General features: G+C 37.3%; 8 protein-coding genes and 1 long non-coding RNA gene across 42 annotated transcripts in view; 5 read left to right on the top strand and 4 right to left on the bottom strand.

The window, feature by feature from the left end:
• Positions 1-47799, top strand: part of LOC139969007 (rap guanine nucleotide exchange factor 2-like) — a 98429-nt gene extending 50630 nt beyond the window's left edge. For 5 of the 17 annotated variants that reach the window (XM_071973675.1, XM_071973680.1, XM_071973683.1 and 2 more), the window contains 30 exons: positions 442-699; positions 3592-3664; positions 4410-4546; positions 5735-5820; positions 6840-6958; positions 9353-9453; positions 9786-9950; positions 11366-11473; positions 11777-11848; positions 13002-13133; positions 14559-14667; positions 17403-17498; positions 20286-20541; positions 20658-20886; positions 21930-22163; positions 22636-22815; positions 24024-24123; positions 24617-24828; positions 25166-25312; positions 26111-26230; positions 29287-29313; positions 32743-32854; positions 33510-33683; positions 34760-34913; positions 35181-35326; positions 37637-37783; positions 39467-39565; positions 41688-41771; positions 44164-44211; positions 44358-47799. In XM_071973675.1, the coding sequence (XP_071829776.1) occupies positions 442-699; positions 3592-3664; positions 4410-4546; positions 5735-5820; positions 6840-6958; positions 9353-9453; positions 9786-9950; positions 11366-11473; positions 11777-11848; positions 13002-13133; positions 14559-14667; positions 17403-17498; positions 20286-20541; positions 20658-20886; positions 21930-22163; positions 22636-22815; positions 24024-24123; positions 24617-24828; positions 25166-25312; positions 26111-26230; positions 29287-29313; positions 32743-32854; positions 33510-33683; positions 34760-34913; positions 35181-35326; positions 37637-37783; positions 39467-39565; positions 41688-41771; positions 44164-44211; positions 44358-44383 (3951 nt within the window). In that variant the 3' untranslated portion in view covers positions 44384-47799. Of the gene's footprint in view, positions 1-441; positions 700-3591; positions 3665-4409; positions 4547-5734; positions 5821-6839; positions 6959-9352; positions 9454-9785; positions 9951-11365; positions 11474-11776; positions 11849-13001; positions 13134-14558; positions 14668-15313; positions 15398-17402; positions 17499-20285; positions 20542-20657; positions 20887-21929; positions 22164-22635; positions 22816-24023; positions 24124-24616; positions 24829-25165; positions 25313-26110; positions 26231-29286; positions 29314-32742; positions 32855-33509; positions 33684-34759; positions 34914-35180; positions 35327-37636; positions 37784-39466; positions 39566-41687; positions 41776-44163; positions 44212-44357 lie in introns of all 17 variants that reach the window. The other 12 variants (XM_071973682.1, XM_071973676.1, XM_071973684.1 and 9 more) reach the window with 10 other exon arrangements.
• Positions 47800-49269: 1470 nt separating this feature from the next.
• LOC139969010 (phosphoinositide 3-kinase adapter protein 1-like) lies at positions 49270-96245 on the bottom strand. 9 transcript variants are annotated; one of them, XM_071973693.1, is made up of 21 exons: positions 96086-96245; positions 93923-93978; positions 91612-92193; positions 90606-90652; positions 84885-85026; positions 83236-83502; positions 82703-82890; positions 82041-82104; positions 79275-79331; positions 73961-74043; positions 70515-70620; positions 68316-68464; positions 66745-66787; positions 63904-64017; positions 63045-63113; positions 60304-60335; positions 58877-58898; positions 57370-57401; positions 56087-56155; positions 52395-52570; positions 49270-52051 (listed from the first exon to the last, which is right to left on the bottom strand). In XM_071973693.1, exons 2-21 carry the CDS (start codon positions 93942-93944, stop codon positions 51979-51981), a joined length of 2337 nt encoding a protein of 778 aa, XP_071829794.1. In that variant the 5' UTR covers positions 93945-93978; positions 96086-96245; the 3' UTR covers positions 49270-51978. The 9 variants fall into 9 exon arrangements, with proteins under 9 accessions (XP_071829794.1, XP_071829798.1, XP_071829795.1 ...); XM_071973697.1 differs by lacking the exon at positions 56087-56155; XM_071973694.1 differs by lacking the exon at positions 79275-79331.
• A 7920-nt stretch (positions 96246-104165) lies between these two features.
• LOC139969006 (poly(ADP-ribose) glycohydrolase-like) lies at positions 104166-133149 on the bottom strand. Of its 2 annotated transcripts, none has more exons than XM_071973674.1 (17): positions 132921-133149; positions 127962-128081; positions 127413-127503; positions 126595-126804; positions 124980-125124; positions 124701-124820; positions 122902-122985; positions 122257-122424; positions 120669-120829; positions 118996-119075; positions 114936-115081; positions 114151-114298; positions 112864-112942; positions 112546-112654; positions 112251-112356; positions 110372-110500; positions 104166-106867 (listed from the first exon to the last, which is right to left on the bottom strand). In XM_071973674.1, exons 2-17 carry the CDS (start codon positions 128059-128061, stop codon positions 106695-106697), a joined length of 2049 nt encoding a protein of 682 aa, XP_071829775.1. In that variant the 5' UTR covers positions 128062-128081; positions 132921-133149; the 3' UTR covers positions 104166-106694. The 2 variants fall into 2 exon arrangements, with proteins under 2 accessions (XP_071829775.1, XP_071829774.1); XM_071973673.1 differs by having other exon boundaries at positions 132812-132933.
• A 2375-nt stretch (positions 133150-135524) lies between these two features.
• LOC139969005 (small ribosomal subunit protein eS24-like) lies at positions 135525-144689 on the top strand. Its single transcript, XM_071973672.1, has 5 exons — positions 135525-135612; positions 139339-139407; positions 141259-141468; positions 143085-143195; positions 144595-144689. Exons 1-5 carry the CDS (start codon positions 135610-135612, stop codon positions 144595-144597), a joined length of 396 nt encoding a protein of 131 aa, XP_071829773.1. The 5' UTR covers positions 135525-135609; the 3' UTR covers positions 144598-144689.
• Positions 144690-157394: 12705 nt separating this feature from the next.
• LOC139969274 (uncharacterized protein F54H12.2-like) lies at positions 157395-158759 on the bottom strand. Its single transcript, XM_071974190.1, has one exon. The coding sequence runs from the start codon at positions 158757-158759 to the stop codon at positions 157395-157397; it is 1365 nt and encodes a 454-aa protein (XP_071830291.1).
• A 4504-nt stretch (positions 158760-163263) lies between these two features.
• LOC139969004 (uncharacterized) lies at positions 163264-179336 on the top strand. Its single transcript, XR_011793617.1, has 3 exons — positions 163264-164573; positions 172964-176674; positions 177253-179336. It is a non-coding gene; the product is annotated as an uncharacterized lncRNA (long non-coding RNA).
• LOC139969003 (uncharacterized) lies at positions 165616-171440 on the top strand. 3 transcript variants are annotated; one of them, XM_071973670.1, is made up of 3 exons: positions 165616-165988; positions 166349-166743; positions 166905-171440. In XM_071973670.1, exon 3 carries the CDS (start codon positions 167847-167849, stop codon positions 169422-169424), a length of 1578 nt encoding a protein of 525 aa, XP_071829771.1. In that variant the 5' UTR covers positions 165616-165988; positions 166349-166743; positions 166905-167846; the 3' UTR covers positions 169425-171440. The 3 variants fall into 3 exon arrangements, with proteins under 3 accessions (XP_071829771.1, XP_071829770.1, XP_071829772.1); XM_071973669.1 differs by having other exon boundaries at positions 166901-171440; XM_071973671.1 differs by lacking the exon at positions 166349-166743 and having other exon boundaries at positions 166901-171440.
• A 9761-nt stretch (positions 179337-189097) lies between the features above and the next one.
• Positions 189098-276208, top strand: LOC139968995 (ras-GEF domain-containing family member 1B-like). Of its 5 annotated transcripts, none has more exons than XM_071973657.1 (20): positions 189098-189227; positions 195157-195278; positions 196492-196599; positions 198406-198437; positions 199187-199274; positions 204077-204127; positions 233526-233588; positions 243656-243769; positions 264322-264411; positions 264792-264869; positions 267452-267540; positions 268829-268970; positions 269746-269910; positions 270673-270747; positions 271098-271296; positions 272377-272456; positions 272581-272775; positions 273210-273333; positions 274302-274374; positions 275298-276208. In XM_071973657.1, exons 2-20 carry the CDS (start codon positions 195162-195164, stop codon positions 275323-275325), a joined length of 1911 nt encoding a protein of 636 aa, XP_071829758.1. In that variant the 5' UTR covers positions 189098-189227; positions 195157-195161; the 3' UTR covers positions 275326-276208. The 5 variants fall into 5 exon arrangements, with proteins under 5 accessions (XP_071829758.1, XP_071829757.1, XP_071829760.1 ...); XM_071973656.1 differs by lacking the exon at positions 189098-189227 and adding an exon at positions 193555-193690; XM_071973659.1 differs by lacking the exons at positions 189098-189227; positions 195157-195278; positions 196492-196599; positions 198406-198437; positions 199187-199274 and adding an exon at positions 202835-202945.
• Positions 276209-276210: 2 nt separating this feature from the next.
• On the bottom strand, positions 276211-286338 carry LOC139969001 (bolA-like protein DDB_G0274169). 3 transcript variants are annotated; one of them, XM_071973665.1, is made up of 6 exons: positions 286188-286338; positions 281971-282090; positions 281410-281815; positions 280160-280305; positions 279223-279408; positions 276211-276874 (listed from the first exon to the last, which is right to left on the bottom strand). In XM_071973665.1, exons 3-6 carry the CDS (start codon positions 281492-281494, stop codon positions 276776-276778), a joined length of 516 nt encoding a protein of 171 aa, XP_071829766.1. In that variant the 5' UTR covers positions 281495-281815; positions 281971-282090; positions 286188-286338; the 3' UTR covers positions 276211-276775. The 3 variants fall into 3 exon arrangements, with proteins under 3 accessions (XP_071829766.1, XP_071829768.1, XP_071829767.1); XM_071973667.1 differs by lacking the exon at positions 281410-281815 and having other exon boundaries at positions 286188-286336; XM_071973666.1 differs by lacking the exon at positions 281410-281815 and having other exon boundaries at positions 281971-282044; positions 286188-286319.
• Between the last annotated feature and the right edge of the window lie 2020 nt (positions 286339-288358).

Below are 288358 nucleotides of genomic sequence, written 5' to 3'. Positions count from 1 at the left end.
ATCGCGATAATAATATTTTTCGATACATCGCCCAACCCTACTCTTGACAGAACTAAAGTTTGTGACAGCATCGCCTGAGCTTGTCTTGTGTGATACTTTTAGTGTGCAAAGGAATTGCGTTGGCGGCGCTACAGCAAAACTATCACTAACAGACAAGTCAGGAAACTGAAGGGGGAAATTCAGCAGATACAAATGATCATGACAGTCTTACTTAACTACATATGTGTCATTGCTGTCATCTTAAGCCACTTGTGCTACTACTTGTTTTAACATGATGCATTGTAAGTATTGTCACTATAGAAACGACTTGAACAAAAGTAGAGTAAGTATCCAATGCAAACATGAAACAAGGCTCAAAAAAACGGCATGATAGTTTGAAGACCATATATAGAGATTTGTACAAGACATTTGACCTTTTTCATTTAATTTTTTTTTCTATAGAAAACAAAGAAGGATATTGACGATGTACACCTTGTCATGGAACAGGAACAAGGTAGAAGAATGCAGGCCCCCATTGCAGTACTCAGCACCCCTACTCACACGCTTAGCACTGGAGATCGTAGCTCCATTCACAGCAGTATTGGAAGCAGCTATTCTGATCTCATCGCAATCTCCAGTGAGTTTGATCAAGCTGACACTAACAGCATGGGAGAAAATGCATTTGACTCAGATGATGATGAAACTAGTGAATCTTCAGGAGTAAGTTCTTTTAGAAAGATATTTAGTACTTATTAACTTCTACTATGAAGTTCCTATTCTTTTAAATGATGCATTTAATGCATTAACTCAAGGTATTTGCTTCAAAGTGAGAGGAGGTTTCATCAAGTAAGACATTTTTTTTACTGGTGGGGGGGGGGGGCAAGACACAGGCCACAAAATGTAGGATATATCAAGTGAGTCACAGTGTAGACATGCTGTTTGTGCTTAGTGTAATGGTAGTAAGGTTGCTTAGAAAAGATCTCAGTATGTCAACTCTTGTAAATGCATCAACTAGTGTTTGGTCAGGTTTTTGAGGTGCACAACTGTCACTTTAGTACTATTGCTATATAGTGAAAATAGCAAGTTTAAACAAAGTTATATGGCTTTTAGCAGCAACTTCTAAATAAAATGTTCCTTTCTTGTTTTTATTTATTTAATTCATAAATGCTGCTGGAATGGGGTGGGATCACTTCAGTGTGATATCTGTTAGCCAAAGTGGAGTGGAATTTGTCTCTCTTGTGTGATCTCTGGTAACCAGAATGTAGTAGGATCAGTTCTTTGTTAGCTGCAGTGGCGTGAAGTCCTTGTGTGACATTTGTTAGCCAGGATGAAGTGGGATGGTTCCCTCTTGTGTAACAGTCGTAAGCCATAGTGAAGTGGTGTGGAATATCTTTTTGTGGTTCTCTTTGAATGGGATGGTGTGAGTATGGAATCTCATCATCAATTCTAAAGCCTTAATAGAGTTGTAAAGGAACTATTCTTTGGGGCATATGTTTGGCAGAATGCAGTGGTATGGAATCTCATCATCAATTCTAAAGCCTTAATAGAGTTGTAAGGGAACTATTCTTTGGGGCATATGTTAGGCAGAATGCAGTGGTATGGAATCTCATCATCAATTCTAAAGCCTTAATAGAGTTATGAGGGAACTATTCTTTGGGGCATATGTTAGGCAGAATGCATTGGTATGGAATCTCATCATCAATTCTAAAGCCTTAATAGAGTTGTAAGGGAACTATTCTTTGGGGCATATGTTAGGCAGAATGCAGTGGTATGGAATCTCATCATCAATTCTAAAGCCTTAATATAGTTGTAAGGGAACTATTCTTTGGGGCATATGTCAGGCAGAATGCAGTGGTATGGAATCTCATCATCAATTCTCAAGGCTTAATATAGTTGTAAGGGAACTATTCTTTGGGGCATATGTCAGGCAGAATGCAGTGGTATGGAATCTCATTTGTGTGGCTCTTCTAGCCAGACTGAAATGGTGTGACTTTTCTCTCGTTTGACAGTTATTAGCCATAATAGAGTCGGTCTATCTTTATCCCTGTGATGTTTGGCAGTGCTCAGTCTGTCCAAACTATAAGGCTCCACCCCACCCTTCCCCATTCCAATTGTCATTCATTGCCATTATCTTTACAAAATATATCCCTGGCTTGCACTTAGAGCATATAGTGCTTAAAGTGGTAAGACTGCTCTTAACTGTCTTAATTCTCATTGAATTGACATGAATCCCTTTTAAATAAGAGTCCATTTACAAAGAAATCTATGAGATTAATCAAACAACTGTAGACATCAGTGATGTATATTTTTGGGTTCATTACAATCAGTGTCAGATATTTCAGTATTCTGTCTAATCATCATGTTGGTGAGATAGATGCTATATTGGTGACTGAATGGTCATTTTAATATCAATAAGATTAAACCATCTGAAATCAAAGAAACATGTTCAGTGATATTGACTGATTGCCTCAATAATAAACAAAGGTATGATATCTCAAAGATCCCGATGGGAGATATACTGTTGTATACTGTTTGTGAATCTATCTTTAGTTGGTATACACATACTTAAAAGTATATTAGTTGGAAAACTAAAAAAGCAACATTCTAAGCAAATGCAAGTCTTGATTGGTGCAGTGTTCTTTTTAGGGAAGTTTGTATTTGTTGCATTCATCTAAATTGCAGAAAAAGTTGCTGGCAGGCTTTTGTTACATGTTCCATTGATCGTTGTGCAGATCACATTACATGCAGAAGAAGCACTTGTCAAAATCCAGTCAAAATGGTATCTCTTATCATTTCTGTATTACAGAGAACTGATTATGAATAGTCAATGGATTAAGTTAAAGGGTAAAATAGTAAAAGGTACTGAGGTATCTGCCATTGGTATCAGTGTGTGTGTGTCTGTGTGTGTTTTCTATTATTATCATCAAAGGGGGCAGAAACAGTGTGCAATCTTACTTGGATCAGCAAACATATCATTCAAGCTCTTTAGATATATTTATTTCATAATTTCAACAGTGGGTTCAAAGAATCAGAATTGCTTGCTAGAAGGAAAGATAACTTTAATACTAAAGCAATATTTTTGCACTAAGGATACAGAAACCTGAGCATTGAGACTACCGGAATATGTGCTCTATAAAGAAGTATTATTATAATTATTATCACCATTGTGGTAAAGTTGAAACTTATTAAATTTGGTAGATACATGGGTTCTGAAATTCCTTCACATGCAGAAGCAAGGGCATGCACCATTCTCAAAAAGCTCATATTCAATGAATAGGTTTACTTCTCAAGGCATCTTGGGACATCTATTGAGCATTTTATGCAAGGCATTGACTAAAGGAAAGGGTTGAGAGAACAGTTTGAATTATGGTACCTATCACTGCTCACGCCATTAGCTCTGTAAGAAGTAATTAAAGATAAAACTTAACTAAGCCACCTCTAGTAAGGAAGGACTGATATGTAAATTGGTAAATTTCCCTTATCAGTATCATGATGACTCCTGGTGCTATAACTGAATTAGAACCATCTTTGTTAACATCTCAGTGCACTTTTATACTTATTTATTTATCATAGCAAGTTAATTCATACGGAAAATATTTTAATTATTTGCAGTCACTTCATGTGCGAGATATTGTCAGGGATTGTCTGGAGAAAGAACCATCAGAAAGAACAGAAGATGACATAGGTGAGTGTGGTTCAAACCAGAGTAACGGTGAGACATGCAATGTAATGTGCTACCAGGTCAGTGTCCTGCAACAATGTAATGTGCTACCAGGTCAGTGTCCTGCAACAATGTAATGTGCTACCAGGTCAGTGTCCTGCAACAATGTAATGTGCTACCAGGTCAGTGTCCTGCAACAAAAAACCAAGCTCCGTTGCCACTGGTCAATTGTTTCAAGCTGTCTTTGATGGTTTGTTCATTTGCCCATTTGCAAATCAGAAATTTTTCAGCTAACGGTCAGACTTGTCAATCAAAGTTGAAAAACCACATATGCAGGAAGTACAAGTGGCTTGTACTTTGTCCTGCTTCCAATTGGTCCACCAGTTAAGGTTATTCTACCTTGGTGATTTCTTTGAAACTGAGAGGGATTCTCAGTGTATTAATATGAATGATATTTGATCAACATATCACCAAACTTTGAAATTGTTCAAGGTCAACTGGATTTTCTACTTCCCCATAAAAAATATATAATTTGCAATAGTCTATGAGGAACAGACATAAGTGTGTGGCTTGGACATGTTTTTGTCACATTGAAGTTGTGTTATTGTTATATGTTTGCATTGCAAAAAGCCACTGCAGAAATGTTTTTATTGTTCATCCTCTTCTTCAAGTCACATTTCCCTATTTGCAAGCTCTTCTACATCAAGTGTAAGCAAGTATTTGTTGTTGTGTTCAGTAGCTGTCATAAGTTTGTTTCCTTTTATTACAGAGATCCTTTTGGACTTCATGCGCCACCTACCAGCATTGTCAACAATGACAATGTCTGTCAGGAAGGCCCTCTGCTCCTTCATGGTATTTGCCGTAGTGACAGATGCTAATACAATAGTCATGAAAGACAAGGAAGAAGTGAGTTGATACATTATTGATGATGTGGTTGTGTGATTTCTAGAGTAGGAGAAGGTGTCAATCTCGCTTCCTTGATCCCAGCAACATACACTTTGCAGTCATTGGGTTGAGCATCTAGTTTGACGACATGTCTAGAAGAGAGTCACATTTCTCGCCGACCTACATGTTTTAACATTGATTATACTCATTCAGAACTTAGGAACATTTATAGTTGTGTGCAACACTTGCAAAGGCTGCTTTGCTTTCCATAGACTCTGAAAGACTCACATCTGCTAAAAGGATGTATATAAAATCAGAAAGAAAAAATGGAAGTCTTACAAGACGCTAGACAATCTTTATCAGTAAATAAATAAGGAATTGTTCATTGATGTAATTTGCTGCCATGATCGACAAGAGGAAGTGATAGACCTATCAATGGTGTGACATAACATAAACACTTCAAAAATTTAAATGTGTTAGATTGTGATGCCTGACACCAGATTTGTGGTACAAAAGCATCACTAAGGTGCAAGGTAAAATGTCCTTGGTATGAGTATGAGCACATTTTGTACAAGCCTCTACAGTTCATGTCTAAAATGTACGAGTATAAATTCTTGATGGCAAGTTTGTGTACAATCAACAAGGTAGGAGTTCAGGTTTGAACTCACTACAGGTTTTTGTGGTGCTAATTAGCCAGAAGTCAGCCTTCTTGAAATGTGCATAGTCTAAACTGGATGTAAAGAACAAAGTTATAAAGTTTTAAACTGACCTGCGAGAACACTTTTCAACAGAATTAACTACTTAATTAATCAATTCTCTGTGTAGCTTTCCAACAGAAGAGCAATTACCAATATGGTTTTATGATTTTCCTCAAACATAGTTGTTGGATTGTAATGACCTTGTCCTGATACCAAATCCTGTTCAAAAAGACAGTACAATAAATATGTATATCCATGCCATGAATAAAAAATATTTTAGTATGACATTTAATAACTGTATGGTAAATTAGATGAAGAAGACTCTTGACAACATACAAATGATTGTCAGGCCATTGAGGAAACACGCTTACTCTGCTATATTACCATCTCCACCATCCTCTTCTTCCTGCAGCTGGAGAGATGATATTCCTGCTCTCTGTACCCACATTGTAAATTTAAAGTTGCTATGGTATATAACAGTAAAACAAAACATTTATTTTCCTTCACTTAGTTGGATTCATGGTCAGTGATTTTAAATGGACATGTGGAAATCACCAAAGCAGATGGTAGCATTGAGCAACTTCATCTTGGTGACAGGTAATGCAATGCTTCTGTCTTGTTTATCAATCAAGTGTCTTGAGAGTTAGGATGTGATATGCAATCTTCTTGTGAGTTCAGAATGCAAATTAGTATCTGATATGTTACACTGTTGTAAACCGGGAAAAGAGGCTTCAGCACTACAGTAAACTCAGTAATGTGCTACCTCCATTTACTGGAACTGCACAGTCTTAAAAGAAAGTGAAGTTACCAATGGGCTTTAAGAACTGATTCCCTTACCAGTACATTGAAAGTATCAACAAATAGAATGGATGCATCAAGATAGCTTTTGCAGTTGTCTGCATTGTGCTCTTGTGTTGTAGGACCGGTGGAGAACTTTCTACATTATTTAGTGGAATTCTATTTTGAAAACAAGAGAGTAGCAGAAAGTCTTTAAAAAGTTATTTCCTTATAGCTGATAAACAAGTTTGAGAGCCATCAAATTGTACAGTAATCCATATCAATTCATAATGTTGCTATGAAACATCTTGCAAGTACCTATAAATGATTTTATCTTTTTAATCACTCTGTCAGTGTTCAGTATTTGATCATGTTATCACATTCATTATTTTATCTACATGTCTGCTTCATTCTTTTGTAGCATAATGCATGTAAGCCTCTCTTTGCCACAGAAAGTAATGACGTAATAATACCAAGGAACTACACTTGGCATATCAGCAACTGTCATGCTCAATTCTAGATTATACAGTCATGCAAGCTTGAACTTGTTGGCATTGTAGGCAGTTTCCTAAAAGCAACTTTGAGTTGAAGATAATATCATAGGCAGACATGTTTGTAGGATGCATGCCAGCAGGTGGTTTCTCACACAGCTGTTTCTGCAATTCCCAAATGTATGAACGTCTTTCAACAAAATATCATACATTCAATGACTTATGTAGTCAAGGAGAATTATCATGATTATGAAGAAAAATACTTAAACAATAATCCTGCACAATTACCTGTGTAGAATTTCTGTTCATGACTTTATAATGAACGTTTTCCTTATTTTCGTGATGCAGTTTTGGAGTCCGAGCATCTATGGAGAAACAATTCCATGAGGGTGTCATGAAGACTACAGTAGATGATTGTCAGTTTGTGTGTATTGCACAGGAACACTACTGTCGAATCCTAACACAAGGTAAATTAAAGGTACCATACAGTGTATGCTTCAGTGAAGGTTTCTTCATTCGGTGTGTAGTATAACTACCAACGAAATCTGAAGTGAGTAGGTGTTGTGTTATGTCAACTCAAACTAATAGTGTACCCAAGAAGATGTTCTATGCAAGATTTTACTGAGTGACAAGTTTTTTTTTCATATTTTAAAAGAAATACAAATGCATGTCATTGGTATTCAATGCTACTAGCTTCTAATTGTCTTTTTTCCACCTGGAGTTCATTATCCCCATCCCCCTCTGCCTCCCCCTCTGCAGTCACGTAAGGGTTGTGATGCCAGCTTGTAAACATGATAACTGAAAAAGAACAGATGACTGAATTTGATATTTAGTATGCAGATCCACCCTAGTGTGTACAAGAACCCTATTGTTTGGTGGTCAAAGGTTGTTTGAGGTCAGCGGAGGTCAAAGAAATACTTTAAAACACGATTACTAAGCATGTGGCTACATCATAGTAAGTAAAAAGTTAAAATGTTATGAAGAGGTCATCGTAGGTCAATAGAGAACAAAATCAGAGAACATTGTAAACATGATTACTCAAATATTAAACTTAAGGAACTTCATAGTTCAAACTTGGTGAAGAGATTCACTGTAGTGCATACAATAACACTATTGTTATTTCTGGAGCCCAAAGGTCAGCTGAGGTCAACATCTGTAAACCTTTTAAGCCTGATGATATTTGAAGTAACTTTGGACATTCTCTCGCCATACGAAAATTCATCAGGAAGTAAAACATTGGAATACATTTCTTTGTATTTATTTGTTGCACACACACTGCTTCTTAAAATTATGTTCAATTTAAGCACTTATGAAAGTTTGTAGTTGATTTTATTTTTCATTATTATATGAACATAATGATTCCTGATGGCAAACCTTGGATGAACTTCATACTCAGCATATGGTTGAACAATCAAGAGTACAAGAGATCTATTGTTTATGATTATAGACAGGAAGGGACATATGAGGTCACCAGAGCTATAAATCTGTAATGAATGATAGGATCAAATGTAAAGCTAAGATGAAACTAATACTTAGTGTAAAGATTCACCTTAATAGGCCGTTCCCACGAACGCGGGCTTGCTTCAAGTATGCATAGGTAGAGCTAAAATTAAAACCGCAGATAAGCCCTGTAATTTGAACTCGTGTTTCAACAAGTTAACTCCAGGCATAGTGGCATCATTGGAAAACCGTGGGAAACGTCCGAACCAGGTTCGAGGGAAATATTTTGCTATTTTGTACTAAACATATTCTCAGTATCACTTTATAGACACTGTTCTTCTGTTTATAATAACGGCATAGTTTTAAGGGCGTATTCAATGTGATCAGGATAGCATCAGATTTCTGTCCATGACTGTAATTAAAACTTAACTGTTGCAAAAAGTTAGTTGAAATACCAGTTTAATGACTGAAGTATGGGGATTGGATTAGGTTATTACTGTAAATTGTATGACGACGTGTTCGGCAAAAATGTTCAACACGTTTCATAGCACAGACCGTGACAGAGCTTAAACATAGCTGCAAATCCACGATCTTGCAGAGAATATAGTTACACAATTGTAATAGATGATTCCATCAGAGAAAACGAGCAGCTATCGACAGCTAGGCAGTGAGTCTTTTTGGCACGTGCATACATCATCCAAGTAGCGCACACTTATTTGTAATATTTTCTACCAGGACTTTCTTGATACAGCCGACGTTTACCAGCATTTAAAAAGTCAATGCACTGCGCAGGGAAATCATTGTTTTTCTCTGAAAAGCAATATTTTGGGTGGAACAACTTGTCGCGGGGTTACGTAAAAAAATCCTTCAAGTAAAAAAAATCGTTCATAGTTTCCAAACTTAAAGCAAATAAAATGGAAAACCTAAAATAATAGTATTATTCTAGCAGTTGTGCCGACTTTGTGTTCGTAAATCAGCGTATTTTGCTAGTAATTGCGTCAAAGAAGTTATGGCGTGTAGACTAGACGCTGTACGGTCGCCGTGGCACCACCTTTGCAGCCTGGGCTTTACACTCAATCTCACGCTATAAATGTAATCGAGAATGGGAATAAGCCGGCTTATCTGATTTTATGCTGGCTCACAATGCATTCATTTCACCTGGTAAGCCTACGCATAACTATTAAAAGTATTTTGTATATCCCCTGATGATCAGCTGTTAAATTATGCAGTACTTTATGATTCCATAAAAGCAGCCTTTATAATGTATTTTTTACAATGGCAGGAAATTTGTGCTAACCCAAACTGTGATGATTGCGGGAAACCTTTAAGTGTATCACACCATATCTTTCGTTCACCATTATTGTTTGTTGTTTGGGTCTTTTGAATTAAATTTCTGATATGTTTCTTTAATTTTATTTTAGGAGAGGAGAACAAACAAGAGATAAAGGAAGATGGGCAAACAGTCATGGTGATGGAACCCAGAGTAGTAGATGATAGACGACAAGGCTACATTGTTATTAAGGTAGAAATAATCAGTACCGCAATCTACAATGAATTACAGATATCCCTTAGCTGCATGTATGTTCATTCATGCAAAACATGCCAGTTTAGGAATCCTATCCCGTTTGCGTATTAACACCGTACCTCATTTGCCTATCTCTGCTCAGCTGATGCTCTCTTACCAAACATAAGCTGTTGATGAATCATTTGTGGTTTGCTTATTTGTGCAAGTTGTTACATACTTATGTTAGTAAAGGTAAATCATGCCATAATTTTTCAAAGAAAGTATAATTAATGTTTAGTTTTAAACTTTTGTTTTCTCTGCTCTAAGATTTATGTTTTGTTGGTACTCAGGGCATTCCAGAAAAGATGATTGGTCATCTAATGGCTGACCAACATCTTGTAGATCCAACCTATGTCGAAGACTTCCTGATGACATATAGAGCATATATGTCTAGTCCACAGAAAATATGTGATAGTCTGCTAAAGTGGTTTGAAGATGAGACCAAGAGAGACAAGGTAAGAAAGGACGGCCAACTGCTGTCTGTTGGGAAACCATGTTAGTGATCATAGGATGTGGGTACAATGATATATATAAGAAACAAGAAGAGCAGGCACAAGGCACACAGTATGTTGAAATACAATCTAAAAGAATTTAATACTTAAACAGAAGAACAGTCAGATTATGTCAAATCTTTGAAGCAAACAAGAAGGTATAAATTGATAAAAGTGTAAAATTTAATGGCATGTACCACAACAGTTTGCAAGAATGAACCTTCCTTGGTCACATGTTAATATGTAAAGAAAGTACCATGCAGTAAAATCCTGAGCTAGCAGAATCTAGGTTACTCTTTCCTAAGATGTTAAATCTTTTACATTCATGCCTACTGGAGCAAGGGTGTTAGCTTTAATACCCTCACTCCAGTAAGTTAACAGTGGTTAACATTTGAAAATCTTTTGTGCATTGTTACTGTTTGTTTAGTCTCATAAAAATTATGAATCGCTATGCCAATAAGCTTTCTGGTTGTAAGTCATTCCTGAGAGTACTCACTGGAAAAAGCAAATAATAAACACAATTCTTATAGCAGTTAAGTTGTCAATTGAACAGGGAGATAGTGGTTTAAATGTCTGGCAATACAGTCCAGTAGTGCTATAAGCTTCATACTCAATGTGTTGATAATCTTTTTTTAAAAAGAACCCTCTTTTGTTTTGTGTGGCAGTAAAAAGTCATCAAAGGTGACAGTCTGAATACCTTACAAACATAACTTCAAACTAAGCTAAGGTTAAGAACATATTTAGAAAGTAGATCCACATAGTGAGTGCAAGAACCCTCTTAAGAAGAGGGCTATTGGCAAATGTCATACTTGGCATGTGGCTTGATCATGGTGAGTGCATGGGCATTATGGTGGAGGTGAAAGGTCACTTAATGTCAAAGGTGTTCAGCACCTAAAATCCTTGTGAACATGGCGTCTCATGAAAAGGAATGTTAGCAAATGTTTTACTTTGTGTTCATCTTTTCCATAGTGAGTATAATGTCCCTATTGTCTTAGTGGTAATCAAAGGCCAGCTGAGGTCATCATGTGAGAATTGTGTAAGCCTTAAACCCCAAGAGTCTTAACTTGGCTAAACTTTGAATTTCTGTGGAGCATTTTGATGATATTAATGTGCAACAAGTCAACAACATGCCAAAATCAATGGTTGAAGCTGCAATTAAGAAGTTCAGCAAATCATCACTGGGAAATTCATTCATTATATTGCCTAATGAAGCAGGAAAACCAAGTAAGATTGAATGTTGTCTTACACCATTTAGACTTCAATGTTGGTTAGCTCTGCCATACCAGGATTCCATAAACTGTTGTGATACATTGCAATATTTATTAACTTTGATCAGGTTGCAGCTTAACGCATTAATGATTTGATATTTGTCACCCTAGGTCACAAGGTCAGTCTTACTGTGGGTGAACAACTACTACAACGATTTTGAGAACAATGCCGACATGATTGAATTTCTGGAAGAGTTTGAGGATAACCTTGAGAGAGAGGTGAGTCATATTCCTCCTTGGTAAAGCTGATGTAAGAAAAGGATGAATAAAGTGGGTCTCAGATATGTGTGTTCTGGTTTGTATAAATGGGAGGTGTTAGGGAAGGGGTGGAGTAGACTTATGGTTACAGCAGCATGTATAAAGTCATTCAAGTAACAGTTGAATTAAGGTTACATTATATTGAAATCTTGATCAGATTGGCTTTTGGTCTTAATGGTAAATACTAGGAGGTTAAGAGATATGTGTAATGTGGTAGTCTTGATCTCTTTTGCATTTCTTCATCAAGTTTTTTTCTTCCCTTAGGAAATGGGTCCACAGCTTAGATTGCTTCACATAGCAGGAGCAGCAAAAGCTAAACCAAGAACAATGATTCTGGTGAGTGCATAATTATTCACTTATTAGTAGCAAAAGTTTACTATGACTTTGTAAATATTGTAATATGTTTGTCTTAAATAAGAAACAAGCCATCCTCATCTTTAACCCTTGTGCTTGTTTCATACTGATAAAGGTTTTGTGTTTTGACTGATTAGTACATTGTGGTTTTAACAGCATTTTAAAAATGAAGGAATTAATCCCTTTCATAGTATATTTGATTGTTCAACTGTTTATACATTTTATATCACATTCACACACCATGAAAGCAAATTGCTGGTGGATTTAGGGACTTTTTTCAAGCTCAAATTTATGGTCATGCACTTTGTGGTAGCTTTGAAATTTACATAGAATGGGTAAAATTTGCGGATTCATGCCAACGTTATTGCAATATTGACAAGTTGCCAAGAATTGTTTGTCACATGCAATCCAAGCCATGTCATACCTTGGAGCAGTTGGTGTAATTAATAATCCAGTCTAGCAATGCTAGAGGTCTAGATATCAAGCTTCACTTATGGCATAGTTTGTCTTGAGACGTACATTTACCTATCCAGATGTTGTAATGCTTGGCTGCAAAGTGTGTTTTTTGTTGTGACTTCTGCTGTGAGATCTCTTGGGCAATTATTTTGCAATTTAACCACTGTGGTTACTTCATGGAATTGTTTACAAAAGTTATTTGTAGCCTAAAGTCATTACAGGTTCAAATTCTGAGGCAGTTTTGCCTTGCTTTAATGCATCTCTCATCTAAAGTTACACTAACAGTAAACTTTGCTCTTTTCCAGTTTGTTTATAATTTCCCAGTTAGGGTCCCGGTGTTAATTTACATATAAGTTTCTCCTTTGTTAGATAATGACCTGGTCCTTCTTGCCAATGTACTTGCATGAACCATTCCCTGTTGACTAAATAACAATAATCAGTCAGTTATTTTTACAACACTTAAGTGACTACGAATGTGGGAGAAACCCGCAAGGGCTTATGGATTACAACTTTCACATCTGGTGGCTTACAAATCAACATTTTTACTCAAGGTTGAAATCTTTTCAATTTTCATTGCTTCAACTGCCATCGCCTTTATCCACTAGGCATGGTTTACATGATTTCTGTTAATAATACTAGATCACAAAGCTTCTTATTGCTTTTTATCCATGTACTGCAGGCACGATCAGATAGGGACTCTCCACTTTCTTGCTCCATCGTTGGAGGATGGGAGAAACGGATGAGCATTTTTATCAGTAAAGTTGAAAAGGGTTCCAAAGCACAGAAGGTTGGATTACGTAAAGGTGACCAGGTGAGTGGGTACCCTATTCTTTAAAGTCCACACCCTAATGAAGATAACTTTCTGTTACAAATGATAAATTCCTTGTTTGGCAAAAAGATACTTACAAACTGATGCTCTTCATGGTATGGTAATATAACAGTTAATAATTACCGCATCCTCTTTGATGCGTATTTCATTAGTCTAGTTTATACTGTTAATTTCTGGCAAATGTAAATAGATTTATCTATCCAGAGTGAAGTTGCCGAATAAACTGTTCAGGTTTCCAAGGTTAATTAATTTTTAAAGGAGATGTTGTAAATATATTTATTGCCAGTTTTTATCTCAATATATGAAATACGGATTGAGATTAGGTCACGCCACACAGGGATGTGGTTTTGCCATTGATATTGTTTATACTGCGTTTGAATGGATTCATAATATTTTATGAAAGTGTGTTGTGATATGCAATGCATAATGTTTACTTAAAAGTAGCCATTTGGATACTTTTTTTTTACAGTGGATATCAGCCAGGAAGGTCAAAGTTTGCAGAATATTTGAAATGTTGCTCTAAAATGCTGGTTGTGTGTGTCACTTAAGGGCTTCTCCTCACCACAGCATATTGATACTCATTTACAGTATATTCCTCTCAATACAACTGATGATGGTATCAGTGTTAATTTAAGATTGCAACTGGTCAGTTGTTGAAATTTTAGTCCTTAACATTACACAAAATAATTGTCCATGGAGTAATACCATAGAACAGTTAAATCATTAAGCATGGTGAGCAGGCTTATTGTTATCTACAGAGTTTGTAAATGCATTATATCATGAATTGTGAATTATTTTATGGTGAGGATATAGTGGGCCTTAGAGAATCAAGTGGACTATGCTAAATCGATATATATCGCTACATATGAAAGATGGCATGTATGTAACAATAACTTCTAGACACAAAAGTTACAATGTGCATGTGTTGCTATGTTGCCTTAATACATACAACAATAATGTACTGTTAACACATGCAACATCAATGTACTGTTAATTCATTCAACATCAATGTACTGTTAACACATGCAACATCAATGTTAATAATGCAACATCAATGTACTGTTTCAAAGTATTGAAATTCAGCAGTGTTGCTGCTCTCACCGATTATGATTCAGTCATCAGTATTTTGGCAATTTGAGTTTCGTTATGTTGGATATACATTGCTTTGTTAATTGGAAGCAACTCTAGAGGATGCAGGAAGTAAAATTGTTTCATAAGAAACATTTTCACACAAGGTTTATGTGATAAGAAATAGTTGTCATAGCTTGTGTGAAAAATATATTGTAAATGCCACCCTGTATCAAAAGTATTACAGTTACTATGCTAACTTATGTATTTTTCTCAAATTATAAAAGCCAACACATGATGATCTCACTTTGGAATATAAACCCTTTTTTTCAATTTCAGATTTTAGATGTAAATGGCCATAACTTTGAGCATATGACCAAAGTGAAGGCATTAGAGATCTTAAAAGGAACAACCCATCTTAGTATAACAGTCAAATATAATACTCTGGGTAAGTATGCTAAATAGTAAAATATTCTATTCCCCCTTTAAAAATTGAAAATTTGAAATATTTATGGAATCTTGTCTTAAATGCTGACTCAACAATATATTATTACCTTTAAAGATTTTGATGTGCTAGTTTTATTGACTTTCATCACTTTTTTAAAATTAAAAAAAAAACATCAATTCAGAACAATTGACTAATTTGGCCCATCAAATGTATTTTTATGCCAAATTAATAAGTTTTGGTTAGTACAATATTGTAATGATGAAGACAATGCAAACAAATGTTGTCATCCAAATGCACTGAGAGAAAAATTTTCTTTTTCTTTTAAAGTTCTTTCAAAATTCCTAATTAATACATTCTAATAAATGTTTACTAATATCATTCATTCTGCTTCAGTTGATTACATTAACTTATGTGAAGAGCATTCCATGTTATTCCCAGGGCATTTTTAATTTATAATTGGTTGAAGATTTGTCTGTATGAACAGGTGTCAGGAAAGGGTTTAGGTACAGACAATGTGATGTTAATTTGAGGTTAACTACTTTGAAGAATAATACAGTTCCTTTGCTAAGCCATATTTCAGACAAACCCTCCAGGTTAATGACAGATATTACTGAGATGAAGTATTAGCTTGTGTTTGTTTTCTAAGGACTGTCAGATGCTAGGATGGGACTTGTGAGGTCAAACTCCGCTGTTCGGGACAAGAAACAGTTGGCAAAATCACGCCAGAAAGGTTCCTTCATACATTACTATACTGCGCAAAAGCACAATGAACTATCCTGCATTTTCTTTTGATAATGAAGTCTAGAAAGCATACAAAACATTGTTCTTTTACTTTTTTTTCCTGTTTTGTCATGAGGTGTTTTAACTTTCTCTTTTACATAAAGCATTCTTTTAGTTCATTCTTTTCGAAAACGTAGCAAATGAAAACAAAGGGTAACATAGGGAAGCTGAAAATAGTTGGGAATGAACACCATTGTTTTGGTAGTCTGTTTAAAATCTGCATAATCGTAAGGTTCATGGCAATATACTGCCATCTTAGTTTTATCGCTTCTTTCAGTTGCATTAAAAGTTATTATTCACACACATAGTTTGTCTGGTGAGTATCTGTATCTTGCATTGAGGTTTCACCCATCACCTTACCGAGGTTTGAACCAGAATTAGTAGAGTTTTGTTACTCTCTTCATTATTCTGCATGTTCTACAGTCTGTGAGGTGTAATCTTTCAAGTAAACACTAGTTTTGTTGGGATTATTTTAATTCACATAGTAAAATGGTTGTATTAATGGTTCATTAGAATTAGAATGTACTGTACAGGTCAAGTGATCATCACATGACCTTTCCACTGACTTTTGTATATATAAATACCATCGTGCTTGCTACCAGGATTTTACCAATAAATCCAGCTTAACAAAGGCACATATATTACATTGACTTGTGTTAATAATGCATACCTGTTCTGCAAAACCCTAACTTATGACACACAAACAGTCTTTTTTATCATGATAAATTAAAATCATGCCTCAAAGTACAACATAATCAACTTCAAGAGGTATTTAAACACTTGACTTGTGAATGATTGTCACTTTTTTTCCGTTTTGAATGTTTTTGAGGTTATTCTTAAAGAAGGTATAAACTATTAATACACCGTACACTGCAAAGGACAAAACTTTTAATTTTATGTATATAGAAACATTATAATGTAGTGTGTTGAGGTAACTTTGTTGTGAGTATATGGTTTGGCCGGGCATAAAGTTACATTTAAAGCCTTATGTGATGACGTCACATACATACTGTTTACTTGAAACCTAACACCTTCCATATTGTCCAACAAGTGAAAAATGATTGCTGAAGTATCCCTCTGTTATAACCACCTATCAAACCTCGGTAAGGAAAAGATGCAACAACAGTGAGTTTTATGTATTTTGGGGGCATTCACCTGACAGACTAACTAACCATCTGATGCCTATGTGTATTTTGTACTCAGTTGTAGTTTAAAGAAAAGAAAATACCAATAAAGGCAAATAGCTGCAATAGGCTAAAATCTAGTTGAAGAAAATGCATTGCTACTTTTTCATTATAGCCAAAAAAATTCATCTTTTGATAAAGAAGTAATCATATTTTGTAAGGAAAGAGCAATGGACAATTTCTACAAAATGGTTCAATTTCTTAGTTTAAGTCTTTAACCTGATCCTTGTGGAGGCAAGGGTTTGTCAGTCAAAACCATCATCATATCCCCCCTTTTTTCCCTTTCTTTCTTGTAGTAAATCAGTTAATCAGCATGGTTTTTCTATAATAAGCAAACTTATTTGATTTCATGTTTGTTTGATAGTTGGTTTGTTTTCTATTTTAAAACTGAAACTAAGGCAACCATTAGATTACTGTATCCTATCCAGGCAGGATACGTCCAGTGTGCATGCATCCATGTCTGTTATATCTCTGGAGTCTTTGTATAATTTGAACCAGGGAACATTTCAAACCTCCTACAGTGATGAACCTACATTTCCAGGTATCAGCCTTTAGGCATCTAGTTACAAGTACATTTTAGCAATCTTTGAACAGGTGTCACCATAATGGAACTTCAATGAAAAGGATTTCAGGCTCACATTGCACTCTTCCACTGGAATATGCATGGCATTTTTGGTTGACAGACACGTTTTGTTTCCTATTTTGTTTTCACTAAATGGGAATTGGATCACCTCTTTTGATTCACCAAAGGCTTCCATTATTGTGTTTAAGGTTTCACCTTGTTGCAAGATAAAAGGAGAAGGTATTTTTCTTTTGTTGCTGGCTCAAACCAGAAGCAGTCTTCCAAAGGATTAACAAGAAAACCTGGTGACAGCCTATTTTGTTTTGCCCTCATAACACCATCCAATACACAGACAATATACCTTCATTTCCAACTTCATGATCAATGCTAAAGCATACAGTCACCATCATAAACACAGTCAAGAGAGCATCTTGGCATTCATTATGTACTTCCCTGGGTGAAGTTGTTTCAGAGGAAGGATTCTCTGCAAGGAATAATGAAATCTGATTTAGCTCTGGGAATGTTAGTCATAGTATATGATATTAATAGCAAATGGCTAGATCAAAGAATTCATCTTTAGTATAGACATTGTCAGCTGGTAGTACTCATAACTTTTAGCTACTCACCTTGCTGTTTAAATTGAGACAAACCTTAGATTACTTTATCCCTTCCCGGAAGGTCATGTCAGTGTTCAAGGGTCCTAGTCTGTTATATTTGTTGCATAGTTTTATATTACCTAAGTACTAATGGATGTAATTAAAGTATGTGAAGCAGTTGTTAGATGTGAAAATGTATTTTCTTTATCTGTTTTATAAATCAATCACCTTCATCAATGAAGTATGAATTCTTTCATTAATAAATCATTATGAGAATATTACGGCCATGGATAAGGTTCATATAAAATAGACATAGTTGCTCTATTTCAATTGGTATATATGAATTCAACAAATACAAATCTCTGAGACAGACTAATCATCTTACATGATTTAAGATAAATGTTTATTGTTAGTCCCAATAAACTTTCACAAATGTAGTGGTAAGGTAATAAACTGTATGGGTACGATCAATTGGCCGAGTGAATATACAATGTAATAGGACGTCAGAAGTGAATGAACTCATTTGGAGTACCAGATACAACATCATGTTTCCTTAGAATATGTGTTTACTCTCTAAATTTCATCAACAAACATACCCAGTCAGTGCATATGCCATTGTTAAATAAAAGCAACGCATCAACATATCAAGCTCCTCATCAATTGCATAGGCCTTTGGGTAATCAAAGAAACCAATCAACAAATGTATCCAGTGCCTCATCCAGTGCATTGGGCTATTGTACTTCACCCCACATCAGAAATGTGAGGAAGTGTGAGTGAGTGTTTTTTAGTGAGCTCAAACTTGGTGGATAGGTGCCTGATCATGGTAACCTGTGCCTGTGTGATTGATGATGTGGAAGGTCAAGTCAAATATACCTATCACATTGGTATTTTAGCAGATGTAGGAAACAGACCCTAAACCACACAATATGTAGTGAATGATGAGACGAACTATAAAATAGTGCAGATTTTGGGTTTAGGATCTAGAACAAAGGTCAGTTTAGGTCAAAGGTAAATTTGTCATAAATTGATAAAAAAAAAGTGTTGCGAACTTATACACAGTAGTTTAATCAAGTTCAAACTTGGTGGGTATGCTGACCATGTAACATTGATGACGTCAAAGGTAAAAAATCCTAACAATTGGTTTTTAGACATTTTCTGCTACACTGAAACAAATACTAGAATATTCCGTTTCGGATTTTGAGAGTTAGTTTGAAAGGACATTGCAGGTCAGAGGTGCAAATGGCCCAAATTTGATGCCTTTCCTGAAACAACATTGATGGTTAGGTAATATCCAGCCTTTTAACAAAAATAGCAACGTGATGAATTCAGAAGTAGCCCAGCAAATCACTTCAGTAATGTAGGAGATGAGATCTGCAACTCCATGGATTGCCCTCTTGTACCTTAAAATTGTAGTGAAAATCTTCAAATGATGACATTCACTGTAGATGTCTCAAAACATTCAGTGGTCAAATAACAAAAACGAGAAATGTTATTTTGGTTTTATATGTAATTCCTCTCATTATGGGGAATAGGTCCTGCCTTAGCATGGTAAACTTAGTTTTCATATAAACACCTGCAGCAGTTCAATGCGAGAACATGAATTGTTTGTTGTATTGTGTAGTATCAACAAGTGAAGACAACATTGAAATATTTCAGTATCATTTGTATAGCCTCAATCATGCAGTTCTGCCTGTTTTTGTTTATTATTTATTTTTATTTTGCATAAGGTGGCATGTTTTCAGTTTATTTTTATTCTCTTCTCTTGTTCATTTTGGTTGTTCCACTCAAGTACATTTGAAATGTTGCTCATGTTCGGAGGTTGTCAATTTGTGCAAAGTTTAATATAAGTATCATTTATCTACACCTATCTCCCCATAAGAAATGTCGCACATTCCATATTTTCATACACATCTTCATATTTTAATAGATAATATACTACTTGTGAATGATTTTCATGCTTTTTTTATGTTCTATTGAAACCTAAATTGATCAAGAGCACATCTTTTGTCCTGTGAATAAGACTCCATTATTAAAACAAAAGGATTTTAACATTAGATCAGGAAATGGTGTTAGAACTTGCTGTTAAATTGCTTTGTGATTCATCAACATTTAGAGAAGTAGTAGTTATAGATAAATCAAGCTATGATGGCTGTTCTGAAACTGTCACCACTTTAAAACTATTGTCTCTTCCATGAATTAGACTGCTCATAAAAGATAGCTATTCAAGGTGTCTCAAAGTACAAGCCCATTTTTAAGTAACATCTTGCAAATTACCTGGTGAACAAATTCCCTGTTTTTTTCATGATAAGAAACAATTGTTATTTTGATCCTGATTTCATTTTTGGATAATATAAATTTTAAAAAGAAATTATTCAATGTGCATTTCTGAATGTTCATTTTAATTGTAATAATAATAATAATAATGATCAGATGGAATGATTGATGTTAGTGTGTGTGGACAGTCTGTTTGATATGCTGGTATTATTTTATTCACAGCTTTCAGGGATATTCTTGCTTCTCAAGATAGTCAGAACTGGGGACGTCAGACGAGTCAGGACATCGCACTTTTACAAACAGATCCACGTGCTAGGCTTACTATACCAGACATAGCCCTTTCAATGCACAAAGCAGCTCCAGAAATAAAAGATAAAAAAGGAGATAAAAAGAGCGGCTACCGAACCCTTGGACATAAAAATAAGTTGCAGAAAGCAATGGCCAGAATAAGCATTCTTCCTAACAAAGGAAGTTCCAAGTAAGTTTTGTTTGTATGTTTCATTTCATATGAAGCTTGGAATGATCTGTCAGCAGATGTTTGTAACATTCAGATGTGCTCTTGCATTTTAGCAATTTTATTTTTTTCTCACACAGCTCTGGACGTAACATGGATGATACTGCATCTACTACATCCAGTCAGAGTCACAACAGAAGTGCAAGTTTAGGGACCAGTCCATATCTCAGTAACAGCAACCCTGACCTCTCAACAGCTTCCTTCGCCACAACCTACGATGCCAACTATCCTTACCAAAGCAATGTACCAGATGATGTACTCAAAATATTCAGGGCAGATCAATCATGCAAATATTTCCTTGTCCATAAGGTAAGCATGAACCCACAGATGACAGTGTAGCACAGTAGTTACACTAATCACAAATGTTTGTCTCTATGCTCTTGTCATTTCTTACTCTAGGAAATCCAGTCTATTTTATGTGTAAGGATAATATTTTTATGTTTTTTGATATAACAGTCAGAAGCAATCGTAATACCATTACAACGATACCCATAGTTTAGAGATATAGGCTGTACTGAACATATTTCAGGATTTGTTGACTCAATATTGTAGCCTTTAATGTGCATAATTCCTAGTGTTCTTCAACAATTAGCTCCTCTGCCAGCCAGCATTCACCTAGTAACAGTTGATTTGTCTTCACTCTATACCTACATTACATGTGAGAAGACATTTCAGCTTGCATCACCACCTTAATCATATGCAAACAACTTGAGATTTCAATAGAGGATTCCTGATAGAATTGTTCTCAAACATTATTCTTTCAAGTCCCAACTTTGCTTCATCTTTTTGTCCTGTTCTTTAATGACTGATCTTGTTTTAACCTCATTTGTATTAGTTTCATTACTTTATTGATATGGGGGAGTGGGTGTGGAGGAGGGGGACTGTAGCAAAACTGACACTTGTTATGTTCACTTTGAAGTGTGTCTGATCTAAGAAAGTGATCAGGGTGGTCCATTTATTTGTGAGGTTAGTTGATTTAAGTGACAGGTAAAGAAGATGGTGGCAGAGTTTATTTATTAATGCAATTAGGTTAAGAAACTATCCATGGCTTCACAGTGCTGCATCTATTTGACTTTTCCACACATGAAGACTAATCATGCTGGTTATTCTAAAACATTGGCATATAGGGATTATATTGCACAATACTCATCAGCTATTTATTTGGTTGGTATCCACAGTTGAGTGTTGCAAATAACTTTTTCTCTGTTTTCTGTTTTTCTCTGAAATTCTCTGTTTTGGATCTGACTTGGGTTCCATCTAAGTAGTTACTCTAGCTATCAATCTGGTGACTTTAAAGTGTTATGGCAAGGAATCTCAAGCCTATTGCTTTCTGATTATCTGTTTGCACTTAGGAAACATCTGCTGGAGAGATTGTGATGTTAGCAATTCAGGAATTTGGAATAACAGACACCACACCTGGCCAGTATTGCTTGTGTGAAGTGACTGTTGGTCAGGGTGGTCTGGTAAAACAGAAGAGATTACCTGACCATCAAAGTAACATCTCAGAGAAGTTGAGTCTTAGTGGTAGACTCTTCCTACGGAATAATATGTCATCAGAAGTTCTTGTGTCTGATGAACTCGCAGTTGTAAGTACAGTTTCTACCTAATAAACATACAGATTAATAAAATAATATATAATATCAGATATATAATAATAAATAAAATAAATTAAATAGCCTAATGAACTATTGTACCAAAGAAAATATTTAGCCAATATTGAAGTGTTTCATTTTGTTACCAATGAAAGAATGATTCCAATATGTCTCTGCATGTTTGTTGGTAATGTGTTCTATTCAAGTTATGTTTATAGGCTCATTTTCTAGTTTGTCAACATACTATACAATTAACATACCTGTAGTGTTTTGATTTTTTACTGTGGAGCATCTGACAGACAATCCCATGACTGCCTGTCAAAATGATTGATTGCAGTTTAGCATGCTTAAAAATGCTAAAATTGTATTTGGCATGCTTTTGAGCAATAATATTAGATCTTTGTAAGCATGTTTCCCGTAGTTGATTGTAATTTCTCATTATATCATTTATCTTTTCTTTCTACAGGAGTTATTAAAGGAATCCAGTGTTACATTTCTGCAGCTTGATCCAATAGAAGTTGCAACTCAGCTTTCTTTACGTGATTACAAGATCTTCCAACGAATTGAATCCACAGATTTCATCGATAATTTGTTTGACCTACCTAGGCCTGTACAGGATTCAGATGCTCTAAAAGAATTTGAAGATGTGAGATACTCATCTTTTGCACAATACTTTCCACAGATATAATTCAAACTGCTCCAAGTAGCAGTAATGAGAATGAGAGGAGAACTTTGCCTGTCTTATGAAAATCTTTTCATGAAGTTTTTCTTGACTTTGCCATTAAACAAAGGTTCAGGCTTTGATTCTTACTTTCAATGACATTGTATGACTTTTTTGTAAAACTATAACATAATTTGTACCAATCCAGTAACAATTTGATGATTGTTATCAACTTTGGTAGTGTGAATAGAATGTGCATAGGTATAAGAGGTCAAAGGTCTTATGAAGTTATTTTGTGGCTAAAAGGAAGAATGCTTCAAGCTGTATATCCCATTTGGGTTATTCACTGATAGTATAATGAAAACATGAAGTTGGTTCCAGTACATAAATACTTTTGCACTGTTACTTGATCCAGAACTGATCATCTATTCTTATAAGGTTGGGAGTCTACATTGCCCAACTATAAGTCAAGCATTGTCTTTGTGTTGTCAGTTACTGGGGAAAGTTTATATAACAGAAAGGGTGATGTGACAAAGTTCGGCAAACCATTTTCTTTTTATGGTTTTGTTAGTTTTTCATCTACTTTTAACTACTGTTAAAGGACCTGTCTTGTGCAGATTTGTAGCACAATTGGCATGTTTGACAAGTTTGGTCATGACACACAGATAATGTGTTCAGTAATGTAGTAGTGAGTTTCTGCAGTTAGTCATAAGATCTAATGAAACAGCCACATATAGTCCAGATATAAACTTGTTTTTAATTTACGGTTCCCCAACAATATTGCAACTTACATCGGGAACTCCTTACCTCCTGGACAAATAACTTATGCATTTCCCGCCCCACTGGCGCTCAACTCACAAAAAAAAAAAAACTACCACCAACTATACCGTAGCCTGCAAGTTTAGGTGAGTTCCCGGCTCCTACCACCAGTTTTGATGGGAAGCTGCATAAGTTATTTGCCCAGAAGGTAAGGAGTTCCCTGGTAAGTAGGCCCACTTATCAAGTGGGGATGATGTCAATGTCACTTATCTTTTATATATCTATTTCTGTCTCAAATTTATTTCTATAAAACTGGAATGTGTTCCTGTTGATACACCCATGGTTGTGTGTAAGTAATGAACCCCTGATTCCTGCTTTCACAAAGATAGTCTAGTAACAATTGCAGCAGACTTTTTACTTTTTTTTTGTTCTAGCTTGTCAATCTGGAGATGTTCTGGGTAGTGTCTGAGGTCTGTCTTGAATCATCCATGGTTAAGAGAGCTAAAATGCTAAAACATTTTATCAAAATTGCAAGTAAGTTCAATCAAGTTGTCCTGATGTTTTTGCCAATGTGACTAGATTACAGATTTAAGTACAAAATGTATTATGTCAGCACCTGTCACACACAACAATGAATAAGAAAATAAGTAATTTGACCTCTTAAATGACTTTGATATTTTTAGTTTTAATTTGTCAAATCAAATGGTGTTGGTATTCATCCTTGCATGTCATGTTTTTTTTTTTAATAAGCTAGTTGCATAATGTTTGTGAAGATTGATATAAGTTAAAAATGCAATTGATTCCCATGAACAATATAAATTTTAATCTTGTGTGAATGGAACATGAAGAGGTACTTTGATGGTGATTAGTTGAAAGTGGACCACAAATGTCTTTCTTCATAGAACTATGATATACTAACTCTTTCTTTAATGATTGTAGCACATTGAAAACAAGAAAGAGAATTATGGCAGTAGGTGGTTTCTTGTTTGTTAAAATAACTGGAAGTAATCATTTATATTTCCTTCAGAACATTGCAAGGACTGCCGAAATTTCAACTCTATGTTTTCACTTATAAGTGGACTAGGCCAGGGCTCAGTGAGTCGTCTCAAAAACACCTGGGATAAAGTACCAAGTAAATATATCAAGATGTTTGAAGACCTCACTGAACTTTTGGATCCGTCTCGAAACATGTCCAAGTATCGAAATCTCTTGAATGCAGAAAGTGTTCAACCACCGTTGGTAAGCATTTACTTTCAGGAAAAAACGTTCTAGAGCTAGTTCTTTGCTAAAACAGTATTAGTATAAGTAGACTGGAAAATTGAATATGCGCTTCTCAATGATGGTGGAGATCAATATTGTTGTGATGAGATATTATCAAAGGAAGTATATTTTAGTTTGAATGACTTATTATATTCTTAAGATACAGCTGTCTTCCAGGTGTATTTATATGAGTGTTTTAATTGATACATTGCCACTGTTCTGAAGCTGAACATTAAGATGGTGTCCAGCATTTTATATTGTTTAGGTCTATGACTCATCAACATACATGGATTCTTCTTGTAATATTTTTTTTCAGCTTCCATTCTTTCCTGTTGTCAAGAAGGATTTAACCTTCATTCATCTTGGGAACAAAACAGAGGTTGATGGGCTGATTAACTTTGAGAAGCTGCGGATGATTGCAAGAGAAGTTCGTTATATAAATAACTTGGGCAATGGTGTTTATGTAAGTAAAAGGTTTTCTTTTCTGACAGCAAAGAAAGTGATGTAATAGTATCTGTATTTGTGTATGTATCTTCTCACTATAAAACCAGCAAGGAGTATTGCCTATTCTGTTTATTTTTGTTTTATGCCCCCTGTTGTAATGATGTGGTTATCGTCAACAATTTGTATGGCATTTGCTTTAGTAACTATAGATCTATTAGTAATGATGTAATCTAGAAGCTCTTGTCTATCATTCCTAACATCTGTTCTCTTAGCCGTATAAGTGTTAACATTCATTGTGGTTAATAATATTAAGGAGATAGAGGTTAAGTATGGGGAACATTGAGATCACAAACTGTGTTTTTAGTCTGTTAGATGAAATACTTAATATCCTACAAACAACTTAACTTTTCAAATTAATGCCAAATATAGATCAGATCGGAGTTGTATAGCAGGTATGGTTTTGCTTAGTATCCCATGCATCCTAGATATTGCACAGACGTATGTTTGTAGTTCAGGCTAATTGTAAGCTAATTGAGCTTACTGACTGTGTGCCATTCCCATTAACCATCTTAAAGTTTACTAAACTCCATCCAGTGGAAAAGAAGAATAAAAAATGAAGTTTATGAAATGAAAAGCAACAAGCTATTTTTGGTGATGGTCGTAGCTTTTGCTTCTATTGTTAGTTGAAGTTGATTGACTTACGACCTAGCATTTCAAGTTCATCCTTAGTGCAGGTTCCTGACAGTTTCAGTTTAATTCAACAGGATGTTGAAACTTGGTCTTTATAATGAATATTGTTTATCTTTTGGTTCTGCAGGATCCTAAACATCTTCTGGTTCCTAACAGCGGTCACGGAGCAGGAGGAACTCTACCGAGGAAGAGGAGTAGAGAAAGAAGAATCTCAGCAGCACTCAACCCAAAGAAAATGTGGGAAGAGGTAAAAGACAATAATTGATATTTAATTCATAAGCTTCATGTTTGTATTATTGAAATAAGAATATAATAAGGGGTAAAGGAAGAGGGAGAATAAATAGTCCAGTGACCAAATTTAGTGGGTCTGCCATTAGATAAGAATACTTTCTTTTATAGCACCAATGGGATGAACTTTTCAAGGTTTGGGTCAATTGGAGGCAAAGTGAATTGTTTTGTTTAATTAGAAATTGTTTAGCAATGGCTACTCTTCCATGTGTGGTCAGAGTGTGACAAGCCTGATCGAGCTCCTGCAGGTTAGCAATATATGTTTAGACAAGACAAACTATTTTTTGGGGGTTTCTAATGTAATTATAGTAGACAGACAAGCAGAATATTCAGAATGGAAGCTTTATTACTTCAATAAATACTGGGAGGCTACTGTTCCATAATGTGCTGAGTGGCTGGTTAAATATTTACCAGTTGGCACCATACATAAATTAATAAGTATGTAGTCACTCAAGATATACTATTTCAGACATATTACAAACATATACCATCTGCAAGGTTTGTTAACTGATACTATTACAAATATAAACCATCTGCAAGGTTTGTTAACATATACTATAAAACATCTGCAAAGTTTGTTAACATATACTATTACAAATATAAAACATCTGCAAGGTTTGTTAACATATACTATAAAACATCTGCAAAGTTTGTTAACAGATACTATTACAAATATAAAACATCTGCAAGGTTTGTTAACATATACTATTACAAATATAAAACATCTGCAAAGTTTGTTAACATATACTATTACAAATATAAAACATCTGCAAGGTTTGTTAACAGATACTATTACAAATATAAACCATCTTCAATGTCTGTTAACATATACTATTAAAACTATAAGCCATCTGCAAAGTTTGTTAACATATACTATTTCAGACATAAACCATCTGCAAAGTTTGTTACCATTTACTTTTACAAATTCAAATTATTTGAGAAAACCTCTTCATCAGTTTTTACTGCTAGCATCTTACAAAACATTCCTGGTAGTAAGTGTTGGGTTGAGACTGAGACAAAATGTCTGCAATTTATGCAACAACCTCCTGTGGTTTTATTAATTTGAAATGTTGTGTAATACAGCTAGTCTTGAGATTTTACTATTGAAATATGAAATTCAGTGAATTGGAAGTTAACCATATCACCACAGTAACTGCAAAATGCCAAGATTGTTCTGTTACAATATAAGAACTCTCACAAAACCCTTGTTAGCAGTCTAATGTTACTGTGGCATGTGATTTTGCAGCTCAACATAGTATTTGTACTTGATCAGATACTCATGTGTAGGATGAAATATCAAGGTAGAACCAAGGTTTGGAGGTATAGTTTTCACTCAAAGTAAACAGCTTACATATTGCAACCCTACAGTACAGGGTTGACATGCATTCTCAGAGATTTATGATTATCACTACTAGCCCACTAGTGGAAAATATGGCATTTCTCATGTTTAATTTCTCATCAATAACACAACATATTTTACATAAACATGATAGATTATAAAGAATTACATAAGTTTCATCTTAAAAAGAAGGTAATTTACCTCAAGAATTCTGTGAATAAGACATACTTGAAAGTAAGAAACTTGTGCATCCCATGGAAAGGTTAGTACAACTTGTCTAAATGGTGATTTTCAGATTTTAACAATTTGTCAAGATGTAAATATGTATCCAAAACGGTAATTTTCAGATTTCTACAAAAATTACTTAGTGTCAAATGTTAATATTCAGATTTGTTATTTTGCAATGTGTGTATGTCGTCAATGTGCATGTCCTTTCTAGGCTTCCGTACATAAATTACTCTGAGGATGTAAGATTACAAGACACCAAAGTTGCAATGCACAAGCTTTGCATCTGCTTTGGTTGTGACATGCTGCACTGCTGTCTGAAATAATTTCACATTATACATGTAAAAGATGAGCACACTTCGCAAGAATTAACACACACAAAATGTTTCATAATTAGTTTGCCCTGATTCGAGATGATGCTTTGATTGCATTGGTCATTGCAGTACTACTGTAGTACAGTGCTGTACTACAGTAGTATTACATTGGTCATTGAAATACTACTGTAGTACAGTGCTGTACTACAGTAGTATTACATTGGTCATTGAAATACTACTGTAGTACAGTGCTGTACTACAGTAGTATTACATTGGTCATTGAAATACTACTGTAGTACAGTGCTGTACTACAGTAGTATGGCATTGGTCATGGCAATACTACTGTAGTACAGTGCTGCACTACAGTAGTATGGCATTGGTCATGGCAATACTACTGTAGAACAGTGCTGTACTATATCGTGTATTATACATGTTAGCACAGGTGCTGTGCTGATAGTTTGCGATGTCATAGATCTATTGTTGTCCTAATCAGATTTAAGTCTGTCAATGGCTTTGCATACTCCGGAATCATCTGGAAGAGGTGGAGAACATCCCACCAATGATAAGTTCTGCTTGACTGAAAACTAATCCCTCTCTGTCACGGACCAAGTGTGACTCCTTACCATGGTCTTCATGTATACTTTTGGTCTTCATTTTAGAGAGCAAATCAAAGATCTCTTAAAGGGAAGGCTCTCCTAAATATTCAGAGATGTGCATTTCTGACACACCCATAGTATAGGAATAACTCACCAGTTTGATTGTTTTGCCAATATGGCTGCTTCAATAAAAACCACACTACACTACACTAAAGATAACAATTGGTTATCTTTGAAGTCTGAACAGTTGATTTGGCAGAAGGTATTAGAGCAAGGAGAACTCATATATATTGATGCTTAGTTACTAACTTACTTAGTACTGTCCAGGTGATAAGACCATTACTAGGTCTCTACTAAGATGCAGCATTCTCCATTATAATGTGGCAATTAAATTGCATCCATTGATGCAATAGCTGATACAGAGTTCACTGTTTGTTCTATTCTTAATTTGTGGTTGCCAAGCTTTTGTTGGTTTATTTTTGTTGTTTTATTTTTATTTTTTGCTTTGCTATTGCTTTTGTCTTTTCTCTTCTCAAAAAAGTTACAACCCCGAAAGGCCTGTTTGCAAGTGAGTTTTGGAAAGAAAGTTTACAAAGCTGTCTGCAAAACAACCCAATTATGACTAGCTACTAACATCCCCTGTTTGGTTGGCTACTAACTATGGACACTATTGTTTAATCATGTCTTTTACACAGTAAACAATTTTGGTGGTCAACAGTTTGGGATAAGGATTAACTTTTTTGTTATGTCTACAAAGGTCATACAAATTGATTTGGCTAAATTTAGAGTTGAGAGAAAATTGAGGTTGGTGCATTGTTTATTCCTGCAAGCCTTCAACTACACAAGACTTTTTTCAGAGAGATCGGATGTTTTGTAGCAGATGCTGGAGCATTGTTAAAATGTGTTATGATAGTTCCTTCTATAAGGAGAGATGAAAAAGCAGATCAAAAGTAGCATTGATGTATGAGTTCATTTGATACTTTTTTTAATAGAATATCATACATCATAAAATGTGGTAGGGTATTTGCTGTGGCTTAACAAGTATGCATGAAATGCACATGTAGTGCCTGGTGTAGAGCAAAGCATGAAGGGAACCTATTATATGTGTCACCATATCATTTCCTCCTTGCAGTACCCAAGGTATAGAGACATGCAGATATTATTCATGTACCTATCAATTCCTCCCTGCAGTACCCAAGGTATATAGAGACATGCAGTTATAATTCATGTACCTATCAGTTTTTTTTCTAATGTTACGCTTTTTCATCAGTCATGCATCTTATTTGCTGTGTTGTTTTAAATGGCTTGGTGATAATGTGCCTCTTATTTAAAGAAAGAGTGAACTTATTTTCTGAACCTCCTCCCCACCCCCTTTTTGTTGTTGTAAATGATGGACAATTTGCCAACAAAAATAAGCTTCTTTGGGATATACAAGTCTAAACATGACAAGACAAAGGCATAAGTACAAAAGTAGAAAATCCAAATGTTGATCTTAAAGTTATTTACATCTTGCTGAGATTGCTTTTAGTAAACAAAACAATTTTTGATATTTTGCAGAAGGCACATGGAATCTATCTGATGGTGATGGCATATGTGTGTGTATGTGTATGTAACTTAAGGAGGATAAATGCGGTACATTTCGTATTTGGTATGGAGGTTCCCCTTAGGAAGAATTGGTTTAGGATTGTTGTTGGTAATGGTCAAAGGTCATTTGAGCATGGGTCAAAGTCTGAAAACATTGCTCACGAAATAGCTGAAGTAGAAGTTGCAGGAAGTTCAAAGTTGGTGTGTAGCTTGCAGTTGGTGAGTAGACGATCTGTAGTGTTTCCCATGAAAATCTTGAAAGCATGATATCTCAAGGAAGATCACTTATGTTTATATTTGGCTCAAGGATTTCCTGTAATTTATTCAGTAAACCCTATTGTTTGTGGTGGAGGTCAAAGGTCATTTGGGGTCAGCAGAGGGCAAAATATGAATATATCAAAAGTGCTATCTACAGATCCAGAACATGAAAGGAGTTCATATATATGCATGGTATGATAGCCTTGTGTATTGCATAGTTTGTATACAACTTAATATAGGTCAGAGTTCATTAATGTCACCAGGTGGCAAAACTTAAGCACTATGTAAATAAGATATTTCCAGATATAAAACTGCAGTAGCTGGTATATATGGCTATGGCTCCTCTATTATGTGTTCAAGCCTATTGTTTTTGGTGGAGGGTACATCATTTGGGTTCAGCAGAAGTTACACTCTGGAAAATTTATATATGACATAAGATAGGCAGTTTTGTCAGATATCATATTGGCATATGACTTTGTATATTGAGTAGAAGAGCCCAGTAATTCTCTGTGAAGGTCCAAGGTCATTTGAGGTCAGTTAGGGGAAACCTGTAAAAACTTTGAAAGCACTGTAGCTGGATAATTTTGTTTTCAAGTTTTCAAGTCAATTTTTGTTTAAGGCTAGCAGACTTCAATCTCTGAAAATCTGCTTAGTAATAGGGAGTGGCCAGTAATAAGCTTTGGGTTTCAGCATGACATTTTGTGCAAGGACATGGTGTACAGGAAAGCACATATTTGATCAGACCTGAATTGATATTTTGTTATGAAATTGAGAATGCTTGCATATTTAAGAACGTTATTAGTAATTCCCATGTCAGGGTAATATTTTATTACTCTCACTATCTTTAAGTTTAAGATGCTGTTTAAGGTGTCTTTGTATCTACCCTTAGTCAGAAATAAATGCAAAATGTCTTAAACTGCTCTGAATTCTCAATATTAAAGACCTCTGGAATTTACTTTGTCACAAACCACTTGACTGTAACCTATTACAGTTGCCCTTATTAGTGCTTGTTACATCAACCAGTACATTTAGTGACAGATATTGTCCAAATATTTGCCCAAATATGATGCTGATTGAAGGTCATTTGAATTCAACAGAGGTCGAGGTCTGGAAACCTTCTTAGCTTGCAAACTGAATTATTGCTTTGATGAATGGCTTTTCTGTGTCATTAACTGTCATAGCATTTGACCTTTCCTCTTTTATGTGGCTGAGAGGGTTTTCCACTCTCACTAATGACTGTTATCTGTCATCAACATTCACAAGGGTAATAACTTTGCAATGATCAAGTTAGCTGAAACTCTTTTCTGATGTCCTGGTACTTGACTTCAGGATGCACTTTCCTCAGTTGCTATATCAATCAAGTGATTCCATATACAGTATAGGCAAGGAATCACTGAAACTTCTGGCTCTGTGGTTTCACTATGAAAGTATGAAATGAAAAGGAAACTAAAAAAGACCTACCACCACCTTACAGAGCCACTATGATAACATACATTGGAAACACCTTGTAAACATGATATTTCAAGAAGTCAAACTTTATTGAACTGCATATTTGCTATGTAGATCACCCTTAGACGAAAAGGACTCATCCAAAATGGTGGAGGTCAAAGGTCATTTGAGGTCAACATAAGTGAAAGTAAACATAGTATAATAGTATAACTCGGAAAGCCAACCTCGGATCAACATCGTACTTGGTATAGGTATTCACCCTACTGCAAACACTTACCTTTTCCTTGTGGGAGTGAAGTTCATAAATACTCTCTTGGTCCACATCAGTGCAAATATCTTACTGGTAACAATAGTCACACCTTGAAGATCTTGTATGCAGTCTACTACATGGTCTCATATAAAGAATGGAAAGGAGTCACTAAGGTCTTTAGCTTTCTGGCTCTTTATTGTTTAGTGGAGGATAAGGGTGTTAACCTTATGGCAAGATTAGCAACCAATTGAAATACAGATGATACTATCCAGTTTACAATATTACTTGTATTTATGTGTGATCTTTGTGAGTTATCTGATATGAACTTTAAGACTTTTGGCTATCTTCCAAATCGGTCTGGTAATGATTTCTTCCCCACTTCAAACATTTTCAAGAAGAATAAGTACGGCTTGGAATTTTGATTTATCGTAAGTTTCAATCCCTCGTTTCATGTAGGCCCAGATGGCACGAAGAGTCATACTCTATTTGGAAAATGTAAAGATAATACAGGACGAGGAAGAATTGCGAGAGATGTCCCTGAAATGCGAAGCTGTGCCATCCAACACTGGTAAATTGTACTTTGTGATTTAATGTTAGGAATGTCTATGATAGCATATCTGCAGCTGTATATATAGCTGTAAATATGTAAGTGGTGTCAAGATCACCAGTGTACGACTACAACAATTTATTCCCTCATTTTGGTGGAGAGGCCTCAGTTTATTATTTCATGACTTGTTCTTTACTTGAAAGAGTTGTTTCAAATCATCGTCATCTTCTCATGAGTGATTTTCAAACTTAAACCAGCTGCGACCTATGTTTTAAACTAAGACTTTTTATTGAGATGTTTGTTCATGATTCATTTGTGCAATAATCATTTATAACAATATCTATTGGGCCTAATAGTATTCGGTGATGAAGCTCTCTGGACATAAGTGGGACTAGGGAGGTGGACCTTTTTCCTAGAAACTTGTGACAAATGTTCAACAAGACTCAACTTCTCTGAGAACTCATAATCAAACTTTTGCTTTCCAAAAAAGGGTTTGGTAGTGAACGATACTTCAACAGCAGAAATGAAAGCAGAAATGAAATGGAAGTATAGAAATGTCATCACGACAATGTGGTAACTAGGTCTGTCTTTCATTTAGATGCACTTTTCGATTCGTTCATCATCAGTAGCATGCAGACACATCTCATATATATATTTCTTATTTTTAATCATACAGGGAGTTTTGCTACTTTGCCAAGAAGGAAACCAAAGGACCCAGTATCAAACTCAACACCTTCATCTCCTTCAAACTCTCATAATCCCTCACCGACCCATTCAGCAAGTAATGTCAAACAGCAGGAAGAAAAGATGAAGCAACTGATTTACAAGGATGCTCCTAAGACATCTTTTGGTAAGATAGCATTGCTAGCATCATACTCTGTGTAGAGTGTGCTGATTGTTCAGTTATCAATGATTGCATTCTCCTTGGATATTGCATTGCATACTTGCAAAAAAATACTTCAGTTGCAGTGCCCTGGCTTGTGTATCTCCTGATGCCCTGGCAAAGATCCTGGATGCCTTTCCATTTTACTATGCACCTAGTTGTTTTATTTGAGGGGTGGGATTGTATCAATATTTTCAACTGCTTTGACTTGCTCCATATTTGCTTCATAATATTTTGAAATTAGACACTGATGGCATGTTTGAAGGATTCCAAGCTTTTTTAAAAGCATGCATGATCTTTGTGAATGCAGTTGAAAGTTGGCACACATGAGATGATCATGATGTTTGAAGAAAAAATAGAAACCAAAAAGAAATATATATTTCACATGCCTTACAAAGCATTGTGCTTAGATATCAGTTGTTCTTATACTACGGTGATGAGTGAGAATGCATATCTAAATGTTGTTCATCTTGTATTTATCAGTCTTAAACTTCAAATAAACAAATTTTCATGATTATTTACAGTTCACATTTCACAAACATAAAGTGTGTTTATATACAATTTAACACTGCAATTATCCTAACCTGTAGCATGGTTATATGGAAATAGGTGGACTTAACATGTATGACTGATTCACCAGTGGTCAGACTAGCCTGTTGTAGCGTATGAAGAAATGTTTCATATGAAATGTTGCACGAAATTTCAAAGTCTGTTGGCTTTCTGGTTTTTGTAGGTCAAAAGTCAATAAAGATAGAAGTATGAAATGTAAAGGATTGCTGTGAAAGTAAAACTTGATGACAGTATGCTAGATATGTATATCCCCTTTGGTTTAAGAATCTTGCTATCAGCAATGGTTCATGTAGAAAGATGTGGTAACAAATCCTTATTGACTTGTTTTTTAGTTAAAACTTTCACCAGTACATTGGCTATACTCATCATAATCTACAAGCAAAAGCAAGGCTGGCAGAAATTAATCATTGATAGCAATTATTGGCTTATATGATTTGTATAACCTGTTTACTGTTGAAATCCTCTCCAACCAGGTGTCACCTCACCCAAAAATTTGAAGAAAATACTGGCATTATCAGAAGAAGGGGATAAAAGAATTAAGAACATGAAGTTTGATCAAGGAACAGTATCAGAGGGCAACATTGCAGGAAGTTCTCCTCCCTCATCACCTAAGCATGGTTTTCAAAGGTAACAAGTTTGCAGAGAATCTGTGATTAAACTGATTTGGATTTCGTACAATGGAATATAAATGGATTGCAGACGCCATCTTCAAGGTTTAGAAGAATAGTACAAAGTAGTCGAAATTCTACCATTACAAGGGATTCTCATCAGTAATTGTTAAGTCTAATTTGAGATATCTGCTTACTAGTTTACAAAGGGCTCATTATAACAGATTGAAATACTCTTCTAGTATATTGAAATGGAACATAATGAAATTACAATTTTGTATTGAAGGAGAGCAATGAAGAAGAGCACACAACCTCAAGGAAGAGGACCCAGACAGTTGAGTCCACAGAGGTCAGATAGTGGATACGGTGGAAGTGATGCAGGATCAACCAGCAGCAGACTAGACCAGGATCCAAAGAGAAGGCATACTGTTGGTGAGTTTGGGACATGGACTGGATTGCACGGTGGTGGCATCATGAGGGCAGGCTGGCATGAGATTAGGCCTGAGTCGGCTAGCAACAAATTGGAACTGGGTACTCGTTATCATGGGTAATGGGGACCCGAAACTTCGGCCCTAATATTGAAACAAAATCACAGAACTAGCCAAACACAATGTACAATTTAAATAAATGGCAGATTACTATGCCACCTTACATTACACCTCAGAAATACACATTTTCAATCAGTACTCCTGTTGTTATGAACAACTGAATTCCATGTTTTGATGTATAATAAATAATAATGCAAATGCACATGAAATAAAGAAAACCTTTCAAAGTAATATCAGCTGTTTCTGTTACTACGATCCAGGGTTTGCATTAGCCACGGGATTCCGGCAATTTGATTTCAAATCCCGCGTGTCAAAAGTTGCCGTAATAAATTTCAGCTCTCGACTTGAAATAAACAGACATTACCGCCGTGACCGTGTAGCGATTCATCGCTAAACGATCGTATTTGGAATAAAAGTTTAGCAAAAAGCCACTTGCGATTATTTTTTGTTACAACCATGAGAGGAAAGCACTTGCTATGGACTAGTAGAGCTATCTGCTTGATGACAACAAAGACACATGCATTCGACAAACTATGTCTGCATAAAATCCCCACAAATTTCGGACCACATGGTAGCCTAACACCACAAGTCAATGGGAAAATCTTGCCTAACCATCGGTTTGCCAAAAAAATAAAACCCACACACACTTTGCATAGCCTTGTTTAGACCTTTCAATTAGCTGGAAATCAGCAACTGTTTGCAAGGTGTGTGCTATGTTTTGAAGAGGGAATGTAGTATTTTACGTACATTGTTGCTGTTGCGATGGATTGACGGCTTCAATTTTGAGTAGTTTTCACCGGTATAATAATTTCGTTTTCGGTGTTGAGTAATTTATCTAAACACGAAAAAGAATCATAGAATGGCTTAAACATGAAATAGTAATTAAAACCATCTACACACAAAAGAAAGTTATTTCATGATATTAATCTTCCTTATTCTCATGTCTTAATTATCTGCGGAATGCACTCACATAGTAGTTACGCGATTTTCCCCCAGAGAACGGTTACACGTTTTGTGAGTTTTCGATTTGGGTACCCAAATGTTAGGTCAGGTACCCGGATACTCTACTCAGGCCTACATGAGATTAATAGAAAGGGATGTATACACAAGTAGACATCTCATAACAGTGTTAACTATGACCTGTCATAGACTCTCATGATATAAAATGTTTGATGGCTACTGAGTTTTAATGAGAGCAAGTGATGAAGACAATTAGTGAATTTATCTGGCAGGTTTGATGTTATGAAGCAGATTGAGGTATGTCTGGTTATATGTTCCCTTGTTGGAGAGTCTCTTTCAAACATACTAGCCTTACTTTAGAGGCCTTAATTTGTAGCAAGAGTGTATATGTTATGATATGGTGCTCACAGAATGAGTTGTGCATAAGATGGATTTATTGAGGGGATAATTCAAGACATTGATGCATTGCCTTTAAAGCACATTTGTTTCTGTTTTGGTTATATCAATACACACTTCCTATAGTCTTATTTAATTTAAATAATAATTCAATTCACATTGCAAAGTTTTTCCTATTTTGTGATCGGCTTCTTTGTCATGGGGAGGAAAAGATTTTGGCTTTCCATTGTATTTCATGCTTGACTTGTGATAACAGGGTCCATACATGGTTACACTCGCTGCTTTTAATGTTCAAAGGTGCTCAGTGGTGAAATCTTATACTTTTTAGCAAATGGTAGCTTGTGCACCTGCTTGCCTAACGTATGTTAATCACTCAAAATATTCTTATCTAAACTGCTCTCATAATATTCAAGTGCACTGCTGCTTCACTTTTTATGCGCTTTTGCAGCTATTGTTTAAAAATATATACAACATGTGCCTTCCTGTCAAATCTACACTACTAATAGTGCCTTTAGGATGTTCATCATCCAACTGTTCAAGATCACGCTCTCTGTCACTGTCACACTTGCTACTTGTAAAAAGGGTTATTACTTATAAGCCTTTCTAGCTTTCAATGCATATAAAAAAAACAGTTGAAATATATTACTTCATCCAAAATTTTACATACGGCACTTGGGTATTAGGTGTATTAAACAATGATGCACATAACTATATGAGAATTTAGAACCCTTCTCAATCAGTTCATTCCAACATGAGTAAATATAGTAGTCAGGGATAAAGCAAACATAGCTTGCTTTTGGATATTCATGAGCTGAGTTGATATTGTTTATTATTGCAGCAAGTGGTCCTGTGTGTGCTCCAGGTCTGCTTGGTGCCAGCTATGACAGCTCTGACTCTGGTCAGCTGTCCAGCTTGGACACCACCAGTAACTCATCCTTAGGGTCTGCCTCACCTCCTGGCAGACATTCCAGCATTAAGAGAGATGGTAAGCAATTCCCCATTAATACCCACAAGAGCTAGTAAGGCAAACCTCAAACTTAAACTGTATCTTCATTACTTCAGTTTCTGCAGTAAACCTCTTAAATGTAAAGTTTATTTATACTCAGAGTGATGTAACAATGCGTAGAAATAAGAGAAAAGGAGTTCTTCATAAATTATATTTTATTGCTTTGGCATGAAATTTTAATTTCATAACAAAATCTGATCTGACTTGCATGTGTATCCTCCAGTCATGTATGTAGGGATATAGCCATTGGGTTCATGTAGTTTATGGTTACATTGGTTGGGCGTCATGCTTGTTTGTCTCAGTGCTGATAAGTTGTATTGTTCTGCTGGTTACTATATATACTTCCATTGCTTGATGTGGTAACACTGCTTGTGCAAACTGGTTTCATATGATTATTTGTGTTACACTAACTGCTCTTATTAACCTCTGTGATTTCATGTCTCTTTAAAGTCTGCAACTGCAAACCAGCCAAGTTTATAGTTTGCCTTGGAATGTTCCTGTGTGCTGACATTGTGGCACTCTATCAAGCAGTGTGTAGATTCTTTTCATTGTAGTGTTCTCATTAGCTACCACTGTGGCCAGTTTATATTGTAAAGAATTTTTTTACACAGGAAATCAAGGAAAGTCATTACTTCAAACTAAAAATTACATTGTATTAAAACAGATCTTCAGAGATTTGTCCTCAATCAAGAAAAGGTAGTTCTATAAATTGTCTAATTAGCCAAAAAGTCCTTCATTTATCAGTGACACAAGACAAAGCATGCTATAATGGAACAAAATAAGCCAAAAAGTTATGTATGTAAATATGTAATGCTTTACAGATTTCAAAATGATTGGTTCACAGCCTGGAAATGCAAATGGGAAAGGGCTTGAACGAAATAAACAATAAGATGTTTGTACTCATTAATAAAATAATGTCAGTAAAAATTGGAGTTAGGGCTATTTTGCTAGTGGCAACTGACAAGATTTTTCAATCCTTGCAAAGATGGACTTGTTACCATGAAACTTAAAGTCACATGTAACAATCAGAAATGTTCATTAGCAATGTGGTTTGTGTTTTATTGAGTATACTTTCATATGAATTATACAATGCAATTCTTTATTTCAAAGAATTACATAAGTCTGATTTGAACAAAGTTCAGGAGATTTATGAAGTAGCAAAACCTAAAAGAAGTCATGAAAAGGATGTTCCTTCTTACTGTCTGATTACGTAATTAACAAAATCTTTCTTGATTCTTATTCTTACTCGTGGAGGTAAAGATAACATACCTTTAACTAGAAACAAACACATTTCCATGACTCGTAGGAAATTTGAATTACCAAATAATTACCACATAATATCTTTCTAATAGTGTTCCTTTAATTAACAAGTCCGACTCTGGATACTACATGACTGTTATATATAATCGCATGTGTATAAGAGTGCATGCAAGCCTAGAAATCTTTAGGCTTCACTTTCTTGCAATGAATTCCTACAGATATTGCATAACTTGGAACAAGTCATTGGTAGGGTGATGCCATTTAGACTCTGACATATTGTATTTGTAACTGAGTGTGTATAGCAAGTTCTTTACATGCTTTCCTCCTGTGCAACATCTATTTTCTTCATGTACATAGATGAATGATCATTACATGTATTCATGCGTCTTCCTTTACCTTCAGCTAATTCGCTGAAAGCACGAGTGAAGCGATACCCCTCATGTGACTATCCTCGTGCCCCACCTAGATACCAAATGGCAAAGCGGGCAGTGCCACCTCCAGGTAGTTCCATGCCGCCCTGTACTGTTCCCACCCAAGTTGTTCCCACCTTCCACCAGTTGTGTTTGCTTCTTCCTTGTTACACCTTACTTTCGTTTCATACCTTTTGTCCTTCACTGATGTCAGAGTTAATATACAGATGAAGTTTGATCCCTTAGATGTAGCCTTTACATAGAACATTATCTATTTAGACAGCTGACAGTGATGTTGATCATTTTATTATGTACAATAAATATCAAAGGGACAATTACTACTGAAATTAGATTTCCCATTCAAGCCTGTTTTGGAGGTGTTTGTATGAAAGCAATCCAATTAGCTCTTGCAATGGCTTGGTATTATTGGATCATCAATTGTGTTTCTGAAAGCAGAAGACTGACATAGTTGCCCTCGGCAGAATACAATACTAAGGACGAAATAATAGTCAAGATGCTTATGACAAAACTACTTGATGGAATTATTTTATAAAATGACTGGAACTCTTCCAACTACTTGATGGAATGACAAAACTACTTGATGGAATTATTTTATAAAATACTGGAACTCTTCCAACTTCAAAGATTGAATGAGAGCAGATATGGACCTCTATACACATAGTGTTGTAGAGTTCTTCAAAGGTTTTGAAAATGGCTATTTGGTATTAACTTTCATATTAATTTTTGAATGCCAGTGCAATCTTTTTTCTTACCCATCCATCTGTAAATACATCTTAAGTATAGCTTCATTGTCAATATGCTTTAAGAGGTGTCTACAAAGACACATCTTCTTGAAATGAAAACAAGTATAGTATATACTGGTATGATATGCCAGAATTACATGATTGCATAATTAGATTCATTTTCAGTATCCATGCATTCAATTCTAATGTACTACTCTAACATTGTAATAATGATTATTGCACTTCAGTCTGCAGTTGGAAGAAAGGTTTATATGTTGTGAACAAAGAATATGAGTTTAAACCTATTTACTAAATTCTTAGCTTTCCAATCATTAAGAACTAGATGCCTCAAGTCTGTTCCTACATGCTGTTTTATAGAAATTGAGGATTTCATTTCTAGCAGTTATGTTCACATCTTTATCAGCCCCTTTAACTATTCATATAAACATCTCATACTCTATAAATCCAGTTAAAAAGAATTGATGGTGTCAATTTGGAGGACACTCTTGCCAAATTGGAATTAAGGAAGATTTTATAAGATTTATGACATGATTACACAAGTAAAAAATTCCAACAATTCAAATGGTAAATGTATTGTCCATTCACTGTCTACTCATCATAGTGAATTTGCATTTCCACATATATGAAGGTGTTCATGCATATTCATTTTTGTTCCTTCAATTACATTTCTCATCATTGATCAAATTTTACACATTCCTGTTCCACTCCCCCATCTTCTGTCTTTCATATTTCTGTTATGCATGCAAATTTTATTTGTTTTTTTAGCTATTTGCATGTGCTTTACCATACATTTGTTTTGTTCCTTCCTTCTCACAGCATGTTAACACAATGAGTAAGTTCAATTGCATACAACAACTTGTGCACAATATGAGCTTTACTCAGTCTCATGTTTAGTTTTTTTTATTTACTTGTTATAAGTTGCCTGCATGTTGTCAACTTTGTTATTTACAATATTTATGTACTCCGAACAGTAAGTGTCATCAGTAAGTTTGTATACAATAGTCTTGAAAAGGAGCAAACTGCATTTGGTATCATTGTTGCTTGCAGGAAGAAAATAAAATAGACATATACACCTCACCACACCTCCAGTCTCATGCCATGTGTAATCATGCATTTTTCTGTTCAAAACATTCATGCTCTATGAAGCCATAAACTGTCTGCAAATTAATGACATTTGAATTTCATTTAAGTTTCAATAAATAATACTTTCATATGCGAAGAGATCTGCTGGCTCTTTGATGATGTCAGTTGTTAAAGTGCAACAATATGAGCCTTTAACATTTGATGTTGTAGTCATTGTTTTCTTTAGTATCCAGTTGCTATGGTTTTCCTCAATTCTGGCCTAGCTAATGCAATATGTTGTTGTACTGACATTCCTGAGTTTGCTCCTTTCAGTCACAATTTGAACTTACTTTCATACTAGGTGCATTGCTCTCTCTTTCTTATCAGCTCCTACTCGTCACTTCTCCACCTCTTCCCAAGAGATGATGGAAAGGAAGCCGCCAGACTACGAAGAGGCCGCAAGAAGAGCAAGTGAGTATGTCACTTTTATACTTTTTTAGCTTCATCCTTTCCATTATTTTGTGCCATCAGCAGCTCCTAATACACCCTTACTGATCCCTGTGCTGCCTGCACCTCGCACAAACTGCCCTAGTAAGTAACAAGTTCTACTTTTCTGTTCAGCACTTACTTTTACGCATGATTCCTCATATCGTTTTGATGTCTTTCTAACTATATTTTCCAATAAATTCTAACCAGCTTTTTTGTTTACCCTTGCATGCATTATGGTTATACCATACCAAGCAGCCTCATGTCCTGCGTGAAGTAAACTTCCATTTATGAAGCACCCATTCTTTTCTCCTCTTATAGAGATACGTAACTCCTTCAAAATGTTTGACTTCACATTCCCTATCCTTGCATGATGCTCATTTCCACTGAGTGAGGGTACACACATCAGTCCTAAATGTTCTATATGATTAATCCTTGCAGCTGCCTTTCTAATCCACTCAATTAACCTTAGAATTGAATAGCAATGAGGAACTCAAGCTGAATAATCCTATATGTTTCAGTTTTACTGGTAAATTTACCCGGTGAATTGTTTTGAATGATCATGAAAGTCATTTCTTAGCTCTATTGGCATAGTCAATGGTGCCTATGCAATGCCACTATATGTGTCAGTGTAAGTGTGCCACTAGAAGTGTCACTATATGTCTGTCTATCCCTCTATGTAGCAGCTGTCTTTCTATATATTTATATATCTGTATGTCTGTCTCTGTATGTATCTGTCTATGTATCTACCTCTGTCCTAACTACAATAAGGAACCTTGACATATTCAGTTCAGATTATTGTATGATGGATTAAGTTTACCTCTAGCAGTCCTTTTGATTCAGTTCAAAGGTTCTCACCTTAATACAAAAAGGAATGGAAATGAACGGTTTCTGCAATGTCGACTTAGGTTGTGAATAGTAGGATACCTTACTGTTTCTATCAGACCAAATGCTTTGTATGTCAGGGCTCTTAGATAATGGGCTAGTGTAAAGGGATACATTAATTGTCAGGGCTCTTAGATAATGGGCTAGTGTAAAGGGATACATTAATTGTCAGGGCTCTTAGATAATGGGCTACTGTAAAGGGATACATTAATTGTCAGGGCTCTTAGATAATGGGCTAGTGTAAAGGGATACATTAATTGTCAGGGCTCTTAGATAATGGGCTAGTGTAAAGGGATACAGTATTTGTCAGGGCTCTTAGATAATGGGCTACTGTAAAGGGATACAGTAATTGTCAGGGCTCTTAGATAATGGGCTACTGTAAAGGGATACAGTAATTGTCAGGGCTCTTAGATAATGGGCTAGTGTAAAGGGATACAGTAATTGTCAGGGCTCTTAGATAATGGGCTACTGTAAAGGGATACAGTAATTGTCAGGGCTCTTAGATAATGGGCTACTGTAAAGGGATACAGTAATTGTCAGGGCTCTTAGATACTGGGCTAGTGTAAAGGGATACATTAATTGTCAGGGCTCTCTCATAATGGGATCCTTTAAAGGGATACAGTAATTCTCAGGGCTCTTTGATAATGGGCTACTGCAAAGCTGTAAAGGGATACATTAATTGCCAGGGCTCTTTCATAATGGGCTACTGTAAAGGGATACAGTAAATGTCAGGGCTCTTAGATAATGAGCTAGTGTAAAGGGATACAGTAAATGTCAGGGCTCTTTCATAATGGGCTAGTGTAAAGGGATACAGTAATTGTCAGGGCTCTTTATTAATGGGCTACTGTAAAGGGATACAGTAATTGTCAGGGCTCTTTCATAATGGGCTACTGTAAAGGAATACAGTAATTCTCAGGGCTCTTTATTAATGGGCTTTATTTATGGGCTACTGTAAAGGGATACAGTAATTCTCAGGGCTCTTTATTAATGGGCTACTGTAAAGGGATACAGTAATTCTCAGGGCTCTCTAAAAATGGGATCCTGTAGAGAGATACAGTTATGCAAAACATTCTAGATATCTTCAATTTGCCACAAACCTTAATAATCTTTGTATTTAGTGACAGTGCTTGTATAACCAGATTTCATGATACCATAAACATAGCATAGCAGTCTACCATGAGTTTTGGTATTATCCAGCGATGTTGCTTTTGCTTCACTTGACAATTACATTTAATGGATTGAAACTAACTGATTAGAATATGAAGCCACGGACCCACGGTGTCATGGTTTAGTGTTTATTCCACGTTTTGATATCAAACATGGCACAGACAAACAGAAAAACAGAAAACCAGTTGGTTTGGAGAAGCAACTACCTCAGGGTACATTATTCTCTACATCTCACTAAAGACTAGGTGGTAACTGGTAATTATAAGGTAACATTAAACACATGTGTTTCTTTATCTAATCTTTTGTTAATGTATTACTCTTTCAGGACAGCTCAGTGGCTCTCAGGGGGAAGCATATGACTACTTGGACTCCGGTGAGTGTAAAACATTAAATATTGTAAAAGCCATATTGTGTACATGATTGTACAGACATATTCCATGTTAGATCTAGTTTTTAACAGAATCAACAAAGTCTGGCTGGTATGAAATCACTTTTGGTGTTTTCTTATTTCTTTCACAGATGATGAGCAAGTTTCTGTGGTATGACAATGACTTAGTCCAGCTGTTCATCGTAACCTTGGAGATGATATGTTAGTTCATTAACACAATCCGGGTGCAGCAGTTCCTAGACATCCAGAGTTAATTTAATCCTTTATTCAAGTATGTCTTTAGAGCCAGAAATGTCACAAGTGTGTCATTATTATTTGGTAGCCTGCTATTAAACTAATCCGAATTATTATCATTCTTATTGCTGTTTACTGGGGAGGGGGAGTAGAAATCATAAATCAAGGCATAATACTTGTCAAAATAGAATGAAGAGCTCTGAAATAAACATATTCTAGTGAAAATACATATTCACATTCCACATGCTCACTAAGAGTAAAAGTTACCTTTAGTGGCAGAATGTCAATTGAAGTTGTAGTGCTATCAAAAGTACCATATCACTCATTTACATCAGACAGGCAAGAGACAAGATGATCAGCTGTTTTTCAGCTAATAGGTAGAGACAATTAATTTCAGCTAATAGGTAGAGACAATTAATTTCAGCTAATAGGTAGAGACAATTAATTTCAGCTAATTTAACAAAGTACATCCCTGAACAGATCATACTAAAATTACCTTGTGTTATTCTGTGCAATGTTAAATTGAGAAGTATGTATTCAGTGATATAAGATTAGACTTAAGTTAAACGCCTCTACTAGTACTCATTACTAATCAGTCGAAACTGTTTAATCTGCTTAGATGGATAAGGTATTTTTTAAACAGAATTTCTGCTGCTAAGTGAGATGCAGACAAAACCCATCGTAGGAAATTGTGATGTTTTTCATTACAACTAAAACTTAAAAGAAATTCATCCCCATTAGCCAACTAACTAATCTTCTTTGAGTACACCTGTTATTTGAACTGATTCTAAAGGTTGAAAAATGTATTTGGATTTAGCACCTTAAGTTGACCATACACTGCCCGACTGAACAGGACATGACTCAACTTGGTTGTCCTGCCCTAGTTACAATAATCCTTGAGAACCTAGTGGTATAACTGACCTGACCCACACACTGAAATAGCTGATGAGTGCACACAAAATGACAGCTTCATGTTGATTTTTTGTGATTTAATTAGGTGTAGCCATAATCTGCCCATCCATCCACCATGTTACAACATCTTAGTTGAGCTGTTTCTCTTTCATCGGGCAGCATGCAGCCATCTCCACATTGAATAGTCAATAAATCATTGTACCAAGAAGAGCTTTGGTCTCTTAGAACTCAGAGTCAAAAGGAAGGCTCATGAAGAATGGCAGAAAAAGATTCAGAGGGTGCAAGTTCTTTATTTATGAGGTGAATTGCAAATGCTGAGAATTAACTTACCTGGCAGCATTGAAAGCCATAGCATAACCAATCTGGAAGTCTAAGGAAATTCAGACGGCATAACAAGTACCAAACAGTGTGACTCGCAGGATTTACCAAAAATGTAAAATGTTAAACATTGATATCCGTTTATCTGCCATAGTTGGTTTGAAGGTTTTGTGTTAGCATGACACCAAACATGCCGGATAGATAATATAGTAGATATGCTTGACAGTAAACATCCCAGATAGATAATATAGTAGATATGCTTGACAATAAACATGTCGGACAGATAATATAGTAGATATTCATGACAATAACCATCCTGGATAGATTATATAGTACATATGCATGACAATAAACATCCCGAACAGATAGTTATAGTAGATATGCTTGACAAGTTGAAATTTTTCATACTTTCTTATTTATTTATACATACTATTCAATTTGCCGCTCATATTCCACCGGCCAAGTGATACTTTTCACATTTACCCAGCCTTTAATTTATATAACATTATGAAATACATTTTTACTCTGTATTTTAAATTTACTTCAGGAGCAACTATGGAGCCAGTTTGAGTAAAGTGGCTATCTTTTTAAGCTCTTGAGCTTTCTTAGTTAATGACCAAACTGTATGATATTAATTGTATGTATTATGTAATATATCTAGATTTGTTTTTAGCAACGCAGAAGACTGGATTATTTTTGAATCATGTATATGATGAAGTACACCGGAGAATGTAGCATAGGAGTAATTGCTTTGCTAGTATTGTTGTGCATGCAGTTTTTGCATGAAAACTAAGTGGACAGTGTAGGCAAACAGCATTATCATTGTGGTCATGTAAAATTGAGACATAAATGTTCATGGTGTAGGGACTTCTGTAAAAAAAAAGACATTTTTTGCTAGGTGTCCAACAATATTTGTGCATGTTATTACTGTGACAAGGGTGACAACATGATGTAAGTGAACATATGTACACAATAATGTTTTTCAGTCAAGGCGATTGCTTGTCTTCCCATAGTGTCTGTGTTATGTATTTCGTGGGTTATTTTAAGTTTAACAGGAATTTTACTATAGCTGATGGTTCAAAGAGGTGCTTGCATCATTTCATGAACCGAATGATGACAAAGTATTCATAGACTTTAAATGTTTCCTGTGTAAGGCTACATATATTGCTCCTTGCTGGCAGTGAGATATATCGAGGCTGACATTTTCATTGCATAGTTTCTACAGATGCTTGTAATATTTTTATTATCTGACTTATGAAATGAAGATATAATTAAGACAATGTGTGCTGTCGATTGCGATATATTTGATGGTTCCTTCGTTGACAGAGGCAGTAAAGACTTGTGTTTCCAGGTTTTCCATCCTATAGCAATGTGGCAAGTTTGTTAACATCCACATAGAAGAGTAAAGACTCTCCAAGAATAAAATCAAGCCACCACCTTTACTGCATCTCTCCAACTTTCTGACACTCTCCCTCTCATTTACATGCAAGGTATCTTGTACCTAGCATAAACACTTGTAGGGTCACTGTGCCATGGCTATATATTCAAGATGGTTCCATTTATAGGATCAGAAAACACCTTGGGCTATAAATAAAGCATAATTTTACCTTATTTCTTGTATCAACATACAGGACTTTGGTGATTGAAATCAGTGATCCTACTTTAGCCTTTGTTACCATTCATGTTGAACTCCAAAGTTTATTTAATATATTTTAAGGTAGTTGTAACATATCTTTTACATCTAATCTAAGATTTGTAGGTTATAAAGGCTTATTTTGTCTATGCATATATAAATAAAATTCCAGTTGGAAGGGTTACCTTCAATTTAAATTGATACTCAAATATCCACTGTGTATAGTACTTAGGTAACAGTAGAAGGCTATATTCCATGTTATAGGGTCATTCCATGCACAAGAGAGGTATCTAGTATTTCTATGGTGTATTTGTACAGCTTGTTTTGTGCATTGTGGTCATTCTTACTTGTTATTCTGAAGGCTTCATTTATGTTAAACGTGTTGGATATTCATGGTCTAAATTATTCATAATGCAAGTATCTCATGAGCTTCATTGTGCAACGTACGATCATTAATAAAGGGGAAATGGTCTGTATTATTGTTTGTTTATTTTTTATTTATTTTTTGGTTTTGACGTGTGTGTGTGAGTGCTCTTGTGACGCCCCAGCTTGTAAACACGATATCTCAAGAAGGGAATGTCAGACCAATTTCATACTTAGTGTGTAGAAGTACCACATTGAGTACAAGAAGCCTACTGTTTTTGGTGGAGGTCAATGGTCATTTGGGGTCAAATTGTGAAAACGTTAACACGATATCTCTAGAAGGGAAGGTCAGATCAACTTCATACTTTGTGTGTAGAAGTACTTTGTGTGTATTAAGTACAAGAAGCCTATTGTTTTTGGTGGTCAAAGGTCATTTGTGGTCAAATTGTGAAAACTATTGTAAACACGATATCTCAAGAAGGAAAGGTCAGATCAACTTCGTACCTTGTGTAGAAGTACTACATTGAGTACAAGAAGCCTATTGTTTTTAGTGGAGGGCAAAGGTCATTTGGGGTAACCAGGGGTCAAATTGTGAAAACCTTGTAATCACGATATCTCAATACTGGAAGATTGGACCAACCAATAATTCAGTTTGTAGAAGTACCAAATTGAGTTAAAAAAGCCTAGTTTTTGGTGGAGGTCATTTAGGGCCATCAGAGGTCAAATCATGAAACCCTTGTAAACATGTACACCATCACTATACATTACGTCAGTTTCATGAAGAAAACTGCTCATGTTACAATGCTCATGCATTTTTGCATTCTGGATTAAATCTCTTTTCACTAAGAGGATTCCTCTTTTGGGAAGAAATTCACTGTGTTTCTGTATATGTCCATTGAGAAATGTACAAACCATTTTCAAGCTTTAACATTCTAATGACTATACGAGTTGAAAACTTCCCACCCTGCAATCTCCCCTAACCCCCAAAAGGAAACTACATATGATGCACTTCTAGTTGCACTGCATTTGATGGTCCCATGGTTCACAGTGACAAGCTTAAACAAGAACTGTTCGAAATTTGATCTTGATTTTAAGAAGTTTGTTGAGTGAGAGATGTGAGATCAGTTCAAGCATGAGCAGATTTAAAGTATGAGGCCAGAGAGTCCGCTAAGATATTAAGTATACAGTGATGGAGGACGCATTATCTCTCACTCAACATACTTTATAAAACCATGATCAAACTTTGAACAACTTAGTTCTCATTTATTCTTTCCATTTTTGATTCCTTGCCAAATGCCGAAGGAATCTATGCAATGGTGATTGCAAGTGTATGGGTGTGTATGTGACACTTTGGCTTGTAAACAGGATATCTCAAGAAGTTAAAGTTGGATGAACTTCACATGGTGTGGGTAGCCCTTAGTGAGTAGATGACCCCTAGTGCTTTTCATGGAGGTCAATGGTCATTTTAGAGATCACCAGAGGTCAAAGACTGAAAACCTTGTAAACACGATATCTCAAGAAGTAAAAAAGGAATCACGGGCTGCTAAAGGCAGTGCCAGATAAACAAAACCAACTCAATCATGTCATTATCATTAAATTATATTATGTCATGCGTGCATTTCAATTAGAATATTATAATTATTTTAGCTCATGAAATCTATCAATTACGATATGTGATAGGCAATATTCATGACTTTTAAATCAATAGTACCTATACTCATTTCTTCTTTTATTGTTGGATTTTTACTACAATTCTTTTTATTTGTCTTTGTAACTGAGGGCCTCTGGGAAGATAAGCTCTGGCTCACCGAGTCACCCTCGGTTAAATAAAGTTTAACAAAAATAAAATAAGTTCCCCAGGCCCTCGCAAGCTTTCATATTCATGCTACTGGAAAACTGAACAGAAATGGCAATATCCTTCAAAACATGACATGACATATACTAGCATTCTGTAGTTCCCTCATCCCTGTGGCATATAAATCACTGGGCTACACAAGACAACCTTGGAAAATACTGAACTAGTCTCAAGTGTCCAGAGTTCAACGTCAAGGACGTCACAGCCAGTACAGCAACAAAATAATAACTCTCATTTGGGAAGGTAGAAGGACCATTTGAAAGGAAACATTCAAAGATAAATGGATAATTCCCAGAGCAACAAAGATCTGTTTATACATCTTTGAATTTCACAGGGTACCAATGAGATAAGTCAGGGTACCAATGTGTCCTGCTTTACATACAAACTTAACTGTATGTCATATAATTTTATTGCAAGCAGTAATGTCAAGAACGTTAAAAACACACACATAGGCCCGGGTTTGAATCCTGGTGGAGGCTGGAAGATTTTTCACTGTTCTGGAGTTTCCAACTTACTATAATTTCAATTATGTATATATATTGGTTGGGACTAGTGGGACACTAGTAGTTGTTACTCAGAGTTTCACGCATTGAGCGATCATCATACATATAAATATAATATAACAATAATAATAATATACCATAATATTTAGCACAACTCTCATAATCAATATGCATGAATATGAATTATAAAGCAAGCAATATTTAATAGCTTCCATATATTGTTTCATACTGTGGGACTCAAAAATGCATTAAGTGTTTGATTTGATAAAAGTAATAATGCTAACAAAAACTGGTAAGTTACAGGGCAGGGAAAAAAATCAAAATGTGGCAAATATTCCAGTAAGTTACATTGTCTATTTTCATTGCCCCTGTGAAACGTATTAAAATGCAAATGCAAAAAACCATAAAATGATAAGTGGATTTCCTATTTTTTCTGATGACCCCTAGATTGTTTCTTCTGTTGGAACAGTTCACTGAGAAGGCAGGACGCTCGATTGTGACATCTTTGTTTCTTGTCAATTCTTGGACTGCTACAGCAAAGGAATTCTTGGACTGCTACAGCAAAGAATTGTCCTGTTTCTATTAAAACTTGTTTCAGGATTCTATGGCCTCATATTAGTTATGACTGTTACATATCTGCTGCATTCATTTAAATAGTTCAGGCTAGATTTGTTGTTAGGGTTTGCTTGGACATCGTTGAAACAGACTTGTCTATACTTTTTCTTATACTCATAATTCTAATGGTGAGCATATTTCCGTCTAGCAACGACCATTTTAGTGCATGTTGTCAACTTGGAAGTGAGTGCACTATCTTAGGATGCGGCAGTCTGCTAAGTGAAACTGCATTTGTTCTCATCCATAAATGAATACTGTAGATATACAGCAACTTCAGGCACCAACAGACAAACAGGATTTCAACATTTTCAGCCTCTAAAAATTTCAATAATAATATGTAATATCCCTTTTATTATCAGTATTTCTTTCTCCATTTCAAAATAAAAGACCATTCATGCAAATTTACAACTCATCAACTTTTGTACAATTAAATCATCTCTAGGTTAACATTGCTATATTTTCAAGAAAATTACCACTTATGAGAATAAAATGCTTAATATAAAAGGTTTACCCAAATCCACAAGACTGCATAATTGCTTTCTCTGGGGTAAACTAACATCACACATGTGTATCTCTGATGGTAAAACCGAACAACTTACCAACAAACACTCTTCCATCATTAAATCTGCATAGTAAGTTAAATAAGCAAATATTTTTGCTCTTGTTTTCAATATGATATTTGTTTTCAAACCTTAGTAATTACTCGTATTGGAAGACATTGATTGTTACTCAACAGGAAGAACTAAATATGTTAAATGAAGTTTGTCCGTAAACAGTTGTTATCACCTAAGAATGGAGCCTTACACATGAGAACAATCACTTAATAGTATAACCTTTATTATTTCACACCATGTGATGTTTTTTAATTAAAACACACACATGAGTTTTTGGTAGCTAAAGACAACTTTATTGACCAAGTCAAAATGTTTCCCAATGATCCCAACTGAAATGACTTAAGGTAACATGTTGTTTCTGCTGCAGGCACTGATATTTGCACTGTGGTTAAAGTTGTCAATTCTGGAAGGAAGTACCAATATACAAGATCAAATATGATGAACTCCCATTAAAAATTCTGTTATAATCCACCTGTTACATACGCTGCAAGTGAGAAATTTACTCAAAACAGTCAGAAACAATAAATAAACAGCTGAATTTCTGTTTATGAAAAAAGAAACTTTGGGTTCCACACGATAATGCTGTTATTCGCTCCCATTCTCATTATTTGCTGTGATAAAAGTACAAGTTGTCTAAGGCCACAGAATGTTGCTGTTCATTGTTCAATTATCAAGCCAAAGTTTACACTGTAGAATGTAAAGCTGCTATGGACCTCCTCCATGTCTTGGTGCAGGTACAGGTCTTGGAGGAGGAACTGGTGCATCAGGGCGAAGGGCTCTGTATATAAACAAAAGTCATGAGTTTTTTCTTTCCATATGCCTGTACACATGCAAACTTTATATTTTAATTTTCTAATATTGATAAGGTCTTTTAGAACCTCAATCAGTCATGATGAGACCCAAGACCTTTTTAAGAGACACTGAATGGCTTTACCAGCAATGGTCTCGTGCTATCCATGTTACATCCACTGCCAATATCAACTGATAACAGGAATGAAAATGACCCAATCCAAGCCAGAAATTAAACTGTCAAGCTTTGAAGATTATTCCAAAGAACCAACATCTCTCACAAAAAGCCTTCCAAAGCCATGTAATGAACCTAGCTGATATGATTTACTTACACTGGTGGCCTTGTCCTGTGAGCTGGACGCTGAGTTGTAGCTGGACCTGATGTTGGTGGGGGTGGTGGTGGTCTATTTGGTACATTCCCGTCATCTTCATCATCAGGTGGAGATGATAAAGGTATTGGTGGAGGCGGACGAGATGGTGGTATATTCATGTCCACACTAACACTCCTCTGGAAGAGAGAATGTATTCACAATTCAAAAACTGACAGAAACATGATTATTTACAAGAACTTGGTTATCCAAAACTTCCAATTATGTCATTATCTCTACAAAGGGAAATGCAAAAAGGCAGATAAGCTCAACTTAAAATGAAATATATCAGCAGGAGGCAATAATTGCTGGAGGGAGTAATCAATTCCCCCCCCCCCCAACCCTAAAAAAAAAAGAGCTAATTTACGTCACATTGTGCAAGTACGATTGTGTTCATTGCTAAAATAGTCAGCTTTTAATCCACAAATTCACTCTAATTTGAAATTGTTACCAATTCCTTTGGTGAACAATTGTTGCTCGATACTTTATACTTGATCAAATACAGCTAAATGTCAGTGAAATGGTAAAGATGTCAAGCATGCAGGTTTGGTTATTAATACACAAAGGCTCTGAAACAACACCATCTTCCAACTGCACTCTGTGAAATGTATAGTTGGCTTCAAACATTGATATTGAGATCACTCCTACATGCATTAGTAGTGTTGTTTTCCATACATATGAAATTGGACAACTAACCACTATATCAAAGGAATTTGAACAAATACAATATAATGGAAGCTGAACCAAAAAACTGCTCGATTTAATGAACACAGGGTGAGTAGGACATTGTGCTTGCTATGTGGAAAATCAGCTGAGAAGACTTCATCTTGTTTTAGCCAAGAGTTCATTACTCTCCTCCCACTGTCTTCAATGGGCAAGTTTGTAGACCTATTGATGACTCACTTTCTTTGATATTGTAGTTAAATTGAAATGGACATGACATCATCCATTGACTATCTAGATAAATCTACAAAAGAAAATGACCTTTACTACCCTAAAGTATAAGAAAAAATATAAATAATGAAGATGCAGAATATCAAAATTATGCTGCACATGTACCAAACAACCAAACCTTAAGAGCACTGACCTGACACATCTGAACACCCTCAACTAATAGGGACGAATATCATCAAAGCAGAAAGTATCTGTTCAACTGAATTTGGTAGAACCATTACAACTGAAATCATCTGTGCATATTTGCATTTTGTTACCTATGTGGTGGAGATGCTTATGATGAACAACTCTAACACAACATAAATCAAATTAGCTCCATTCAAGGGTAATAGCCTTCTACTGAAGACTGTGGAAGTCTAGAGGAAACTTCACAGTGAGACGAGTGCTTCCATTTTAGTCATTTATTTTCTTTAAGTGATGTTTCTGCAAATTGCTTGACCATTCTAACAATACCTAATACTAATGTTAATTTAAGGATCATTGCTGCTTACTTTAATTATGACAAGAGAAAGGAAACTTCTTGTAATACTCTTGCACCCATAGGCGTACGGGACCATTTCAGTTTGGGGGGGCAGAACATTTTGTGCCCGAAAGTTCCTGTGACACTATCTAAGCGGAGCGCCACCATCGGTTGGCGCGTAGCGTACAAGAAAATTTTTGGCAAACAATGCCTCTCAGATTGCCGGAAACGGCACTTCTGAGGCCTTGCAAGTTGCATCTGAACATTCTTTATTTTATAATCTCACATTTTAAAAATTTACACTTCCCCAAAAATTTGGTAAATTAGAAGAAGAAAAAATGGTAACATCAAGGGGAAAAATGGGACAGTATATTTTTTTAAGCTCCTATTTAGTTACCTTATTTATTATTTTAACACAGTACTCAGCTACCTCCAGAAAAACATACATTGTTCAACGACACGTAGGCGGGATAATGTCGCTGTGTCGGGTGAGACTGCAATTTGTCTCACAAAAAAGTATAAAATATAACAAAGAATATAATAAACCTGTACTTCTAGGCTTGTAGGCACTCCCCCCCCCCCCTCCCACCATCCATGAAAAAGAAAATGTTTCTTATATACACTCATGTTGGGGATGTCCAGGTCAAGGCCGGCGGAAGCACTTTTAATCTGGGGGGGGGGGGGGCACCGACATCAAAGGGCACTTTGCAGAAATTCGATTGGACTGATGCAGCCTTATATTTAGTACCCTTTATAACTCTTATTGTATTATCTCATTTGCGCATACACATCACTCCATCAACACCCCCCCCCCCCTCAAAGAAAATATGTATACTAGCACTGCAATATCCAATGCGCAAATTGGGAAACAAGGAACAAGTTTTCTTTTGAGACAAAATGAGGTGAAATCATGCTAGTTGCTAATGTAGGAATCTTCCGAATTAGAGTTTTTTTTCTTGTTAATATCTTAACAATTTTTTTCCATTCGAAATAGCTTTGAGTTAGACCCTCAGAAATTCATTAAAAGTCACGCGCTTAGCCAGGATTTGCAAAGTTGTATGCACGACTATCTGAGCGGAGCGCCACCATCAGTTGGCGCGGAGCGTACTAGAAAATTTTGGTTTTACAAACCCCTCAGATGACCGGAAACGGCCCTCCCCGAGTGTTCATTCTGGTTCCCTGGCCTCTTGCTAACTTGAGGCACCTCAATTTTTATGTAGAAAAAAGGCACATTTTTAACCTGAGGAAAAGTGGGGGGGCACATGCCCCCTGTGCCCCCCCGGTTCCGCCGCCTTTGGTCCAGGTATACAATTGACTAGTTAGATAAAAAATTGATCGTGCAAAAAGCGTGGTAGCCCAGATGAACTGCGCTTACGGTGGTGTTACACGGAAATATTCGGGCACCATGATGCTAAATAAAGAAAATCATGGAATTGTCGGGCAAAAATTTGAAAAAGATTCGGGCAAGCTACTGCATATTTATATATACATATATATATATATATATATATATATATATATATATATATTTTTTTTTTTCTCCTCTTAGGCTGCCCGAATTTTTGAGGACTTTTGCCCGAATTTCTTGTCCTCTGGAAATTTGGGGGGGCAGTCTGCCCCCCCGCCTCGTACGCCTATGCTTGCACCATGCATTCACAAACTGGCAGCACCCTTGTATAGTATTTTATCCATATCCCACATGGAATACAATGTGTCTAGTTGGTTTAGGGTGGTTTAATTGCAAGCACTCCTTTTCTAAAAAGTTATCCAGAAAGCCAAAATAGGTGATTCCTTGCCACACTTTCTATGAAAGCTTTTACTACATTTGCTTGATGCTATACTTTGGGTTTTCAGACATTGACCCATACTGACCTAAAATGAACCTTGACCTCCATGTAAAACCAACATAGTATTCAGCAAGGTAGTTCTCAGTACAACACAATACAAGCTTCACTGCTGAGATAATCATTTTCACAAGGTTTTCATACTTAGATCTCTGTTGAGCTCATGTGACCGTCACTCATTGATGTGAACATTAAAGGACTCTTGTTCTCACTACCATGGAGCTGCATACCAAGTATGAACTTCATCCTTTCTTCAATATTGGAGTTTGTGTTTACAATAACTTTGACCTATGTTGACTTCAAACAAAGTTTCTTTGAAAACCCTGAAGAAAAGTGCCAGCTTGGGAGGAGCAATATAACAGAAGAGTTAATAGCTGTTAGTAACACTGGTTACCTACCCTTTTACCTCTGTTGAGCCTTTGATTCTTTTTTGATATAGGAGGATTTCTGGTAGCAGTTGGTGGAGGCTTCAATAAAAATTTATGAATAAAATAAGAGCTGACAGAACAAATCAAAATTGCACATGTTGAAAAGAATTAAAAATCATTTTCAAAGCATGATAACACAAGGGTGATTGTTAACTGTATTGTATGTGTAACTTGTTTAATTCAACAATTAGCTGCTAATATATGGTGAAAATTGCAAGTTGCTTATTGATTTATTGACTCCATGCTTGCTTGCTTGCTTACCACACCCTAATAAGAGTTGTTCTGAGTAAATCAGCATAGCAAAAGTTGGAGGCATTGAAAACACTTAAAACAAATAGCATCATTTGTCTGCAATGGACAAAAACATGTTCAAAACCTTCTTTTTTTAAATAGTAAATTGTCCAAACATTTTTTACATCACTAGTAAAACTGTATGCAAAAATGGGGGAGTAAGGATGGCTCTCCATCCCCAAACTTCAGTCAGAGAAATGTTTCTGTGGGTGGATTTTCTTAATTCAACCCTGGTAGAATTGAACCACAACTATGGGTGTATCCCCACTGTTTTTAAACCTTGGTTCACCAAAAGAAGCATGGGAAGGTATGGGAAGAGAAGGGATGGGAAGGGATGGGAAGGGAAGGGAAGGGAACGGATGGGAAAGGATGGGAAGGGAAGGGAAGGGAAAGGATGGGAAGGGAAGGGAAGGGAAGGGAAGGGAAGGGATGGGAAGGGAAGGGATGGGATGGGAAGGGATGGGATGGGATGGGATGGGAAGGGATGGGAAGGGAAGGGAAGGGATGGGAAGGGAAGGGAAGGGAAGGGAAGGGAAGGGAAGGGAAGGGAAGGGAAGGGAAGGGAAGGGAAGGGAAGGGAAGGGAAGGGAAGGGAAGGGAAGGGAAGGGAAGGGAAGGGAAGGGAAGGGAAGGGAAGGGAAGGGAAGGGAAGGGATGGGAAGGGATGGGAAGGGATGGGATGGGAAGGGAAGGGAAGGGAAGGGAAGGGACGGGATGGGAAGGGACGAGAAGGGAAGGGAAGGGATGGGAAGGGATGGGAAGGGAAGGGAAGGGATGGGAAGGGAAGGGATGGGAAGGGATGGGAAGGGATGGGGGCAGGGCATGTCAGTATTACTTTACAAATTTAATAAATATGGCTTGAACTTGATTTTGCAAAGCTTTAATTCTTAGAAAAACATAAAAAAATAAGCTGATGAAATGAGATTATTTAGCAACGCATCATTCATGGTACAATGACTTACATTGGAGCCTCTATGACCACCAGATGGACTCCCTGCGATTGAAAGAAAAGAAGAACAAGGGTATTTGTTTAGATTAATTAATAATCCCTTCAGTTTGATACAAAGCTATAATTGACAAAATACAAGAAAAATTATACAGACAACTGCAAGCAGTAATTGTACTGATATGCAAAGATGTGTCCAGGTTGGACCCAGTTCGGCATTTTGAAAGCAATGATATGTTCATTCTAAGGAAAGGGTAAGACTGCAAACGTTTCTGGTTGACTGCTAAGTTTTCTTGTTTCATCAGGGCATTGCTGCTTTCTGTTGTTTATATCATTTTCTAATCAATTCAAATTAAAGTTACTGAAAACATATTCCCAGTCACAACAATAAACAAGACAAGCTAACCAAGTAAGTTTAATTTTCACTGGTTGAAAAAAGGCCAATGTAACTTTTACAGAGGTATATCTTGGAAATACAGGTGTGAATGCACATGTGCCTGATGACATCAATACACTTCATTGACATGTTCTTGACTTGTTCATATTTTATCATTTGTTTTTCCAATTGCAATATAAATATTGTTATGCTGATGGCTCAGAAGAAACTCCTGTAAGTGACATGGTTGATGGTGTCATCACATTTATTAGCATGTCTTGTTAACATTTTTAATAGAGAATGTTTCATTTATACCCAAAAGTTACTACAATTAGGACTTGATTACATTTAGACCCAGATGTTATTAAAATCAGGACTTTACTTCATTTAGACCCAAATGTTATACAATTTGGACTTAATTACTTCTATAACCAACTGTTAGTACAATTAGCACTTTACTATATTTTGATCCAGATGTTATCATAATTAGGACTCAATTATGTCTACTACAGTTTGTGCATTAAATTGTTGTTGAAGTAATAAAGTAGTTAGTGTAATACCACAAACCATTCTAGATACCACTTCTATGTGTGTACATCCCTGGAATAATCAATTTTATTGCCAAAAAAATAGCAAAGCAAATCCATGTAAGGGATTTTGGATCAAATTATTCTATAACCTGCTTGAGTAAACCAAATCACAGCATAAACCTCAAAGAGCATGGTGGAGGATGCACATGTCTACATCATCTCACTTCAGTGACATGTTATGTTAATGAATATACCTATTATAACTGTTGTCCAGTTTGGCACTTATATCATATTATATCAATATAAAAGGGACAAATCATTATCCTATTAAAGTCACATGAACGATGACATCATCACACTTGATGAGAATGTCTTCTTTACTGTTTTGACTAACAACATAATTTCCAAATTTGGTACAAGTTTGTATCTCCTGAGCTGATGATGAACGCCATTTCTGGTAAGTCACATGATTGATGACATTGTCACTCTTAATTACTTCTTTATTGTTTTGACTGGTTGGTTACCTTGGTTACCTTATTTACACATTCATCTGACCAGATACCTATGGGGATCTCTGCAATTTTAGCTTGCCTTAATAAATATACTAAAATGCTCACCTATTACGCTAGGATTCTTATCCTGAAAAAAAAATGTAACATCATAAAATGGATCACATACGTGGACAAGATTGCAACAAGTATTTTAACACAGTGTAGAATCTACCAATCAAATTTGTATGACACACACCTGGTTTGTAAACAGTTGAAGTCCTTGATACTACCAGACCCTCTGACATAGCAACACACATGTCAAAAAATGACCAATGAGACAGAAACAACATTAAAATAATTACATTGCCACATATTGCTATATTGATGAGTTTGTGAAAAGAAAGAAGCCCATCAAGTGGGAAACTATTACACAGAAAGAAATCAGTCAGAAGATGATATCATAGTAGAAGTACAGACAAATTAAAGTGCTTTCATTACAACAGCTGTTCCCAATTACTCCCTGGCAGTACAAGGTATGGTTCCAGGGTTTTGAAGCTATAGGCAAACCAACAACTTCCTAAAAGAGCAAGTTTAGTTATCTTCAATATCACCTATATTTAATGGACAGAATCTGTCACAAAGTGGTACACCAATTTCAAAGTATCCATATTCATATCCAGATGCCTCAACATAGCCCTTTTATGTTTACAAGTTCAGATATACGATTCTGGCTAGGGCAAGAAAGGAGATATTCATAATACCATTGAATGACGAAGTCTTTCACAGGCCAAATTGTGAAGTCAGGAAATCTCACATTGCTTTTGTGTGTAATTGTACCGTTAAGTTTACAAACAGTATCACTTACTTCAACAATTTTATCTCTGTAGCCTATGTTACATCAATTTAATCTCTGTAGCCTATGTTACATCAATGTAATCTCTGTAGCCTATGTTACATCAATGTAATCTCTGTAGCCTGTGTTACACCAATGTAATCTCTGTAGCCTATGTTACATCAATTTAATCTCTGTAGCCTATGTTACATCAAATCAATGTAATCTCTGTAGCCTATGTTACATCAAATCAGGTACCGATAGTCCCTACCATTTCACCAAAGGGTGTTTGTCCTAAATGGGAACCCATGTTTAAAGCACACTGCAATCTTTGTATGCTTTTAAGCAATCTCTAGACCCATCCATTTTTTGAACCAAATTGCATGGTTTTCCAAGGGCTTTGCCCTAGATCCCACCAAGGGCCCTAGGTGGACCCCACATCTAATGCACAAAACATTCATCCACAGCTGGTAAAGGTGGTGCACAAGTTCTTGTTCAATGGCTAAGGGGTGCAATAACTGGACACGGTAAGAAATACTGCATTACAAGTCTATAGTGATCAGCAAAGTGATCTTTCAGATAGATTTAACAAATGTGATTTAACACTACAATGATCTATATATGCTGGTATGTTAATCTTTTAACTTGATGAGAACATGACATTAGCATCTAGTACACTAATTTCAGATCTTTCCATTTGAAAGTAATACACAATACTTACAGGCTGTGGACTATCACAAGTGGAAGTGTCAACTGAAAAGAGAGCAGATAAGACTGTACTGAAGGCAACACAACTCAAACATAATATATCAAACTCTGGAGGTTACTGACCTCTGTGTTGTCTACAGTTCATTTGCATCTTCAGTCACATCTTTGATCAATGCATAGCCACCCTTACTGAGCATTTCTTTTCGTCTTTTCATTGATTTAAGAAATTCAATTGACATATAAAACATGCAGCATACAAGACAATGTTATAAAATGAATACATGTTGACTTGATTGTCCTGAAAACAGTTTGATTTTGTTGTGCAATAACCAAAAACATTCATGTCAAACAGGCAGTTACTACTAGTTATCAAGATACTTCCTATGAAACTTTTTTGATACATGTCCTGGTATCAACAGTCTGAGTCATCTGAAGAGCTTGCACAGCACAAATTACACTTTAATCACAGCAGCTGTATTATGGAGAAAAAATCTTGGAAGACTGCTCAGAGCAATACAAGATTTAAGTAGAAATGAAGTGGCTGCAGTCAGAAGGTATAATTAATGTAACAATGCAACATGCTCGCTTAGCTATTACTTTAAAACATAGACTCTTATGACATGACCACGTGTCCACTGATCAGAGGGAAATCAGGTGCATGCAAAAACAGAAAATATAAAATGGAGGATAGTTATTACAAATGATTGCTTGCTAGTTATAGCAGCCTTTTTGATTGTGTTTGATCAAAAATTCCCAACTGAAAAATTAAAAAGGAAAGACTCAATGAGTTTACTTGTTATTAAAATAGAATCTATTGCATGCTGGCATAGACATGGTTGAGCAACGCAAATGCATATACTAAACTTCCATTATATTCTCATCTAACAGTCACCAGCTGCTTGACAATGGTGCTGTTTTAAACCAGTTGTTCTATTTTAGAGAAGTCAACATTCAGTAACATTGCCTATTGCAAAACATAAAAAAAAAACTGGGAAAGTGTAGACTTGATGAGTGAGGGTGCTCTGATACAGAGAGTTATTTCCAAGTTGTATCAATGTCAGAAGAAACAAAATAGAGTTCAGACAATTAAATAAAACAAACAGTAAAACACTGAATGACACAAACTTGAGCGGGAAAAAAACAGGTCCAAATAGAGTAGTGTAGAAGGAAAGATGAAAGTGTCGTGCATAAACTAAGAAACAGATTCTGAGGTGTAGTTACAGGAAAGCAAGAACACCAGTGAATGCGTTCAATACCATATACTTCCTTGGAGCAATTGCTGTGTACTTATGTTGTGGGCAATCCATGAGAGACTGAGGGGAAAAGGACAAAAGCTGAAAAGCATTGCTTATTTTCTTGGCTTTTTAATGATCACCTTAGTTGAAGTAATTTGTAAAAAAATACTAACAAGCATTTTCTATCTTGGAACGTCAAACTGTTTTGACCCAAATGTATCATGTCATTTTATCTCTAAATTAGTAGTCAAATATCAGTCCCAAGCAGGTTGCAATAAACTTTGAAGGCAAGTTGTAACCCTGCCAAACTAAAACAGTGTCCTAACTTTTAACCATAAATTGTTTAGCGGTTCCAATGCCAAACATATTCATAGTATGGTAAGCGATACATTTTAATATTCATGAACTTATGCACACCAAAGTGAAGAGGGATTATCTATTTGACTAATGCAACAACATATAAAGGAAGGTACAAGGAATCAGTTATCATGTTGACAAAGTCTATTAGGGAAATAGTATAGAAATAGATACAGCATAAATATTAATGAGGTCAAATTTATGACCTCATAAGCATGTATCTATATACTTACATTGTATTATCCAAGTATATGTATAAAGCTAATTAGACATACTATGTTATAGATATCTGATAAACAATTTTATGTTCACTGACTAATATTCCTGACAGGCACAACAAAAACAACATGTACGAATGTAATGTGACAATTAACCTATATGCCAAGGATGAAAACTATGGAACATTTGGTTCTTTTCTTGAGTTTAAAAGCCATTGCTTGCAATTTGAAGAATCCTTATTGACATAAAGTTGGAGACATCATGAAAATGTGCTTATTATGTACCAACATCACCATACCAATATGAATCACGAAAAAAGCCCTGCCCATTTATTTAATATTTATGAATGGCAACCAAAAACAATCTACTCATCACGGGGCATCTACCTATTAAGTAGGACATTGATTCAACTTGTGGTTAGTGAGATCATGTCTAAAAGCTGTTTTAGATGATTTCTCATTACGCCCCACCCACTCATGAATATTAATGAGGTAAAAATTGTTCTGCAGTTTACATCACCAAACCAAGTAAGAACTAAATCGGACATATGATGAAGAGATATTGACAGTTTAAGAAGTTTATGTTATGCCCTGCCCACTCATTAATATTCATGAGATGAGAACCAAGAACAATAAGGCACATCTACACATGGTAGGGCATCTACCTACCAAGTATGACATTGATTCAACTTGTGGTTTAAAGGCTAGCCGTCACACACACAATGACATGCACCCATACAAACATACAAACATGCCAGCACGATTGCAGAGGTTACTGAGCATTCAGCATCATAACCAGAAACATATTGAACTGTAATGCTTTTGCAAGTATTGAACCTCTTCTGGCAAGTTCTGAATAAGTTAAAGGAGCATCTTATTGAAAGGTAATTGAATGCTCATGCAGTGTGCAACAATATGCAATTCATACATGAGAAAATCATTACTGAATGGAACAAATCCTATGCTGACGAGAGGTTCTGATCTAGCCCTGATTCTTCGGGTAAGGCTATCACCTAAAAAAAGTGAAAGATGACCATAAAAGGAAAAAGAATGACAGAATGCAAAAAGTATTAAAATATGATGATCGCCAAGCATATTTATCCATTAAGCATACTGATACAGATTATTTTACAGCTGTTTATTCATAAATTGCAGCTTACATATTTGCAAAGTATGCACATCATTCAACTACATTAAACACAAACAAGTTTCATGCACAATTGAACGGAGAGTCTTTAACTGAAAATGAAATGTACTAAAACAACTTTCTTATTCTCAGAGTTGACATTCAACTTTTCTATCGACTTGTCAGTATTCACACATGTGTAAAACAGAGTAGCAACATCCTAAGAACTGTGTAATTTCTATGATTTGTACTGGAGAACTGTAAAGATGACAAAAGTGGAATTCATTCCCTAAATCCCTAGTACATTTCTCTCTATCACAAACTTTAAGTTTGATGCTAAACCACAATATTCTATTTCCATCCAGTTCATTGAGCTGGCAAGTAGCATGGGATTGGATGCGCAAGTAGCAAATAATGTTCTCCGTATCAAGAAATAAATATGGCTTTTTGGTATTTTTTTCTAGTGATTGTGAACTTAAATGCAATTCAAGTTATTAATAATAACTAAGATCTGCCATTACTTCCACTAAAATAAGATTTAAAAGAAATCAAATATGCTAACCAAAATAGCTTATATCTTAAAGAGGTGCATTATGGATAAATCAATCATGCAGAGAGTAATTTTTTCTTGGGCCTGTAGCATTAAATCATGCAATACAAACAAATTGCTCAAGTACCACTGCCTGCCCTGAGATATGGGATTGATGTTGTCTGCGGGACTGAGTGTGAACTGGCTAGAATGGGCCGGCTTATAGTGGACTGGGTGCGTTGCTCACGCATAGCATCGCTCGCTAACAAACATCAGAGAAAATAAGAGGTGTCAACATTAGCATTCTATGAATTTAAAAAGAGTGAAGGCTAATTTCTTCCATTGTGTAGAGAAAAAAATCATCTACATGCCACATATGAAGTTCATTTGACATGATTACATCTATTTTGAGTTATACAGTTTACCACCCAAAGTGTCATACACACACACATACATATTTACACTCATATAGCCACCCAAACAATGACATAGATCCTGTTTGCCTTCGGCAAGGAATAAACAATGGTCAAATGTGTTGTTTAGAAAATATCAGCAATGAAGCAGTCATCAATGGACAATGTTGACTATGAATGACAAACAGTTAATGTACTTATGGTGTACACATACTGTGAATGAGATTCACCATAGCCATACAACAGAAACCAACATTTCATTTGGAGGCATCTACAAACTTCGGGAAAGGAATCAAGACGACATGTGTCATAAAACAATTTCTGTTTAAATTAATTGCCTTATGACACTACCACACATCACATATCACACATCTCACATTGCATATTTCACTTCTTATGTACCGTTACGCTGCATTGTTAGTCCTTAAATATGAAGCACCTTATACTCTCTCTGTTGCACTATTTTGGACTTTCATCAAACTTTGCATCAAGTGCACCCATCTGTAGAATAGTTGTTCAGTTCTGTAGGCTAACAGTCAGTTTGATGGAATTAACTTGAAAACCTGGATTCCGTACAGTAGTGTAAACCTGGATTCCGTACAGTAGTGTAAACCTGGACTCCATACAGTAGTGTAAACCTGGACTCCATACAGTAGTGTAAACCTGGACTCCATACAGTAGTGTAAACCTGGACTCCATACAGTAGAGTTCTGTTTCTTATCCTTTCTTCATACATGCAGCAAATAAAACCTTACTTTATATTTACTTTTCAATATGTCAAGGAAAACTCTCAATTGACTTTGTAAAGATGTCTTCCTGGGTTGTTTGTTTATATTAAAGATACATAGATAGTTTCAACGGTAGATATTAAGGTCCAACGGTATGACCACACCCAAATATTGATATACATATTTAAAATTAGAAATATTACCAGCTATATCGATATTTCACGAAACTTAAAGGAACTGATACACACACTGCTACCCCTAAAGAATCCCAAAACGCATACATTATATGCGTGTATATTCTTGTGATATTCTTAGAAAGTTTATTATATATCTACTATCAACTATCAATCCAGTAACTATCTGTTAAGACTGAATATCTTTACAATTTAAATAAGTTCTTCAGAAAAATATGACATATTTTTTTATTTAAGCTGATTTCATGCACATCCATGAGTAATGCTTCTGAACACTCATGACGACTGTTGGGGAGGAGGGGGGAGGGGTGGTGCCGGGGGTTCATGGGCCTCACCTCCAATCATCAGTTAGGAAATTGGTTCAGTCAGGGTAGTTTTGCATTCAGCCAGGGAAGACATGGGCCAATAATACAGGTGTACGCTCCTCCCATGCCTGCTTTTTCAACCTTACACGAAGTATTTATTAGAATATCTTCCATTTAGGGCTATGTACTTAATATATAAACCTAAATTTATAGTCTCACTATGCCTCAGACAGTGCCATTTGCAATATAAATTTGAATACACAATTCTAGGGAGGACCCCCAACTCCCTACATAGGCTTCAGTGACTTCAGGGCAGCCTCCATTTCATTCAAAACAATTGTTCATTCGCCTCTGGCCCCTACATTAATCAGTCAGGGAAACTTTGAATTTATCGTTATTTATTAGCACAACCTTCTGTTTAGAGCTACTTATAAAATCCCAAATTATAGTACATTGTTAATAGCTGGGATAAGTTGCAGCACTTTTAGATAGTTCTTATTCGTCTTTGATGGGATTTTGGAGCGTAAAAATACATGTCAGCAAGAGGACTTCCATGTACATTTCTCTAGAATATATCTCAGGGCCCTAGTAGAGGCTTCGAGTCCTTAATGGTGGTCCAGGGGCAAACAACAGGAAAGTTCAAACATTTTCAGGTATTCCTTTTCCTCTTGTAGAGAGTTTTAATAACAAAATACATGTGGGAGAGAGAAATTAAATTTCTATTTGATTTATTTCAAAGCCTGGTGAGGTTCCAGGGCCGATGCCATCAGAGGTTGTTGGATTTTGAGATATTTTCTTATCCAGCTCACATAGTGACTTTAAAGAACAAAAGCACATGTCATACAGAGAAATTCAATTTCTGTGGAAGGTATGTACCAAGCATGGCAGCTGCAGTTCTTTCAGACAGTTCTCTTGTAACTGTTTTAACTTATGCACAGAAATACATTCTAGAGATTCCAATATCATCGACTAAATGTATTTCAAGGTTCATGTGAAGGGATATTTTCTGCATTTGTATATCTAGAACAAGTATCTCATGGAGAAGTCTAGGAAGGTTTATATTTAAAATAACCTCTTTTTCACTCCTAAGTGGAAGTTTCTCTCTTGTTTCTCGGTGTGAGTATTCAGTACATATAGTTATGTGTCAGTATTGGCAAGTATTCAAGTATATCTGGTATTATTTATTTACATGTTTGGTATTATCTTCCATATCGTCGAAATGGGTATCAAGCTGAGAATACTTGGTATGTCAATGTATCGACAGACCTTTAGCAGACACAACTTATCTGGTTGAAAAATAACCATTGACTTTGATGGTACAATAATACAGTAGTAAAATACATATCTACCTGGTCTACTTGGCCACAAAAATTTTCCTTTGATGGGCTGACCCTGGCAATTGAAAGAGAATATGCATAGAAAAGTATTAACGTCTGCGTGTTGTCTGATATTTTCTTCTAATTAGTATTCAGATGAAAAAGATAAACATTTTATCAGCCCTTCAAAGAGTCACTTAATAGCACCTGAAATGGTCTGATGAATACGCCTTAATATGAAGTTTATGTTCTCCTTATTACATAGGATACAAAAAAACACTATTATAGGACTCCCTTTGGTGCAAAATCTGACACCAAAAGTACAGGAAAAATGGATCCCAAGGCATCCGTACTGCCATCCACGGCGAAAAAATTTCTTTCCGCAGCCAGCTACCCTGTGACGTCATCGCCAGAACCCATTTAAGCACTTTCACTTCTCATAGCGTTAGCGTTTGAAACTGCTTCTCGACGTGTAAAGTTTCCTCTCCGAATTCCAGCGTTAGCGAAGATTTGGACCTTTATCTTACAGATTCTTCAAGCAACGATGAAGATGACTTTCTCCAACAAAACATTGATGAAGAAGAACCAGCATTTGAAGAAAATAATTGCGGACTTATCAAACAGATGTTGCACAAGCCAACGCTCATGAAGTAGGACCACAAAAAAACGCCGCAGAAGTGCCAGCTTACCATTTTCACTGTCCGTTTTTCGGACAATAAAACAAGACTTTTTGGCAGGTCCAGGGCCTTCTACTTCATCCCTGAGACCAATTTCGCTATCTCCCTGTTTACGTGGTTACTCGGCCGACAATCGGCCTAGGCTACTAAGCCTACAGCAACACTAGTGTAACGAGTTCCACTTGTGCTAGGCAGGTCTCTCATTCTACTCCCTGTTCTGTTGTAGCCTTGGAAGAATCCAATTGAAATTGTCTAATGTTTCTTTTCTTGCTATTAATCAGATACTTTCCAGGCATATCCAGAATATTTCCCCAGACTCAATTTAATGGCATGTGCTGGTTCATAACAATAGTAAAATGTGCACTGCATATTACACTAGTGTTGGATGGTTCCCGAAAACTGGCATTTGTAGTTTGAACGAACCATGTCCAAATTTCCTTAATTTGTTGTCTTTCCGAAACTTGTGCAGTGTAATACCATCTTTGTTTGCGGGTTTTGTGATGACGTCATCGACCGTGTAGCTGGTTTTTGCATTTTTTCAATTCTGGCCAAGGAGCTTAATTACTTTGATTGCTTATTAATCACCATATAAGGGAAAATTTGAATAAATGGCCTGCAGAATGTCATAATAAAAAATGATCAAAATAATAGAATGGGGCATATTTATCTGACCGTGGCAGGTGCTCTTTAACTAGACATGTTTGAAATCCAAAAGAATATTGCTCCTTTCACAATTGCTCAAACTGCATTGGAAAAAAAACCTTATTCATTACAGCACTGTTTACAGAGCCAAGAAATTGCAATATTATGTAAACATTAGAACAATAACGAAAGTGGTCTGGAGTCTTTTACATGAGAAGTGTTAGTAATACGACCCCACCTTTTAATACTACAACACTTCAAAATAAAACTTTTACATATACTTACATGTTTAGGCGAGGGCCCTGGCATTTTATCCTTGTGGGTTAGTCGCCATTTCTCAAAGAGTTTGTGAGCCTCCTCATTGGTGATCTCTTGATTTAGCATCTGTTGGTCAATACGCCACAACTCTATTTTCCAATCTTGAACAGCTGCCACTGAAATTTAAAGTGTACAAGCTGAATGAAAACATTACAGAACAAAACATGTACAAAAGTGGCACATGACTGTATGTGTCTTCAGAAAGTGAGCAGACTAGGAAATGACAACAAATATCTTTAATAACAAATTCATTAAGGTTTCGAAGAGGTAAATTAGCTACATCTTTTAGGAAGCTGAGATCTCAAGGTTTCGTTCTTGAGATAACTCAACGAAGAACAAATCCTTTCTACAGAATGCAGAAGTGATTTTTGGGGAAAATTGTTGATATTTATCTTAAAATACACACACATATATACTTTGACCTATCATCTATTCACTATAGAGTATCAATATTCTATGTACGAGATTTATCAAAGATTCCCTTCTTGAGATATGTGTCATTAGCATAACAGTCTGGGTCTTCAGTTTTTGGCCTCTGAAAACCTCAAATGACCCATGAGTTCATATATTTAATATGGGGCATCTATATATCAAGTGTCAGATTCTCTTTTTGAGATATCACGTTCACAAAATTTTCAGAATATGACCGTTGATAACATCAAGTGACTTTTCACCTATACTAAAATCCATAGATAATATTTACCAAATATGGGGTATCTGCATTCCAATTTTTGAGATTTATCCAAATTTCCTTTCTTGAGATATCATATTTACAAGTGAGGTGCCACACACACACCAACTCCACCATGATTACTGGATCTATGATTTACTGCATCAGTGAAAGAAATTATTGTTCATGTGGAGAGAAGTTCTGAGCCATCCAATACTGAAAAACTTAATTGAATCAAATTAATACCATTTGATAGTACCTATGCCTAAGCAATCCAAAGCAGATAATTTACTTGGCAGTTATGAACAAATTGTAGAAAACAAACATGTTACTGACTAACATTGGTGACTAAGTTGTATTTGTTGTGAGTTTCTCATCAAAGTAAGAGGTAATCCAATTGTCTCACACTGCCAATAGTGTAACATTCATATTGACATATTAAACACACTTTTTGGAATTATGTCTTTTCAGTTTAAGAACAATGCTTTTTATGTCATCCACAAGCGTGGTTCAGTATTATTATTAAACAAATCTTCTTAGTACACATTCTTGTTTTGAGGTACAACATTGGAAACTGGGATTCCTAGCCACACTTTGTATGCAGAGCTTGGAAGAAACTACAAACCAGCATTGAAGAAACCTCTTGAAGGTAAATTGTTACTGCCACACTATGAGGAGAAACTTGTATCAGGGAGCAACAGCAGCAACTCCCTGGTCTTATTTGCAGTCTAGTAAAGTCATATCATATTAACTTTAGTCATGTACTCGTTGTGACACTTCATTGTAAAGGGTCCAATAAAACTGATTAACCCTGAAAAAACTCACTACAGTGTAACAATGTATTAAGTTTGAAGTTAATCCAAGCTTGCTTTTGAAATTGTCAAGTTTATCGAGGTTAACCTCTCTTGACTTGAAATGACATTTGACTTCACGACTTCACAGAAAACAATAGGTTTTTTGTACTCACTAAAGTAAATAAACTGTATGAAGTTCATCAAGCCTTGCTTTTGAAGTTATCATGTTTAAAATGTTTTCAAACATTGACCCCTTTAATCTAAAGTTACTTTTGACCTGTATGAAAAACATTAGGCTTCTTCTGCTCTCTAAACATGCTACATGTGGAGTTCAACCAAGCTTTGATTGAAGTTTTTGAGACTTTGAACTCTACTCACATGACCTATCATCTCTACAAAAACAACAGTTTCAGTTCAGTTTGAAGAGAGAAACATGTCTTTCTTGAGCTGCACAACATTCCAATTCTATAACTTTCAGAAAGTCTTTAAAATTCCTTCACAGGGCATGGAGTTATCATCAGCTCCCAGATATCGGCTGCACATTATGTAGATAAACTTAGCTCACCAGTTCATCAGATACAGCAATCTCATAAGATCTCTCATACTGGTTAGTTTTTGAAAAAAACACAATCTGAATGGACAATTTCAAACAATGCTAGATGCAACACCTTCCAGTCATCCATGCCATACACACACCCTTACCATTTTCATCTGGATTCTGGGTTGCGGATGGTGGTGATGTTGGGTTCATTCGGCTTGGTAGGGCAGGCCCAGCAAGGGGCTGTGCTGGCTGTAGTGGCTCATAACTCTGGGTGAAAGGAGAAAATTGGTACAAAACAGAATATGTGATTCATTGACAAAGATCTATAAATGTGACATTACACTGCTTACATCATTTTACTTTTAATATTATTGTTTACATGAACCATCCTTGAATGAATCATTTCTTTAAATGCTTTTTAGAATAAATAGGGGAAACAATGGACAGTCTATAGCATATGTCTTCCTCTTGCAAGGATGTACCTGAATAACTGGGTAGGAAATACTGTCTAGCTGGTAGTGTATCAGCTATAAGTTGGGAAATATTTGGAAATATTAAGAAATTAAATTAACCAGAAAGCAAAATGCATTGAGGTTTCAATGACTTTATTAAACTAGACTTCTGCTTGTTCACCAGAAATAGCTCATACAATATAAACGTCCTGAACCACTATTTTAATGTACAATTACACCGGCATGATAAACACAGGTCAGTCTACTGTACGTGGCAATACACACTTTCACCAAAAACAATAGGGATCTTGTACTCAACGTGATGCATCCACACACCAAGTATGAGAAGTATCCATGATTTCTACTATGAGATATCATGTTTAAAAGGTTTCCGCGTTTGACCACTGGTGACCCAGATGAACTTTGACCTCCCACCAAAAACAATTGAATTCTTCTATTCAATATAACGCATCCACATGAAAAGTATTCATACTTCCTATCATGAGATATTGTGTTTACAAGGTATTCAGTCTTTGACCTTGTGTGACGTCAGATACCATTCTTCTACTCACTATAATGCATCCACATGCCAAGTATGAAAAGATCCCATGCTTTCTAACTTGAGATATCTTGTGTAAAAGGTTTTCAATTCTTTGACCTCTGGTGATCTCAGATGACCTTTAACCTCCACCAAAAACAATAGGGTTCTTTTACTCAATATATGGCATCTACTAGCCAAGTATGAAACGTATCCATGATTCCTATGTTGAGATATTGCGTTTACAAGCTGGGCATATCACACAGACATACATACATACATACACACAAGCACACACAAAATACACATACGTACGGGATCCTGACTACAGTTCTTTTGTGATCAAAATTAAACATTAAAGTTAAACAGTCTAACTGTTAAACCTAACACTTTCATGAAAGAGATATTCAAGTAGCAGACAATGTAGCACTTATCTTACAGAGAAAAATATTCTACAATGTAAGTTGCAAACTCCATCTATAAAGAATCTTGTACCAAACTTGAGATACTGTCATACATGTATATATTCTATATTACTCTAGTAAACCACTGAGTGACTATCAAGTTGATGACAGGAGGTCATCACATGTTAATAAATGGCTACTAACATGAGGAACACCATTTTGTTTTGTGTCTTATTAAGTCTGTAAACACCTACATAAGATGACATAAACATGGTGTTAGAAGTGGTGCTATAACAATCCACTACCCAAAGCACAATATGGAGTGAATGTTTAGCAAAAAGGACCAAGTCAAGAGTCATTTCTCAAAAGAAAACAGCAATTCAGATTGAGAGTGAACGTGATAACACACACACCTGAAGTTGACGTAACAAAGCTCAGAATCATGCACTGTGGATTGCACACGATCAGAGCACACACCTGAAGCTAGCACAAAGCTTATTTCCAGGATGTACTCAACAATACCAAACACAAAGAGAGTTCCTCTACCTAGGTGAGGTACCATATAGAACTATTGCTAGCAATACATTAATACCGCACCAGAAGGCAATGCAAATGACAGGATATACTGAATTGCACTGGAGGGAGTTCAAAGACGCATGTACACGGACTAAAGAATCAAGACTGAGCAAGACATAAAGTCCAAATCAGAGCAGATACACTGAAAAGAATTATAGGCCTAAACTGTATGTGTGTTTTGACAAATCTCCATTATCTGATGTGAATTTGAAAGATCCTGATAAGATTATTGAAGCCCTAGACAGACAAATTGTAAAGAAATCCAACATCATCTTCGAAAGATTCTAGTTCAATCAGGCTGCCCAACAGCAACATGAAACAATTGAACAGTTTGTCGACCTACTAAGGCACTTAGCTAAAACGTGCAATTTTAAGACAAACCGCACTGGTGACAAGAACATTGTAGTTATGACATAATACAAAGATGAAATGATAAGGTATTGACTCAAATTAGGTGCTAAGGATGACAATGCACCAGCTTGATTGTTCAGGCAAAGCAAAAAGCATCTCTAGCGGATCCTTTGAAATCTTCGAGATTGACGAAACTACAAACAAACTAAGAAAACAGGGAAAACAGCAGCCAAAGGCTGAAGGGATTGTAAACTACTTGAAATCAAAACCCAAATGCAGCAACAACAAGCGTGAACCTCCCAAGAGCAAAATGATAGAATGCAATAACTGTGGACACAATTACGAGTGCAAGAAATGGCCAGCCTGGAGAAATCTTTGTTCTTGTGGCCAACGGAATCACTATGAGACAGCATGCAGATCTATAGGCAAACCCAATGCAGCCGCAAAAGACAAAAGAGAAAGCAAACGCTTGCGCACTTAACACCACCATGCATTACCCAGCAATAAATGCACTGTAGACCATTGATTAACCACTCAATTGATCATCATGTTCTTGCACTCTGGGCTCATATGTGTTCATGTGATAACGATCCCCAAATCCACAGTATTGTCATTTACCACACTTAATGGTCAGTTGTATAAATTATGCTTTACATTCTCATCTGTATTTCATGCAAAGGTATGTTGGGAATGTGCTAAGAAGTAGCAAACTGGCTAAATTTTGGTAAAACCTTAGGATGCTGGTAATGAGGATTGGCTGCTAAAGAATCAATAGCTACATTTGGAGTAGATGGAACAAGAAGTTTTTTATTCAATTTTTCAATATAGTACAGATTAACTTTATTAAAGAGCAATTCACTGCAATGTGGATCTCCATCATAGCCAAGCTAGGATTGTCACAAAAGCATCACTGATGTAAGTTGAAGTTGGTTTAGATATTTTTCATGCCTGGCGGCCATGTTTATTTAGGCTAATAGGAATAACAAAAGTTTGTGAAGTCACTGTAATAATAAGAAAGGTTATGTTTGATTCAGAATGATGTTATTCACCATAAAATGTCCATCTATTATACCAGAAATATTTCCCCATCTGATGTGATTTTTAAACCTCTAAACATAAATTGACATAACTCTTAATACAGTTTAGGCATCTTCTCTTCCACTTCTTTTTAAAGATAGGGCCTGCATTTCACTAGATAGTATGAACCAGACAAAGATAATAAAGAACCAACTGGTATGCTGGATGATATTAGATTTTACATATTTAAAAATAAAATACATCCTAACCTGGTTAGATTCTTCATCTTCATCAGACTCATCACGGCGTAAGTGTGGCACCTCTGGAAAGTAGACGTTATAGATGCTACTACCTGAGAAATGAAGAAATCAAAAAAGAATGTCAAGAAATGCTTGGTGCTAACTAAAATAGCTATTACCAAATTAAGGGTACACATTTCAGAACACAAAGAACTATTTGGTTTTAATTACTATGCCATAACGTGTGATACAACAATCCAGCAAAATCCTAAATAATATCACACAGAGAAAATCTGAAATTTACTTGCAAAAATCATAATAATCCTTATGGTGGCATAATTTGTTGCTTTCCCTTGACAAAAAAAGTGGACATCCAATTCAGAGCGAAAATTAAAGTTAAATTAGTGAGCATTTGAGATTTTGTTATTTAAACATTTTCCGTTAAAAGAAGCCTAGTTACATAAATATATATATATGTATATATATATATAAATATATATATATATATATATTATTGTTATTATTATTTATTGAATTTCATATAGTGCAACCCCAACAAAGTTTTCAGTTGTGCTTTACAACAAAATACATAGAGAAGAATAAACCATTCATAAGAAAGTAAGATATCAAATGGCATAGAAAAATATACTAGATGAATGAACAAAAATATAAAATTGTTATGAAAATCAAAGAGAAAAATAGAAAATGCAAAATGTTATATAAAATCTAAATGAAAATTCAAAAATATCAAATATAATAAATACAAATATTGCAGGGGCATATCCAGGATTTTCCAATAGGGGGGGCGCCAGGCATGAATGATCGCCGTCCTGGGGGATGGGTCTAAGGGGAGGGGTGTACAATTTTTGCTTTCAAAGAAGGGCTGAAATGCAAAATGGTGTCATATGCATGGGCGGCGATCCGTACTTCCGAGTGAGGGGGGGGGGTATGACCTTGTTGACTATCTAAGCGTAGCGCCACCATGAGTTGGCGCGAAGCGTACAAGAAAATTTTGGGATTAACAAACCCTCTAGATGGCCGGAAACGGCACTTCCCGAGGTTTCCAAGCGGCATATACCCAACTTTAAAATAGGGATGTCATGTCCGAAATATCTCATAATCAGGATCCAAAATACTTTTTTTTTTAATTTCGGGTGTTATTTTGGGAAAATTGCCCCTGTCAATCTTGTTTCAGGCGCAACGTTAGAATGTTCGAGAGCTCTGTTATATTATTCGATGAAGAAAATGGCCTCATGCAGGCTATTATAGGCCTATACACATGCAATACACAATTACACATAGTTACATTCCTAGGTACCGATTGCTAGGGCATCCAGGTGAAACGTGTATTAAGCATTACCCTGGTTACATGAGATTCTCAGCTGTTCGAGGGAACATGTACGTGTGTAGGCCTACTATAGGGCCTATATGAATACTATGAGGGTGCATATATGTACTATATCAATACCGTGGGCGCAATAATACATTTTGTTGTTATAGGGCCAATAAACCTACAGTCAACTATTTTTGCTTTATAAAGACGCTTTATTTGAAAAGATCGCACTGCGTTTATGGTAGGCGAGAAATGAAGCTAAAAAAGAGCCGTACATTAACGAAGATGCATAAATGTAGGCATGAAAATATTCTTATCCCTGGCATTTGGTGGGGGGGATATGGTGCATTACATCCCCTCCACCCATTTTCATGGGGGGATATATCCCCCCTCCACCCAGGATCGCCGCCCATGGCCATATGTGATCCATTTTTCGACCTTAATAATAAGCAACATTTCCAGTAAATATGGACACAAAATGCACAATTTAGTATGGCTGGCATGTCATTTAGTGTTTATAGTGATAATACAAACACAATTACCATCTATGTTTCTAAAACTATTATGCCGCCGAACTTCGCCAGAACCTTTTTTTGGCAAACAAAAAATAAAGCATACGGGGGGGGGGGGGGTTGAGCGATCACCGACATCTCACATAAAGGTCGTCATCATTTTTTTTTTTTTTTTTTTTTTTTGCTAAACTTTTTTTTTTTTGGTGACGGCCAATAGGGGGGGCGCGCGCCTGTTGCGCCCCCCCCTGGATACGCCCCTGTATTGAAAATTTGAAAAATTGAGTATATAAGTGATTAGCCAGGAAATAAATATGATTTGAGTTTTCTTTTAAAAATTGCAAGATTCTCAGATTGTTTGACATGGTTAGGTAATTTATTCCATTGCTCGGCGCCAAATACACTTATTGCTCTTGAAGCAAAAGTGACCCTCTGTGTTCGTGGAATGATCAGCTTATAAAGAATATTATTTGAACGTAGAGACCTACTAGATTGTGGTGCTAAAGTGAATCTAGATATAAGATATTGAGGAGCAGATTTATCAACAACGCATTTAAAGACCAGCGTTAATATTTTGTGCAGAATTCTTTGTCTGATGGGAAGCCAATGCAACTCCTTTAAAGCTTCAGAAGCACTATCCTCCTTTCCTCTTTGCAGAACAAGTTTGGCAGCCATGTTTTGAGTTCTCTGAAGCATCATAATAACAACATTTGGTAGATTAGCATAGAGGGAGTTAGCATAATCTAAGTGACTTAGCACTAGTCCTAAAACAATAGTATGGCAGGCATCCTTGGTTAGTAAGTGTCTAATGTTTCTTACAAGTCAAAGTCCTGCCATGGCAGCTCTACATTTGGCAGCAATGTGAGTCTTCAACGTTAAATGAAAGTCCAGATGTGCGCCTAAATATTTTACACAATTTGAACTATTTACGGTAGTGTTACTGATACAAATACTGTCTAAAGCACACTTAGATAATAATTTCTTCGATCCAACTTGTATATATTCAGTTTTAGTTTCGTTCAGTTTTAGTCTATTTTGGTCCATCCAAACTTTCACATCCCTCATAGTTATTGAAATTTCATTTCTGACTGTGTTTGCCTCATCGAAGGTTGGTTTATGCGATTGTTTAATTGCATGATCATCCGCATAGCCATGTAATTGGAATGAATCCGGAATGACGTAGCGCAATGTGCTTGCATATGTCGAGTACAAAACAGGTCCTAACAGGCTTCCTTGTGGGACACTGAAATCCAGTCTTTTGGAAGATGATAATGACCCATTGATATTTACACAACATTGTCTGTCAGAGAGATATTTGCAAACCATTCTAAAGACATTTCACCAAGCCCATATTCATTTCCTAGCACCTCCAATAACACTTTGTACAGTATCAAACGCAGCCAAAAGCCCATCAAGCACATTTGTGTCACTTTCTCCATGGCCCATAACAAGTCGTCCAATAAGCTTACAAGAGCAGTCTCACAGCTGAAATTAGCTCGGTATGCAGACTGATACAATGGAAGAGGAGCCGATGACTGAAAGTGCGAATTCAGCTGTTCAAGTACCACTTTTTCAACTACTTTGGAAAGAAAAGGGAGATTACTTACTGGTCTGTAGTTTGACAAATGTAAGTCCACGCCATGCTTTTTGATTAATGGTCGAATGATTGCTTTATTCCATTCATTAGCAAACATACCATTTTCCAGAGAAAAGTTTACAATCTTTGTAAGAGGGTTAATGACCACTCCCAAGACAGCCTTCAAGAGTGGTGTTGGTAAGATGTCAGACAGTTTTCGATGACATACTGCTTATAATACTAGCAAGTTCATCTTCTGTAGTAAGAATTTGCCATATTTCTCTCATGGGCGGCTTGTAAAGTTCATTGTCATATATATATATATATATATATATATATATATATATATATATATATATATATATATATATATATATATATATATATATATATATGAAAATATCTATATATATATATAGATATATATATATATATAGATAGATATATATATATATATATTTATATATAGATAGATATATAGATACGTAAGAAACGTTTTGTGTTAAATACACTTTCCAAAGGTAACAAAATTGTTCCACAATTTGTTGTGCACAGTGATTTTTCTGCTTTGATTTCCAAGTTATACTGCACACAATAATTCAAAGCCTTTAAGTATAGGAAGTTTCTTTCCACTAAATTGAAGACAGCAGCAACTGAGTATGAAGTTGCAACATTCCAGCTGACTTTATGATGTAGAAGCCTAGTTACATGCAAAAAACAAACAGTAGTCACAGCCACAGAGATTCACATTGAAGTGATCTGGTGTACTCAGATGATCCCTTAACCCAATTGATTTTGTACTGGCATCAATGAGTGCCTCTAGTTATAAGCCAATTGAAACCCTCAGAGTAGACTGAAACAACATGTCACAAAATATGAATAAAGTTTGGCAAGTTTGCTCAAATTCAAAATTCAAACTACAGGATAAATTAAGAGCTACTGATGTGCAACAAGTAGGATTACAAAGTGAAGATGATGTTAGTCTGGTTTATTACATTAACCATAAGATCTGTTCAAAACATGAACTACTGTAGATATGTAATGAATATTAGAGGAACTTTGCATAAAGAGTTATGAAAAATTATAGGCAATGGATTAGAGTAAAGTAACATGATTATTTTGCAGTGGTGTCAATAGTTGCTGAAATGGAGAGGATTTAACAGAAATAACATCATTCCAATGCAAAAGTTAATACAAAACAAATGTATGCACTTGTAATATGTTTGGTCAGTTATTAAATTTCATATTTACTTGAAGCATTTGAAAGTTTTTACATGATATTATTTAAAGGAAAATATTAAAAACTTTAGATCTATTTCAGGTAACAGTGATATTAAGGTGTCAAATTAAGCATATCAATTTGTTTTATATAATTTTCTAATAATGAAACCTACTGGACTTATGTTTTTCCTTTGAAGGGTGATCAGAAACTTATTCAATTTAAAATTCCATGTTAGTTAAACCAGCAACATTGTTCAAATGTTGTCAAAAGAAAAATAAAAGTGTAAAGAATTACTTTGATTGCACAACTTGCTGCTGATTTCTGGTGAACACTTACCTACCATCTGTTACTTTTTCATAAACACTTTATGACTTGAGATACTTTCTCTTCTGCATAATATGCATTAATCATGACAAACTGAATAGGATTGAGTTGCCTTTTGTTGCTTCACATATCATTGTTTGATACTCCCTTATCAATGGTATCAGTATTGTGCAGGCTATTGGTTATAATGCTTGTCATGTTGTCCTTGAATAAAACAAACTCAAGGTAAAAAATCTTTATATTTTTGTTCAGACTGCAAGAACTTTTGTACTTTACTATCACAAAGTGAACTAATGTTGTCATAGTAACCAGTAACATTCCTATATGAATACCAGGACCAACTTTGGCCACCAAAACCATCAAATAAATTAAAGAATTACCCTCATCTAGTAACTTGTGCATCTCATGAGGATCACATGGCCGTGGTTTGTCATATCCTTGGCAAAAATGGAAAGAGAATGAAACTTTAGTGCAGTTTCATTTATATGTTGAATGCAATACTTAAATGTACTTTAAGCTGTACATATTTCATGTTATTTAATAAACCTACGAAGTTGAGACCAAATAGTACAAGATGGTTGCATGCAAGCTCACAACTTTTGGTTCCTCAGCCTAAGATAAAGTGGCACACTTTATTCACTGGACTTTATCCAATACATGGTTCTTGGCCCTGAATCGGTCTCAACTGTCTGAAAGAGAAATCCTAATTTTGTAAAGTGAATTATTCTTGCACTAAATAATGGGTAGGCTGTTCGTATAAGCAAGGAGGAGTATTAAGTAGGATTTTTTGAATTTATGAGCACAAGATGAGTTGCGTGACAGACATAATGCCTTTCATAAGAAAAACTTTAGGATTTTTAAGGAGGCATAATGATCTTCAAGAAAAATGTAACAAGAAGAATGAGCAACGTTAAAATTTTAACACATTGTAAGTTTGTGACAGACAATAAATGGTATCTGTTATTAGAAGAAGTGAAGAAATAATTAAAGGGTGCAACACAGAGTTATATGTAACAAAGGAAACTATAGGCAAACCAGTACTTTTGTTGAGTATAATTGTATCAAAGGTATTGTGCAGTGATAGACAAGTTATGGGGACATTCTGCTAGCTGACATGTTATATTGAAACAAATATTCTGCATTATTAGTTGAAAAACTCCATATCAACATTGTTTCTTCCTTGGAGTGGATCACAGCAGGTGGTCTGTGATGTCAATATGTTAAAAGCTTTATGAAACACATTTTCAGCTCAATTGCAATGATGACATCATTCACACTTGTCATTCACACATATCTTCATCATACAACATGCTACAAGGATGTGGTTTTGACCAACAAGTTTGCACAGCTATCAGCATCAGACACTGGCATATCTCTTTAAATTCAGATAAAAACTGCAATCTCAGTGTGTGTAATTTCAAAGTATGTTAAGTCAAAGCTACTGAATTTTTACAATGCCTTAGCAATGTCAAAAGACATTACTATGTTAGCCACAAGGAAAGTTTCATATTAGCCACAAGGAAAGCTTTATTGGAATTCTGCATCTAAAACACAAAGCTATATGAAAGAACTCAGGATTTATTCCTTAACCAGAATACCACCTTGGTAGTGTGATTTATTGCACCATTTTATGTGAGACCATTTCAGGTCAACTGTGTATACAAGGATCTTGCACTTAATACGGTTCATTCATAAGACAAGTTCATGCAAGCTTGACTTTTGGAGTTATTGCGATAGTGGTATTCAGACTTTTACCTCTGTTGACCTCAAATGACCTTGACTTCCACAAAAAATGATAGCAATTTGTACTAACTAAAGTGGATCTATATTCAAGCTTTCCGGATGAATTTATTGTAATTAATAAGTTTTCAGAGGACTCAATGTTAAATGAAAAAATCAATAAGACACAAATGCTGAATTTGAAGATGAAGAGGGAGCCATTTGATTAATTTAACTATTCAAACTAATATTGGGAAGTGTTTTTCTAGATATATGTTGGTTGCACCCAACACCAATGCTTTTTGTGTAAAGACTTTACGTAAGTAGCAGGGCAGAACTGCCTTCTAACTTGATGCATATCCCTAATGGTTACATCTAATGGGCATGTTTTAAGGTTTGTGCAATTTATACATTGCTACTATAAGCGCACTTGTTAAACTAGATAAATAAAACAAAAGATACATCTAAACAAACCCCTTCTTGAGATACTATTTTGTTTACAAATTGTCCACTCTTTAGCATCTGTTTCCATCAGTGACCTTTGACCTGCACTTCACCCAGTAAAGCTTCTGTTCTCATTATGAGGAATTGTGATACTAAGAATGAGAAGCATTCAAATATTCTTTGTTGAGACATCATGCAAGCAATGTCTTGTGATTCTGATCTCTGCTATCCCCAAATTACCTTTACTAATAAAGGGCATTCAAAACTAACTATGTGAGATCCATCTAAGTTTTCCTTTGTTGAGATACCATGTATGCAAGGTTTACAAATTTTGACCTCTTCTGACCTTCAAACTACTACTCACTATATGGTATGAAATCCATCCAAGTTCTTTTTGTACTGTAATGCTTTTAGATCTTTCAAAATTTTGACTTCTGACAACCTCACATGGTATGAAACCTCCACTAAATGCAATAGGAAATATAGGAACAAAGCATGAGATCCTTCAATTTCTCTTTGTGAGACATTGTGTTTACTAGGTTTTCACATTCCACCTCTGCTGAACTTGACTAATAATAATTGGCTTCCTTAACTGAATATATGGCATCCGTACACAGCTTTGTGACCCATCCAACTTTCGCTTCTTCAGCATTTGTGCTTACAAGGACATTGAATATTATAAATCCATGTTAAGGTAACAGAAACAATTACCTATGGCCATCAGATATGATACTAACATTATCCTTAGATCACATCTCTACCTGCATATTTGCTGCCTGCATTCATCAGGCATTCCAAATGCATAAGAATACTTCAACATTATGATAACAATACATCTGTAACCACATATCATCCTCAATCAGTTACAAATGCCTTCCACATGATTGTAGACTAGTTGTGTGACCATTATGGAAATGTGAAACAACAGACACAGAATATGACACCTTATAATGACCTCTGTTAAACAAGACCACTTATCTTACTTGGTTTGTCCCCGTGTAGCATGGTCACATATCCCTCGGACTTCTTCACTACTTCCATGGGATACTAGACCAAATTGAATAGAAGAAAGTCAGATTTGAACACATGAAAATGAAATTTGTATAATTTCAACATTTACAAGTGTGCACTGTTCATTCATAGGAAGATCACATCATAAATGTTTACGTATGTGACAACAACTGATTGCTAACATTAACATCATTTGTCTATAAGAACATGAGCTCAGGGCCGAAAGCTCAAGCAAACAAGGTACCAATATCTGAGCACAGGTACATATGGGAAGTAATGTGAAATACACAGATACAGATTTCTGTCAGGGACCTCCTGCTGCCTGTGGACCCTTCAAGTGGTCCAAAATACTTGATCACATAAAGTCTGTGTCGCTTGCTTGAAGAGTATGTAGTACGTTCTTAAGTGATAGAACTTAACATAGTATTGATTACAAGTTTATTCAAATTGCTTTGTCCTAGTGGTTAAAGGCCTGGATGATGCTTGGACATTTGTCTTAGAACTTCACACACCTTTCTCCTCTGAGTAGAAAACATCACATCTCACATCTCTTACATGTTTCCGTTGTGTACCAACGAAGTCATAACAATGTTATAGTGAAACACAAACGACAACCTCATAGCTGAACACTTACATGCATAATGTCACTAAGTTCCTCATGTCCGTTTTTCTTTGCCATCTCAGCTGGTGATAAATTGTCTTTGTTTCTTATAGTTCCAGCATAATCTGCACCTGGCAGTCCAAGAAGATAGTTGGTGATGTTTTTCAATCCAAAACTGGCAGCAAAATGAAGTGCTGTAGGATAAAGTTTGTCACTTCCTTCTGCAAAATGAGAACAACAAAAGTTTCATTCTGGTAAATGGCAAAATTGGAAGGTCAAGAGTTGTAATCAAAGAAAAAACTTTCAAAAATAACTCCAAAACAAGACCATGATTTCTTTGACCATATATCCACACCAGTGACACAGTTAAACCAAAGGAACTATGGGAACAAAGAGTCACCAACTGTAATTATCACCTAGGTTCTGTGCAAAGGTAACATTAAAAATCATCTGAGGTCAACCACAACACTCTAGTATACAATGGGTTAACATCTGACACATTTCTGTCCATAAATATTACAATCTGAAAGAAATGGAATTGTTCATATGAATCCAGCCAAACATACTTTGTTTGCCTTCTTGACTGGTGGTGAGAGCATCCTTTAACATGTTGTTGTCATGGATATTCTTGACATGTTCATACAAAAGGTTGTCCAGTTGGTTAATACTGGCTGGTGAAACACCAAGGCTTTCGCACATAACGTTCATTGGTTCCAGACTATTCTTCAAGTTCTCAGCAAGTTCGTCAAGATGGCTGACTAACGAGGCATAACATTTTCCAATAACATTGCCTGCATGTGTTACTTCCAGGGTAATAAAGCCAGGGAGCACATCTATAGAGTGTTAGAATGGAGCAAAATGTAAGGAATTTTAATAATAGGTTCAATTAAAAAAGCAACACGTCTTAATATTCTGATATCAATCAAGCTGCCAAAACCTTACAAGATAGTGAAGTTACAATATTTACAAGTGTCATGTCACAAGTGCAGTACAGGAATGGCAAAAGAAATTCAAATACTTTTCCTATTTGTAATCATGACCTTAAAGCAGTCTCATGAACAGAACATAATATTGAGAAATAATATAGCAAAGGAGTACTAATACAATCCTTGATCACAAATATCCAATAAAAATTCCATCAAAAGAGAATTGCACACAACTTTTCATTTCATATCATATAGAAACCAAGTGACAGGACCCCAGTGTTTTCCCTTATGTGTATTAATTGTAAGAAAACATTTATCTGATGCTACATGAAGCGATGGCGACAATGGCCTAAAACTGCAAGCAGTGTTGTGACTCAAAAAATGTGGCTGTCAATTTGCAGCTCTATTGAGAGCCAAACTGCTACCAGTTCACAATATTAGGTTGAAAAGCTAATAACATTCATAACATATTTTCAAAGATTCCACTCAACTGTTAAAGCCTAAAAATGTACAAAGATATTATCATTCAACTTCAGTTATGTTTGTCACATGTTTGTCATGTCTCCCCAACCACCGCCCCACCCCCATCTTCTCGTCCCCTTCAATTCCTCCCCCCTGCAACTTCATTTACTTTTGTTTCCTCCATAGATTTGTACATTCATTAAAGTGAAGAGTATCCACCCAGCATGCTGTTAGTCAATGTTTGGATCACATAATATTTTAACCCATAAAAGTATGTAGTTGTTCATTTACCGCCTCTATAAAAACAGTGGGAATGTGCAACCCATGTAGAAACACTTTGGTAAATGAGCAAGAAAGATTTAAATTATGCTGCTAAAATAGGGAACAACTCAAACAGAACAATGTTAAGTTGTTAAGCAAGCAAACAGTTCCTTAGCAACAGCATGTGGTACTCCAATGTATGATACTAATGACCTTTATAATCAATCAGTTTACAAACAACCAAATGATTTGACCCAACATAAACCAACTGACTGCTATGAGCAATACTGAACTTTGATTAGTGCAAGAAGCTATGCTTTATTGAAAGAGTTTGTTGTATACATTTACAGAATGTCAAGTATACTTCAAATCCTCTACATATAAGACAAGCAGTTATTGTATTGAAACTATCTATGGCCCCTTTGTATGCCTATTTAAAAAAAGAAAAACCAATAAAGGTAAATAGGTCTCTGTGTATTATTGTAACAATTGATCAATTATCAGTAAATAATCCTGCATTTTTATATAATGATACATCTATGTATAGACAAAGGAATATAATATACCTTTGGGTGGATATACAGAAAGGACGTAAGGGTTCAAAGCTGTTCCTTCCACACTTGAAGAACTCCCAGACCCTCTGATACAAACAAGGTATGCATCCTTCTCATTCAATGAATCGGTTGAGAAAACAATGAGAAATTGCTCCTGTAGGAATAAATGACAGAAATGAAAAGGAAAATATGTAAAGCAAGTAACACACAAAAATAACAAGATGGATCAGTGAACACTCTTCCCTTCCCAACATCCATCCATATGGTGTGTATAAACAGCTATGGAATGAATAAACAGCTATGATATGTTTAAACAGCTATGGTGTGTATAAACAGCTATGGTATGTGTGGACAGCTATGGTAAGTATGGACAGCTATGGTGTGTATGGACAGCTATGGTAAGTATAAACAGCTATGGTGTGTATAAACAGCTATGGTGTGTATAAACAGCTATGGTGTGTATAAACAGCTATGGTATGTATAAACAGCTATGGTATGTATAAAAAGCTATGGTATGTATAAACAGCTATGGTGTGTATGAACAGCTATGGTGTGTATGAACAGCTTGGGTAAGTATCAACAGCTATGGTGTGTATGGACAGCTATGGTGTGTATAAACAGCTATGGTGTGTATAAACAGCTATGGTGTGTATAAACAGCAATGGTGTGTATGAACAGCTACGGTGTGTATGAACAGCTTGGGTAAGTATCAACAGCTATGGTGTGTATGGACAGCTATGGTGTGTATAAACAGCTATGGTATTTATAAACAGCTATGGTTAATATCAACAGCTATGGTGTGTATGAACAGCTATGGTGTGTATGGACAGCTATGGTGTGTATAAACAGCTATGGTGTGTATCGACAGCTATGGTGTGTATAAACAGCTATGGTGTGAATGGACAGCTATGGTGTGTATAAACAGCTTTGGTGTGTATGGACAGCTATGGTATGTATAAACAGCTATGGTGTGTATAAACAGCTATGGTGTGAATGGTACTTAGTATGGTTCTGTATGCTATGGCATGGTACTATATGCTATGGTGTGTATGAACAGCTATGGTGTGTATGGACAGCAATGGTGTGTATAAACAGCTATGGTGTGAATGGACAGCTATGGTGTGTATAAACAGCTTTGGTGTGTATGGTACTTGGTATGGTACTGTATATGGTACTGTATGCTATGGTATGGTACTGTATGCTATGGTGTGTATGAACAGCTTGGGTATGTATAAACAGCTATGGTGTGAATGGTACTTGGTGTGGTACAGTATGGTATGGTGTGTATGGTACTTGATGATCTACTTGTATAACATGATATGATCGTCTTTTCATCAGGTCTTCCCCTTTGCCGTGCTAAGCACAGTGATTGACACTTAAGTCAAAGTTCTTTCTGTCATTTGGAAGTTGATTGTCTTCTTTAATTAAAACTAGAGATATGAGATACCTGTGTACACATACACACACATACCATTATGTATTTGTAATTTTTTTATATCGTTAATTGGCCATAGCCACTGGGAGGATGTTTCCACTTGCCTCTCTCCCTCACCTCCAACAACATGTTCTTCCAAATAGCATACGTATAATAACCCATGGACCAAAATTTGTAGACAGAAATGTTGTTAAAATGATGGAATGTAGCACCATTTTGTTTACAAGGCTTTTGTTGAAACAAAATTTTCTTGAACCAATCCCGGCTTTGAACCATTATGAGCTTGTACTTGTAATATTATCACTAAATTGTAGGTAACCTTTTGCATAGAAACAATATGTCACTGTACATTCACATCACATTTAAAGTGGCCATGACACGAAAATTTCAAAGTCCTATATTTTTGGGATCCATCAAAGAATGTTCTCTAGAACATGTATCAACCAATCTGCCAGTTTAAAACTTGATTTTTCAAGTCGAAAATTGAGAATGAATTTACCCTTTTCGGCGTTTGAAACTTTGTTTACTCGAAAATTTTCCGATTCGCATGACGTCATGTGACGTCACGTTTTGAACACATTTGTTGTCGCTGCTTACGATCCTCCGAACATACCATTCACGTACACAGTAGACAAGTACACATACCACTAGTAGTTACTAAACAAAACACCGATCACAAGTGCGATATCAAATCAAAATTTCCTGTGAAATGGCGGATCCAGAACCAATTGCGGCAACCGAAGTTCAAAGTGATAATGGTTCTTCACTAGGCAGTGAAATTGGGCTATAATTAGAGTGCCCTTTCTCATATTCGAAGCAGAGAGTGAAGGCGATGATCATTCCAATATTGAACCGAACGTTGAGGGTGCAGCGGAGGCGTTAGAACCGTGTCAGTTCGAGCCTGTTAAACGAGCCGAAATTGAAGCTCCACAACATATCGAAGAAGAAGTCCGTTCGAAACCATTGCAAGGAACATACAACGTGGTAAGAATTTATTAACGAAGCATTTAAAAACAAAATCCAGTCCATTTTGTGCATGTGTTGTTGGAATTCGCGGAACACCCTAAACCGTATTGTGCGTTGTGTTACGGTAACTTACAACCCATATGTAGAGTGTGTAGTACTAGTAGGGTTGGTTGCATACTGAAAGTTTGGCTCGGGGATGTAAGTTGCATTATGCAGCCATGCTAGGTAGGCATATGTGTTATTTCATACTCATTATTACTTGGCTAGTACTTTGGCCTGGAGTTTTGCAAATCAATTTTCTGAAACAAAAGAATGTTTCATGATACACGGAAGGTGTAAAATCACAACAAATGTAATCATAACTGTACATTGTATGCCTGCTTGTTATTGTGGACATCATGGCCAACATTAATACATTTTGAACTTTCATAAATTTTTTCCCAGGCAGTACAGATACATAGCCTACGGTCAACAGGTTCAATGATACTTGGGGTTCCTAGCAAGACACGTCAGGGTTGTGCTAACATCATGTGCAGTCCAAAGGATCAGAAGTGATTTTCCAGCCAATGGTCATTACACTGGATTCAAGTTGCCAGGAGAAAACTCATTGTATAGGAAGCCTTGGTTGAGAAATTCCTCCAGAAACACCTTTTCTAAACTACGATTGTGTTGGATTATCAATCCGTCAGGGTTCCCTCAGTGTTGATATATTGAAATTCAAGACTTTTAATTCAGGATGAAAAGGTTATTTTCCAGACCCAACATCAACAATGAAAGAAAAGGCATGTTTTGAAGCATTTGGACACAAGTATTGGCGTGACCGTGATGTCATATAAAATGTGCATAAGGGAACGGACATTGACCTTTTTAGGGGCATTTACCTCCCAGACGTTTGATTCGTACCTTTAATCTGGAAGCCAAAATATCCATATCACCAATGATACTTGACAGAAAAGTCATCATAAAGACCAATGGAGGCAGCAGAACTCTTGAATGTTTAGACTTTGTTTCTTCAGCAGCAGTTGGTTTGTTTTGTAGTCTTTCTTCAAAAACTCAGCAGTACACCTTGTTAATGGTCTTCGATTGTTTTAATTCGTGTGATGCTGTGTTTCACATTGCCCATCAGTGTTGTACGTGCCGTCGTGCTTGTGTAACATTTTTGCATGTGAGTTACTTTGTGCAGTGTTTCTTGGTTTAAATAACCCTTTATTGTATTTGCTTCTGGATTTTTCTAATAAATTTGTCACAACAACGATTGATAGTGATGGACATGCAACTGCTTTGTAGGCTTAAAGCCAAAAAATTCTTGTAAGTTGTTTTCTTTTAACCTCCTTTGATGTCACAAATTACATTAGTGTAATTTAAGAATGATAATGTTTATGGAAAGTACAGTTTTACTTTTATGTCATATAATACAATGATTGTTGTTAATGTTAGTTCAGATTGTCCAGAATGACTGTCTAGAACTGATATTGAATAAATTTTGTTCAATGATTTAACACTTGAACTATGTTGTGTGAATTTTTGGCTCTGTGACTTTAAAATAAATCGCTTTGAGATTTAATTAAACACCCTTTGGAATAAAATCTTTTTACCTACCTAGTATTTTGACCCATCCCCATTACCCCCACTCCCTCCACAACATAAAAAATGGTTTTCCTGGAATAGGAATAAGAAATTATTGCTATAACTAACTGATCCAGCATATTCCAGAAATAAATTGGGGCACTGAGATTTGTTCACAAGAAGATGTAACCCATCGCTTCTGAAGCTAACCTCATAGCTTATTAGTATACAATAGAGCAATGAAGGGGGTGTAAATTTAGATGATACAGTAAAATCTCTTCGTCTATTGCGACTTCAGTGTAGTAACGCTAATACTATAGTACTACTAGTGCTCAGCGCGCTACCTCCTAAGGATCGCCACTTGCCCCATTGGAGGTTTCCTGTTCCCTGATCTGGTCTTCAGAGTAGTTTTTTTGTGGATTACTTGACAGAAGAATGACTCTTTTATGTCGAACCGTTAAAGTCCATTTGTTTTATTTCATAACAAAAAGGAAGGATCGTAGTATGCTTCCGTGAAGTGTTCGCTTCATTCGGAGCTGCATACTGGCTAGGCCCAGTGAAATCGGCGCTGGTGTTGTGCACTAACTTGGTCATAATCGCTGTGTTTTTTTCGTCCTTCAGCCATGGATGAAGGCTAATTGCATGGGTAATGATATTTATGCAGCCCCCAACAACACAACGGACCGGCATTTCTCTCGGATAGTTTACAACAGTTGTAAAAAAAACTTGAAATTACTAACGATATAGCGTAATACAGTGGTTGTTCTCTCAGTGTAAATGTGCATGTACTGTATATGGAACGGTATGATCGTCGCGCATCCGATACATGCCTGGGCTTTGCACGTGTGTTCCTAACGTGACGTCATCATTGTCTTGTTGTGAAATCGCATTCTCAGATATCTATTTTCGGATGCGAATATTAAAACGTTAATTACTAATTAGTCCTTGAGGTTTTCAAGGTGTTGAGGATAGTTTTGAACATAGATTTTCTCATAGATTCAGAGGAAGTTACTCTCGATGAGTTGGATTTTTCGTGTCATGGCCTCTTTAAGACTTGACTAGAGCTCGAGAAACTGTGTGAAATCTTTGAAAAATCTTTCTAGACCAAAGGAAAGTCTCTGGTAGGGAATTTCCCTGGTCATCATGCACTGTATGCTTGTACCTTCTTTCTAGATTATTATTATGTTGTGTAAGTTTCACTTTATTTTCTCAGAGCTTGAGGCCTCTTCACAGCTATTGAAGAGGAGGTAAGCTGCTCAGTATGAATAATACAATTCATAATAAATGTATAATAAAGTATCATAAATGTGAACATATGTAATATACAACTACTTTCAATGCCTGCCTGCAGCAGTTTGCAGTGATGAAGGGAAAATGTTGTAACTATTTTTAAGAATAATAAATCAAAAGGGTTCACCTGCCTTTTGAACTCTGCTGTTATTATGTCTGATAGTGCTTAGCAAGACAGTGATACAGAGACACTTTATCATATTTAACTGAATATTGTGCAACACTCATACAAGGCTAGATTGAAGCAAATCAGCTACCGCAGGAGTTTGGAGACTATTCAATATCTAGCTACATCTTCTACAAGATTGGATACTATCAATATCTATCGTTGTGTATGGTAGACTCCACACATTTAAACTGCAGACCTTACACCCTTAAATTGGTTATCAACAATGGGTAAACAATATGGAGTTACTGTTTACCACAGAAAAGATGTGGTCTTTTAATACATTGTAATCAATGGAAAGAAAGCTTACCTTGGAATTACAATGGATCCTCTCAGGTACCACTGTTAGTTTCTCATCTAATCACAACAAACAAAATAAACAAATAAATAAACCCATTGTGATCATTACATGTAAAGTTAACTGCTCAAGCCCAAAAACACACCACATAATATTTCCAAGAGTTATATCCAAGAAACTATTGGTGCAAAATGTTGTAGCTTTTGACCATTTTGGTACCCTTTCCATTTGTAACATACATTATGTAATTTATCTTTCCTTACTGTATACTTCCACTGTATGCCTCACTTCTACTGACCTAGGTACTTGACACTATGTGAATGCCTTGCTTTCCTTTTATGAAAGCTTATATTTGGGTACAGAAGCCATTACTTGCAAATAAAGTTATTTAAGCTGGACCCAAAACACTGCCTCTTTTTTCAATATATATAAAATGGTATGAACAAATCATGATGTTTGATACTTGTTTGAATTTGGGAATTTGAAAATTATGGGACTCAACAATTGCAAGGTCAAAGATCCAATGAACAAGCTGTATACTACATGATTAAGGATGGTTTAAACAAACAAACATACATTAAAGTTTCTAAAACAGTTGAATCTTCTGGTAATGTTAAGACACTTATTTTGACTAATTTTGATGCATTTTAAACTTCTTTACTGTAAGGAATATGATAATAAACATCATTTCATCTTTATTTATTTAGGAACATACACCTATTTAAATAAATGTCCAGTATTTTAATTATTCAACTACATGATCAGAAACATTTTGTTGCAAGCAGGACCAGCTTACTTTTTAAGGAATCTTCATGGCCTACTGGACTTTCAGCCTATCTTGCAGACCAAAACAATGCATATTGTAAACTGTTGACTCCAGATGATATTACTTAGCTTAGCAACAACAACAACAACAACCAAACGAAGTTGCAAAGTGATAGCAGAAAAAAGTTGCTGTAAATGCCAAATGCTAATCAACAGCAAATTCATTGGCAAAGAAAAATGAATGCATATTTACTGCTGTTGTCTGCAAAGTCATACAGATCGCTAGTCTCCTCATGATCTATATGTGCTGGAACGTACAGATCTTCCATGTCTGCGTCAGATTCAGATACTTGTGGGATTTTGCCTGTCATGGTAAGATACAATGAATCTGTATTTTCTTCTCCCTCGTACTCTTTCTTCCAAGCTTCATCTCCCTCGTACTCTTTCTTCCAAGCTTCATCAAGTACCTTCATGGTCACCTGTGTGAATAATTTTGGATCTTCCTGAGCATCGACTAAAGTCCAACTTTTGTATGATGGCAATCTTAACTCCAGAGCACTTAATTCTGGTTTGCTCACACCGCATAACAAACCAACCACTGGCTTGTCAGCTATTATGAGTTCCAATTCTGAAGAGCATCTCTCCAAGAATGCTGGCGAAATAATAGCAATCCTCACAAAAGAGGACGTAATGGCTTTAAGTGTTCCATCTTGCGTAGGAAACTCTGTTATATTCTCTGAGTTCTGATGGACATCATAAGGTGAAAATAAATCAAACAGATATTCACACCATTCCAAGGCATCCTCCATGTACAAAATTGTAAAATCATAGAGCCCTGTTAAGAAAAGGAACAAAAATGTACTTTTAATAAATTAGTCAGTACTCCTCATATAATGTATTTATTTGTTCTCATTGGTAGGAGTACATTTCTTACACTAATACACTGTCAACAACATGCCAAACACATGAAGACAACAGAACTTGGAAAGAAAAATTGTCATGCTTGGGAGCAATGATGGGAACAACTCACAAACTGTCATTTTGTGATAATGAAAACTGTGGATTGTTCCTTCAAATGCTGCAATGGTGTTTATACAAGTTAAACACCAACAATGCACTGAACAACACACAATTTCTTGATTTGGAGTTTTAAGAAACTACTACGGTATGATCACAGCTATGAAACTATTCAATAAGACATGCAGCTGGTGTAAGCGTGGTCAAAAGGCTTGTACTGTTATGTCTGGATTTTCTCAAAAAGTCACTGAAAGCAATTTATTTGCAACTTTCAATAGTGATTGGACTATCAGAAGCTAGAACATCAATGGTGTTGATGCTCATACCACAATTTTGATCAAATTCTATTGATGATAATTGGAAACTAAAAAGCAAAAGGGCTTATTGATTCTGGGCTTCATGGAACACTTCTTAAGTACTTTTATCTGTGATTCAATCCTCTTTTCAAGTTTTAATGAAGGTTTTAAAGGGTGTGAAGACTCGTGCACAAAGAAACCTCTCATGCCGGTAATCTGACCTAGTTTTGAATGAGGTGTAACAGAAGTGTTAGACACCCCCATCGATCCAAGAAAATACACAAACAGATTGCTACCGTCGGTAATTAGACACTAGTGTACAGTCAATACATACAGCTACGGTCAATACCCACAACACATTGTACGTAGCAGCGCTGGATATCTCAGGTCTAGATAAAAGATAACAAGGTATCACGTTTCATTACTGTCTGCATTTTGTAGGACAAGAAGAAAACTTCACTTGCAAGCAACGGAAAGTTAACTTTTTCAGAGCGTGGCACGCGGTTTGGGGCGAGTCTTTAATGCTTTTAAACAGTTTCAGTACATAGGAATCGAAAGCAAATTTCATCAGAATGCTTATATGTTCCTCTTTAACATATCAAAAAGACATTTTGGCCTGGACTATTCTTTGAAGTCCGACCTAACATGTATAATTTCAACAGTTTTATGGGGAGGCTGGGAGGTGTGCAAATCCCCATCTGGTAGCATACGATTTTGCATTTTGAGGCTAACTTTTGTAAGTATAAATTGCAGACTTACAATTGTATCTATTATTATATATTTTTCCTTCTAGTCTGTAATATCAATTCTACTACAATTTAATCATGCATTCATTATTTCAAATTCACTTATAATTTTAACAACAACTGGAACTTAGTAGGGAATCCTAGGGCAAAGTAGTAGTGATATTTATATAGTCAAATTTCAAGCTTCAAAGTAAACAAGACAGCAAGATACTATTCACAACCAAAGGTTGTTCTAATTCAGGATATTCAAGATTTCACATTTTGAGTATCGCTGATCACACTGATACACTGCAGGATGGTTGGATTGATGTAGATAAGAGAAAGCCATCTTATAATTATTAGCAAATCTGTCAGTATATAAAGCAGTGTCTACCACTGTCATAACTACAAAACGTACTGTATTCATTCCTTGATTACAATAGCATTCTGCATTCTTCATTGAAATCTACAACAACTGAACAAAGTTGGAAATGACTAAAAAACAACATCTGTTAATTTTGCTTACTTGTACTTGTTTCTGGATCCATTCCGACCAGTTAGCGAGCATTAACGAGTCAGTTCCTGTTGAACCAAAGTAACAGAACAAAAATATCCTAATAAAACCTACAAAAGAAAACTCAGTTGTTGAAATCTTGCATAGTTTATATTGGTGACATGGTCACTTTGCACTCATCTTTAATATCAACACAGTTATTGACAGTTCTATCTTGATCCTTTTTTCTTTCTTAGCTTGTTCATATAGTTTTGCAAATATTTAGTCAAATATAAAGCACTATTCATAAATCATATGCATATAAATCGTGGCAAATGAGTAAACATGAAACAAATCATAAACTAAATAAATTTGCTGCTAATACAGCAAATAATATGGATGGAACAGATAGTTGAATATTTCCCATCAACCTTACTAAAGCTTGGTTGATAATTGAGGTTACATATATCCTAGTCCTTTTATTTTTTCATACCAATTATTGTTTTTATTCAGAGTTCTATGCAAAAGTTCTCAAAATCTAACATTAGGACTAGTGCCAATTGCTTAATGTAGTATTAAGAACAACTGAAATTGCCACAATTGAACCACATTAGATTGTCTGTTTGAATGAATAAAATGCTACAGTAGTAATATACTTTAAGAACACATTAGTACTGCTAAGGATATAAATAACCTCTACATTTCTGATAGCCAAATATAAATGTAGTAGAACTAGAACCAACTAAACCCCATTCCGGGATGTTCTACGGGAGTTTAGACCAGTGATACATCAAAGTCTTTGATACAAGTTTCTGTAAATGCACAAATCGCACTAGTTATACTGTTTGCTACAGATGATTTATGGTAAGAAAGCATGCCACATATGAACAAAATAGGTCTAATGTTTCTCCCTTTTGCTCATGTGAGAAATGATACAGGCACTTGTTACAAAATTCTAAAAGGTGTCATTTTTGTTAATAATGATTGACTAATATATGACAGTGTCAACAATCTAGACCATTAGAAAGTTAAAAAGAGCTAATCAATTAAATCAAAGTATGCCGTTATAGAGATTGTGTACTTTTAACATAATTTGCAATAAAAAATATTGATTAAATCATGGGGGTAATTATCTTAAGTGACTAAATCAGTACTGGATTTTTCAGAGGCAAATTGCAGGGGAGTGGCATATAGCACACCTACTATGAATTCAGCGTCTATAAGCACTAATTCTACAGTAGTTGTCATACTGTATATAGTGCATTGCTGCGATATCGTCAGATGCCACAGAAATACATAAACTTGTAATGAATCTCATGAACAAGTTCACATTCTACACCTGTTATCACTGTTACACAGTTTCCTTGTATACAACATGATAGAAATGTACCATAGAAATTATGATAACTACCAACAACATTTAACAAAGTCAGTACAGCAAACTAGCTACCATTTACTGCACAAATATCTAATGTGTTACCATGTTGATCAAACTGTGTAACAACAATCGAGTCAGCCATAAATCATACATCATAAAGAGTTTATCAAATGAAAAGTAGTGTGTCAACAATTTAGATTGCAAAAGAGACTGTGGAATTTGATGCTGCTACCTGTAGACATAAGTCTGCAAAAAAATAAAAAAATAATACTTTGGTTGGTTACCTGTAGTGTGACAGGTTTCAAATTTTCAGCACTCATCCCTCAGACCTGTCCATTTGACAAGTATTTTTAATTTAACAAAAGAAGGATAGTTTCTCGCCAGAAGAGTGGTATTAGTGCAGAATGGGATGAGTGCAGGGACTGGGATATGTGCAGGGTTGAATGCAGAAACTGTACTGTTGTGATAACAGCAAACTTACCTTAGCAGATCATCATTGACCTAGGCCTAGATAGCCGTTGTCACACACGTACAGAACTGAATTGTTATCAACATTTTCGTCTTTTCAAACGTCTTTGAGATACTTATAAAATAATACAGAAATTGCTTACGATTGCATTTTGGAATCTTAAGCTGCCTAAGGAGTAAGGGCTATACTGTATGCTTTTGCGAAAAAATAGTCCTAATGTTATTCTCTTAATGTTAAACTAACGTTACGGTACAACTAAGCATTTATAAAGGAACAACAGGTTCGGCTTTCTTGATTTTAAGAAATATAAGATAAGATATAGACAGGCAGTAAACTCTTGTACACAAACCTTTCAGAGCACTTAATACTTGTGCTTACTCTCGGGTAATTCTGCAAAATTGAACATGTATCGAAACTGTTTCCTTGATTTTTCAAGGAGGAAATAGATATATCGCATTAGTCTTGTCGCGTGTGATACAGTACAGTGTAGAAGGTACTTGTGAATTTCCCGCTAACTTCCGGGTTCGAGCAAGGTCGGCTTTACTAACAGTCAACAATTACGTCATATTTTACGAGACATGTCCGTTCTAAAATTAACCTGCCAACGATCAAGCCGAAGCGTAGCACACAACAGTTCCGAATAATGGCTTTCACACGACAAAGACGGATTGGTCTTTACTTGCTCGTTAACCTTATTACATGACCATAAATAGGTATTGTGTACGATTTTGGCAAAAGTTGTGACTAGTGAGCGCTCAAGTGTGTGTGTTCAAGGTTCAACAAGGGACGTAGACACAGTGACATGAACGAGGGTGTGTGTGTGTGTGGGGGGGGGGGGGGGGGTGGAGGGGGTGGAGTGCGGATCCTCAATTTCCGGTCGTCCGTGGGGGCGAAAAGGGCTCAGCTGGGGAAGAATTGAATCACTACTACACTACTACGGGTGAACACCACCCCCCCCCCCCTCTCAACACACACAAAGTGTTAGCAAAACCTTGCATTTGGGGCTGCTTAAACAGACCTAACTTATATAGTCTAAATATGCCTCAGAATAAAACAAATTGACGTCTAATAGACAGAACACCCAAACCCACCTACATCGGATACGTAGCCTACAGCTTCAATAACACCAGGGCATCACCCCCCCCCCCCCCCACTGTAAACTTCTAAGTTCGCCTAAGCCCCTCATATAAAGGTTCACTGGGCCCCTACATAAATCTGTCGGGGATTTTGCTTTATATTATTTCCTTCAGCGTCCGTTACCAGCTACTTATAAAGACCTAATTAGTTATCGTCTAAATATTTATTTTTAAATACTTTTACTTTAAATACTTATTCATTTTATTCTTTTTTACACCGATCCCCCTATATGGAAGTTGGCTTCAGGCAGCATCCCTCCTTCATTAAATAATTTATTCGTATCTGGCCCTATACCATAAAGATTCAGGTCACTTTCTAAATCAGTCGGGAAGGAGATTATTATTTATTAACACAATCGTGCATTTAGAGCTACTTACAAAGCCCTCAATTTTAGTCACTATGCATTTCAACGAGCCTTTTCTAAAGCATTTCTGGGGGACGGGCAGGATCCCATAATAATATGATTCAGCTTCAATGACCCAGGGCAGCCCCTCCTTTTACAAAATCCTTCATTCGACTCTGGCACTTCCGTAATATTTCAGCCCCTTACCTAAATCAGTCTGGTAAATTTTGCCCCCCCCCCCCCCCAACGCCAACCTTACCTTTGAAATTATGTGCATTCCACTGCATAGGCTCATAATTGTAAGTCAATCCCTGTCCCATTCCTAGTTCGAGTTGGAACTTTAAATTGTGTGTAACCATATAATTATTATTACTAACATGGTAATACGTCCATGATGTAACGAACGCTTCAATGGTGATAGTGATCAGGGGCGTCATTAAGGTTCGACGACTGGGTGAGGGGAAGGAGGGGGTTGACACTTTTCTCCGACAGAAATCTTTGTTTGTCTCGAAAATGACTCGAGTTTATATCCTTAACTCAAGCGGCATGAGTGCTGATAACCTAGTATACCATGTACAAATGAACTTTCATGTCATAAATTTTTACATTCCAAATCCTTCCAAATTTCGAATTAGGCCTATTATTGCAAAACAAAACATGAATTGAGACAGCGTAAAAGTTTTAAGAGGTATAAAACTGTAAAGCGATTTCGAAACAAAGCACATTTGTTAGATTAATTGTAAAGAAATTGTGGCATAAACGTCGATATTTCGAAATAAAACGTCGAAACGTCGCTATAAAACGTCGGAATTTTGAGGTGAAACGTGACAAATTTTCATATCTGAGCAGTCAAAATTTCGACATAGAACGTTGCAACATCAACGTAAAACGTTGCAGATTAAATGGAAAAATGTCACAATTAGGAAATGGGATGAAGTAATAATTGTATAATAGCCTATGTTAAAAAATGGTGCAACTTGGAGATAATTTTTGCTCATGTATCAATGAGATACTAAAGGTGTCTCTTATGGCCAAATAATTAATCAAATTTATTGTTTCCAATCGGTTTCTTGAAGTCATTTTACAGGAACATATATTCCACGTTGAAGGATGCGTAATGTCCGGATTAAGGATGCGTAATGTCCGGATTTTTGTTTCTTCTTGTGATTGACTGGATGATGAGAGAGACTACCAAAGACAACAACACAGGGATCAGGTGGCAGATGATGTCTAAGCTTGAAGATCTAGATTTTGCAGATGACATCGCGCTCCTATCTTCCAGCCATTCTCAAATGCAAAAGAAAACAAACAGTATAACTGGTCTTGCGAGTAGAGTTGGACTTAAAGTAAACAAAAAGAAGACAAAGATCATGAGAATGAATAACAAGAAGAGGGATGCAGTCAAAATAGAAGAGGATGACATAGATGATGTGAATGAATTTGCATACTTAGGTGCAATAGTAAGCAAAGATGGAGGTGGAGAGAGGGAAATGAATAGCAGAATAAACAAGGCAAGAGTTGCATTTACTAAATTGAACAAGATATGGAGATCCAAACAGTACGGAAGAAAAACCAAAATCAAGCTATACAAAACTTTGGTAAGACCAGTACTTCTTTATGGTTGCGAAACGTGGAAAATGAACAAAAGTGATGAAAATAGACTGGATTCCTTCCAATACCAGTGTTTGAAGAAGGCACTACAAATATTCTGGCCCAATATCATTTCAATGGATGAGCTCAATAAATACACCCAAACTGCAAGAATAAGTCAAGAAGTCAAAAGAAGAAGATGGAATTGGATTGGTCATGTTTTAAGGAAACCAAATGATCACCATTGTACGATTGCCCTGACATGGCGGCCAGAAGGGAAGCGGAAAGTTGGCAGACCAAAAACAACGTGGAGGAGGACAGTAGAAAGAGAAAGAAAGCAAGGCGGGTGGAAGACTTGGAATGAGGCAAGGGAAAGTGCACGAGCTAGGGACAAGTGGAAACAGAGCGTGATGGCCTTATGTGCCACAAGGCACGAAGAGGATAGTTGAGTTGAGTTGATATTCCACGTTGTTAGTTGAAACCCTCATCTTCACTACTTGTCTATAACTCAAGATACGGTTGACTGATTAAAACCTTGATTCATCTCAGGACTACATCACAGTGGCTGGTCTGTGATGTCATAATGGCAAATATTGTTCAAAAGTTTTACTTTTCAATACTAATCTCCTTATTGATTTAACCTTGAAACCAGATATTTTTGGAATATAAATTTGTTTCGCACGGTCAAGGTTCACTGCATAGAATCTCATCAAGCAATGTATTGTAGAAATATTTGTGAATGAGTGGATTATCATGAAAAGTAAAACGATTATCAACTCAATTGCAGTGATGACAAACATTTACCCTGGTGTTGCCAGATGAGTTTACAAAATAGCACAAAATTTAAAAATACTAATCTCCCCCAAACAAACTGCTATGACTCTATGAGGATGTGGTTTTGACCTATAGCTGCAGAGAACTTCTGGTACCTTTACTAAGCAATCACCAGCCAGCAGAATATCCCTTTAAAATGTTGGAACCAACCTTTTTGGTCCCTGGATATTGGATGCGCTAGTTCGAAGAACCGCCCATTGCTGTGCCCCTAAATCAGTAGTGTGATTTTAAACATGTTACTACAGTATATGTATACAATGATCTGTTGTTCATCAAGGGTGTTTGTGATGAGATTTTCAATTCCATTAATTGTCCCTATTGTGACTATTTCGTTTCAAAATTACCACTATTTTCATAAAGTTTTTACTTTTGGTTACATTTTGTCAATAAAAACAGCACAATTGTGACATTTTTGATGGAACCTTTGAATGATAGTTGAAAATGTCCACTTTATTCTCTAAGTTATGACTTTGATATCCAAATACAACTTTAACAACACAGTTTTCTACTTTTATATACCTTTTAAGATTTTATATTGCAAAATTTGGACTAATTAATTGATCTCAAATTGTCAAGTTTTCTCAGAATTTACTTGTTCCTAAATAGTTTTGACTGTGTATGTTGAGGTTTCGATGTTGTATCTCAAAAGTTTGCTAATTTTCTAAAATCTGGTTCAGATATTATAATCAAAGCAATCAACATAATATCATCAGTTTTCATTTTGGACTTCAAGGTAGTGAAGACTTGCACACAAAGAAACGTCTGATGCCGGTAATCTGACCTAGTTTTGAATGAGGTGTAACAGAAGTGTTAGACACCACCATCGATCCCAGAAAATACACACACAGCTTGCTAATTAGACACTAGTGTACAGTCAATACATGCGGCAAGGGGCAATACCCAAACACAGTGTACATAACAGCGATGGTCATCTCAGCAGGGAGTTGTTATGGAACTCCCTGATCTCAGGTCCAGATAAAAGATAACAAGGTATCAAATTTCAATACTGTCTGCATTTTGTAGCGACAAAAAGAAAACTTCACTTGCAAGCAACGGACTGTGTTTTTCAGAGGGTGGCACACGATTTGGGGCGAATCTTCAATGTCTTTAAGATCGTATCAACAAAGTGATGCGCCATCTTTTCAACCGAGATAATTACACTTTTCTTGATTCTGAACCCACAGAATCCTGCAGACATGACAGACCATGAATGATATCTACAAAACACCATCGGATCTCAGTACAGATGCCGTTCTTCTCTCTCTCTCTCCAACTGAATAGCTGCCAAAGTTTACCTACTGTCTGATTAGATTTACAAGCCTTGAAGTCCAGGCAGGCCTATCATCTCTGCCAACAGACCTCCAACTGTAAGGATGTCTCGTTTTGCCGACCATTTCACTGGTTTTGAAGGCTCCTTCTTACAATCACAACACTCCAGATTTCCTTAGGAACGGCTAGTACTGCTATCATTGGTACTTGTGATGTCACTGCTCTCTACACCAACATTATTCATAATGAAGACATTACAGCCACTTGTGCAGCTCTGGCTGACCTTGGACATTCTAGTCAACCTTTTTGCTGCCTCAAAGCCCTCATGAACCATGTTCTTGCAATGATTCTTGAATGATATTGCTGGATGTGCTCAGCCTTGTGCATTGATTGTGTCACTTCACCATTGATGCATTATCCTGCGATTAATGCGCGGTGGATAGTTGATTAACCCGTATTCCTTCAATGTACTACATACATACAGGGCACATTATATTGCACCTATAGCCGGTCAAGAAATGACCCCAGGGCCTCAGATATAGGGCTATAGCAGGGGTGGGCAATCTTATTGAATGAATGGGCCAAATTTTAGGAGTGAAAGATTGACAGGGCCGCACCTAACCAACGACCTGTTGATTTCAAACCTTTGATTCCGAGGACGTTCAAGCAATAGGTGTGTGTACTAATCTGTATTCACGCAAACATAATGTCAATACAGTCCAGTTGATGATTAATGGTGATAATAGACCTACCTATGACAGCATCGTTAGTGCAGATCAATTCTAAGCAGCTAGTTCATTTTTTTGTGATGATGTAAAATAGATTGATTTTTTTCTTGAGACATCTCACGGGCCGCAAAAAAAAATCACTGGCGGGCCGCATGTGGCCCGAGGGCCGTAGGTTGCCCACTGGAACGATGTCCAAAAATGTCCCCGGACATAATAGGCGAAGGAAGCTATCCGCCGCGACTGCATATGAGTTTCTCGACTTGCCGTCCTCGGGGAGTCATACCACAAAATGGTGCATTTCCTCATACGCCTTTATTAATAATTTAAGTAAATAAATAAATAATTAGGCACAGCCCAGATCCAAGTTCGTATAGTGAGCTTAGCGCAAATTTGGCCAAAAGTCGTCTTACGCCAGCATGTTAAACCACCAATGACTTTTAATGCCACCCGTGACCTCTTCCAATGGGACTGTGTCAGTTTAAATGTTTTGCTAGTCTATACGAGAATACATTTCTATGAAATTTGAACCACGAATGGCAAGACAAACCACTTTAATTATGTTTTCAGGACCTCACACATGCACTTGTATCGTCAGACTTAGAATAGGTCCCATGTGGCTAAAGTGATGAAGGCTTCAAAATAAATCAGTAGTTGTTCGTTGGAGTCCTCACGCAAGTTACCTCGGTTGCTAGGTAGATCTGCATCTGGTAATCGGGTGAATTCTGGTCGGAGCGTACTATGTAACCACCGTGTACCCAGGGACGTAGCTAAGGCCTGATGATGGGGGGGGGGGGCGTGTAGTGGCTGAAAATCCAACTGGATGGGTTTTGAAGCCAGAAATTCCGACTGCTGCTTTGTACCCCCCCCCCACCCCACCACCCTCGCGCTACTCGTCAACGATACGGTCAATGTCAGTCAGACACCCAATCTTTCGCGAATGCGCTTTATTCCGGACTTACGATACATTTGTACCCACTGGCACTCATTTCACAAACTTATTAGCCCCCCCCCCTCCACCCCAACCAAATATTTTGGTGAAAATCCGAGCAATATGCTGCTAACTTTTCGGGCACCTACTGAAAGAAAGATAATTTGCAATGTGTTTTTCAGTGGTTAAACTTATATTATTATTACCAATAATATTGTTACGACTTGCACAATAATTCTAACCAATATGGAAGAGTAATAAGACGGAAAATGATTATATGTTATTTGCATGCAATGTAAACACCGATGCATGTCTATATGATTTGCACAATAAAATGTGGAACGTGCGTATAGCGCGCGAAAAATTTTGGTTAAATTTTTCGGGCAAGTCGTTGCAACCCCCAAATCAAATTGGGATCCTAGCCTCCTACGCCTACTACGGCAGTTCTATTAGGCATTTTCTTTTGGAGTATTCAAAATCATACGAAGTTTAGTACGGTGGAGTATAAGAGTCGCGAGATACAATTTCTCAAAGTGGCAAGGAAAACGTGGTACATATGACAGCTTAAAGGTCAATTCTGACCGAAATTCTAGGTCATGCACAAGTTTGGGGGGGGGGGGGGGTGAGACACCCCCTCTAGCAACGTCCCTGCGTGTGCCCAGTGTTCTCACTGTGGAGTAAACTCCGCCGGGAATCACTCAACAACAAGGTAACATATGGGATGCACTGCCAAGGAATATGGTCCCTATTTCATTTCCCCAATATTAGGGAACGGGCACCATCTACAACTAAACAACAACTATGTACAGGCTTTGGCTCTAGCTATGAAGTGCTCTTCCTTATGAGAATGACGGTGTGCACTAGTTTTCTACTGGAATCGTCGGAAGATGCGGCGTCTGTAATCCGAGGAGCTAACAAACTTCTCTGCTAACTACTCAGGATTCAACTGGGCTAGATGCTCGCGGTGAATACGGCGTACCATCACATGGTTCAGCCTCTGTTGAGTCATGGTGCTCCGTAGCCATGTCTTCAAACGCCTCAAAGCACTAAGAGATCTCTCGGCTTCCGTCGAACTGGCGGAGGAGATGAGGAGCAACCGCATGAGAGCTTCGACTTCACCAAACATAGCTGGTACCGCTGGATTCAACGACTTGAAAATTTGTCTATACCCTTCAACCGACGACGACAGCAACTGGCCTCGAAAGGCAGACTAAGCTTAAGATTGTCAGAGATACCAACTCACAAGATCTGGGAGGAATTCTCCATTCAGCAACATTGAGTGATATTCGATGATATGAATCCTGATATGTGTAAGACCTAACCAAATAGAGCCACGATACTACTTTTTCCAAATGTGTGGGGGGGAGACATTTGGTAGTGTGTCCCCCACCCATCGAAATGTTGGGGGACGTGTCCCCTCGTCCCCCCTGGATTGACGCCCATGCATACATAGCATATAACTGTCATTCTTATTATTTGGCGGCTAACTATAACGAAAGTAAAGAACTACAGGGTGCTATTTTTGAGACAGTTGTTAGTGGTTATTTTCCATAATATTTCTATTAAATTTTTACATTCTTAGTTCAAAATGGATGTTCATTTACTGTTTTGTATGAATGAACAGGGATAATCAGTGGTCCACTGCTACTGCTGGATGACTTACAGGGTTGTGCATTCCTTGATTTATACCCGTTTGCCCCTTATCCTGTGATAAATACACAGTAGACTGATGATTATCCAGTAAATAACAGGCAGCATCAAGCAATTTATTCCTTTATTATACCTTTATAACTTATTTATTCAATTTATTCCATTTTCAAACATCTTTTTCTTTAACATTTCTTCCTTTATAACACATGAGGAATAACATGTCATACTACATTAAAACATCGTACATTAACAATGCCTTATAATACATAAGTAATATCACTGTGCTGTCAAATAACCAGCCATTGTTTGTTGCAGTGTTTGTTTGTCGGTAAGAATGGTCATTGAAATGATTGAGATACTTCTAAAACCTCAAATACTGCTATTTAAAACTTTCCAGTGTCTATAGAACATTCCAACTTGTCAGTCACTAGGCATTTGTGAAAAAAATGTTTAAATATATAAAGATCTTTTTTTACTTACCAGGCACTACCATACAAATAATGATGTCACCAGATCAAAGACACCTCATGACTACCTTCTTTTTGACGGTCATATGCATTCCTCAGCTCCCACTAGCTCTCCTACATTTCTCTCCAAATTACAAATCAAGGCCAATTTAGAAAACTACCCACAACTTCAGAATTAGTTAACAATTAGTTAACGAAGACAGGATATTGGCATACATAAAGGAGCAATTAGATCAATGTGGCTATGTTTACATTTCCATAGTATACAAAAAAAAGTTAGATTTAAAAGCAACACTAAGTCCCCATTTCATTTTTATTGTAGTGTGTTATTACATCAAAATGCTAGTACAGTGTTCCTTCACAGTATTCTATCTGAACATTCTATAAGAGTACTTCAATTCCACTATTTCATTGAATTGTTTCACTTTACACTATTGTATCAGGTTTAATACCTTACTAAAATGTTTTATGCAAGGATCATGTACAGTGTTCCATAATAGTGCTATAGGGTCATTCCACCTCAAATCAACCAATTTTCTGAAAAGTTCCCAGTTGACCCTCTCAGATTTAGATGAAATCTGTCTTTTTTGTGATATCTCCAGCCAGAGAAGGTCAAAAAGACCCCTCCTGTCTTGACCCTGGTTGACCCCGCGATCAATTGAAACATTTCTTGAAATTTATGACAAGCACAAAGATAAAAAAAAACTAAATGCGTATCTGTGCTTACGTAGGTATAGTAGCGGACATACGTATGTGTGCAAGCGCTTGCTTTATCTGCAAATCGAGATGTTTCCTCCCTCTGTGCAGCCCTAAAGGCAACACCCCGGGATGTGGGGGTAACAAAGTGTTACATAAAAATTGCTTTAATAATGATAGCAATGTTCTACATACTCTATGCAATATTCTATAAGTGTCATATTACACTATTCCAGTACATTATTTTACCAGTGTGGTTTTGCAGTTTTCTATACTAATATCACTTTACAGCATTGTATCACATAAGCCCATCTATCATAGTGTGTTATTACATTATTCTAGCCTATCACAGTGTCTTATCAATATCACATTATTCTATCAGTGTGCTATTACAGTGTTCTATCATAATATCAACATAGCAACATAGTACATAGCAACATCTTGTAAAGTTTTGTTGAACTAAGTAGGATGGATTTGACAACACCCTCTGTTAGTGTTGCTTGTGGTTAAGGATTCTTGTTGCAGTTACATTTGCCTCAAACAGTTCTCTCTCTTTCTTGACTCCAGTAATTGGTTCTGCAGTTCTATCTTGTTGGTGTAGTAGTTATACACTGACTCCACCTGTTAATCTTTAGGAATACTAATACTACCTTATTAAACTCAGCTGATGACATCTGCAAAATAATTTGTATTAGAATCACAATTTGTAAATATTTCAGGATAAAAGGTGTATAGTTTTATTATAAAACTTTTATATAGATTTCCCTGGTTGGTGTTGCAACTGCATCTTGACTCCATTGGTTGGGGTTGGTGCTATAGCTTGACTCCATTGGTTGGTGTTGCAACTGCATTTGACTCAATTGGTTGGTGTTGGTGCTGCATCTTGACTCCCTTGGTTGGTGTTGGTGCTGCATCTTGACTCCCTTGGTTGGTGTTGTATCTTGATTCCATTGGTTGGTGTTGTTGCTGTGTCATGACTCCATTAGTTGGTGTTGATACTAGATCTTGACTCCTTTGGTTGGTGTTGGTACTATAGCTTGACTCCATTGGTAGGTGTTGGTGCTACAGCTTGACTCCATTGGTTGGTGTTGGTGCTACAGCTTGGCTCCATTGGTTGGTGTTGGTGCTACAGCTTGGCTCCATCGGTTGGTGTTGGTGCTACAGCTTGGCTCCATTGATTGGTGTTGGTGCTACATCTTAACTCCATGGGTTGGTGTTAGTGATGTCTGTTGACTCCACTGGCTGATGCTGGGACTGCATCTCGACTCCATTGATTGGTGTTGTATCTTGGCTTCAATGGTTGGTTTGCAACATGCTCATGGAGTGTTAACCTTATAGTCTGGGCTGAATGCATCTGCACAATGATTTGATGTGTCCGAATCATAATTTGTAAATACTTCCTGAATAAAGGAGTACAGCTTTGGATGGAATTCCCTTTTCCTGTGCTGTATATGGTTGTTATACTTACACAGAACTCTCCATAGTTCACCTGAAAATGTGAAATAAAATTTAAGAATGGAGTAACTGTCCCATATTTAGAATAAAACATGGTAATGCAAGAAGACATAGTATTTTGTCGCAGTGTGAACTATATTGACTTAGTTTAGTTACAGAGCCTACAGAGGGTTGGAGATTACCATCATTAACCTCTTTGTATATAAGCCATATTGTAAGATTTGGCATTTTAACAAGTTATGTAATTATCAAAGAGTATCATTTGTACCATAACTTGGTTTGTAACCAAGTACATATAGTATCAATATAACCAACTAATCTGATTAACAAACTTATCTGATTAACCAACACATTCAGTGATTCCTTACCTTATAATGACTTAGATGGATCTACTGTACACACTAAGTCTGAAGTTCATTCAAGCTTTACTTTGATTTCATTAGGTTTCTTGTATTCAGTATTGTGTACCCACATACCAAGTATGGACTTGATCCATAATTTATGATTTGAGTCATCTTGTTTACAAGATTTTCAAGCTTTGACTTTGTTGACCTCAAATGACCTTTGATCTCCAACAACCTCAACTGGGCTTTTGTTCTCAGTAAGGTAAGAAATATGAAGTTATCCCAACAGGTACCTTATCAGTGTTATCATGTTTACAGACAAGGCATCTCACATACACACACAAGTCATCACCACTATTGAATCCTTTTGCCTTTGGGAAGGAATCAAACACTGTATGTGTGTATGGACTACATTCTGGCTGTTTTGCGAAAGAAAGTGTTGACTTGATATATTTCTTGCGAGCTAAGAATCTTATATGAACAGAAAATAAAACACATTATGTTGGCAAGCTAGAAATATATCAAAAGGAGTATAACTTAAAGGCTGTCATCATTTAATGCCCCTCCCCCCCCCCCAGTTTACTTGGCTTGGAATACCATTGTTGGCTTCTCCTTCAAAGAGTAATTAATGCAGAACACTAACTTGATCCAAACACACACATAACTTACTTTACTACAAAGTATTTATCTCCTCTACATTCCTATTGTACTTATCTGTAAATAGATTACTTTAACACTTACGAAAAATAGCAATACATGTTGATTTTAGATTGCGAGAGGTTAAGATTTTCTGATGGTTCAAGCAAAATGTTAAAATGTTCTTCATCTTTAGGCAAAGACTCAAAATTTCATAGCATTTTGTATCCAAAGATATGAAGTTTTCAAAGTTTGTGCTATTTTGTACTTGTATCTGGCAACAGCAGAAAGAGTGATATCATCAGGGCACTTCAACTGAACATGTCTCTGTTTTTCTTTAAAATTTGTCAATCACTTTGCCCAGAGGAAAAGAATATTTCTACAAAAATGATACATTTTGATGAAACACTAAGCCCAGAGAAACTTTGACAGCTATGCAAACATTCCAAATGTATCATGTTTCAAGGATAAATCAACAAGATGATCATAATAGCTAAAGTATTTAGCTTATGCATAGTATTTGCCCAGATGACATCATAGACCCCTTACTGTGAGACAGTGGCGTAGGAAGGTACTTTTGAGTGGGGGGGCTAAAGACTGATGGCCGGCCTGGGGAGGGGTCTAAGGGGAGGGGGTGTCCCCCTCCCCTTTGGAATTTTTTTGCATTTCCAGGTGGCCTCAGATGCAATTTGGTGCAATATAGCACACTTCAACACCCAATCCATTTTGTAAATAATTTTGCATTTTCACCTGGCCTTATAGATGCAATTTGGTGCTCCAAATGAGATTTTTTTCTCATTTGGAAATGAAAAAGGGGTTTTCTGACTCGCGGAGCGGGGGGCGGAATGATACTTCTGCCCCCCATATTCTTCACTGGGGGGGCTGGCGCCCCCAGCCCCCCCGGTTCCTATGCTCTTGCTGTGAGACCCAACTTCTAGAGTAGTTGAGGGTGTTGCCTGTAAAATTAGGTTACACTCAATCCACAATGTCTCGAGTTAGGGGTAAGATAGTAGGACGGAATATTTTTTTTGGCTTCAATATAATTTTCTCATTGATTGTCAGCAGGAATCGTTAAAGTGACAAATATGTGCGCACCTATGTGATATACTATCCTATGTCAATCTTTTAATTTAATATAGATAGAAATGATTTTAACCAGGTTAAACCATGGTTGAATTATCAGTACCAAGGGTAGAATGCTGATAAAGTATATGGTATCGTATTGAACAGGGGAAGTAGCATTTGTTCTTCACCATAAATATACTGTGTATTTTACAGGAAAGTTACTTTTTTCCTAAAGAGTAACCCTACTATTCCATTAAAAACGGTTACTTGCAGGACTTTCATGGAAAGGTGCCATAATTTTTTTTTTTTAAATCTGAAATTTCTCGACTAAATCAGGGGCTGAAAGGTAAATTTGCATCAGAGTAGCTCTCAATAGGGCTACTATGTGTAACTGTACATAAAACTGCGACATGAGGTATAAACAGCTCCCGGTAAAAGGCTGCTGAAGGCATACCAACTACAATTTATTCCCTGGATTTATGCTCGGTTCCAGTACTGCAGTACACCTATTTAGTGCTACATGCTGCCCATGTCCTTGGTGTGCAAGTTCAAAGTGAATGAAATTCAGCAATTGAAACAGCATTATATTAGGAATAAAAGGAAATTCCTTGCTAAATTAAAAACACAATTATGTTGTTTTTGCTTTCACAATTGATTCCACCTACAATGCAGTCATATGAGATTGGCAATTGGGACACCTGAGCCTTAGTGGCCAGTAGACCTGTATGGGACTATAAATCAGTATAAAGATGTAGCTTGTTTCATGGCATGCTTACACCAACCTGAATGACAGGAATAAATGAGAACATAGACATTCAAATCCATGACTGTTTATATTAAGGCTAACTTGAGACATTGTTTGTGTGACTCATTAACCATGCCATATTACAGTAGCTTACACAAGAACTGGATTCTTGGGGCAAGTGAAAAAATAAGAACTGAATGGAAGATATACTTATCAATTTGCCTCGGATTTGCTAGGCATATTCACTCTAAAATGCTTCTTTCAAAGTCACAGATGAAACTGCAAACCGCAGCCACATTTGTGCTGATTTGTGAAGCAAAATGTGGTACACAAAATTACTATTTTGGGGGAATGTTCATGTCAATTGTCTCCCCCCATACAGTGTTCCTATTATATGCCAGTACTGTCTTGCTGTACTAACACAATGCCCCACAAATGCGTAGGCTTCAATTTCCTTGGCATGACATCATTCTCTGCCTCCTAGGTCTTTGATCAGTAAATACAGACTGTCAATCCCGAAACAAGCAATCAGGTCCAACAGGATTCAGGAAATAATATTCAAAGTTCTTATTTTGATTAGCCACTTGAATTTCGATAACCATGGAACAGAGAAGCGAACTGATGTTCGAAGATATGAGTACCATTTCCTCCTAAATCAAGTATAACAATATTCACCCATATTCTGGTTTATTACTTAAATATTCTCATTGACCCTACCTGGGTACAGCTAAAATAAAAAGAATCTTACCAACGCTAACTTCTTGTGACTGTAGGAATACGTGCATATTATGAATATCTTGACATAAGGTTTTGTCATGGAAAGTGAAATAAGCAACATCCCTCTTGGTCTCGGCTGCAGCCATTAATTGTATCAAAGCTGTAGAAATAAATGAACATAAATGATTCAAGTTATTTGCAAATGCATCTTTTTATCTCATCTCCCTACATGTAATGTATAGGAGATGAGATATTGTACTTCACCCCACATCAGTAATGTGAGGAAGTGTGTGTGGGTGTGAGTGTTGCAAACTCTTTCTACACTGCATGAAAACACATTGATGGTTAGGAAATATTGTAATATGGTAGTGGCACCTTTACCCTTTATTGTACATGGCCCAGCATTTAGTAAAATAATGAATTTAGAAAATCGTTCAAACTTAGGGATTGTCTCTGAAGAAAAAGACTGCCATGTGAGATTGATGACTAATTACTAACTAAAACGTTCTGGTCTGTAACACTTGAAACTTTAAACAGTATTACTACTATCACTGACGTGGTTTCTGGATCTAGAGTAGATGGAAACCGTGCATAGTCCCTTTTAGAATGAATAGACTCTAGGCCCAACAATCACTCCCGTCATGGAGGAGATGAGAGCTGCAACTCCATGAATTGTCCTCTTGTTTACATTTCAGAAAGAACTAACTGTAAATAACCCACATCATTTCAATATTGAGATTAAAGGTGGGAATATGATTGCTCTATCATTATAAAACTATATTTTTTTAACTTTTTTAGCTTAAAGGCTTGGGGACAAAAGGTAGTGAATGTTCATAATTTTACTTGGAATGACAACTGGATGAAAACTAACCAATGTATTTTTTCAAAATTTTGCACAGAAAGGTAAAATATTTAACTTTTAGCTAATTATGCTATTGTTCTTATGACGTTACAGGGGTGATGCACAAGCTATATAAAAATGAAGCTTCTGAGCATATATTTCAAATGGAAATTTTGACAGCCAAGGATAAACAGCTCTTCTAACAACAGGCCATAACAGAAGAGTTATCGCAAAGGATGCTGAGAACATTTTTCAAAATTGTAATAAGACAATAAAGATGTAAATAAATATTTTGTTTTTACATAAGTTGTAAAACATTTCCCCCAGCATTTTAAAAATGTTGCATGAAAATTGGCTAAACAGCTTCTGACATGGGAAAGTAGTATATAAATGGCATTACTATTGTTTACTGACTTTGCACTAGGACCCCTGGACCAAGGAACAAACTCCATGTATGCTATGTACGTTTCGTGTATGCGTGTGTGAATACGTGTATAGTGTATTCTTGCATTGTGATTTAACAACAACATTATCAAGATTACTGGCCTTGATTCAGACTCCCACTGTGAAGAAGGACATTCTACAACATGTTTGAACCAAAGACAGGTGAAAATGACAATGTGTCCAGTTTGGTTAATGAAGAAGAAAGAATGTTAAAAAAATTAGGAACAGACTGCCAAGTTAGCCTAGACCCAGATGTAAGTTAACTTTTAAGGCAATAGGGTAGACTGATTTAGAGTAAAAAAACAAATTTGCTAATAGAAGGCTGGTGCTCAATGTCTGTCCTCGGCTCTTGACTTGCTTACTTCTGATGAAACGTTAGCAGATTAGATACGTTATATTTTGGTCAAGGATATGGTATCCCCTGTGACATCACAAATCAAAGGCAGCAGAGCTCATAATGACTTGGGTAAAAACATAACTAAGTAAGCTTGAGGTTTCATATATGGCATGTTAGTTTGTGACATAGATAAGAATATATGTTGCAAGTTTAAAGAAATCAATTACATTTGCTTGGCCCTTACATATTTGACACAATACTTGCAATATTACAACCCACAGAAGTTACCTTTTAGTCTGGGATTACCACCAAATGCACCACATCCCCAGTTACCAGTGGCCACTGCAGGTACATGCGCCTCAGGTTTGTCATTTTCATTGAAACCACAGAATGCCTTAAAAAAAGAAACAATATCAAAGATGTTGTACTAGTTCAACTTGAATGCAATCTTTAATTAACTTCAAATTAGAGAAAGCGTATTGAGCAGCAAATAATAATGGCATAGACGATAGACAATGGGGTATTGTTTAAAGTTGATACTAGTTTAATTTATCATCTACAGCGATGCAGATGTACTGATTACCTTGTTCAGTTCTCGCTTCATTTTCTCTGGCTGGTACTGCTGCTCTGCTTGGCGGAAGTGCAAGGCATCCAGGGCAACTATTTCAGTTTCTCTCCTCCTCCATTTGTCCCTACAATAACCCAAATGAACATCATGTTTGAGCAAAGAAATATCTGCATATTAGAATTCAGATGGTAACACACACATACAAACTATCTCCCTTCAAATGGTACCCAGAAGAGCATTCTACCTTAAAAACAACTCTTTGCAATCCTTGAGGTGACATGTTGCTTCAAGTATTGCAGTATTAATATAAATATTTAGATAATAGTGTCTTACCTTGGTGTTTTATCTGCATGATTACCAGTCCATCTGAAGGAGTTAGCATACCCACTATATGAATTGTACTGTTCTGCTCCTATCAAACAATTGTCAGTGACAAGACAAAGAAACGTTTGAATGCAGTGAAGACATATCATTGTTGGTATTGACCAATGAGATGAAAGCACTGTGTCCTGTGTCTTGTTGAATGCCAATGACATTATGCTAAAGTTTAATTATAAGGTATCTTCAATGAAGAAATAAAAAAAAAGCATATATAAGAACATTTAATGATGCCATCCCTATATTGGCTAGCGATCAAAATGAATATTTATACAAGCAAATTTAATTTGCCCTAACCAATTCAACGTTATTGTCAAAACACTGTAAAATAGTGATAAAATTTATGAGGATGTGTAACTGCAATACATCAATCATCTTGTTGATTGCAATGAGATATGATAGCTCTTCAATAAAGAAAAGATTATAAGCAACAAATCTTTACAGCACTCACAAAACAATAATATGATATTTTGGGAAAGTAAATGATCACAAAATTATGAAACCCATAACATTTCACAAACAATTTGAACCTACAGAGAAAAGAATGACCATGCTTAACTTGATTTAATGCTGACAATTATCAGATGGTTGCAGTCTTAATGTAAGGGGTATTAGGTTGTAAGTGGATCAAGTTCTGTGGTCATTACATTGCATGCTTTAAATATTTATTGGATGTATAAGTATCAATAAAACAGGTCAAAGATTTATCATAAAAGGTAATAAACTTCTTCAAACATTGTATGAGACCCATCCCTTCATAAATCTACTTCACAAAGTTGTCAGGTGTCAACATATTGCAATCACCTTGCAAATCATGAGAACAATGGACCATTTACAGTCAAGCACTTTCTCAAGTACTGTTCCTAAAATAAAGTGTATGTAGCATTTATCACAAGTTAAAATGTCAAGTACCATAAATGTCAACAATGCACCTCTTGAGATATAATATTGTGTACAAGGTATAAACATTCTTTTCTATGTAAACGTCAACCTCCAACTCAACCAAATACTGCCGACAATATCATGTATAATCTCTTCTGATCTCAAATGTGACAAGAGGCAACATTTTTCTTCTTAAGATCATGTTTTAATGTGGTGTTACTCACATAGATGCACATACAAACCCTCAAATATGCTTAAACTGCACTTAGATGCATAGGTTACTTGCCTGTTTTCAGGCCATAGACACTAAGAAAATGAAAGGCAGAAGGTATTGACAAACAATTCCTGTCAGGAGCAAACCTTTTATGATAAGACACTCGTGCTTTCCAAGAACTTCAGTGAATAACCTGGAAACAATCAGCTCAGGGCAAATTAAAAATCGGATCTCTTCTTGAACACAACCTTGTCCTAGCACACCCCCGCCAACAGAGGAGTTAGCAAAGTCCAGCTGAAAAGCAATCAATGTTACACTGTTAACCAACCAGAAACGAGACCACCACAATAGCAGCTTGCACCCATCACATTTCATATCTATTTGAACAGCTCTACTCTGAACAATGTTAATCAACAATTCAACATATGCATATTGTACCAGTTTCAAATGTTGATACTTATGAGGTCTTCACATCTCCCCAGTGTGAGAACACCTTTGGTTCACTCCTCAACAATCTAAATTTCCACACAATTGAAAGCAATCTCATCAATTTCTATGGGACAAACAATTTAACACTTGTATGATTTCAGCCCTAAAGATTTATACAAATGTGAGGAAACCACAACATGTTGACATTTCTCTGAAGTGGAAATATTGTGATGATTGTACCTTTAAAGACTGTCTACTTAATTTAAATGCCTTTTGTAGGACTACACTGGCATACAAGCTTAGACCAACTTTTCTTATTTGTTATCATCAAATACACTGGTGCATTATATGCTAACATCTTTAACATACTAACCTGCAACATATATATGTGCAGTAAATAATACAACCTGCAATACATATATTCACCTGCAATGTATATATATATATGCAGTACATAATACAACCTTGCACTATATATATATCCAATAGAGTACATACTAACCTGTAACATTCCTGTGCCTTCAGTTTCTATCTTGCCCACCGATGATACATGGAGCTTTCCAAACTTAGCTTGGCTCTGCTCCCAATTGGGGTAGCTATCAGCAGAATGTATGGATCGTCTTGTAAAACTGACTGTTCCACAAGGGGCTGTAGAAAGAAGTAAAGACAGTGCCTAACATATAAATAAAGGGTAGTAAACAAAGCAGTTTTCATAGTTAAATTTCCTCTTTCACCACTTCTGTACATTGATGGATTACTTGAAATAAGTTTTTCATAAGACACACAGAAGCTGGTACACTTGCTTTGACATAGTATACAAAGCTTTCCTACAGCAATATCAAGTAAAAAATGATTTCCTTTACAAGTCAGTAGTATCAAGATAGGATGTACAAGAGCTTTATCACCCATTAAAGTATTATCAACCACCAATACAACAGTAACCACTAACATAACAAGAGCCCAAGGGCACTGTGGTTCCTTGCTTGGGGTATATGACAATACACATAATATTATCGAGCAAGATTGGGCTGAAATAGTCCAAGTAATTGTGGTCCTACATGTTCCCATAAAGTAACCAACACTATAGCCAACACTTTTGTGATCACAAAATGTGACCGGATTTTTTATCAAAAGGCACTTTTGAGATCTAAATATGGCGTCGCAAATGTAAGAAATATAAGAGACCTACAAGCGTGTCAACAGATATGATAACAATGGTGACCTCAGATGACATGACCTTTAAGTTTCAAAATGTTCCACCACCCCATTCACAACTTGTCCCAAAATATCAACCATGTCACACCTTGGCATTGAGATTTAATTGCATTAAATGTCAAAAAATTAACTTTGAACTTGTATGTAACTTCACACACAAAGGTCACCCGGAGGTCAACCAATTGACATTTTTGATCGGTGAGACCTAAATAGAGCATGACTGTAAAAAATTCAAACATTTTTCCTTTGCCCATTTTCTCCCCCATAATACTACTTTTTTAACATTAGCTGACCTTTGGTGACCTTGGATCACATGACCGTTAAGTTTGAAAATATTCCCCTATACCATTTGCAACTTGTCCAAAAAAATCAACCTTGTCACACCTTGGCACTGGGAGTTATTGCATTAAATGTGTGAAAATTAACTTTGACCTCAAATAACTTCGCACACAAAGGTCAAATGGGGGTCAACCCATTGACATTTATGATCAGAAGGTACATTTAAAAACTGAAAATAGCATCGAAACTGTAAAATCCACAAAACACGAAAAGGTCACCAGAGGTCAAATTGAGGTCAAGGGTCAACCAGATGCGGGTCGACAATTGGATTACATTGAAGCAACTCCCAACCCTAACGGACAATTTGTTCTCAAGTTGTCGCAAAAATACTAGTTTTTTATCATTAATTGACCTTTGGTGACCTTGTATCACATGACCGTTAAGTTTGAAACTATTCCCCTATACCATTTGCAACTACTCCAAAAATATCAACCTTGTCACACCTTGGAACTGGGAGTTATTGCATTATATGTCTGAAAATTAACTTTGACCTCATATAACTTCGCACACGAAGGTCACACGGGGGTCAACCCATTGACATTTATGATCAGAAGGTACCTTTGACATCTGAAAATAGCATCAAAACTGTAAAAATCCATAAAACACTAAAAAGGTCACCAGAGGTCACCAGAGGTCAATTTGAGGTCAAGGGTCACCCAGATGCGGGTCGACAATTGGATTACATTGAAGCAACTCCCAACCCTAACGGACAATTTGTTCTCAAGTTATCGCAAAAAATACTAGTTTTTTATCATTAATTGACCTTTGGTGACCTCGGATCACATGACCGTTAAGTTTGAAAATATTCCCCTATACCATTTGCAACTTGTCTCAAAATATCAACTGTGTAACACCTTGGCACTGGGAGTTATTACACTAAATGTCTGAAAATTAACTTTGACCTCATATAACTTAATATACAAAGGTCACCTTGGGTCAACTTATTGACATTTTTGATTGATGAGACCTAAATTAGAGCATCAAACTATAAAAATTCAAACATTTTTTTCCTTGCCCATTTTCTATCCCCAAAATACTAGTTTTTTGACATTAATTGACCTTTGGTGACCTCGGATCACATGACCGTTAACTTTGAAAATATTCCCCTATACCATTTGCAACTTGTCCAAAAATATCAACCATGTCACACCTTGGAACTGGGAGTTGTTGCATTAAATGTCTGAAAATTAACTTTGACCTCGTATAACTTCGCACACGAAGGTCACACGGGTGTCAACCAATTGACATTTTTGATCGGAAGGTACCTTTGATATCCAAATCTAGCATCAAAACCAAACATTTTCTTTTTTGCTCGTTTCCTCCCAAAATAAGCACATTTTTTCTAATGTGACCTTTGACCTTTTGACCTTGGTTTCAGATGTAGTTTAATCTCCTGATTCCAAAAAACAAAACGAAAAGTCTGTACAACCATCCTAACTCTGACCGAAAAACTTTGACCCCATATAACTTCGCACATAAAGGTCACACGGGGTCAACCTATTGACATTTATGATCAGAAGGTACCTTTGACATCTGAAAATAGCATCGAAACTGTAAAAATCCCAAAAACACGAAAAGGTCACCAGAGGTCAAATTGAGGTCAAGGGTCACCCAGATGCGGGTCGACAATTGGATTACATTGAGGCAACTCCCAACCCTAACAGACATTTCGTTCTCAAGTTATTGCAAAAATACTAGTTTTTTATCATTAATTGACCTTTGGTGACCTCGGATCACATGACCGTTAAGTTTGAAAATGCTCCCCTAACCAGTTCACAACTTGTCCCAAAATATCAATCTTGTCGCACATTGGCACTGGGAGTTATTGCAGTTTTAATATTTTCGGTTTTTGGACCATAACTGACCTTTGGTGACCTTTGTGGGCACCAAAAACAATAGGGCACACCTTCTCCATATGGCGGATCTATAGTCCAAGTTTGGCCTCAATCTAACATTCCCTTATTGAGATAGAGCGTACCCAAGCAAGTGTCACAGACACACACACACACACACATACACACATACATACATACATACACACACACACACGCCAACCTGACTGCATAGGTTCCTTTTGCTAAAGCAAGGAACCAATAAAAATCAACCACTGGTGAGTATTACATTAGTGGTTGATACAAGAGCAAACTAAAAGTTATCACAGACTTATTAGTAAAATAAAATCAACAAGTGAACTACAATATGCCCTTGTCACACACATACCATTCATTTGACAATGATTAATCTAAAATAACTTGAGTACTTCTGAACATTTGCTCACAAGGACATTAGTTAGATATGTTAAATATATTGTAAATGTGTTGAGTTTGAAACCTTAAATGATGATTTCCCAGTTTGGATGGAGTTGATATATCAGAGGAAATGAAATATGATGCAAACATGCAACGTTTTCATACTAAAAAAACCCTCTTTAAAAAAATTGTGAAAACTTACTACAAGAGTACAGTTCAGGCATTTAAGGCTTACTATTGTCAACTAAACTCACTGTATTAAAGTACTACAGGCACCTAGTAAATTTGCTCCATATTCGATAGATTTCTTATATGTGAGAATCTCATTCAAAATCTGCTGACATTTTCTAAAGCTCTTTTCATTTCCAAGATAAAAAACATTTGAAGTTTTGATAAATCTGGGAAACTCAGTATATGCAAATGATGATGCGGAGAAAATTTCGAATTTGAGCCTTTAATAAGTTAACCCCCAATTACAAGCCCACATATATCATTTGATTAGTGTGATGTTCCTTTTTTCAAAGAAGACAATAAAATATTTCAAAAGATAGCCTTATGCAACACACCTGTGTTCAATGTCCTTGAAACAGGGGTGTAAAAACAAAAATAACACAACAGAAATCAACCAAACCTTGAGAGGGCTGGGAGGAGTTCCCAAACTGCACATTTTGGCTGTAACTAATAGTAAGTGCAAAGAAAATCCCCTGTCTTCACTCAAACAATTACTTTCTCTCTTCATTAATGTGTTAAGTTACTCACTCTTTGTTATTACTCTTCTAAAGTAATTAATGATGCATTTTAATTTCTCTTGCTTCCTTGCAGATCTACCATCAAATAGTCTGAAAAGTAGGGATATAAAGAAATAATATTATAAAACATTCAAATGTCACACGTGTATTGCATTATTCCTTACACCACAGCACAACATTCATATGGCCAAGAGGAACCAAGTGCATGACCTGCATTTTGCATACACCCTAAAAAGAAATGGGAATCATGCTTTGCCTCCATCAAGGTGCTACCTTGCAAGGCTAAATATGGATCCCATCATTAGTTCTAAAGGATAAACAGTTGGCCAACCCCAGTTGATAAAACTGGAAATAACTCAGAGATGGTATGAACTAATGACACCTATCACAGTTTATATTATACAGATAACCTCAATTGAAATAACTCAGAGATGCGATGAACTAAATTACACCTATCATAGAATATATGATACAGACAACCTCAATTGAAATAACTTAGAGATGGCATGAACTAAATGACACTTATCTCGCAGAATATGTATTAAATTCGGACAAGTAACACTTTCAATGTAAAACTGAATCACTTCTATGTTATTATCTCATCCCTACACTAAGTGTACTGGGAACAAGATATTTTACTCAGACTATCAACTGTTTGTTTGACAAAATATTTACAAAATTGTTGCCCACCTCAGTGATCTCACACCCCTTGAGGTACAGAATAACATAAGGTTGACTGACCATTTTGAAGTGAGTGTCAAAGAGTTAAGGTGTGTGTGGTTGGGCATGAGCCATGAGGTATTAAACGTGCATGAGTAAGAACAAAACAGTGTGTCACAAATTCCTCCTAAACCATAAAGCAACCTGGTGACTGTGTGCATGGTTATGGGATGTAGTGCCTCTGTGACTTATGAGTAAAAGGTTAAACAACAAAGTACAGCATTTTGGCCATTATGCACTTATGAAAATTACAAAATGGCCGCAATCCACAAACCCATGTGGGATATCAGCCTCTGCAAGTTTGCAGCACATTAATTAATGTAAATACCAAAGGTCACATATCAAAGGAGGTCAAAGGTCAAACATGGTTAAACTATAAAGACTATATATCTACAGTGTATTCATTATCAAACATGTGCACATACCAAAATGACCTAGACTGTGTGCTTAACTTCTTTCAAGTCAAGGATATTCTGGTAGCTAAAGTTGATTGTTAACAAAATTGCTAATTTTTGTAAAAAATAAATGTTATTTTGACAGCTTATGTAAATGCCAAACAATAAAATAGCTGAAAGTATTGAAGCCATAAGGAAGTACTGTAGTGACTGCTTGTTTGAAGGAATATTTATTTGTGCCTATATACTCAAATTTTGGGAAGTGATCCACAATGCCATGTATTACCCACTTGCTTCATGCAGCAAGTCAAACTTTCTTCAACGTTACAGTAGTCCTGAAAAGTTTACTTAGCCTTTTTTAACAAGAGTACAGGAAAAAATATCTTTCATATTATTTTGATAAATATGGCTTGTCTGATTAAAAAAAAAGCAATTAGATATCTAGAATTCTGTAAATAACTTTTTATTTGCCAAGAATCATTGGATGGAAGTTCTGTAGTTCTAGTTGATTTCTGTAGAATAAGCTGTGTACTTGGACTTCTTTGAATGATAAGATTATATTATGTACCTGTTAAAATTGATGTCTGGGTAAGCTGCATACTCTGATTTCTTCTGTTGAGCATTTCTTCTTGGAAATGTACAAAAGAAAGCATTCGCTAAGAGACTAGCCAGCTGCTGTTGGCTCAGAAAGACTGTTTGGTTGATGTTCTGCTTCAGCAATGGAATAGGCTGAAATATTAACATGTTAACAAAAGGAGTTGGTATGTGACTGAATATCACTATCAATATATATATATATATATATATATATATATAATTTATGAACACTTAGAACAACATATACTTCAGTTATTTAGTCAAACTAAGAGCAAAGTAATTCAGTATCGAAACTTCCACATTAAGGTTAACTAACAAAGGCCATTATCCAAATGATACCCACATTGCAACTGATTCAAACTAAATTTACTTGTTGTCTTTAGCTAGCAGTTTGAAATGAAGTGTTTAACAGACCTTGCATTCAAGGTTGCAATTAGAGTTGGTAAATTATTTGGGTATTTTCTGAACACCCCCTCATTCCTTTATCCAAACACATTCCTCCCCTCTGATATTTCAAACTATTCCACAATGTTTTTTGTTTCTATTGTCTTCAGACCTTCCAATCTAATACATAACAGTGATGCAAGAATTAGTGTTGCCCATATTCTGTATAGTGATTACAGTGCCATTGAAGGGTTCCCTCTGAATGACGTCATTACGTGCCTCAAATATTACAGAGCAATTATGCTTTTACATGTATGCATCACTTAATATGTATTGGTGAATTCCATCAGCATGCCAGTTAGACATAAATTAAATGCTCCATTTGTGTCAACATTTTGATATTGGTATAAAGTATAGCCCAAATTTAGTACACATTACTAGTGTAGAGGACAAAAGTGATTCTAAACAAGCGGGCATATTTTGATCATACTAGAACTTATTAAGGTTGCACATGTATTAAACATATGTCCTTATATTAATTGCAAAGAAGTCTCCTTTGACTGCTGACTTTTCATTCCAAAATTCTTCAAGGCATAAGTCTTTGACCTCAGTTACCAGGGTAACCATATATATTTTATAGTACTTGACATTCCTATTGTAGTCACATAAATGTTTCCACTTAACCTTATACAAGAAATAACATTTTGTTTCATTTGACCTTTTAGACTTTGACCTTTTGTTCTGAAGGTTGGTAAGATTCAATATCCAATCATGGGGTACCTTCCTACCAATTTTGAAGAAACTTGGGCAAGGCATTTAGGGGTTTCTGACACAAATTTGCAGTTTTAAAAGGCACACTCACACAAACAAAAAGCTGTTTGACCCTTCCTAGATATACTGTAGACTCCTAGACACCCTCTGGCAACTGAGAATGCCATAATAGTCTCTATTGAAAACATCTCAGCCTCCTTATAGGGCTGATGAGATGAACAAAACATACATTGCATCCTTCTAACAGAGATAAAATCAATGTTTATCAAATTTGTACTTTTCATGTACTGTTTAAACACAATGATGCAATGAATCATCTTTACAATTCTAAGTAGGTACAAAAACAAAAACTCACAAAAAAAGTAAATAAATGTACAAGATGAAGTTTAGATAACAACACTTACCTGGGTGCATATGTTGGGTAATTCTAAAGCTAACTGAACCATTCCAGGTAAAACTGATGCAAAGAAATAGGAAGATTCTTCTCGATCAAGGACCTCTGTAAAGTAATGATGCAAGGCTTCAAAATTCCACCTCTTGTTGTATCTTGTGTTGTAATGTAATATAGATTCCTGCAGTGTCAATGGAAGAGAAAAACTTACTACAGCCTTTGTTAAATGGCAATGAAAACTGATCAAATCACATCTTTCTCTTCAAGAGACAAGTGCTGCAAACATCCATGGAATATGGATTGTTATGCAAGGGATAATGTTTCCATCAAGGTTTGTCAAAAGTTTCTGGACTCCTCAAAGGCTGACCACATATTCTGGGAAGTGTATTGACATTGATGATAGTATGGTGTATGCAGATAATATATGTAAAACTAAAGCATTGCGAGGTTCCAACAACATGGAGTTCCAGCATTTGAAAAATATTGATCCATGATAACCCCTTCTTGACTTTTTGACATCATTAGTCACCAAGAATGACAAAAATTCAAACAATTGAGAGTAACTATGGTGAATGCCCATTCATTTACATAAAGTGATAAGCATCTTTTGTATATTTATTTAATAGTCAAAATGGATAGAATCACTGTAGAGTAATACCTCCAAGTCAACAGAGCTAGAGAGGACATGTAAAAGGGATGACTGAATTAGCTCCCAACGACTTTTCACTTCCTTTTTTCCACTCTGAAATGAAACAAAAGTCCACTGATTATTAATCTTGACTGAGCTCTGGCAATAACTGGACCTTGATTCCTTGTATCATAAATTTATCATAAAAACTTCAGCACTAAACATGCAGTGGCCACCGAGATGGTAGTCTTGGTCAAGGTTTAATCTCTGTGTCTAAGTGTGCAAGATGACAAAGTTGGCCTAGTATATATACCTTCATGCTGCATTTGAATTTCACAAACGGACAATGAGTGTCGGTCTCAAATTTAACAGTCGTCCAATCATCCGAGACAACCACAAATCACGCCAGACAACCTAAAACCCAGCTTAGGTTGTCTGACGTACCATAGCTTATTTGCTGTAAGTGTTCAACACTTTGAACAAAACTTGGAAAATCCATATTCTTTAAAAAAAAATCCGCCCTCAAAAATTACAGGAGCTTGTTGGAACCGCCCTCTGTTCATATTAGAAACGACGTAAGAAATAAATCACATTTTGGTACGTTCCTCTTGAGGGGAAATCTTACTTTGGCTGTATGTGCAGACTGTACATACGCACTATGCTTATGTACATTACCGTACACTACAGAGTACAGACCCTGGTGGCCACAACCACACTTGCTTTCTACTTCACGGCCGCACGCACGTATGACAAGCTAGCTGGAGTACAATGTGTATGCAGTGCATGTGAGCATACCGCATGCTCATTTATGTTGCTGCAATGTACGTGCTCTGCTGTATACCCTGGGCTTAACCTCTGTCTCTGGAAATGATCGGAAACGATTACGGATATCATTCTTCACTACCAGAGAATTCTTTCAACCCAACATGATTAATTATGAACAATATCATACACCACATAAAATGTCTATAACTCTACACTACAGTTCTGTCCAACATTTGTCGATCTCCGTAAGACTAGACACTCGTAAGACTTAAGCCTCAGGCCGATAGACTAGGCCTGTGTAGCCTAACATTACGGTACTCACCTACAAGGCTAAATCAATGCATTTTAGTATTACTTACGTACGGCTCTTGTGCAAGGCGCACCATTTTAAAATCCAAGGGCTTTCACTTGGACAACCAAAAGTCCTTCGGACAACCAAATATGAAGGCAGGTTGGGACAACCTTAAAATTTTCTTAAAAATGAGCCCTGGAGTGGTAATCTTTCTAGTGTTAAAAGTTAGTATAATATGGACAATTAAAGGAACATTTCACAGTATGATTCTGTAGTCAGGACTCCAAGACTAGTTTTCTTCAGTGTAGGCTTCACAAAAGAATGTAATTATGGTATCGCCAGATTGCATAGCTAACAATAAATTTGTTCATTTGCATCAGTGTTTGCTGTTGATGAGATATGGATTGCCCTCTTGTTAAATTCTCTCTTTAGCATCGCATACATCCAGTCATATAAACACACATAAATCTAACTACTCCAACTATATGTTCATGCTGCTCTCAAGGACACACATCAGTAAATATCAGTCTTTCCTCTCCTTTAATCTCTCCCATCTCCCTAACCGAGGTCTCACCAAATCCTCCTGTTTTGCTTCTTCAAAAATGTTGCTTCTTCAAAATGTTGCTACTACAAAAATGTAATATACAAGAGCTTACTTGATCTTGGCATGTCAAAAATTTATTAATTATTAGAAAAACCCACTCTATTCATATATGTTTAATATTTGCATTTCAGCAAGTTCTAGTTCATGAGATTTACTATGCATACTAACCTCTGCTTCAACAGGGTAGAGGTTTTCTGATGAACATGGCATACGAACATGATTTGAATCCCATCTGTCTTGGTAGTTGTCAGGAAATGGTTTTGGAATTGAACCATCAGTAAACTTAGGCTGTGAAAGACATTAAACAGAAGTAAAATAACTCAATAAAACCTGGAGTATCAATGATTTCACACATTTCTTAACCCTTCTAATTGAAACTATCACTTAGGGAGTAAGGTATGAATTGCATATGACTACAAATTATCAAGCATTACCTTGTGTACCTACCTTGAAAAGAATCTTGAAATGTCTCTCTGGTTGCAACTGTCCTAGACAAGATGAGCACTGAGGCGCTCTCTTTAGCTGAGACAGTGGAGTCCCAAACCAAACATTATTCTCAGACATTGGCTGTGTATCATCTTGTGAGTCAGACCTACGACAAAGCATAGCAAGAGATCAAAGATGAAGAGTTAAAAGTAAGAAATTAGTAATTACATGGAATTTTCTTGATAATCTAGCTAAGAAAGATTTGCAATTCAGGATTTTTCTTAGCACCATCTAGCAGCATCATACCTTTGTAAACTAAGCATCTTCTGTGTGAATTTCCATGGAATTTTCCTGCAAATTTAGAATGGTGATTGCTGTTTGACCTTGCAAACAGTAGAATGCAATGAGAGAGGAACCTCACTATAATACCTTCTGCCTTACATACATAACTCTATTTAGTATTATTACACAAGAGAAGTGTGAGATCTCTTGGAACATGAAGTTGCTAGCTTGGTAATACTGTTTGAAGATGCACTTGAAAAATTACAACTTTAAGACACGGTTTTGATATGATTGTTTTAATTACTATTGAAATGTGAGATGTCATAGACTGGTGCCAGCACTGCATCTTTACAAGATAAACCCTTCATCTGGCTTTTGTCCTCAAGTTTATCTACATTTATCCCAAGGCAATAAATTGCCAGCATATTAATGTACACTGTTCACCCACTGACAATTTATATAATGTTTTGGATGTGTGATAGAGTGTCAAGTTCTGAATTTGATAAACTTACAATGAGTGCTGACTTCAAGTGCTACCCTGCCTCATATCAGAGAGATCACCTAATTTGCCTGTACACCACACCAGTACAAACATTCTTTCTCTGACAAAGTTTGCACATCTTCCACAGAAAAAGGGTTGAAAATCCCAAACAATAAGGCTTTCAATTATTCAATTCAATTATGCAATTATTCCTAAACCTTACAATGAAAAATTTCTGAGGAAAAGGGGAGATTATGGATGCTGTCAAGAGCAAGTAATTGGTATAATTAATGCATTAATTAATATTGCTGAATGCAATCATCTGAATGTAAGTTAGCTTATACACAAAGATAATATCATACAGTACATACAGTAATGGAATATTAATTTGACAAAGCAAAGAACAATATCCTATTTCTTACAATATAAACCTCATGTTTGTGTTTTATACAAATTTGCCAACATTTCCACTGAATATGAAATTCGTGGGCAGTTCTCTTATCAGAAGGATAATATAGCATTTGACTTCAAGAAACGAAACACAGCATGAACTCCGGACAAATCCTAGAAAATGCTACAAACAAAGCCACATTATGCCCTCTATTATATACACATAAAAAATGACATCAAGTGCAAGTCAACCATTCAAAATCCAAAATCAACCATTTTTGGCACTAAATTGTCTAGTAAACAATCAGACAACCATGGCAAGGAACTTTCCCCCACATTTTGACTGTTTCAAAAAGTGAATTAAAAAAAAAAGGTTAAAGAAACTTGAAGATCCTGTTTTGTATCTGTACTAGCTGTTCATTTCTATTGTACTTGGTTGAAGGTGAATTGTCTGTGTGAAACTAACATAATACCAATACTTACTCTGAAAATAAAGGTTGTGAACTGTTGTCTATCATGGTTTCCTCATCACCAGAAGCAGCATTAACCTCCCCTAGATCCATAGACTTACTAAGATGTGATGGACCTGCCAATTCATACCTAGACAGTGCCACTGCCTTCTGCTCTTTAGGTGATGAATGATGACTAAGGTCTTTGGTTTCATGTGAGCTAGTATTATCATGCATGCATGCTCTGTGAAAGAAAGAGAAAAAAAAGAAGATCTTGCTAAGGTCAAAACATCAGGTTTTATCTTTGAATACATACTAAAGATGCTAATATTTTAGTTATTGACATTTAATATGAACAGAAATGTTGATTGTTGACTAACCTGATGACTAATCAAAGTGTATTTTTATCATGAAGTTGCAATCTTATCAGATGTATATTTTTGGATTCACTGAATCCCTAGGAACTGATTATTCCACCTTGTCTAAGCTCATGGCTAGTGCTGCCTTCTTCTCAACAGACATATGATACTGAACTACACAAACTTTTACCATGAATACATGGTCATTGTTTGACTGTAAAGGAACCAGTGGTTGAGAGTGTAACAGTTAGAAGAATTTTTACCTTCTTGTTTGTTTTATCAGACTCTAATTTCTAGACTAGAATGCAATTGTTGCTCAGGTACCCAAGACTTTTGTTTGTCTTCTTTATCTATTGCACAGTGGTGTAATTCTATAACAAAATTCACAGAGATTCTTAATTGTAAGCATACCACTTTCTAAATATATATTCCAGAAATTGTGTCATAAATAGTTTAAACTTGAGAATGCTTGAAATTGGAGATGCCATCTTACCTATTTTTTGCAACTTCTGCAGGTGCGATTCCCCTGGTATCTGTGTTTGTTTGGCAGAGCATTTCTTCACCAGAGCTTGTCTTCAGATCATCTGCAGTAAACAATACAACATGGTTACTTTAAAAAGTAATTGATATTGATCAATAAAGAGAGGGCTTATGAAAAAAGTAAATTGTCAGAAACATTTGAAGAGATATGGATAATTTGTGGTACAACCTTCAAGCTGGATACCAATGACCCATCTTACACATAGTATCAACACTTGATCCAGTTTTCCACATATTTCCAAATGGCAGCACATACCTAAGCTAACAAAGAAGCTGTCCATAGTCTAGGTAGAATATGTCAAAGAAAGTCTTTTAGGTACTGTTTACAACAGAGTTGAATGATGCTTATATGTTCCAATAATTTTTCTCAATTGAAACTATGACAGATGAAGACTTCAAAATATTTTCAGTGAAATTCCTCGTTTGTCACAGAAGATACAAAGGTCATTTCAAGAGTAGGAAGCACTACAGGAGACAGAACAACCATAAATAATCATCTTACCAGTTATACTTCTTTTCCTTTTCTTAACAAATGTGAAATTCAAAGTTGTTTGTCGGAGTCGTTTTGGGTTAAGATCCTTCTTTTCATCCAACTGTGACATCCTTCAAAACTCTGCAAGAGCTGGTAAGAGGAACAGCAGATTATGAATACATAATTCAAAGGCACATTCAGTGCTCAACATAGAGATCCAATTGAGCAGCTGAATACACATAGTTTTGCCTTTTAACAATTATTGCAGCCATCCTCACTTTTGTAAACTATTAATTGTAGATCAGAAACAAAATCTTTGCGTTAGAAGTGATATCACAATTAACAGTAGCTAGAACTACTAGGTAGTCATCACCATTGCAAGTACTTGAGGTTCCGAGTACCAAGCACCATATTCTGAGTACTGCTTCTTAGGATCCGAATACCGAGTGCCAGTGTCCGAGTAAAGCATTTAAGAATCCAAGTACTGAGTACTTTTCAAGTACTTCTGATTTCTTCAGTATACAAGAACCTTGTGCTTATAACTGCTCCCTGATATTCGTTGTTAGCAAATGGCATAATAGTTTAATGACATTGCTCATACCTTGTTATTGTTTGCCAAATTCAGATGTCATTTCTGATATTGGAATAACAATGTGGAAGCTGCAAGCAACTTTCTGATGTGAAAACAGGGTTGTTAGGGTAGTAAAACTGCAATCATGCTAGAAGACGTTCCTTATGCTAGCAACATAAATCACTTATGCATTCCTCATCCAACGACATATAGATACATGCAAGGGCGGCGGAAGCACTTTTAATCTGGGGGGGCACCAACGTCGAAGGGCACTTTGCAGAAATTCGATTGGACTGATGCAGCCTGATATTTAGTACCCTTTATAACTCTTATTGTATTATCTTATTTGCGTATACACATCACTCCATCATCGCTACCCCCCACCCCTCAATGAAACAATGCATACTAGCACTAAAATATCAAATGTGCAAATTGGGAAACAAGGAAAAAGACAAAATGAGGTGAAATCATTATAAAGTCCAAGTCCCTGCACACGCGATCGATACATGCATGAAAGCAAATGAAATATGTCAAAATACTGAAAGAAAAATAATTTTCTATGTTTTTTAAATGGTTAAAGTGATATTATTATGATCATTATTATTGTAACGACTTTCCCAATAATTCTAACCAATTTGGAAGGGTTATAACACAGGAAATGATTGTATGTTATTGGCATGCGATGTAATAACCAACGCATGCCTATTTGCTATGCACATTAACATGTTGAACGCGCGCGTAGCGTGCGAAAAATTTTGGTAATATTTTTCGGGCAAGTCGTTACAGCCCCGCCCCCCCCCCAATAAATTGGGCTTCTACGCCTGTGGTAGTTAACATTTAAAACTTCCCGAAATATTTCATTCGCCGTGGGTTTCGCTTTGTAAACTCTTTTTTTATTTTGAAATTTTTATGTAGAAAAAGGGCACATTTTTAACCTGAGGAAAAGTGGGGGGCACGTGCCCCCTGTGCCCCCCCGGTTCCGCCGCCCTTGGATACATATTGTACTTGGCTATATATTGTAAGATACTGCTGGAGTAGAGACGCATGAGTAGGTCTATAGTTGCCTACTACTATTACTGAGTGATACAACTTAGGAATGTCAATCTGGCTGAAAAATTATGCAGTTTTGTTTTTTGTTTTTTTTGTTTTGAGAAACCTGTCAAACCCATGCAGATATGAGAAGATCATATAGGATCGGTGCTGTCAAAGCCACGCAGATATGCAAAGATCATGTAGGATCGGTGCTGTCAAACCCATGCAGATATGGGAAGATCATATAGGTACGGTGCTGTCAAACCCATGCAGATATGGGAACATCATGTAGGAACGGTGCTGTCAAACCCATGCAGGTATGGGAACATCATGTAGGAACGGTGCTGTCAAACCCATGCAGATATGGAAAGATCATGTAGGAACGGTGCTGTGAAACCCATGCAGATATGGGAAGATCATGTAGGAACGGTGCTGTGAAACCCATGCAGATATGGGAAGATCATATAGGTACGGTGCTGTCAAACCCATGCAGATATGGGAACATCATGTAGGAACGGTGCTGTCAAACCCATGCAGATGGGAAGATCATATAGGAACGGTGTTGTCAAACCCATGCAGATATGGGAACATCATGTAGGAACGGTGCTGTGAAACCCATGCAGTTATGGGAACATCATGGAGGAACGGTGTTGTCAAACCCATGCAGATATGGGAACATCATGTAGGAACGGTGCTGTCAAACCCATGCAGATATGGGGAGATAATGTAGGAACAGTGTTGTCAAACCCATGCAGATATGGAAAGATCATGTAGGAACGGTGCTCTCAAACCCATGCAGATATGGGGAGATAATGTAGGAACGGTGCTGTCAAACCCATGCAGATATGGGAACATCATGGAGGAACGGTGTTGTCAAACCCATGCAGATATGGAAAGATCATGTAGGAACGGTGCTCTCAAACCCATGCAGATATGGGGAGATAATGTAGGAACGGTGCTGTGAAACCCATGCAGATATGGGAACATCATGTAGGAACGGTGCTGTGAAACCCATGCAGATATGGGGAGATAATGTAGGAACAGTGTTGTCAAACCCATGCAGATATGGAAAGATCATGTAGGAACGGTGCTCTCAAACCCATGCAGATATGGGGAGATAATGTAGGAACGGTGTTGTCAAACCCATGCAGATATGGGAACATCATGTAGGAACGGTGCTGTCAAACCCATGCAGATATGGAAAGATCATGTAGGAAGGGTGCTGTCAAACCCATGCAGATATGGGAACATCATGGAGGAACGGTGTTGTCAAACCCATGCAGATATGGAAAGATCATGTAGGAACGGTGCTGTCAAACCCATGCAGATATGGGAACATCATGGAGGAACGGTGTTGTCAAACCCATGCAGATATGGGAACATCATGTAGGAACGGTGTTGTCAAACCCATGCAGATATGGGGAGATAATGTAGGAATGGTGCTGTGAAACCCATGCAGATATGGGAACATCATGTAGGAACGGTGCTGTGAAACCCATGCAGATATGGAAAGATCATGTAGGAACGGTGCTCTCAAACCCATGCAAATATGGGAACATCATGGAGGAACGGTGTTGTCAAACCCATGCAGATAGGGGAAGATCATGTAGGAACGGTGCTCTCAAACCCATGCAGATATGGGAACATCATGTAGGAACGGTGTTGTCAAACCCATGCAGATATGGGAACATCATGTAGTAACGGTGTTGTCAAACCCATGCAGATATGGGAACATCATGTAGGAACGGTGTTGTCAAACCCATGCAGATATGGGAAGATCATGTAGGAACCTTGTTGTCAAACCCATGCAGATATGGGAAGATCATGTAGGAACGGTGCTGTCAAACCCATGCAGATATGGGAACATCATGGAGGAACGGTGTTGTCAAACCCATGCAGATATGGGAAGATCATGTAGGAACGGTGTTGTCAAACCCATGCAGATATGGGAACATCATGTAGGAACAGTGCTGTCAAACCCATGCAGATATGGGAACATCATGTAGGAAAGGTGCTGTCAAACCCATGCAGATATGGGAAGATCATATAGGAACGGTGCTGTCAAACCCATGCAGATATGGGAACATCATGTAGGAAAGGTGCTGTCAAACCCATGCAGGTATGGGAAGATCATGTAGGAACGGTGCTGTCAAACCCATGCAGATATGGGAAGATCATGTAGGAACGGCAGATATGGGAAGATCATGTAGGAAAATTGTTTTATCTAAAAAATCAAGTACAAAAAGACTATAATAGTTCATGGAACAGAAACTCAAGCCAAACCGAAGCATCTTCTTTAGCAAGTCAACACCAGCCAATCAATAAAGGACACCAGTGGAATATTAATCAGAACACAGCCTGTCAATGCCAATAGAACTAGAAAGCACTGAATTTGGAGATAAGGTGCATGTGATTTTTGTGAATGAGTTGGAATCATTCTCATTCAGTTTTTGCCAACTATCGACATACAGATTAACAACAGACCAGGTATGTACATGTATACCTGTATACATGTATACATGTAAGTAATTTCTTGCACACGGGTCATTTTGGAGAGAAAATAACTGCAGCTTCGTACTTTTTGGTGAAATTTGGCTCTTCCTGTAGGTTTTCATGGTGAAATCATGTATTTCTTAGGGTGTCCGAAGTATGCCGAAGTTCGCAATACTGACTATACTGTACCACCCCTGTGTACTGTACATCAATAAGGGGACATGATGTTGACCCCTTCCATAACCCCCCCCCCCCCCCAGCTTTCTGTTTGACATCAAAGGGTATGAAGCAAACTATACATTTACAGGGAGGGTGGATTTGAGGGTGTTTTGGTGGTTAAGTGTTTCCACGATGGTGTTCAAATGCTCAAAATTTTAGAACACCTCATCACCAATGTTCAACTTCAAGTCATTTTGTTCATGGGTCTTGTTTTACTACAGTACTAGACCTAGCCTACAGTACATTACTACCACAAAAACAATTTTCCAAAGGATATCCTGACCATACCTCCTAGTTAAATTTATTTTTGGTATTCGGTAACACGAGCAAAATAAATAAATGTAACCAAAATTCAAGTTACCAAGTCTACGTGTATCACAGAAACTATGTATTCCGCGATATTTCTCTCCCGGATTATTAATCTGGTCGGCGTTCCATGATCGCAAAGAGCCTATCGTGATATTATTTATCCCTAACTTAACTCTACATGCCTAATAATTATTATGGGCTACTGTTTCTAGTGTGAGCCTAAGCCTAAGAGTACCTTATTTTAAACACGTCTTACTTTTTGTCTACTGGGGTCTGTATCCAATAAGCTTGTAATCGTTATAAGAGACCAACCTTTATTGTTATGTGACGTTTCATCTAAGCAAACTTTAATGTGACGAACTTACGTTACACGACAACAGTCGATCAACGGGGGCGGCATCTCCAAATTTGTTCATTGAAATACAAATCACAGAAAATCAACAGTCCTGTGATACAAACGTACAAAAAATGATAGAGTACATGTTGTGTCTGAGCTGAGTAACTCAGTGGGAAGCAAAGATATTTCTCCTTTGGTGAAATATCTTTGGTGGGAAGTCACAAGCCGTGCTGTCGAATTTCATTTTCGTCTGTATGTCATTCTGCACAATACAATATTGGACGCCAAAATGGACTTTATTTCAGACTTTATTTCAGTATGCAGTCACAAGTCCTTCTGCAATATCCAATTCTGTGACACACAAATACATTTTCGTTTGCAATTTATTCTGTGTTTATGTGCCACAGAACGATCGACGTTAGCAATATATTACGGTAACCGTAATGATGTCACAAAAAGACGTCAAATATGACATTATTTTAATCACTCATTATGCAGGTTTACAGACAAAAAAATTACACTTACCTTTTCTATGTCATTTGTGTTACTGACCACTGGCTTATTGAGAAACTTCTAAAGAAAATATTTAGCAGTCACGAAATGAACGTGTGTCGATGATGGTTCCAAGACCACTCTCCCTCGCTTGTGATTCTAGCAATGTGATTTACATATTCTTTGTGAAGAGTGAAACTATATAGGTGAAACAGATTCTCGTTTCCGTTTTTGTTTCAATAATTATCATAAGAAACATCTAAGTGTGATAATTTTGCGGGCTTCCACATTTCTGAACATTGAAATATTCCTATATATAGAAGTCAAAATATTTAAGTAAAGCCACCACTGATGGTGGTACTCAACCAAAGAGAGCAGGCAATAAATCAAAGGTATAAAGTAAACTTTAGAGGCACATTTAATTGATGTGCTTCTACACTTTACTCAGTAGTTTTGATATATATATATATATATATATATATATATATATATATATATATATATATATATATATATATATATATATATATATATAGATATATAGATATACATATATATATATATATATAGAGTAGGTTGGCGTCTATCTTGGCGCAGAGTGCTCTATGTCCATTGGACAGAGCTTGATATATATTGATACTAGATGAGACTAGTGGAACACTAGTAGTTGTTACTCGGAGTTTCACGCGTTATAGCGATCTTCAGACTACTGGACCAGTTGTCTGAAGATCGCTATAACGCGTGAAACTCCGAGTAACAACTACTAGTGTTCCACTAGTCTCATCTAGTATCAACATATATATATATATATATATATATATATATATATATATATATATATATATATATATATATATATATATATATATATATATATATATATATATATATATATATATATATATATGGGCAGGGTCAAGCGGTAATGGAGGGACATTTGACTGTTTTCCTTACACATTTTTTCTCTCTTTGCATAAGTTTGAGGGAGTATGTTGCAATTTCTTGTGTGGTTATCTAGACAGGTAGTTACTTGCTTCATACCCATAAACTTAATTCTTGTGGCTGTTACTGTAGGAAAAATACGTCATGAAGGGCATCATGGTAACGGAGGGACACCAAATGAACACGTGTTTTCACACTCTTTTTTAAGATGTCAATTTCACTGTTCTTAAGTTGCATTGACCATGTAACTTATATCAGGTGTTGGCTGGTACATTGCTTCACAACCACCAAGGAAAAAATAGATGAACAGGCATCAACTGTCAAATCTACAGTTGATTTTGTACAGTAACGGAGGGACAATTCCGATGGTAACGGAGGGACACAAAATGTTCAATGTTGTCTATAGTGTAGCCTTTTGCCTATTTTTGCTGTTTCAGATTCACTATTTTTATTGCTATTGGACTAAAAGTTATATTACTTAGGGAAACAAGGATAAGAACATAAAACCAACAGCTATGTTCACCAAAACATTAGCAATTTCAGTGGTTAATAAGAATGTAAGAAAGAAAACATTAGTAAGAAATTGATTAAAAGAACAAGTTTAAGCAGAACACTCTTCATCATTTAGCACTTTCTTGCATTATTAGCAACTGTTTGTGGGAGGGGGGTGGTGGCTAGTGCAGTTCAAAGCAAGTCAGTTAATCGCATATTTACAGTACTTAGACAGTTCACAGGTACTATACTGTACCATGTGCAGAAATTTCATTACAGTAGTATATGCCAGCCACATTTTGTCTTCCAAATACTACTAGTACTTTGCAGAAACCAATTGGTGCAGTAATTGATACTGGGCTTAAAGTGAAATGCTTGTAGGCGTTGTCACCTGTATCGAACTATACTAGTTCTGTTTTGGTGACATATTTGCCTTACTCTAAAGATCAAACATGATTCTAACCAACTCGAAGTCATTTGTGATTCCTAAAGCCGGATCTCGAAAGAGATACTTTGAACAGACTTTTGTTAATGAAATGAAAGGCTACTTGGAGCTCGGGCCCGGGAGTTCGCACCGGCCCATTCACTTTTCTGGCTCAGATGATAAATTTGAAAATTTATTAGAGTCATCAAGCAGAGAATATTGAATAACACGGATTTAGAGGACAAAAAAACTCTTTGGCGTTCCATAGCCCACGTGAACTGTTTTTCTATTGATCTTTTCCAAAGAACTATTTCTGAAGTATGCCCTCTATCGGCCTTTTCGTGCAGGCTCTAGAACATCACACAAAATGGTACTGTACCCACTGATCGTATCGTCAAAAATCTTCCTCCCAAATGCTACTAAGGATGCGTATTATTCTGCCTGCGTTGATATTTCTCACAGTTATGGATTCAGTACCATTTTATATGAATAATAACATTTTAGTAAAATATTTTAGCATCAAAGATACAGCTGCAATGTACAATGGTATACTGTTCCAATGACCCTGTATTCAAAACCCTTTCTGCGATTTTTTTGGGGGTTTACACAGTACTCAGTATGTTAGAATAGAAGAAGCCTAAGTGCTTAATTTTCTTCATACACACGTGTCTAACGTAATCATAGTTATCATGAACGTTAGCCTGTACATGTTATATTTTACTTTAAACACTTTGACAAATTTTAAATATATCTTCTGCAATCTTAGTGTTAGGCTCGCTAATCCTAATGTAGGCCTTGATTTTAGCAGCTTTGCACTAAAGTTGTAACCTAGGCTGACAGTTGTGTGATAGGTTAAGGCATCAAGGCCAACCTAATTGGAATGCTGGTTAAATTTGTATTTGAGAATGATTATGTAGAATTAGAAACAATTAGATTCCAAGTTGATGGTTGCATATTTATCCCATGAAACAAGTAGGAATCATGACCCATTCGTCGCCGGTTCCTATACCTTTTGATCATACGTTGGCATTGAGTTTAACAATGGTAAAAGGTTGGAATTTGGTAAGGGATCAGTAATTATGTGTTTGTGCTCTCTGCATTGAGAGTTGCTAATGTAAAATGTGCATTCATACCACAGTAATTTCTTTGTTGCAAACTTTATTGCGGTCAATTTTTTTTGGTTTAAATGGTCGTGTGTAAACTACTGTACTTCATGCATCTTAAAAGTAGCAAGTAGTTTGATTTTTTTTTAATCAACATTATATAGAAAAGGTTATTTACTTAGGCCTACTGTAATTTTGTGGATCTGGTTTGCAAACACTCCAAAGTGCCCAGGGAAAATGTTAGGTCAGGTTTTGAGGATTTGCGCATGTGTAGTTGAAACTCCCAAGTTCGAACAAGCCTATGTACATGCAGTATAGTAGTGAACTGTGTGGAATTTAGCGAGAGATATGCACACTGCAGATACGGGGATGTTTGAAGAGTTGGTTGTTGGAATCACTAGTCAAAGTATAGAACTACTACGAGTTGGCGAGTAGGAAAGTGCAATGGCGGATGAAAGGGGGTTGGGCGTTGAAAATTTTTTGAAATGGCAGGGCGGGCAAAAAGCGGGGCTGCCCTATGTAAACTGCAAAGCTAGGGCACTGGGCCATGTACCCTTTATATTGTGTATAACATTCACAATTTCACACAGTATAGACAGTGAATATGATCGCATCTTTACAACTTCACTAGTACAGTAGTTCATAAAATAAACGCATTTTGTGTTCTATCTGGACGCAAGCTTTTCACAGGACGCAAACTTTTGGGGGGAATTGCGTCCTTGGGACGCAAACTTTTTTGCTCTAATAACATTACTGATACTGGCACATTGCAAATGATCATTTTTATTGATTCCTTGGCGGTAGCCGTAGGAATCTATGCGGTCATGACTGCGTGTGTATGTGTGTATGTGTGTGTGTGTGTGTCTGTGTGTGTGTGACGCCAAGCTTGAAATTAGGTTTTCTCAGCAATCCCAAGGTAGATTGATCTCATTCTTGGTACATAGGTTACCCATCATGAGTAGACGATCCCTATTTATTTTGGTGCTAATATCATGAATATTAATGAGTGGGCGGGGCTTAGAGTGATTTTCAACAAATGTCAATATCTTCGCAACCGTAAGTTCAATTTTCATGGAACTTGGTTTGGTGGTACAAGAGGAAAGTCCTCTATATGAATATGGTGACAGTTTGTCCAATCTCATTATTATTCATGAGGGGCGGGGCTAAGTGTTGTTTTTTGCAAAAAAGCTTGAAATTAGGTTTTCTCAGCAATCCCAAGGTGGATTGATCTCATTCATGGTACATAGGTTACCCATCATGAGTAGACGATCCCTATTTATTTTGGTGCTAATATCATGAATATTAATGAGTGGGCGGGGCTTAGAGTGATTTTCAACAAATGTCAATATCTTCGCAACCGTAAGTTCAATTTTCATGGAACTTGGTTTGGTGGTACAAGAGGAAAGTCCTCTATATGAATATGATGACAGTTTGTCCAATCTCATTATTATTCATGAGGGGCGGGGCTAAGTGTTGTTTTTTGCAAAAAAGCTTGAAATTAGGTTTTCTCAGCAATCCCAAGGTGGATTGATCTCACTCTTGGTACATAGGTTACCCATCATGAGTAGACGATCCCTATTTATTTTGGTGCTAATATCATGAATATTAATGAGTGGGCGGGGCTTAGAGTGATTTTCAACAAATGTCAATATCTTCGCAACCGTAAGTTCAATTTTCATGGAACTTGGTTTGGTGGTACAAGAGGAAAGTCCTCTATATGAATATGATGACAGTTTGTCCAGTCTCATTATTATTCATGAGGGGCGGGGCTAAGTGTTGTTTTTTGCAAAAAAGCTTGAAATTAGGTTTTCTCAGCAATCCCAAGGTGGATTGATCTCATTCTTGGTACATAGGTTACCCATCATAAGTAGACGATCCCTATTTATTTTGGTGCTAATATCATGAATATTAATGAGTGGGCGGGGCTTAGAGTGATTTTCAACAAATGTCAATATCTTCGCAACCGTAAGTTCAATTTTCATGGAACTTGGTTTGGTGGTACAAGAGGAAAGTCCTCTATATGAATATGATGACAGTTTGTCCAATCTCATTATTATTCATGAGGGGCAGGGCTAAGTGTTGTTTTCGCAAAAAAAGCTTGAAATTAGGTTTTCTCAGCAATCCCAAGGTGGATTGATCTCATTCTTGGTACATAGGTTACCCATCATGAGTAGACGATCCCTATTTATTTTGGTGCTAATATCATGAATATTAATGAGTGGGCGGGGCTTAGAGTGATTTTCAACAAATCTTCAGTATGACCCGGCCAGGAGCCGAACCCCTAACCTTCCAGCTGCAAGTCGGAATTCTACCCCAATACTATTAATGAGGGGGCATGAACATTAATGAGTGGTAAAGCTTAAAGCAAATTCTTTAAAATATCAATTTGTTCATCAAACTTGAGCTGATAGCAAGGAACAACATTTGTGTTGATGCTACATTAATATTCATAAAAGGTCAGAACCAAGTGTACACAATGAACCTACAGTAATATTTAGATGCCAAGGAATCTCAAAACCTCTTGGTTTTCTTGTTATTATTGAGAGGACTTGATGGAATTGCTTTCGTCTCTTGATCAGCAAGCCTTTTGAATTGGTGAACAAGTACCACATTTTGTTGAATAAACATAAAACCTATTATATTAGAATGTTAAAAATCGCAATACTGGATTATAAATGTTTCATTGAAAGGTCTTGAAAGAAGGAAAAAAGTGCAATGTTAAGTTCATGTACCACCACTGCATAAAAAAAAGTGCTATTTAAGATCTGCATGGTGATGAAACAGTTTTTCCACTTGTAATGGGATTTATTCTGATTCTCTAACTGATTATGGGCTAAACACTACAAATAAGACAATTTTGTTGGTTTGGCATGGCCGTAATGGAATGAGAGTGGTAAAAAACCCAGCTCAAATTAATATTGAAGGAATTTCCTTTATTTTGCTAGCTTTTGGCCAAGTGTTCATAACCAGTTTGTTGAATTATTCTCTTGCAGGGTGATGCTGCAGTTACCATCCGAACCAGGAAGTTCATGACCAATCGCCTGTTGTACCGCAGGCAAATGGTAAGTAATTGACTAATTAAGTACTTTGACTCATTGATGTTTCATCACCATGCCAGATCTTCCTTCAGTGTTGGCTTAGCTGACCCTTGATCTTCAATTGTATTGATACTTATTTTATGTTTTAATAGAATTAGTGTTGAATCAACATGTACTATGCCAATTACTGCAAATGCTGATGTAGTAGCCTCTAGTATTAGACCTAACTGTCAGTTCTGAAGATTGAGTGCGGAAACATTACTTACAAAGAATAAAGACAAAGAATAAAGAGGTATGATACTTGCAGTCATAAATAGTCAAAATTGGTGTCATTTGTAGAAAATTCAATCTTTCAGATGTTGTAAGATGGTTCAACAGTATTAGTTGCAAGTGTTAGGTGCCTTCAAGGAATGCAAAATGATAATTTTAAGCTGGTTTAAATTTAATTTTTTATTCCTTGCCAAAGACGAAAAAGAATCTATGCTCTGGTGTTGTGAACAGTGAAACTCAAAAGGTACAAAGTGGTTGAACTTAACCCTGAAATATGGATCCACCTTACAAAGTACAAGAACTATCTTTGCTGAAGTTCATACTTGACCAGTGTGTACAACTAAGTGAGATCAACTGATGAAACATGATAAGTAGCAAATTGCATCTTGATTGACATCCATACATGGTACGCACATCAAGATTATCCAGGTTGCAGCTTGCTGAAGAACAGTTGTAACTGTTTGTAGTTTAATTAAATTGCTCCTTAAATTGCATCATTTTACAGTTCTACTGTGTCAAATATATGTGTGTGGGGGGGGGGGGTTGCGGCATCTTGAAAACATTCATGGTTGTTTGATAATTTTGGTACAATAGTCTACATACATGTGTAAGTTAAATTGTGTAGCTGAACCACACATTTTTGTTGACAACTCATAAATTTATGTCTAGTTTCAATGTTGTTTCATCCTTGGTGAGTACACAACACACTAGTTCCTATGCTGGAAGCATCAGGAACAAATGTCATCAAGTTGGTGTGTTTAAATATTTTTGTTTGAGTCAATGTTTTGTACAATGACCACATGACCCAGTGATTTCCCTATTGATTTTGGTGCAGGTCATATGCATATAAATGAGTGGGTGGGACTTAAAGTAAAAATCTAAAAAAAAGTGATTTCTTCTTAACCATACCTTATGTTGACTTCATATTTGGGGTAAATTTGTTTGTAGACTGTCAACATTTTCAGTGGCATTTTGGTTTGTTAGGGTAGACATTCATTAGGGACAGTGCCAAATTAAATTTTGGCTAAAAAGCAGCATGTAAACATGAATTCTCAAGAACTGTAAGTCACTTTGAGTTAATACTTGGTACAATGGTACCCCATGATCCAGTGATGGTCTCTTTGATTTGGTTCAGATAACATGTGTGTTAATGTGTGGGAGGGGGACATAAAGTGGAAAACTTAAAAGTGAAATTTCTCCAAAACGGTATATTGTATTGAATTATTTACTTCCGTTGACATTTTTATGTTGCTAAATAAAGTTTCAGTAGGATTGAAGTCAAATAAGATATCAGCCTAAAATCAGTTCCTAACCATGAAATAACAAGACTGCTAGGTCAGTTTGAGTTGACATCTGGTACAGTGATACTGACAATAGACACTATTGTTACTTAGTGTAGACTGCATATAAGTGGCAGCTGGAGCTTAATAATGAAAACAATGGAATTTTTCCCATAGAATCTTGTAATGAGATGATTAAAATGTGGTATCAACTGAGTGAAACAGTTTCAAGATTTGGATCACCCACCTCTGCAATATTTTGTGTTGAGTCTATGACAAAACATAGGAACCCCAACACAGTTATGTGTTTCTGGTTTATCTACAGATTGTGGATGTTTACCATCCAGGTAAAGCCACTGTGGCAAAGACAGAAATCAGGGAACGTCTAGGCACCATGTACAAGACAACCCCAGATGTCATTTTCTGCTTTGGCTTCAAGACACAGTTTGGTGGAGGAAAAACCACTGGATTTGCTCTGATCTATGACACCCTGGATTACGCCAAGAAGTACGAGCCAAAATACAGACTTGCAAGAGTAAGTTACACACATTGACACTACGATCCAAACTATGCTCTTTATAATTTTGTTCTTGTATTTATGTTTGCATACTGTTGTTTGCTTTCACTGGCGTTACATGGAAAGGTATATTAGAAATACAAAGTTGCCATTTTAGGGAACCTTTAGCTTGGAATGCCTGTACACATTATGCATTTTGCATTTCAAAGTGACAATTTGATAATTTTTTTTCCTTGGCTTCTCAGCATGTAAGTATAGAAGGTGATTGACTGATCAACTAACAAAAGACAGATGTACTTAAATATTCATAAGTATTTGTTCGGTACAAGCACCTGGCAAAACCTACTGTTCTGTGTTTCCTCATACCATGAAAGGTATTGGCATGAATAGATCAGAATGGAAATATTTCATCTGATGTTATGAATATCAGCATTCTTTAACATGCATACAACCAGTATGTACTGCAGCATCAATCCTGTAAAGTCTCTGTTATAGTTCACATCAAATTTTGATATAAAAGGAACAGATTAAGTTCTGATGATTTTAGCATAACAGAACTCTTGCTGAGCAAGAAAACCTGACCTGTGGCCAAGGAGATAGCAAGCTGAGCCAAAATACATTGTTTACTCCCAAATGAGAAAGAACAGTCTGTTAGGTCACAGTTACTTCCATTGAATGCACAAGCCCATTCCCTATAGATGTCAAAATTTGTTGATTTTTCTTCTCTCCATTTGCATGAAACTAGGCATCATGCACTTATCCAAGGAATTTAAGTGTGAAGCAAGTGAAGTCATCCCTCACATGGGCATGATTGATTTTCTGATATATCTTAACAGTGTCAAGACTAATTAGCATTTTGCGGTAGTGCAAATTACACACAACCGGTAGTGTTGCAACATGAATCCCAATATCGTAACTACTACCGGGATTTTCCTCAAAATTTCATCTATGGTTCAAAGCACTTAGTTACGAGACTGTCATTGTCATTCATTCAACTACATACTCTTACATGCACTGTAATCAAAAGAAAAACATCCAAAATAACACACTATATAAGGGCCTTTATGTTTTTATCATAAACTTTCAAAAAGAAAAGCACAAACCTTGGAAAAAGCACCCCACACCATCCTTCATTCAAAACCCAAAATAACGTGTTTTCTTTTCTTTATTCCAAATAGTAACATGTAGATATTTTTATTTTGTCTGGGATCCCGGGAAAGATACCGAAACGAATATTATAACCGGTTGTTTTCCCCCTCTCGGTGGTATTTACACATTGCACTGTGATCGGGACTAGTCAATACTGGGAACAGGATTTAATTGACTAATGGGATCCCCCACAACGTTAAGACTAATGTTGAGAAGATAGTTAGTATGACATAATAAAGAAACAGTGTACATGACGACACAAACCACCAGGTATTGTATTGCATCATTGTTATTGTGCATCATGAACACACAGAATGATATAAATACTTCTAAGCAGTCAAAAGCAATTTTGAGCTACACAATTATTTGACTACAGTGTTAGTGTTGATTAATTCAAAGTCCTTTGATTGGCCTTCCAGAGTTTTGTGTTACCTCAACTTGTACTGTAAGTGTGTTTCAATTAATATGAATTTCTATTTTCTCAGCATGGACTCTATGAGGTGAAAAAGCCATCAAGGAAACAGAGGAAAGAAAGGAAGAACAGGCAAAAGAAGGTCCGAGGTACAGCCAAGACTAAGGTGGGAGCTGGCAAGAAGGTAAGTGAGATCTATCTGAGTCGTTAAGACTTAAGAACTGCATTCAATTGAGTTAAAGATTCAGTGTTATGCATATCTTAAATAAGACATTAACCCCAAAAGTCAATAGCTTGTATAATACATGCATGATCCATCCCTAAAGAGAAGAAACACCTTGTTGGTATTGCAAGTGCAGTATTAGGGAAGCCTTGCAAATCTAACCGCTGAGTGCGGACCGATGGATTTCTCCGCGGCTATAATGAGCACAGCCACGAGTCACACTTGAGTGCACAGTCTCCAAACCACCCTCCATGGTATACAGTTACATCTCTTGCCGCGGTCAATCTTTTACTAAGCCAATTTGAACACAATAGCGAGTTGAACAAAAGAGCACACTTAATTAAGAGTCAAAAGGTGTCCAAATGTTCCACAAAGATAGTGTGTTTATACGCCATATTATATTTTCTTCCGCAAAGGCAAAACTTCTGTGAAATTAATTAAGGAAATGTGAATTAATACTGTTAGAATCTATAAAGATAATTTTCTTTACATACATACCTACAATTGCGAATTTTGTTATCGCCAGACACGCTAATATACTAAAAGAAATCGGGGCCTTTGTTCCCTGGACCCCAACAAGGGGTTCCACCCCTTGACCCCATGCTCACACGCTATGCCTTCTTGGTGTGTTCGCTGGGCATGCACCGGCGTGAAATGGCAGGTGTTTGAAGTGTGTTAGCGGGAAATTGAAAAGGTTTTCCAACACTGCTTAAGTGCTGCAATCAGTTTAGTTTTCTTGTACTTACATCAATATGGCAAATAAATTATCCTTTTAGTATTAGTATTCTGTGCGTGTAAGTATTCAGTACATATCTGTGTCAGTAGCCATAACTGGTCTTGGTAAAGTGTTCAAGGATACTTAGTGGCAACAATAATTAAATAGCAGAAACATTTCCATATCGGTTCAAATGGGCATGAAATTCCTCAGTCCTGCATTAAAGAGCGTTCTGAATAAATCTCAAAAATTAAAACAATGAAAATGTAATTTGCACTCAAGTTTATTTTTTCAGTTTGTCAGAGTATCACTCAGACACAAAATAATTCAAGTGAACTGCCAGGTTCATGACATGCACAAGAGAAATGTATAATTTCCTGTGTGAATCATGCTATGGTAGAGTAAGAAGTATCAATACAAAGTAGTGAATCGTTCATGAATTGTGTAACATAAGTTCTTAATGCAAGCTGAGTGGACCTTCACAAGTGATTTTGTATCACAATAACCATATTTCTACAAATTGTTTATAGAGTTGTTTACTTGTAAAGTTAAAAAAATGTAAAAAAACAATTTGAAATGTTAATTAAATCGAAGATATTCTGATAACTTTATAATAATATGTTGTTTTGATCCTTTTCTTTGCAGTGAGATGTCTCTCCCAGAGGATGAAGCTGAGTTTGTAATTCTGTTGGTTGTAATTTGACAGAGAAGAAAAATTAAATGGAATAAAGAAATCTGAATTTGTTTTCTTGTGCTTTTCTCAGATAAGAGAGACATGTAGCTCAAAGGATATCCTTTGTGAGGAAGGGTTTAAGGGTGTGTATGTTATAAAATGAATGCCATTTGGGAGAAAAGTTAGGGGAGTAGAGGAGATAATGTTCCCATTCACCCATTGGCTATGGCCCTATATATATTTACAATATCAAACACGTAATAGTACATTTGGGTAGTTATATGCAGGTATCTCATATCTCTTTTTAGACTCAAATGGAGATGTTGTATTTCTATTCAAGATGAGAATCAAGTTCCATACGACTCAGAAGTGTCAATTAATGAATTATTCTGAGAAATCTAGTTCTGTGCTTAGTATGGCTTATGAGGAAAACCTACTGAGAAGCAGATCACATATTGATCCAAAACAAAGAAGTCTATTCAATATCGTATATATATATATATCATATACATTACCACTATTGATTTTTTCCCACTGAAATTTTTGTTGAACTTAAAAACATCAAATGGTTGATTCTCACGCATATTTATATTGTAAGAATTAGGTCTATACAAGTAGCTTTCAATGCAAGATTGTGCTAATAAATTCCCTTCACTGATTCGGTTATTGACCTGAATTTCAATGGGAGGGTTAGATGGGAATGAAGTACTTTTTAAAGGGGGTGTGCTGCTGTGGGGTTATTGAAGCTGACTCCCATGTATTGGGATCTTCCCCCAGAGAAACATTAAGAAGTGAAAGCGTGCATTCTGAGGCACATTTAGACTATAATTATGGTCTTTTATAAGTAGCTCTAAACAGAAGGTTTTCTTATAAATACTTTTGGTGTGATGCTGAAATGAATGGGGAACAGGAGGGTGCACCCATAGTAATGGTGTAATTGATACTGGGCTGCATGCAAAATTCCATGAGTGCAGGGGCGGCAATCCGATTTGAAATGTAGGGGGGACTTAATCAATTCGAGTATTCCAGCCAAAAGTACTATCTAATGTGAATACAGATTAGTACACACACCTATTGCTTGAACGTCCTCGTAAGCAACCAGGGGCGTATCCAGGATTTTCAAACCCGGGGGGCGCGAATTACTATCTAAGCGGAGTGCCACCATCGGTTGGCGCAGCGTACCAAGAAAATTTCAGATTTCAATACCTGCCAGATCGCTGGAGATGGCACTTGCCAGGCTTGATAGCAGCCATCTAGTTGCGTGATATCGGGTGAAAAAGACATTCGTCACTCAGGAAATCTGCAATAAAGTTCATGCGGCCTTCATTTTTGGTGGATTATTTCTTTTATTAGTGATTCCAATTGACATGAACATTAGAACCCAGTGCAAGTTGACAAATGATGTCGCGAAGTGGAACCCCAGCCCCATTTTGCCTATGTTTCAGGATAAAATACCCCTCATTTGTTCGAACCCATGACAACTAAAAATCTGTGAATAAATTTACTTCGAAATGGGCACATTATATTGCACCAAGTCGGTAAAGGAATGACCCCAGGGCCTCAGATATAGGCCTATTGCAGGGGTGAGCAACCTTTTTGAATGAATGGGCCAGATTTTAGGAGTGAAAGATTGACAAGGCCGCACCTAACCAACGACCTGCTGTTGATTTCAAACCGTTGCCATGCGCGTATCCAGGGGGCGCGCGCGCCCCCTGGGTAAGAAAAAAGGGGGAAAAAAGTAGGAGGAAGGAAGGGAAAGGAAAAAGGAGAAAAGGAGGGAGTAAAAGAAAAAGGCCAAGACACCGGGAAGAGAAAGAGGAACAGTGACATCATTACAGCGCTGATCCCTATTATAGACACAGGGAAGCCAGTTACGGATCGAGGATTTCGGAAGGGGCGTGCGCCTCACCTTACACCGACAACTCCAATTTCGACGTTTCCATTTTTCTTCTCTCACTTATGTATCTCTATATATATATATACTAGATATGGTCTATCATAACGCGTGTGTGTGTATGGACGCCTTAATTAAACAATTGTGCTATGAAACCAACTGGCTGGTCTCGACCGAGTGTTCGGGTAACATGCACTGGCGGATCCAAGGGGGGGGGCATGCCCCCCCCCCCCCAAGGTAAGCCAAAAAGTGTTTCCGAACATCCGCTAAATCATATGATTGGAAATTTAAAAAAATCGAGAGGAATAGCAGTGGTAGACTAGTCTAAACCTTTTCGTTTTCTGGTTTAAAATTAAATGCAGAGCTCCCAACTGACCCGCAATTTGCGGGAATCAGACCAGCATTCTAACACCCAAACCCGCTGACCCGCACAAGCGTCCGAAAAATCCGCATTGTAATTGTCAAGTATACATAAAAAATTTGTATCAAATTTTGACTTAGCAACCATCATTTCTTTAGCATTTAGCATAATAGAGTATAAAACCTCCTTTACAGCATCATTTGAACCTCAAATTAGCCTATATTTCTTTTCATTGGGGCGAGCAGCGAACATTTTCATGCCACGGGAAAGAATGAATTATCACCTACTATTCAATTTATTGATGTTACACACAAAAAAATGCATATTTCTCAGAAAATTTTGGGTGACAAAAGCCTTTCTAAGTGCCACCATTTTACATGTAGGCATCACCAGGATTCCAAAAAAATTCAAAAGGGGAGGGGGACACCCCTCCCCTTATACCCCTCCCAAAGGACGGCAATTCGTGGCATGGACTAGCATTTGCCTTCTCAAGATTTGGGAGCTATGTAAATGTATGAGCATGAGGATTTACAGTTTAACACCATTTTGCAGTTACAGGCTGGTTGTAAGAAATTTATAACCTATGAGAAATAAAATTTCTTGAGAAAGATGATCCCAACTTTTATAAATATTTTAGAAAATTACACCTGGGAAACATTTTTTTTAGAAGTAAATTAACATCACCATTGTACACTTTTGTCGCACCAAATTGCATCTGAGGGCATTCAGCAATAGAAAATTTTCCAAAGGGGAAAATCTCCCCTTAGACCCCTCCCCCATATCACTCTAATGCCACTTTGGCCCCTCCCAAACAAAGGCCCTGGATCCGCCAATGGTAACATGACGCATTTCAGGAAGGGACGACCGCGCCCCTCCCCTCCGAGCGTATTTTTTATGATATCGCTAGTAATTTCAAAATAGAAAATGCTTAGATGCAACTAACAAGGCCTGGGAAGTGTCATTTCCAGCGATCTGGGAGGCATTTTCGGCCAAAATTTTCTTGTACGCTTCGCGCCAACTCATGGTGACGCTTCGCGCCAACTCATGGTGGCGCTCCGCTTAGATAGTTTGCCTACAGGCTTCGCCCCTCCCTTGGCAAATTCCTCGCTACGCGCTTGTTCGAATTTGTAAAGCAAACAGCAGATATTACATCATATCAGTGAAGACAGTGAGCATGCAAATGGCGTTCCAGGATGAACAGCCTCAAAACTGTCTATGTGTGTAGTCAAAGGCGAAGGAGCCCAATTTGATTTGGGGAGCTGTAACGACTTGCCTTGAAAAATATAACCAACATTTTCGCGCGCACGTCGTGCGTTCAGCATGTTAATGTTAATATCATATAAGCAATCATCGGTTATTACATCGCCTGCCATCATGTACCGATACGGTCAGTGAAAGTTGCGCAGTATACCGCGGCATGCTCATGTAAACAACGAATTGTCCTATGTAGATGGAGAAAAAGCATGGGGGTCCAATTACGTCAAAACTCTCTTTTACATTAGTAATGGCGAATTAGTCGGACAAGCTTAGAACTTTATTTTAATTACCAAGGAGATGATTTTTAAACTATTCATTTCCTTTAGCTACATCATTGCAATTTATTTTCTTTCAGTAGGTGCCCATATTCTTAGCATATTGCCCGAATTTTCAGAAAGAAATATTTCGTAAGGCCCCCCCCCCCCCGCCTCCTTCACCTATGTGTGTAGTGTTCGGTTTCGGAAATATCTGGTATTTTTTTCATTTCAACGAAGTTTTATAATAGCCGTTATAAGAGGTTTCAATATTTGTACACCAATAAATTAACTGTGTCTGAATTTCGAAAATTTCCTGACCAACATTCTTCATCATACTTCCCTCTACTCGTGCACTTTTAACCAGTCTGTTAGGGGTTCAAGGAGGTTTTTCTATATTGGTTGTCCATAGATGAAATTTTTTGCAACATTATGGGTACATGTTATGAAGTGAGTTTAATCACGAGAAATGTGAATTTTGAAATTCTGAACAGAAAATGGGCTTAAAACCTTCAAAAGAGGGGCTGTCGGGTATTGTGGGCTGCGACGTAGAATCACCTACAAAAAGCAATGATCCACAGGAGATGCGATGAGGTCGACCATGATGTGTGACTGGTGACAATCTTCAAAACGGTTATGGATGGGGGAAAAAAACTATTGGGAAATACTTAGTTCTCAGGCAAAAGTGTACATCTGGTTGGTCATTTTCGAGCTCGAGAAGTGTCATTTCCGGTGATCTGGGGGTATCAAAACCAGAAATTTTCTTGTACGCTGCGCGCCAACCGATGGTGGCGCTCCGCTTAGATAGTAATTCGCGCCCCCCGGGTTAGAAAATCCTGGATACGCCCCTGGTTGCTTCCGAGGACGTTCAAGCAATAGGTGTGTGTACTAATCTGTATTCACAAAAACACAATGTCAATATAGTGCAATTGATAATTAAAGGTGATAATAGACCTACCTGACAGCATCATTAGTGCAGATACATTCTAAGCAGCTAGTTCGTTTTTGGTGATGATGTAAATTACATTGATTTTTTTCTTTTTTTTCTTGAGACATCTCACGGGCCGCAAAAAAATCACTGGCGGGCCGCATGTGGCCCGCAGGTTGCCCACCCCTCGCCTATAGGAATGATGTCCCAAAATGTCCCCGGACATATAGGCGAAAGAAGCTATCCGCCGCTGCTGCATGTGAGTTTCTCGACTTGCCGTCCTGGGAGTCATACCACAAAATGGTGCATTTCCTCATAAGGCATTATTAATAATTTAAATAACTAACTAATTAGGCACAGCCCAGATCCTAGTTCGTATAGCGAGCTTAGCGCAAATTTGCCCAAAAGTCGTCATACGCCAGCATGTTAAACCACCAATGACTTTTAATGCCACCCGTGACACACTTCCAATGGGACTGTGTTAGTTTAAATATTTTGCTAGGTCTACAAGAATACATTTCTATGAAATTTGAAACAAGGATGGCAAGACAAACCACTTTAATTATGTTTTCAGGACCTCACACATGCGCATATATCGTCAGACTTAGAATAGGTCCCATGTGAGTGGTGGCTAAAGTGATGAAGGCATCAAAATAATCAGTGGTTGTTCGTTGGAGTCCTCACGCAAGTTACCTCGGTTGCTTGGTGGATCTGCATCTGGTAATCGGGTGAATTCTGGTCGGAGCGTACTATGTAACCACCTTGTACCAAGGGACGTAGCTAAGACCTGAAGATGGGGGGGGGGGGGGAGGGGGGTAGTGGCTGAAAATCCAACTAGATGGGTTTTAAAGCCAGAAAATTCCGACTGCTGCTTTGTACCCCCACCCTCGCGCTACTCGTCAACGATACGGTCAGTGTCAGTCAGACACCCAATCTTTCGCGACTGCACTTTTGTTCTGAACTTTTTTTCGATACATTTGTACCCACTGGCACTCATTTCATAAACTTATTAGCCCCCCCCCCCACACACAACCAAATATTTTTGTGAAAATTCGTGCAATATGCTGATAACTTTTCGGGCACCTACCGAAAGAAAGATTATTTGCAATGTGTTTTTCAGTGGTTAAACTACTATAAATATTACCATTAATATTGTAACGACTTCCCCAATAATTCTAACAAAATGCATGGAAGGGTAATAAGACGGAAAATTATTGTGTGTTATTTGCATGCGATGTAAAACCGATGCATGTCTATATAATATGCACATTAACATGTGGGACGTGCGCGGAGCGCGCGAAAAATTTGGGTTATATCTTTCGGGCAAGTCGTTATCCCCCCCCCCCCCCCCAAATCAAATTGGGCTCCTACGCCTATGACGGTAGTTCTACTAGGCATTCTTTTTTTGGAGTATTCAAAATCATACGAAGTTTTGTACGGTGGAGTATAAGAATCGCGAGATACAATTTCTCAAAGTGGCAAGGAAAACGTGGTAAATATGACAGATTAAAGGTCAATTTTGACCGACATTTTTCAATTTCAATTTTTAAGTCATGCACAATCACAGGAATAAATGAATAGGCCTATATAAACTAGAGTGCGACAGTCGGAAATTCCGACTGTCGCACTCCAATTTGCCAACTATCGTCAGTTTTACCAAGTTTGGGGGTGAGACACCCCCACACCCCCTCTAGCGACGTCCCTGCGTGTACCCAGTGTTCTCACTGTGGAGTACACTCCGGTATCACTCAACAACAAGGTAAAATGGGATGCGCTGCCATGAAATATGCTCCCTATTTCATTTCCCCAATATTAGGGAACGGGCGCCGTCTTTGAAACACCATCTACAACTAAACAACAACTATGTACAAGCTTTGGCTCTAGCTATGAAGTGCTATCTATTATGATATTGACTGAGCGCACTAGTTTTCTACTGGAATCGCCTGAAGATGCGGCGTCTGTAATCCAAGGAACCAACGAACTTCTCTGCTAACTCCTCAGACTTCAACTGGGCTAGACGATCGCGGTGAATATGGCACACCATCACATGGTTTAGCCTCTGTTGAGTCATGGTGCTTCGTAGCCATGTCTTCAAACGCCTCAAAGCACTAAAAGATCTCTCGGCTTCCGTCGAACTGGCGGAGGAGACGAGGAGCAACCGCAAGAGAGCTTCGACTTCACCAAACATAGCCCGTACCGCTGGATTCATCGACTTGAATATTTATCTATAACCTTCAACTGGAACTGGCCTCGAAAGAAAGACAGACTAAGCTTAAGATTGTCGGAGAGCTCAGGGTACCAACTCACGAGATCTGGTGGAATTCTCCATTCAGCAACATTGAGTGATATTCGATGATATGAATCCTGAGATGTGTTAAGCCCTAACCAAATAGACACTACTCTTTTTCCAAATATGTGGGGGGACATTTGATATTGTTTTCCCCACCCATCGAAATGTGGGGGCGTGTCCCCCCGCCCCCCCCCCTGGATTGACGCCCATGGGTACGGGCTCAGGTTCGTGACACGAAGATCCGGGGTTCGATTCCTACCTTCGCCTGATGAGTCCCAAAAAGGACGAAACCGGTCGTGAAGTGGAATTTTTCTGGTGTGTTATTCTTTATTGATTTACTATATATATATATATATATATATATATATATATATATATATATATATATATACATATATATATATAGTATATATATATATATATATATATATATATATATATATATATCATTTCAGAACAGATTTAAACTTCAAACTCTAAACTTCTACAAGTTCTCATAAATTGATGTAAACATAGATTCCAGAAAGTTGGCAGTAGCTCGCCTAGCTATACCATTCCTGTGTTAATTTTATTAGGTGCTAATAGTTGAGTGATAAATCAAGAATGACACTTGTCTCCTGAATAGAAATAGCAGTAGGCCTTCCTGGGTTGTTTACTTGTGTGGACTGATAAGAGTAGGCATTATGACCTTGTTTGTTCGGTAGTCAGAGGATTAGGTAGTTCCAAGTGTAGTTTTTCTACTATTGAATTTTTTTACAAGATTTTGTAAAATTTGGGCAACCTTGAAGAACATTGTTCAGACAAAACAATGATGTCCTTTCATGCTGTTGCACTAACACTAGTAACAGCAGCTAGTAGCAGAATTCTGCATGAGTACTAGTACCAGTACCACACCAGTACCACAAAACTTTGAAGAGTGGAAGAATATCAGGGAAGATTGAAGTTGAAGATCAATTTGAAGACACAGTACAGAATTTGCAAGAAAGGTATGTTCATTTCGATTTTACACCTTAGGCTAAAATATGGGATAGCACCAACTACCGTCTATAATATAGGAATCACGAAAAAGGTCCGACTCTCCGAGTCATGCTTATTATTGAGAGAGACAATTAAGCCATTGTCAACATTTTTTAGGATGATCATGAAGCCAGTCAATAGCTACAGTGAATTGCTTTGAATGTATTGTAGAATAAGGTGGTTTATAACAATGGCCCCATAATTCCCATCAAAAGTATAAAATATTGTTCCTCCCCCAATTACTACTAACACTGCAAATAAAACATTACATGGTACATTGTGGAGGGTTTGTCACATAGTACAAGTACTATGGCAGTTGCAATTGTACATTGAGGAATATCAAGTTCAATATATATAAGCCGTGTTATGAAATCACTTAAATTGCTTCTTCTCATTAGCTTTTATGAAACAGTGTTTAGATTTTGCCACACTAGTGCATCGTCATCACAAATTTGCAGTCCAGTGTCATGTCTATGGACTATATCAGCCATTTTATGATCACTCCAAATGATTCTTTTCCTACAGAAGCTATGTTTCAATGTTGTATGTTTAATTCAGCTTTTATTCCCAGCAGCCATTATGAGTAATAAAAAAAAGCTACTTACCTTTTCTCAGAAACATAGAATGATAAACTTTTACATTTCATTTTCAGGATGAAGCAACTCACGTGGGCCAAGCAGCACAAGAAGTCAGAAACATCATTATAAAGGAGGACGAGACGACATATTCGGTCGCCCTCTAGAACAAAGTCAGTCATTCTCCTGCAAAGACCGGTGACAAAGTTACTATTTCAAACGTGTCACCCCCGAAATGACAAGTACTTGCGAAAAATGGCTCTGTCAACCACAACTGGTACAACCGTAATCGTAAGTCTAACTTCTTTCAGGTAGGGGATCATAGTTAGGTTTAAAGGCTTTGATACAGGTTTGTATATAATAATCATTCCAGAAATCTATGATATATTGCCCTTATGTATGGACTAGATATTCCCTATTTTCAAGATGTAAATTAACATCTTTACTGTGGTCACATATGACATTTATCTCAATAACTGAAAGTTCAAAGTTCTTCTTTTATATGGTTTTACATTGTCAATGACCAACACATCTCTGAATATTTATGAGAGGACAGGCTTTAACATTATTACATAAATACTGTGTTGTATGGTCAGTCTGCTCAACTAACAATGAATTATCACTAATCTACCTCATGGGTTGGTGGCATATTAGCCAATCCCGTTTGTTATTGACAGTGCATTACCAATAGCAACAGCATCATGGAGCCAAACAGAAAAACAACTTGGCAAATTTATATATTAGTCAAAATCGGTGTAGGCTGGTTTTGTCCATCGCTAACACATAATAATAGGCTATGTGTGGGTGTTTCTTGATGAAATCAATATTTATTGTTCAAATTAAATTACAATGTATGTGCGTGTGTTTGTATGTGTGTCACGGCTACTTGTGAATAGCAGTAGTACTATAATGTCGTGATCCCTTTGTTTTAATGGGTATGACGTCATTTGTTATGATGGGATGACGTCGTGATCATCCCTTATGGTCATCTTTATAAAGATGACCATAAGGGATGACGATAGGGATCATATACAGATTGCCAAAAGGGATGACGTAATTAGATTTGACATCCATCGAGTTGATGTTTGTTTGGGTGCAGACTATTCATTGTTGCATGTCTGAGTCTGGAGGAGATTAGGGCACACCGGATGTGGTTTGTTCGTGGATAAGATTTAAAAATAAAAAACGAGTTAAGATGTGGCGGCTCACAATTGACTACAAGATATCCCTTCGCGGCTCGCCTATGAACAAGCTATTTTTTTATATTTACGATTCACGAACACCCCATACGGTTAGAGTAGCAGCTCCCTGGTGTAACTGACAGAGACCGTTCCTTATCGTTCTTCTGTTTCGTGTGAGTGCGCGTGCGCGTGCGCACGTGTTACCGATTCGGATATGACATCAGATAAAGTAAATAGTTTGGAAAAGGAGTGAGGGCACTGTTAACTATGTCCTTGATAGATAACGACAGATTAAGGCCAGAGAAGAAGCAACCGATGAACACAGAGACAGGTTAGTTGTTAAGGCTTCACCTTTGGTAAAGATTAGCATATCAATTGAAACAATAAATGTTTTGGTGGTTGTGAAGACAACCGACAAACACCTGGTCCAAAGCAGACAGACCTTTGTTTCTCTGGCCTTGTCGAGGGGATTAGCTATTTTAGGAAAATGCAGACAATAAATGGGTTTTTTTTTCGTTGTTGCGATAACAAACCGAGGGGGTCTATAGGAGAAAGAATGTGTTTAGGTGTATTTTCTTGGGGTGATGAAGGACAAACAACGTGTTAGACAAAGCTCTATGAAGGTTGCCACAACAAACAGTCGGAAATATCGTGTTTAAAAGCAGCAGGTTTCAACACACATTATTCATTTCGAACTTAGTCAAAGAAGCTGCCAGTCGACTTTCACGTTGCGATAATTTTCTAACTTCCAACAGGACCTGAACTTACTGGACCATCATGCAACCTGACAACATGAATACTGACCCTCCAAAATTTTATTTGCCACCCGTGGTAAAGACGCAGTTGAATACCAGTGAGCTTGATATAATCGAGGAGAATGAAGAAGTACAACCTGAATGGCACTTGCCGAATATTAACCAGGACGGGGTGATGTTCTCACCCGAGAAGATTCGACGCCCTACCGAACTGAAACTCAACCTACCCCCTTTGGATAAACTTCCAGAACAAAAACTTGAAAAGGAATCGGTCACCAGGTTTTCATTGGGAGGTAAGCGACATGTTGTCGCTAAGACTTTCCGTAATATAGCTTTTGTTAACATACGAGAATATTTTACAAAGAATGGAGCGAAAGATATGTTTTTACCAGGGAAAAGGGGAATAAATCTACGTGCCTGTCACTTGGAAAAACTTTATGCTAAGAAACACGTCATTCACGCCGAAATTGATATCCATGTGAACAGTAACGTCGACGTTAGCATGAAAAGAAAATATCATCTTGGAGGGCAGTTTTTTCTTGTGATCCAACGTTTTAAAAGTATCGTGTATGTGTGTATCAGAGAATATACTATCACTATGACGACCAACAGATACCAGTGATAGCGGGCAAGAGAGGTCTTAATCTGAGAGTTCCAGAATGGAACAAACTTTACGAGCAAATTGAGGCTATCAATGACGCTGTAGATAGAGTGAAACAAGAAATTGAACGAAGTAAATGTGGCTAGCAAGTGACAGCACATATGACGTTATATATATATATATATATATATATATATATATATATATACATACATATATATATATATATATATATATATATAATATATATATATATATATGTATGTATATATATATATATATATATATATATATATATATATATATATATATATATATATATTTTCTTGAGTTTGCTGTGAACTTATACCACCTCTCTCCTCTTTACTTCTCAGACGAGATCGCTGTTATCAATATTCAAAATAACATCGTAGAGTTTGTGTTCGCTGCCATGTTAGATTCAGTCATATATCAGTGGCTTAGAAAGACCTGTGAAGGTTGCGAAGAAGGATACCCCGCACAACGAGATCACGCTTGCCTGAATTATGGTTGGATTGAGAACTTAAATTCCGGTTATATTAGAGACTTTAATCATTTGATTAAGACGTCGTGGATTGTTGGTGCCTCTCGGATCTATTTGGAGGATACTCCCGTACACATCATCACTGAAATGGTAGAAGATCTTCGTCGAGCTTGGACCCAATCCCCAAAACTGTCAAGAGAGGCTATGGAAAAATCTACACTGGATGAAAACCTTCGTTGGACTATTGAAAACAAACTGATCTATGATTGGATGGAGCAGATCACATTTCCAGAAACATTTGAATTAACTTACGAGCTTTCAATTGTCAGTGTATTAATAAAATATAATGTTGCAGTTTAACATAATATTTGCTTTGTTGTTATTTGTGTGTGTATGTTATTTTTTTTATGTAAAATGATATAGAAAGAAGACAAATGCGATAATCTTTTTTTGGCCTTTCATTTTTTATTGTGAGAAACAGAAAAAAAGAAAAAAAAAGAGCATGGCACAGCAAGCAAACATAGCAAATTATAAAACAAAACAATAACTACCAAACCTAATCTTCCATGATACTCGCCTATCCACTCGACCCGCTTGCATCCCCCTCCCTCATCCTACGTAAACCACCCACCCCTTCAAACCAACCCCTGAAAATATCTCTGAATAATCAGTGATAGACTCCAGAGACAGCTCTCTGATTGATGATGGAAAGATCTCGGATAGGTTCTTTCACACATGAAAAGTGGGTTGCGATAAAGTTATGTACATGTTCATCGTTGCCATCCTGCTTAGGAGAAAACCAAGACACGATCTCGCCTAACTCGTAACCTCGGCTGCGATGTAGAAGATAGAAAATGGTATACTGCCCACAAACGGTTGATGTAAAGCTCTGTAGACGTTGACAATTGAAATGAAGCGATATGCAATTTCGATCCAAAAATGCGCCAAGTCTGGGTATATCGAGGGTGGTAGACCAAAAGAATCAAACATCTCCCTTTCTTGCTTCTGCGAAATGAAGAGGGCTATCCAATGCGATCCAGGCTTGTCACTAGAATCTAAATTGACAACCACGGCACACGGAAAACGAGGTTTAAAAGTTTGAAGAAAGTCTGACGGCATGACCCCTTGAAAGAACGTTTTACAAAACGGATCCGTACTTAAAATGTGGCTGATTTGATGCGTATCCATACTGTAGCGTAGTCAAATACGACGTTACGAGCTTTGTCTATTTCCACGATGTTATCCAGTTCGGCATAGACGAACACGTTAACAGTGGTGTCCTGAGGTTGTGCGAAATGAAGTTCCATTCGAAGATTGCCTTGTTTGACCAAGTTGAAATGTCCGCCCGTAGACAGGTCCGGTGTCAGATCAAACGCATACAACGTGTAACCGTTTAGATAATCGTCTCGACTGATGGCATTGCCTGCATCGTGCTGTGCTTTATCGGTTCCGGAAAATAATGTGTGATAGGCTCTGATGTAATTAGCTCCACCATCTGCACTGTAATTTGGTTTCAAAGGCTTGTAAGGGACCTGCTCTCCATCCATATACAGCGCTAGAAAGTCGAGCCCAAAGTGTTCAAAGTTAAACGGGTTAAGCGTATACGAACCGTTGAAAGCCGTATTACGCACACATCCCACGATCACTTTCTTTGGAAGTTGACCAAGGAAAATATGATCCTGAATGAATGACATGTTACCGGTAGGAATAGAGAACATTTTGGTAACAACGCGTTGAATGGGATATTTAGCGGTGGCTTTCTCGAGGGCTCGCGCATGTCCAAGGGCTACAGATGGATTCAGTTTCACTTTTCGTACAAATAACGATGCGTCTTTGATAACGACTTTGTATTGTTTTCCGTTTTCGACAGACATGAGACAAAATTGATCTTTACTCCTGATGCGTTTTAACTTCAAGTTTACTCCATTCAAGAGATATTTCTCTTGAAAAAATATGTCGCTGTGAATAGGTCCAATCATATCGACCGTCTTACTCTGTGTCGTAAATGTGGTTCGCTTCTTAAGTCCGAGATTGGCGGAACTACTCTCTGCCTTCGGGTCAGCTTCATTCATATAACCGGCCGTGTCCTTGTAGAAGAGGGATGATGTCAGTTGACTCTTCTTAGCTTCAGAGCCGTAACTCAAGAGTGTTTCCAACAGGGCACGGTACGGATATGTCGGTGTTGAGGGTGTTATGAGACGTTCATTAAGAGAAACGTCGATTTGACTAAACAAAGACTGGAGTATGAGATTGACCGGTCCGACTTTGGCTTCTTCCGGTAAATCATTACCATCAGACAATGTAATCTTTGCTTTGACGTATAGTTGGGTTTGCGCTAAGTCGATGTATTCTTCCGAAGAGCCCGGAACATAAAATTCGATGGGTCCATTATCCGTGAGATTGGCGATCGGGTGATACTCTACCCACTGTCCTTTCTCGATACTGGTTTGCGTAGGAGGTACGAGAAAAAGGTCCAATTCTGACTTGGTGCATTCGCAGGAGTGTTCGTGTAGCAGAGCCATGATGAATTAAGGTGTTTAGTCGAAAATGTCTCGAGATCTTTTCACTGTCCCGGCTCGCTTGATTCTGCTAGAGGAGGTGGCACGTTTACGCTTTTTAACACCTGCTGAACCCACCACCGACGACACTGCCCTCTTTGCCACTCGTTTTCCGGCCGCCACACCTCTATTCCTGGCAGATTCTCTAATAGATCGTCCGTCTAGAACATCTCCTGCAATTTCGACACCGGTACGCAAAGCCTCTTTCCCCAATGACTTGACACCTTTCTTCAAGAGAGGCATAGCTGAGCGAAACAGACTTCCCAACACATTACCTAGACCATGTCCCTTTTGAACTCGGGCCCCTTGAAAGACCGGTAAACCACGACCTGTCTGTTGTAGGTAGTGGTTTTCGTAGTCTCGAGGATCACTCTGAAATTTTGAATGACGCATGGTGTTAATTCTTGAAAATCTTCAAATAAACTGTGGAGCTTTGCGAAGACGAAAGTGAAGTGTCGCGATGACGGTGCCTCGAAGAAATGGTATTTTGCGACCGGTATTGTCCCTTATATCAATTTCGATGGTATCAAAATATTTTTGCTTCACTGGGTGATAGTAAACGTTGTCATATACAGAACTGATATCCTCACCGTATTTTCCTTTAACGGTCACAACACGGATAAGAGGCACTTTGGTGTGCCCTACAGCATGTGGTTCTATAATGTCGCTGTACACGAACATGTGATGAATATGTTTCAGATCAAATAGATGGTTAATAGTGCTGCTGCTGGTTACTGTACTTGTGGATGGAAAACCTAAAATCTCAGCTAACCGGCCCTCAAACTTGACCTGTGCTCCTTCCGCTAGCTGGATACTTATCAGTCCGTTTTGTCTATCCAGTCGGTAACGGATTTCCTCCACATAATTTGTCTCCAGAAGCTCCAAGAGCGTCGAAGGATCCCTGTAGAAACCAGGTGTTAATGGTTTCGTCCACCACTGGTGTCCATTCACGGTGTATGTGTACTTACAGTCTTCGTCAATGTTATACCATTGGTGAGGATATAAGATTTCGGTCAAACCGACCTCCCACTGACCCTCCAGTGAAATAGGTTGAGGGAGTTTTACGCGATAATGTGTAAGTGCATTGTCGGGATAAATTTCCGGAGAAGCGTTACTAGGCAGTGTGACGTAAAAGGAAGAAGCCATGCTGTCTTCGTCAAATCTACAAAAGCAATGTCAAACCTAACACGGACGGTGCACTTTAAATGTTTTTCAAATTAAACACGTCAGATACCCAACTGTTGAATTTTGTTGGGTAGCCTTTCCATTTGACAAAATATTGTTTTCTTCCACCACGAGTGCGACGACGCAGTACCTTCTCGATGCGATAAGTGTGATCTGCTTTTGATATTCTTTGAAGTTCTTGTTCGTAAAAGTGACCTTCGATGTTGTCTTGGTTGTAATCTTTCAATTCATATACTGGGGGTATACGAGCTATACGTTTTGCGATGGTTAATACTTCGTCCGTCCATTAGGGGAGATAACTCTTTCGAAAAGGTCGAGTGGCCATGCTGATGCGTACAGGATCACCGACTCCAAAGCGAAAAGTCGGCATTTCGGATAACATCTCGGTGCCGGTACCATACAAATTATGCCAGACTGTTTCTTGATTGAGTTTCGTTACGGTCTCTGGGGCCATGCCAATACTGCGGTGGTAGCTTCCATTATATCCGTTCATAAAATCTTGTAAAACATCGTCATATCGCCTAGTGCCCTTGGCCGTAAAGAACCTCCACATTTTCGATTTCAAAGTGCGGTTGAAACGTTCCACGATAGAGGCTTTTGTCTCGTTATTGGTTGTAAAGTATTGGATACGATTTGACTTCAAGAAAGTCTGCACAGTCTTATTTAAAAATTCACCTCCTTTATCTGTCTGCAGTTTCTTTGGTCGTCTATTTGTTTCTCGAAATATGCTCTGAAACGCTCTGACGATGCCATCTCCCTTCTTCTTTTTCAATGGACGAGCCCAAGCAAACTTAGAGAACACGTCAATGCAAGTCAATATATATTTATGACCGCGATTTATTCTTGAGAAAGCACTGACATCTACCAGATCTGCTTGCCACTGACTATCGATCCCAGACACGATAACACGGTTACGAGGAAATCGTCGTCTCAGGGGTTTGTGAAGTGTGTAGGTCTCTCTCCCCCTCAACCAATTTCGAATCTCACGACGGCTGATTCGTTTGTTATCCTCTTTGGTCGCTCGATGGACGGCTTCTTCACCTCCGAAAGCAGAGGGATGCAATGGTGTGTAATACACATCTGCCAAATAATCTTCCATCTGGGTTATCGAGATGAACCTTGCCACCACAACAAGCAAAGAGACAAACAATGTGTCGTAAATTCAAAAGTATCTTTAGACTGTTCACTGGCCAACAGCTATCCATTTCGTAGGGAGTTATTCGTGGAAGTGAATGTCTAGTTATCTGCACGTCTCATTTTAAAAATTTTCCCACTTGGGTTTAGAGGGCGTTTTCATTTTCATTTTCTTGGACGGTAAGTGATACGCTGTACCATGAAGATCTTCCGAAGAACTCTCCAACTTCTTCACGTATGGTTCTGGCAAATTATTTGCGTCACGTGTGGCCAACTTGGAGATATCCTCCCAACGGTCTGGGTTGCCGATCAATTCGCGCGGTGTATTCAGTTGTGCTAGTCCCTTTGTGAAATCTCTCACCCCTACAGGGGGTGCAGACTTCCTTTTACGAAGAGCATCGTTGATCAAATCTACCATGTGAGACCCAGTTACAACACGCTCGTTGACGAGTAATTCCCCTTTATCATTCTAGTCAAGCATACGGTTGCTCTCTGTCATTTTCCGCAATATCTGGGCCGCTTTAATTTTCAACGCTTTCGGGACGCTATCCAAAACCTCACGACCAATGTCTTCTTTGAGAAAAGTGTTCCTTGTACTTTCATTTTGAGAAGGGACCGGTTCTGAATCTGGTAAGAGGCGGACGGTAGTTGGTGCCTTCGCTTAATTGTCGTAAGTCATGAAGCGCTGAAGTATGTCTGCATAACGTTTCATTTTGCTGGTTTCGTCTAGATGTGAATCAGCAAGCACTTTGGATAATTTTTCTTCTAAATCTTGCACTTTAGTCTGCTCAGTCGGCTGGCGTTGGTTTGTTTTCATACGATTCAACTCATCAGGACAAACGAGTACCAACTTCTTGGTATGCTCCATACTACTTGAATAGCACACCGCCCAGGATACCTATGAGAGGTGGTATTAAGGCAGCCAAAATCCCTTCTGTAGAAGTATGTGTCTTCTCTGTTTGGTGGAGCGGTGTTTGTTGGAGAGGGTGCGCAACTGATGCCTGTGTTTACACAGCTTTCTCTTTTCATGTTTTGTGAGTGGAACGTTACCATTCAAAGTGTTGAGAGCACCCTCACATATACAATCGATCAATTCATTCGAAGCGCCCAATATCACACCTTTCCGCTGTTGAGGTGTTCCTTTGGCTAATACGTGTAAATAAGGACCTTGTTTCTGCCAACGCCGCATGATGATGAAATGAAAGCCCGGTAGTTTTGTTCGAATATTTATCTACTTTTTAACGTACACGTATTGAACTTCACCCGGAAAAATCTGACTCCTCAGAAGCATATTTTCAGGAGTAGTCGTTTTTAAATCGATGAGAAGGTATCCAAAAGGTTTGTTTGTAGCATCTCTGTAGGCCTCTTGTAAGTATTGGGGTTTTTCAGGAAACATTTGCCTTGCCAAATATGAAATTTGAGAAGCATCTCTCGGATTTTTAAAGAAGACTAAATAATGAGCATTGAGACTGATCGAACGACTTTCTCGTCCTTTTTGAAACAGATTTTGGCTGACTAATATCACAGACAAATTTTTATGATGACTACCTTTTGTAAACAGATAACTTATTCTTTTATCATTTGAATGATAAGGTTTCGTTTTGATGTGTCCAGGTGATCATGGAAACATTGTGGAACGCCCTCTACTAACGGATGCGGTCTTTTAACTTTTCAGTCAGTTGATCATACAGAGGTTGATACTCTCCGTAAAACCATACAATGTTGTCGGGAGGAGGTTGGATGAGTGTTTCAGCTTCGGTCACAAATCGGGTCAGAAACACAGTTTCACCACACTGAGTCGGACCGGAGATGATACATGTACTCGGATGTAGCCATTTCAAAGCCATGTTTGGAAATGAAGAAAACTTTGACGACCAAGACCATATATATATATATATATATATATATATATATATATATATATATATATATATATATATATACACATATATATATATATATACACATATATATATATATATATATATATATATATATATATATATATATATATATATATATATATATATATATATATATATATGAAAATCGTAATGAGTTGGAAAATCAAGAACAGTGAAAAAACTTTCAGCCTCCACCGGGATTCGAACCACGGGCCTCCCGTATTTATATATATATATATATATATATATATATATAACAAGGAAGGATCAGGACTGCAAGAAGAGTGCTCTATGCTATAAAAGCAGAGCCTAAACATAAAAGTAAATGCCTTGGTAAGTACAGCTGTTACTCGGAGTTTCATGCCCTTAGGGTGGCGATCGTCAGACAACTGAACAAATACTCTCTGCGCGGATATATTCTATGGGGAACACGAACCCTATTTCTTACGTGCACGGTTCATTGGTTTGAGCCTATTGTGGCGACACTTGGAGATGAATTCAGATCTCTTATTGAGTAAATGCGGGTTTTTGGACAGGAGGATACAAAGCTTTTCATCAATACAGAGGTTACATTGACCGGATCTACGCATGCTGGTATTGGAATGCTTAAGTACGCTCCACCGTGCACGTAAGAAATAGGGTTCGTGTTCCCCATAGAATATATCCGCGCAGAGAGTATTTGTTCAGTTGTCTGACGATCGCCACCCTAAGGGCGTGAAACTCCGAGTAACAGCTGTACTTACCAAGGCATTTACTTGCTCTAAAGGCTCGAAACGTCAGGCCCACTTACTTTTTACGTAGCCTACATATAAAGTACACACACAAGTAGAATACAATAAATCGATAGAGGTAACTTTAATACCACTTGTTATGTAATATGTCCCACACTATCTCGCCTGAAAGTCCGGTTTGAAAGTCACCAGTTATATTATTGTTAACGGAGAGTTCTTCATCACAATACAACTAAACGGGCGTACTCTGTACACGTAGACGCGCACGAACAAAAAAAAATAAGAAAATGGCAAACTCCCAGGAGGAATTCGGAAATTTCTTGAAGGAGCTAAAGGAAGACGCAAAGGTACGGTAGTAGCCCTTAGAGAGAGGCATAAGTATCGCACCGTTGTGCGAGTTTTAAAGATGGAACTCGAGGGGGAGTACGGTTCGGTTGGGATCGGGTTTGATACCGGTCTCAGACCGCACAACTTTACACCGTGGAGTGGCGCTCACGTTGAGCACGGTATACACATTAGAAACACAGTTCAGCGCTGGCTAGATGAATACTGTGCGCTCCATTATGGTGATTTGGACGAACTAAATCTCTGGATGGATATCCAGTTTGATGTTTATTTTACGTATTAGTTGTTGTTTTATTTGTAGTATTTGGATATGTTTGTGTGACGTGAATTTCGTTTGGATTTATATTTGTTTAGTACTTTGTTGCTGTGTTTATATATATATATATTTTTTTTTCTTGGAACAATTTTCTTTGGATTTGTAAATATTGGATAGTTTCTTCTTTACATCGGATGGATTTTGCTGGCTGCTGTATACACGGGTAAGTACTATGATTTTTACAAACATACATAAAACTGGTTGTATACGTGTATATATATATATATATATATATATATATATATATATATATATATATATATATATATATATATATATATTAAAAAACAGGAAAGTTCTACACAATACACATGTTAAAATATCCTTTATTTATAACAATCTTTTATTATGTCCCAAAAAATTAAAAACGTTAAAATGGCTACATGGTATTTAAGGAAGTTTGTTTGGTTGTTACGGACGCTTGTGGTATAGTTAACTCATTTAAATTTCACTCCATGTAACGGGTCATTGTTGATGTTGTTAAGGCACGTCGCTAAGTTGGTCGTTAAGGGGAGGGGTCTTATCTGAGTATGTGTACGAGAGCTCTGACATATTGTTGTTAAGAAAGTTTGTTTGGTTGGTCGTTAAGGATGCTGTGGGCAGTTCGCCCAGTTTAACTTCACTACATGCATTGTTGATGTTGTTAAGGCACGTCGCTAAGTTGGTCGTTAAGAGGAGTGGTCTTATCTGAGTATGTGTACGAGAGCTCTGACATATTGTTGTTAAGAAAGTTTGTTTGGTTGGTCGTTAAGGATGCTGGGGGCAGTTCGCCCAGTTTAACTTCACTACATGTAACGGGTCATTGTTGATGTTGTTAAGGCACGTCGCTAAGTTGGTCGTTAAGAGGAGTGGTCTTATCTGAGTATGTGCACGATTGCTCTCGCACATGCGCTATTTGAGTTGTCTGAGTTACTAAGGAAAGATTATTTCATTGTTTGTCAAGAGAGGTGTCTATGTTGTATGTGGAGGTTTGATGATGCAATAACACCTAGTCGTGTTGATGTTTCTCCACCACTATTCGTGTGGACACTGTTGACGTTGCTAAGGAAGATTAATACATTAGTCGTTAAGGGGTGGTATATATATATATATATATATATATATATATATATATATATATATATATATATATATATATATATATATATATGCAAATGCTGATGATGCAATGGCTTAAAACAAACCATGTTCTGCCGTATATATGCGAACTCTGTTTGCGTTTCTAAGGAAGGTTACTAAGGAGTGATGTCTAACCATGTATGTGTTGATATGTCATATGTGAAACGTCACAAAACCTTTGTTTAATCTTTGTTTAAGTCTGACCCAACATAATTTCAGGTTGAGAAATGTTTCATGTTACTATGTGAACGGTAAGAGTTTAGTTGATATAAACGAATGTCTTTGGAGATCTGAACATCATTCACAAGCACTCGCTCGCGAAAACAACTTCAAGCAATTCACGATTTAAGAAAATATGGCATTTCCAAGAGAAGATGAAAATTTACTTTTACAAGCTTTGGAAAAAGCCGAGCGTTTGGAAAGAGCCCGCATTCAGAAGGAAGCTTTTTTAAAGCGATGGTAAGTTCTCCTTCCTATTCTTACTTTTTTCATTTTTTTAATTTTTTTATTTATTTATTTATTTATTTGTTAATTCTTTTCTTTTCTTAACTATACTCTTAGTTATATATATATATATATATAGTTATATATATATATATATATATATATATATATATATATATATATATATATATATATATATATATATATATATATATAATTCAACCCTCAAGCGAACTCTCCGTATATTACACTCCCAGTATTAATTCACGTAGGCCTAATGGTTATACAAGTAAAATAGGTGTTGACTAGTCATCATGTTGAAACGCCCAAGTTGTCCTTTCTTTATTTTATTTATTTATTTTTGTATTTATCAAGGGCAAGTCGTACGGTAGAGACACCCTCTGAAGATCCCTCAGAAACAGCTACAGCACAACCTTCCTCTCCTCTCAGTGAGCCGTTTGAGGTGTTCTCATCACCACCATCCTCCCCATAGTACAACCCCAACCAAATATAAAAAAGAGAAAACCAACAGCGTTATCGTGCGAAAAAAAACGGGTTGCACAAAAGTTTTTACAAGTAGATATGCAATGCGGCGTCATATCAAAACGGTACATGTGACACCCGTTTTCTCTTGCAAACGTTGTTGGTTGACTTTTAAAACTATGTCCAATTTAAAACGTCATGAAAAGAGGGGAAAGTGTCATCCCAATCGAAGTAACAAACAAGAGGTGGATTTGGAAGACGTTCCCAGTTCAAGCAGTACAAATGAAGTGAGTTTTCGTTCTTCTACTTAATTTATCTATTTGATTTTATTAATTTATTTTTATTATTTTTTATATTTTATATTATATTTTTTTGTTTAAAAAAAAATATATCATTTATTTTATATTATTTTTTAATTGAATCTATTTTTTTTCTTTCTTTGAGGTAGAACAGTTCGTACCATCATTAAGAGCGGGAACTGTGTCGACACAAGCCTTACCACAAGCAGCACCAGACTTCGATCTCGACGAGGATCCTATACAGATACCATCTGCGATTCTCGAAGAATTGATGGAAGATTCTCCATTACAACAGTTTTATAGAAATAATTGGGGCGCCATCAGAACTCACCATCGAAGAAGCAATCGGGTTCAAGATGTTTATAATTTTAGGTTAAGTACTTTAATATCAATCACAAATTCTCATATACGTTATTTAGTAGATTCTGTTTATCACGATCAAACCACACAATTTAAGTTGAATGCATCTTTTGGTTTTATTCTGCGCAACAAGTTGAGTGGTGAACGAAGATACTTTCACTCTTCTTTCAATAACCATAGACTGTTCGATCGACCTATTGTTGTCGGACAACGCAGTGATATCGATCGATTTATGTCTCTGTTTGAGCAGGTTCATGTCGAGCGGTATCTTTTAAATCAAAGACCAGAGTCTGTATGGGTGTTAGATCTAATCACCAACATGACCGTTTACGTTAATAAGTTAAGACCGTTTGCATTGGTAGGTGCCCCACCTCACAATCTTCCCCGAGAAATTGTAGATCATAGGTATATTTTATCGATGACAGTGAACAAAAGAAGATAATTTATGTTTTTTCAGATGTTTGGCTCATCATTTTAAGTCTGTCGGAATTAGTTCGGAAACACCAGTAGCCTTGTATAATCGATATCAAAATACCTTCGACGGGCAGACTACAAGTGTAAATGCTTTCGAAGGTGTTACTTTTCTAGAATTAGGTCAACTTGAGAAAATATTTGAATGTAACATATATGTATACGAGTTGAAATGTAGCACTGATACCGAACACCTCTTACACAAGAGTACACCTGTAGCCGAATTGCTGCGCAGATCTCCCTGTCGCTATCAAACCACCATGTACATGAATTATTTCGAAGATCATTTCTCTTATATCACCGATATAGAACACTATGCCAAAACGTTTAGCTGCACCCAATGTCGACGCCTTTTTACTCGAAATCGTAATCTAACCAAACACATACCGCACTGTAAGGAGCATGTTACATATAATTTTCCCGGTGGTGTGTTTGCATTGTCGGTTTCTATTTTTGACAAACTAGATAAACTCGGTATAGAGATACCTCAACACGAACGCTACTACCCCTACAGAATCACTTACGACATAGAAACGAACTTGGATCACAGTTGTGCCTCGGAATCCGCGGCGCCAAAATTGAGTTATCTCGGGCAACATAAATTACTCAGTGTGAGTGTCTGTTCGAATGTCGAGGGGTACGAAACTCCTCACTGCTTTATTTCTGAAGGTGACCCTGCCTCACTTGTTGACGAATTCATCACTTACTGTCACGAAATCAGTCAGGCAGCTTTTGCAAGTATCACCAATTCATTTTCTATTTCTGGGGCCATTTCTACGCTTGCAGAACTGATAACTAACGAGGAAACCATTGCGACCAATAACTCGGATTTACATGAGAATGACTCCAACTTTTTACGAAATGTATTAAAACCGACACTGGGTGGTCTATTGAATTATTGTAGGCAAATTCCTGTGATTGGTTTCAATTCAGGCAAATACGACATTAATGTCATGAAAGGTCTCATGTATCAAAGTCTTGAAAAATTACATCAAAATGAGGATGAGAGTGCGCATGACGGGTATCCAGCCGTCAGCCAGGTCATAAAACGCAATGGTGATTATATGTCTATTTCATCGAAGTGGCTAAAATTTCTTGATATCAAAAACTACTTGGCCCCCGGGTTTAGCTACAAACAATTTCTAGAGGCCTACAAATGCCAAGAAGAAAAAGGTTTCTTTCCATACGATTGGATGGATGGTCTTGAGAAATTATCAACGACTTCTCTGCCATCCCACGACAATTTTTATAATAAACTGAAAGGGACTAATATTTCCAGTGTTGAATATCAGTATTGTCAACAAGTGTGGCAGGATCATAATATGACCTCGTTCTGCCATTTTTTAGAATGGTATAACAATAAAGATGTCGTCCCTTTTCTTGAAGCCCTAGATAAAATGTTTCATTTTTACAAAGAAAAAAAAGTTGATATGTTCAAACAGGGGATATCCGTTCCTGGACTGACACTGAGATACCTTTTCAAAGACATTCGAAAGGATTTCTTCTGCCTATTTCCAGAATCTCATAAAGACTTGTACTTTCTTTTCAAAAACAATATTGTCGGCGGTCCCTCCATTATTTTCCATCGCTATCAGGAAAAGGGTCGATCTCGTATTAGAAATGGGAAAAAGTGTGAACAAGTATTGGGATTCGACGCTAATGCGCTTTACCTTTGGGCTATTATGCAAGACATGCCCACAGGGGTCGTACTACGACGTAGGGAAGAAACAGGTTTCAGGCGTGAATTCACACATTATTTACAAAAGACTGCTGCGAGTTGGTTGGAGTGGGAGGGTCAGACACGGGGCTATGATCAGGGAGTTGTTGCTATGATATAAAACATAGACTTAACGGAAAGGAAGTTCGCGTGGGGAAACGTCAACTACCTATTGACGGTTTTAGTAAAAGTGGGGGGCAAACAACGATTTTTCAATTCCACGGGTGTTATAGGCATGGTCACCCGTGCGATTTAAATAAAGGCAGAACACACAACCAAGTCAAGGGGGTACTTTTATCCGTCTTATACCGAGAAACACTTGACATTACCAGGTATTTGAAATCTCTAGGTTTCGACTATGTTGAAAAATGGGAATGTGATTGGTTAAAGGAGCAAAAACGCAACCCGGAAATCAAATCTTTCTTGAAAGAGCTCTATCCTTACCCCACACAAGATCGATGGAGGATGTCGGAAGAAAGTATTTTGTCTCATTTGAAGAGTGAGGAGGTTTTCGGAGTGGTGGAATGTGATATTGAAGTACCGCCTTCTCTGAGAGAGACTTTTGCAGAAATGCCTCCCATATTTAAAAATACTGAGATTTCTTTACAAGATATCGGAGAGCACATGGGTGAGTATGCTACAGCGCAAGGTCTCATCCAACAACCCCGCAGAACGCTCATTGGTAGCATGTTCGGTCGCAAAATATTGATCGCGACACCACTCCTTAAATGGTACATTGAACACGGCCTCATTGTCACCAGAATTTATCAAATAGCACAATTCATACCAAAAGGCGTATTTTGTCAGTTTGGTGAAGAAGTCAGTGAAGCTAGGCGCGAAGGTGATAAAGACCCTGCTAAAAGTATTCTAGCTGATACTGTGAAACTTATCGGTAACTCTGCTTATGGTAAAACAGTCACTAACAAAGAGAAACATCTTGATGTCGTCGTGTGCAACGACGATTAAGTTTTTCAGGCCATCAATAATCCTTTTTTCAGAAGTTTATCACCTCTAGAAAACAGCATGTATGAAGCGGATCTTCATAAACGTGTTATAGATTTAGATCTCCCTATTCAAATCGGCTTCTTTGTTTATCAATACGCAAAGTTGAGAATGTTACAATTCTATTATGATTTTATGTTCAAGTTTGTAGATCCAGTTGATTTTGAGTATTGTGAGATGGATACCGATTCCGCCTATATAGCTATTTCTGGAGCATCACTGGAAGATGTTATTAAGCCAGAAATGCGTTCTTTTTTTGAGCAAGAAAAACATCTCTGGTTTCCCCGCTCCGATACTATCGAACACAAACAGTACGATAAACGCACACCGGGTTTATTCAAACTGGAGTGGCAAGGAGATGGTATGGTCTCCTTAAACAGTAAATGTTATTACTGCTTCGGTTCAGATGAAGAGAAAGTCAGTTGCAAGGGGGTCAACGGGACTTCGGCTATCCTAACGAAAGACAAATTTTTAGAAGTTATTCAAAATAAACGCTCACTGCAGGCAACTAATAGAGGTTTTAGAATGAAGAGTGGTCAAATGCAGACCTATGTGCAGGAAAAGACTGCTTTGTCGTATCTATACGTAAAGCGTAAAGTATCGAATGATGGTGTTTCCACCATACCCTTAGACTTGTAAAGCTGTATTGAATATCTGTAATGCGTGTTTGTATATAACGTATCTTTACATGTACTTTATGCTTTTGTAAAGCTGTATTGACTACTTGAATTGTAATACATATTTGAATATAATGTATCTGAAAGGCCAACAAATCCACTACTATGTGTTTTGTCCATCATTCTTGTCGTTCAGTAACCCTTCAAGTAACCATCAATCACAATCTACCCGTGCCGTTATTGTCATTCATAGTCACCCCCTAATCTCCTCCAGACTCAGACATGCAACAATCAATAGTCTGCACCCAAACAAACATCAACTCGATGGATGTCAAATCTAATTACGTCATCCCTTTTGGCAATCTGTATATGATCCCTATCGTCATCCCTTATGGTCATCTTTATAAAGATGACCATAAGGGATGATCACGACGTCATCCCATCATAACAAATGACGTCATACCCATTAAAACAAAGGGATCGAAGGGGGGTAGAGATCACGACATTATAGTACTACTAATAGCATATTTTACGAACCATAAGAGCTACGAAGATGAAACTTGGTAAAAGGAAGGTGGGTAAGGCGTTCTCGAACTGATTAGATTCTGGGCACGAAATATTCTAATTGCATAATTTCGAAGTCAAATACTAGACATTGTTGGATCAACATGTAACTTGGTACATATGGTCAACAGTTCGTGCTGAAAATTTTGGAGGTCATTTGGAGATCACCAGAGGTCATTCGAGGTCAAATTACTCAACATTGTTTGATCAACATGAAACTTGGTACATATATAGTCAACATTTCGTGTTGAAAATTTTGATGGTCATTTGGAGGTCACCAGAGATCATTTGAGGTTAAAATTCTAGACATTGTTGGATCAGCATGAAACTTAGTACATATAATCAACATTTCTGGCTGAATTAGGACGGTCATTTGGAGGTCACCAGGGGTCATTTGAGGTCAAATTTCTAAACATTGCTGGATCTACATGAAACTTCATACATATAGTCCACATTTGGTGCCTAAAATGTCAAGGTCATTTAGAGGTCATGTTAATTAGTCTAATTTGCATATTTCATTTTCGCAAAATTTCTTTCATACTCAATCTGACCAGAGAGAGCGAGACTTATGATGTTCGAACTTAAGGAAGTATCGCCAACATTTAGAGGTAATCACGGGTCTTTTGAGGTCTAACTGATAAAAATTGTTGGATTTACATGAAACTTGGTTCATATAGTCAGCATTTACCGCTTGAATTTTTGAGTCATTTTGAGGTCACCAGTGGTCATTTGAGAACAAATCACAGAATATTGTTCAACATTGGAATGATTGTTAAAAGCAACTTGTATAAACGTGAATACAATACGACCTGCAGCTACCGAGACGTTTCCGATAGCGCTTGTTCAGTAGAATAACCTTGTGTACAGCATATCTTGAGGACCATACAAGATCTGATGATGGAACTTGGTATAAGGGTGCAGGTTAAGGAGCTCTCGAACTGATAAGATTTTAGGCATGAAATATGCTAATTATGTAGCTAATACGAATAACTTACGCTTTAGCTTGTTTAACACAAAATATGTTAATTATGTTAACTTTTCATGACCAGCGATCATGTTGGCGATCAAAGCAAAAACCCACTGTCGCGTAACTAGACGAGACTAGAGGTTTGAAAACCGCCTTGTATTAACTTGGTTTGTTACATCAGGGTGTGTTCACCCACTGCAATGATGTCATCATCAGTCTTAAATCACAATTCGGACCAGGCACCCTCATATTTATCACCTAAATAAACATTTCCATATTGTCTCACCATTGTCATCTTATACGAGTATATATTCCTTAGTAAATTTAAAAGCACCACACACACAGATGAAATACACTCCATAGCACATCAACACATATGTTTACTCCATCTCACAGATCAACAAGAAACTACCTTCATACTTAAAGTACCATCCGGTAAAACCAATGCTGATAATGTTACACAAATGTCATTCAAATAAGATTTCTTTCTACTTTATCGAATTCTTGCAGATCCAAATGCTACCGCCATCAACGAAAAAAGGGTCTACAGTCGGCATTGAAGACCAAAACGACAGCCTTTGATCACCATGTTGACTGACGATGGTGCATTGGGACAGTATACCTTGCCACCACCTCAAACTGCAGCACTGCTGGAGGGGAAATCAGTTGAGGAAACATTGGAGAGAATAAGCGAAGAACAATAAGTCTTTTCATTAAGAGGCTCAGTGATTGTAAACTTAGCAGCAACATCAACATTGCCTTCAACATCTTCAACCAGCAAGCACACAGTCAGCTCTAGAGCACTGAAGAAGAAGTAACATTTTGCTCATAAAGAGTGCATATACTATAATAAGTTAGCTCAGAGATAGCGTGTGCACATGCGAGGGTGAACTCACAATAAAGGACATTTGTGAGCACACCATAGAAATTGATTAAATTTCTATGGAGCACACTTAAACATTTACTCACCACACTATCATCAATTAACATGAAATATTTCACCTCATTTTCATATAACTTACAGCACAAAAGCTTACCATATGACCCCTTTACTGCCACTAATATCTCCAAAATGTTTCCAGCAACATATCTCTGATTTTACCTCGTACCAACTTACTGCTTGCTGCTATATTGTGATTGTGTTCAATCTTTCTTTCTACCTGTCCACAATTCTTCAAATTGCTCCCATGGCCGCATGGTTGACAGATTTTGACAAAACTCATGACCAATGGATAGTGGGCCACCCGTCTGCATTAAGGCCATTTTTCCATCACGCAAAATACTTCTACTATAGATTACATGGTACATTGTTCACAGTTGGTCACTATAGTACTATGGTAGTCATACCTTCAAGGTGTTAATACCAGTCCAATTTCATATATGGGCCATATGGCCATTTTATTAAATCAATCAAAATGATTCTTCTCAAACAGATTGTATGAAACAAGGTGGAGAGTTTATCACCATAGTGCTTTGGTGGATGCTTTTTTTGTTCAGGAATTTCAAGGCCAATGTTGTATATGGACCATATGACCCATTTTATGAAATTACTCATTTTCCTCCAGAGTGTATGTTATAGTGGTGTGGGTTTGTCTCAATAGCACCCTTCATGGTGCCTTCTTAACATTGTTTATGATTTCCAGGTCCAAAGTCACTTGTCAGTCACATGGGCTATGGTATGTATAATCCCAGGAGCCAAATTTTCAAAGATTGCCGGATGGACTTTATATAGTTGGAACATATAGTAAACAATTTGTGCCAATTATTTTGAACATCATTTGGTTCAAAACGATAATCATCAGATTTCATTTGTGGTCAAATTAGTCAACATTCTTTGATACATGTGAAATTTATAGTCATTTACAGGACATCAGGGATCACTTAAGGTTAAAATACGGGCACCTGGATCAAAACATGACCACTGTCTTTCCATTTCACATTTTGTAGTCCCTAAGTTGTAATATGTTGAAAAATATATTATTTGTGCAGTATGAGCTACTGCACTATTGGTGCTCCAGTAATATCTTTTACTATACATCTTACAAACATCTTAGCAGTGGCCACAAGTAGAAGTTATTGGAAACAACACATTCATCTTTTGCACTTTTCAATCATTACTTCTTATGATATGTAGTAGGTGTTAATATTAAAAATTTTATCTAGAAAGAAAAGAAAAAACATTTCTATGTACATATCTTTTTTAAACACTTTCAAATAATAGTTTAAGTTTGTCATACTCGTTATGAACTTCTGATACCTCTGGGTGCAACTTGTAGTCTTATGCAACTGCATCTATGTGTTCCACAAGACAAATAAAAGAGTATGCATTTTTCCCCATCCATTTTCATAAGGAACATACAACTATCAGTTATTATAACAAATACTTTCTTTCTTTACATGTTTATATTCTTTCTCCTAGATGCCATTTGGCTAATATTTTGCCACTCACTTCCACATCACTAGATTTCATGGTAACTATCATTCCATGAATGGATGGACCATCATTGGTGGTCTAAGAATAAAGGTCACCCATGTGTTGTTAGGGCCCATTTAGTGCAATACTCCAAACACCGCTTCTCCTACAGATTACATGGTATGATGTCGATTGTTTGCCACTATAGCATGTTCGTTGGTCTGTGGATCTTAAGCCAAAATTATTCGGACCGTGTTAAAGGTCAGAAAACTGTTTTTCGATGAAAATAAAAGACAATATCTCTTCACAGATTAATTTGATAAAAGCCATATTTTCAGACATGATGTGTTGGTGGGGACGAAGAATTCATAAGTTAGGCCAACTTTATTTGGACCTTGGTAAAGGTCACTCAAGGTCACAAAACTGTTCTCCGAAGTAGATACAATACCTTATCACAAATTAATCTGACAAAAGCCACATATTTGGGCATGATGCACTGGAAGGGTGCGCTCATTAGTTCAGCCAAAATTGTGTTAACCATGTTCAAGAGGCACATGCCTTCCCTCACAACTCCTCTTGTACAAAATAATCTTAAAGGCAAGGAACTATGGTGCCTTTCGGCTCTTGTTTGCTTATAATCCAGGTTTTATGACCAATAAATGAATGGCCGGACAAGATTATGTGGGGATAGGTTACCGCCAACACGATAGTGTGAGGGGATGCATACCCACAACATGTTAAAGGCATTGAAGACTCGCCCAAAACTTTGTGCCTCCCTCTAAAAAAGTTAACTTTCCATTGCTTGCAAGTGAAGTTTTTTCTTGTCGTTACAAAATGCAGACAGTAATGAAACGTGATACCTTGTTATCTTTTATCTAGACCTTAGATGTCCATCGCTGCTATGTACACTGTGTTGTGGGTATTGACCGTAGCTATGTACACTGTGTTATGGGTATTGACCGTAGCTGTATGTATTGACTGTACGAGTGTCTAATTACCGACGGTAACAAGCTGTGTGTGTATTTTCTGGGTTCGATGGTGGTGTCTAACACTTCTGTTACACCTCATTCGAAACTAGGTCAGATTACCGGCATAAGACGTTTCCTTTTGCGCGAGTCTTCACACCCTTTAAGCTAAATTCTATTTAAAATGCAATTTAGCTTAAGTTAAATTGAGAAGCCATTTTGCTTAAGAAGAAAAGCATTTTACTTAAAGTAGGATTGCATTTTACTTAAGCACAGTTGTATTTTACTTAAGTTGAATAGATTGACCAATCAAATTTCAATGTAATTGATCAATCAGTTTGCTACTCATGGCGTCACTTACCGCGAAATCCGACTTTGTATATTATTATAAAGTCACGTTCAAGGCGTACTAGTTACATAACTATGTGTGGCCTTACCCCACACTTATCCAGCTTTCGTTGTGTATGTACGAACAAAACACCATACTTACTTATCCCTAGCTAAGGAAGCAAAACTACATTTACACTGAACGTTGGAAATTCGGTAAATGCAGCCGGCCAATCAATTTTTGTAAACTGTTGCAGTTGGAAGGGCACTTTCGAGGGCAAGGGTACGACTACAACACGACGTACCATTAAGCAGCGGTACTAGTATAACACTCTAAAACCCAAGTGCTGAAAACAGCGCTTAGAGTGCTATTTTGCAGCACTTTTCCAAGAGCCCTGAGCGGAACAGCACCCTAAGTGCTATCAACAGCACTCTTAAAGGTGCTAACTATACCAGCACCTACAAAGTGCTATGAGAGTCCTGCACTTATACTGCTACCACCAGCACTGGAAAGGGGTGTTACTAAAACGAATGACAATTGCGTTACACATAACGAATGACAATATGTTGTACACACTAAAAAATTGCGTTGACTAAAACGAATGACAGTAATGACAGCACAGACATTTGCTTCAACCGGATATCACAGTTCAGAGCTTCGTGGGTATCTAGATCTAGTAAAGTACGGGACAAGATAAAAACGCACCTTATAGTAAGCGAAATTGTAAGTCTGATTTAAAAAAAGTAAATTTAACGTCATTTTTCCGATATTAATTGGTAGAAACTAACAATTATAATCTTGAAACGGCTTCAGTTATCTTTCTATATAAATCTACAGACTGTAAAAAGCACAGCACTCAAGCGCATTCTCACACAAAAACTTTCCCTGTGGTTTCCATCCATAAATTCTACCAAAACCCTGCAACCACGTATAACATGCAATTTTCCTCAAATCATTTTCGCGCAGAAAACCAATAACTGGATTTTCTCCACTCCGTTAATCATTCTATCTTTTCCCAACACTGTCCTTCGTTGTCCTCAATTGTCATTCGGTCATTCGCTGTCATTCGTTTTAGTTTGTCCCCTGGAAAGAGCAAGTAGAGCACCTGTAATTGCAAGTAATTAAGTCAGTATTAGGGTCTTACAAGCACCACTAACTGTAGACTCAGAATCTGTACCAGTTGCAAAATATGGAATGCAAAGGGTAGGTCAAAACACAGCATCTTCTGACTGATATAAAAGAGAACATTATCTTTTCTTTTCCTTTACTATATGTTTGTAGACAGATTGCGACCCTATACCGTGAGCTGCTTTCAATATCAGAGTGGAAGAACACTGAGTTATTGACAGGTGTAATACTACAAATCTATATCAACGGGCATGACAGTATAAGATACGAATTAATTGTAGATCAGGGTTGCCTTTTCGGAGGGTTGAGGATCGTCATCCCTCCAAACTTGAGACAGAGACTGAACCCAGAGCACACCGGAATGGTGAGGTTGAAATCTGTAACAAGGAGCTATTTTTAGTATCCCAAGTTTGATGAGGGGATTGAGAAGGAAGTAAAGATCTGTGAAGTATGTGCAGCATTAGCAAAATGATTCGCCAAAGTTTTTTTAAATTCCGTAGTCCCAAACCAGAAGGCTCTTGGAGAGGGCTCACATTGTTTTATAATAGACAGTACAGTAAATGGATCAATTTACGTGGAGATCATATCGTCCACCACTAGTGCAAAACCATGAGTGAGGTTTTAAGAGGTTAGTTTGCTATCTTTGGGGTCCCAGCGGAGTTAGTATCAGACAACGGCCCCAAGTTAGGTCTGAGGAGTTTCAGTTATTTTTTAGTAGAAATGGGGTAATCCACACATTTTGTCCTCCATATAACATCCAGCAATCAACGGTGCTGCTGAAAGAAGCGTGCAATAGTGAAATTGCCCTGAGAAGGTATCGGTTGAATGACCAATTTGGGAATCCCAAGATTTCCCTGCAACACCGTATATACATCTTTCCATTGTCTTATCACATCACTCTACAATCTACCACTTGGAGTTAACCATATGATTTATTCAGATATGCTCCAAACACAATATTTATTTAAAACCTGATGCTTCAAAAGAAACTAAAGAGCAACAATACGCAGGCAAACTCGTAGTCATGATACATCATGCATGACTATAACAGTATTCAGTGTGGGGGAAAAGGTCAGGTCAAAAATACCAGGAGAGGAAAAGAAAAGTTCTTACGGGAAGTTATCGCCAAAAAGGTGGAAGAACTACATTGTTAGTGTAGGTAAAACCCTACGACAATATCATGTTAAATCACTTACACCACACAGACTCAGATGACAAAACCACTAGCAGTGCAACCCCCTGAGCAGGTTACTCAGACATATAAACCTCCACTTGTAAACAGAGACGTGATCACCATCTGAAAATGGACAAGAGCTAAACAAGTATAAGCATACATGTAACCTTGAGAAACATGCAATGTCATTTCTTGTTAAACTTTTGTACGGGGAGAGTACAATGTGGAGAGGATGTAATATATTTTGAGTTATTATGTAAGAGCGCCATCTCTAAAATAAAGCTTCTTGGATTTACGGCAGCTATCTGGTGTCTTGCGTTATATGATTATAGTTAGGAAACATTACAAACAGGTTATCTCAAATGGTCTCAAAATGTTCTTTTTCTCTGTTACATGTTTCTATGTTACGAGCGAAATTGGCTATAGAAACATGATCAGTACTCAAGTTTGTCAATTTCCTTCAACTGTGCCAGACTTAACTTTTGACTCAAGGTAATTTAGATTGAACGCAAAACTTTGTTTTTCACGTTTCTCAGTATGTATAATCATGTCTTACTTTTGAAAGGTTCCGATAGTGATCTTGCCTTCTTACTTACAGGAACATTTTAAACTACAACGAAAAAATACGGCAATTCACGGAGTTGTATATCTCATCGTAAACACCCTTAATGAATCATATGTTATTGGCTGCCTGGCAATGTTTCAAATTTACACCCGCCATTAATGAACTCTGTACTGAAGGAAACTGCTTTTGTACATTAACTCCAGAGAAATTTGACCACAGTCCACATCGTAACTAAAAAGTTTGGCAAAACTTGAGTGGCATTTATTTGACATATGTGGAATTAAAGTGTCATATGTCGGTTTTCGTGCTAAATATATACATATATATATATATATATATATATATATATATATATATATATATATATATATATATATATATATATATATATGAATATTAATAGCTCCATAACCCAAGCAGTTGAAAATAGAATAGCCTAGCTAAACATGACGTTCACAACGTCTTTTTATCAAGATTTCCATACAAATGCTAGAATCGGAAACCATTACCATGGAAGAACCAGCAAACAAAACCAGCAGTATCTTGATATGCATCATTTGAATTGGTTGTCAATGTCAATCTCATAGCTAGGCTTGTATATAGTCATTCACATATGTCGATTTCTTCGGATCAGAGCACTAGAAAATAACATGTGACACTGATCGTCCAATGAGAGTACGAGAAATCGATATATGTCAATTTAATTTGACATATATCTATTTCTTCCAATCAGAGCCCTAGAAACAATATGTGACATTGGTTGTCCAATGAGTCAAAATTCATAGGTCTAATTAAGGAAGAACGACTTTTTTCAATAACTCCAAGAGGAAGCTTATTGAATTGACTTGTCAGCTTCATGGCTATGATAAGCATGTCAAAATATCTTAAGCCAATGAGTTCAAAGGGGAACTTCACGGGAACAAAGAAAAACTGACTTGCAACCGAGTATAATCACCTTCTTTTTTTTAAATACAAATTCTTCGCAGTACAGGTAATGAACTGTACGTAAGCGCAGGTCAAACACGAAATCGGTCATAATTTGGACGTTAATCAGAGTTATAAGTACCATGGAATTTGCATTTCTTACAAGATGTACTCGGATGGCGCCACCGATTCCTCACTTAGAACTATATTTTACAATATACAAATAAAGTGAAGCTAATGCACACGAGCGTCTGCTCGCATATTCTCTTCACAACCAGAGTTATGTTACAGAGCGAAATACGAGGATAAATGATGAGTAGTCGCGCAACGTTTATAAGTATTGTCAAAATAGTTACAAGGAAGCCATTTAAAAATTCAAGTGGAGAACAACTGCTGTTTAGTTCAGTACGGAGTTCATGAATGGGGGTTGGATTTGAACATTGTAGCACACTGTATAAAGCAATTTTTCATTTGAGGATGCCTGCGGTGAGAAAAAGAATAGACTTGACCTCACTTGACCAATTTTGTTACCATAGTGACATTTCAACGGAATAATATGTAAGACATTTATACAAAGCAAAAATAAACTGCTATCATCTATTTCCTTTCAATGAATTGATTTCATGTTTGATTGTTTCTTTTTACTCCCGTATAAATATAAACATATCTTTAAAATGAGTTAACAAACAAATAAGGAAGAATAAATAAAAAAAACACCCCTTCTATTCACTGAAATTTGTATCCAACGGAGGAACATGAAAATTGAAAAATGAACTATATGCGAGGCTTTACCTGCCACTTTGTGATGGGAATATCTCAGTATCCCATTATCATTCCAAACTTCAGTAATCATGGGCAGATCTATAGTTTTCGGAACCCTTGGGAGGGTTTGAAGGTGTATGTGAGAAGGAAACGAGGTCTTCAGAGGATTACAGAATTTTCCCGATACTGTATCTGTAAGTTATTGCCATGCACACTCTCTTTAATAATAAATCTTAATTCATCTCCAAGTTTTAGCTTGACGTCTCTACCATATTCTGTACGGAAATGCAGTCACCCCAGTTTAATTAACTATCACCTTTTCATGTCCATTTCTATGCCATCCACATCTCCATCGTCATTATCGTCCTGAAAGTCTTTACTAGTGTCATGTTCCTATGCAATATCTGGACCAATGTTCCCACATTTATTGCACTTGTATAGCTTCAAGGTGCATCTTGGACCAAGTGGCGCACAGCTAGCATCTCTTCAATATTTGGTGTTTGGCAATTTTCCACAGGTACAAAAGGTCACGTGTTGCTAGTTTCGCAAATACAGGCGACCCTTCAAATTAACAAATCGGTGTCACTCCGATATTAAATTTTGAAGTTATAGGCAATCACTTACTTGTTCACATATAGCCAATTGTGCATGCCCTGATACTCTTCTATCTTTCTTTGTCACCTTATAAACCACACATGAAACAAATGCCTATCAGACGAAGGATATGTGGTGGCTGTGCGTAGTGTTTATACGAATCATAGGTATCACGAACAAATAAAAGTAGCCTACACCAATGATCGGTATCACTGGAAAAAAATAGAAGTAGCCTACACCAAAGCGCGTATATAGAATAATGCCTTGAAACTTAAAATATTGTGCAGATAATGTAAAGGTCAACCAGGGGCATCAATCCGATTTGAAACGCGGGGGGGGGGGGGGGACGTTATCGATTCGAGTATTCCGGCTGTAAGTAATATCTAAGCCGAGCGCCACCATCGGTTGGCGCGCAGCGTACCAAGAAAATTTCAGATTTCAATACCTGCCAGATCGCTGGAGATGGCACTTGCCAGGCTGGATAGCAGCCATCTAGTTGCGTGATTTTGGGAGAAAATTACAAATTCGTCACTCAGGAAATCTGCAATAAAGTTCATGTGGGATTAATTTTTGGTGGATTATTTTTTTTTATTAGTGATTCCAATTGACATGAACATTAGAACCCAGTGCAAGTTGACAAATGATGCGGCGAACTGGAACCACAGCCCCATTTTGCCCTATGTTTCAGGATAGAATACCCCTCATTGGTTCGAACCCATGACAACTAACAATCTGTGAATAAATTTACTTCGAAATGGGCACATTATATTGCACCAAGTCGGTCAAGGAATGACCCCAGGGCCTCAGATATAGGCCTATAGGAACGATATCCCAAAATGTCCCGGACATATATAGGCGAAGGAAGCTATCCGCCGCGACTGCATATGAGTTTCTCGACTTGCCGTCCTGGGAGTCATACCACAAAATGGTGCATTTCCTCATACGCCATTATTAATAATTTAAATAACTAACTAATTAGGCACAGTCCAGATCCGAGTTCGTATAGTGAGCTTAGCGCAAATTTGGCCAAAAGTCGTCATACGCTAGCATGTTAAATCACCAATGACTTGTAATGCCACCCGTGACACACTTCCAATGGGACTGTGTCAGTTAAAAATTTTTTCTAGGTTTACGAGAATACAATTCTATGAAATTTGAAACAAGGATGGCAAGACAAACCACTTTTATTATATTTTCAGGTCCTCGCACATGCATGCGCATGTATATTGTCAGACATTTCATAGAACTGAACTTCTAATATTCGATGATATGAATCCTGAGATGTGTAAGCCCTAACCAAATAGAGCCACGACACTACTCTTTTTCCAAATGTGTGTGTGTGTGTGGGGGTGGGGGACATTTGATAGTGTGTCCTCCACCCATCGAAATGTCGGGGGGACGTGTCCCCCCGCCCCCCCCCCCCCCCTCAGGATTGACGCCCATGAGGTCAACCCTATACTCTTTCTCTCTCTTTAAATATCATATTACATCAGTTTCTAATTTCTGAAAGCAGTGCACTATTTGAAATGCTTCCATTATCAGTCACTAAAAACATAATTATTTTTGGTCACACACAATATTACCCTGATAGGTACAGGGCTTCCAACTTTTCTGTAATAATTTAACATAAACAGCTTACTGCGGGCAAAAATTTAATATCCCTCATTTGGTCCTCTAACTTTGGTAATGTCAGTGTACTTGTTATTATTTCCACTAAAATGTTTTAGACCTGATAAAAAGGCACGTGAAACAGCTCAAAGCAGGCCGATGTTACTAGCCCACCATTATGGGTCCCTTCTGACAAATGTCACTTCAAATGGTTTTGACAAGCTTGAAAACCCAGTCATATTAACAAATGTGAAATGAAAACATTTACACATTTTTAGAATGATTAGGCTGTATCATATCATTGTAATACTTTCTCTAGATGATTAAAGAAGCTTTTATTTCTATAAATGAAGAAGGCTGGGAAATGTATTATTTTCTCAACATTTCGGGGTGGAAAACGTGGGAATAATCGAATTTTATATTGCACGATTTGTGTAGGCCATACTACCGCATTATGAGTCATGGAACAAAACATACAATATATATAAACTGATCAACACATAGACTGAGAGATTCCTTTGCTTCAAGGCAATGTCATCAAACACTTAAATCACGTTCACCTTCTGGAATTTCAAATTTAATAAATAGTTGTCAGATTAAAGGGGTGGCGCTAAGGCTGGTTGAGAGAAGCAGCCATGTATTGTAATTAACTGTACCTGTTCACCACAACATTAGGGTTACCTAATAAGTTTGTTTTATCGGGATTAATCTACTTTCGCAACAAGAACATATTGTCCTGCCTGCATACTAAATATTCCAAACTTTCTAAAGGTCTTTGTGATGTTAAAATATACAGTCATTGGTTTACAATACCAAACTAAAATGAAATTACTCGCTTGTGTGCTTTACGTCGTAAGAATGATATACCTAGAATTGTTTTGAACAACTTAATATCATATATAGATCGATCCACACATATGGAAGGAATGTTTCTATGTGAATGTTTATAACCGTGATATTTGTGGATTATATCTAAGTTATAACAGTACAGTCACCTAGAGCGCAAAGCACAAGAATACAGGAGTAGGGTTAGTTAAATTTAATACCGTACTATAATTAACCAGTTTTGACTAAATCCATACTAATTACTTCTGGTAAAGAAGGCATTGGCCTAGCTAAGCCGTTGTTTGGTGGTCTTTCTCCAGATTTTACATCAGTACCGTACCCTATCTTGCTATTTTTGCGCTTGCTATTCGATTTGGCCAGTAATTGACATCCTTGCTATATCGTCTCCAACGTATGGAAAGCCATTTTAACATTTAATCGGGAATTTTCAGGTATCTGAAATTGAATTCGAGATATCTGTAATTGAATTCGAGATATCTGAAATTCTATTTCAGATATCTAAAATTGAATTCGAGATATCTGCAATTGAATTCGAGATATCTGCAATTCTATTTCAGATATCTGAAATTGAAATCGAGATATCGGAAATTATATATCAGATATCTGAAATTGAATTTCAGATATCTCGAATTCAATTTCAGATATCTCGAATCAATTTCAGATATCTCGAATTCAATTTCAGATATCTCGAATTCAATTTCAGATATCTGAAATTCTCTGGTATTTCGAGATATCTGAAATTCAATTTCAGATATCTGCAATAATTTGTAGATATCTTAAATAAATTGGAGATATCTGTAATTTATTTTGAGATATCTGAAATTATTGCGAGATATCTGAAATTCCTTATTAAATGTTAAAACGGCTTTCGATAGGGGCGAGGGTTGTACAGCTGATCGATTTATTAAACCATGGAGGTAAAAACAGCCTCCATGATTAAACCAACTGCTGAGGTATATACTTGTAGGAAATACCGTATACCCGATTGTGTACACTGTAATTGGCTGGGAGTACAGTAATGCGATGATACTCGCGTGCAAACTGTAGGCCTATATACATGCCTCAGAGTCCGTTTCTGCCTACCACGAATGTGCTTGCCCACTGTATTTTACATGGCCGAGGATCTGTCCGATACAAACGTCTTGGACAGCGTTCCCGGGGGCGATTTTTTTTCCCAAACAGGTTCTCAATTACGGAGTTTTCAGCCAATCAGATTGCTCGTGACGTCAGTATCAAACGCTTGATAGTTCGAAGACATACTCTGAGTTACACACTGACACTTAAAGTCTTGTTACGCGGTTTCCCTGCAAACGCCCTAACTTTTACTTTTAATGCTTGGATAACATGTTGACCTTACTTATGATACATACGCTACATTCTACCGGTTTCGTGTTTACGCCATCCAAGATTCGTCAGCCGTTCTATTGAAGTCGGAATTCGTTTCGTGGAATGGGTAGGCCTACACCAAAATCAACTTCACGACGCGAGTTCAGCCTTGAATGAATATACGCAAAACAGTTTAGTGTATAGTCAAGGCTTCATAATTGACGCACCCCCGTAATTGACGCACCTTCAATTATTACTAGTAACGATAGAGCAGGCCACCTAAACTTTTTGCAGTCAAGCAGAATTACATATTTCATGAGTTTGAATCCATTTCAGCTATTTGATGACCAAATTGTGGAATTTTTAAGCTTTTAACACCCTTCCCCCGGTTTTGTACGTTCAGTTTTGGGGCATTTGGAAATCTTGCACCCTAAAAATAACCAACATTTCCAACACTACTCTCTGGGACCTGATCTGTCTAAGCTTAGAGGCTCAAAGTATAGCAAACAGCATCTAAAGTCAATGGATGTACACTAAAGCCTTCACTACAGTTAGCTTATCGACGAATGTGTCAATTTAGGGGTATGAAAGAACTTGACACGGGCCACACGGCAGACATTTTTTGGTCAAGTTCTGCTCAATTGTACGTTGCATATGCACAGAACAATAAATATATTGAGATCATTACATTTCTGAGGAACCACACATACGAAAAACACATACAGTTGAGTGATTTTGATTTTTCCTTGATAGAAATCGTTGATCAAATCCTTAAGTGCGTCAATTATGAGCCCACCATGCTACACAGTGGCGTAGGAAGGTACTTTTGAGTGGGGGGGCTGAAGACTGATGGCCGGCCTGGGGAGGGGTCTAAGGGGAGGGGGTGTCCCCCTCCCCTTTGGAAATTTTTGCATTTCCAGGTAGCCTCAGATGCAAGTTGGTGCAATATAGCACACTTCAACACCCACTCCATTTTTTAAACTTAATTTTGTATTTTCACCAGGCCTTAGATGCAATTTGGTGCTCCAAATGAGATTTTTTTTTCTCAATTGGAAATGAAAAAGGGGTTTTCTGACTTGCGAAGCGGGGGGGCGGAATGATACTTCCGCCCCTCCACATTTTTCACTGGGGGGGCTGGCGCCCCCCCCCCCCAGCCCCCCCGGTTCCTACGCCCTTGATGCTACAGTATGATGTATTTCCGTCACTGCACTGTGTACACAGTTATAATACATATAGGCCTATATCGCATGTGTTATGTACCCCTGTACGAAACTTTCACTGTGCGATGTTATCGATAAATGCCTTCACAGAAATCTTCGATCAAAGTAGATCATACAATACTAGTGTGCTCATTATGTCTAAACCAATTCCAAACACATCTACATATATTTGCGAAAAGCTGCGGGTAATTTTGAACGGGTATATATCTTCGTTGCAACGAATGGATGCATACATTTTGATAACCTCGAAGTGAAGGGTTTTATTGTTATGACGTAACTTTTCCGACTAATCATGAGCGACTATTTATACACAATTGAGAACCTGTTTGGGAAAAAAAAATTCGCGGCCCGGGGGCGTTCTCTGGGCAGTATAGCAAATAGATACGGGAAAATAGCTTTGTGAAAAGAAAGGTACACTAGGTTGTACATACTAGGGTCTTAACAAGACTAGGAAGCTCAGAGCAGCGTTACTGGTAGTTCTGGTAGCCTAGTTTAAAGCACGAATCACAATGTCAGGGAGACAATTTGTCCGGAATGTTTTCTTGGCCCTGCTGGGGTTCCTGGGACTTTGACAATTTCACTTTTCTGATAGTGATTATGAAGGACAAAAATACATTTCAAAGTGATATTCAAGTTTACTGAAATGTAATTGAAAACCACCGTGGGAGTCCAGGGGCGAAGCCACCGGAGGCAATACATGCTCCTTGTTTTATTAGTTTCGTTTTCAAGGGGGAGGCCCCTTTTAGACGACTATGACTACTTTTGTTGCATTGAAGCCGGTCTCAAGTATATAGTGGGTTCTGAAATCGCTCTACCCCACCATCAAAAGTGGGAAATTTACGCCTCTGTGTGTATCCTGTTTGAAAAATACTTTTATTGTCATAATTATCATAGAAACCTTCCGTTTAGAAGTAATATTACAATATTAATAAAAGAAAATCCCCGACTGATTCATACATGGTGACCTAAATATTTATTGGAGGGCCATATGCGAATGAGGTATTTTATAACAGAGGGCTTCCACCGTGCGATAATTGAAGCCGACTCCGTAAAGAAGGTATGGTTGTGTGTGTTGGGGGGGGGGGATTGGGGGGGGTGGGGGTAGTGGGTGATCAGGGGTCCTCCCCCGAAAAAAGAGAAGTCAATTGGTACATTTTGAGACTATAGTTTAGGTCTATATTGCGATAGCGCTACACGGAAGGTTGTGCTAATAAATAACAATATATTCAAAAAGCTCCGGCTGATTGAGATAGGGACGTGAACCTCTGTATGGGAAGAACAGTGGCGAATCAGGGATTTATAAATACAGGGTGCTGATCTGGGAAGCAGGTCTATATAAGTAGCTCTAAATGCAAGTTTGTGCTAATAAATACTTTGTGTGAGGCAGGATGGTGGGGGGGGGGGTACCATGGGGAATTCTGGTGGCAGCATGGTCAGTGGCATGCGAAAAGAGAGTGGGAGGGGTTGGGGCCACATCAACACTTTCGATTTTCAGTTGGGCAAAATGGTTCGGTCGGGGGATATTTACATTCTGCCGTGGGCGAATAGGATCACTACTACGGGTGTACACTCCCTCACTACTACGTGTGTACCCTCCCTCGACCTTTTTTTCACATAGTATTTATTAGCAAAACCTAGGGCTATTTCCATAGACCTAAATAATAGTCTAAATATGCCTCAGAATGCAATTGACGTCTAAAATTTAATTTTCTTTTTCCATGGCAGGACTGCCAAACCCCCCATGTAGGAGACGGCTTCAATTACCCCCAGGGCAATACCCCTCCTTTATAAAATCCTCTATTCCCCTCTCACGGCCCTTTCATACCTCAGTCGGTCGGGAAACTTTGAATTTATTATAATTATTTCTTAGCGTTTAGAGCTACTTACGAAGACCTAAAGTATAGTCCAACTATGCCTGAGAATGCACCGTTTTACTTTTAAATTAAGGAGGGGAGGGGGGGGGGTCACACCACCTAAATCAGTCCGGGAAGTTTTTATTATTATTCATTTTCATTACCTTGCGTTTAGAGCACCATGAACCACCACTAGGGTCCTGAGATACGTTTCAGAGAAATGTCAGTGTAATTGTATTTCCTGACAAGTCCATCTGGGGTCCAAAATCGCTACAACTGAAAACAAGAACTAAGAATGCTGCAGCTCCTGCACTCCCAGTCAGAACAATGTACAGTGGTAAGCATAACGCAAGTTGCATCAAGTATAGGTCTCGAAATCGATCAAACATCCCTCTCGAAAAGTGAATTTCTGGTGCCGCCGCTATGTTAACATGATACCACAATCATATCACTGTATTTGTTTTGCAAAAATATGTTCTCATATATTTTTGTTAAAGACAACACAAAATTTGTATGCATAGCTTCAGTGTACATGTTTTGTCTTCCACGAAAATCTGGTAGGTGTTAGTCATGTACGGTACCTTGTCATGTTTGCCATGCCTCTCCTTCCTTCATTCCCAATCCTTTCGTATGTAACGTTTGGTATTCATAGAAGAGGGAAAACGAGATCCGACACTGGAGATGTTAAGGTATATAAAGTGCAGATCGGTATAAAAAAAAATCACTTTGTGTTGTATCAGAAGGAAAACGTTCTGTAAACCCGCTAATCCAATTGGACAAAAGTTTTGCTATGGCATTTGTAGAACACCGTAGCTAAATATTGATTTTTTTTTCCACCGCCTTCTTCAAAGTGGTAAATCGCTAGCTTAGTTTTAAGCTGCGAAACTATACATATATAGGAGCCGACCTTGATAGTAAGACCTACCGCGCCAATTGGAAGCATCGAAGGTTCTGTAAGACACAGTTGTCAAGATATTACCTGGGTCTAGTGGATCAAGTTGTTTGGTTTTCGAGCCCAGACCCTACATTCAGTGACCTTGCTTGAAAAGATATGAGCGGGGCGTACTGGTAAACAGTAGAATGAAGTCAGATATAGCGTTGACCAAGAGTAGAAATTAGCCTACTGTAAGCTACTGTAAGTTAATGTTAGCTAGCCTAATGTTATAGGACTAGGACCACATACAGTGAGGAAATTCATCACACTAAATTACGGTATTGCTTACATTTCTTCTGGTACTACTCCTGTTTCTGATAAGAAGATTGTTTGTTCGAAATACTGAAACGTTAGACCAAACTTAGATCTGACATAACTTAACAACCAGAACCAACTAGGCCTACCTTAAATTAGGCTAGAGCCCCTTCCCTGATTAGTTATACTACTGTAGGCCTATAGTGCCGAAGGATGCATGACTTCTTGAAGGCCGATAGTGTACACCTACTCATACTAGTTCTAAAGTTTTACTTGGAGTGTTATTTTGGGGAAGTTTTGGCACATATCAAGGCTTCACCCACCAATCTGTATTTTTTAGATCACCAGGCTTTAACATTTTCGGGAGAGGGGTTTGATGGCACTTTGAATACTTCCTGTAGGCTTTCACAAGAAAGCAATGGTTGATAATCCTTTTTATGTAACATCAGTGTCTATAGGATATATAATTGTGTTGACTCACATCAGAATTAAAAACCATTCTCAGATGTACAAATATGATAGCACACATGAGACATTGGGTCTAGCATTACAATTAGATCACATGTTGGATATAGCAACACATGTTACAAGAGTTACAACAGTTAGTCTACTATAGATATATAGCCTAACATTAGGTCCTAATTAGTGCGTAATGTTTGGTCTGTAGTAAACCGTTACCATTGTATTTGTTCTTGAAAATGTCTGGAATTCCAGTTGCTTTTAGTGTTAGACCCATGATGAAATTAGGCTTTTCTTGCCGAAAAAAATATTTAATTTTCTGCAACTGTGTTTTTAGGTCTACAGTAAGGCAACTAGATGTCCTGATTTCCATGGACAGTTCCTGGATTTCATATATTGTGCCCAGATTAACAGTGTTCCCAGAATTGTCCCACACTTCATGTTCTTTTCCCTGATCTTGATAAGTGTCCCCCAAAATTTGATAAAGCCCTGAATAATTTAGATGAATAGCCAATTTGGGCCTTCTGTGCACATTAACAGCTTGAACATAAGCCAGGGCCTTTTTATAAAAAAATTCACAAGATTAGACCAATCAAAAAAAGGGACCTTGATGAGGTCATTAGGTCATAACATAAGCTGAGGGATGTTTGCTGATTGGAGAGAGGGGGGGGGGCTGGGTGGGTTTGGAAGGATCCAACAAGGATGTAGAGCTCTGGTGGCAGTCCAGGCAGTGAAACCACTGGAAGCTACGCACAGTACTTTCAGATATTTCTTGTTCTTTAGCAAAAATGTACATGTTCCAAATTCGTTAGAGTGTATCACTGAGGCCTGGTGGAAGCTACACAATTTTCTCATAGTGCTTTTAATGCACAAAAATACTGTACATGTTAGAAAGAAGAATTACTCTGACATTTCTTTGTAACTGTGCTCTCGCACAGTTGGCTGTTATGTCCCAGATAATTAAATATGTAAGTTCTGAGAATTTCTGAGATTTCAAGACTTCTACAAACCTGTTTGCAAAAATTGGGTATAAGTGAAACAATGAACCAGACAGCAAAACTGCAGTGTGGTTTAGATGATGCCACATGAATCATCATATATATGAATGTGACACTCTAGGCTGTAGGGTATAGCCAGGATGAACAACATACTTCAATTCAAGTAGTACAGCAAAAAGCATTGAGAAATGACAAACAATATTAACATTGGCAGCTGATGACCGAGATGGAAACTTTTATTGTATTCAGCATACAAATTGACCTCTACCAAAGACGACAGGCTTCTTGTCAGGCCTCAACAAATATTTTTAAAAGTACTCGCTATTTGGCAACCGTGACTAAAAATCTACTCGCCAAACTTTGCTTGCCACTAAGCCTATGATTGTTGTACAAGTCTCCATAGTACAGATCTGCAACACCAATACTTTCTATGAACAAAGGTTGGGCACTTAGGCAGATACATGGTGCTACGTAATTGCACATTTGAAAAATTATGTTTTCTGTCCAGTATAAAATTTTAACTTTTTTCCACCAAAGTAAGTGTTGAACAAAGTAAACATGTCGCAGAATTATAAATAAGCAGCTAGGCCTACTGTAATATCTCAAACAATTAAAATAAAACATCTGCAAAATACCTACGACGATAGCTTGGCTTCTGATACATTAGGGCTCCTATAATACTAGGCATATACTATACAGTAGCTATAGGTGTGCCCGAGTCCTAAGCCTCTACAGTATCTCACTGCTACTTTGAACCGCTACTCGATTAGCGTGACCTCGTACATTTCCCAATTATTTATCTTGTCTTTTAGCTGCAGATTGGTGCGCAAAAAATATCGCTATTACTCCCTTACCCTGCCGAACTTTTACGAACTTTTATGAAAATCTGAGATTGTAAGAGCATCTATCTTCCAAAAAGTCCTAGCAGCAACAATTGCAAACTTGTCTCAAAACTCCATAAATTGTGTATATTTTGCAAATTACAGCTGATAGCCAGTGGGAAAATGCCTTAAGAAATAATTTAGGAGATGTTTTGCATCTGAAGTGTATTGGTATTCTGACTGGTATTCTTCATGTTCTTGTGTTAACGAACCCAACTTTACCCCACCGTTGCTGGCCTAGACTACATAAACTTGCCAATAGGCCTAGCCAGGTTTGTTGACCCACAATCATTAACGTGACAAAGGAAACTGGTGGAAGAGACTACATAATTTGAGATCAACAGCTGATCAGACACAGCTTGTGATCTCAGTGCCAAACTAAGACCGTTTTACACAATTAATTTGCATTGAGTTTGGCTGTAGTCATAAAATATAACTAGGCGACAGTTTTGTTTCGTAAACGACGCCTGGTCATTTTCCCAACGTAACTACATCCAAAAGTTTTATTTGGCACCGCTCTATGTACAAAGAGTCCACCTTTTTGCATGCAATGTAATTAGCAAAAGTATGCTCCGGAGAGATGTGATGAAGCCTACTGTCAGTTTTGAGTTTTAGATTCTACGGATGCCCATAAACTTATTTCCAACAGCCTTTTATTCTGATGAGGCGCAACACACATTTGATCTATTGGCTGGTCGGTGGGAGACACGGTAGAATATAAAATAGGTTTCGACAATTTGGCGTCTGGTGACTAAAAAATGACCTTTGACCTATACAAAAAACAAGAGGCTTCTTGTACTTAATGTGGTACTCCTTCATACAAAATACGAGATTGATCCAAGCTTTCCATCTTGAGATATCATGTTTACAAGGTTTTCAGAATTTGACCCCTGGTGACCCCAAATGAGCTTTGACCTCCTCTAAAAACAATCTTCATTTACTCTGTAATGTGGTCCTCCTACACACGAAATATGAGATTGGTCCAAGCTCTTCTTGAGATATCATGTTGACTAGGTTTTCACAATTTGATCCCTGGTAACCCAAAATGACCTTTGAACTCCACCAAAAACAATAGGCTTCTTCTACAGAATGTGGTACACTTACTCACCAAATATGAGATTGAGCCAAGCTTCCCTTCTGTATATATTGTTTTTACAGTTTTTTAAGTACCTAGAGAGTGCCAAGAGAACTTTTGCCTATGTTGACTTTCAAAAATAATTGATGTTGAATTTCCTTCCATGCTTTCCTGGTACATGAGAGTAGTGCCTGCAAGGGGAATACCATGAGTTGCTATCTCAGTGGGGGTAACCTTGTCTGCTGACCGCAACCTATCTTTCTGTACTTTACCTCAAGGCTCATCAAAAATTCTCTTCATTCTCTGCATTCTTTTCCGAGTATCTGTGGTATATTTGGCACAGTATTCCATACCTTTCAATTAAGTTAATTGCATAGCTGATATCATTAACTTGTGTTGTTGTATGACTGTTAATGATACATGCGTCATGTTTAATGGGAAACTCAGGATCTGAGATATAAATAACATTGTGACTGCTGGAGAGCTGTATGGTGATGAGCTCTTTGCTGCTACTGTATCATCCACTGATTCTTATGGCGAATTTATCAACTGTGAATATGCTACAGATCTAGAGAGCCAGTCTTTGTAACAAGTTCTCAATTTTCAAACAGTTTTTAATAACTTTATTTGGGACACATACAGTATTAGAAATATTAAAATATGCAGAGAAAATCATATGGAATCAGGATTTATGACAATGTGATGATCATTGTTCTGTTTGACAACAATTACACTCTTCAAAGTGTAAATGTGGAATAATACTCAAAGGCATTTTAGTGATTGGATTACTTCTCTACCTTGGCTGTAAATGGCATTCCAACGCAGTTCATCAGAGAGCAAAATTGCCATCATGTGGCCTTGTGATAAATTGTGTGTTTCATTGCACACCAAGCAGCATTTACTAAGCTTTGAGGACCTCCTTCATGCTGGTAAGATTGTCAGATCAGATGGAAAAAAATATGAATCTGTTGGCTGCTTCATTTCTTCTCTTCTGAAACTTAAATGCATAATAACACCTGCTCATGTGAAGCATTCCCCATTGCTCTTTAAATGATATTTGTTAATGTACTCCTCAGTAGAATCTGTTTGAAAATTAGCATATTACAGAAAGTGTCATCTTTGTCTTTTGAACATTGGAGGTTTTATAAAATTAGAATTTGCTAATCCTGCCAATTAAATGTAGCTAGCTAGTACAGTATATAGAAATCATTGATCATTGTTTGACCTTATTGTATAGTGTTTCTTTCATTTTTTTGGAAATTTATAGCAGTTCAGTTACAATACCATAACCTGTGCATGTGTAGTTTACATTTGTGACCCCTTGAATCTCTGAGGATGAGCCTCATGTTGGCCATAGTCTACATGAAAAAAAAAGGGATAAAAAAGGGAAAAAAAGGGAAAAAAAGGGGGGAAAAAAGAAAAAAAAAACAAATTTGTGATCTAATTGGTTCATAATCTTACTTGAATATAAAGTTGTTTTGTGGAGAAAGGTCAGAAGCCCACTTTCAACAGTTCAGGAAAATGCATTCACAGAATCTGACTAAATTAGAAATAAGCTTACAAACTTAGTATCTAATTTGTCCATGAATGTTTTAAATATAAGCAGTATTGATATTGATTCTAGATGTGCTATGAAAGACCAAACATGGAAACTAACAAAAGACAGAAAAGTTAGTATTATCTAAGTGTTTTTGGCACATAGCTCTGGTTTCATTGATGATTCACTTTGTTAGTAGTGAGTATTAAATTTACACACAATTGCTTTATGGATGTACTAATTTTCGCGTGGTCCTCTCATTCCTGTCTCCGTTAAGTAATACTATAGCTATGTGATGTGAAGTATCTGTGACCTTGTCTGCCTTTTCACACAGCATAAATTCATCAAGTAATGTTTGTGGCTTTTGTTAGTCATTGTTTGTTTATAAATTAAAATATGTCAGCTACAGGCTGACTGATGTCAAAATTGATTTTTTAACTGACTTCTCAGTATTCTACCCAAGTATGGTTCTGGTTTCCATAGGAACATTAATATTTCAGCTACAAAATCAATTAATCTTCCATGACAAGCACTTGCATGCACCAACTATTGCTATGTGTTTGAATCTAATTGCATTTACACATTAGCGTACAAAATCAGGTATTATTGCTGCTGACTTACAGGTGTGTTTCAATCCTCTCATCAAGGTAAGACAATTCTTTATTGTGCTAACTCTTCCAACCTAACTCTTTCATGATTTCATTACCAGATTTTTATTTATGTTTCTGAATCAAACCCTATAAGTCATAATAAGAGTTATAATATCAGCTTCCTGAATTTCTTTTTATTAACTTTGTTATTAGATTGATATTTGGGCTAATAAATATTATGGATTTTTTTTCTTCATTTTGTCAACAGTAAGAATGACAGGTAATGAAAGATGCCTACAGAAGACTTCATCAGTTGAGAACAATAATAACATCATTGACCTCAAATCTAAAGACAGACGATTCTCGGATATATTTGGTCTTCAGCTAGAGGTAAATCTACTTATTCTTGGTCTTCAGCTAGAGGTAATGTACTTATTCTTGGTCTCCAGCTAGGGGTAAATGTTCTTATTTTTGGTAATGTAGTGGGGAACCCTTTGTGGTAAGACTTGTACACACTGGAGAATGAGAGGATTAGTTTTGGATTAGAACATTATGATATATTTATATATATATATATATATTTGGATTGGAACATATCAATTCCTTGCCACACAAATCACACTATTAAATCATCTAAAATGTTACAGTTATCAGCCTGAGCTTGATCTATGACTCACAGCTGCTGTATGTAAAACCTGTTTAGGTGCATGACCTGTATTGCATGCAAATGTTGCCTTTTTAGTGTCATCATAATATATACACCGATATGCTGCAGTGACTTTAATACTTGTATCAAATTTAAAGGAACTCCTGATTTTCCAGCATCTTGTCTGGTGGCTACTATCAATATTTAAAAACAAAATCATTGTGACATTTTCTGAGGGATGGGGGGGGGGGGGTGGGAGCAGCAGATGTTTTATACAATGCTCTGTTTGTTCAGTTCTACTTGATTAACATAAATTTTCAGACAGTCATGGGTGGGTAGTATGAATGACTGATAATTTGTGAAATTATGCATGTAGAGATCAACTGAGATTGCTGAAACCATTTCCAAGAACTTGTATACAATGTGTTACATCTGCCACAGACGTCAATGAATGTAACTAATTTAGTATTTGTATGATCATAATGCTGGTTAGATAATGTCGATAAGCAATATCCTACTCTTGCTTTTGAAAGGTGTTTTTGTGAATGCAGCAATACTTTGAAAATTTTAAAAATGCTTCGAAAGTGCTGCTCAAACATTTTGATGATAGCCTTAAAAGACTTTCTTGATAATGCTGAACACTGTTTAACATATTTTAGAGTATCTTTTGACCCTAGGCAGTTTTTGGGAACTTGGACAATTTTTTGATGATTTAAGCCAATGAAAGCCATACCATGCAATGGTGATTTCAAAATCTGCAATATTACATCCCATCAGTCTGACATATGGCACATTATAAATGCACCTTATGTCATGCACTCATAATTTGCTACCAATTCTTTGTAGCTCAACAAGTGTTGCAATATCTTTTCTCTAGCAACACTGACATTGTCTGCTGGAATTGATATGAAGAACAAACATTTCCAGATAATACTTTCTTTCATATGTGCTGTACAGGTAACAAGTCATTTACTTGATGGAGAGAAGAGAAAACTGGTCATATTGCAAAAACAGTTGGAGGTTAAGAGAAAAAATGGAAAACCATCATCATCATCAAAGGCTAAGGTAAATATGACCCTGATGTCATATAGTTTGTTTATAACATCCATGTTGAAAGCAGTGGTGAATTAATATCAGAAATGTTGGTTGTTTAAAGCATTTTGGTTAGAAAAATATCAAGAAAAATGCTTCAAGAGATATTATAAGATTTTGTTGGCTGGCCATTTAACTGTTGTTCGGGTCAATATATAAATATTATTCTTTGCAACATTTTCTGTATATGAAAACACCTTTTTTAGTCAAATCTAAAAGTTTTATGTGCATTTGAGCACAACAGATATTTTATGGTAGAGATCATAGAAGTGAATTGTTTTGTTGTTTCCTTTCTTTTGTTTAACAAACTTGGTTCAGTGCATAATCAGGAAATAATCATTTCACCAAACAGTTATATGACCCAAGTTTAATTGCACATGGAATGAGTCATGTTTGTGTGAATTTTGTAAACTCATTCATAGCATGTGATCTTTTCCTACTATTCTGTCAGTATTTCAAATTTCATTGAACATTGTGCAGCAGAATGCAACATGTGCATCAGTGTATGCATGTATGGAGAAGTTATCACAGTATTCACAAAGCATAGTACATCCAACAAACTCTAACCATATTAGTATTATATTATCAATATTAGCTGGAAAGTGAAGGTTTAGTTGTTTCAAACCACACCATTGTACAATCTGTATATGAAGGTTAGGTCAATATTTTTCAGTGAACAAATATCTGCAATTCAATGTTTTTATGCCAGCTGTAACAAACTGTGCTTGGTTAATCATAAAAAGGAGATTTAGTGTGAATGGAGAGAGAGTGATAGTATTTACATGCTGTATTTTGTTATTTGCAAACTAGCTATGGCATAGATGTTTCATTGGGTTGCAGATATGCTAGACAGTATATATTGCAAATTGTTAGAATTCTCACTTTTGCTAACAAAGCTTTGGGGGAAAAATATTTGGTGTAATCTGACCTCTCACAAAAAGATAATAAGTAGCTAATTCTGGACAAGATCTGGCCAGGGCAATAAACACGGTCAGGTCACCCGCTCTGTAGTGTTTCCATGACAACCAAATCATTCTCAGTTTATCTGGAGACCTTTAGGATTAGTCAATGGTGATTCCAGATTGCTAGCATTCGCCTGAGCAAACTAGCAACTTCTCTAAATCCCCTTCGTCTATCTCATCAGAATAGAATAACTAACTTTCCAACTGTAGAGTTTTATAGTCCTTCTCAATGATCTTTCATTCATTAGACCAATCAGAGGGTTGGCTTGAGGTGAACTCTTGAATATTCAACAAAAAATCATAAGGAAGATTATAAATGGATATCTTTTGAGCTATTGAAAATCATGTGCAATAATGACATCACAGACCCCCTACTGTGATTGACACCACTTCCTGAAGTGAGGGAGATTTTAGTCAATTATAATAGGTTACATGCAATCAAAAAGGACAAGATTTTCAGATGTGATTTTCAACTAGCAGTTTATAATATCTTTGTAAGATACAGTATATGATCTGACACCCAAATATCCCTTAAATTGCTATTAATAACTGCTGTAAATGGGAAAAAAGCTACACATCGGAAATAAAATAATTTTGGTAACAAAGTAAGATTATAAAATGTCGTGCAGCCATATGTGCAACAAAATGCAAGATTACTTGATTCACTGCCAAACTAAACAGTAGGTTTATGACTGGTAAGAAATCAAATTTATTTGCTGATACCAATGTTTTAGATGTGATTAAGTTATGTTCATCTTTCAATGCTGATTATTTATTTATGTTAATGGTCAACAAAATCTCATTTATTAACCAACAGCGAGATTATGAAAGACAGAAAGCATCATTAGAGTGAGTAAACTATTTGATTTGCACTCTGCATGTTTAGCTCCACTTTGATTGTCCTTCAAGTTATTTTATTTTCAGGCAATGTTACTTAATAAGTATTGGCTTAAGCTTTTTACATTATGGATTTTTTAGGCTTATTATATACAGAGTTACGTAGTAAAAACTGAATGATAATGTTAATGCTTAGCACACAACAAATGCTCATTCTGTTATATTCACTGCTCTGCTGGTTTCCTGAAAGGGAAAACTATGGAGTCACTCTTACTGACCTTGTAAACTTGTGAGGGGGGACAGTGGATTGCAAAGTTGGCAATGACTATAACGTGGATCGCAAAGTCGGTAATTACTATTACTGTTTGATTCGTCCTGCACGGCAGCATACAGAAACTTTGTACTCAAAGCCGAAGCCAAAGTGAATTAATCAGGTCACATGTCATCAGGAAGTCTATGCATGCTTAGTACTTCACCACCGCCTTCACTACCTTTTGCGAAAGAAGAGTTGATGTTGCATGGGAATGGTTGTATCTATGATGGATGTTTGTGAGGAGAAAAGAGGTGCTTGTTATATGGAAGATTAACAGCAAATGAGCATGAAGTATAGTTCAAAGTAACACATTTAGATGAAACTTTTATTGTCGTCTTCAGTGGATGGCCTTAAAAGTGACATATATATGATACTTAATAATTCAAGTGCATTTGAAACAGCCAATATTCTTGAAACGATGGTTTTATTTTACATTTCATGGTGACAGGCGTTTGCAGTTCCAACATTGTATACTGGAACAGGAATACCGAGAGGCAGCTACAGGAATGTTTACTAAGCACTACTGGTCTCCCAATGTAAGTATTCAATTGTATCCGATATCTGTACTATTCTGGGTCACATAATACAAAAATTAATTTTACATTTGTAACAAAGCAATAACAAATATGAACTTGGCACAACTGGACACCCTTGGTTAAAAATGACAAATCTGAATTAAAGGAGACACAAACCCTACCTTCATTATTGGTCTATGTGATAGAATAATCTCATTCCATTTGGGAGATATCACAGATTTAATATTTTTCCACAAACATAGCGGGAGACTTGATCAAGTCTAAATATGACATCATCAAGCTATATTAGCTTCATTTTGGTTGTGTTGTTCGTTATTTATTCCAATTTTCTTTTCTTTCATGGATGTGTGTTTTGCAAATAATGAAACTAAAATATTGAAGCTCTTAACATCAACTAATGATTGCGGGTCTTCAATGATGTCACCACTGTTAACATTAATGTTTTCAGGGTTTCAATGATGTCACCACTGTTAACATTTTACCTTGAATATATGAAAACAAGAACAAAGACAAATTAAAGGTTTCAGATCCTAGTGGCACTATGACATCACAGATTTACAAAATTAGTTTCCAGTCATGAAATTTAAATTGGGATATCTCCGAAACAGAATAAGGTATATCTTAGCTATTTGAGGGAGATATTCATCATAAAGATGGCTGTCATAAAGCCAAAGATGAAGGCTGGATTTGTGTTCCTTAACACTGCTGGTCCCTGTTGTACATAATAGAGCTGGATTGGTCAAAATCGTAATTTTGAGTTTACACACATAACTGTGTGTGAGGTTATGGAGTTCCAGATGTTGTGAAACTTTTCAAAGTTTATCAGCAACTTCGTTTTTCATTCTTTTCTGTTTGAAATTTTGTGAGCTTCTTTTGTGGAATCAAGCTTTTCCTGTTTGCTCTCATGAGAGATAATGAAGTGATGAAACATTTAATTTGTGGTAAGTTTTAGCAGTTCCGCGAACAAATCGTTAATAGTATTTGCCTAGCCTTAATTAGATGTAGGCTTAACGCTGTATGTGCGTACTGCACAAAAACAGGTCCCCCAAAAATACTTCTCAGAATGCAAAGTCCAGCCGAGCACTCAGTTGTTTCAGATAGTGTCTGGAGGCAGGCGAGTTACAAAAACTGCGGGCGCCTAAATTAGTTGCCAAATAGGTTCATTCATTGAGACACACTTGCTCAAATCTTGTGAGCTACTGCGCCTTTTGGTGATCTTGTTTATCTGTGCTTAACACTCATCTCTGGTCACCCAATTTATAACAACGTTATATCAGTGCTTAACACAAGTTTGTGGTCACCCAATTTAAATTGCTACATTGTACTTACATTAAACATTACTGATGATCAAATTTAATTAAGTAGTAACATTTTATCTGTACTTAGCACCACTGGTTACCCTGTTTAAGTATTGTCACATCTATAACAAAGACTACTGGTCACAAATGTCAATAATAATGTGGTATTTTATTGTAATCACCTCTACTGGCCATCCTATGTAAGAATACAGCTATACCAAATAATAGGTAGCACACAGTGTATGTATTTTACCAACAGTCTACAAATATGGGCTGTGACCCGGCACACTGAGTTGAATTTGGCTGAAGTTTTTGAAGTTTGCTGATAGAGATCAATTAAGTTATTATTTGTAACATCAAGCTTAGGCCATAATCCAAGCTAGTTGTCATCCATTCTGAGTATCTATTCTAAGGGGTGTGGCCTTCTAAGGTCATGGCCCAATCCTCATGAAAGATTCTGGGTCCAGGGCCTAAATGAGTATGTGGACCACGGTGTTACATGTTGAAACTTTCCTCAGGCAAACCTGAACTATTGATAAAAGCATTGCTGAACATGGCATAGGATTTAAACCATATCTGGAGTAATAAAAGTATGCAAGATAGTGTTGTTGCGCAAATACTGTAGTTGAGAAGGTTTTCAGCAAAAAGAAAGAGATGTAAATGGCAATACTGATTGAGACCCAGGACAGTAGGAGATCAAACACCTCGATAATTGACATTTGAAGTGGACATTAATAAATTTCAGGTCAATTGTTGCAAATATTTACTAAGGTGGAAAAAATGTGAAATGGGTCGGTTCCATGGTCCTCATTTTGGTGACAGCCATATCTGGGGACTTGAGCCATTACTGAGCATAAGACCAGTCATTTCCTTCCTCTGGGAGTTCAGTTCAGTAAAGATAGAGATTAATATTAAGTACTGATCTTCCCATGCTCTCAGAATAAAATGCAATCACCTCTGGGACCTTGGAAATGAATGGCTTCCTTCAAATTAAGTATCTTCCCTGACATATCCAATTAATTACTGATGACTTTCGCATCAAACTTTCACATGGATGATAGCTACAGTAGGACTCCAATGTATGTCTTTAGACTGTCTTCTATTGCTCATACTGAACTGCTATGGGTATTTATGGTCAACAGTAAGTGTTCGGAATAACTACCAAACAGACATCCATATGTTCATAATTTGGAGCTTTTCTGTGCTATGTTAACTTCCTTGGACATAAAATCATCTACTCAGAATCCATTGGATGTTATTAATAGTGCTTATAACTACAATCATTGATAGTACTAGTTATCACTACTATCATTGGATGTTATTAATAGTGCTTATGACTACTATCCATTGGATGTTATTAATAGTGCTTATCAGTACTATCATTGGATGTTATTAATAGTGCTTATAACTACAATATAGTACTTATCACTACTATCATTGGATGTTATTAATAGTGCTTATCACTACTATCATTAATAGTGCTAATCACTACTATCATTAGATAGTGCTCCTTGCTTATATCTTTAGATGCTGTTAAATGTTTGTGGTTTACATCACAACTACCACTTTATGGTTTTAGATATTGACGGAACTTATTACTTCTACCATTGGATGGTGTTTAATGTGGTTGATGGTGTTCATCACTACTAAAATTGGATGGTGTTAGATATTGACACCAATATCTTTTTGTTCATTGGATGGTGTTTAATGTTGTTGATGGTGTTCATCATTACTATCATTGGATGGTGTAAGATGATGATGGAATCTGTCGTTATTGCATAGTATTAATTTTATTGGGGGTGCTCATCACCAAGTAGTGCTGGCAAAACCATCCCATTAAGAAAGCTCAGAAGAACCAGTTTATAAGCTGCTTACTGCATAGGCCAACATGTTAAAATATTTCTTGAAGCAAATCTACCCTATTAGATTTCATTCTACTATCTTTATTATGAATATTTGAGTTAGACTCAATTGTTAAATTAGCATTTGCAATAGATTTATTAGGGATATGAACACCCCATCAACCATTGAGCCAAAGTTTGAATTGATGGTATCTTTTCTGTTCAAACACTAGAAGAAATAGCCATATATTTCTGTATGGTTTGGAGCTAGTACTTGGTACAAACTTGACAATATTCAGATCAATTGTAGGTAAATGAAATGGTTTATACAGTACAGACTTTGATTATTGCTTAACATCGGTGGATTGGTGAAGGGAATATTTGTGAATGTTATTCTTTTACTACCTAACAGCTTTGATAGTAGAAGGATAACATAATGGATAGACGATCAGGACAAAATAGAGCTTCAACTAAAGCTCATGAACTGTATCTAGCAATATTTGGACATTCAAAGTCACCTTTTAAAAGGAAGGTTGGTATCTTTGTTCTCTTCATAGTACTACATTGCTTATGTTGTTTAAACTGGATCATGTTGTGTCAGTAATTTATTGGAAAGGCAATTTCAATGGCTTGTATAGTATGCCCAGTAGGAATCAAGAAAATTTAAGAAAACTATGGATAACTTTAACATGTCAAACATGGAGATTGTGCCTTTGAGCTGTGTAGAAAGACTAACTTCTCAACACCATTTGAGACATTCCCTTTTTCCATCCAATCGTAATACTAGATTTGGTCGCAAGATAATATGGACCGACCAGTCTACAGTAACTTTACTCCTCTTAGAAACTTCAATGAAGGCAGAGAAATTAAATGGGTAATCTGCATATTGTATAATAATTAAATATTGTAATATATATTAAATATTGCCCTGCGGGCCGTAGGTTGGACAACCCTGCTCTACGTAGTGTGTGGTTTAATACCTTTTTCTACTTGTTAACAAGCCGAAAATGCCTCAACATAAATTTTAAAGTATTTGACCTCTGACCTTGGACCTATGACATCATCAAGTTTTCATGATCAGGCACCTATCCACGTAGTTTGAACTTCATCCGACTTAACGGTTTAGGAGAAGTTCTGGACAAACTTTTTCGCACAATTCCATGCCCTGGCACGTACCCACCAAAGATGAAGTCCATCGTCCCTATAAGTCAAGAAGTAGTTTGCAAAATACTTCTTTTGTACAACTTTGGCTAAGTTTGACCTCCATTGACCACTTGACTTTTGGGCCTTTTACTCTAAATAATGTGCTGCAAACTTGGGGAGTCTGATATTCCTCATTAGTTTGAGGGTGTAGGCCAATAAATCAGACCAACCCACCAAGTTTCAGTTTAGAACTTCAAGGGTGTGAGGCTGACAGGAATTTAAGTACTAATTGTGCAAAAAGTGTTTGATAGAGTACAAGATCTCATCCTAGAAAAGTAAGTGTAGGGATGAGATAATGAACATGTCATTGTATACACTGTAAAACTGTTAAGGAGGTTGTTAAGGAGGTTTTTGGATGACCTTAAAATCAGTTCTCTGTAAAACAATCATGTTGCTGTGTAGCCTACATTAATCAGTGTTTTTACTTTAATTAATTAATGAGTAATCATTTCTTTCACAGTCACAGAGAAGTCTCCCTCACTTAGGAATCAGGCAGCTCAGTAAAAATAGGGTAAGTCTTGATGTCATTTTCTATTCTTATATTGCATTTTACTCAATGTTTAAAAATTAAGAGAATTAAATACAAAATATAACTTCAAGTAGTACCATAGGTTTCACACCATAGCTTGAAAATGCCACAAATAATGAAATTCAGTAAATTATCGAGCTCATCTGTGTTTTTTAATTACAGTGTTAATGTTGTAAGCATCATTTCACTGAACATATAGTATTCTTATGTCAAAGATATCATACTGACATCTCAGGCTTCACAGTCTATACTGTTTTTGCCCTGGAAGGAACATCAAATCAGTTTAGTTTGATTGTAAGTATAATGTGCTTCAATGAGTGCAGCTGCAGAGGTAAATTCAATATTTCAAGCTCAGTGGAAAGTTTCAACTTTTATTGCCATGGGCATGCAGTAAAGTGACCTTGATAATATGGACATATGCTGGGACTCAGTTTAAACAGATATGATAACATGTAGATAATGCAGTTGTTTAATACCTGAGTGCAGTTTACCATTGTGATGGCCCATACACAATTACATGCCAGTGCTTTGTTGTTGCATGAAATTGTTAGTCGAATTTGAAGAACTGGTCATTGTTGGTTATACATTTTCGATATTTATTTATGAATGGTTGGCCTCAGATTCTAGTAATGTACATTTTGTTCATCCAGATTTTACAGTGTAAAAATGATATCCATATTAGATGTTTTTAAATGAAATGATATGAAATGATTAGAAAATCTTGCTGATCATTGATACAAACCTTATTACTGCAGTCTACTAGTTGAGTACCTTTAATGTCCATTAGATATAAAATAATATATACATGAATAATGTAGAAGATAGTATTCTGCTCCTAATCATAACATCAATGTTTATCCATATGTTAAATGCTATACTGGTGGATAAGTTGTACACAAATTATTATAGCAAATTATATAACATTACTGGCAGAGAAATGGTCATGAGAATTTAATACAAAATTGACAGTTAACACTTAATTTGGTTTTAATTTGGTTCAGAATACTGCTAAAGAAGATGAATCTGTTTGTTTTTGTGGACCTATAGTTTGCAGAGGTAGAGTCTTCTGCCTAACATAACTTGGCCCTTGTTCAATAAATACTGCATCGGATGAGTAACGAAGACACAAATTATAGCTCATCCCTGTCTAATCATCATCAAATCTATATCATCACTGGGCCATTGTAGGTTGGAATGTGAGATGTTGAGGCAGCCAGTGAGAACAGTGATATATTGATATAGCATGAGCACAATAGTAAATATCTGTCACTCAGTTTAATCTAATTAAACTTGTGTTTGGAATGCCTTCTGATCACTCCCTCATTCTTGGATGAAGGTTCTCTAGGATGAGATCTCTCTTCAGTATTGTGCATAACCTTAGTTACTTGAGGGCTACAGTATCTCATGCTATATAGCAATGGCAGTGCTTGTTGCAATGTCTTGGTTAGTTGTTCCTAGAACCTAAAAAAATATAAAGGATATATAGTATCTTCTCAGATCTTTTTTTTTTGTATTTGGGAAGACAACAGAAGTTTTCCAATGTTCACAATAAAATACACTTTGGTGGTTTACATAACATTTTCCACTAGTGCTTTAAAACAGACATATATATACTTGAGGTAACTGAGTTTTATTTTCATTCATAATAAAATAAAACTGTTAGCAAAACTGCTTATCCACTAGGTAGCCTGTGTAAGAGAATGTGTTAAAGTAAGTTGGCCTGACGTTTCGATCCTAGCAGGATCTTCTTCAAAGGCTAAAATTGTTAGAACATCATTTTATTGGGAATTTGATATAAATTGAATAAAGAAAGGTTTGGCATTCAGGCATTTAAATGTAAAGAGGCTGAAAATATGAAACCAACCTTTTTTTTCTGCATCTGTAGACATATTCCATATCCCTTCCATGTCTCTCTGAATGCTTACTAGAAGTAGCTCTCATAGCTTGGAACAAATTATTATTTTCTTCAGTACATATAGCTTCATTTTCACTCTGCAGTGTTTGTATATCAGTCCTTTCTGTAATTATTTGACTGTTTTGTGAAAATATAACCAAATACCAGAACAGTTGATAAAAGTAGTAAGTGAAATTAATTAACTTATTAACAAACCTAATTTAGTGAGTGTTATTTTATGACTATATGGTGTGAGATTCTGTATTGTAGAGGTAGGTAGGTATCACATACTGCATATATAGAAAGTTGATTATTAATTTCTTATTTTAAATTATGCTTTGTGGCATATTGAATGTAGGGAGCTGCAACTTTTGTGCATACAGTAGGGCAAGTACCCATGATGGTCTAATCGTTCTGTGCATATGCTTTGGATCTTTTAATGACCTTTCTTTGCTGCAAAACATTGAGCGTGAAAGTAATATTTATGTGCTTGCGGCTATAAATAGACGTATTGAAAATGGGAAATAACACTGTGGTATGAAGATGGGGTGTATTAAAATACCAGCTTCAGAAGTTGGTTCATCATAAAACATCTATTGTTGAAATTACAAATAATCGTGATACCAAATATAACATGGTGTCAGAAGTAAATCAACTGTGGCAAACATCAGAAGTCTTTTTAGATGACATTGCGTAGAAAGTTATTTACATACTGTAATGGTAAAGGGGTCTGGTGTGGCCGGGTTGGGCCAACTTGCCTATAGTGGTTGGGAAAAAGGAAAACTTCGTTCATCTTTGCATAAAATTGCATTTGACAACTGTTAATGGTAACTTACAAGAGGGTTGTAAAGTTGTAAGCAAGTACTTAAGGAGCTCATTAAAATCAGTTAATAAGTACAGTATTTTTATTTTGCGTTTTCTCTCTATATAGGCACTGTTTTACTTTACATTGATTTCCAACCTCACAGCGTATTCATAGCCTATAACATTTTAACAGACACTATGTCAGGGAATTGTATAGCATACAGTAGTATGCATTGTGTGATGTCTAGGCCAGCATATATGCTAGAATAACTAGTCTATGTCAAAATTACCCGTTTCCGAATTTGACAGTCATTTTGTTCTTGTATATTAGTTACGACTTTCATCATTTGATTTTTCATTCGTGCACTTTATAGACCTATCACTATACGCTTTTGTTGCACACAAGCACAAGTATTTTAAAGTGCATTTTTTCATGGAGGACTGCAGGGACGCAAGTTTTTCTTAGCAGACGCAAACATTTTTAAGACATTGCGTCCCGTGGATGCAAAGTTCTGTTTCAAATTTCCTTGTAACAATACTGCTAATACTGCTCACCCCCACCTTAAAAATATTACCAGAAAACAGAGGGAAAGTAAAATGGTTAAATCTCCAACTGGTCCAGTGATATCATGCATTGTCAAAATGCCATCAAAGTATAGAATATTAGGTGTTAAGCAAGGCCAGTGTTGTTTTGCTGTTTACATCACAGTTTGTTAGGTTTGTGTTGTGAGTGCTGACATTCACATTTCTGAAATTCCTTTCTGTCACTCTCTAAACAAAATAATATATATTGTTTACCTTGAGAACTGAGAAAGCATTCCTTTCAAATGCATTGCTGGAGGCTCAAAAAAATGTCTTATTTTTGGCTCATACTAAAGTATTTTAGTACACAAACAATACTGTGATTCCCATTTAGTCAAAAGAGACAGTAATTTAGAGAAATTTGATGTCAAAGTTAGCAGATTCTCACTGACCAGAAATGTGAAGCATAAAAGCTCATGAACCTACAGGTGACCGTGTAACGTCATTCTGGGGAGCGTACCGCAAAACAATAACAATGTACTTTCCACGTACTTCTGGAGAGAAGGTGAAACTTTTATAACTTCACTCTTCCAATAAACATGTAGCAAGAAGAGAAAGAAATGGTTCTTAGAATTGTGCACACATTGGTTAACTCATTTTGTGTAGCAATTCTTCAATTAAAAGTGAATTATGGTTAAAATATTGCCTCAATTTCTGGTCATATTTCGTAAGGTTCGGTGCTATGATAGGCCAGTATACATGCTGTGCCGTACGATATCAAGGTCTTGCCACAATTGAAATGCTTACCTTGTGACATATGTTGACATCTCGGGTATTTATTCATTTGTTGCAATTATTCGTGTTTGCAGTTATAGTAGTTTCCAGTCAGTGGATGCAATATTAATCGAATCCATGAAATATAAAGCATTTGGTACGTCTCAGTCTCGCTGCCATAAAGTAAGGCTTTCAGAAAGTCACAACTCCACAAAAGCAGATACACAAACGAAGGGAACACCACGGTATCAAAAAAAGCGCCTGATAAATTCCATATTCCATGTACGAGTTTCAAAAGTTAAAAAAATGTGAAAACTTTTACTGTCTCAGTACAATATATACATGCCTATAATACATATCGTCTGTGTTAGTGTGCATCACTAAGTTAGGTCTGTGTTTAGTGTCGTGTCGTTGGTTCTGCTAAAGAGAACTATAAGTCACAGAGGGCCTAATGTACAGTGTACTCTTTTGTAATATGATATTTTTCTTGCACCTATGGGGAAATTCACGGCTGAAGATAAACAATGGAGTATGCACATTAGAATAATGAGTTTAGGCATATAGCAAAATTAGGGAGACTACACCTTTAGAGGGCCTCTGTGTAGACAATACTACCTATAATACGTGTTTGTGTCGAAGATAATTTCGCCTGCAGACAGTGGGAAACCCTTGGAGCGAGAAAGTCTTTGCAGGTGCTACTTATAAAGTTAATCCAAAGCCTGCAACGTTTCTTGTCGATTTTATGACTGGGAAATGTAAAGAAACCTAAATTTCGGTTTTCAGAAGTGTTTTTGCAACCTCCTACTGCACAATTTATTGGCATTTTGATTTTAACAGTATGACAGAGTGTCGTATCGGCCTAGTGTTTGTGCTGAAGTGAACAACTTGATCAAAAATTTTCCTCAACCGACTCCGCCCATGTACGTCACAGGGTGACCTGCAGTCACGTGAGTGCTTAGGAGTTTTTTGCGAATATAGCAAATTCCTTGTCCAAAAGTGCTAGGTTTGATCAAGTTTTACCCAGTCCCAAAAGAAAATAAGCAATGTGCCATACATCAATGGAAAGGTACCAGTGTATATATTCAATGTAATGTAAATTTGAACGGATATTAAAGAGGAGGCCGAAAAAACAACCAGCTATGCCTTTTATATTAAGCTTCAAGTCCTTTACAATCATCTGCTAATGAACAATCCTCTAGTCAAATATTTAGATTGTTCTGCATATCTTCATATAATTTCCTGTTCAAAGACATTTATTTCAAATATGATTCAACTTATATATATATGTGAAACAAATCCTGTAAGTTAGAGTAAGATCAGAAACTAAGGTACTTCTTAGTAAACTAGTCTGTTCTGTCACAATGGATCTTTCTAGCAGTGATTTGCATAACAGTGAGTACTACATTACTTTCTGTCTCTAGCTGGGAGTGTTATCACATTTCACTTTGTGATGGATGTTATTCAGAATAGCCTCTTGATGAGCTGTGATATTGATAGGTCATAGTTAACTGTAATGTAATGCTATCATGTAGTATGCATTAGACTCTGCTTGGGAAACCTCTCTTTCAGGTTAGAATGCTGTAAGAGAAGAGGATGCTAATAGTGGAAAATAATACATTTTCCTATGTTAAAAAAGGTTCTAAGAAATAATGAAATAAAAGTATGACAATATAAAACAAATCATCGCAACATAAATAAGGGCATGTTAAATATGGAGTTTTGATTAAGCAAGAGTTAGCGTTGTGTTATTTATTTGTATTCCCAAGCCTGTGGCTTGAAAATGCAATGACCAAAAAATAAATGGTGGTTCATATGGTAACTAGAACTACTTTTTGAGTAAAGGAACTGTGTTGTCTTTCGTGAAACTCATAGGTCATTTGAGGTCAAAGATTAAAACTTTTCTAAACATCATAAATTAGAGCTTGGAACTGATCCATATTTGGTTTGAATGTCCATCTATGGGAGTGCAAAATACACAAATATTTATAAATAAGTATTTATTAGCTCTACTTACATAGACCTATTTATTGTCTGTTAGGCCTCAGAATGCAACATTTGACATCTACAGTTTTATTTTTTCCGCAGAATGACCCCACCCCCCTCTACAACAACCCCAGGGTAGCATCAACTCCTTCACAATATCTTTGATTTGTGTCAGGTCCTTCCTGTAACACACTCAGGCACCATCCTTTGTCAGTCTGAAATTTGAATTATTTTACTAGCTATTTAGAGCTACAATGGGAGATAGTTTCCATGGTTTCACTGACTCAAAGGTAGCACTCCATATATATAACATCCTTCATTTGCCTCTATCCTTCCCATAAAGGTTCAGTCTGCTACTTCAATCAGTTGGGGGAAAATTTTTGGATTTACTAATTTTTATTTGCACGATCTTGCTTTTGGAGCTACTGACATAGACCTGAATTATAGTCTAAATATGCCCCAGAATGTACTACCATTTACATGGGTGTCACCTTCAATGACCCCAGGGCAACACCCCTCAATGAAATGTGATCATTTGCCTTTATTTCCCAAATTTGTTCATGTTTGGACATTATCCACTCCTGATGTGTCCAGGTTTTACGGGTGAACTATTGAACTTACCACTTGACTAATGACCAACATTCCATCAACTATACAAAAGCATTTCAAGGTTCCTAACATATGATTGGCCTTGATGCGATTTTGAAGGTTCCATGTTTGCTGTGAGATATGTGTGATGGGAATCAATTCAGTTTGTTTCACCCACTGTCAACAGTATGTTTGGTGCTGGGCTACTCGAAGGAGCTTGGTGTCAGCGCCCTGCTAAATTACAACAACAGTACAATAACAATTGTTTGTAGAACAATACTTCTGAAACATAGGGAGGCATGCTTTGTAAGCAATGCTAGGTCTGTCAATCACGACAATATATGGAGCTCACCCATGAAAAAATATCTTATCAACCACCTAATACAAACATAATTTATGGTACATATTTGCATAGTTTTGTTAATCGTCTTTGGCAACACCCTACCCTCCTTTAAACAACAGCGACTTGAGAAAGTACTTCCAATAGCAAACACACTCGGTTTCAAATGACAAACAGCTTGCTGGCAATTGGACCAGAAGCTCTTTTAGCATCATCTAGTGGAATTTCATCTAATCATGTTCACTCTTAATTGACTGCTGTTGACCAAAGTTGACCGAGGCATAAAGCTGTTCAATGTTGTTTATCTTTCCAACTCACAAACCGTATCATCATTTCATGTAGTTTGTTAGGTTCTGCCAGTTTGTTCAGACCATTGAAGAACAAATGTCTTCATTTTAAGCAAGTTAAATGGGAATCTAATTATAGCATAGGAATACCTCTCCCATAACAGGAGTTGCCAGCTTGTAAAATTCTTTGAAGCCTGATGACGAAGGTGCTAGTGAGAAGTTGCCTGGAGCTAGTTCTAACATAAACATTCTTCCAGTGATATATGGGAGGCACATCACATTACTCTGCAGCAGAAGACTTTAAAGACATGTTAAACTGAATCCCATGGATTGGTCGCAATTGCCTGTCCTGTCCTGTTCTGTTTTTTTTTTTAGGTCTTGCTGCAATATTTAACAGGAAATGAGTTTCTTTCTCTGGGAGGAGATGAAACTGCATGTTAGAGAGGAATGTTAATTTGTGCACTTGAGTCGACTCTACCAAAGTTGCCTGTCAAGTCGAGAGTTACAGATCTGTTCATCAGAACAGTGTAGTGCTTATGGAGAGAGTTGTAAAGTTATGTGTTGTGTTAGACTTTTCTTATGAATGTACCAGCATCATTATATAGCAGCTCTGTGCTAGCTGTTGTTGAGGAGTGCTGCCTCTTCTAGGTAAGGTTTCATCTTTTCATCATCAACATCATCATCAGTCGCTTTCAGTCATCTGAATTTTGCCTCTGGCCGAGGAGTAGTGTGGGTAATAAATATTAGCACTAATACGTGTCTCAGGAGCATTGAGATGACATTCTATACTGTGTTTGTGGATACATCTACTTCAGATGAATAAAATGAGAGCATTACAGATGACGTTGGAGGCTATTATGCAGACTCTGATTGTTACCTTTATGCTGGCCTGGCTTGTCATCTCATCATCTGCAATGTATCTTTGGGAAATATCGCAGAGTCTTGACTTTCTCCAGATTGAAAAGGAGCAAACAATTAGGAAGGGATCTTCTGAACCAACAACAGCTCATTTAGAAGAAACAACTTTAACACGGGCCGTCGGTCTGTTACACCAAGAAAAAGACAAGGTATTTCTTGTTTGTGCTGCTCAACTGCACTGACTGTCTATAGAACATTGTGTAGTCCGTATGATATCATTACCTTAACCTCTTAGTTAACGTTTAAAATAGTTTCTTCTCAAGCTAGAATTTTATTTCACATTCATGATTGGAAATGGATTGAAGTCATTTTGAGATGTTAAGATTACTTTGTATTTAATTTTTTGGAAAGTTTTCAAGTTTATTAAAAATCCAGTATAAATAGGATATATGAAAACATTTACAGTTATAAAGCTTAAAAGAGCATGTAATATATACTGTACAAATAATAAATCAAAAGTTAATAAATGAATTAAAGTAGGTTTTGTGGAACAACACCCTGAATAAATATGGCAGCGATATAAACGAAAGAAATTTTAAAACATTCTAAATTTTAAAGTAATTGTCCTATTTCTCAAATTATAATTAGTCTGATGTAGCAATGACTTCACCTCGTTTTAGTGGGTGTTTTTCGTCTCAATGGATTTTATGAGAAAGTTTTTAAAAATCTCTCATAGCTGCATTGTTAACTTGGTTAATAAGGGTGTTAACATCTAGGCTAAAAAGTTTGGCACAGTAACGAGGCTCTAATTTTTTTCTGATCCTTTATAAGTAAAAAATGGTTTCATGAAGGAACAGCGTATATACAGTAATATGAGGTTATATGTGGGCAATAAAAACATCCATTCTTACGTCTAACTTAAAATGTGGCACAATAAAAGATAAAGTAGAAATGATATAATAAACCCTCCTTAAAATTCTGGAAATCTGACACATAAAATATAGCTTATTGTCTATACACACCCCTAAATACATCATCTGTTCAGTACAGTTAACGTTGGCACCCTGTATCACAGTTTTCCTTGCTTTGGCAGTGAGTAGGCCCTCATGTTTAATATTGGAATTTTCAAAAATCATCTCTTTAGATTTCTTTGAGTTCAGAAGTAAGTTCTTTTTTATCACAGATAGTAGCAACATGAGATACCATAGATTCATAATTACTTTGATCCACATTATGTGAGGATTTAGATATTCTAACAGAGATTGCTGTGTCCTCTGCATATTTGATGACAGGACAGTTAGATTGTGATCTTATTTTCGTCAGTGTTAACTGTAAATAACAGTGCTGATAATGGACCTCCCTGGGGACCTCAACACTGATTTCAGATTTGTTGTATAAACCTTCATTCAATTTAATTTGTCTTGACCACCCTTTCATGAAATCAGCCAGCCAGTCCATAATCCAGATATCTTAACAAAGGTATTTGAATCATGAAGTATCTGAGTAGGTAGTACAGTATTAAAAGCACTGGAAAAATAAAAAAAAATGACTTTGGATATGCTTGTGCTTTTCATGATTCAGAGGGTGAACAATATTATGGACTAATGTGAGGACGGCATCCGTACAATAAACCCGCTTCCTATAAGCAAACTGACATTGTTCACCAAGTGTACCAATGGCATTCCTTAAATATGATAATAAAAGCTTCTGCATAGAGTTATAGCTTATACTGGCAATAACTATGGGTCTGAAGTCATTGACCGAGGAAGGTGTTTTAGCCTTAGGTATTGGGGATGTTACGGCATTCTTCCAGAAGTTGGGTATGTGACATTGGTTCAATCTTTCATTTAAAATATGTGTAAAAATTGCCAGCTTGTTCACCAGAGTAAACTTAAGAACCCACCAAGGAATTTGGTCACAGCCCGATGAAACACCTTGTGTAGGATCACATCTTTATAACTGTTGAGTTGAAACATCCAAAATGATCACTAAGTTGCCCAATGAGTTCCTTAGAAATAAAAACTGTTTCTTTCTCTTCAGGTTCTCGAACTGTCTTGATTAAGTCCCATAGGCTGTTAGAGTTCGAGCTTTTAACGGTAAACAGCTGACTTCTGTTTTTGTGAACAAGTCTGTTGATTTCCCTCTGTATCCGATTTCTCTTAGCTTTGTCCCTTGCATCAGTTGCCAGTTTCTTCTCCTTCAGTAAAACTTTTATCCTTTTATCTGTTGGAAGTCGCGTCATCATTTCAGAGACAGATGTTACTTTCTTTGGTAAACATTAATCGCTGAAGAATCTCACCACACTGGAGCTTAGGAGGTTTCGTGGTGACTTGATTCAGGTTTTCAAGATTGTGTATGGTTTTGACAATTTATCCTTCACCGACTTTTTCATCTTTGCTAATAGTAGTTGTACCAGAGTTCATTGTCTTAAACTCCAAAAGTCACAAAAGTAGGATTAATATTCGGCATAACTTTATTTCTAATAGGGTTGTGAATGAGTAGAACGGTTTGCCTGAGAAAGTTGTACTTGCAAGTAGCGTGAATGGGTTTAAGAATGCTTTGGACAAGCACTAATATTGTAATCGGGTCTGAGTGTTTGTGTCTTCAGTTTTTATTTCTCTCCTATAGGGTTCATAGATGGGGACTTGAGTGTTCCTCCTGATCCTGATCCTTTTTGCTACTAAACTAATGTAATATAGTCAGAGGTTAGTTCAGTCAGTTCATCAAGGCTGTCCGAGCTATTCTTGAACATATCCCAGTCAGTGGAACTCATCATATGTTGTAATGCACTGATATGGTCCCTCGACAGGTCCCTCTCTAATTTCATCTTCCTTTTCGTGTGTTTGCGATGTTTTTCTGTGAATTTGGGCAAAACAGTTATAAATGCTATTTAAGTGATCGGAAGTAGCTACTGGCAGCGACTTGATTATACTTTATTACAGTTTTCTTTGACGAATACACAGTTATATTGAGTGTATGTGATGAAGTCATGTTCATAACAGAAAGAACTGGTGGGATATGGTCTGTCATCCTCATTGTTAGCAGCATACAGAATAGTGGTGTAGCACTGTCAATAACTGTACATGCACTCTAATGCTATTGACTATTCATGGGACTCATTGTCTCCCAAATGATAGTAAGGGTTTACTGAGCAAACAATTAGTACTGGACTAATCCATTCAGTATGGAATAGTCAATTAATATTCAGCTAATGTGAATAACTGAATGGGATCATTTGTTCCATGTTTAACACTAATAAGTCAGAAGAATGGAAGACTCTAATTTGACTTGGCTATGCAGAACCGGGACTTGATTGTTCAGGACTCTGCTTTAGATTCAAACTCAGAGTCCAGCTAAACTCAACCTATTGTTTATTTAATTGCCCTGAATTAAATATTGATGATTGATGATTTCCGTTTCACCTGAAAGTCGCAAGTAAAATCATTGAGCCTAATATATTAGTAAATTCATTAGAAATTACCAAGATTTTGCATCAAAATGTTGTATATACTGTATATGGCTGTGAACCATCAACATCTGAAAAGAATGCATCTTTTGCCTGAAACTTTCAACCAACTAAATCATTTTGATCAATGCAATGCAGATTGTTCATTCAAGTTCATTTGTTTTGATAGCTTGTTAAATACCTACCCTATTTATACAGTGGATTAATAACATATATGTTAAGAATACCTTTTCATTGCCACAGAAAAATATTAATACTACAACCTCCATCAGTAATAGTAACATTATTAGTGGAACATGAACATCAAAAAGAATATATTAAGAATATTACCATATCCAGAGCATTTAATTGATACGTTTTCAGCATAACAGTAAATATTTTGCTGTTTTACAGTGTTGTTACTAGATCATTATCTTTGCTTGAGCATTATAGTATTATCTTTAACAGTAATTGGTACTAATAAGTAAGCAGACTACTACAACAGTTATAATACTAGAGAATTAGCATCACTAGCTGGAACACTGTTGTTGCAAATGCATCCAACCTAGTAGTGTACTTGCATTGATGCCATAGAATCAGAGAAAACAGTTTGCTAGGCCTCTCAATGAAACCATATCCTGGTTGCTAAGAATTCCCCTGATCTTCAGCTGTAAGATTGGTCTCTAAGGACAGACTCGGAGGGTATGGAAAATAAAGACTTCATTTTCTTATAAACGGATAAGCTGGTGCCTGTTGGGCATCTGCTTTTTGGTGCCACATTTCAGGTTATTGACACTTTAAGCACTAGTGTAGCATATGTTCTTGTCAATTGGTTGTAGGTTTTTTCATCCTAACTTCACACGTAGAGAGTTGCACTTGGCATCCATGTCGATACTCCTAATATGATAGTTGTAACCATTTGGTCCATTGCTATAAACTGTAATGTCCCCAAATTAACTGCAATTATTAGCCTTTGTCTGTTTGGATAAAATTTCATCATTCTTGGTATAACTGGTGTTTTAAAAAAATCACATTCTGTTAATATACCATATCTATCCACTAAGGGTTTAATATGAACATAGTGACAAGATACCAAATGCAGATTTTAATTTCCTTAGCACATTAATGTGCTGATTTAAGGTTATGGTTTCAGGGAAGAAGAAGAAAGGAATAATCAAGGATAGTTCAGAAAACCAACTCCTTATTACCTATTTTGCCAATTGATCGGCCGACTTTTGAGGATGATTGAAATTTAATCAATATCTTGTTTATATTATGTCCTTGAGCATTCTTTGAACTCATCTAGAGTCTGTGATGAACGCTCGTAGATGTACCTACTGTCGTAGAAAACAGATTTTGAGGTTTTATGCAGAGAGACTCTTCTGTGTTGTAACAAACCTTCCAAATTACCAGGTCTTTGCTGAGTGGGAGTTGATAATCCCTGGTTACATAGTGGAAAGAATGAAAGATAAAGCATAGTCTATTTGGACCTTAGAGAGACAGTAAAGGTAATGAAGATGAAGAAAAGTAACCATAAGCTTTGCATGTATATGTTGCTTGTAGGACAGGATTTTGAAATGTAAAGGTTGGGGGAGGGGGTGAGGGGGGTGGAGGACTGGATGGAGACTGTAGTTACACATTTCCGGTATTTCAGTTTCCTGAAGTTTCTCCTCAACCTGTAAGGTTAATGTTTGCTTTTCTTGTTGCCAAATGCAGAAAAAAGGAAAACAAATTCTGTTTGTCAAAATAGTAATGTAATGATCCCCAATTGGGGTGGTGAAATTTTCTAAGAGAGTGAGAGGTGTTGAGAAAGAATGGTTGACTTCTGACATATTAGAATGGGACAAAGAACAACAAAGATTGTCTAACTTGATAGTGTTTTTTTATGATCCAGCTTCTTTGCTGGATTCTTTTGTATTGTGATCCAGGGTATATGACAGATACTGAGCTACAACCAGGAAGCTGATGGCATTTCAACAACTTCCTCAATCATGTTATTAAACCATGGTTGTATTATTAAACTTAGCAGTCATAAAAGCCTATACATCACTACTGTTCAGGGTCTGAGATTTATAGAGCTTCCTTAAAGACATTCTCAGCATATCAATGAGGTAGCTTCACAGCTGAGAGGATTTTGCCAGCATGAGGGGAACATTACTTGTCAGCCAATCTATAGTAAGTCTGCAGACATGTCTATCTAGCAATACTACATTCATGTTTTAGGAACATACTTAAAACATTGGTGCAGATGTGATTAATGCTATTGTCTTCATTTTAATAATGTGCTGATATACTCCGAACGATAGGCATTTGCTTCAGTACAATAGTGTTTCCATTTTATCATAGATCTGCTCTTCACGTTGTTTGAGGTTTGAAATGAGTCAGAACTATATATGCTCAGTGTGTTTTTTAAATGTTGAATATGTTGTTGTGTGCAGGCTTGAAAGAGAGTAAGTTTTGAATTTCAAGGAATACTGTATCTGCCAGCCAGTCATATTTACTTAATGCTACTTAAATCCAGGTATAATATCATGTTATAGCATGAAAGATTTATATTCATGTAACCAATTGCATGTACTCATCAACTTACATTCAATGAACGCATCTCATTATTACAGTATTTTTCTAGGCATATATTTACTTTATGTTGTTCCTGTTGAGGCAGTTGATTGACAATGATTTTCATGATCCGTTCAGAATAACAAACAGTATATAAGAAGTTAACATCCTGATGAGGTACCAAATTTATGGGTTAAAATGTACCTTAAAGAGGTTTGCATTTGTAGGCATGGTGACGGTGTGTGCACCTAGGATGGCGGTCAGATGGAGTTGAGGTATGGACAGAGTGTGTCACAACTGTGGCAAACACTGGGGTAAATACTGAGGAGTTCTGTTTCAACTCCCTGATCTACCAAACAACAAAGGTAGTCTATTTGTAAGTTCCAGACTAGTATTGCAAAGTAAAACAAACCATTTGTGTGCTCTGTGTGGATGAAAAACAAGTGGCAGTTGAATTTTTGATGAAGTGGTGAAATAAACAGTAGTGTAGAAATAAAAAAGAGTATGCGGTTGAATAATGCATGATATAGCAATTTGTTATAATATAATCAGTTTTAACTAATTCTAGCACAAGTTGTAAATTTCCGTTCAAGGACATGAAGTGGCTTAGAATGGGAATAATTTATATGCTTTCGCAACATCTAATTGCTATGCCAAATAGGCAAGTTGCTACGTAATGCAAACATGTGTAGCCGGCAGTTTTTCTATACTGAAACATACAATTTCCAATGTTCCATTAGAAACAAATTCCGTTAGCCTGCAAAATGTTGACCGGTAATTACTCCCTGAAAAAATAGTAGATGTAACACTTTCTTAATTCCAACATTTATGCAACAATTATAAGTCTCCAACAATCTGATAACAAATCTCACCATAATCAGCGAAAGCCCTCTAAAGTATAACAAAAATACATGCATGAATATTAATGAGCTCAAATTTTCTGATCTTATGAGCATGCAATTATATACTTACATTGTATTATCCAAGTGCATGTGTAAAGCCATTTATAAATATCTATGGCATGGGAACCAAAACAATCCACTTAAATATCATGGGGCATCTACCTACCTATTATGACATTGATTCATCTTGTGGTTTTTGAGATATTGTGTTTACAAGCAATGTTTGGACAATTTTCCATTAATTCCCTCTAATGAATATTAATCTCAATTTAGTTCGAAATTACCATGTTGTTACTATATATAGTTACATCACCATACCAAGTATGAACTAAATCAGATATATGGTTGAATAGATACTGACATTTTATGTTAAATTTATGTTAAGTCCTGCCCACTTATAAGTATTCATGAGATGAGAACCACAATTAATAGGGCACATCCACACATCATGGGGCATCTGTCTACCAAGTATGACATTTGATTCAACTTGTGTTTGTTGAGATATCATGTTTACAAGTACTTTTTGACGATTTGCAATTAAGCCCACCCACTCATAAATATTACTGAGGTAAATTTTTTTGGCAAAGAACATACAGTTCTTACTTTGTAGTTACATTATACCAAGTTGAACAAAATGGGACATTCAGTTGAATAGATATTGACATTTTAAGAATTCTATGTTAAGCTCCACCCATGGGACTCATTAATTTTTATGAGATGGGAATCAAAAACAATAGGGCACATCTACACATCAAGAGGCATCTACCTACTAAGTGTGACATTGATTCAATTTGCGTTTATTGAGATATAATGTTTGCAAAACTAGCCGGCACATGCACACACGCACACACGTATGGCAGCATGATTGCCAAGGTTACTGAGCATTCAGCATCGTAACAAAGTAGAAAATAGACATGGGCCTTAAATGAAAAAACTTATGATAACTGAAAAAATTAAAATCCAACTTCAGTTTTAGCATTTGGTAACAAGTTGAAGTGTTCTTATGACATTAAACTGACCTATGGTTACCTTTGATTATTTCAGGGGACTTTTATATCACCATCTATGTTATAGCCTATCAGATAATTTGACCTCCTCAGGAGCTTGTAATGTACAGTAGAACTATCATAATACGACTGTGTTTCCATTTAAGGCCTCAGTGACACCTGATGTACCCATGGCAACAAGTACTCCAGTTACCCATTAGCTGCAAGGTCAAGGGTCATAGCTCATGTTTATGGCATGCTGTGTTGCCACTGCCAGGGTACCTGTAATTTGCAGTGAAATAAATATGTAAGTACAGCATGTAGGCAACAAGATGCTGGTCAGAAGGTTACAGTAAAATAGTGTATATGATAACTATGCTACTGTACTGTAAATTCCAGAAGCAGTAGCAAATGTGAACCCTGCTGCTGGGATAGTAGTCAGCAAGGGCAACCGGTTTATTCTAACAGATTTCAATAAGGAATTTAGTGACTAAGTTACTTTGTTAACAGTGACATTGCATTGTGTATATTATATTTTCATATTGGATGCATCATAATCTCAGAGTGTCTTGGAAGTTGTGATAAGCCTTTGTCATTGAAAATGAGGGCAATAACATTACTAATTGTGAGGCAGAGTTCAAGCCATCATTTGTTGCTTAAATCATGCTAGCAACAGTTTGGAACTGTCAGCTGCTTATTGCTACTCCTCATCTGTCTTGACTTTGTGTGCCATAGCCTGAGCCCCTGGACATGAAATTTGTCACTTGTAAAAGGATTGATTATTTGATTGTGTTGAACTCCATTTGGTCTTGTCTAAACATCTATGTCACTATTTAACTGAATGGCAACATTGGTTAAATTCTTCGAAGTAAATCAAATTCAGAAATGTAGTCACGTAAATGTCCAACCCATGTAACAATCATGTGAGGGTTATAAAAAGTAATAACATATGGTAGAGTATTTCTATTTATGCGTGTTGGAAATCTCCTTGATATTGACTCTGAACACTGACTTTGCTGTTGGCAACACCTTGCCATATACAACATGGTTCTACATGTCGCAATGTCTACCATACCTAATTGAGTATTACTACAAGATTCTCAATTATTCATAAGCTTGATGGTATTGAACATTCAAGTGATTTATTGCCCAAGGTATTTTCCAGGATTGGCTATGGAATGTGTAGGCTTTGGATCACTAGGACGCAGAAGGTCTAAACGTTCTGGTGTCCACAATCCATGGAGACTGTCACAGGTGAGGGATGAATATCAGTTTGAAGTGACTTAACACTGTCATTGTACTTACTGCAAGACAAATCCCTACTGATGGTGGGATGTAGTTTGATTTACTTTTGTAGAGTATTTACTATAATTCTTGGTAGTTCTCAGTAGTTCATAGCAAAGTTACTCTGCGCTGACCATAAGTTACAGGTTTAATAATAATAATAAAGGACATTTATAATGTGCCGGTATCCATCAAAAAAGACGCTCATGGCGCAGTGACAAAACAGTGCGACAGCAAAACAAAGAACAGTAAACAAAGTACAAGACAAAAATGCAAGCAAATATGGGCAACAGTGAACAATTAATTGAACAGTTTTCATCAGATGAGTCTTGAGAGAGTATGTAAAAGAAGCAAGAGATGGACTGTGTTTTACATGTTCTGGAAGGCTGTTCCACAGACAAGGGGCAGCAGCAGCAAAAGCTCTTTTGCCCGATGATCGATTTGAGCGATTTTCACACAGAAGTAATTTATTGTGTGATCTCATGAAACTGCAATTTGCGTGATATGGTTGAAGAAGTTCTGACAAGTAGAATGGCAAAGTTTTAACAAATAGCGATATGTGAAAGTTACCTTGCATTGAAGAAGTAGAGTCAGAAAAAATGAGTGGATTCCCATCCATGTAGTCATCATAGAAATAAATGTTGTTGTTGTTTGATTTTGCCCATGTTGCATTCCATACTCTTGTGATATTGGATGTGATTTAGCTGTACTGTGGCAACTTGTTAAAGTCCTTTTCCTTATATGCTAGGATTACATTTATAAATTGCTACACTGTAATTCATGTTATACTGTTCTGAAAAGCAGATATTAACATGCCACAGCTGTAAGATCAAAAGTGAGGTTAAAGGCCTATTGCAACTATTGAACATGGAAAGGTGATGGTTTGTTACCAACCATTTAGAACAGTAATTATGGACCAAACATAATTACCGTCAGTGCCTGTTCAGGCAAGCCACTGCAGTGTCTTCTATTAAAGCAGTGTCTTCCATGACTTATTTTATTTTCTGGACCTTTGGAAGGAACTCCCACTGTCAGGGGCGTCAATCCCAATTGAAAAGGGGGGTGGGGTGGGGGTGGGAAACAAATGACTGAACATGGATCAAACTGAAGGAGTGTGTGACTGCACACTGTGGGTGCCTTTGTGCACAGCCTTTATCACGTGGGGTCCAGGGGTCTGCCCTATGGCCCCTGATGATATTAAAGATACTTCAGGGCCATAGCCTCGGTAGAATCCCTTGGGGACAGGGGGGGGGGACAGTTGAGGAACATTGAGAAACATTTATTGTCCAAATGTTACATAGTGATAGTGATGTGCATTAATATCATGGCTTTTTTAAAGAAATTTTAAGCGGTGGACCATTTCCTAAAAGGTACCATCATGACACTAAGCTGAGCACCATCATTGGTTAATTGGCACACAGGGTAGCAAGAAAGTTTTTGCCAATAATGCTCTCCGGATTACCAGAAATGGCAATTCACAGGCCTTGCAAGTTGCATCTAAACATTCTTTGTTTTGAGATCTCATGCTTTGTTTCCCCCCAAAAAAGGTAAAATCAACATTGTGGGGAAAATAGGACTTTACGTTACTTTCTAAAGCTCAACTCTATTCATTGTTTCACACAGGTAAATTAAAACTAGGGCATTCTGATGGTAGCTGTAGCCTATATATCAATGCTGAAGTGAAGCCATATGGGGAATGTAGGTGAAAATTAATTGTTAGGTTTGCGTTATTATTATTTGTTTACATGCCAAAAAGGTACCTACTGGGGGCCAAATGAGCAGAGTGGGTGGGCCATGTAGAAGCTGTGCCTCAATATTAAATTATACCTAGTTCAAAGCACTGGGCACTGACTCATATAGGGGCTAACAATGAAATAGTAATACAACCTACAGTACATAAAACATATAGACGTAATAAATATATTTTTAAACGGTTGCTTCACATTGAACTGCTACACTGTTCACGCAGGTTAAATCATAGGAGCTCTCTACATTTATTGTTATTCTAAAAAACTTGTGAAAACCAAAACAAATGCACGGTCATCACACCCGCGATCGTGCATATGTGATTAGTGCTTGAACTAAACCTTGTGTTCTATTTGAACAACATTTATACAATACGTGCCTAGAATCTTGAGGTTGCACATAATACTGACTAATGAAATCAGAAGAAATGGAAATGTACATTTCACTAAAACTAACTGAAATAGCTCATACTGTCCAGGCATTCTTACTATTATGGGCCTACTCTCATTAAGGAAGTGCAAATCTCAGGGGGGCAGCTGCCCCCCCCCCCCCACAGGATTCAGCCCTGTACTTGGCATCAGTTAACTTAATCACAAATACAATATTTTGTGAACATACATTCATCACTACTGAACTTGATGTATTATGAGTCACAACAACATGAATAGCAAGATTAGCACCTAGGCTTAGTACCATATATGTATTTGTCTCAAAACTTCTATGAAATGTATAATTATCTCAAAAACAATTAAAAACTATCCATGAGTGTCATTGCTAACCAAACTGTATGCACAGTATAATTGACATATAGTGTTATAATATATTGCTTGTATGTGATAATACAACATACTATAAAACATAAAAATAATATACTGGAAATAGGATTAGTGAATGCTATGGGTTTTCATTATCTGATGGCTTAGCAGATAGCCTCAGTGGTTTATCGGCGCGGTTCCATTACGCTATAAATGAAATATGTAATTTTGAATTTACTTCGCTCCTCGCTTACCTGTCTCGCCACAACCTTAGCACCCTCATTCTACCGCGCCTAGAATGTCCTGGTAACCTTTTAACACTGTGCACCCTCTGTGACCCGGCTTCACGGGTCACTGCCCATCCTTCTCATTCTACCAACCAAAGCGTCTACATCGTTATTTTCGAGCGGATATTATTCCATCGATTTCTGTCCAATTTTGGTTCCTAGAATCGGAAATTTTTTCCACCTACTGTTTGCTGAAGCATTTCTAACCGTTGCAGCCCGATAAGTATCCTTTTCCTATTCTTGGGAGGTTTTTTAGGGCTGGTGTTTGTTAGCGGCGCTCGTGCCGCTTTTTCTGTGCAGAAAACTTGCGTGGGTAGCAGTTCTGCGATTTGTTTACCGTAGTTACGCTAGTTCCCGCCTTTTTAGGCTACACACGCTATCACGCTTTCCCTCACCCACTGTTTAGTTGTTCACTTTTGTTGTTCACTTTATTTCTCCTGCCTTCATTATTCGTTATTTTCGTTTTTCGTTGCCTTCTCTCCTCCCTGCCCTTCGTTAACTTGCTAGTGAGTTAGACATTTGTGGGTCGGCTTAGGCCTAATTGTTACCATTGTAAGCCGCGGGCCTCTAGCCGAGGCACGGTGTTAAGCCTAGTGTGTTTTCCCACAGATCTTATTGCTTCTCTCCCCCTTTTAGCTTCCCCCTCTCCTATCGTTTTGTTAGATTTTTTCTTCCTTAACCGGGGTTTTTCAGTCATGTCCAGAAGCCAGTTGAAGTGCGTTAACTGCTCTATGTTCCGGCCAGGGAGGGCCTGGGATGAGCACGATCTCTGTCCCAAGTGCCGTACGTGCACGAGGAGGGACCCCTGCCTAGTGTGTATCAACTTCACCCCCAACCAATGGCTAGACATTGATACCTGGCTAGCAGGCCAGAGAAGCAAACTTCAGGATAAACTCGACCTGCTCCCCATCCCCAGTGGGTCCCGAACAACGGGAGACCGAGCACAGTTAGGAGAGGAAGAAGAAGGAGAGGTGTTGGAGAGGGGCCCAGTAGGGGCCGAGGAAGAAGGAGAGAAAGGAAAAAAGAGAGAAAGAGAGAGAGAAAGTGCCTCCCACGGTCCCGGCGACGTCCGGATCAGTCATGACCAAGGGGAAAGGCAAAGACAAGGGCAAGGCTCCGGCCAAGAGAAAAGTGCCCAAGAAAAAGTCCGGCCTCGCCGGCACCGAGAAGGCTTCCCAACCTGGGTCGCAGAGAAATAACCCGCCGGAGAGGCAGGTGCCACGGGCACTGACAAGCCCAACTCGAGCTCCTTCCGGGGCGCACAGCAGAGAGCCAGAGGCCGGAGGATCGCTGTCCAACCAGAGCCGGTCCCGGAGCGGGGACCGAGAACCACAGCCATCACGATCCCCAGCTGGGATCCCCGACCGAGAGAGCAGAGGAAGGAATCCCTCACGCAATCCGGCCAGACGGGAGCGCACCCGATCACGGTCCCGATCCCCCAGACGAGGTACCAGGAGGGGATGGTCGCCAGCATCAGACCAGTCTTCCGACTCCTCCGATGATGGATACCGTAGGGCTAAGAGGAGGTATCGACCACACAAACAGCGTCACCAGGAAGAGCCCTCGTGGCTAGCCCAATTGACAGGTCTCCTAAAGCCGCTCCTCGAGAGAGAACAACAGAGAGCCGAGGCAGAAACAGAAGCCGGGAGCCAAAAAGCAGCTACAACGACCACTACGGTCCCGGAACCCCCCCTGGAACCGGAGGCAGTCACCCTCGGAGAGGACACTCTGGACTGCAGAGCCTCCGTAAATCTATCGGGTCTGGAGGACAACTCTGACGTCCCCCCGGAGTTCGACCCTTTGGAAGAGGAGTTCCCAGGCATCTTCGAGGAAGAGGAAGCTCCCACGGCGGGAGGCAGTTTACCCCCGGAACTAACCACGCGGGTGGCAGAAATCTTCCGCAAACACCTTGGGTTCGAAGACACTCCCGAAGTGACAACTAAACCGACCCGAGTTTCCAAACTCACAGCCACAGGGGAGACCTCTACCCGTCCGAAATCTACCATTCCAGTCGACGCCTCCTGTTATGACAGGTTCGAGGCTATCGCGGACAAAAAGAGATGGACCGCGTTCCCGGCAAAAGCGGAACGAGCCATCAGGGTCCCAGACGAAGCATGGAAAACCCTTTTCAAATGCCCGACCATACCGCAGGAGGCTAGAGAAAAGCTAAGGTCCGAGCAGGGCTCTTCCTCCTCACACATCTTCAAAAATCCTAGCCAGAAGAAGCTAGAAGAGCTCCTAGTTGATGTCGACCTGGCCGCACGCTCCGGAATGAAGTTTACTTCTGTTCTCATGCTGACCGCGGAGATGCTGATGAGATATCACCAACAACTTCCACAGGACGATACCTACGTGTCCAGAAACGAGGCAGGCCAACTTTTACTACTCCTCGGACCGCTTGTGAGACTGGCCTTCGACCAGTTTTCTAGAGTCTCTATACGTTCAGTCAAGGCCAGGAGGGAAAACGTCATCTCCTCCATCCGCTGGCCGTCCGTGGAAGCTAAGGAGAGAATGCTAGCCCTGCCCTCCTTGGGAGACGACCTCTTCGCTGGTAGCTTCCAACAAAAACTCCAGGAGGAAGTCTCACGCAGAGAGACATTAGCCAAATCGGAATTCCGCTCCTCTGAGAGATTCAGGTCAAGACCGCACCGCCTAAGAGAATCTAGACCAACCAGAGGAGGCAGAGGAACGTCCCTCAGGACACCCATGAGAGGAACCCCACGGGGCAGATCAAGAGGAACAACTAGCCGACCACCTCGCCCGTGGGGAACACGAGGCTCAGGCAGAAGCCTGGCGATGACCCGACGGGACGGCGACCGCTCCTCCACTAGACCACCGTTTGCCGCCCGGCCCTAGGGGTGCCCACCTCACCACGGCAACGCCGCAGGTGGGGGGCAGACTCTCACTTTTCACCCAGCAATGGGACATTTTGGGCGGGGACAAGTGGGTATTGGAGACGATCTCACAAGGGTACAAGATAGAGTTCACCTCCGCCCCGCCCTCCGGGGAGGGGGGAAGACCTACTCCAATACCCACCGACCCCATCCAACAAGCAGCACTAGAAGGGGAAGTATCAGCCTTGCTGCCAAAGCGGGCAATTGTAGAGGTGTCGGGAGAGGCGGGACCCCTCTTCCGCTCCTCCCTGTTTCTAACACAAAAACGGGACGGGTCTTGGCGCCCGATCTTGAACCTAAAACCCCTCAACAAAAATTACGTAGAACCAAAACGTTTCCGTATGGAGACCCTAAATTTAATCCTACCCCTGCTCAGAAAGGGCATGTGGGCGGCAAGCGTAGACCTACAGGACGCCTACTTACATATACCAATACATCCACGTCACCAGCGGTACCTAGCCTTCCAATACGCCGGAAGGAGATTTACATTCAGGTCACTCCCGTTCGGCCTGTCTACGGCACCAAGAGTCTTCACAAGAGTGGCAGGAACGGTAATCGCCTACCTCAGGAAACAAGGAGTAACGCTGTACGCCTACCTCGACGACTGGCTCATAGTAGGAGAGTCGAAGTCCAGCGCGGCACACAACGTACAGAAAACGGTGCAGACCCTTCAGGAACTGGGTTGGATAATCAATCAAACAAAATCCCAGCTAACACCAACACAGACGATCCAGTTCCTGGGGGCCAGACTAGACTTCACCACAGGCATAGCCAGTCCCTCAGAACAAAGGATAGAGGCAGTCAGAGCGGCCACAGCCCAGATCATATCGTCACAAGAGTCACCCACAGGAACGTGGCTCCGAGCCCTGGGGCTAATGTCCAGCCTGGTCGACGTGGTGACATTATGCAGACTACGCATGCGTCCGCTGCAACTCCACCTGCGGAAAACGGCCAACCTGCTAACCCTGGACCAGACAGCGCCGATCCGCCGATCGGAAGACATCACCCCCCATCTACAATGGTGGCACGACACAGGCAATTGGGACCAAGGGGTCCCCTTCACCACCAGTTTGCCAAACACATCGGTCACGACGGACGCCTCATTGACAGGGTGGTGAGCCCACTGGAAGAACTTGACAGCCTGGGGGACGTGGTCCACAGCAGAAAAGTCATGGCACATCAACTCACTAGAGATGTTGGCTGTCAAACGGGCCCTAGAGTCGTTCCACGAACACCTGAAAAATACAGTAACCACTGTCTTCACGGACAATACCACCGTGGTAGCGTACATAAACAGGCAGGGGGGCACTCACTCCGAGAGGTTATGCCAGCTGACCTGGGAAGTCCTGATGACAGCCAAGGACTCCGGAATGACATTACGAGCGTCCCACATCGCCGGAAAACTAAATGTGATGGCCGATGCTCTATCCAGAGGACAGATGGACCCAAACGAGTGGGCACTGTCCCAGAAAACATGCAACAGGATCTTCGAAATCTTCGGCAAACCAATGGAGGACCTGTTTGCGACGGCGGAGAACACCAAACTCCAGATTTTTTGCTCCAGACAATTCCACCCCAGGGCGCACCACATCGACGCCATGTCCTTCCCATGGAACAATCTGGAGGCTTACGCCTTCCCGCCGCTCTGCATGATCGGCCAGGTCCTGAGAAAGATCCGCCACTCCAGAGGAAGAGTCATACTGATAGCCCCCTTCTGGCCCCGCAGACCATGGTTCGGGGAGCTCCTACAACTTCTAATGGACACCCCAGCGATCCTACCGGACACGCCCCATCTGCTGTCCCAAAGACGGGGGACCCTCATCCACCCAGACATCAAAGGGCTACAACTAGTAGCGTGGAAGTTGTCAGGACTTCCCTTCGACAGAGGGGCTTTTCGGAAGCGGCCGACGCCAGGAGGGCAACAACCGTTGCTACTTACGATTCCCGACTACGCAAGTTCGGGGAATGGTGCCACAACAGACAGGTACTGCCATCCGAAACCTCTTTGGCACAGGTGGTAGACTTCCTTCACTCCCTCTTCGAGGAAGGCAAGCAAGTGTCGACCATCAAGAACTACAGGTCGGCAATTACCGTTATACATCGTGGGTTTGCAGATGGGTCCACCCCAGGCAGCAACAGGGACATCTCCCAGCTCATCAGGGGGATGGCGAACAGGCGCCCCCGAATCAGGCGACTCGCGCCCTCGTGGAGTTTGTCAGCAGCGCTGCAAACACTCACCAAACCGCCGTACGAACCCATGGCCTCAGCCTCGCTGGCATCTCTTACAAAGAAAACGCTATTTCTGATCGCTCTGGCGTCAGCAAGAAGAAGAAGCTGTCTCCACGCTCTCTCCACCAAACAGAACCATATCAGGTTCGAGAACCACGGGGTAAGAATGGTCCCCGATCCGGCCTTCCTAGCCAAAAACCAGGTCCTATCCTTCCTGCCGGGGGACATTTTTATCCCCGAAATAAAATCCCTCTCTTCAATCGCAGAGGATAAACTGTGGTGCCCAGTCCGAGCTCTCAAATGGTATCTAAACAAGACCCAACACCTTAGAGGAACAACCACGACCTTGTTCATCTTACCGAGAGCACCTTATTCAGCGGCGTCCAAAGACACCATTTCCCGATGGCTGGCGGAGATCATCCGCCCGTTTACAACCGGCACAATTACACCGAGAGCCCACGACATCAGGGGAGTAGCGGCCTCAACAGCCCTTTTTGCGGGAGTCCCAGTGGAGGACATTCTCAAGGCAGCAGCCTGGCGAACGCCAACAACATTCGTTACCTGCTACCTTTCGGACTCTCTACAGGCTGAGACGGCGTTTTGTAGCGCGGTGATGCGAGGTCCGGCGGGTATCAGGTCCCACCCCTCGGGCCTCCCACCATCGGGCAGTGCCACTCGGTGCTAAGGTTGTGGCGAGACAGGTAAGCGAGGAGCGAAGTAAATACTCCAAAACTTACTGGTTTGGATATTTACGAGTGACGAGCTTACCTGTCTCCATTCCCGCCTCCCTCCCCCGAGGGGGGTGGGACGCAGCCGGACGGAGGAGCGGTCGCACTGACCTGACTATACACCTTCCTGTACAGGCCAAGAGACCTGAGAAAAAAAGGAAGGGCCTCCACCGAACGAGTCCTCGCCCGGCCACCTAATTTTATCGGTGAGTTCATGGTAAAAAATTTTTTTTTTGACGTAGGAACGGGTAGTAACTCGTAGTAACTTGTAGTAACCGGTAGTAACTCGTAGTAACGTGTAGTAACTTGTAGTAACTTAGTTCCACCGTGAGTTACTGGGGTTTTTAGTGTCGTATAACCCCCTTTTCTCTATGAAGTAATGTTCTTCTCACTTCGATTGTCTCATTACTTACCTGTCTCCTCACCACATCTACACTACAGTGTTCGGGGCGTTGGGCCTAACTTAAGAGTATCTCCTGCTATTTTTAGGCCTCTTTGTTAGAGTTAAGGGGTCAGACGTGGACGGGGTCGTAGAGGGTAGTCTCCCTCCCTACTGGGGGGAAGTACTCCCCCTCCCGTCAGTAGCGTCAGAATTCGATGTTAGTTCAGGAGTCGAGGGGGTAGTCTTCCCCTTCTGTCGGGGAGGACTACTACTCAACTCCAAGGCAGAGACCACTTTGGAGGGCTTTGGTCTCATGAGAAGGATGGGCAGTGACCCGTGAAGCCGGGTCACAGAGGGTGCACAGTGTTAAAAGGTTACTAGGACATTCTAGGCGCGGTAGAATGAGGGTGCTAAGGTTGTGGCGAGACAGGTAAGCTCGTCACTCGTAAATATCCAAACCAGTAAGTTTTGGAGTATTCAACCCAGTTGAAAAGTTCTATTTTTCATCGTGGTTGAGCAGATGAGAATAAAACATTAATAACTACTAACATCATAGCACAATGTTTGAGCTCAATTTATGAGATACACTAGTCATTATGAGCCTAATTGTCCAAGTGCCTACACTAGTCAGTCATTAAACCTGGGGTGGGAGAGGTGGAAATTTGATATTGTGTCTCCCACCCTTCAGAGTGGAGAGAATGTGTCCCCCTGTCTGTCCATGATTTGACCCCCTGCCATTGTTCACTCATTATTGGGGGCAGTTTCACAGGAATCTTTAATCATCAGCAGTCATCCACTCCACATAATGTGCAGTTTTTAGCATTGCCCTTTCCTTGGAGATGGAGGCTGATAAATTTGAAAGGGTGGGGAGGACTTCCACTTTCTCCAATAGACAGTTGTTCCAATGGTATCGTAAAAAGTAAATAGAAAAAGCAGTGTATGAAAATCACAGATTAGTTTGCTGATGGCTTTTTCTGTAGACTGGGGTTAGCTTCAATGGGAAAGGAAATGATTCATATTAGGTGCTGCAGAGAGGAATGCAATGCTTCTAATGTGTAACTCTGACAGTAAAGATTGGCTAATAGCTCATGCTTTGTGGATTCACCTTGGTGATTAAAATAACCCTATTACTTTCTGTGATGGTCAAAGATCATGTAAGGTCAACAGTGGTAAAGTGGCTTCTTGTATTGAGCATACATATTAATAGCTACCAAAGACAACAGGTTTCTTCTCAGGCCTTGACAAATATTTTTAAAAGTACTCGCTATTTGTACTTTCGATTGCGACAGCTTTTCTCCTTAAAACCACAGAGTGCATTTAGATTAAGAAACATTTAATCTACTTCGGAAGTTTGTTTTCCAAAATTCATTAGCAAACAAGTATTGACACTTTAATTGTTTCCAGGATTGCAGAAGGATGTTGGCAAATACTAGGATCTAATGGAGTTATCAGAATATCAGAGCTGGTTGTTTACGTGGATACCATATGGCATTTGACATTTCAAATGACAATTAGTTTGTCTTGGTTGATAATGGTTTTTGGCTATTGGAGGGTTTATACCAGAAACAAAAAATTCAGGCAACAGCTTATTTTGTTCTTTTGTTTTTTCGTCCTTTGTTTGACTACATAGCGTATTTTCCTGCCCTACGCGCATGGGGCATCCCTTCAACCCTGTCTGAACCATTTTCCACCCTGTGTGGCCTAGCTTACTTGATCCACCCTTCATCTTCTCGGTTTCACATTCGGTTTGGCCTGCGTGTATACATTCCTCTTCAAAGCATCAAAATCCTTAGAGGCCACTTCATAGGGTGCTTTTACACTAGATTCGGATCAGATCCCCTGATGGTATCATTGCAAACTTGATCTTGACGTCCGGATCAGATCCTGGTCTCTGCCAGCATCAAAATAGGAGGATCAGATCAAGAACTGGACTGTGTTTACACTGCAGCCGTGATTTTGACGTCAGGATCAGATCCTGAAGTCGAGATCTGATACAGATCTAGTGTCAAAGCACCCTAACTTTTGCCCCAGATTTCCTTGTGGCAAAAAAAAATACACTATGATTTTTAAGGATACTCCAGTTGTCAATGTGGGTGTCAATAAGTATTAGAGGATAAAGTTCAAGAGATTTGGGAAGGCTGACATTGCCTTAATGGCAAACCTGGTAAGGCTTAAAGGCTCTTACTCAAGAATCAATAAAAATACTGGACAAACTTACCAGAAATTAAGAAATTACTGTTTCCAAGTTAAGGTGTCGCTTCACCACAGTATACACCTGTATGCTCATCTATAGGCAGTAGTTGTACACACACTTGTGGAGAATTGTGTATTGCTTGAATGGACTTGAAAGGAGTTTACGTATGTAGTTAGTAGTAATAATGCAATAACCATGGGGACAGTATGACAGTCTAAAATCTATATCTGAACTTCTGAAGAAATGGAATATTGACAGTTCTTATACACAATATGTGGCTTCTTGTAGTGAGAACAGTTTATTTGAAAATATAAAATGCTTGTACAAATAAGGCACATGGTTGCTTTTATGATCCGTAAAATTTCTGGCATTCTTGGTGGAAATTGAAGTAAGCTATTGTGACACTTACATTATTAATCACTTGTAAAGGGAAATTTGACATTTTCTTCATTGTGGTTTTAGTTTTATCTTGTGGATTGAAACTTGGCAAGGTAATGATCAGCGTAGTTTATTTCAAATTTGTGCTCTCCTATCCCACTGGCACCTTTGTAGTTTTTATTTCTACCATTGGTCTGTGAATTAGGGAGCAAATGTTGAATAATTCCAAGTTTATGACAGTGTCGGCTAGTATAGCTAAACAAACTGCATGTATTATTCTGGAATTGAACATCCATCCATTCCTGTTGAAAGTTGAACACAGTCAGCATCTGCAGTTAATTAAACCACAAGCAATAAAACATGATATCTAATAATTGAACATACTAGAAATAGTATATAAATTCTCTGTTCTACCCTCTTGAGACTTGAGGTTTCTATAATATATGAACAAGTGGAGTGTTTGTTCTCTATAGTGACCATTAAAAAGAGATTTCTCTGAAAACAAGTCAAACCAAGGTCTCTTTTAGATACTCATACAACTTTTTTCATTTCTATCCATAGCCCAGTATATTTGGAACAATAGCACATGATAGCCCTGCTGGCAGTGGTGTACCACCCACACAGGTGAGTTGATATGGTAGCAAGCACTCAAGCTCTGTTTAATTGACGTATGATAATTATTTAAAAAAACACAAGTACTGTAAGTCCAAGATTATTTGCACAGGACTGGAGGAGTAATCATTAGCAGTATTCTACCAAGGAGGTTCTACATTGATTCTACTAATAAAAAAAAAAGTAGAGTTGGATGTTGGCCCTGGATACTCCAGGATTTGGATGATTCACGTCTTTTTACTTTGGATGTTAAATATCATGTACAGATTTTATTATTGCACTTGCACCAGAGTTCATCATAAGTTCCCAACTGTTGATCAATTCCATCTCAGTGTTGACTATTTTGTATGAACAAAATTCTACAAGACACCTGATTGTTTTGACAAAAGACACCTGATTGTTTAGATTTGTGACTCTAACATGTCAGGTTTCGTCTTTCATACACTTCTTGGTTTTTGGATTTGAAAAAAAAAAATAGAAAAAATAAAGAAGGTATTTTGGTTATGTTACCCTCTTTTCCTAAGCTTGCATCAGGGAAATTAAGATGGTGGGTCAGCAATATTTGTAACAGGTGGGCCTAAGCCTCAAGACAGAATAAATTGTCTGCAGCTCCAAGTGGTTTGATGCTGATGTTTGAAAACAACTGCTGAGTCAGTTCTACACAAATTTACAATGAATATGCAAACACAAAGAAATGTGCAATGAATTGCTTATACTCAGTCCTCCAATTTTGGGACAGGGAGATGCATAAAGTATATCAATGGCATACAAAAGTTACATATTGGTAGAAGTGGGACAGCGCCAACCTTCACAGGTCAGATCACTTCTCGCATTATGCCATGGAATTTCTCGCAACAGAAAGAAAGACGACGGAAACATTCCAATAGCACTGCTGTATGTACAAAGAGTACAACTTTTTGCATGCAATGTATGTAGCGAAAGCATGCTCCGGAACGACGTGCTCAAGCCATGGAGATTTTTGGGTCTTGGTTGAATTCTATAGATGCCCATAAGCTTATTTCCAATTGCCAACAGCCTCCTTTTCTTATGAGTGCTGTTATCAAATAGGCTGGTCGGTTGGAGGTAGAGTAGATTATAAAAACAAGGTTTCCACAATTTGGCCTCTGGTGACTGCAAATGACCTTTGACTTCCATATGAAACGACATACTTCTTGTTCTGAATGTGTCACAACTACATACTAAATATGAAGTTTATCCAAGCTTCACTTCTTGAGATATCGTGTTTACAAGGTTTTCACATTTCGACCCCTAGTGACCCTAAATGACCTTTGACCTCAAAAAACAATAGGCTTCTTCTACTCAATGTGGTACACTGACCTGCTCACCAAATATCAGATTGGTCCCAGCTTCCCTTCTTGAGATATTGTGTTTACAAGCAAGGGGTCACACACACACTCATCTGCCTGCATGACTCCATAGGTTACGATTATCATTGAAACCAAAATTGAATCTGTTAAAATGATTTAGTACACTCTTTGCTCTTGGTATTCATTATCAGCCCATACAAACTACTAAGTCCTGGTTTCAATTACAGATTTATTCACCCCAGCTGCTGATATTTTAGGAGACTTACTGTTTTAGTAATTCTAGCCAGTCAGAGTAGATTTGATAGTGTAGCTGTAATAATTCAGATGTCAATATTTATGTTACAACAATTTCAGTTCAATAATATGACAGTGATGTAAGGCACCTGGATGGAAACTTAATCTGAACCTATGATGGTTTGCTCTGAAAGCAGGCACAGCAATAAAATAAATCCCAAATTTCTAAACAGTGAAAAATTTAATTAAAATTGTTACATCACAAAAAATGTTAGCAATTTGGATTGCATGTTGCTATGGTGTATGGTGGTTAAATTAATAGTAACAATCAATTGAAAAAGTGCTATGTACTTATTTATATATGATACTATATTTACTCGCAGATAACTCGGTGAGCTATAGCTATCTAATTTAAGAATGAAATAGAATTATGTAACAGATAGAATACTGTACGATGAATAAAGCAGAAACAAAGACTGTAAATTAAGTAATGAGACCAAACAGTGACAGTGAGTAGAAAAGATAAGATATCAATAAATACTGCTCCGTAAACCAACAGTAGGAATAAAAAACTATATATTAAGAGATAACCAGAATCGAAATAACCAGGACTAGAACACAAGTAAAGTTATATACAATTGATCAAATTTCTATAAAGACATACATACAACTCATTGCATGTATGTAGATGGTATGAGTATCCGCTCTGTCATGGATATTAAAATGATTATTAGAACTACCATATTAGATGTTCAGTGTCTATCATTCACTACTGTCTATTCAGTCCGTATTATACAACACCTAATTATATTCCGGCCATTTGATTGGTCAATTACTCGTTGATTGCATGCAGAATCCGCTCTATTGCACTCTATGAAATAGAACCATGTGTTATACTTTTTTGATAGCACTTTTTTCAATGGCTGAGCAGAGAAACTTGTCTGTTCAAAACAATCTGTTGCATGAGTGCATTTTACATCCAATTATATCCAAATTTGAAGGTGTTGTATAAAACAAATAATGAATGGTTTCCATTCGTGCAATAGTGCAAATATTTCATTCTTTGAAAGATGTAATTTGTTCCATTCAACTCGGCTGCGCCTCGTTGAATGGAACATTCCATCTTTCAACTCATGAAATATTTGCACTATTGCACTCATAACCATTTATTATTTGTATACTGTTACACTTATAGGACATCTATGATAATATTCTCTTATGGATGCCATCCCTACTGTTACACTTAATCCAAGAAACTATCTAATTGGGGTTTTTCTATCTTGGGAAAGGTAACTAACACTTACCAGAGGTTCCAAGGCATGGATATCAAAGAACGTACGCAGACACAAGTTTCTTAGTCGAGAGCCAGAGTATAATTGTCTCCTGTATATTCTATCAGGTCAGAGTTACAATACATAGGAATGTGTCTTAATTAGCATAGTATGCATAGAACTTTCTATTATGTAAATAGGCTGGCACAGATATATTTAAAGGTACAGTATTTGTTCTTCAATATATAACAGGGGTAACCAGAAAAAAAAGTGAACACAAAGAATGAAAAATACTGCAGCCAGAGCATGAGTGTCTAGAAGCTACATGCAGGTTGTTAGATTTGGAAAATCGTTGGAAATTACAACTACCATATGAGTTCACACATGGAAAACTACAGGCTTCCGTAATACTTAATTATGAGTTTGAATATTATAGAATAATTATTGATAATTAAGCTTATGCTCCACTGCCACTTTGTCTGTACTTCAAAGTACCTTAACTAGCATTTAATGCAATCAATGCAATATTACATACCAGCATTGTCAAACACTCAAGATCTTAGTACTGACCAGCAGTTTTTAGCCAGGGTTGCAAAGTCTACAAACTGTGAGAATATTCTATAGAATTTTATAAAAATAAACAAAGACACTCTAATAATGAAGCAAAACATTAATAGTTCAGAAGCTATCATATTAACATATATACTTTTCTGTAATAAATATAATCAAATCTTCTTTCCTTGTAGGAGGTTACATGTTTGACAGTAAATAAACATCAAGAATCTCTAAAGGATATGGTTCTTTTCCCATTGTCTCCAAGCATTCTTGTATATACATTGAGCACAAATCGTTGTCCAAATTTGTCTAATACCAATCTCTTGTCCTACAATTTATGTTGAGAAGGTGTGTATATGCTGTGTGTTTGTTTGTTGTGTGTGACGGCATGGCTTGTAAGCAGACCGTAACTTACTATGCATAGCTTGCATAAACTTTCAAATTTGGTAATTACATGCCCAGTAGTAATGGCTGCAATTAGGAAAGCTGGAAGGTCATTTGAGGTCACAGGTGGTCGAAATATGAAAGCCTTTTGGGCAGGCTTACTCAACAACTTTACCTTTCGTGAATCCCAAACTTGGTTGATAGGTGTCCTTTATCCATCTGACTGAGACACATTGGCTATTTTAATCTTCTGGTAGTTTTAGACTTTTAGTTTGTAGGTTTTAATAGATCAAAAGACATTTAAGGTCAACAGAAGGCAAATCCGAAAACCTTGTGAGCGAGCCGACTGAATATTAAAAGCTTAGTTTTGATTGATGATCAGAAGATGTCTCCTAATGACTTCTTGGCTGCTAGTGTTTGTGATGGAAATACCATTAACTCCACAACTTTAAATCGGATTGTATCAAAACTTGCATAAAGTGGTTAGTTAATAGCTGGTATATGTATTCATAACATTTTGGGGACCGTCTGGGCCCCCACAAAATTATCTTTTTATTTTTGGGCTGGGATGTGCCAAAATGTTAATATCCACCTCAAATACATTTTGGGACACATTCTTAGGACCTGAATTTGCGGGCCCACATATTTTTGGGGGCACAAAATTTTATTATATCATGTCACTGAATTGACTTTGTCAACATGATTATTGATTTCTGGTACCTTTCTTTATATGTTGTCGCATTAGTAATTAGATAATCCTCTTCATTTTGGTGTGCAAAAGTTCATAAATATTACCATGTATGGTTTACCACAGTACACTATGAATTTGTTAAGTCATTGGAACCACTAAATGTTTTCGTTTTCAGGTTCCTATATGTTGACAAGCAGAAATTGGCAACATACCAATTCTAGGTTTGTTGATGTCTGACCTATGACGTTACCAATCACGCAGTCACAAGTTTATATGTCAGGCACCTACCCACCTAGTTTGAACTCGATCATACATAAGGTCTTAAGGAGGAGTTTGCCACACACTTTTTCGCACAATCTTGGACCTCGACCCTAAACACCTAAATCTGTCCTATTTATAAAAAAATCTCATAATTTTTCCCTACCTATCATCGTATGGTTAATGCCTTTGTCCTACATGATTAAATTGTTAGGCACCTACCCACCAAGTTTGAACTTGATCGCTCTACGAGTTTGCGACACTATTTTGCTCACTCTAAACACACACACGCAGCCACATTCGCACATTTCTGATGTGGGTTGAAGTGCAATATCATATCTCCCTATACATTACATGTTGGGAGATGAGATAAATACTATATAAGTGGGGATGGGAAAATTACTCTAAAAAGTATAGGGTTACCCACAAGCTTTGGGGAATTTCCAGATTTTACTGCCTTTTCCATTTATATATCATAGGTTATTGCCTAGACAGAATAAATGGTCCAGTATTATAAAACCAACTGTCACTTTATTGAATTGTACTTCTTAGGGATATTAAGACCAGGATAATGTCTGTAAAGTGAGAGCATAGTCCAACATTTATAGGACTTTATAATACTAAACTTCAAAACAGAAAGCACAGCTACCCTCAGATATTTTGTCATTAATACTACACATGAACAGCAAACCTGAGTCAAAATTCAGTCATTTGGTAGAATGAAATTGGCCCGCTCAATATACAACTAACTCTTCAGTTCTGTATGTGTATTAATGAGTGACAATTATTGTTTTCTAGACTGCCAGATGTGTCATCCATAACAGTGTACCGCAGTAATTTCCTTTACTCCACTAGTTTGGTGTCTACTGTACTGGTATAGCTCTCTGATTATAGGCAGGATATCCGCTACAGGAACTCTTCTAACATTGGTGGTCACCGTTAAAGGGATGTAAATATGTGCGCAGTGCATTGAAAAGCCTAATCAGTGTTCAGTTTCTTTGGTGTGTAAATGATCCTATCCTTACTGTACTGTTTGGGGATGTGATATATATACTGTTTTCAACTCAATATTTTTCTAAGATTGCTGCCCACCTCACATCCCTTTAGACACTGAACAGTAATTTAAGTGAGTTACTGTGCATTAGTGTGAGCACCATAGGATGACAACATGTGGACTTATCATTGTTAGGAGTGAGATCGAAATGTCACTCATGATTGTATAAGCTTATATCATAAACACTTCAAAAGCTCTGTGGAAGAGGTGTGTCTTAAGTTTGGCTATGAAAGATGGAAGTGACTCAAAGTGCCTCAAGTCTTCTGGCATGGAGTTCCATAGTCTAGGGCCCATCGTCGAACAAACTAGCAGATTAGCATGCTGGGAGCCAAGGGATCTACAAGGAGTTTATGGAATGATATCCCCGGCCGGAGCCTGTCCGTGCAGGGCCTTTCAAGTGAGCAAAGGATTTGTTAAGGTAGTTTGTAAAAACCTTGTTAACATGATATCTCAATATTGGCAGCTTGGGCAGATCTCATACTTGGTAGGAAGGTGTATAAACAATGAGTACAAGAAGCCTATTGATTTTGGTGGAGGTCAAAGGTCATTTGGGGACAACAGGTCATATTGTGAAAGCCTTGTAAACATGATATTGCAAGAAGATATCATGTTTGGTTTATGTACCATTTCATATTTAAGGAGCCTCTTTTGGTGAAGGTCATAGGTCATTTGAAGTATATTGTGCACCCTCACTATACATTACGTCAGATTCATGAAGAAACACTGCTCATGTTACATCATCGAATCCACAATGCATTTTTGCATTCTGGTTTAACCTTGTGATTATCACATGGTAGGCATGTCTTTGAATGGGGAGTAAGTTATGTTATCAGAAAGATAACATTCACCTCATATAAAGCAATGATTTCATTCTAGTAGTTGTCTGTGGGTACTACATGTATCATGTGCTAACTCTATCATGACCAGATCTGTATTTCCTCTGCCATGCATGGTGCCATCCTATATACTCACCTTGTCTTTATGGGTGGTCTCATTCTCATTCCTCTCAGGTAGTTCCTTTGTTTTCATTATGATGATAACATCCATATTAGTAATGTGTACAGTCACTCAATTCCCCCCAAAGGGACCCCAACCATTCATACTGCATTGTGTTTGGCCTTTGAGGTCAGTACGAAATCATCATAATTGTGCGGAAGTGACTGAATGGGCTTTGTAGACCAATTGACATAAATTAAAAACTTCCTTGGATAGAAAGAGTAGGGAGTAGGACATCATATTTGTAGTGAATATAATGTGACAGCAGGTCAAAGGTGACTTTAGGCAGGGATCTTGTGTCACAATGTGATCCTGCCAGAAGAGATGTATTGAAAGACCAGGCTGTAACCCTGAAGGAAAAGGCTTCCTGTGTTGAACAGGTCCCTTGGTTTGGAAACTGTCACATGAACGCAGTTCAAAAAAAGAAGTCGGACAAAATATAATCTCAATATTTCAGTCTGAACAAGGAATACTCTTATGATCTTGAATGTTAATAAAGTATATCGATTATCGAAATAAACTTTAAAGTATCCGTCATGCAGGAGAGATTAGCCTAAGAAAATATCTCATTACACAATCTTTACACTTTCTTGTAGTTTTTCGTCATCAACCAAATGTTAGATCACCAATCAATTCTCAATAACTAGTGTACCTTTTCTGTACACACTACACAGAAATAATGATCAAATAATATCAAAATCAGTCAATCTCTGGTGGAGTCAAATAGAACGTTTCATAAACATATCAGTAATTATCTGTCCAAATTGGGTCTCCCATATCTCTCTCTGCTCTTGTGACGTAGGTTTCCATCGGTCAGTTTGCTGTGAAAGGACACACATCATAACCAATTCATGTAGAAAGAAAATGTGTAGACCAATTAAAAAGATTGATTTTGGATGTATATATCACATGGCTAAATCTTTCACAAAATCTTCCACTCTAATTGGGAAGTAGTACATTCAATGTCAATGTGCATAACATTAGCTCAATTAAAAAAAGGCCAATGTTATATATACTTTTAAAGTATGAAAGATAAGGCATTTGTCATTTTTGTCTGTCTGTTTTGACTTTAAATTCATAACTGGTGGTTTTTCGACATCCTCTTATCCGTTCAAATCTATGTTACATTGAATCTTTACACTTGTACCTTAATTTCCATTGATGTATGGCACTTTGTATTATTTTCTTATGGGACTCGGTAAAACTTGATCAAACCTAGCACCTTTCGACAAGGAATTTGCACTTTTCGCAAAAACACTTAAGCATTCATGTGACTGCAGTTCACCTGTGATGTCAATTTGTTGTTGGGGAAGTTGGTTGAGGAAAACTGAAACTGAAGTAAGTGCAGACATTAGTGGTTAACAAAGTTACTAGGCTTCTTCAAAGCTAACGAAAGTACAGTTATAGTAAATTTGCTAGGTATTTGGGTGTTCTTTCCCCCATTTTATCCATTTAATTATTATTTCATAAGATAACCAGATGAGTTATGGCACAGTATGTATACTGGCCTATAATAGCAGCGAATCTTACGAAATTTGACCAAACTTTGAGGCAGTTTTTTAACCATAATTTACTTTTAATTGAAGAATTGCTATCCAAAGTGAATTAACCAATGTGTGAAATATTCTAACAACCATTTCTTTCTCTTGTAGCTGCATGTTTATTGCAAGAGTGAAGTTAATAAAAGGTTCACATTCTAATGAGAAGTACGTTGAAAGTCTGTTGTTATTGTTCGCGTTGTTGGTACACTCCGCACAATGATGTCACACAGTGACCTTTATGTTCATGAGCTTTTACGCATCACGTTTCTGGTCAGTGAGAATCTGCTAACTTTGACATCAAATTTCTCTAAATTACTCTCTTTGGACTAAACGGGAATCACACTATTGTTTGTGTACTAAATTACTTGAGTAAGAGCCCCCCCAAAATAGGATTTTTTTTTGTGCCTCCAGCTATGCATTTTAAACTGGTCAGGGGTGTTGCCTTGGCATGCCTGTTATCTACATTATAACTTAAAGGCATTGAAGACTTGCCCCAAACCGCGTGTTGCGACCTGAAAAAGTTAACTCTCTGTTGCTTGCAAATGAAGTTTTCTTCTTGTCGCTGCAAAATGCAGATAGTAATGAAACGTGATACCTTGTTATCTTTTATCTAGACCTGAGATGTCCATCGCTGCTACGTACACTGTCTTGTGGGTATTGACCGTAGCTGTATGTATTGACTGTACACTAGTGTCTAATTACTGACGGTAGCAAGCTGTGTGTGTTTTCTGGGATCGATGGTGGTGTCTTACACTTCTGTTTACACCTCATTCGAAACTAGGTCAGATTACCGGCATTAGACGTTTCTTTGTGCGCGAGTCTTCACACCCTTTAACTGCAGCTGTTTGAACATTACTATTTAACCTTCAACCAAGACATCATGGGCCAAAGTGTTTGAATCCAGCAATTCACATTAGCACAGGACATGCTTGTACACAAACTGTACCATATACATTCTTGTACTTCCATCATAGTTTCATTCTTAGCCAGATTAACCTATTATTATGCATTACTAACTACGGTGGCCAACTACTGTAGTCCACAGGTTTCAGGTAAGAAAAGAAAATTACATAAGAAAACCATATGTGACAGAATCAGATATAAAACAAGGAAATCAACTGTATGATTACAGAGTTAATTTGTATGTGATTGGTAAGTTAGTTGATTAAGATTCTTTTGTCTATATCCCTTTAAGGAGTACCTGCCGCAAATCTGTGGAAGTGGTTACTTACAGACAGGAAACTATACCTGTTGTGCTCTGTCAGAAAGCTGGGTATGCCTATCGTGTTATATTTGTCATACCCATCTCGTTGGTTCCTTATTTTGAGAACTGCAACGGATCTATATCTTTCATTGGAAGTCATATTGGTTGGAAAGTTTCTTGAAATGGCATAGCCATTGTTTATCTGTGTTATTACATTGGTATTGTTACGGCTAACTTCGCGAGTCCATTATATTCATAGCAGAATAGGAATGCTTCCTTTCGTTGTCCATATCAGCTGGTTATTTCTCTGTGTTTCATACACCTCCTCCATGTAGTGACAGCTATCATGGATGTGAAGCTCTGCTAAATTTCGGTGATACAATTTAACAATGGCAACCAAACTGCCGTTATACAGGCCATTCAAAAATAACTTTTTTGCATCTTGGCTTCCTCCAGTTGAGGAGAATTTGACAGCCCGTAAGTTAGCTTTTCGTCCATATGACTCTGTTTGGAAGGTGAAAGTGACTGTTGCATTTAAAGTGGCCATGGTGTACTCTTTACAGATTCCAGGCTCATCCAATGGACAACCCGCTACGTTACCACGAACTTCAAAGTTACAAGGAAATAAAACGACTGTGACAGTGAAACCATTTGGAGAGAGAGATTTAACTAGAGCGGTAAGTCTGATTGTCATTTTCATGTAACCTTTTCATTTATGGTTGAAAATTTATTATTGTCAAGACATTACATGAAAGTCTCCCAACAGAAACCTGGTCCAATTACCTACAAGATTGATTGCCCAGTTCTGTTGTGGGTACAAATCAGTTGCCCTGAAGTAATGCAATAAACTGGCTAGTTTTGCTATTAGTGTTGCATTTCACTCATTGTTGATTTATCTTCTCTCAGCCATTCTCACTTGTGGTGATGAACAACGGCCTCCTTCACATTTAAGAATGCAAGGGCAATTATTGATATTAAGTCTGCGAGGAGGATTATCAATTAAGAACATGACGCGTTCACATTTAAGAACGAGTGAGTTTTGTATTAAGTCCGCTTGCGAGATTAATATACTCCGCAGGCGTGAAAAGGTCATATCAGCTGTTTACATTTCCCTGTGGTTTGCCGTTGCCACATGTGCTGTACTCATTTGGTACTTACTACTCCGTACACCACTGCGCCGGAATGTTCAATCATTGCACATGAATATTCCGTACCACTCTATACCATTACATGTTAACCCAGATTCAAACTTCCTACAAACCCTTCAAATGGATGAGCGAACGGTCTTGCTAGTCACTGTTTTACTGCTGATGTTGTATTTGAGGCTAATTCAACATCTAAGGCATTTAATGTTAGGTCTAAAGACCTTGTAACTATGCGTAGGCTAATGTAACTTCATTCTAAGTTAGGCCATACGTAATGGTTTTATCCTTTTAGGAACTGCCGTAGCAACCGATTAAAAAATCATCTGTTCTGATACTTTTCTGCAGTGTTGGTGGAATTTGGTGCCAAGAAAAATGAAATGGGTTCACGCATCGCATTGTTAGGTAATGTTTTGGTTAAGAAAGGCAACGGTCTGATACTTGAACAAACAAACACAACGTGGGTATGCCACACTGATCTGTACGCTGTGCCATATGCCTACTGCACACTCAAAAATACCCCCCAAGTTACAACCGGATAGAGCGAATATTATAACTTAACCGGAAATCTTGGGTCACTGTATAGTCCGCCACCAATCACATTACATCTATTAAGAATGCAATAGGGATCGAAGAAACCTCAAAAAGAGGATTAGAACGCACGCGGACTTGAAGTACGAGTACGCGATCGTTCACACTAAGGGTATTAATCACCCTTGCAGACTTGAAGTACGGATGCATTCTTAAGTGTGAACAAGGCAATGACATAGTAGTATATATGGCTCAAACACATGTGTATGCAATGAATACCAGTCAACCATGATGAAATTGGATTAGTTACAATCTTGTGGTTTTACTTCATTACTTAGAAGAGTACTTATCTTACTAGATAAGAGATTTGGCCTGGGCTATGTTTTATCATGGAGCTACATGGAGCTATTTCGTTATCTGCTCCATGGTTTTATCAAGTAGATATTACAGATATGAGAATGGGAGAGGAAATCTATTGGGGAAGATTTACCTCTGTGAGTCAAGTTATAAGGTAATGAGTTGGATCATTGCAATTTCCTACTCTCAGGGTTTCCACAATATCTAGTTGTCTAGTGTATCTAAACTTACAAATACTCATCCCAGAGAAGGCCACGCACCACAATTAAATTGCCAGAGATTGAAGTCTGCACTCTTGAGTGATGCTACCACTAGAGTAAGGCTGCATATTTTTGACCAGTTTTACCCCTAAACAGGTTTACATAAAGGTATCTATTTACGTAATCTAATTGTCAATGTGACAAAATATACTTTAACCCCCAGCTCATATATTTGGTTATTAAAATAACTAAATCTTGTCGTTGCAAGTAAAACTAAGAAGAATGCGCTGCTTTGTTTACTGTTCTTTTTTAAAGAAATGTTCACTGAACTTGACGCTTTGGCAAGCAACTCACCATGCCCCATTTGATAGCCTACGTACCCCCAAAACCAGTATACCCTACTGTACGTAGTAATGCTTGGCTTAATGTTACAAACATGTGCAATATTACAGTAGTAACTCTGAACCTGAGTGTGGTATTTCTTCAACTAACAATTTCAATGGGGCTTTTCAGTGTGACACAGTTTGCTAGATGTACATGCAATATATACAAAGTTTTACCATGTCTGGCATGCATCACTCACAGAGACATATCCTGATTAAAAACTTGAATACTTCAAAAAGAAAAACTACTGTAAAATGCACCATACTATGATCCTTTCTGTTACAAAATTGTTTGAACTTGTTGTAAAATCTTTATGGGATACTTATGTATAAAATTGAGGATTATTTGTCCTCATCTACCATCAAAAAGATTTCTTTCATAAATATATATAAGAGAAAGCCATCATTCCATGGCTTGTGGTTTTAAGATTTTATTTGTAAGGTTAAGAATTTCTTTTCACTTGATCAAAGTAGATTATGAATCACAACATCATTTGGGGAAAAACTGTCATTACGGAAGATCTAACAAACATTCAAAATTTTACCTCAATGGATCAACAAGTTTAGCTGGCCTGTTTTTTCAGGGCCTATGCATAATTAAGAGGCTGTAATCTATAGCGTCTAGCCTGTTAATTAAATACTTCTTTTATATGAACATACTTGTACAAATCTGGCAGTGTTTAGACTGTAGCAGTCACTTTTTTAAGCCTTTCTTATGCATTTTACAGGTAATATTTGTGACTTGGATTCTCCGGTTTTATGGTTTCAGTATTGTAAGGACCTGATCGTTTAAACCATGGTTGGAAAATAAATTTTAGGTACAGGACCTGTTATCCATGCATCCTTACACCAGAACTACTCTTTGTAATTTAGTAAACACCATGCAAAGTGAATAGACCGATTTATGAACTCCCACATCCTGATTGTAGATAACATTTTAACAAACAAATATGCAGCTACATATGCTGTTGCTTTATTATTTCTACTGATATTCATCCAGACAGGAAGAAAGATGGAGAGTGTGGGCCCTGAGGAGGGGGAGGGGGGTTGGGGATTGGATGGGATGGTCTTTCTCATGAAGTGTCTCCTCTAAAGTAAAAGGTTTAATAGCAGGCAAGTGAAGTATAGGATTTATTGCTGCAAATAATGCAATGCTACAAAACAAAGTGAATCTGCGTCACCAGAGACCCTGCAGCGTTGATAATATCATATACTGACATAATATTACTGTTATACTGATAACATTACCTTTAAGCTGAGTTTCTGTATCATACCTGCTGGTGGTTGTAAAAATAAAGAAGTGAGCCCTCACTTTGTGAAGTCAGTTAGATTTCTCATGAACACATGCTCATACAAATCATATGTCTATTGTAGTTGGTTTTGATTCTAGAGAAGGCTTGGAATGATATTTAAGTTCATAAGTTTTGATGCCACCAACTCCATCAGGCCGAACAAGTATTCTGAAGTTCCACAGTTTAAAATACTTTCCAAGTTCAAGGAGAATGTCACTTTCATAACTCCTGAATTAATTGTCGAAATCATTTTTATTTTCAAAAAACCTTCTTGAGACTCCTTGTTGATTCACAAATGTTGACTATTGCACTTTAAGTAGCATTATGCATTTCATTATAAACAGGTATAAAATGACTTCTTTCCGGAAAACAATTAAGTCACCTCTGTCAGTTTTCAAAGGGTTCCTACAATTCGAAGTGTTTTAGATTGTAGTCCTTTCACAAGGACTAAGTAAATGAAAATATTATGAACATGGTCACAGGCTTGTTTGTAAACAGTGCTGGTCTGTTACATTCTGAAATTATGGCCTGAAATGTTTACAGAGATATAGGCTACCTTCTTTGACATACCACTTTTTGGTTTCGATGATAATCATAACCTATGTTGTCATGCAGGCGAATGTGTGTGTGTGTGACACCTTGCTTGTAAACGCAATATCTCAAGAAGGGAAGCTTGGACCAATCTCATGTTTCTTGTGTAGTAGTACCTCATTGAGTAGAAGAAGTCAATTGTTTTTAGAGGAGGTCAATTGTCATTTCGGGTCACCTGGGGTCAAATTGTGAAGACCTTGTAAACACGATATCTCAAGAAGGGAAGCTTGGATCAATCTCACATTTCGTGTGAAGGAGTACCACCTTGAGTAGAAAAACCCTATTGTTTGGTGGAGGTCAATGGTCATTTCGGGTCACCTGGGGTCAAATTGTGAAGACCTTGTTAACACGATATCTCAAGAAAGGAAAGCTTGGATCAATCTCACATTTCATGTGAAGGAGTACCACCTTGAGTAGAAAAAGCCTATTGTTTGGTGGAGGTCAAAGGTCATTTCGGGTCACCAGGGGTCAAATTGTGAAGACCTTGTAAACACGATATCTCAAGAAGGAAAGCTTGGATCAATCTCACATTTCGTGTGAAGGAGTACCACCTTGAGTAGAAAAACCTATTGTTTGGTGGAGGTCAAAGGTCATTTCGGGTCACCTGGGGTCAAATTGTGAAGACCTTGTTAACACGATATCTCAAGAAGGAAAGCTTGGATCAATCTCATATTTTGTGTGTAGGAGTACCACCTTGAGTAGAAAAACCCTATTGTTTGGTGGAGGTCAAAGGTCATTTGGGGTCACAAGGGGTCAAATTGTGAAGACCTTGTAAACACTATATCTCAAGAAGGAAAGCTTGGATCAATCTCACATTTCGTGTGAAGGAGTACCACCTTGAGTAGAAAAACCCTATTGTTTGGTGGAGGTCAAAGGTCATTTCGGGTCACCTGGGGTCAAATTGTGAAGACCTTGTTAACACGATATCTCAAGAAGGAAAGCTTGGATCAATCTCATATTTTGTGTGTAGGAGTACCACCTTGAGTAGAAAAAGCCTATTGTTTGGTGGAGGTCAAAGGTCATTTGGGGTCACCAGGGGTCAAAATGTGAAGACCTTGTAATCACGATATCTCAAGAAAGGAAAGCTTGGATCAATCGCACATTTCGTGTGTAGGAGTACCACAATGAGTAGAAGCCTATAATGTGTTAGCATTAGAGTGTTAGAGATAAAGGAACATGCTACCTATTTGAATGGTCCCATTTATGATGAGTTGAGAGGCATTGTGAAAGGTTGCCATCACATGGTTCAACACAATGTCTGCAAAGGTATATGAACAAGGTAGGATATGTTCAATAAATACAAACATGTTGTAAGCCTGTATGACTCACAGTATGATTCTCAAGGATGTACTTTTATATTTGAATTAATGTTCTGCTGAACAATTTCAGTTCCCATGAAATATACCACCACCCCTCCCTCCCCCCCCTCCCTCACAGGAGTTAATAGTCACCTAGACATCAGTATTAGAGTAATAGCAAAACACAAACTGCAGAACAAAAGTCAACATTGACTTGGAAAGGAGAGATCTATACTCCCAAATGTAACATAATTTTTAATGTGGGTATCAATACATTTTGGATGTATGGGCACAGTATACCAGGTTGTAATGGTTATTATACAGTAAGTACATGTAGATCTGCTGTTAGTGACTGTTCAATATAAAGTAAATATTAGGTTTGTCACTGGGACAAATCACATGAAAGTATTACATTAATGTGTTGTATCATGCACATCATACATTTAGTGAAGGGACTTTCCAAAAGCCTTTTAGGTGGGTTCCCTGTTCCATAATACATATCATGATATGAGTACATTTTGATGTTCAAGTAGTTCAATGGAATACAAACTACCAAGAAAGTATTGACTTTCTCTTTCTGTTATCTCTTATCAGTATGACATTAAGCCTCATACATTCAATACAAACTAATATACTGCTAAGAAATGTTTCTCTTGCTATAGGCAAGGGGAATCTATGCAGTATAATAGTAAGGGTGTGTATATGCTGACTTGTGTGTATAATGCATGCATGTATGTTACATTAAATTAAGAATGGCTCCACCCATACTTGGATGTATCACGTTGCATGAAAGTATTGAAGAACTTAGCATGCATAGACTCCGGATGTGTGACCTGACTAAATCATTCCATGTAAGATTTGTCCCAGGGGTTCTACTCATAATGCGTAAGGTTGGCATGTAATATACATCTTTGAGTACTCAAATGAGTCTTTATTTCAGAATATAAAAAAAAAATTGTGGTTCCTTTATTCGTCTTCTGCCGTGCAAGCAGTTTTTGTCGTTATAGACTTATAAGATTCAGGTACATGGACTTTTGTATTGGGGGTAACAATTTCTGTATCAAACACACCATATTTTAACATTTAAAGACATGTTAGCTACATTATATTATCAACGTTTACTAATTTAATAGTACCAAGTACAATTTTTTTGTTCTTTTGATAATTTTATTCTACATGTTGAATGTTTTTCTAACATTGACAAACAGTGCAGACCCTACAGTTTAGTAATAGCAACCTTTAAAGGTTAATTATGAGAAATGGCGGTCTATCCATGACCGGCCAAATAACAAAGTCTTCAGCTTTGAGTACAGCGTTTCTGTATATCTCCATGTTGGATGAATCAAACCGTAATATTTACTGTACTGTATTTGCCATCCGTGTGTTATAGTCATTGCGGACTTTACAAGCCACGGTACCCTTCACAATCAATTGCAAAGTCGGTAAAAGTGACTCCATAGTTTTCCCTTTCTGGAAACCAAAAGTACAAAAACCAATGTTGCAAACAAGGGCTATGTGATTTTACTTTAACTATTGTTGCTATGTTAACATATTTTCCTTTTCATACAAAATTGGTAATGTTATTGAAGATTGAGAGTGTAAGATTTATCCCTGTTGATTAGTACATGCCCTCCCTAACATTGTTGTGGTGAAGTTACAAGGAAATCTGAAAAAGATTATGTTCAACAAAAAAGAAAGAAAAGAAATGAGAACCATTGACAACTGACTAGACGGCTATCTCAACTATTGCTCAGCATTCAAAGCCAAGAGTAAATGTTAGTTATGAAAGGAAGGCTCCCAGAAAGAAGAAATTTGTATCTCAAAGATCAATCTTTCCTGTTTATGCTGTTTAATCAGATGCGTATGGAGGATTTCCTAACCCGGGGTGCGCAAATTACTATCTAAGCACAGCGCCACCATTGGTTGGCGTGCAGCGTACAAGAAAATTTCTGGTTTTGATACCCCCCCAGATCACCGGAAATGGCACTTCTCGGGCTTGACAATGACCAACCAGATGTACACTTTTACCTGAGAACCGAGTATTTCCCAATAGTATTTTTCGTTCATAACTTTTTTGAAGATTGTCACCAGTCACACTTCATCTCCTGTGGATCATTGCTTTTGTAGGTGATTCTACGTCGCGGTCCACAATACCCGTCAGCCCCACTTTTCAAGGTTTTAAGCCCATTATTTGTTCAGAATTGAAAATTCACAGTTCTCGTGAATAAATTCACTTCAAAACACCCATAATGTTGCACAAAATTTCATTTATGAACAACCAATATAGACAAACCGCCTTCAACCCCTAACAGACCGGTCAAAAGTGCACAAGTAGAGGGAAGTATGATGAAGAATGTTGGTCAGGGAATTTCCCAAAATTCAGACACAGTTAATTTATTGGTGTACAAATATTAAAATCTCTTATAACGGCTACTATAAAACTTTGTTGAAGGAAATGAAAAAATACCAGATATTTCCTCCAAAACCGAACTAAACAAACATAGACAGTTTGGAGGCTGTTCATTGTGGAACGCCATTTTCATGCTCACTGATATGATGTGATATCTGCAGTTTGCTTTACAAATTTGAATAATTGAAATGAGACTGAAATAAATAACTTATATCTGTTTATTGTGCAATGCCCCACATTCTTTTCATTTCAAAAGATGGACAATTTTTAAGTTCATTACACACTGAAGGCTTCGATTCTCTATCTGCCTTTTGTTTAGGGAAGATCTTGGGATTTTCATGCCTAGATTTCGCTAGATATTGCTAGATATCCATACAGTACAGTGTCCTTGAAAATTCTTGGGATTTTTCGGGGCCCGATCTTGGGAAATTTCAAAATCGGGAATGGTCACACTTCATGTAGGTCAGTGCACAACCCCTAGGCACCACTAATACACAACCCGATCACTTGTTATCGATGAAGTGGTGTGTTGCCGGATTTTGTCAAGGTCTTGGTACTACGGGCGAAGGTCTTTAATTAAGTTTCATTACTCATCGGGAAGCAATTAGAGGGGTGGGGCATAGGGTTGTGGGCGTACATTTTCATGCAGATGGGAACAATCTCAAGAAGTGTCGGATGGGTTCCCCCCCCCGGCAATGATACGCCTTTGGATCCACTACATGATATTCACAGGATATGTGCTCTATTCTCCAATCGCATGCGGAATTTATTTTTAGATTTATTGTAAGAGTTACAGTCCTAGGTTTGGGGTAACAATTAGCATTCAGGTCGGAGTGTATAACATTTTATCTCTGAATGGCAGTGTTGCATAGAAGGACATATGTCTAGTGCAGTTCGCATATAGATCCTGGTCTAATACCGAAATGCATCATGTTCTCAGACGACTGGGTCGAGTTCGAGACCAGCCACAGTTGGCTTCATAGCACCATTGTTTAAGGCGTCCATACACACCCACGCGTATGACAGACCATATATAGTATAAATATATATATAAACATTAGTGAGAGAGGAAATGGAAACGTCAATAATGGACCATATATAGTATATATATATATATATATATGATGATCGGTGCGCGAGCCGTACACGTGAAACTCTGAGTAGCAGTATGATGATAGTTAAGTTAAGTATATTATGTGACATTAGTGAGAGAGGAAATGGAAACGTCAAAAATGGAGTTGTCGGTGTAAGGGGTAGGGTGAGGCGCACGCCCCTTCCGAAATCTGTCACTGGCTAACCTGTGTATATAATAGGGATCAGCGCTGTATTTATGTCACTGTTCCTCTTTCTCTTCCTGGTGTCTTGGCATTTTTCTTCTATTCCCTCCTGTTCTCCTTTTTCTCTCTTTCTTCTTTTTCTTTTTCCTTCCTTCCTTCCTCTCCTTCCTTCTCTTTTTTCTTTCCCTCTTTTTCCCCTTTTTTCTTCTCTCTTTTCTCTCTTCTCTCTTCCTTCCTTCCTCTCCTTCCTCCTCACTTTTCTTTCCCCCTTTTCCCTTTTTTTCTCTCTTTTCTTTGTCTCCTCTTTTCTTACCCGCGGGGAGGGGGCACACGCCCCCAACGCCCCCCTGGATACGCGCCTATTAATAAGTGCTGTAAGGTAGAAGGCAGTGGCATTTGGAAACTTTGCTTTTGATATTGGACTCAGTTTCATTTACAGGAACTTTTGGCAGTGTACATTATCTACTTCCTCATCTGAAAATCAGCTGTCCTGATTGTCTACGTGGGTAATAGAAATGATGTCATAGGTATGACATAGCTATGAGGAAGTGGATCTAAATATAAACTCATATCAAATTGATGTCTAAGTTGCGGGGAATCCCTGAAAATCAGATCATGACAATAACTCACTTTCCCTATGAGCAGGCTTTCAATGTGAAGGATTAAAATGTGGTAGTTGGTATAGGGATTGTTTCATTACCAATGATTATCTTGGGTTCCTTGGCATCCACAAACAAGGACCCATGACTATGCTGATCAGGAGCAACCTGAGTCCAAATTTAGGATGTTTTTTATAATAATAATAGTAATAATAATAATAATAATAAATGAGACTTATATAGCGACAAATCAGTAGACAAAAGTCACAAGACGCTTTACAAAGAAAGCATATTAATTTACAAAAGAACAAGTGAAAGATTGGTCTTAATTGGACTTTTGAATGTAGAAAGTTTAGAGCATGTTCCAATGTGATCTGGTAACTTGTTCCAGAGATAAGAGCCAGAGTATTCGAAGCTTCTGTAACCATCGGTCTTCAAGCGTGGTTTAGGAACAGTTAAATGCAGTTTGTTGGAGGAACGAAGTGTACGAGTTGTAATATACGGCAAGATAAGTTGCGACAGGTACACAGGCTGTTCCAGATGATGAGCACAAAAGGTGAGAAGAGGTAGTTTATACTGAATCCTGTAGCTGATAGGGAGACAGTGAAGTTCCTTTAGAAGTAGTGGTTTTGACATTTTCTTCCCTTCCTTTCCACAATATGGACAGCAGTGTTTTGAATCTTTTGAAGTTTTTGGATGTTCGAATCAGGAAGGCCGAATAAAAGTGAATTTAGAAAGTCAAGCTTTGATGTCACAAACGCATGGAATAGTATCTCGCAAATCTTATGATCAAGGTAATTCTTCATCAGACTGATTTTCTTCAGTTGCCAATTAGCAGAACCACAGAGATTAGTAGCATGGAGAACATTTAGTTTGTAACCAAACTTGGTATAAAATTGTCTACTACTAATTCGAAGTGTACTACATCTAAAAAGTTACGTACTACTACTAAATTGGAGAGATGGCGCTATTCACAATCTGCTCTTGATTCCCCAGCTGTGCCTAACTATATGCTATTTTCTATATTTGCCACAGACCTTAAAGGTATAAACTGTAAAATAGACATTTGAATCAACAGAGTATTGAAGAATGTTTTCTTCATCATTATTTTAATGCAGATGCGCAACTAGATGACATGGTATCGGAAAGATTGTGAATAGCGCCATCTCTCCAATTTAGTAGTAGTACGTGACTTTTTAGATGTAGTACACTTCGAATTAGTAGTAGTACGCGACATTTTAGATGTAGTACACTTCAAATTAGTATTATTACACTTCGAATTAGTAGTAGTATGCGATATTTGTGATGAAGTACACTTCGAATTAGTAGTAGTATGTGACATTTTACATGTATTACACTTCAAATTAGTAGTAGTACACTTCGAATTAGTAGTAGTACATGTCAAATTAGTAGTGGTACATGTCACTGTGGTCCTTTTGGCGTTCCATACTTCTGAGTATAACTTTAGCATGGAGCGTCCTTGATAGCTCCATGAATATAGGTAGCACACAAGTTAAAGTAGCCTTGAGCCGGGGATATTATCTGGATTGTTCAATTACCATATATTGCAGGGTAAAGGATTATTACAGTATACAATTAACTAAGGTTTACACTTGCATGCATGACTACCCAGGGAGTTAGAGGACTCAGAGCTAAAGGAGTGAAATTAAACACATTCCAACAAGTAAGTCTTTGAGGACTAAAACAAACAAGCCACTTAGGGTTCTGAGCTGCTGCTGAGACCCTTCCACTTTTCTTAGGGAATCAAGTCTTCAGTAAGCCTGCTTCTGATTTCTAGTTTATTTGAGTATGGAGGTAAAAACAGACCTCCATGATTTGAAGTATATATCACTAGTAAGAACGTGCTATGTCAAATTGAAATGAGACATAGATACTCCTACCCGTGGTAACGATGTAGTGACAGAAACAGGGGTAGTCCACTGTCAAATTTAAACTCTCCTTTCCCTTATATTTGCCCCTTCCTTGCCCTTTCATTAAAGTAGTCTGAAGAACAAGTTAAGTGAAATGATATGAGGAAATGTCAGTTAACTCTCTGCTCCCTTAAAATGCAAAACAATCTTGGCATGTGAGGAGACACGATCCATATGATCAGTGGGTAAGATTCACTTCTTTATAATGTGGGATGAACTTAAAACACCAGCAGCATCCAGTGGTAACCATTGAATCTCTGGACAACATGCCATAGCATGCTCTCTGATAACTCTATAAATACCTTCACATAAAGTATATATGTGAGGTGTGCTCAGCTGCCTCCAATGGTGTAAGGACTTTATTGTTTTCAATGATAATGGTAACCTTTCATGATGGCGTATGTGTATGTGTGTATGTGCATTTGTGACGCCCAGCTTGTAAACATGATATCTCAAGAAGGGAAGGTTGGACTAATTTCATATTTGGTGTTTAGGAGTACCACTTTGAGTACCAGAAAGAGTATTGTTTTTGGTGGAGGTCAAATGTCATTTGGGGTCACCAGGAGTCAATTGTGAAAACCTTGTAAACAATATCTCAAGAAGAGAAGCTTGGGCAGACCTGAAATTTGGCGTGTAGAAGTCCCATATTGATTACAAAACCTACGGTTTTGGCGGAGGTCAATAGTCATTTGTGTCAGAGGTGAAATTGTGAAAACTTTGTAACACGATATCTCAAGAAGGGAAGCATGGGCAGACCTGATTTGTAGTGTGTATACCACTCTGTAAACTAACACACCTTCCTAAACATATCGCATATGCTCATATGAGTTCATCAGGGGTCAAATTGTGAAAACCATGTTTTACACAAAATTTCAACAAGGACAGATGTCATACTTAGTATGTTGATATATCTATAACATTTAGTAAAAGAAGCGTGTTGTTGAGGTCAATGGTCATTTCAGGACAGCCTGTGTCATTTTGAATTTATCGTTTGTCACATCACACTGCTTTTCACTGTATTACTTTGATCATACATGTTATACACCCTCACTATACATTACGTCAGATTCATGAAGAAAACTGCTCATGTTACACCATCGAAACCACAATTGCATTTTTGCTTTCTGGTTAATTCAGCCATTAAATTATACAAGCTCAACCATTATCTAGACAAATCTTTGTAACCTTGTTTTATTAGTGTAACGGTTTGAGTAATGGTATCTCACTGAGTGCAATATGACCATGGTCAATTGGCCTGTGACATGGCTACATGCAAACAGCTCACAGCAAACAGTTTTCTTACCTAGAACCACATGCAACTATAAAATTACAGTTAAAAATCAGTTTCTAATTTAAGTCGAGAATGTTTTAGTCGTCCTTCACAATATAGTTCCAAAAATATTTTTCTTGAAGTTTGGTACAATTAAACTGTTGTTTTCAGTGCAAAAAATTCAACCTTACAAATTCTTATAGATTCTGTCATGAAATGTCAACAGTCAACTTCTGAGAGACTTTTTTTCTCTTCAGATGAACTTGTGATTTTCTTTGACAGGTATGGTTGGTAGCACTATTAATCACAATCACAATTATTGCAAACATTGGCATATTGGTTATTATACAAATCAAAGATGGTTGTTCACTTCTGATTGGGTTTGCCACTTAACTAGTAGGCCATTGCTGTCACATTTACCCTCTCTGAAGTCCCTATACTGGACATATATAATTAAACACAACTTATCTATAAGCTGGAAGACTTGTGTCTGTTTTCCCAAAGGTTTCCATTTTCTGTGGGAAGTTCATAGTAATAATTGTTGCAAGAAGTTGTTTTTGATGTGCACAATACTTTACAAAACTTATATCACAAAAGTCCCCCAGCTCACTCAGAGAGGTCAAATTTGATCTTCTGGTAAGTTTGGTGTTCCCTATTTACCAATGGTACACTCTCTCCTTGCCTCAGTGCCCAGAGCACAATACTGAAATTGTTTGTTCAGGTAGTTTCCACCACTTGGCACTGTACCTGTAGTAGTTTGTGAGGGTTGGTCTCCATTGTACACCAGTGACAATAGTTCTACATCTTTGTACCTGTTGTGCCATAGACACATGTGTGTGTCCTCTCTCAATTGTGTTGGCATTCATAACTGTGTGAGCTTCCTTAACGTGGGAGACAAGCCAGAGCTCTCATTCCTTTGGCAGTGTATTGGATTATTATTCCTTAGAAGAGTTACTTAGATGGTGAGGAATTTGTGGTTTCTGGCAGTGATTTCATGGAAGTTTATCTGGGATGTTGTGAATCATCAAAGGCTGTGATATATCTGTTTGTTTGCATCTTTTTTTTCCAGTTTATCATCATTTTGTTCTAGGTTGTTTATTGGCATGTTTTTAGTTATTTCTGGAAATAATAGTCTGAATTTTTAAGGTGAACTTTTCTCACATTTCCTAGGATATCTTTATAGCATTTGCCGTCTGCAACTTGTTGCTGGAATAGGTTTCACCAGCATGCTCCATGGTGAATAAAGCATCTCTATCGTGTAAATTATCCCCCTGTTTGACTATTCAATTGCAGTGTAATGGTGAAAATGGTTATCTGTTGTGCACCCAATGTTGTGTAAGGACAGTTTGAGTTTAGACCACTTATTGTAAGAAAGGATTTTCCTGGTGTTCATCTGTGTTAACTCTGTGCTCCTGTTTTGTCAATTCGATCTACTGGACTACTAGATCTATTTCAGTCCAAACTAAAAAGTTATTGTCACTCCATTTATCATAGTTTATTTGTATTTAATTGTGACTTCACCTTTACCTTCAAAAATTTTGTTTGTTCAAGCCTATTTGTGGAAATAAAATAGTCATTTAAATTGTTTCATGGTTTGAGTAGACAATGCAATTAATAATTAGAGGTATTAGCTTTAGAAATGCATAGACTGCTGATGTTGTTAATAATACATGTTTCAAACTGTGTCAGCCTTACTACAGTATAGGACTCAAAAAAAGATATTGTGATGGTTATCTATTTATTGTCCCAGGTGATTTTGTTTCTGTTTCCCTTCAATAGTTTGATTAGGCAATTCATCGAATCTGAACTTCTTGGAAGAGAATCGGGTCACATGTGCTTTGTTTTCTTTTCCGGTTATTATGCAATGTTTTAATATTAGTGGATATGCTTTCGTGGGATTTCCATTCACCAATATAGGATATGACGACATAGTCCGATACTTTCCCTTTTGCAGATTCCTTGTGACCTTGTTTCATTCCTCTCATATACAACAGAGTATCATAAACAACCTGGCCGGATAATGTTACATACATCCTGTTGAAAGGAAAAGTATTTTTGGATACTTCCTGAACGTATTACGAAAATAGAGGCATATGAACTGAAAGTTTGAACGAAAAGTTGTCAGCAAATCACTATCGAGTATGATCTCACAACAAGCATGTAGACGTCATGAAGTTTGCTATTAAAAGTTGCCTGTAAATTATTGTCAGTTGATTCAATAAGTTGAGACTGTAGCAGAATGTTGAAGTTTGTTACAACAACAACTGGCCACTATTTGAACACTAATAACAATTCAGAAAACAGCACCAACCAAGGCATTTATATACTGGATACCAATATAAATCCATCAAAGGTAAGCTACTTAATTGATCTTTTTTAGCCAGTTGTACTTGTTGTCTTGAACTTTTATGAGTGCATTTATGTGATTTGTTCAAATCATGGATATAATTAAATTAACCATAATTACCTCAACAAGGATGTACAGAAAGTGCAATTGTGTGGTATGTTAATTGTGGCTGTCTAATGTCTTGTACTGTGTACTAGTGGCATACAGCTGGTATGTGACTGAATCAAATAGCTGTTAACATGATTAATGTTGTCAATGTTCTAGTCCACTCCTAATAGATGTGACATACAGCTGGTGACATACAGCTGGTATGTGACTGAATCAAATAGCTGTTAACATGATTAATGTTGTCAATGTTCTAGTCTACTCCTAATAGATGTGTGAGGACACAGTTTTACAACCTAGTGATATTATTGACATTTATTGCTTGACTAACTAACAAATTTGTAAGCTAATTCAAAGAAGCTGGTTGCACTTTCCATTACATTTTCTGTCCTTTTTCCGTTAGAACTCTAAAATATTGTTAGTTTCTTGCTTTTATGTCATAACACATGTTTTTAGATATCGAAAAAGTTGGTACTGTAGCCCTTTTATTAAACCAACCATTTTCAACATATGGCCCATCCCTGCGATATTTTCGGCAACATTACTCATGCCAGCCTAGTGTGCTTTGCAGGCCATTTGGAACAGAGTTCTAGTATTTTTATTAATTGTGAAAGACTTTATTACTGTGTAATTAGTTTATGTAATCTAAGGAAAGGAGAAACGATCTGTTTCATTCGGTGTGGTACAGTGTTAATGTACCTACCAGCAGTGTGAATCTGCTTCCCTATGTGGAGGGCTTTGTAATGTGTATTGTATCCAGCTGATACATACTTTGCTTGAGCCCTGATTTGTTACTTTTCTAAGTGCATTAATTTTCATTTTTCAATGGTGTGCTCTCACTTCACTGTATAATTAATGCAGGTATGATGTCACAAAATTAGCAATTTATAGATGTCTAATCTGACATACATGTCCTTACACATGCTCTCTAGTGGATAAGCAGTTTGCTAACAGTTTTGTTTTATTTTTATATTTTCTGTTAAATTAACTACAATATTAAGAATAGGAGAACTGTTCGGGTGATTATGGCAAGGATTTGAAACACATCACATTAATCTTACCTCAGTGTCTAAACTATCCATCAACCATTGGTATTTATTGTATAATTGTTCTAGACAAATACATGAAAGTTGATAATGGTTGCCAATCAAAACCCATACCAGTACTTACAGTATGGTTGCCTCTGTGAGTGCTAATCTGAACCGGTATGTACTACATACATGTGTATTGTTGTGCAGTGATGACTAGCCAGTGAGGACACTACTGGAACACTGGTGTTGAATGAATGATATTGATCTGTAAAGCAGTTTCCAATTACTATTGATCTCTCAGGTATTTCAATTCTTACTCATTGATGCTATTCACAGCTCCTCCCCATTTGTGTTAGTGCCAGGAGATATCTATACATAAGGGTCTGTAAATATTGTATCAACTATGAACTAACAAGTAACTTGTTACTTGGCTCTTATGGGATGAACTAAATTTAGGAAAATTAAAGTTTTGAGGCTTCAAGATCATCAGCAATGAGCTACCTTGCATTATCCAAATACACACAATAGTGAAAACTAGAGGACACAGTGTGGTATTTTTGTTATCAAACAGTAAAGCTGTCCAATATTAAATGAGTTGGGTTTTTAATCTGTCGTGAATTTAGTCAAGATTGTAGAAAAGAAAAAAAATTGTTTGACAAATATGCATTCCAGTGCTACACAAACTATATGAAAGTGAGAAAGTTATTAAAAGTGAAGCTGTGTTATTAGAATAGAACCAGGACTACAGAAGGCCACTGTGACTGCCGTATGTGACCTGCACTACTGACTGCTGTACAGTATGTGACCTGCACTTCTGACTATTTGAATTATATATCTTCCTGCTGGGTCAACTTAAATCAGTATTGGAACCAAACATCAGCATGCTAAAAGTTTCGCACTGTTGCACACATACTTTTCTGGAGTTCTGATTGTCCAAGTTGTCCTGGCAAACCATAACTTTTCAAGTAGATAAGTAAATGTCTCAAGTTAATGAGGAAAAGCTAATGAGGATTTTTAAAAATGCTTTTACAATGGTGGTAAAAATACTTGTTTGAGCATAACTGAATGACCATTTGCTGATATTCTCACATTTATATGGTCAACACTGATGACTTTTATTAATGTCACTGTTTTGCGTTGGCCGTTGGGTCAGTTAAAAATTATTCTGTCATTTGGACAGAGCCATGTTTGTTCACATATAAATGGATAATCTAAAGAAGAGCTCAGTATAATCAGTCATATAATCAAGAATATTTTGTTTCACAAATTTAATGTTTCATTTGCATATCTTTAGACAGTAGCTTTAAACAGTTTCTCATTGTGTCGCTACTTCATTGGAAATGTAAGCTGCAGGGAACATTTACTAATTGTAGGGAACATTTACAAATTTACCTAAGTTACAAATTGTAAAGTTTTTAGTCTGGCCAGATGTAGGACATGCAATTGTGATGAAAACAACCCATACATAGATAATATATTATCAACTGCTTGCTTCATTGCATTCTTGTGTAATCTTGGGATAATTTTGGCCTTGGATTTGGCCCTGATGATATGAACAAGCCTTTAATCCTTTGACAAGGCTAACATGTGTCAGCTATATCATTTGTGTTGTTAGCTATCACACATGATTAACAAACCATAAAAGGTCACGTTGCTTTGGGAACTAAAACTACAACCATTTGACTTCTAAATGTAATAATGAGCACACCTCTGGGACTGTTCTTGCTATTCTGGACTGTTTCAGGGTTTGTTCTGTCATTAACACAACTTGCAAAACAACAGAACAACATCCTAATGAAAGAGATCTGCAAGTTCATATTCAGTAGAGACTTTTCAAAACTACAGACTAATACACAACTCCTCATAATATTCACCATCATCTGAAAACTTCATAAACACGATCTTGCTAAGCTACTGTAATAACTGAAATCTGTAACATCTGTAATCAGTGTCTAATTAGAGAGACGGTTCTATAAACAAGGCAGACAACCTGTCCTTTTTCCTACTGCTCAGTCAGGAGTAACTTTTCCCTTCCTCATGCATGCATGGTGGCAAATGGAATCATGAGGCAGTGGTGACTCAGCCTGTGACTAATATCTGACCTGTGATGGAATGTAGAAAAAGATAAACAAGAAGACTTTAGAAACTGAGAGATGAAGGAATGTCATAAAACTTGTACTACTAGGAATTCTATCTTATTGAGCAGGTGGTTGGATATTCATCAATCATACTATTCACTTTGGACTGTAGAAAGACTGTAGAAAGAGGAGGAGGAAAAGGAGGTGGAGGAGGGGGAGGAGGGAGCTAGGGGAGATATAGGGAGAAGAGAGGAGTATTTAAAGCAAGATACAAGTATCAAGTAGTAATAGTAAATCCCTGCTATAATAATAACCTACAATATTACTGTATGAACAGTGTGCTGAAATCCTTGAGTATTGGAACATCGATCTTGCTCATACAATAATACAGTCTACGGTACTATGTTTGTGAAACCAACTTGACATTTAACATATAAATATCCTTAAACTGGTGAAATAGCTATCACACATTTTAAGGGTGTATGAGAATATGTGCTTTGGATATTGAGCGACTTCCAAGTTATTTCTAATATAGCAGCCGTTAAGTTACCTTTAAGCAGTCAAGGTGTTGCAAGGTGCTTAGTCACTAGTGACACTTTCACTTAGCATATTAGTTAGAGAGTGCACTTGAATTTTATAGCTTATCTGCTGTGACTTACTCGGTTCCCATCCCACATGAAGAAAACTATTTTCTCTTTAGTATTTGATTTAGACTGGATCCCTCTCACTAATAAAATCGGCCCCCCCCCCTCCCCCGCCCACTCTTTGTCAAAGAGTGGGTTCTTCCATTTTTATAAAGATGTCAGGATTCCTCCTCCAGAATTCAGCCTTATAACTTGTTACTTACCATGCCAGCAAGAAGCTAATTCGGTCATAAATGTATACATTTCCACCCTAGTAACATACAGTATTAAAATGTTAGTGCGATGATTTGCATGAACACATTGAGCAATGCAGGATTATTAATGCTTTTACCTCACTGTGAAATATGTGCATCCCATGATATTGCCCAGAAGATTATGAATTGCTGCAATGAATTGTAGTAAGCCTCCTCCTCCGAATGCTTCTGATGACTACGCTGCTTCTCTATCATGATTTTGCAGCGAGAGGCGGTGCTGACAATAAGACTACTTATCAGCTGAGGAGTTTGTATCTTGGATATATGGCAGTTGTCTGCCTTTTCTCTATATTATTATTGTTATTGTTTTTGTCATTATTTTGCATTGTTGGAGCAAGGTTGGTACATCACTAGTTCTGGAATCTATTCACAGTGTGTGTATCATCTTATGTAATGATATGCAGACACAGAAGAACTTCTTACTACAGAACAGACATCACCTGATGTACAGGCTTGTACAGTTAACATGAGCATGCTTCTTTGGAAAATGTAACGTTGTTTACATCATCTCAGGAAGAAACGTGCATTTGTTGACAGACAGTTTTGGAGAGTCATTGTGTTGGAGACTGCGTTGAACCTTGTAATCACTAAAGACATTGCTTTTAGAAGAGTAACTATTGAAGATTGTTATTGGATATTTGGAAATAAGTCAGCTTTTGGACAACTCTTCATGCGTGAAGCGACCTTATAGTTAAGACTCAAAATCTGTCATGCACAGAACTCAGATTTCAATACAAATAAAGTTGTAATTGTTCTAAAGCAGTTGCCAGTGAGCCATACCTCATGTGAAATGGTAAGGTTAATCGTATGACACAGTGGGAAACTGTATAAACACTCGTTCCCACTGTATAATAGTTGGTATGTTGAAGAAAACAATTTAATATTACAATACATAGTAATTCAGAGTATAGGACATGAGTTCACGTGTCAATGCCAACTTCTTCCTGCCCCCACCCCTGCCATAAATACCGGAGAATTATTGCCAGTGGACTAGACTGCTTATGACTCAGGCCAGGGAAGGAGAGGGGGGGATGGGTGGGAATATGGTATCAAATTATTTGGTGCTGTACAATGTACAGTATATATCACAGATTTTCACTCTTAAATAAATTCATTGTAGTATTATCAAACTGCTTTGAAGTATGAGGTCCAATTAGTTTCAGAAAGTATTGTTCTTTCTATCACATGAATCATGATGTTGGTATGTTGTTTACAGTATGTCACACCATTCTGATCCCTTCATTATCACCTATAAATGCTCTTTGTGTTACAGTGATAAGGTGACTCAGTTTTTGTGATGTCACCCAGTTGGTTATTATGGATACTAAACAGTTGGTTATTATGGATATTTAACAGTTGGTTCTGGTAAACCACAACCACAATGCTGTGTTTGTTCCCCTGCTCTCTCCCTTTTTCCCTGGAAGAAGTCTCACAGGAAGTTATGTTCTCAATTTATTTTTATTGTGGTGTGCTTTTGGTTATTTGACAGGCTCTGGTCTATGAAGATGGTAACCTAGTTGCAGGCTCCCTGGAGGCCTGTATTCAGCATTTGGTACCAACTGCTGACTATTACCCAGATGTAAGTATTGATGATACATGTACAATGTAGTCTCATTCCTAGTGTTTAATCCCCATTGTTTCTGCTCATTACAAGGTAAATATGTTCTTAGCACAGAATGTACACAACTTTTTAGCACATAAGTTGCATTATTTTGCTCCTGCATATTGTTGTCCAGTAGGATTGGAGATACTGCTTGTTGAATTTTTGTACTGTCCCATTGGTCCCCTGCATGTAGGCATAAATAAAAGATACATGGATCACTGAGATGAAGTGATACATATTATGTTCCCACTGTAGTGAAGTGATGTTTATTATGTTCTCACTGAGGTGAAGTGATGATTATTATGTTCCCACTGTAGCTTGTTGACTTACAGTTGTGATTATTCTTTCTCTTCCAGAGAACTTTCATCTTTGCATTTCTGCTTAGTTCCCGGCTCTACATCAAACCTCATCAACTCATGCATGACATCTGCCAGGTTAGTAAAATTGAACATTTTAGGTCATTTAGGATATTAATATGTTCGCAAGGAACATAAATAAGTAAGTCCAACTTGTTAGTCTCACTAAAGGTTTGCTTGGGAAATGTTGATTAACTATTGTAAGCTTTGTCCTATAGGACCAATAGAATCACTTCACTGACCATCCACATGCAATTCTTTCTTTAAGTTTGTGAGAATAGTCAAGTATATATCTAATTTTTTTAATCCTTTGATCTTGGTCCCAAGAAGTCTTAATAATAGTTACGAAAATTCCTACCTCTCTTCAGCCCATCGTCTTTTATCGCACATTTCTTCATGTGCTTGAGTCGCTAAATTCAGCCATTTTGTTGTCACTGGTCGCTACGCCATCCGGTGAAAATAGTGACAAAAGTTGAACAGTGCTCAACTTTGCACGACAACTCAAGATCTTGTTGCGCGCAACACATGTTGACCACGATTCCATTCACACGCTGCGATCAAGTCGTGCGCGATTTTAAAAGAAACCGTGGACGATTTTGTCGTGAACGATGATTACTCACGACAAGACGAAAAGCCATTTACACGTACCGACAAAATTGGAGAGGGGGAGAGGAGTTATGTCTCTGATGGGATTGTTGCAAGACGGGTAAATTACCATACCATTCCACCTGGATCATGATGATGAATTAAATCTGTAGGATTATACTGCAGATATATCTCAATTTTATTTTGTTGCTGCGGTGGATTAAGAAATAAATTTAAAATATCTGCCGTGGGCTTTCCACATAAATATTGTAAGTGTCTCAATGATATTTCTTCACCCTGGTTTAGTTCTCACACGAAAAATATTTATACCTGTAGCTCATACAATATCTAAATATTTAGAAAAGAAATAAAAAACTTATGATGTGTTTTAGGGACAAATATCAATGTATTCCTTTCACGTGTAGACAGTAACATCAGGAATTTAGCGTGTTCCTTGCATGTGCCCAGTCACAGGTTACACATTCCCAAGTCAAATCATTGCACACACACACACCACACGAAAAACAAACAAAACAGAAATAAATACTGGAAGACAGGCAGGCATACTTTGAAAGAATATAAAGGATAGACAGGCATTCCAAATACTCTTTTGTTCTCCTGCCAGTGAACAGTTGGTTGTTTAACCTCAAGGAGTTTGGGCGAAAAACAGTCTATTGTTCAATTTGCATTGTTAAACAGCTTAAACTTTTTCAAAGATGACAGTGATTTATCAAAGCCGAAATTTCGCAGGGTTAGGACACTTGCCAACAATTTGTGAGGTTCTCGGACATGAACTGATGTTTTGAAAGTCAAAGTTAAGCCCAACCTCGAGGTTGGCAGCAATGTACATATATATATGCAATCCTGATTGTGTGTTAATGTGTGTTTGCTTGTGTACGTTACACCTTGGCTTTCAAACATGTTAAATCAAATAGTATACGATGGATTAATTTTATAGTTGGTTTGTTGATTTATCATATAATTTACCTTCAGTCTATAATACGTTCCTCTTTCATTAGACATAGACACGTTTCTCTGTACTCCGTACTAGTGTACTATACTTTTAAAACTTTTACTAGCAAAATGTTATGTCTTGTGTATAATTCAATGTAAACACTCCCGCATCAACAGTAACCAAAGATAACCGATGACCTCATTACGTCACATGTATTCCCGTGTGAAATTCCAGTCCTGTATCATGCATGTGCTAATTCCTACATTGATTAAGTGCGTGTGGGCCGTGCATAGTGAAGTATTGTCACCCTAAGGCTATAGATGCAACCATGAAAACGAAAGGTTTAGAGTATATGTAGTATGCAATCCACGGCTGCGCATGACACATTTCCAATGAGATTTTTTACCAACATCTGGTGAAAAGCATTTGTGTGACCCTAGATAACAGAGCATTTGTGTGTGACCCTAGATAATAGAGCATTTGTGTGTGACCCTAGATAACAGAGCATTAGTGTGTGACCCTAGATAACAGAGCATTTGTGTGTGACCCTAGATAACAGAGCATTTGTGTGTGACCCTAGATAACAGAGCATTTGTGTGTGACCCTAGACACTTGTTTGAAAAAACCTATCAGCAAGGTTATCGCTTTCTCCCAAATACCAAAGTGCATCAGTAACTGACTTCATAAAAGTATGCCCAGTCAGTAGATTAGGAAAGGTAAAATTAAACTAGTATTTGTGAATACCTGCTGGCAGTAAATATATGCAGATATTGAGAGTGCAGTAGATGTAAAGGCTGAATCTTCCAAACAATGAAACTAATAATGGTAAATAAGGTTATAACTGGATAGACACTTCCAATTTATTAAACATCTCTTGAGTACTTTGTGTGTTGGTTTGTTAAGTATATTGTGTTTGTATATTTGTAAGTAGTTATAGTCTAATACACTGCAAAGAAGGGTTCACAAGTTACAAGTAACATTAGACTTGTTTTATCCTACTGTTGGGCCTGCGTTCATCACTGCTTTTGTAGACGACATAGCAGCAGTCTACATCAGAAAGATGAGTCACTCTCAAGAGATGTTTAATTGGATTTTTTTTTCCATTTTTTTCTTTCTTCAGATATGCATAAGACAACAGCGACTCAATGGCTCTCACATGGAAAGGACAGCGCTGATTAAATTTGGAACGAACTTTATGCAACTTTTAAGGTATGCTTGACCATAGTGATGGCTGCAGGGCAGACAGCAAAATTATGTATTGAATATAAAAGCTGCCTCAGTTAGAGATGCAGTTGCATAACGTATGATTAATGCCAATAAAAAATGCATAAAAAAGAAATGAAAGTGAAGTAAAGGTCTGTGAAGTGATGCTTTTATACATGAAGATGAGTAATGTGGGATAAAATCGCTCATAGATTCGGAAGGGAAAGACATCGCAGATACGTTATGCTACCATATGGCAGGGAAATATGATGTATGCGTAAATCATATATATATATGAATATATTTTACTGTTTGCTAAGAACCACATATTTTCTTGTGTATTTCATGAAGGACAGCTTTTCAAGTCACTATATTGACTGCACACAAACATACTATGTAATTTACTCAGGTTTCACTTGTATCTCTGTATTTGCATTTCTCTTTACATTTGTAAATTTGTTATCAGTTTTGATTCCTTGCTGAAGGCAAAAGGAAATCACATGTGCTGGTGATGATGTGTGTGTATTGGTATATTCCCTAAAGGTCCAGCCCCTACCTGTGAAAGGAAATGTAGAATTTTTCTCCCCTCCACATTTCAAATCCTGTGTATGCCACTGGTATGTGTGTATGTGTGTGATGCCTTTACTAGTTAACAATGTCACTCAAAAAAGTACATTGTATTTTCAACATCAAAGTTGGGGTGTGAAATGGTGTGAATGATGCTAAGTGCAAAGAAGAAGCCTGTTGTTTTCCATAGAAGTCAGAGAACAACAGGTTTAAGTCTGAAAACCTTGATAACAGAATAACTATAAGAAAAAGTACATGATGCTTCAACTTCATACTTGTTACGTGAAACCACCTTTCATAGTGAGTAGCAGCGCCTCATTCAAAGATCAAAGGTCATTGGAGGTCAACAGACACCAGTCTGCAAGCCTTGTGAAAAGATTACTTGAGGTGCAAAGCTTGGATGAATTTGGCATGTTGATTCACCTTAGGGTAGTTCAAGAACCCTAATGTTTGTTTTAGAGGTCAAAGGTAATAAGAGTTCACTAAAGATCAAGAGTCTGAAAATCTTTATAAACACACTAAAACTTGGCACCCTTGTAAATAAAATGTCTTAAAGGAGTGAAATGTCTACAGGTGTGATATCACATGACCAGTTTTGAAACTTTAATACCCAATACTTTTAGCAGTATAACCATTGTCCAAAAGCTGTGTTAATCTTATTCAGCATTTCTTATAAGGCAAGTATTAAACCACTATAAGGGTTGTCACTTTGGTTTCTTTCACACAGTGAGTGGACTGAAACCTTTGCATACGATTTCAAAGATGAACGGATGATGAAGCATTTGCGAGAAATTACACAAAAGTTGAGCACTTTGGAACCTACCCTGAAGAAAACTGCTGGTCAGATTATACAGGGTCTTTTCAGAAAGGTATTTTGTTAGTTCTTATTGTGGAAAGTTTGTGGCAAGTGTACGGATGAAGCATTTTATTGCTTCATATGCCACATTGTTATGTATCATAAGTCCATTATATTATTTATTTGAGCTTGTCTGTTTTCATGCTTGTTATGTTATGCATTTTCAAACCCTGATCACATATTGACTAATACGAGTGAACAGCTTCACTTACTTCTTTAGTGGAACATTATGTTCAGGCTAGGTTGATTTACCATAAAACCAATCATTAAAGGAGACCAACCATGGTCATTAAACCTGCATTACAATTATGCTGTTGAGGAACAACAACCCCCTAAACAACCTACAGTAGTAGAATATAGCAGGGATTCATCTTCACACATAAGACTTGAACAAGTCCAATAAATTCACTATGCAGGAAGTGTTTTAGTGCTATAGTTCAAGATAACGATCAGAAAAGTCAACAACAAGCCTTCATTACTTGTACAAAATAACCAGTGGGAAAGTTGAAGCGGTCTGGTTTAGTTCACTGTTAACCAGTGAACCAGAGCACTATGGCTATTGAATCGACCCCTCAAAATTGTGTTTGATACCACAGATATGTAATTAGCATAAATGAGATACTGCACAAAATTCCCCTATCAGCCATTCACTTTATTATTCTTTATCATTGATGCACAACTTTAGTTTGCTTGGTTACCTCACTGTAATACCATAATACAAATCTTTTCTGTGTGAAGGCCAATAAAATTGTTCTGTTTCAATAAAGTGATATTAATTTCTTTTGCAGTTGGGAACTTTGGAAAAGTATGAAGATGTCCTAGTTCGGGTCAACATGGCTGCATCAGAGAGAATGCATGCTCTGAGAGCAAATCCAGCTTCCTTTCAAGTTAACATCATGGACATCTGCCCTGAACCTCATGTACTTGCACAGCAGCTCACCCACATTGAACTGGTAAGAAAAATCCACACAGCCGACTATTAATAATGGAGTAGGGATAAATCAAATCGTGCAGCTAGACTAGTCTTGGGGTGTTGGCTTTGGGGATGTGCATGTTACAGATATTTTTATGAATTGAAGTGGCTAAATGTCCGTCAATGTGCATTATATTTCAGGAATATTCTAATGTATATATGTGTCCACGGCCTGGCTCCATATTACCTTACTTATAATACTATTCTACTGAGAGACAGCCATTCGTACAGAACTAGATCTAGCTGCTCTAATAATGTTTTACTTGCTCCTGTTAGATCTGGGAATGGTATAGAAGGTCCTTTACATTTTCTGGAGGCAGGTCGTGGAACAGTCTTTCCCTAAATTCGAAATGCTTGGCAAATGTTCATATTTTTAAATGCAATATGAAAACTTATATGTTTTGTTTAGATGTCTGATATTTGATTGTCTATCTTTTTGCTGTCCTTTTTGTGCTTGGATGTTTACCGTTTTTCTACTGCATTATGTTGTATATATATTTTGTATTGAGGGCTCCTCTGGAAAGCAGTGCTTCTGCACTGAGCAGGACTACCCTCATTTATGACAATAAAAAAAAATAAAGGGTCTCTGTTGAAAGGGACTAAGAAGAGTCTTTTATAAGGGTAGTGAGATGACTTAGCATTACCTTGAACACTGAATATCATTACATCTACAGTAATTGAAAGAGGCAGTCATTTTCTTCAGATAAGTTGTGCATTTCCAAATTTTTGTTTCACATTTCAGGAGAGGTTGACAAACATTGGCCCAGAGGAATTTGTGCAATCATTCATCAAGGAATCAACATCGGACAGTAAGAATGTGAGTACTCATATTTTTTAATATCCCAAGAAGTAAAGTTCTTGAGAGACATTCACAGGTTTACAGTAAATCAGCCATTCCCAGACACATGGAGATCTGAGTCAAGAAAGATTGAAGTGAAAGGCCTTGAAGAATTTCATTCTCCAGTTTCCATGTTAGGATGGGTTCCACACGTTTTAATGTGCTCTATTTAAAATGTGTTGTATTGTTTCCTGTGAACTCCAGAATGTTCATTGATGTTCATGAAGTAGACCAATAGCACTCATAGTAGTGGAAAGTCATAAGAAATATTCCATTTGAACAGAAAAAGATAATTTTTTTATTCCAAATATTGTCTTCCTGATTTGCAGCAAAAATTCCAAGACATCAAAAGGACAAGAAATTTAGAGGCTTATGTGGAATGGTTCAACAGGCTGAGTTACTTAGTAGCTACAGAGGTCTGTATGCACATTAAGAAGAAACATCGGGCCAAACTCATTGAATACTTCATAGACGTAGCTCGAGAATGTTTCAACATTGGCAATTTCAACTCACTGATGGCGATAATGTGTAAGTGTATATTTTGCCATGTAATCCTAATATGTGGCCCATAGTGCAGTACAGTTTAGAGATTTATTTCTTCCCTTTTTGTCAACCGCAAAAGTATATCCTCGATTCTCAGGAAATGTGTAATGTAAACAAGAATGTTAACTTGTTTACAAGTTCAGCCAAAATTGACTATGACTTCTATAGTGACACACATTGTTTTTGCAAAAAAAATATGATTACGCTAACAGTTTTGGATTTCGAAAATGCAGACTTCAGTTAAACGAGAAAGACCAAAGCAGAAATCTGTTTGGCAAGGGTTAAGCCAGCATACGTTGGGTGGCATGTTTGCAATGCATCAATTTCTCAATAGTCCATATCAGCTAACATTAATGCTGTCCTTGTGTATTTACTATCTGTGTCTCACCCACTGTATCCTCAGGGAACCTATGTATGGGCATTTATGATATTATTGACTCAATGTATTCCTTACATTATTATGATTATTTGTTTGTATTTATTTTATTTTTCCTTATTTCTTTTGTACATTTCCCATGAAATACAACACAAACTACCCCAAGGGTGTGTTGATCTGGTTTCAAAATAGACACATGGTTGTGAATTCAGTGATCCAGTGAAAGCCTCAAGTTTTGAATCAATTATTAAATGCACGGTCTGTAAAAGTACACACTTCTGCTATTTTAGGTGTGATACCAACAGGGACTTTTTTACCTGCTGTTATGAAACTATGCTTCTTCCTACCCCCTTTAGACTTGATTCATAGGATTTATCATAGTGATTATTTGTGGGTATCTGTTTGTCATGTAGTTCAAGTATAGTGAGCTTATAATGTCAAATATTCATCATCTGACAACTATTAAATCAGAAGAGTGTATTTTCCTGTCTTTATTCATTTTGTGGGGTTTAGGTAAACATAAAAGTACTCTGCACTATAGTTCATGTATTGAGGAAAGTACCACTGACCTGTAGTATTCACAACTACTATTCCATTGCTACTGGGACAATGCACATTCCTGTTAGAGTGTTACTGTGCTCGATGACCACAGCCGTCAAAATCATCACTCTCTATGCTTCTTTTCACAGCTGGCTTGAACATGTGCCCAGTTGGAAGGTTAAAAAAGACTTGGGGAAAAGTGAACATGGACAAATTTGAAATATTAGAGGTAAGAGAGGGAATAAGGCATATTAATCAGACTTCATTGCTATTAGTGAATTAATTAAATGTGTCTCTTTATAGAACTGAAGATGCTGATTAGAGTGACATTGTTTTAATTTATCTACTTTCAGCACCAAATGGATCCCACAAGTAATTTCACCACGTACAGACAGTCACTGAAGGCAGGCATGCAGAGGGCCCTCACAGCTCAGGAAGGCGCTTGTGACAAGATCGTGATTCCATTCTTCAGTCTCTTAGTCAAAGATCTCTATTTCCTGAACGAAGGTTGTTCAAACAAGACTGACAATGGTCATATTAATTTCCAGGTAAATATCGGTAGCCACCACAATAAAGAAATTAATTGTAACAATCCGTGGACTTAATTTCCATTAAATGAGAACCAAAAGGCAATGTTAAAAGGGAATTACAGTAACAACTGTAACTAAATCAGTGTAAACAATTGTTTGGGTCACCAGCAGGGATACTAATTCTTAATTTTGATTTTGGACCATGAGATGAATAATGATACCTGTGTTAAGTTGTTTCATATTCCTTTATCATTGACATCTACAGGTAAGTGAATAACTTACCAATTGTAGATTGTAATATTGGTCTACCAATGGTAGGTTGGTATGATTGGTTAATATGCAACTAATAGTTGAGTGTAATGCTCAGAGAAGCATTGAGAAATGAAAGTACATCACTGAAGCAAAATGCCTTTCATAATTCTTCACACTGGTTTCCTTTTTTCCAAACTTAGAAATTTTGGCAGCTTGCTAAGCAAGTAACGGATTTCATGACTTGGAAAACTGTGGATTGCCCGTACCCAAGAGAGAGGCAGACCTTGAATTATCTCCTAACAGCACCAGTATTCTCAGAAAATTGTAAGTAGAAGTATCCATGATTGTGTAATTAGTGTGTTAATGTATTTATGAGCATTTAGAGCTAACATTCTCTAAATCAGAGGTATCATAAATGAAATAAATACACTCACCTGTGATCTTGTATTCCTGATGTGTCCGACCTGTGTTATAGGCAAGCATTTAAATTGTAATAAAATAGTAAGTACGGCAAGCAGTCCTCCAATAAGAAAAGGAAATGATTCACAGTCATCCAATCTCAGTTCCGACCTGTGGTGTTAGAATATTTATTCCAAGCCGTAGTGACCAGTGGTGTCGAATAATAGTTGCAGTATTTGTACTGGTAGGACGCCTAGGCTTATAAACTCACAAACAGCTGATATGCTAGGCTACCTTAAAATTAGTAAGTGAATCACCCGAACAAATAAAGATAATAGCGCTGAAGTTCTACGCGGTAAAAATGTACTAGAATCGCTGAATGACTTCAACAGTGAATGTAAGCTACGAGTAAAGTTCCACACGTCGTGGAGATCTCAAGCCAAGTTTTTCCCAAGTAAGAGAGAGTTCCTGAGACTATTTAGCTAACAGGGCAACTAGTCACAAAGAAACTTCCAGACTTCTGGAGATGAGGGTGCAAGAAAATAAAACTTGCTACAAGCATATTTTAAGTTGTAATGCTTGGATCTATTCAACTTGTATTTATTACACCAATTAAGTATACAACTTATCCTTTATTTCAGCATACAGTGGTATTAAATGCACTTATCCTAAGTGATGCTAAAGAAATGAATTCCTATTCTGACATTGCTTAGATCTCCAGAGACCATCCTTTCAAGAACAACCAATTGTCTGTTAGTAATTAACTGTCCTTACACCTTACGCTAACTCTTCCACCTTAATTCATGGTTGTGCTAATTATTTTATTAACATTTGAACATATTCATTATTACTGCAGGACTTAATTTAGAAATTGCTGTTATTTTGTTTTTTAGCCCTACATCTGGCATCCTTTGAGAGTGAAAATCCAGAGTCTGATTTGGAGAGGGAGCAGTACAAGAGTTTAAAGTGAGTATCTGGCATTAATTCACCAATGTTGTTAGTAACTAAAATGACACCACAATGAATTTCAATAGTGCAACTAGGTATGTTTCATTTCACATAGTGAAGAAACTATTGAACAATGCTGATTTGCTTTTGCATATTATTAATATACTGCGATAAAGTATTTGGATCACAAATTGAAAACAATCATGATTAAAGCATACAGTTAACTTTAATTGATGGTAACAACCAGGGTGTCTAAGATTGATCATTTGCAATCTAAATAGATTGCAGAATAAAAGCAAACAGCTGCTTCAACCACATCCTCCTTCTGTGCTAGTTGAAAGTATCAAGATTTCTGCCAGGCTTCTCCTATGGCAACTAGAAGCGTGTAAATCTATGCATTTCTACCACTTGTGGATGGATGTATATACGTGTGCATATGTTTTGTATTCTGAGGACTTAAATATATGAATTCCATATCCTCAGACATCAATGAAAAGAATTACCATGAGGTTATGGGGTGTACTGTTAAGGTTAGGGTTTCTGGATGTGAACAATGGCAGAAACAATTGGTTCCTCAGTCTGAATGTAATGTGTGTTATAGGACGCCTTAGCTTGTTAACATTGTTACTCAAAATATAGTGTGGATGAACTCCACACTTGGTACGTGGATCAACCTTAGTGAGTTCAACAACAATAATTTAGTGCGGAGGTCAAAGTCTGAAAGCCTTGGAAACACTGTAACGGAAAATTAAAGGTAGTATGATCTAGAATTAGAAAGAACATATGAGGGATGGGTTTCAACTAACAATGTGGAATATGTTTGTCTTCCATGAAAGTGTCATATTATTTGCCATCGGCATATCCCTATAACAATAGTGTAACTATAATAGTTTAACTATAAAGTTTAACTATAACTATAAAGTTTTGTTATCTTCCATCAGACTGCAGTGTGAAGAAGTCAACAAGTAAGAGGCGAATAGGTGCTAAACAAACTGATCGAAGATCAACAGTCTCTGATTGGAGGAAAGAAGCTATGAATGTACTCACTTGGGAGGGAAACAGTTTGGCAACGGAGTCACCAAGCGAGAGAGAGAGAGTTATGCAATGATCTCAGCCCAAGTGAAGAAGTTACCATGGTTACCACAGTTGAGCACATGTCAGTGTAGCAAAGGACTTTTTGTATGAAATATTTCAGCGTAGAAGGAACAAGTATCTGTAGTATTCAAGGTGTGCTTGCACATTTTTTTTTCTATTTATTACTGCACTGTTTATGACTGAACTTTAAGCAAGTTGTCAAGAGATAGCAAATGGCTTCAGCTTTATATTAGTTTGTACAATAAATACAGGCAGCAACATGTAGCAGCAATCTTAGATGAGAGCTAAATGTAGGATGTTTTGATGATTTAACACAGGGGCACTAAAAGCAAACTATGTAGCAGAATCAAAGATTAAATAATATATCAAGTCTGATTCTCAGACTAATCATTTTTTTAGCAAATTCTTATAAAATCAAAAAAGTTTATATGAAACAGTACAACAAACTGCCATCAACTAAGACCTGCTTGAACTATTTCCATTTATGAAAATTTTTGTGTGATGTAAAACCAAGTTTGCAAGGATTCTTAAGCATGACAGCCCACTGCCAGAAACATTTTTCTATATGGTGCTTTTGTAGTTTTTTCTCATCAAATGAAGATATACGACTAATGGATGTTGTCAATTGATCATGTTTATTTACCATGTTCCAGTGCAACCAAAGTAAATTGTATTGTAACAGGTTCATGAAAATGATACTTCCCAGTTATACAAATGTACATATTGTAAAAAGCAAAGTAATAAAAGTCATAGATCACATCTGTCTTCTTGATTTTATTGTCTCATACTCTTTTTATTTAACAGTCCATATATTCTCAGACTTTTGTTTAAAGACAAATTTTGTTATGTACTCCTGTTACCAGAACGAAGAATTCAACCCCATTGACACAAGTTGTGTTGTAATTTAGAAGAAATTATGAGACCCATATGTAAAGGCATCCCAGATCACCAGCTCTGTGTAACATTAACTAACAATTCTTCTTATGATCAAGCCAATCTTCAGCTAAAAAAAACAACAAACCATCAGATGGTTTCTGAGTGTTAGCTTGTTCATCACCTCCCCCCACAATTACCTTGGCAGGTACCATCATAAATATGCACACCTTGTCTCAACAGAAAATATATCAATAAATAAGTGTTCCAACATGACACACAGTTTCCTGAACTGAATCAGCACTCTGTGTGCTCTAAATAAAGGTTTGCAGCTATTGAGAAGATGCTCACTTCAACCTCGGCCGCGTTTCAACAGTCATTAGTTCTTCAATCATTCCAATTTTCAGCTGTATAAAGTTAGTATGGAATAGCCAGAATTGTCAAAGATTGTTCAGCTCTTATTATTTGCCATTTCTCGAGCCATGCCACCTAAACATGCTGGTGATTGTGAAACAGAACTGTTCTGTGACCACTGAGATGGAGTCTTAGCCTGCAAGAAGAACAAAGATGACTTGACATTAGCTTGGCTCCTGTACAGGAAGGATATCATGTGGTAACCATGCCAGCCAGCATAAACAGTGGCTGAAATCATAACATTAATGTACTGGCATCATGTATACAGGCCAAGGTATCGTATACAGACTAGCAAATTGGCCCACCATCTTGATTTCATAATAAACCACAGAGCCTAGATGGTTTGTGTATCTTGATAAAAGAACAATGTTGCTCAGGTTCATAATTTGATAAAGCTGATTTAAGTTTGTCCAAGAATTAAGTCAATCATAATATTCCCTGTTGCAAACATAAGTAGACAATTAAGTCACTGGTTGATAAGTATTTATTTCACACATACAGAAAAAAAAAGCTGCAAGACATTTTCTGATTCCTTGAAAAGAATAAGAATCTATGCTATAGGCACGTACGTGTGTAACCTTGTAAACATGATGACTCAAAATAACATGGTGGATGAACTTTATGAAGATATATCGAGTCCAAGAACTATTGAAACTGGTGGAGGTCAAAAGTAAAAAACAATGTCAACACAACAGCAAAAGTAAAGCTAGGGTGAACTTCATATTTTTAATGTAGATCCCCTTTGGTGAGTACAAAATCCTATTGTTTTCTTGAGGTCAAGGGTCATTTAAGGTCCAGACAAGTCGGAGTCTCAATGCCTAATGTGAAAGCCAAGAGATATTTTGCCACATTTCATAAGAAAAGATTCTTATAATAATAGCTTTACATACTGAGATATCCTGTTTATACAAAGCTTTGAGGCTGATCTCTGTTGGCCGCAAATAACCTCTGAACTGCACAGAAAACGAGATGCTTCTTATACTGGATAAACTTGATCCCCAAATCAGTAATGATGTTGATCTAAGCTTTAAAGTTATGTTTATCAAACTTTCTGTTGACATCAAATGACCTTTGACATCTACCAGCAAGTATGAAGTTCATTCAACCTTCACCTATTACAAACTTTACAGAATTTGATCAATGGTGGCCTAACAATATCCCTTAACGGTAGAATTTTCCTGAGGATGAGGTGATTTGTTTTACAAATGATGTCTGAGGTCTTTGACTTCCTCTGTTAAGTCAAGGAATGAGAAGTGAATTTAATATGGTATAGAATATTATGACTCTCTTCGGAACAGTTGAGATCATACCACAGTAAAGTGTAATCGGAAAATTATTTATTTACTAGAATATCAAACAATGTAGCAAAGAACACCATGTCTTTCACTAAATAGTAGGCAATATATTGCTATACACATATGCAGAAGCCAGCCAATAAACTTTTAATAAAACAGTTGCTAAACGTTAAGAATACATTAATCTTACAGATGCTTGTTTTTGTGAAGCCAGAACTGAAATTCATCATAGTGATCGCAATTATGAAAACTTCAGAGGAAATGTTCATACTTTCCACAAAAGTTACTTTTGTACTCAACGGTATTAAAATACATTCTGTGGTGCAGTGGGGTGACTACTTGCTGCCGTTGTTATTGGTTGGAACTCTGATTACCATTGTTTACAGTTCATAGCACTAGCACAATAGGAATAGTAGTTTAGATTGAAACAAAATACCAATCCAGCACAGTGCAAGTAGTTTTAGTACAGTATCCTTGGTTACATATACTAGGTGCATGTTGAGAATATAATGATTAAGTGAGCCAGCTGTATGCATGACAGAGAATACTGTACCTACTACAGGCCAGACTAGTAAATATATAGCTAATACTAGGCATACTTTATCAAGAGAACTGGGTACAGTACCTACTACGACATTGTGCAGAACTGATAGTCTAATGAGAACAGCACAGTGCACAGAAAAGATACAGTATACAAATATAATAAATACTGATACTTTTGAGGATTAACTAGTTTAATGTCTTGCTTTCATATGAACCAGAAAGCCACCTTACTTTGCGATTCCTTCCCAAGTTTTACGTGAAAACATTTAATATAACACTGCTCATGACATGTCAGCTTTTGATCTCAAATGACGTTGATCATGACCTCAGACTTTAACTAAAGAGTTCTGATTACTCCAGTGAATATAAATGATCTACAGCATGCAATGTTTTTTTACCAGTGACCACTCAAGACATGCCATTCAGAATTTGAATAAACCATAAACCAGGACACGAACACAGGTGGGAGATAGGGGGTGGCGGAGGATCTAGGGGTCAGACCAAAGTTCAGGGTGGGGGAACTTGCCACTTATGGTGGCACAACACGTGCATGAATTTCGTATCTTTGAAATTGATTGAGGCCATATCTCTCTGTCCCCCAACCTCAGTGTTGAGGGCCCTGATAAAACCATTCAACACCACCTACCTGGATGGAAAGAGCATGTACACCTCCTGCAAGCTCATCCTTCAGGACATCATTCACCATACGATGTCGTTTAATGAGACTTAGATTCTCAAAGTTCATCGACACTACCACTACCTTGAAGTGACTTTCTGAACCTTTTGGCACGTTATGCATGTTACTCTCGTTTATCACTTCCAAGTGTGTTGGCTGTGGTATAAAAAATGATAAAATGGTATTAAAGAGCTGTGTCCTATGCTCAATGAACATTTGCGTCTTGCAACTATAATATAATTCCTAGGTGGGAACTGTTTATAAAGTAAGGCCTTTGTAATATTGCATCAAAAACTTTTCAGTCTCTGACTTCATATGATCTTTGACATCCATCAAATACAGCTAAGCTAACACTAGTATCAAAGTATTCTTTATGGTGTATGGATGTAAGAGCAGGCCCTCTTTTGCAAGCCAGATGGGTCGTTTGTTATGTAGAGTACAATGAACTAACAAGACAAGTATCAACAGGACTCCTGCAATGATTCACTTTGTACGATCATGTGAATCATGACACTATACTGTATTGAAGTCAGAAATGAACAATCTACAAAAAAAAAAAAATCAAATGATTTGTTGAATGCCTGAAGTTTTTTTTAAAACAGAAACTCTTACTATTTATCACAAAACATTAATTACATAAAAAGCACCTTACTATGTGTTTGCTACTACACCAAAACATTTCAGGATACAGAAACAAACATAAATATCTTCAATTAAAGGCAGCCACCATGAAAATGTCAGCTATCTAGCATTTCGTCTTTGCTGTACAAAGGCATTTATAAAGTTTGATCAAAACCAAACCAATCATCCACCAGAAATGATATTCAATGCTTTAGTTTAAGCGTGCAGCTTGTTTTCAAATCTTAACTGCTGCTGGACTAGTTTGAGTACTGCAAGTGTACATTACCTTCAGAGACTCTTGTAGTTTTGTCTGGATAGATACTTCCACAGGACCAGCATCAGAGGTCATCCTGGAAGCAAAGCTCCTGTAAATGGCTACACCACTCTGCCTTATTAGCCAAGTCTGCGAGAAAAGTTTAATAGGTGATCCCACTACAGGAGAGCAGAACAAATAAGAGAAAGAAAATAAGAGCCAATCACCAGATGAGTTATTGCTGCGCACAACTTACTTCTTTGAACTTGAGCATCAGCCATGTTGTAGCTCAATTGAGTTGTTAAGTGTTGTACCAGGGGGTTCCCTGGAAAAGTTTGCTATTACTGCTGCTAGGATTTTTGCAAAGATTTTCACTCAACACCAGTTGTGATTGGAAGATAGATGCTCTTTCAACCTAGATTTTTCATTGCGTAAAAGATCGCTTTGATTTAGGTAGTGTAATGAGTAATAGCGATATTGTTCCCGCACCAATCTGCAGCTAAAATACAAGATAAATCATTGGGAAAATGAATGAATCGCGCTAAGATTTGTGGTTCAAAGTAGCAGTGAGGTACTGTATAGGCTTAGGTCTCGCGCACACCTACTGTATAGTATATGCCTAGTAATAGAGGAGCCCTAATGTAACAGAAGCCAAGCTATCTTCGTAGGTATTTTTGCAGATGTATTATTTTTGCTTGTTTGAGACACAACAGCAGACGAGGCTACTTATGATTCTCCGACATGTTTTACTTTGTTCATCACTTACTTTGGGTGGAAAAAGGTTTAAATTTCATACTACAAAGAAACATAACTTTCAATGTGCAATTACACAGCACTATGTATCTGCCTAACCTTTGTTCATAGAAATTATTGATGTTGTAGAAATTTACTATGGAGACTTGAACAGCAATTACGGTGGCAAGTGAATTTTGCATTTTGGCGAACGTAGAGTTCCAGTCACGGTGGCCAAATAGTGAGTAATTTAAAAAAAAATTTGTTGAGGCCTGAAAACCTTTAAAACATGATTTTCCATGGTAAAAATCATGGATACTTTTCACACAAGGTATATGAATTTGCCATATTGAGTACAAGAATCCTATTGCTTGTGAGGTCAAATCTCAGTTGAGGTCACCAGAGGTCAAACTCTGACAAGCCTTTTACATGATATCTAACGATGGGAATCGTGGATACTTCTCATACTTGGTGTGTGGATGCATCACATTGAGTACAAGACCCCTATTATTTTTGGTGGAGGTGTGTAATGCCACATACAGTAGACTTACCTGTGTTTACTATGCCATAGTGTAATTGTACATCAAAATAGTGGTTCAGGACGTTTATATTGTATGAGCTATTTCTGGTGAACATGCAGAAGTCTAGTGCAATGAAGTCATCGAAACCCCAATGCGTTTTGTATTCTGGTTAAAGCTTTACTTTTGGAGGTTCTGTTTGTTAGTTTTTCATAACTTGATCTTTGGTCTTCTCAAATGACTTTGATCTCTCCAAAACATCAAAGTTCTGGTTATCAATAGGTCAAATCCACTTGATCTTCTCAAATGACCTTCGATCTCTTCAAAACAACAAAGTTCTGGTTATCAATAAGTCAAATCCACATGCCAAGTAGGGAGTTCTCCCAAGCTTTGCTTCTGAAGTCACTTTTCTTGCACATCTTTCACACATCTTCATCACCTGTAGGAAAGACATCAGTGATCTTACACAAAGATCTCATAATCCAAATACCAGAGTGGCTTTAACAGACAGATACTTTCTGTAATGTGCAACCTACATCTACTAATGTGAATACATATTTATAAGGGGATCTATAATGGAACAGTAATACTCACTATGAACTGTACTTCATGTCTTCTGCCAATGTCTCATCATACAACACCAGTGTTGTCAAATAAACTTGCAGTTCCTGCAAAGCATGAAAGCAGCATGGCATTCTCATCAATTTGGAAGGACTTGAAGGATATGTCAGAAAAAGAAATCATGTTCTACATAAGACAATGACTATTTAGTCTGCACACCAGATTTCTTTCTAATCTATTTTGGTTTATAATTAAAAAATATATTAACTTTATTATATATTTAAAGTTTGATGCCGTTATTAAATTAGAAATTAATCTTGAATTTTATTATTGCATAGGAATATCAAAGTAGGAATTCCTAGCCATGAAAGTATTTAAATCCCTGGAACTGAAATATATTACCGAATCACAAAACTGTGTGTAATTTTTGAGGATGAAGTCACAGAAGTGTTTTTAATTTGTCTTGTTGTTTAGACAGTACATTTTGCCCAAAGTGAATATACAAAAATTGCCACACTAAATCCTGGTAGTCTATTAAATGGCAATAAAGATCTCACATTATTAGCTACATTATTGTCTGACTGAATCACGTTAGGCCTATATCACTAATTTTCAGTCATTTTGATGATTGGTATTTGAATTTTCCTGATAACTATCTGATAGATATTTTGTCCACTACAACAATGCACCAGAAAACCTTTCAAATTACTGGGTATGAGGTTGAGATTTCAAGTTATTTGCTAGAATCAAGAAATGTCAGAAAATTCTTTCAGCCAACTTCATGGTATATTGTTAGGTGTTGTTAGGCAGGCTAACTAATTACGGAGGCTCAACAAAAAACTATACATAAGTATATTTCTTCCTGATCCACTGAGATTGTGACAAAAAAAGAATTTGAAGATAAGTGCTATAGTGATCTTGCATTACCTATCCTGCTAAGTATGGTGGTGTCACTTAAATTTGTGTTGATAGACAATGTAGTGGTTGCGCTCGTAAGTCAAATTTTAATCTATAAAGCCTTAACAGAAACAGCCAAAATTGACATGTGTTGCGCAAAAATAAAACATCAATGTTTGTATTTTTTGTGGATTATTCAGTACAGTTAACTTCAACACACATGTGCAAAGTTAGTGAAATATTTCTGTGCTCCAAGCAGTTTGACCCTCGACCAGTGCAATTATATTTCTTTTTATTTATGAAGCAATTTGGGAATCTAGTTGAATGGGGAGCTAGCGGTGAGTCATGCCACACAAATGACAATGATGAAGAGTCGTACTTGATTTATCCAATTTATTCAAACAAAACAAACAGACAAACAGCCTCTGCAATGAGAAGAAAAAATTAAAAACTAAACAGTTGTCCAGGTAAGCCATGTAAACATTTAACCCAACAACCTACCATTGGTGGGAAACTCCTCAATTGAATGAAAATAATTAAACAGTCTGGTAAAACCATCGATAGTTAAAATAAAGTCCAAGTACTGCCAATGACATGGGTTTGCGGATTCGCAGTGGCGGTGATATCAATGCGCCTTTAATGTGTTTAGTGTATTGATATCTAGATTAAAACATTTTATTATTCAATAGCGTCACCATATTAATCAGAGTATATGATTTAGCCAATAAGAGTACTACTGTCGGTGAATGGACACAGAGACAGGATGGCTGAATAGAAAGAGACTGAATCAAAGTGTTGTTTGATATTTCTTGTGAATCCTAGTTAATTCCATAACATCCAACGCCAACAGATGTTGCAGTTTGTGTCTCTCTTGAAAAAGTGAACTAAGTCCAAAGTAATGTCAATGTTGTAGCTTCACGGATTCGCAGTCGCGGAGAAATCAATGTATCAATTATCATTAGTGTGTGTCACTCTTCCAAAAGTTTATGTCAATGTTGTGGCTTCGTGGATCCATAGTAAAATGAATACCCCTTTAGTGTATTTCTCTCTTTTAGAATCACCTCAACCTCTCTGTTGTGGCTACATTGATTTGCAGTTGGGGTTTAAGCAATGAAACATTCGGGTGTCTAAACTAAGTGCAAGATAATGTCAATATTGTGGCTTTGTGGAATTAAAGACCAAATATGGAGGCAATTTTTTTTCTTGAGATTTTCCATTAATTTAGGAGTTTACATACCCATAATCAACATGTGTAAAAAATAATCTTCGAAAACCTACTATAACCCATCAAAAACGACCACGAAAATGGACATTTTGGGTAGTCACGTGACATGAACCTCTGGAATGTCTGAAAACAGAGATTGACCCAAAGGAGCCTCTGGTCACTGTGTGACGTCATTGTTTGTATACCGCGAAAATCAAACGCTGATATAGGCACTTTTTGTACACAGATAGCGAACAATTGTACTGTTTTTGATTTCCAATTTCGAGCGTTTGAAAAGCTGTTAGCTTAAAACAAGAACACATGAAGGTTAACAACAAGTTTTAAGACAATTATAAGCAGAAATTTTAGTTAAATTGCTTATTTTCTTAGCAAAATTTCCACTCAAATAGAGGCATCTTTTACATAGCGTAGCGTCAATAGGTCCGTACGGTACAATATACTTACATAGTACTTACTCGTTTTAATATCCAAAAGTATACAAACACAGAAAAAGTATCCTGTCAATAAACAAATTTAGCAGTGAATATCCTAATCCACGTTTCTTGTTCAATCCTGGGCGAAAATCTACCGTGAGTCTGTGTAATTCCATAGAGTTAGGTCTAGTTGAAACAGGCCTTGCCCAGTACTAACATCCCACAATCACAAGACAGTCACTAACGAAATAAAACGTCCGATCGCTACATACTACCGTTTTTATTCAACTCCTTGGACCATGCAGATGTCGGAATAAACAGAACGGACAATATTACACATGTATCAGGAACTCACGATACTGGAATACAACAAATGAAATAGATAAATCCTAACATGGCTATTTACACATGCTGTGAGCCAACGCCGGCGAGAGTTGTAACTAACTACCGTACATGTACTAACAATGCTATACCCTTGGCACGGTATATACGGTCATCTCTTACAGTAAATATATTACTGTCAATTGCGTGATATAATGTTACATGTAAGGACGTCCAGGGCGTGTTTACGGTCAATTTCACATTAGCTATGTCCGACCATGGTCCGACACAGCTATCGACAGTACATAATTTTCACAGAATGAGACATTTGCAGCATACACAGAAGCAGGGTCATGCATGTGGACTCATGGGCATGAGATACTCCGGGTGCTGAAAAATCTTTCCGCGTGGATCTCAAAAAATTGATCCAAAGTCTGCGGCGTTTTACGTCGGTTCTTTTACTCGGAAATCTAAAAAAGCTGATGCTTTTGTTGGATGAGGTTTAACTGCAACCTCCAACAACACAGAATTGTGACATTTTGAGGAAAAAGGAGTAATATCGTTGATGTTTTTGGCAGCTCAAGTATACGACTTTACACACTAAAAGTATAGTTGTGAGTGAGGTATACAAACGTTGACGTCACATGGTCACCTGATGTCTTAGGAATGTTTCAGGAATGTCTGAAATAGAAGCTGACTTTTCGTCCCATTTTTCACTTATTTAACGTCCGAAATTGGTAAAGTTAATTACAGCAATGTGATTGGAGTCAGTTAAGGATTACATACATGAAAAATGGTGGGATTTTATGTTCATCGAAATGTCTCCATAGTTGGTCTTTAAAGTCAGGGTCGATTCAATGCGTCATTATTGTGTGAAGTTCCATATTATTGTCAACGTCAATTGGCCTATAGACTGTAGACTATCCAGGGACCACTACAACGAAGCTGGCATCAAACCTTAAGTGGAAAAACATGGTTGAGCACTGGGTAATCTGCACTGCAGTTAGGCCTAACAATATGGTTAACTTAGCCTGGCCCTGTTGTTTTAGTAACTACTGTAAGTTAAAGTAACAAAAAAGGTTGTAGGATCGATCGAAGTTAATTTAAAATATTATACAATTTCAACCACCCCTCGTTAGCGTGTATAGGGTTGCTTTTGGGAATCAAAAAGTTAGGCCAACTTAGCCTTAGTCTAGCGCAAAACGCTATGCAGACCTTAGTTAGGCCTTGCCTTAGGCCTAGGTCCTAACAAGTCTGTTCCGTAGCCTATCATAAACAGACCTGGATAAGAGCTTGCAATATTTATTCTTGGTACTTTAAATGGTCTTTTAACATCAAACTTTGTTTTTTTTTCTAGCCAAATGGTACTAAATGCCCACAAAGAAAAATTTTACCTTTAAGTTTTGAAAAGGATAACACAGCTCTGTAGTCTGGGTTATCGTCAGCCATTTGGCAGAAACGTCAGATACAAAAATGGCTACCATAAATCATGGTCGGCAAAAGTGTGTTTCGTCTATGCGAGTATGGCAAGCCATATTGGACAAATACCTCATAATATATCATCGTATTAATACGAATATATACGCGTACTTAATAAGACAATAGCTGGCATGTCTCATAGCTTTCACACACGCGTTTTGAGAGTTATCACATTGTCTCGTCAGTGCAATAAATGAGAGATTTTAAAGTTAGTCTCTATTGCCTTACACCTAGGCCAAACGTACTTGATCTAGAAAACAACATGATTTAATGGGTATATATATTCGAATTAATGCATCATGCATGTATATATTCGAATTAATATGTATTCAAATATATCCTCATATGTATTCGAATTAATACGTATTTATATTCGGATTAATACGCGGATATACTTAAAGGTGTGAAGACTCGCGCAAAAAGAAACGTCTTATGCCAGTAATCTGACCTAGTTTCGAATGAGGTGTAACAGAAGTGTAAGACACCACCATCGATCCAAGAAAATACTCACACAGCTTGCTACCATCGGTAATTAGACACTAGTCAGTGTACAGTCAGTACATACAGCTGCGGTCAATTCCCACAGCACAGTGTACAATGGACATCTCAGGATAACAAGGTAGCACGTTTCATTACTGTACTTTCTGCATTTTGTAGCGACACGAACAAACCGTCACTGGCAAGCAACCGAAAATTAACTTTTTCAAATGGTCGCACATGGTTTGGGCGAGTCTTCAATGCCTTTAAGCCTTATGATTGGCTAAAAATAAATGAGCGTATTTATTCGATTTAATATGCATATATATTTAAATAAATACACGGATATATTATGCGGTGTTTGTCCCACATGGCTTGCCACATGCGAGTGCCTTGAGAGATTTGGTTAGTTACAGTTATTTCCATGGCTTTATGATGGATCACTGAAGTTGAATTTGAAGTGTTTTCAATTTGTTCCCCATTGCACATGCCACTGCCTCAGTCGGCAAGTAGTTCAAGAATTAACCACCCATCTATGACTAGTATTGATATTAAACGTTTCAGTATATCAATTGCGTCCCATGCACTCTTTAGGACATTGCTTTTTTTTATCTGCATAGGCTACATTGGTTTCAATGTCAACACTATTAACAGTCTACTTTGAAAACATGAAAGAAAGCAAAGAGAATTCGGAAAGGTTTCAGACCCTATTGACAGTATAACTTCACGGATAAACTTACACATTGACAGCTCCCAGACACAATTTTTAAACTATACGACAGAGCAAAATGTTTCTTAGCTGATTAGCGGCTTTCATAAGCCAATGAGGCTTATTCACGAGTTCCTGCTTGCAGGAGGATCTAGAATACATACACTAATTAGAGGAGTTGTTCTTCGATTGTAGTAAAGATCTGTCATGGGTTTGTGTCTCCTTTAAAGCGGTTTACTATTTGAGAAATATAAAATATCTGGAGACCCTGCAGCTTTGAGAGCTTCAGGCTCATGGATGCTTACTGAGAATAAATTCCTTTTATAAAATGTACTTTTAATGCTTCAAAGTAGCTTCAAGAGAAATATGCTAACTGAGATGCTGAATCTTCAGGCCTTGCCTTTAAATTTAGCCTATATTAAATCACATCCTAATTCACACATAATAGACCAAATCTACTCTGAGGTTTTGCAAGTAACACAATTTGCAGAAGTAACTTGAATACAAGAACTCTTTTCATAGAGGTCAATTTAGGTCACAAGAAATATGGATACTACTAATTTCAAACGCAAAGGTTGAGCTTCATGCTTTGTTTGTGGATCCAACAATCTATGTTTTTTTGAAGAGTTCAAAGGTCATTGGTCAAACCATTGGTCACCATTGGTCAAATTCTGACAACATTGTGATAGTAATAACTCCAAAGGTAAAGCTTCAATGAAATTCATACTTAGAATGTGGATGCACTTTATTAAGAACTAGTACCTTATGTACACAGTTTAAATTTAATGTTCTCATATAATATGTGGCAAGGAATCACTAAGCCTGTTGGCTTTCTCGTTATATTGACCTCTATGGTATCAAGGTTGCTAGGGATGACGATAGAGCTTCCAGAATTGCTTA

This window comes from Apostichopus japonicus, chromosome 6 (genome assembly GCF_037975245.1).
Source record: "Apostichopus japonicus isolate 1M-3 chromosome 6, ASM3797524v1, whole genome shotgun sequence".
Taxonomy (NCBI): domain Eukaryota; kingdom Metazoa; phylum Echinodermata; class Holothuroidea; order Aspidochirotida; family Stichopodidae; genus Apostichopus; species Apostichopus japonicus.
The sequence above is the reverse complement of the archived record's forward strand: the minus strand, read 5'-3'. Positions and strand labels throughout refer to the sequence as shown.

Bases quoted from the DNA above. Each gene is read 5' to 3' on its own strand.
- LOC139969001 (XM_071973665.1), bottom strand. From the start codon at position 281,494: ATGTTCACCAGAAATAGCTCATACAATATAAACGTCCTGAACCACTAT. The intron at 280,306-281,409 runs GTAAGTCTACTG...GCTCTCCTGTAG, and splicing joins CTATGGCATAGTAAACACAG to TGGGATCACCTATTAAACTT. The intron at 276,875-279,222 runs GTAGGTGGTGTT...TTCTTCTTGCAG, and splicing joins TACATGCTCTTTCCATCCAG to GCTAAGACTCCATCTCAGTG.
- LOC139969003 (XM_071973671.1), top strand. From the start codon at position 167,847: ATGTACATGAATTATTTCGAAGATCATTTCTCTTATATCACCGATATA.
- LOC139968995 (XM_071973656.1), top strand. From the start codon at position 193,570: ATGGCATTCCAACGCAGTTCATCAGAGAGCAAAATTGCCATCATGTGG. The intron at 198,438-199,186 runs GTGAGTAAACTA...TCATGGTGACAG, and splicing joins AGACAGAAAGCATCATTAGA to GCGTTTGCAGTTCCAACATT. The intron at 267,541-268,828 runs GTATGCTTGACC...TCTTTCACACAG, and splicing joins AACTTTATGCAACTTTTAAG to TGAGTGGACTGAAACCTTTG.
- LOC139969005 (XM_071973672.1), top strand. The intron at 139,408-141,258 runs GTAAGTAATTGA...GTTTATCTACAG, and splicing joins TGTTGTACCGCAGGCAAATG to ATTGTGGATGTTTACCATCC. The intron at 141,469-143,084 runs GTAAGTTACACA...CTATTTTCTCAG, and splicing joins CAAAATACAGACTTGCAAGA to CATGGACTCTATGAGGTGAA.
- LOC139969274 (XM_071974190.1), bottom strand. From the start codon at position 158,759: ATGGCTCTGCTACACGAACACTCCTGCGAATGCACCAAGTCAGAATTG.
- LOC139969006 (XM_071973674.1), bottom strand. From the start codon at position 128,061: ATGTCACAGTTGGATGAAAAGAAGGATCTTAACCCAAAACGACTCCGA. The intron at 112,943-114,150 runs GTTTGCTCCTGA...ATTGTTTGATAG, and splicing joins CGAGTGTCTTATCATAAAAG to GAGCAGAACAGTACAATTCA. The intron at 110,501-112,250 runs GTAACTTCTGTG...TTATTTCTACAG, and splicing joins TGGTAATCCCAGACTAAAAG to CTTTGATACAATTAATGGCT.
- LOC139969010 (XM_071973693.1), bottom strand. From the start codon at position 93,944: ATGGATCCAGAAACAAGTACAA. The intron at 82,891-83,235 runs GTATGTTTGGCT...CTCATTTTGCAG, and splicing joins CAGTCAAGAAGGCAAACAAA to AAGGAAGTGACAAACTTTAT. The intron at 52,052-52,394 runs GTAAGTAAATCA...GTTTATATACAG, and splicing joins CACAGGACAAGGCCACCAGT to AGCCCTTCGCCCTGATGCAC.